Below are 255,030 nucleotides of genomic sequence, written 5' to 3' on the forward strand. Positions count from 1 at the left end.
AGATTTACCCCAAGAGATAAGATTTACGAAACACCCCATCATAGGCGTGCTCCCACTTCTCTGTGTGGATTGGACTGGCTGCAGCCAATCTGGAGTGGACCTCCCATCTTCTCCCACATCAGCCCACTGAAGCCCAAATCCTATACTTGGTTCTCTCTAACACTGAGAGGCCCATGGTTCTCTGCGGTGTGTGTCCTCCGTCCCTGCCACGAGGCACAGACTCGCCTTGTGGGACTCCAGGTGTGTGCCTGGTAGTCTTCAGCTGACAAGCACTGACACAGACCAACTTCTCCTTGGTCAGGCTTGTTTCTCTCCTCTTCTCCTTCCCCATGGGGACCCATCCTAAGAGCATTTCCTCCTGGACAAATCTTCATCTCAGAGCCCACATCCCGGGGAACCTAGGCTGTGACGAGAAGTAATCCCCAACTCTTGAGCGTAAGTGCCAGGGCCAAGGGAACCCATAGAAGAACCCACTCTCCGGGCTCTGCAAGTGGGCACAAACTTCTAGCTGTCCAGGTCAGTGAAAGCTAAAGATGGAGAAGTGAATGCCTGCTCTGATGGGGCAGTGAGAGCAGGAAAGACTGTTCCAGTTCTATATCCTAGGTTTGAAATGATCAGGAGGCAGCAAGAAGCCTGGGGGAAGGTTCTGGCTGGAGCACCCAATGATGGGAGGCGAGGGTAGAGACATAAAGGTGGGGACCAGGTCAGGAGGGACCTCACAAGCCCTAGTACAGAGTTGGATCTGATTAACCTAATTTTGATCACCGAGAGGATTTAAGCAGGGGAGTAACATAATTAGACATGTATTTTGGGTTCAGAATCAAATTTGGTATTGAACCACTTCAAATCAAGCATCAAATACAGTAAGACCATGGACTCTTTACATTAATGACTATGGTATGGTAACATAGCACAAAATGACAGGTATTTTAGTAGAAGTCTTATAAATACATTTGGCTTTTTCTCTACGCAAGTGCAAGTGTACTACTTTGTGAATGACTGAAACCTACCAATAGAACTGCGAGTGGGTCAGAATCAGTGACCATGTTAACATACGCAGACATCTTATTAGCATCACACGTTGGTACCAACCTGGAGCCCAGCACTCTGCCAAGCTCTGTGAGGTGACATGGTTAGAAAACCTTCCCAACTTCAAGGGCTCTATAATCCAACTGGGGGTACACAACGTGTACAGGGATAGAGGAAGAAAAGCAAAGAACATGAGAGTGTTGACATGACTACAGGGCATGGACTAAGACAAAGGCCTTCCCGAGGAAGTTAGATTTAAGACGATAATTGAAAATGAGGGGGGGGGGCGGATCCACCTGCAGGCGCAGGCGTCCAGCACTAGCGTGTGACAAACTTCCGGCGTGGCATCTTCCCATGGTCACCTTTAATGTTCTGTAGCAAGATGGTGTTAGGAAATCTCTACGTAATGTTAACTCTCCTCTCTCCCACCCCATATACACTCGCAACATTTATGATGACAAACATGAAGTCTAAAGATACTGTCTTGCAAAGGTATCTTTGCCGCTCCTGCTTTTAAGTCTTTGTTATCCAGGCCTGGAATACTCTTCAGACCCCTCTGTTCTTGCCTCCTTTAAAGGTCCAGCTTAAATCCCTGTAAGAATACCTCTGCCACAACAGTACACTGTCTCCCCCAAAACCCGCCCAGTACTGGTTTTTTGGTATCTTACCCAATGTGTTCTCATGGGTCTCATGAAGTCCTCAAAGATGTCACTGTGAGCCGGGGAAGGCAGAGTCCCTCCCCGTTTTTGTAACAGACCGTAACACGGAGCCTTAGCGGGCAGATGCGTGAGGCTGCCTGCAGAGCCCCACAGTTGGTGAGCAGTTGGGATGTTTCTGGAAGCTGGAGCTGCTCCAGGCAGGTGTGCTTTCCCTGCTACCACTTGCATTTTGCACCTTGGTTGCATTGCTGCTTTTCCAGGTGAGGGGCTGACCTCTCCTCTGAATCCCCTAGAAGACAATAACCAAGTCTTTTTACTTTGTGTCCCTAGAACCTAGCAGTCAGAAGGAAAGCACTGAACGTTTGCTACTTAAAATAGCCATTGAATCAAAATGAATATTCAAATGATATTATAATACATGCATATATACTTGTGTAAATCTTTCTTTTGACTTAGGTTCCTTCTGCAAACAGTGTATTATTAACTTCTGAACTTAGACAAGCAGTACACAGGGTATGATCAAATTTAAACCTCAATGGATGAAGGCAGTTTGTCCCTGTCAAAAGGTACCATTTCTGAACCCTAGTGCCACAGAGAATAACACGGCTTCAGCATGCCTGCCGAATATGCCAATCCCCAACACCGCAGCTGAACTAGATAGAGCTTGAGGGGAATTTGGTATAAAGTCAACCCAGAGCAAGGCTTAAAATTTTTTCTTAGCTGATTTTTAGTATTTGGGAGTAATAGGCAAGGATTTTGTTAGAACTCCCTGGTTAGGCTTCTAAAATAGTCACCGCTACAAAATGAGTTAGTCACATCTGGGGACACTCTTGTAGGCAGAGACGACAAAGATCATCAAGAAATCAAAATCAAGGACTTGTTTTAAAAGTGTGTGATGGGGTGGAGGGGAGAGAAATGAGCATATTAAAAGGTACAAACTGCCAGTTATAAGACGAATAAGTACTAGGGATGTCATGTACAGCATGATAAATAGAATTAACACTGCTGTCAGCTGTATATGAAAGTTGCAAAGAGAGCAAATCCTGAGTTCTCAACACAAGGAAAACAATTTTTTTCTATTTCTTTAATCTTATATCTATATGAGATAATGGATGGTCACTAATCTTTTTGTGGGAATTACTACATGATGTATGTAAGTCAAATCCTTATTATTTAAGTACACCTTAAACTTACATAGTGCTGTATGTCAACTGTATCTCAATAAAACTGAAAGAAAACAATTTAAACCTCATATATTTATCTAGCTTTGCAAAACCTAGTCTACAACTATAGGGCCCTAAATTTTAAAAATGCATCTGCTTTCATGGACTACCTTTTTGGGGTGATATTTTTTAAAGTCTATAGTTGAGATATATTTATTACAAATAATGATAAGAATTGATTAAGTGCAACATGAATTGACAAGCACTAGATTTCCAGGTACAGTAGGAAGTATCTGAAGATTCTCACTTAGATTCTGAGGGCAAATGAGTTAGTTGTGACAGATCATTTGGGAAGAATATTCAATTACGAAAGTAATGACTAAGGAAAAAGAATCAAGCACCAGCTTATACTGGGTCCACATGATTCATTTGTCTTCCCTACATGATGGCTCTTACTCCGCCCTTAAAAGAAGAAACAGTCCTTACCTTTAATCCTGGATTTTCCCCCTCTTAATCCTACCTCCTCTGAAGAAATTCTGGATTGCATTTTATTGGGACCAGGAGATTGTTTTTGCTCTGGAAAGCAGGAAGCACATAGATCTGCAACTTGAAATATTAAGAAGTCTTTTTATACTCAAGAGAAATCTGCAAGCTTCAGAGTTTAGCCCCATCAGAGGTGAAATGTCCAGAAAGTGCTCTGGGGAAAGGAAAGACTTAGTTGCCCAGGGAGGATTCAAACACAGGACGCACCTCACTCACAATTTATGACGTTTCTTTGGTTAACTGTATTCTTAAACATTTTATGTTTTCATAAACGGTATTCTGACTTTAAAGTAACATACACTTACTGTAGAAAAATTGGAATATACGGAAAACTAAAATTAAGAGGTGGATTTCACAGAGGCAAGACTTTTAAGAAGAGTGGAATTAGAAGACTCTATTCAAGTTACCTGCAAAATCTCCCCGAGGGAACTAGACTGTGTCATCATTGAAGTCACCTTGACCCACAACCATACCCCAGGGCAGGACCCACATCCCCATTTCTGAATCCTGGTGCCACAGAGAATAACACGCTCCAGCACACCTGCCGAATATGCCAATCCCCAGCACCACGGCTGAACTAGAGCTTGAGGGGAATTTGGTATAAAGTCAACCCAGAGCAAGGCTTAAAATTTTTTCTTAGCTAATGTGAGTATTTGGGAGTAATAGCAAGGGCTTTGTTAGAACTCCCTGGTTAGGCTTTTAAAATAGTCACCACTACAAAATGAGTTAGTCACATCTGGGGACACTCTTGTAGGCAGATATGACAAAAATCATCAAGAAATGAAAATCAAGGACTTGTTTTAAAAGTATGTGATGGGGTGGAGGGGAGAGAAATGAGCATATTAAAATGAAAAATTAGCTGTAGTCAAGATCTCACAGATGCAAAAAGAGAAGGAGCAGGGGGTTCGGGGAAGAAATGACAAGAAACAGAAAGAAAAACATGTGGCTAAGATAGGAGAGAAAACCCCTGAAATCGAGAACGCAAATTTTCTGTTATACTTCTGTGGATTGTTTGCATAAACAATAGTCAGTTGTCTTTAGATCTGAGATACGGTTAAAAGGAAACATACTGTGTCCGTGGCCACAAACAACCCCACCACTTTGGGGAAGACCCACCCCTCACCAGCAGCCTCTTATTCCCCCCAAAAGGACTCCCCACATTCCACTGAGTGAGCTTTGCCCCTTTCACATGCCAGTGGTTCATTCAATGGCTCCCGAGTCACAGCCCAAGAGCAACGGATGGGGATGCCCTTGGAAGAAGGGACTAAAGCTTCCCGTTAGCTTTAAATCTTTGAACAACTTTCTGACACTTCAAAAGCCATGCCCTCGTTACTGGTGTTCTTTTGTGAAAGGGAAGACGCACCGAGGCAAAGCAGCAGCGACAACTAGTAAGCCCATCTCCGGAAGGCAACTTAGGTCAGAAGCAGACACGAGCAAAGCCCCCAAGGTTGTTGAAATCCTGCTTGAATCCATCTCACCAAGCCCATTTCTTGCACAGCCCAGCCAGCGAAGATTTCCAAGCTCATAAGGGCCACCAAGAAACAATCACAGAAGAAGGTCCTCCCCCAACCCCAGGAAATCCAATAAGTAGTATGAGAGTGCCATAAATCGTTTAGTTGAGGTCATGGTTTTGGGCGGGAGTCCGAAGCTTTGACTTGAAGACAAAAATTGGGAACACAGGGTTGGAAATGATAAATTTACTGCAAGAGTGGGAAAGAGGCCATACTCTTGTCAGGACATGGAAGTGGGAAGGGATGTTCAGAGAGGCCTTGTGATAGAGAAGGCATTTGATCTGGACCTTGAAATATGGTTACAATTCAGATATGCGAGACTGGAAGTAGGGAGAAGAAAGTAGTGTCTTATCAACAAGCATATGGATATTGCTATTAAGTCAACATACCACTTTCTTTCCAAGTACTGACAGTGTGACATAAGGAAAGAGGCATATTAAATAATATTAATCATGACCCTTTCCCCTCTCACCCTTAAAATTCTTTAGCGCAATCCCATTAGGACCTACTAAGCCCATTAATAAGTTTATGATCTTCACAGTACTGTCATATTAAGTAAGGATAAGTTGAGGAAACTTTCCATTTTTTCCACTTTCATGTTTATCCATATTTATCTAATCAGTTTTATAAAATGCAACGGATGAACTATTATACACATACACTGCAACTGAACAATTAAGAGAACGGATGGCGATGGTGGGAGCCAGGATTCTCACTGCTGGAGTGGAGGTTATAGATTAGCGGGGTCGGGGGAGGCAGAACGGTCTATGCAGTAATGGATTCGAGCTGGATACAACAGTATGAACTCACATTCAGCTTACTAGAGATACAGATGTTCCATCTGGAAATATTTATAGACAGGTACATGTACACAGGTTAGTATGCACGCAGGTGTCTCCTTGTTCTATCAGTTGAGAGGGCTTAGAAATTATGGCTCTCCGGTACTGGTGGGCACACCGACCACCTAGATCTTGGTTTCTAATATCATCTTTCAATAAAAGAAACTAGGGTTCCTTGGAGAAGTGACTGATTCTGAGACTGGAGTGGGATATACAAAATGAGCCTAGAGCATCTTATAGTGCCAGGAAGTTAGGACATGCTCAACAAACGAACAGACAACCACAATGATGGGGGTATGCCAAAGGGATACAGAAGCCCACCAAAGGAGCAAACAATAGCAAAAGCTGGAAAAATTGAGGCATAACATAAATAAAGTAGTAATGGGCTATAATTCAAAACACAAAATAAGTATCTGTGAGCGTACAGTGATGTGAATAAATTATTGTATAAATAAATGGGGAAGAGACAAATCTCCTGCACAGAATTTCACATAATCTATTTAGATACTTGCCCTTCAAGAGATGGAGCTCCTTAAGTGTGAGCTGTGCTTAGTGACTTTCTTCTAGAGAGGCCAGTATGAAAACGAAGAAAAAGAGTAACTGCAGTGAAGAGACCTCACATTACCTGAAGCCAGGTGATCAACATTCACATCCACAGTGCTGAGTCATATTGATAATATGCATTCTTGATATATGATGACAACGACACTTTACCTCTGTGAGCCCCCTCCCCATAACATATAACCCCAGCCTAATCTTAAGAAAAGACGTACCCAAATTGAGAGCCATTGTACAAAATTCCTGACCAGTACTCCTCAAAACCGTCAAGGTCACCAAAAACAAAGTCTAAGAAACTCCCTCAGACCACAGGAGACTAAGGCAACATAATGACCGAATATAATGTGGTGTCCTAGACAGCCTCCTGGAACAGAAAAATGACAGTAGGGACAAACTGAGGAAATCTGAATAAAGTATTGCTTTACCTAATAATGTATCAGTATTGGTTCATTAATTATGACCATTGTACCATCCTGAAGCAAGATATTAATAATAGGGGGAACTGGTAATGGCGTATATAGGAATTCTCTGTACTGTGGTCACAATAATTCTGTAATTCTAAAACTGTAATACAATGTTTGTTTAAAAATGCAATGGAGGGACCTCCCCAGTGGTCCAGTGGTTAAGACTCTGTGCTTCCACTGCAGGGGGCACGGGTTCAATCCCTGGTCAGGTGACTAAGATCCTGCATGCTCCACGGTGGGCCAAAAATAATAATAAATAAGTAAAGAATGTTTTTTTAAAAAATATTTATTTATTTATTTATTTATTTATGGCTGTGTTGGGTCTTGGTTTCTGTGTGACGGCTTTCTCCAGTTGCGGCAAGCGGGGGCCATTCTTCATCGCAGTGCGCGGGCCTCTCACTATCGCGGCCTCTCTTGTTGCGGAGCACAGGCTCCAGACGCGCAGACTCAGTAATTGTGGCTCACGGGCCCAGTCGCTCCGCGGCATGTGGGATCTTCCCAGACCAGGGCTCGAACCCGTGTCCCCTGCATTGGCAGGCAGATTCTCAACCACTGCGCCACCAGGGAAGCCCTAAAGAATGTTTTTAAATATTAAAAAAATGCAGTGGAAGTGCTTTGCTCTCAATAAGCTATCTACAAAATATTCTGACTGCTGAAGTCTTTAGGGAATTCTCTCGAAGTATTGGTAGTTCCATCAATTGGCTAGAGCAAAAGTCAATTGTAAAAGATAAGCTCTATTGTGCCCGTTTGGCTGACTTCTTATGCGGCCAGATGGAGCCCCACCCCCCCAAATCCATCTAATTAGATCCCTTTTAAAGACAGGAGACACGGAAGGGAAACAACTGGAAATGGCATCTTCTGTTTCCAAGGTCATCTCTCTATCCCTGAGAATCTTGAAACCTTCCCAGTCTGAATATCGATCCTTTGACATTCAACACAGATGTCCCATGAACTGCCATCAAAAACATAAGAAGGGACGAAAGAGAAAAAAACCCTTGTCTTTTCCAGTCCATTTAAGATTTGTTAATCTGTCACACGTCTTGTCAACAATGACAAGCAATATGAAGCTGGACTGTGTAGGTCACACCAATTGCTACCTTTGCAATCTGATGGGAGAGCAAAAGGGGAAATGTCGTGATTGTGGAAGATATTCAAGAATGACATTCTAATGCTAGAACCACTGAGCTGTTATTGATGTTAAAGGAGGCGCCTTTCAGAGGGAATTTCCCCCGCAATATAAGATACAGTAAAGAATGGCAGATGCTGGCTTGAAGCACAGATACAAGAGGGTTCAAAAATAATTTCCCGGGCTTCCCTGGTGGCGCAGTGGTTGAGAATCTGCCTGCCAATGCAGGGGACACGGGTTCGAGCCCTGGTCTGGGAAGATCCCACATGCCGCGGAGCGACTGGGCCCGTGAGCCACAATTACTGAGCCTGCGCGTCTGGAGCCTGTGCTCCGCAACGAGAGGCCGCGATAGTGAGAGGCCCGCGCACCGCGATGAAGAGTGGCCCCCGCTTGCCGCAACTGGAGAAAGCCCTCGCACAGAAACGAAGACCCAACACAGCCAAAAATAAATATAAATAAAAATAATTTCCCAAGGTAACAAGTTCTCTATACATCATTAAAACGGAGTCACACTCTATCTTTATGCATGACATCTCCTTTTGTTTTGTTGCCATTTACAGACTATAAAAAATACAGAGATCTTTGGACTAATGCAATATCTATGTATGTATCTATTTAATCATCTATCTATCATCTATCTATTCATCCATTCATCTGCCTAATCGTCTATCTACCCATCCATCTAATCGTCTATCTACTGATCATCTATCTATCCATCCATCCATCCAATCATCTATCATCTATCTATAGCATCTATCTATCTATCATCTATCTATTTATATCTCTGAAAGTTTCTGGTGATTTCTCATGCCTTTGATGAATCAGCTGGTAGTAGATTTATATCTAAGTGCTGGAGAACAAAAGACTCTTGGTGCAAAGGTGAGTGGAAATGAGTTTGAGGAAAGACAGTAGCCTTTGGATACAAGGAGTGTAAGGCACTATAAATGTGAAATTTAAAGTGCTAGTAATCAATTGTAGTTATATACAAAATTACTATGTATATAACTTTTACATTATTATATCTAATATAATATATACAATTTATATACAATTGTGTGCAAGATATACAATATTATATTAATTATATTAACATATATGTCATATTAACATAAGATAATAGTTATTAATATAATTAGTATTATAGTCTATATATTCTATATTATTATGTACTACATTATTATATAAAAAATTGAGATCAGGAATGAGTTCAAACATTAATAGACAAGAAAGCATAACAACAAACACAAATTCTTAGTTTTATATAGAGAAAAGAGTAATAAAGTGAAATAAACCCAAGGTAATAGAAAAGAAAAATGATGTCCGGAACTTTGTAACAAGGAAGGAAGAGAAACAAGGGGGACGTGAGGTGGCCTGGGAGGCACGTGTTTGAGGACTTTGGGGGCTGCCTAAGTAACCCACGTACACGGTCACCTAGACAAGCCCAGGCTGGCACGTCCACTCCAGTTGAGCCACAGACACTAGTCCTAGATCTGACTGAGGATGAGAGAATCTGCTCTTCACTGAACATCAGTAGTTCAGTTTTGCCCTTTGAATTTCCAAACTAACATCTCTGGCCTTACTTCTCTTATCTAACACATTGCACCTCCCTCCCCCTCTTACCATCATACTTCTAATGCAACACTTCTAAGAAGATCCACCCCAAACCCTACCCAGCCTATCTTGCGTGCAGGTGCCTTGAATTTTTCTTGAAATTCCTGCGCGGCATGTTAGGTAGGCTCTGTGAACATTAATCACACACACTTATTCCATGTGTTAGATGACCAGCTATTTGCTTTACAGGAAAAATCTGGAGCCATGGAACCCAAAGAGGGGGAATATCACTAAATCCAAGTATTCCAGTAGTAGGGATAAGATTTCACAGTTAAATAAATTATTAAAGTCAGGTGAATAACTTTATTATTCAGTGGCTCTCGATTTCACAGCTGTAACAACAGAGATGGCAAATACCGAGGACTCTGCTTGGATTTTCTTTACAGAGGAAAAAAACCCCAACCACTCCAAACACTTAAAAATAAGTTAAAACCATACCATTTCCTTTGGAAAGAAAAGATTTTTATGAACTGTGACCATTCTTGCAAAGGAGTCAGAATCCTGCCTTCCAGCTTCTTAGTGAGTCACTACATTTCCTTCATGTGTGCAGCTCACTGGAAGGTTCTCAAAGGAACAGACAATTACCTTTCCTCCAGCACAGAGGCTTTTGGTCCTAGCATAAAACTCACAATGTACTTCCAGTATTCTTGTTTTTCCTAGCTCCATGCTTGAAAAAAATGAAGTGTCTGTATTGAGACAGTTTAAAATACATACAAACTTAACATAACTAAAATAAGGCTTGTCCTTCAAAGTAGTCACCTTGGGTTTTCCACACTTACCCAAATGACACTGTCATGACACTTCAAAACATTTTGGGAAGCCTGCTTTGGGTATTGCCTTTACAAGATAATTAGGCTCAACTTTACAGCTCCATACTGTTTTTGACTAATAATGTTGTTTCCTAGCTTAATCATTTGCTTGACAGCAGATTACTTTTGGTTTGAAAAAATCAGGTCCATTCCCCCAGGACAGTGGTGACTCTCGCCACCACTGGGGACAGTCAAAGCAGTGCAGAATAGACTCTGAGCACAATTTAACGTGGAAGCACTCCAAACTTGTGCAAGGGCCTCACTGGAAGATGTGAATAGCCTCTGAGTATGTTCTGGAGAGGGGATCACATTTATTTGGGGGTAGAAGTTGTGATATGAGTGATAACAAAACAAAACAAAAAAACCAACCACATTATAATTTCACTTAGAAAACTATATGCATCCATAAGCCTCACTCAGTCTCAAATTTGAATAGCTAGCTAAAAATGGGATTTTTCAACATTCCTCGAAAAATTTTGATCAGAAATTTCCATTTTCAGTTGTTTTAATTCAAAAGCTCTAATAACCAAGATTGTGCAATAAAAATTTGTTATGACATCATATTAATTGAGGAGAGAAATAAAGTGGTCTCATGTAAGGTATTTTCTCTCAAGTACTAAAAAAAAAAAATCCACTTAGACATATAACCAAATGTTATTTAATATCTTAAAAAGTAACACAATCCAAAATGGATATTTCACACAACACTACATAAACATGAACACAATATTACCATATGGAGGGACTTTCAAATATAGACTTACAAAAATCCCTGTGCTTTTTTTTCTTTTAAGTTATTATACTAAGCATGACAAGTAATCATCATTTACAATATGGTACACTGACACGATAAAAACCATGTTACAAATGTGCTGTTATAAATCAGTAACATTAGGGAAGACATTTCATGAACTGTAATTATTTCATATGAAATACTATACAATATAAACAGAACATCCATCTTGGATGACCTTTACAGCAACCAGAGACCAAGTAATTTAAAAATTTTTTTTTCAGTGCAAACACATTTTATTCAAGGCAGTCTTGGCTGCAAAACTCCTTTCTAACATACAGTAAATCCCACTTGCACTTCTTAATTCATTTACCCTAATGCAATAGTCACATTCAGTCACTCAGAGAAAGATACCTGCAGAATTATGATCCCTTTAATCTTAACGTTGAAATTTAATTCTCTTCTAGAAAGTCGTATCTATGTCAACTACGCTAAGGACCTTAATTTGTAGCTGTCAATACTTACATGAAGGTGACCCTAGGGCAGCTTTAGTCCTAACCCATCCTTGTGTGCACAATACCACACACTGCTTTGCCCTTCCAATGTGGAAACAATGGCGGTGTATCGGTATGTAAGTGGGGGGATGGGAAGGAGGCAGGGAGGGTGGACCTCGGAAGCAAGGAGCTGTGAGTGTGTACATCAAGATGAATTTCCTGTAACTGCAGAGGATTCGTGTTGGAGGAGACCTCAGATCTCAGATTTGGTAGCTCTTTTTGGTGGGCGCAAGGGAATAGGCATGCCAAAACCAGCCTCTGGACAGGGAGGGAGGCAGCCGGACGTGGACCAACCAAGCTCTTAGCCTTACACTGGCTTCCAGAGTCATTGCTGCCTCACCTGGGAAACCCCCTTTCCCTGGCTGGCAGGGCGTGTGTGTGTGTGTGTGTGTGTGTGCGTGTGTGTGTGTGTGTGTGTGTTCACATTTGAAGCCAGCAACGAGCAGACAAGGCCCTGTAACTGATCATAAATATACAATCATCAGAAGAAGGTTTAGTTCCCCTTGTGCCTCGTAGAATTCTGAACCTGGCAAATCAGCAACTGTAAGTCCTAGAGCAAGTGTAAGAACACAGGATTCTGTGTGAGAGGAGCATTGGCTGGGGAATCCCTCCCTGGGGTGCTGCTGTAAAAGACGCAGAGATTAACTCCATCAGGGAGACGCCAATGTCTATTTCCAACACACCAGGCAATTTAATAACGAACTTTCTCATAGATGTAACTTATGAAATGTCTCCCAAATAAAAATCTATGGCAAAATATTGGATGTCCTTAATACTGTAAAACCTTCCGAGAGTTGACAGAGCGATGGCTGATTCTTTTATCTTATTTGGCAAAGATCAGACTGATAGTAATCTCTTTCCTGCCCATATTTTACTAACCCAGAGCAAAGCAATGTCTTCCGTGGCTTTTGCATTCATTTTTCCTGTGTTCTAGCTTCCTCAAACCCTTGACGTGTGCAGAAATTTGCTCAACAGAAGAGTATGTGTGGGAGGGGCCTGGGGAGGAGGGAGAAGGAAGGGATCACTTCTGCGGGGGTCCACTGTCACCTGACAGCGCGCTGATAGATGGTTCTGTGACTGGCCTGTGATAAACGGAGAAGGTCCCCGACCAGGATCTTTTATCTCATAATTTGAGAAAAAACGCTTAGAACTAGATCAGCTGCCCTGGGAGATCCAGATTCTTCAAAGTAGGGCTCAATATAGTGTAGTGAATTTTAGTTGTGCTAAGAAGCACTGTGGAGAGTGCTTGATAACGTTTTTAATGAAAATTTCTGTTTCAGCACCTTCCACTGCCAGGAGCAGTCGTGTTCCTGAAAGACAGTATTTTAGCACAGGATTTAGAGAAGCCCAATATGAAACTGTAAACAAGGGTGTATGTCCAGATCTACCTTGGACCACAATAGCATTTGGGTGGATCTCTGTAAAATTCCCAACACCCTGAACTTTTTAAATGAAAATGGACAAAAGTATCAAGTTGTATTCGTTTTCTTTGACTTTATTAGCACACATCAGAAAAATAGCATTGTATTTCGTGATTTCTCATGATGGTCTATCAAACAGATAGAAAATAGATCACTGATAGCTGCCACTGTGTTTCTGGGTAATCTTATGTCACTCCTTCTGTTTATTCATTTCAAGTATGGGTATGACAAATATGGCCTGCTTTGTTAATTGTGAATCCGAATGCTTTGGAAGCACTTTGAGATCCCAGATTGAGTTTGTGAAGTCCTCATAGGTTGTTGTTGGTTTTTAATCAAGCTCCAAATACTGCCCATGTTATAAATTGTAAGACTTTTCAAAGCAAGATCACTATTGTACTGTGAGCAATATGCCTTTCATTTAAGTTGAAAACTTTATTTTCAAGTACACTTTGTGGTGATAAGTGGTTTATCCTGGGTAGAATTTTACAAAGCTGTGCCAACCTAAAAAACAAACAATGCTTTCGTTACCGCTGAACAGGTTTTTTTTTTTTTCTCCCCGTGGTGACTGCAATATAATTTAAATTTATATTTTAGAAATGCTGGTTGGGTTATGAAAAAGGGAGACTGGGGAACAGCTGGTGTTCAGATTGTTGTGACTCCAGATTAACTTTCAATGGATGCTTCCTGAACTTGAACTTCACAACATTGGAGAAGCAGTCATTTGTTACTTTTATCCAGCTAGCCCTCTTTCTGCTCTTCTTATTTGTTTCCTTTTTTGGATGGACCCCTCCCCCTTTTCATATGCTTACGAAGGTCCCCTGAGATGTGCAAAATATATAAAATGAAATACGAATTATGGAACAGAAGTTGTGGATACAAAGCACAGCTCTTTTAATTCAAATGAAGTCTGAGCTCGATATGGTAGCATGCAAGTAGTGAAGGCAGAGAGGCCCAAAGTGCTTCAAAGTTGGCAGTCCAAATTTCTGGTGTGTCTTGTGACTGAAAACCTAGAATTCAAATCAGATTTTATAGGAGTAAATAGCTTGCTAAATTATGTTTATCAATTGGCTCTTCGCCGGAGAGAACTCGTAGCAGGAATGAGGTCCGGGGCTGGGGGCAGGAGCCGGGGCAGAGGAGACAAGAAATTTAAACTTCCTTTTCATTCATAACAAATTCAAGTGTGCTTTTGTGGGGAAGAAGAGAGACAGGTTTACAGCTGAGAGTGAAATAATGCCGTCAGAGAAAAACCATGGCAATGAAACAGTCACAAGTCCACATAGGCAATCACTGACACACACACAGAACGCCATGGCCTAATGGTTAAGAAAGTTTTCAACTTTGCTTTTCCGAACAATACACTTGAACGCACTGCTGCCGCTTCATCAAATTTATGGAGGTAGTTATATGTAAAAATAAAAATTACCATAAAGTAATATGCTGTATCATAATAATACATACGTGTGCAAAATGCCGACAGATGGGTTGACCCTTTAAAGTTGAACACTACACAGAGATTCAACCAGATTCAGTTTTGTAAACCTTTCAGTTGATAAACTCTAAGTGAAGTCTAGATAAGCAGCCATGGGCCACAAAGCTATCGTTTCCTGGAGGAAAAGGATGCTGGCAAAGCTTGGAGTGGGTCACTGAGATCATCACTGCAGACCATCTAGGGTCATATTTGTAATGTGCTTCCCGCCACCACTTCTCCCCCGTTCGAGAATCCCCATTCGATTCAGACGGGCATATTTCTACATGGAACGTCTGCTCACATCATATCCTCTTTGAAATCCATCATTTCTATGCTAATGGCTGCTGGTCTAAGGGATTTTTTTTTTTTTAATCATGTACTTCATAGCATCAGGCAAAGAGTGGTACACATTTTATTCCAATGTCTTCTGTAAACCTATTTCTTGTGAAATATTGATAAATTCATATTTTAAAGCTTCTCTTAAAGGTAATGCTTTCCTTTCCTGTTCACACAGTATTTGATTATTATAATGGCTACTTTAGGAGGATCAGCTAGAGGCTGATGTATTGTTTCAATGGTTCTATTATTTATGAACTGATAATATGACAGACGCTGGAGGGCAGGGTTTTGCGGAAAAAAAAGAATTTAGACGAATTTGGTAATTGTGTGGCATACAACTCCCCAAGGAAACAGACTCTGTATATAGTCTATTTGATAAGTTATCATTCCTCACAGACAAATTTAAGCAGTGAGAGAAGAGTGCATTTCTGAGCAATCAAGGCATGCCTTGGAGGAAATAAGGCATGAGACTGAAAGCCAATTGACTTAAGCATCTTAAAGGTGTGGGAGTTTGCCAAGAAACGTGCTCACGTTTCACTATAAGCACAAAAAAAGGGATCTATACTAAACTTGATGAGTCCAGTTTGACCCAATGCAACTTCCAGATATCTGAAAAAGCATGAGGAAGGATCCAAATGTTTCAAGAAACAGTTCAACTGTGTATATGACTCCACTCTTCAAACAGATGGCTAGTGATTCAACCTAATACCGAAGCAGAAGTGTTTCACAGATTCTATGCCAATTCTTGAAATCTGAGGTGAAAATATTTGGATATATATTTTACGGTATATGGCTCCAAACATCACATGCCACTTAACTAAATAAAACTTTTTGTCAGACCATTTACTTGTGTCACATGTAACCCTTTTGTGAATAATTTTCCATTATCTATAGATTTATTCCATGGTTCTCATAAAATAAGACATGGGAACTTTGAGGTGCCTCTTTCCTAGAAGGCTGAATCTTGATTATTTGTAATCCCTTTGCTGCTGAGAACCTTCTTTGTATTCAACATGACATATTGTAAACCAAAGCAAAATATTAACAAGCCATTCTGAAATAAGTTGGGCTAAAAACTATACATCTACCTAAAAATGCCTCCTGAAATTGGTTACGAAGTATCTGTAAACATTACTCTGGCATAGTTCATGTATGCATAATTGTTATTCTAATAAATTTTAGGGGCATACAAGTTAGGATTACACCACACTTGCAGAATGATCACATTCTGTTGTTAATTACATGGGCACATGTATATTTCTAATCAAAAAGTATTTTAAAGTTTTCTCTATAGATATCTTCCCAGGAATAAAAGGCCTGAAGTTCAACTCCCCCTAAATTTGCTCTCTCCTATAACCACTAAAAATTATCTCCCACAGCCTAATTTAGGCATTCTATTTAAAACTACATAAAATAGATTTATGTCCTTCCATTAGAAAGAATAACGTCCCCAGGCCGTAGTCTTCATTTGTATCACAAAGAACATTTTGATTTTAAACAAATTATCATATCTATTATAGTAAGATAGCATCACCGTTAAGTATCACAAGGAGGAAATGATCTTCCTTCAGTATCTGATGAACACCTTTACAAGTCCCCATTACCTCTCCCATCACTTAGTGTTGTGCCCCAGCCAGGCTGGGAGACCCTTCCTTTGTCCATTTCAGATTCAAAGGCCTATATTCCTGTTTGTGATTATGGAAGGTTAAAAAAAATCAGACAAGCATCCGTGACACTTAAAAACAAAATCCTGAAAACAAATACTCCCAGTATTTAGATCACGACCCCTTCTGACACACTTCCATGGGCTCCTGCAAAATCTTGTCACGAAAACTCACAGTGCAAAATGACTGGGGCCTAAATGATTCACACACAAAGGGCTGGGGTCCCTTTTAGTCAGTTTGGCATTGATTTCCCTCAAGGTAGACCCTTGCATTTGACATTTTGTGGAGGCTTAGTTTTTTTTGTTTTGTTTTTTGTTTTTGGAAGTGTCAAGGATCAGTTCTGTGGCACTATTTGGTCACAGACTGGGAGCAACACGCATCTGTGGCATTTTAGAATGGACTTGGCAACTGCATGACATCGAAAATGCATATTACACTGACAGTGTCTAGACTTTCCTATGTGTGCTCAGTTACAATTAGTGAAGCAAAAGTATACATATCACCCCTACTGCTATTCTTGTTGCTACAGAGCCATACATGTGAAAAGCAATACTCTGAAATAAAGATTTTGTTGTTGTTGTTTTTTGCCCTAGCCTACTTAGCAGCACAGTTTAAGTCAACACAAAAACTGCCGTTGAGATGCTTGTCTTTCCAAAGATGTAAACATCAGTCCCAGTGTCGTAAACTTGGCTGTATCGAATGAGACAGGAGATCTGAGGCAGAATGACTATCACACACTAGTAACAGAAGCTTGCAAGCAGCTGGAAGGTTTCTGTAATTTCTCAGCTTCATTTGTGGGGCTGTCCGTACTTGCTCGGAAATTGAAGGCCGGGCCAGCTCCACCATGGGCCGGGCTCCAGGTAGGGTTCTGACGACGGTTACTTTCAACAATGCTTGATGTGTTGGAAGCCAGGCTCTCCCGAGTGCTAAAAGAGTAAAAAGGTTTTGTTTGGTTTTGTTTGGTTTGGTTTGGAACATAAATAATTATATATTGAGCCCTAGAGGAAGAACAAATGATGCAGTTAATGGATTTCCTCTGACGGTTCATCGTGTCATGTATATACCATCTCATACTGATTATTCACATATGCTCCTCCAACTTGGACTTCGGCAGCTTTCACAAGACAGGTTATAATCAGCAGCATACTGACTAAAGGGTTTTTATACAGCTAAATAAATGTCTTCCCTTGTCTTTCACACTCAAGGAAACACCTTCAAGATTTGATGTGATAGATGGCTATTGCGTTCATTTTTAAAAAAGAATAGTCTTCATAAATATACATAGGTAATGATCTCATTTCAGGCTTGAAACTCATTGATAGAACTGCTCCTGAATAAACTCCATAATTTTACCCTAATGATTTTGTTTTCATTCTTGATTAGCAGATTTTTGACTTTGGCGGTGAACTTCAAGCAGGCCACTAGCCAGTATGCCACACTGATGGGAAGAAAATTCTTTTTAAACACTTCATACCTCTGTTTCAAACATATAACATTATAGTAAAAAAATACATTCTATTTTCAGATAAGGAATCTTAGATTTTCCCTGTTTACATTGATTTGGTAGAAATATTTTATTTTTTAAAGGATTCTTATAGAACAGAGGTGATTTAAAGGCTTTAGTATTTTGATTTCACTTTTAGTTTTTCTAATTTAGAAATACTTGAAGCTATTTTATTGTTCCAAGAGGTTTATAACATTTAACATGTCAAATGTGTAGTGCAATAGCAGAAATAAGATTACTTGGCCTGATTGATCAGAACTGAATGGGTTTCATGTTCAAGGTCCTCAAAATGGTCAAAAGAAACATCAGCTTACAAAGAGGTGGAAGAAACCATAATTATGCTCAAAACATCCACTCTACTGGATAGATTCAAGATGTACAAAATATTCTACATGTTGGTCCCCATCACTGATTTAAGGTCAAACTACACATAGTGGACGTCCTCACCAGCTCACTTTCATTCCCATCCTAAACTGATAGCAATTTTGTCTGAACATTATACCTTGGCAGCCATTTCGGACAGGTTATTTCATCCTACCCCCCTTCTGGCCTTAAGTTTGCTTCTCATCAAAAAGCCAAGAGTTAATTGTTTAAAAGGAATTTTGTTCACTGACTACCAAAAAAGACAACTGGACCCTTCCTGACTGCAGAGGGCACCTCTGGAAGGTTAATACATTCATAGAAGTTAAGTTCTCTCATGAGGCTTATCGTAAATTTGGGCACGCCTAAAGAATACTCCAAAACATGATCACTAAAGCAATGGAAAGTGCTAGACTTACCTACTTACCTGCTTTACACCTCCTCTAAGAAAATTCATCAGAGGTTATCCAGGATTACAACTGAGGGTCAGGTGGAGGAAGGAAGAAGGGCAATAAACATGTAGAACCTCAAAGAGGTCATGGCACGTTCCTTCAGTTTCATTCTTAATCACAATAATAACTTTTTACGGCATTTGACTTCCTCATCTTTAAAATAGGGCGAGTTATGTGTCATACCTACTCACTGAGTGACTCAGAAGAAGAAATAAGCAATAATGAAGAATCTGTACACCAAAAAGCCAGACAAACATAAGCTATTTCTGTGGTATATCTGGCATCTGATGAATTAAGCAGCCACTGTGGGTAGGCTTGGGAATCTATACACGACTAATGCCGTTTTTTTTCTATGGGAAAATGCATTTTGAGGTCTCAGGGATCCACTTTTAAACCAGCTCTTCAGGCGGGAGTTTAATTTATCAAGACCCTACTGTATGCCAGGCACCATCAACACACGTCATCGCAACAGATGGTCTAAGGTAGGAGCTACCTGTACTCGGACCACCCTTGACCACGGCCAACATATTAAGTGATAAATACATACAGCATTCCAGTGCCTCCAAAGGATATATCTCATTATTGCTGTGACACTGAGTACAATGTGTGACAGTCATATGGAAGGCTGTGGATATGATGGTGAAACAGTTAATGGAGATGGAAGGTTAGCAGTAATGACAGACCTCAAATTTAAAATTTCTTACTTTTTTAAAGAGAACTAATGGCGTACAACATTAAAAATAAAATCTCAGGAATTTATAGGCCGAAAAACTGAACCAAGAGGCCCTGCTGCTCCTCTTCCTGCACACGTTGCCCTTGGACCCACACTTGGACAGCACAGTACACTGTGCAGACACATCCCTGGCCGCCTGAATCCCTCTGGTTTTCATATTGTGTTTATCAACCGGTTTTTGGCCTCAGATTTGGAATAGCAGGCTTTGCATGTTAGGATTTTTCACTTGCAATATTAGACCTCACAGCATAGTTTAAGTTTTTGCCTTGTTTCCTTCTCTCAGTGCCCTTTGGTTCCCAACAAGAGGGACTAAAGAATTTTGGAAACGCGGCTGAACATGACCTCTGAGCCAACACTGAAGACTGAGAGTATGAATATCATCTGTTTTGATTTTGATTTTTCTTTTATTTTTTGGCGGTGGGGAGGAGGTTAGATCTTAGTTGCTTTGTCAATTATTTACTGAAAAATCTGAATAAACGGCCCACTTAAGATTCCTGTATCTTGCCGTGGTGGAGAGGTGTCAGCGTGATAATTCTATATGGCTAAAATACTCCTCACGCTGGAGAATTAAACTCCCTGTAACTCAAATATTCTCCTTCGCAGACCATCCTCATACATCAGAAAGGTAAATTAGTGAATTTATTGAAGTATAGGGAAATACTTCAAATAAGATAAAATAAAATTTTAAAGTAGTTTAAAAATAGATATAGAAAATAAGTTTGTCACCCAGCTTCTAACCAAAGGATATTAATTATGAAAGGGGTAAAATTAGGAATTGTTCTGTAGATTCTCTAACTGCATGAAATTTATGGGTGATCTACCTATTTCTGTAGAGAAAATTCCACCTAATAACAGTGGGCAGGTACATAGCTCCTGGGTGAAGACTGTCTCCTTAGGAAGACCTTTTTCTTCTACCAGGGCAACACATTTGACCTTGAGTACATTATTAAAGCAATGCAAATAAGCTTAGTTCAAGAAATAATCCCATTCATAAATTCCATATTCTGTACTCCAAATTTAGAGATAATAAAATATATTCTGTGGAGAGATTGGTTCAATGATTACATGAACAACATTTCTTTTTACTTGTTCCCAAACAAAAAACTTTCAATATTATGCAGTGGTAAGGTTTTGAGTTAGAACCCACTAAACTACTCTCAAGGTCTCCTTAGCAGCTATCTCTGGAGTATTGCGGTTTCCCCTCTGTGGAGGTCCAGAGGCCAAGAGGGCCAAATGAATTGCTGGAAACTGGTGCGGAGAAGCATCAGGCAGGGAGAGGCTATATAATAAGAAACAGTAGAGCATAACGTCCAGGCAAATGACCCACACCTTCCATAAGCGATGGTACTGAACTTCTACCATCAATGGCAGACTTTCAGTTATTCTTATCTGGTATCCCTACTAGGAAATCAAGAGGAAAAACAAGAGTAGAAGAGGGAAGTAGAGAGAAAAGAATATATAAAATAATTGGTTTAGATTCGATTTGGGATTAAAAAATATTTAGCAAAAATTACGTCTTAGAAAAGTCACTTATAGGCCAGTAGTTTTCAGACTGAGTGCCATGGCCCCCTGAAGTCTCTTAGGGTCCTTGAGGGATGGGCAGAGGAGCTCTGGGGCTCCTGGTCTCCACTTTAACCAGAGTGCCATCTCTGTGGTTTGTTTAGACATTAGACTTCCACACATGTGTTAACTTGGAAAAGAAGGTTACACAACAATAAAAAAAAAAAAATTAGTAATAATAATAAAAAGAACTAGCCCTTTAAGAAACAACAAAGGCCTAATAAGGGACAAACAGAATAACGATTCCCAATTCTGATTTTGGGATGCTCTGTCCCCATATTATCCATAGATAGAGTGAAATGATTACAACATAACTAATTTTGATTCTTAATAATTAAAATAAATATATGAACTACATAATCATATCTCGGACTTGTTAAAATAATAAATATCGTAAAAAGTTGGGAATCACAACTAATGGGAGATGTCAATCTCTCAATGTTATTTCTGCATCTCAGAGTCACCAATCTGGAGTAGAATTTAGAAGCAGAATCAGGTCCCAAGTTGCTCTTGGAAGAGAAGGAAGAATTAAGGAGAAAAAAGGAAAGTTGCATAGACTCCCTTTTGTTTTCTAAACCCCTGAACCACTTCACTGCATTGGACGTGGCCATCGGGCACTGTACACTCTTAGCTGTCAACCTCTGCTGAATTACCAGCACCTACTAAAAAGAAGGCACCACGATCAGCATGCCTAAATGGGGTTAGTTCTGCAGGAGAAAGAAAAGTGCTGGCACATGCTTTGAACTAATGGAGCACAGGCCCCTAATCTTTATGTAACAGCAACAGGTTCCATGTGTCTGCAGACTTTTGAGTGGTGAGACAAAGGTGTATGAGAGCAAGGGGTGAGGGCGGCATAAAAAGTCTGGATTAAAATAGTAACAAGCTTCTAGATCCACTGGAAAGGTTTTGAAATTGGCTATTATATTCTCATTAGAAGGACTCCCCATCCTTGAGTCAATCAAGTTATTCCCAACCCCTACCTCCCACCTCCACACTGACTACTCATTCTACTCAAAAAGTTACTATGTTTGAAGGACCTTTAAAAAACCCTTCCTTTATCAGCATGGTGGCGATATAAACATCGAAGGAAAAATACTGGGAAATGTTGGTCTTAGATTGGATGGGAAGGAGCCAACCCACCAGTCCAGATTGGTGATCTCTACAGCTGCAGAAACATTTGTTTCAATTCCTGAAAAAGAAGTCAGAAACAGGCTGTTAACAACACAACTCACACAACTCTTAACCCTCATTCACAGAACTGAGACTGTGAAATCAGAAACCTTCCGAGTTATCTATATAAAGCCCCAGGCCCCAGTAGGTGTATGTGTGTGCAGAGAGATGCCTCTTCCTACCGTGGGGAGTTGAATCCACTGTCCACCGTGATACTGCTGCTGTCCATGCTGTCCAGACGCGCTGAATGGGTGGCCCTCTGGTTGCTGCTGCTGTCGGTTTCCTTTGGGGCAAGGAGGGTGAGGTTCTTCTCAAATTTCCTCTGCAAGTCTCTTTCCTTCTCCCTTTCCAGGAGCCACTGCATGGTGCCCACGTCGTCTCTGTTTTTCTCCTCCTCTGTGTTCTTGTTTGCCCCTTCCTCAGACTCATCGTCATCAGAGACGTTGTAATAGTCAAAAGAGGCCTCCTGGTTCCCCACTGACTCCTGCTGACGCTGGGAAGCTGGCATGGCTTGTGCAGCCGAGGTCCCTAGGGACGGCTCCAGTTTCTCACATCGGCCTGGCAGTGTGTCCGCGGGTGTCTTCGGGTGAGATTTGAGGACGGACAGGCTTGATTTGTGATAGCTGTTTACAGACAAGGTGCTGTGAAGAGGTTTGAACAGTGTGTCTTTGCTGAATATCTCTTTCCTCTTGTCCAGGCTGCTGGGCTCGGCACTGTGATGCTGGGTGAGGCGTCCATTGGCAATCCCTTCGGCCACAGCGCCCGAAGCCGCTGGGACCCCGCCCGGCCCCTTTGGCGACTCCTCCTTGTGTCCTACAGGCTCCCTGGAGGGATGTGGGGCCTGCCTGTCCGACAGAGGCAGCTTTTTCACCCCTTCCGCCAGGGTCAGAGTGTCATGGTCCTCTTTGTTCTTTCCCAGAGGTGACGGCGCCGTGAGCACCGTCTCGCTGGAGGTGTTACACTGGAAATAGTCATCTGCAGTTGTTTTTGTTGGACAAGAGCTGAGTTCACCAAAGGATGGCAAACCCTCGGGCGGTTTGCCTGGCTCCAAGAGGCTGCAAGCACTGGGAGGTTCCTTGCTGCCACTGACTATTTCTGGAATACACACCTCTTTGTAGCTTGTGGATGAAATGTGAGCCCTTTGATGACTGACAGTCTGTACAGGCCTTAAAGTACTGTCGTCAATGTAGGATTGGCTGGGGGTCTGGTCATCTTGGCTACAGCCTTCAGCCAGGTCTTCAGGCATCCCCAGAGAAGAAGCACCCAGAGGACCTTTGGAGTTATCCATGGATCTGGACCTCTCCTTGGCCTTGTTGGATCTCTCATTCCTGGACCTTCGGTCCTGGGTATGGCTGTGGCTTCGGTGCACTTTTGAGTGGGAGCTTCCCCTGGAAGGCTCAGGAAAAGGCATCTCAGTTCTCCTTTTGGCCAATTCCCCAGACACGTCCCATTCTGGAGTCATGGGGAAATGAGACTCAATCACGTTCGCATTGCTATGCATGATGAAGTTATCACCTTTGTGTTCGATGATGAAGCAGCCTTCCCGGGGAGCCCTGGTAAGAGGATCGCAAAAGTCATACTCTCTTTCAGCCGGGACGTCCAGATGGGAACCATCTGATGGGTCTCCTTTGGACACTCGTGTCTTGCTGTGCGACCGAGACTTTCCGTGGGACTTGCGATGAGTCCGACTCTTTTTACTTCTTCCGCTGTGATGGGCGGAGGACCCGGCTTTACTCCTATGCGCTTTCTCTTCTTCAAGTTTCTTCATTAGTGCAGTGTGCCTCATGACATTTTCCACGGTCAAGTCCGGGTTAATACGTCTAATGATCTCCATCTCCACCTCCCGAGGGATAGTAGTCGGCGTGTCCTCATCTCGCAGGGGCCACTCTTCGGGAGGAAACTGGGCGGAAAAATTGGCTAGCTGTTTGGTCTTGTCTTTTTTAAAACTGAGCCGGAATAACTTGAGCCCGAATTTTTTGGACTGCTTTTCACCGTCTTTAGGTTTGGAGAGAGTTTCCGTCTTATACGAAAAGTTGACAGTACTTTTGCTCTTTTCAGTGGGTGGCACCTGGCAGAGGGAAGGAGGGCAGTATGGGTCTTTGCAGTCCTTGGCGGGCTTCCTCTGCAGGGTGGCCGCGTGCACGCCGTGCACATCTTCCCTGCAGCAGTGGCAAGAGTCGCAGTGGTTCCTGGGCAACGTTCTTTCCCTGACGCAGCCTGAGGCAGAGGGCGTGATGGTCCCGGGCTGGGGAGAGGTACACTGAGACCTGTCAGGTATCCTCTCATCCAAATGGTACCATTTACTGTTAGTTCTTATGAGGGAAGGAGTTATGAAATAAGTCTGTGGGGTTACGATGAAGTAGCCATCTGGAGTCGGGTAGATCTTCCGCTCCCGGACCAGCGTGTTCAGCGTGTGCCGGAGAATTTCTTGGCTTGGGGTGGGAACACCTGAAACCCAAAGGACACACTCGTGAGAATGAAGAGGGGACGTGTTGTTGATTCCGGAGTTTTCCAAGTATGCTCTGGACTGAATGGTCCCCCCGCCGACCCGATCCCCACGTTCAAGCCCCGAACCCCAGTGTGACAGTAATAGGATGTGGGGTGTTTGGGAGGAGATGAGGTTTGGATGAGGTCATGAGCGTGCAGCCTCTGTGACGTGGCGTTATGAGAAGAGGAAGAGACTAAGCCCCCCCCCCCCCTCTCTCTCTCTCTGTGACTTCAGGGTATGGCTGTCTGTGAAACAGGAAGGGGGCTCTCACCGGACACCAAGTCTGCAGGTGCCTTGATCTTGGACTTCCCCGCCCCCAGAATTGTGAGAAATAAACGTCTGTTGTTTCAGACACCCAGTCCCTGGTATTTTGTTACAGCAGCCCGAACGGACTAAAACAGAATCTTACTAATTTTGCAAGCCTCTAAGTAGTATCATACAGAAACTAAGCAGGATTCACAGGTGTTCATTGAGTTTAGTGTGAATCCTAGTTTTCTCTGATAACTCTTATGGAATATTGGTACCAACAGAACAGGAAAATATAAAGGCTGGGAAGAGAGACATGGATGATAGACGGGGTTAGGTGGCTACTGTTGTTAAAAACCTTTACTGAAATGAATCGTTGAAGACAGAATTTTTTTTTTGGCCTCCCGGCATGTGGGATCTTAGTTCCCCAACCAGAGATCGAACCCGTGCTCCCTGCAGTGGAAGCACTGAGTCCTAACCACTGGACTGCCAGGGAATTTCCAAAGAGAATATTTTTAAATGAAGAAAAAACGTTTTCAGTATGATATAAATTTACAAAATGACTTTTTCAATAAAAGCAACTAGGGAAACAGGGTTGAAATAGCCATCTTGGTATTGAAAAACAAATCTAAAATACATAGAGGCTACCACGTACACTTGGAGTTACTCCTTACACTCATTTTAAGATTAAGTTTACTTAATAAACTTAATTTTATAAATTATATCAAAGGGCAACTAGACTTGACCATTGTTTAGGATGTACTCTCCAATTTTGAAATCATCACCTTCAAATTTGAAAGTGATTGGTGAAATTCAGGGGAGAACTTCCTCCTTGTTGGCATAAGCCAGCAGGATGAAGGTGGGTTCTCAAATTCATAACCAGAGAGCTCTAATAAATACACCAGTGAAAGCTTAGAGGCTCTACATCTATCTGGTCACTGAGTCCCAAACTGCTGTCTTTGCTAGAATAGAAATTCCAGAAAAAAATCACAGATATTCCTTTGTACAGGGACTGATATTTTTTTCAAAAGGTTTTGTGTGCACGTTTAAGCATTGCCTACTTTGAGATAATTAAGAACATACATTCTTAAGAGACTATAAATTCTCTAGGCTGTAGCTCATTTACTTTATTTCTTTAGTATTCTCTCTTCCTCAGTGCCAGGCAAATCAAGGGTGGTAATATTTCTAAGACTGACCTGAATGATGTCATTTGGAAATAGGTCAGGTTGAATCATCCTGGCAATATTCAACCGTGTCTGACCCACAAAAATGGCAATTTCAGTGGAGACTGAAAGCGCGCCCTGCCCCATTCATATGTTTAAGTCCTAAACCCCAGTACCCCAGAATGTGACCTTATTTAGACATGTGGTCTTTATAGAGATAATCAAGTTAAAATGAGGTCATTAGAGTGAGCCCTAAGCCACTATGACAAGGGGAAATTTGGACATAGAGACATCACAGAGAAAAGACAATGTGAAGAGACCCTGGTAGAAGACAGCTAACTACTAGCCAAGGGGAGAGTCTGGGACAGATTCTCCCCTCACAGCCCTCAGAAGAAACCAACCAACTCTGCTGATACTTTGATTTGGGACTTGTAGCATCCAGAACTGTAAGACAAGCCACCTGTAGTTTGTTATGACTGTTTTAGAGAACTATTACAGCTGGTATCACCTTAGGCAACTTGCTTAACCTCTCTGAGCCTCTACTGACTGTCATCAAAATGTGGACAATAATAGTACCTACCTTCAGAGGGTTGTTGTGAGTTTAAATGAGTTTAGTGTATGAAGAACAGTGCCTGACACAGTGAGCACTCATAAATGTTAGGTATCAGTAGTCTCAACTTTGGGTCAGGATCCATGGAAACCCCCATTACCTTCAAAGAACATTGTGTAACAGCCTAGAACAGCTGGGTAAGCTGAGAAGTTTAGGCTCCCCCAATCCTTCCAAAACTATGAAAGTGAAATACAAAAACACTAGAAATGGCCTGCAGTTCTCAAGGGGAGAGAGTCCATGTATGAGTAAGTTACATACCCATTTTTGTTACCCTCTTCAGAGGGCACCCATTGTGATCAAGGCAGAAAAGATAACACTGCTTCTGAATGATGTATTGTTTAATATAATTATTTAATTTTTGAGCTGCATGGTTTCCTTTTTGTCTAAGGTTCTACTCTTGAGCAATGTATGCAAATGTATGTTGGTTTTTAAGGCTGGTAAAATAACAAATTTTTTAAAAAAATTTAAGGTTGTTTCTGTACAAAACAAAAATGAGTTCCAATTGAATTAGTGATACAACCCAAGCTATATATCTGCAATTCGTGAGAGCCAACATAATAAAGAAAATGCTTGCACATAAGAGGAGCAACTTAAAAGAAGCTTCTACGCCCCTGCTAGTAACCCTACTAACTGTTCTGCTTCTGCTGAACAACCTCAGGGGGCACTAGTCACACAGAAAGTTTTCAAAAAATGGTAAGGCTCATTTAGAAGAATTCATGATTGACTGGTTTACTACGCTGCTATAAAAAAGGAAAGCTGAAGAGTTATTCATAAAAATAGCTATTAGGATAAAACAAAAATTTCACTGTTTTATAGAATTTGCTGATTGGAGGCCAACCAAGTGCTCATCTTAGAAAACTCACAAAACTATATGGAATCATGACTACAATGCAATCATGTTTACTTACCAGTAAGAATAAGCTCTCTGAGTGTTCCCAAATGAAGGAATAAGAAAGAGTTTCCAGAGAGAATTTACATTTAAAGTTTTGATGTCTTGGATTTTCAAGTGTACCAATCAAATAATGTTTAACTTGAAAAAACAAACTAGAAACATTCCCTGTCCAATCCATTTTCCATACCCCTACCTGTGAGTTTTCAAAGCTTTACCTGAAAGTCACTGATATTTATGATTATTATTTTATTATTAAGCCCCAGTATAATGACTGGTATCTTCAATTGTCTATGAAACCCAGGATTCCACTAGAAATCTGTAGGGCTCACCTGAAAAAGGGATGGCTGTGATAGAGATTGTCAAGGTTTGCATATTCCATCACTTCCAGATTCTAGTCCCAAAGTTCATCATGAGTTTGGATTTCGATAGCGTAAAGAGCAAATGTAAGCTTTACACTCAAATAGGGCTGGAATCTGACCTCTCTCCTTTCCTACACCTTTACATCTCTCAAAGCAAAAATAGATATTTCAATATACTGCATGCCAATGGGAGGTTATTTAGACTTATATACCACTTTAATCTTGCAAATCTGACAATCGTTGGAACAGAGCACATATGTACATGTTCTGTACGGTAACCATTTTAGACTGAAAACTTAATGGGTTTCTTCGGATGATTTCTTCGTGTTTGTGAAGGACATTGGCTGAGAGGAATTCAGTAGGAAGCGATGTAAAGGGATGAACTGGAGACAGAACACAGTATAGATAATGTTAGTCTCCAGCGAACTCGAAAGTCAACTTCAAGCCCATAAGCAGACTTATAGGTCTAATTCTATTCCCCTGAGGGTCAGCTTTCCTCCCGGGAAGATCCAGGTGTAATAACTTAACAAGTAGTAGTCCAATTTAAATGATCACTCTGGATGGATGAGGACCTATTTATTTATTTATTTATTTATTTATTTATTTATTTTTAATGAGGATCTTGAATCAGATGCGTATGTTTTGATTGATTGATTGATTGATTGATTTTGGCTGTGTTGGGTCTTCGTTTCTGTGCGAGGGCTTTCTCCAGTTGTGGCAAGCGGGGGCCACTCTTCATCGCGATGCGCGGGCCTCTCACCGTCGCGGCCTCTCTCGTTGCGGAGCACAGGCTCCAGACGCGCAGGCTCAGCAGTTGTGGCTCACGGGCCTAGTCGCTCTGCGGCATGTGGGATCTTCCCAGGCCAGGGCTCGAACCCGTGTCCCCTGCATTAGCAGGCAGATTCTCAACCACTGCGCCACCAGGGAAGCCCCTATTTATTTATTTTTAAAATTTATTTATTTTTAATTGAAGTATAGTTGATTTACAATGCTGTGCTGATTTCTGCTGTACAGTAAAGTGATTCAGTTATACATATATACATTCTTTTTTATATTCTTTTCCATTATGGTTTATCACAGGATACTGAGTACAGTTCCTTGTGCTATATAGTAGAACCCTGTTGTTTATCCATTCCATACATAATAGTATGAGGACCTATTTAGAAAGGTGAGAAGCAGTAATTATTCTTTTCAAACCTTTTAAAAATATTCTTATTTCTATAATGTGAACTGGTATATAAAAGTTGTTTTCAAAAATTTAACCAATATAGAAAGATGATAAAAAAGTTTAAGTATCAGCATATCAGACATTTTTACCAGAAGACTTTTTAATAAAAACTTTCTTTAGAATATGGATGTCCAAAACAGGAAGAGGCCAAAATCTAGACTATTCTTTCTATTTATAACATGTGCATTAAAAATAAGAGTTTGAATGTTTTAATAATATTCAGTTAGACTTCAAAACTTTATTTTTAAGTAGTAAAATAATAAAAAGTAAATAGTGTTACCTTTAAAAAACAAAAAAAAATGATATTTGAATCCCTCCAAAGTTTTAGAATTGCACTGAAATACATTTTTCAAACAGAATTTGAACAGTATTAAGTTTTCTGAATTGTTCTGTTCTGAAGTAACTTAAATGATAGCAAAAGAAAAGCAGAAAATCAAAGGAAAAAAAGAAAAAAGGAGGAAGAGAGATAAGAAAAGAAGAAAAGAAGGAAGGCAGGCAAGAAACAAAACTTCATTTCAGGAAAGAGTAGTTTAAAATATAGAGCTACTGCTGAACAAAGTTTTAAATAATTACCACCTTGCCCTAAACCGGTGGTTGGCAAAGTTTTCCTGTAAAGAGCCAGATAGTAATAACTATTTCAGGCTTGATGAGCCATATGATCTCCCAGTTGCCACTATTCAACTCTGTAACTGTAGCCTAAGGAGCCAAAAACTATATATAAACAAACAGGTGTGGCTGTGTTCCAATAAAACTTTATTTACAAAAACAAGTGGAGGGCCACACACAGCCTGCAGGCCATAGTCTGCCAAGCCCTGCCCTAGACTCAGGTTTGTATGGTGTCCTTGCAAACTTCTAGGGTTGACCAATAAATCATCATATGAAAAAGGTTAAGTTAGCTCCTCTTGGTCCATCTGAATGCAAGGCCTTGGGATTTAGGGTCACTTACCATAAAAACTAGCAAAGAGTTGTTCTATGGATTTCTCTACAAAATATTCCAACTTAGTGATACTGTTAGCAGCTGTCTGGCAGTGACCCACAATTACCTATTACATACTCACTCTGTGTTCTTTCTGTTCTCTATTTTTTTAAAATTAATTTATTTTATTTTATTTATTTTTGGCTGCGTTGGGTCTTCGTTGCTGTGCGCAGGCTTTCTCTAGTTGCAGCGAGCAGGGGCTGCTTTTCGTTGCGGTGCATGGGCCTCTCATTGTGGTGGCTTCTCTTGTTGTGGAGCACAGACTCCAGGCGCGCGGGCTTCAGTAGTTGTGGCTTGCAGGCTTCAGTAGTTGTGGCTCATGGGCTCTAGAGCGCAGGCTCAGTAGTCATGGGGCATGGGCTTAGTTGCTCCATGGCATGTGGTATCTTCCCAGACCAGGGCTCGAACCCATGTCCCCTGCATTGGCAGGCGGATTCTTAACCACTGCACCACCAGGGAAACCCTCTGTTCTCTATTTTATGGCCCCGTAATGGGAGATATGTAACCAAGTTTGGAAAAGCTATGGGATCTCTCATGAACCTACATAAAAACAGAGGGAGTTTAAGAGCAGCTGGGATGTTTGATGTCAGAAGAGGCTACCCAGGTAAAAGGCCAAAAAGAACAGCCTTCCTTCACAAGAGCATTAGTTCATGAACACATTTGTCCCCTTAAGTAATCTCACCTGGGATTCTCTTATCTTACTATTGAACGGAAAAGGAGTTGCCTGGAAGTTAACAGAGAAAGACAGACAGTGAAGAATATTCAGAGATAATAAAATGTTAGAAAATTTAAGATAATCAGTAGGTTGAAGGGGTGGACTCATGTCAGAGCTTTTAAAGAGTACATGTAATTTCAAAACATATTACAGTTGACACTTGAACAATGCAGGGGTTAGGGGCACCGACCCCCCCTCGTGGTCAAAAATCCGGGTACTGCTATCTCTGCCTCAAAAACAGAGGAATTGATAAATGACTCACCCAAGGGCAGGAAGCTGAGATAGTCTGGTTTTGATTCCACATATTGTGATCTCTAATTGAACACAAACATTTCCTTACCCTTAGTTAATTTAAAGACCTATGAAAGGAAAATACAGATACTAGATTTACTGAAAAAAATTCATGGATAAATGGACTTGCACAGTTCTAACCCGTGTTGTTCAAAAGTCATAATTAGAAAACCCCAAAAGGAGGAAAAAAATCACTGGGAGAGAAATATAAAGTTCCTTTGGGGCAAGAGGAAAAGTGGGGAGACTCAACACGGTGGTTGACTATTTAAAAGTAGTCCCTCTGCCACCTCCCCATGGGTGGGCTGCATTTCCCTACACCTTGACTTTGAGTTTGGCCAGGTTTGCTTTGGTCAATGAAATGTTAGTGGGCGTGGCATGACCAGAGGTCTGAAGAGCCCCAGAGCCCCTGGACTTGCTCTCTTGGGCCTCTGCCACCCCAACGAGCAGAATAGGTCCCCTTCTCCAAAGAGGATGGAGTACAGGTGGAACAGTCACCTGGCAAGGTCCAGCCTGGACCAGCTGACTCGTGCAGAACCCACAGACCCACGAGCTAAATAAATGTTCATTGTCATATGTCACTGATGTTCTGTAACTGTTACCCAGCATTTGTGTAGCAAAAGCTAACAAATACAGCCAACAGCTCATTTTACTGAGGTTTAAGGTCTCTTCTAGGTCGAATGAAAAATATGTCAAGTGTTTGTCGCTCATTTTTAACGTAAGCTCTGTTTCAAGCTAGGTATGGGTTGAGATCAGGCCAAGTTGGCAAACTGATGGCCCAATAATGTGTTTTATTCGACTTGTATGTCGTCAGCATACACATGTTAAAATACACACATACATGCAAATTGCCATTATTTAAGGAAATTTATAGATTTCACATAAAACTGTATTTCCAGATTGTCTTAAAAAATTAGAAGATTTGGCAACTCTGGCAGGGTTCTACATTTTTTGGGGGGGCGGATACAATGCACTGGAGCTGAGTAGTGGGCTGCTTCTCTTGAGACAGGACATGAGAATTCCTCGGCTTATCGCCACTCCTAACATTTTCTAGCACTGGACGCATCAGACACTATTCATACAGAGGCTGGGCTATTATCTTCTTTTTATAATACTTAAGAGAAAAAGACGATCCTGCAATCCCACTCCGGGCATACATCTGGAGAAAATTCTAACTTGAAAAGATACATGCACCCCAATGGCCACAGCAGCACTATTTACAATAGCCAAGATGTGAAAACAACCTAAGTGTCCATCAACAGATGAATGGATAAATAAGATGTGAGGTAGGTGTGTGTATGTGTGTGTGTGTGTGTGTGTGTGTGTGTGTGTGTATTTTCTCCCAATAGAATATTACTCAGCTGTTAAAAAGAATGAAATAATGCCATTTGCAGCAACATGGATGGACATAGAGATTATCATACTAACTGAAATAAGTCAGACAGAGAAAGACAGATACACGTATATCAATATTACTTATATGTGGAATCGAAAAAAAGGATACAAATGAACTTATTTACAAAACAGAAACAGACTCAAAGACATAGAAAACAAACTTATGGTTACTAAAGGGGATAGCAGCGGTGGGGGGGTGGTGGTGGCAGAGATAAATTATGAGTTTGGGATTAACATGTACACACTACAATATACAAAATAGGTAAACAACAGTGACCTGCTGTATAGCACAGGGAACTACACTCAATATAGGATAATAATCTATAATGGAAAATAATCTGAAAAAGAATATATATATATATATATATATATATATATATATATATAGAATCACTTTGCTGTACACTTGAAACTAACACAACATTGTAAATTAACTATACTCCAATAAAAAAATTTAAAAATTAAAAAAATTTTAAAAGGAAAAAGAACCATTTTATTTAATTTTTTTCTTTTAAAATAAGGTCAGTTTAATTTATCAAATAGCATACTCTTAAAACTCATCAGGCCGTGACGTGAGCATGCAAGATAATGTTTATTTTTGACATTACTCTCTTTGTAGCTGAATCCCTTAGGACTCAAATTTTCAGTTGTTTCTGACCCAGTCCCATGAATGAAGATGTTCACGGACTTTAAGAAGGTTGTGTTGTAAAGGTTAAATGGAATTGTGGTAGTTTTTCACAGAATTCTTCAAGGATTCTGATTTAATTTCTTTCCCTCAGTGCCAATTAAAAACTATTACAGCTGAAGAAGGCAAATTATTTTTGAAGTGACACTAGTGCCTTGGTTTTTAATTATAGAACTAAGAAAAGTTACTGGTCAGTTTTGTCAAAGATTTTTCTTTTCCTATTGAACTTAAACATGGGATGAACTGTCCATAGGAAGTCCCAGGGCAGCTAGAGCACACATCCATTTGGGAAGTGCCTCATTCTTTTCTTGTTACCTGGGAAACAGGTGGTCAGGTGCTCCATCAGTGCTTCTTGGGTGACAGGTTTTCTTGCCGAGTTCATTGCGGAGATGGCCAAGCAAAGGATTTCCCCGAGTGGGATAAACTGAGATTGACTGATGGGAGACATACTGATTGGTGACACATCACCTGTAGAAAGACAATTTTCAAGTAAGTGGTTCATTAAGACCCAGCCACTTGTCACACACACACCTCCACACACACGCGCCCCTCCCGTGACTCTCACCTGTTGCTTGTGCAATGAATACAATCAACCCTCAACACTGAGGTGCGTTACAGCCACGTCCACTCAGGTGGAAAGACGTGCACAGAACGGCGGAAGCTTCAATTGCTTCCACAAAGAAGACTTGCGTTTAAAACCTGAGATCTCATTTAAATAGACTTGCTACTGAAAGGCTTGCAAGAACGGAGCCTCTTCAAATGATCTCTGCTTTTATTAACTCGGAGCTGATTTGTTTAATAACTGTCATTCACATCTCGACAAATGCACTTGTGGGAACTTGAGGATTCATTCATTCAAACGCTGGGTGCCCTTTGTCCCAGGCATCTGCTGGGGGCTTGGGAGTCACTTGGCAAAGTGAATAAGTCCCCTCCCACCAACATCTCTGCCCTCAAGGAGTTTCCATTTAAGCGGAAGAGACAGACCAACGTTCACCATGCACCAGAGAAGGCTGAAAAATAAACTCTGGGGCAGAGCGGGTAGAGTGATGTACACCACCTGGAGGTGAGGATGGAGCTTAGAACCAGGAAGTGAGAGGAGGTTTTACCAGGGTCGTGCAGCCTGAATCCGGTGCGGAAGTGGGAGTGTGCCGGGTGGCTGTGGGGCACAGGGGTATTTTCTGGGGAGCAGCAGAGAAGGGGGGCAGGTATATAGCGACTATTATCAGCAAAGAGCTGAGCGCCCAAGGCCTTCATTCTATGAAGGATGGTGAGCCAGAGAAGGAATTTAAGGAATGACAAGGTCAGATATGAATTTCAAGAAGAGGACTCCGGTGGCCACGTGGAGGACGATCTTACCACCTACGAGGGGCTCTGGCATCCTGCACACGTTTGCATCTGAAAGAGCCAATGCAGGTGGGGGGAGGCTGCAGACCCAGAAGCCAGGGGCAGACGTGGCTCTTGGGGAGACGGACGGCAACATTCAATGCACATAACTGCCTTCCTTTCTGCGATCTTGGCGTCACGGTGTGGTGATTTTCAAGTCATGTTCCAAGGAAGGATCCCTAGCATTCCCCAGAGAGGCTTCTGGGGGCAGGGAGGGGTGCCCCCAGCAGAGAGAGGGGTGGGAGGGCAGGGAAATCTGCTCCTGACATCTGGGTGCTACCTGTTTCCTCCTTGGGGTTCTGTAAGGTTTCACTTGAGAAAGGCCATTCAGGAAGGGGGTGAAACCATCAGCAGAGTAGAAAATCTGTGAGCTTCTAAGCTTCTTTCCCACATGGATTTACATAATCTCTCCTCTTGTTTCCAAGTGTGATTTCACTCTTGTTATAAATCACCGTGACTAACCAGAACCGGACTTGGGCCGACCTGTGGCATTAAGCAACACCCTCCAGGCAGGTGTCTGGGTGGCCTGGGGCGGACCAGCCTGCTGCCTCCAGCCACAACTCCTAGTCTGATGGGGGAATCCTGAGGCCCTTTGGGAAAGAACGTGAACCCTGCTTTGATGGAATGGATGGGAAATGGCTTGATGGATAAAACCAGGCAACAGCACCTGGGAATGAGAGCCGACAGGTGAGGGGGGAAGTCTAACAGGTGCACCAGATGGGGCCGCAGGACCCCAGGGTCAAAGGTTGAAGCCTGACCCCCCCTCAGCCCCAAGCCCAGCTCAGTCCAACGCTCCCCTCTTTCCTGCATCCCTCGGGGCTCCAATCAGCTCTGCCGGGGCTCCCTTCTCCGTACGACGGGTACGACAAGAGGGAGACACGTGCTCAACAGCCAGAGAGAGGGGGGAATACACAAATCCAGAACAGCAGAAACCAGGAACTGACCTAACGTAGAACCCACGGACTGCCGGGGCCTGTGGGATGTAAGTCGCATAAAGAGATAGACCTCTGAGAGATGCTTGCAAATATTTGTTGGGGTAGCAGAGGGCAGAAGCTGGAACACGGAATTTTGGGCTGCTGCTGAGGATGTGAGTTTCACTCACTGGCTGGTGAAGCTCAGTTCATGTTGGTGACTCAAAACTGACAGAATTATGTGGATTGTGACCATCTCAGTAGGCAAGCTTGCTACTGCCTAGAAGAGTGTATTTAAATCTTTGAAAAACTGTTGTACCCTTCATTCAAACACAACCGTATTCTAAAGGCTTCTGTGTAAAGGATGAACTAACGGTGGTGGTGAGATGCAGTAGAGGGGTGTGTTTGGAGCTACTCATGTTCAAATCTCCCCTCCCCATGGTGGCCGCGTGGCTCAGCCATAGCCGCTCTAAAGATCTCTCCTGTGGATCCTTCTCTGTCCCTCCACCTTCTACAGGAGAGGATGAGCCGCAGTGAGGCAGGTTTCTTAAGAATTGCTAGGTTGGTTACATGGACTTCAAAGTCACCCAGAATTTTTTGGCCATGCCACGCGGCATGTGGGATCTTAGTTCCCCGACCAGGGATGGAACCCATGCCCCCTGCAGTGGAAGCACGGCATTTTTTTTTTTTTAAACTTCTTTATTGGAGTATAATTGCTTTACAATGGTGTGTTAGTTTCTGCTGTATAACAAAGTGAATCAGCTATACATATACATATATCCCTGTATCTCCTCCCTCTTGCGTCTCCCTCCCACCCTCCTTATCCCACCCCTCTAGGTGGTCACAAAGCAATGAGCTGATCTCCCTGTGCTATGTGGCTGGGAAGCACAGCATCTTAACCACTGGACCTCCAGAGAAGTCCCTGGAATAATTTTATAAGTCAGATGAAAAAGACAATGGGGTCAGCTAACAAGGGCAGGGGGCGGGGGGGGGGGGGAGACCAAAGCACATTCTAGTACCTTTGGACCTGTGCATCATTTGGGAGGGTAACATCTTCTAGAATTTGCCTATCATACTTATGGACCTCTCAGAAGACTAAAGATACAAAAATACTAAATAGGATTTTTTAAAAATAATGCAGGTCTATTTTCTAATTTTGTATAGGTTATAGGGAACTTGAGCTTTCTGAAAAAAGGAAAGACTATTAGCAAAATTAACGAGTTGAGGGCATGCTTGTCCTTTTGCTTTTAGCTGAAATTCTTTGTTTAGTTTAACTAACAAATATCAAACGTTTAGTGATCTAAGTTAATTTGTTTTCAGTCATTGCAGCCAACTGTAAGAGGCAAGTAAGCTTTAAGTGTCTCTGAAACACATTAGTATTGAAAAAGCTCAGTTTCACTATAATACTGAATATGTGGAATAACATTTAACTCAGGAGAGAGAACCAAACGGAATTCGGATGCTCTAAGTGACCATCTCCACGTCCTCTCGTTTTTATACTGCACTAAGATAAATCACTTCTCGCTCCCGTTCCACCCCACCGGCCATCCTGTCTCCTCTACACCCTCATGCTTCCTGGGTCTCTTGCCTCCACTCCATCTGCCACGCGACCCCTACCCCAGGCCACTGGCCCCCTTCACCTGGCCCATGACAATGGCTTGATGCCTCCCAGCCCTCTCTCCTACCCAACACTCCCTTCTCCACAGAGCAGTCTTCTTAGAAAAGCGTAAAACACGCCGCTTCCCTGCATGAAATCCTACAGTGACTGCCGACTGCGCCTGGGAGATCGGAACTCCCTGCCAGGTCTGCGCTGGCCTGAGCCTGTCCGCCCACGTCCGGGACCATCCCCCGACCCCTCGCCGGCTCCTCCCTACAGCATGCTCACAATCTCCTCTGTTCTTTGCACTCACCAAGCTTTTTCCCCACTCAGAGCCTTTGCCTGTGTTGAGCCCCTGCCTGGGATGTTCCTCACGCAGGTCTCTGCAGGACGGGCTTCTCCTCCTCCTCTGGACCTCCATTTAAACAGGGCCTCGTCGGGAAGCCCTGCCCAGGCACCCAATCTAGTGCTGTCCTAAAACCACAGCGCACTCTCTCTCATGTTACTGGATACCATGGTTTATAATAAGAAATACATGTTTGGTCTTCATCCCCATGTCTGGCACAGAGCTCCTAAAACCCTTGGAATTTCCTAAGTGGTGAGAGAGATCAAGGTATCTTTGTTACATCAGTGAGGTGACTTTTGGACCCGCACCTAAGGATGGGGACTCATAGCCAGGAGAACCAACCACGTGGTTACAGGGTTGGAACTTTCAGCCCTGCCCCCTGACCTCCGCCGGGGAGAGGAGAGTGGCTGGAGGTTGAATCAATCTTCAATGGCCCATGATTTAACCAAGCATGCTTAGGTAATGAAGCCTCCATAAAAAGCCAAAGGATGGGGTTCAGAGAGCTTCCAAGGTTGCTGAATACGTGGAGATTGGGAAGGGCGGTGCACCTTGGGAGGGCATGGAAGCTCCGTGCCCTCTCCCTATTCCTTGCCCTATGCATCTCTTCCTGACATATTCTTTTATAATACACTGGCACACTAGTAAGTAAAAGTGTTTCTCCCCGTAAGCCACTCTAGAAAAGTAACTGAACCCAAGGAGGGGGTGGTGGGAGCCTCCAATCTATCACCAGTCTTTCAGAACACAGGTGACAATCTGGGCTTGCGAGTGGCATCTGTGGTCAGGGGCGGGGTGGGGTGAGGGCACTCCTGTGGACTGAGCCCTTAACCCATGGGATCTGATGCTTTCCAGGTAGATGGTGTTGGAATTGGGATGAATTGTAGGACACTCAGCTGGCGTCAGAGAATTGCTGGTGGAGTGGGGAGCCCCCCCGACTGGAATTGGTACCAGGGTCCTTCCAAGTCACTGTCTTCACTCTCTGAATGTGTGTACGTGTGTACTGGTACACCGTCTGTCTCACCCACTAGAATAGAAGCTCCATGACAGAAGGAAACATGAACCCCACATTCCTACATTCTCAGTGCCTGGAATAATGCAGAGCTCACACCAGACACCCAGTACTTGTTTGCTGAATGAATGAATATCCATTTACAACATCAGAATCCAAAGAATTGCTCAGGGTATTCAAAGAGTTGTGATTTTATTCATATATGTTGCTAAATAATTGCAAAACAAACACAGAATTTAATGAGACCAAATATACTTAACCATGCAATTTCTAAGACTTTCCCTATTAATTCTGCCCAAAACATAGCAGTTACCACAGAAAAATAATTATACATTGTGAGGGTTAAGACATGCATTTAAGATCTATATAAAAGGAATTATAGGTATCGATCAACACAACACAACATCTTATTCAAGTTTACAATGATTTTCTTTAAAAACCAGGTGACCTACTTAAGGAACCAACAAGTCATTCTTAAAATATGCTACTAGAAAATTCTTCCAACAACTGGACCACATTTATGGTCAAAGAAGAAAACAAGGGAATGTAAATACTGCTAAAATATTATTGGTCATCATAATCTATAGAAACGACCACATTTTGCATAAACTATGAATTGCTACTTGTCTATAATTTATAGGATGGATTTTTCGATTGCCAGAATTAGTTCTGAACATATTCATAAAGACAACTCCTGTAAAAGCTCATGGCTACTTTGTGGGCTAGCCAATTCTTTCTAAACTGCTATAATTCTGTCCTATTGTTCTAGAAAGTAAGGGTAAATAGGTTTTATTTCAGCTTTATTTTCTTACAAACATCCATTTAAGTCCAGTCCTCAGGGAACATTTGTCAAATCCAGGATCATTCAGATCAAGCCAAGCACAGTGCCTTGGACAGAGCAGGCATTCAATAAATCTCTGTTAAATGAATTTAAAATGTAAGAAGGCATGACAATATTACAATTCTAAGTAAACTTCGTTGATTTTAAGAGCATTTCACATTAGATTTCAAATACCTCAGTGAATATTTGGACACTTCTTTCATTTAAGGTACTACAGTCAGTTAAGAAGTATGAGGACAAAGATAAATGTGTCCGGTGGTGATGAGAGTGAAGGATGCAGCCGCTGTACCAGAGGCGGGAGTGAGCGTGTGCAGGGCACAGCACAGCATGCTGAGCTGGGGATGCTGAGGGCCTACTCTGGCACAGCTGGAGCAGGCTGGGGGTGAGATGGAGAGAAATGTAGTCTCCTGGTAGACCAGAAGGCTGAGCTCTTACGCTTTATGCTGATGGGAACCCTGTGTATGTTTATACAGGGGAATTACATGACACGTTTGTGTTAGAAAATCACTCTTGTGCAACTGTGGGGAACAAACTGGTGACGATTACCACCGCCAGGCAACTGAGAAGGAGGGTCTGGGACAAGAAGCAGATATCATGCATGTGCTGACTTCCTCTGTCTTTTATCTTCTACAGATGGTGACTTCCATCTCAGAAATATCTTTATCGTGCCCATGCATTTTTACTATTTAACCCTCTCTATCTACTCTCCCTTCCAACTTCTGGCCAGTTACTTTAGTTGAAATTCTTTCAAAAAATTCTCTCTCACATAATTCATCCTTTCAAGAAATTTATTTGAGTGCCTCTTAGATACCCCAAACCTCTGGGCACTCGAGTTCCAAAATTGTTCCTATCTTGGTTCTTTTTGTAGGAAAAAAAAAAAAGTAAGAACTATAATAAAGCTCAGTTCTCTATGAATGCCATTTTCCCCAGTCACTAATTTAGGTTCTCTGTGCTCCCCAACCTTTGCATATGCATGCAGGGCAGGGCGGAGGAGGGACACAACTAAGAAGATGTGACTTCCATGACAACCTACATTCACCCCTTCCCAGATGATACCCATAGCTTTCCAAAAGATACCTACCAGAAAGACAAACATAAATCTATTTCCTTTCATCTTAAAGTACCCATCTTCATACCCATCAAATACGAAAAGGAAAGCTGTAATTTTTCCAGGTGGATCACATCACGATAAACTATAATACAACCTTGAAAGTTCCCCAAAGTTCATCTTCTATCTTAGCCTTCTTTAAATAATCTTTTTTTCCCAAGTACCAGCATTCCGTTTGAATTATCCTGTTTTGCTCTTTATTTTTACATACTGTTTTCCATCGTAAATGTCAATTCACTCTGTATTCTGGATTGAAGAGTTACCTTTGATGCTAACAAAGTTCATGAACCAAAGCAACCTACTTACAAATGTAGTTCTGAAACTGTACTAATTTATCATTGGGAAACTGCCAATATAAAAAGGCATTCAGGAGATAGTTTGATAAGTGCCCAGTCTCTTATAACAAAATATAATTACCACTCTGTGTCTGTAGATGAGGGTTTGGATGACATAATTTCAAAGATTGCTTCAGACTCTCAAATTCTTTGATTCTATATCAATGCAGCGGAATTCTGGCATAAAAGCATAATATGGTACTGCTGTCTACCTCTATTTCTGTCTTGCTGGAGAAAACTAGTTTAATGCTCATCCAACCGGAAAAAGTAGGCTGTAATTTAAAAAAGGATAGCAAAATAGATTGGCTATTAGTTTTTTCCCTTGTAATAAAGGCTTCATAATTTACTCTTTTCTAACTCAAAGTAACTCAGGACCAAAGTGTGCTTCTTTTTGTTCTCTGGACTGCCAAAATTAACACTAAAGTTAAAATTATAGATGCCAATAAAACTACCACATGCAGTATATACCGCGACTCATAAAAATGGTCAAACATGCCTGTAAAATGTACAGTGGGCACAGTGATAATACAGGTCTATTCCTTTCAACAAAGTATTCATAGAACGACGAATGTGCCAAGTTTTATCTTCAATGCCCTTGGGCCTGGGGAAATCATAAGCTCTCTGAGGTTAAGTGAACAGTTTCTCGGAGGCAGAACATCAGACAATTCTTGTGTTTTACAATTTAGTTCAATTTATTAACCCCGATTTTATGTATAGGTGTTGTTTTTGGTTCTTTTAACAGACGGTTCTTTTTTAAAAAGCTGTTCTAAAAAAACACACATCCCCTTCCTATACACCCTCTTGCAGACCGAAATACCCTTACAGGAGGGCAGAACACACGACCCCCATCAACTCACACGCTGCTTCATTTTAAGCAGCTTTCCCTTGAAACCAAATTATTATACTTGACTTTCAAATGTTTGTGTCTGATATTTAAAAGGCACCCGGCATTGAAAAAGGCATTTTTACCAGTTTACTGTATGTCTGGCTTAAATGCCACTGATCTCAGAAATTTAAGGCTGAGTCTTCATTGCAATCGTCGATGGCAGTAAAGTTGACAATACAAAAATTTTTTGGAAAATTTAGAAACTCTCTAACAGCTTTTCTAAAGCTCCCTGGTGCTTTATTTCAACACTTGATGGAGTTCTCTTAAAGAAGGTCTAAGTCCTAAGCTTATTATTTAGATAAATTGTTTTAATTCAAAAGAAAATGTAAATAAGAGGCTCTCATTCACACACACACACACACACACACACACACACACACACACACACACACACACGGGTTAACGTCCACCGTATCACGTGAATCTGCTTAGCAGCCTGTCTAATGCAGAGATGCACTAGGTGTAATGACAAATCAACTAGTTCATTGGTTTACAGAAGAAACCCATTATCTTCCCCAGGCTACAAGCTTTCATTAGTCATATTAGCTACTACTCTTGCTACTGAGATTTGACTACTGATGAAAAACTGTCATAGGATAAGCAGAGATGGACAAGCCACAAAGGGTGGAGAATCAGATAGAGAAGGCAGTCAATGGACAGGGAGAAGTGAGAACTCCGTAGTTGGGGAGCTGTCTTCACCATCACCAAGGATGATAACAGACATCTCTCTAATCATAGACATCGAACACTTCTGGACTGTTCCGCTACTGCAATAGATTTGTAGCTGAAAAGTCACAATGAAAATACGAGACATCAGGCCAATTATCCGTTTCCATAATTCAAACCTTTGCTAAGAAGTCTCCACATTATAACCCGAGTGGGGTGTATGTTAGGCACTATGGAATAAAACATTCACACATCAGGCACTCAAATGTTGTTGAGTAAATAGGTACTACACATATAGACGAGGCAAGGTAAGACCCTGCTAACCACCGAGATGTTTCCCATCAACAGCAGCCTCCTTGCTCCCTAGTCCCTCATCCAGGGCTAAGTGAAGGCCATTTACCACCAGCGATAAAATCATGATGAAATACCAGTCCTAGATGACAACAGGTAATAAGAGCTCTCAGATGTCATGCAATTCTGTAAGGCACCTGGCTAACAAGAGTCCTGTGCAATAGAGCGTCTTCTTTTTCTTCATTATAAGCGCATCATGTAGGACAGAATCTAGAGCCCTATTTTAAGCTATCACATACTTCTCTTCCTTCTCCATTCTGTATCAGAACCTAGCCTAACACCAGAGACATATCAGATGCTCCAAATTCTTTTGATGATATTTCTCAACTATAGTTCCATAAATCAGTGTAAAATATCCAGGGTCACTCTCTTCCACTCTTAAGTTAGACTCACCACAGCTGATTCTTAACCTTTGTTTTCTTTGCTTCATCTGTTTAGGTCCCAACTACACTGTAACCAATTTCTGTAAAATACAGTTGTAATAGAACCAGAAGGCCTAATTAAATACAGTTCAAATATATACGTTGATAGTTCCCAAATTACAACCAAATCGTACAGAATGACTGCCACCAACTCCCCAATGAAGGAACACCTACCACCTGTTCAAGCTGTCATTGACAGAACTATAGACAAGTACACAGGGATGAAAGAGTACAAAAGAACCAAATTACAACCAAATCGTACAGAATGACTGCCACCAACTCCCCAATGAAGGAACACCTACCACCTGTTCAAGCTGTCATTGACAGAACTATAGACAAGTACACAGGGATGAAAGAGTACAAAAGACCAGACAGACACACACACAGAAAAAACTCCCAACTCACTGTACCGGAAGTAACTTTTCTCTCCAATGTCTGGCATTACAAGACAGTGGTAGAGGCCATGGACTTTGTAAGCCAAAACTTTAAGTTCAGAGCCCAGTTCTGCTCTGCATTAGCTGTGTGATTTGGAGCAAATTAATTCATTTTTTGAGTCTCACTGTCTTCTTTTGTAAGATGTACACAGTGATGTTCACCTTGCAGAGTTATTGAGGGGATTAAGTGCTGACATGGTCCCTGACACCTAATAGATATTTAATAAGTAGTTAGTATTAAAATTATTGTCCCCAAGCCTATCTAAATTTATTCAACTTACTCTTTTACGGTGTTTGAATTTCTACTAATAGGAAAATCATTTGATCTTTAAAAAAAAGCCTTTAAAAAATCATCTAAGGCATGGAAAGGCTAGGAGGGTAGTGGTCTATCTCACACTAGTATGAATTAGTTTAATCAGATTGCTCACCTCTTGATTCTTATCTGTGAGCATGGGCACTGAGTGAATGGAATATTTTGCCTGGGAGGCAGAAAAGTTAAGATATATTTATAAACATACAGCATTTGGGATGTATTATTGGGTTGGAAGGGAATGGGAAACATGCATTACGTAGGGACTTTGGAGAGAGAAGAACAACAGAAGGTGGGAAATTGTTTGGATAGAGAGTCGCAAGTATATAAAGTTGGCCTATTTTAAGATTTTGTCTGGGCCAATCCTTTACCTGGGAAAGGGAAAGGAAACTCAGCACCTAAGTATAATGCTCTTAGTGCTAAAGATCAGTGATGCTAGGAGCTAAATAATTTCTGATGGAACCTGGGAGGCAAAAAGTCATTATGGTTATCTCTTCTAAGGAAAACGTCCTGTAGGATTCAAAAGAGTGACTTCCACACAAAACTTTAGAGTTTAGCATACTCTTTACTTAAGGATGGCTTGTCCAATAATATTATTCTTCCTATTCAAATAAACCATAATCAGTGTCCATATTTAAGGGACTCACCTTCACATCTGTTCTTAACAACAACAATCCTTTACAAGCAGTGTAAGGCACTATCTGTAATCATATCTCAAGGTAAGAACAATCATCATTTCTAGAGTTACATACTTAACTCTTGAGGTCTACCCCAACATTAGTCTACCCGGGGAAGACTATTTAAATGAACAAATAGATCATTCGCACCCTCTGTGACAAATTAATGCTTTTTGCACTGCCTTTCTTCCTAATCAACTATTTGTTGAGTGCTTTCCATGTGTAGAGAACTGCTAGGAGATGGGAATTGTAGAGAAAGGCACAAATCTTGATCCTTGCCTTCAGTGAGCTTATAATTTAGGTGGGGAAACATGACATAAATGTGTAGAAATATAAGCAATTATAATATGTTCAAATTACTGTTTAAAATGTCCTTAGAAGAGATGTAAGAAGAAAATACATGAATGGCTAGCAAATTAACTCCTATAATTCCTATAATAGGAATTTGGTCTAATTATATCTATCTGTCTGTCTATCTAGAGGAGTTAATTCTATAACAGGACTAAGAAATGACCTCCTGCTGGAGTATCAGAGAAAGCCCTTCTGTGGGAGGGAGATTTTGAATAAGGTATTTAAGGATGAGTAGAACTGATGGGTGTGGGGACATTATATTCTCAACATGGTATGATGTGATCAAACATCCTTTGAAACCGACTCAACATCCTCAACTTTGCTTTGAAAATGTCAAGTACTAGGCAAAAAGAAAGGAAACAAGCATTCTTTCCTTCGGTGAAAGGGTGAGCTATGGGGGTGGATATGAGAGCAAAGAGAAAAGAGATGTTTGAGGGGCCTGTCCAACGTACGGTTTGCATTATTCTAAAATGTTCTAATTATTATTACAAATGCATTTAACATTCTCAGAAATATTTTTTTAATGGAAAGCGCTAAAACCATAAATTTGATGAAGTCGTAAAACCATGCTTTCAGATTTGCCAAGTTTCACTTTGGAAACGTAGCATGTAATGTACATTTGAGAACCAAATTTTACCACCTCACTATTTAAAAAGAAAAAAAAAGCTTTTGTGTGAAAAGCCCATGGATGTTGTAAGAAAACAGCTCTGTAATCATCTGGATCCTACAACGGACTATGATGAAATATGATTACTTCCTCAGCAGTTAATAGAAACCTCTGTCCGACGTCGGAAGCAGTCCCTGAGCATATAAAGCAGGCTTTCTTGGATTTCAGTGCATTGCATGTAGGTTAACAGGCCAAATAACACACAAATTTAGGGACTATATTGAGAAGAAAAAATTTCAAATAATATTTACTGAATGCCTCCATCAGAGGAGTGAAAGAGATATTACAGCTGATGGAAATCTGGAGCAGTTTAATTATTTCCTATTTGCACCTCCTACAGCTGACTCTAGTTTCTGATGTGAGGCTGTGACATGAATCATGCTGGCGAGGTTGCATCTGGTGGGCACCTCCATGAAGCACTTCTACTGCCTAAGATTGCGGAGGGATTATCACAGCAAGACCATGTTTCAGAGGACAGGGCACCCTTATTGAGGGGGGTTGATTACCATACATTTGTATCCATATCCATACAAAATATGGATACATTTTACCATATTTCTTTGCACACAACAACTCTTGAAAGAAAAGCAGGGGAGACCTACCTGACCCTTTCTGGACTGGCTCCACCCCCCAGGTAGCTTTGGCGCTAAAGCTTGGTGCATGCTAGGGGGTAGTATTCGGGCACAAGAAAGAGCCAGTAACAGAAACAGATGTCCTAGAATCTGGAATAAGAAAAAGAGTAAACTTTCAAGTCATAATATACTAAATGAGCATTTCAGATTGGCTACTGAGGGCATGTCGCACCCAACAGGAATCTGGTACTTTACCTTGGTATGTCTACTTGGAAAAAAAAAATGAGTCCCAGAACTCTCAGCTCTTCTGACAATTCAGGGCTGGAGATACTGATACAAGTTCAGCTCAAAAGCTGGCAAAAAGCACCTTTAAAAAGCTTTCTGAATGGACTTTGCTGGTAATGACTTTAGAGGGAAAAAATCCTCTTTCCCATTCTTTCCTCCTATTTGCCTGGAACAGCTGGCATCCCGTCCCATGCCTAGTCCCATCTATCATGGCCACTGGTCCTGAGCCAATATCCCACTGCAGTGCCTTGGGAATCTGCAGTGTCACTCCTCTTCTGCCTTGTTCTCTGCAAAGTGAAGTCATAGGGACGGATCAGCCAACCTGACTTCTCATTACCCTGCCCAGAATCCTTTGTGAGCTGAAATGAGTCACCACTCCAAGAAAAGCTACAGCCTCTGGTTGTCGGTACGGGCTCCTTTGTCTGTGCAATGCGGAGACTCTGGGCTGGGAATGCACCCCAGGCCCCGGGCTACCAGGGGCATATCCTCCTCTCCAAGGAGCCCAGGCCCCCTCCCATGCATTGAGCACCAACTCAGATCTTTTCATCATGAAAACAAGGAAAAGGGCAAATACCTCCAGATGCTTGGAGAAAACACACACACACATTAACAATGATCCGGCATCATATACTCACCAGTTCATAATTATAAACCTGACACATGTGCTCTTTTGTTTTTTCTTTCTTTTTTTTTTAAGGCTGGCTTTTCATTGCAGAGAAGGACGTGTCTCCCTCCTGTGTGTAAAAGGCGGTTCGACTGTACCCTGGATCAAAGTTTAGCTGCAGCGAGCTATTTGTCATAAATTCCAGTTGCCGGGCAAGTCCTGGCAAGCCTGGGTCGCATCATTCCCAATGCAGTGCCGGCCGCCTTGCAGCAGAGACAGCCGGGAGCCAGCACAGCTTCTGCCAGGAGAAGGGCGGCATGGGGAATGAGGTCACTATGTCAAGAGCTCGTTCTCCCCGTGAGGTACCCCTGAGCTCCCAACACCACGGAAAGCACGGTGGGGAGGGGGGTGGGATGATGCATAGGGTTTCTTTTACATTGCTGCTTCCTCTGCTTTTTCTCTTTTCTTTTTTAGAATTTCTGTGCCTCAGATCGGTAAGGCACAAAAAAGCCATTCCAGATCTATGCAAAAGCATCCTTTTCACTGCACTGTTTGTACTGCACCACACGCTTGATGAGCCCCACGCTGAATCACTCATGCATAGGCACGTGTACACATTGTATTTCCACACCCACGGACACACGGACACACAGAGGAACTTATTTCGACAGAACCGTAGAGAAAATGATTCATCTCTGTTTACAGTACAAGAAACGACACAGAAATGGCTTGAGACGGAAAAGGGGTGGGAGTTGGGAGAGAGGAGAGGAGAAGAGGAATATCAACCATCCCGTTAAGACCACAAAAAAATGGAGTCTGAGAGGAAAAGAATAATTAAGAAGGACATGAATGCTGTTGTGTTGGTAATAATTCTGCCCAAACTCCCCCAAACAAAATAATACCCAAGCAGGCACCTCTCACTAGCTCCACTCAGGAACCAAAGAGATACCGATAAATTATCCCCTACTCCGAAATGAAGTAGATTTGGGTAGCTGAGGATGTCTGCAGAGCAAATTCTCCCACATCCTCGTGAGTACAGTAGCTAACCAACAATAAAGATGAAGTCTAGGATGAGACTGCAGCTGGGAAGTACAGAAATGTAATGCATCGCTCAGCAAGACTATCCCGAATCTCTGAGTTAGAAGGGTTGCCAGGCTAAAGCTCCACCAGAATCACAGGGTGGCTTCGCACCTGTGATTTAGCCCGTCTTCAAGGAGCTCTTCCCACAGAGCTCGGGCCTCGTCCAAGCCAGGCACATCCTCCGGTGAAGGCCTCCCCCGCGAGCTGAGTCCTGGAACCCCACACGGCGGTTCCCATTCTGCCCTCGGAAAGCTGAACAACGTAGAGCCTTCTTCTGCCTGATAACTCATCTCATGGCTACAAATAATAATCCCGTGCCTACATTCTAAGCCGTCTCTTCTCTAGCTGCCCACCGTCTGGGACACCGTGGGTAAGTCTATGTGCATTTATGGATCCGCTGGTACGTTCCATCTCAACATGATTAAATAAAGCTTCTTCAGCTCCTTCTACCACCTGACACTTTTCAAATCCTCTGCCCTCCTGGTTCCTCGCCTTTGCTCCCGCTCGGGCATATCAAACTCCCTCTAAAAATGTCATATGAAGAACGAGATAGACTCTAACTGTGTCTCCCCGCGGCACCACCGCCTCCCCCGCTCTGGACTCTATATTCACCTGGTCTAAGACAGTGGTAGGCTTTTGGCTGTTGTCACACTTTCAACCCCTAGAGAACTTTTTCACATTATCTGCGATTAAATCAGGTCTCATTTATGCAATTAAAAAAAAAAGAAAGAAAACGTCATCAATTATGCCATATTCGTCTTGTCAGAAACGTCTGGTTGTGATGTTGCCTTCCAATGCATTAATTCCTCTCCTTGGATACGCCACCTGAGCTCCCCGCCGTGACAATGACTCAGTCTGCGGCCCAGCGCCAGGGCCTCCTCCCCAGACAGCTCACATTTACTCAACACTCTCTGAGCTTGTTTATGTTGGTAGTCATTATAAATCCACCAAAATCCACCTAACTCAGCCCATTCCTCTTAGGCATAGTCTGATCGCTCTAAGGTCCGAAGGCATGCCCAATAAATAAACCCTGCACCTTAAGAAGGAAATGATGTGCTATATAAAAGTTAAGATCTAAATCGAGGTATCTTGACCTCTGGCAATCTAAGAGCATCTAGGGAAGCAGCTCTAGGTCACTGGACCACCTCTCGACAGCTAAAAACTCAAGTTTCCTCTATGACATAGAAAAGGTTAAGTAAGTGGATAAATATTTTCTAATATCCAAGCGTGTATGTTTCCATCTCTATGTGGGCCTACTATGCCCGCCTATAAAAACTCATCCAAGCTTTACAAGGACCCACTAAGGTAAGTACTGTTATTAGCACCATCTTAAAAAGAAATTAATTGCCCTCCTCAAGCCTCCACAACTGGTTAAGTGGCAGAGGCAAGATTTGAACCTGGGGCAGGAGACCTCAGAGGTCTACCTGTCGACTATAGCCACTGGAAACAAAATTAAAAAAAAACCGGAACTCCATCCCTCAACTTTTACCTTTAAATGGAAGCCAATTCCCTCTGTCAGCACATGAGGCCAGTAAGGTGAGGCTCCCAGGCTGGAAGCAGGTGCCTTTGCTCAGTTCTCTAGCCCCTAACGGAGCGTGTTCCAGCCTCAGCCACGGACTGTCATCGAATGGCCATGCAAAGGGGTGCAACTGACCCGCCAAAGCCATAACCTCCTTCTGCAGTCCTACTAATAAGGAGATGAGTTTTATGACGGACACTCATTAGCCTCAACTCAGAAATAAAGGCAAGAAATCAAGGCACTCTGATGTCTCAGATGCCAGTCTCTGATGGAGAGATGAACACAAGAATCAACTACAGACATAATTAGCAGTCCTCCTCCTCCGTATGGTACCTTTTGCTCCTCTGAATAATAGCGTCAGTGGTACAGTCAAGACTTATGAACCTCACGTAGAACATCACAGAGGTGATCTCCTCGGCTGGTGAGGTGTAGGCAGAGGCTGTGCTTGGCATGGGACTGGTTCCTTGGCAGAGGATTAAGTGGCAGCACCAGTAGTGACACAGTCACACAGGATCTTTAAAAAACGCTTTGATGACTAATGGTACAGCACAGTCTTAGGGCGACTGTACTTGATAAAACAGTGAGCCACGAAATGCCCTCAAATCAATTAAAGATATCTATTAGGGGTCTAACTGCAAATACTTAAGATAGTGTACATAAGGCAGGGTATATACATGGGTACACAAACTTTTTCATGAACAAATGACATGGTCTCCACTCTCAAGAAGCTTCTAATGAACTCGAGGAGATAAGATATTCGCACATAAAAAGCACCAAGAATACAAGACAATGTCTGTCAAAATGGAGGAAGAGGTAACAGGTGCCTCTAAAAATGCAGAAGACAGAACCTGGGCTGAAGCAGTCAGGAATGGCTTCCAGGCAGGACAAGCTCGTCCTAGCATCTGGACAACAGGAAAAGGGCGTTCCATCAGTTAGAGCGTGAGCTCCATGAAGAGAAGGATTTTTTGCACGCTCTATTGTTTACAGATGCATTCTCTTTTTAAATTGAAGTAGAGTTGATTTACAATGTTGTACCAATCTCTGCTGTGCAGCAAAGTGACTCAGTTATACACATATATACATTCTTTTTTATATTCTTTTCCATCCTGGTTTATCACAGGATACTGAATATAGTTCCCTGTGCTATATAGTAGGACTTTGTTGTTCATCCATCCTATACATAATAGTGTACATCTGCTAATCCTAAACTCCCCATCCATCCCTCCCTCAGCCCCACTCCCCCTTGGCAAGCACAAGTCTGTTCATACAGATACACTCTGGAAGGGTGCTTAGCCACCGGCAGGCAATAAATAAATTTGTGCTGAATGAATGAATGACCTGGGGAGAGGAAGTATGAACCAAGGTATGGAAGTACGGATGGGAGAAGCATGAGGCAGGAGAAGAGGGTTCATAGCGGGGAGTAGAGGAGAGGAGGCAAGAAGAGGTGTCCTAAGATCCGATTAAGAACGAATCTGTCTTTGAACGAATAAGAAAATGACCCACCTGATATTTGCAATAAATTTCACTTATTTGTTATAGCCTTAATCAATCTCCCCCCTAAGAAGCATTACCCCTATGTGAACCCCACAATCTCTAAAAACAAGTATTTATAAGCTGACGGCAGCTCATTAGAGGGAAGCTATGTTGACGGCATGGTCAGACGTTGCTCCCCCCCGGGGTCTTCTCCACCTCCCATCACCACAGAGAAAGAAGTCTGTGATGCCAGGACTCTCTTCCCTTTGCAAAACTGTACCAATAGGGAAGAAAAAAAAATCCTAGTCTGTAGCAATATTATATTAAACCTACCCTAATTCAATGTAGTTCAACTCGACCAACGTTTATTAAATACAACGTGGAAGACTCTCTGCTTGTCGCTGAGGTCAGTACGAGGATGAAGAAGTTACAGCTCCTGTCCTCACAGTTCTGCATCAACATCTGAGTCATTCAAGGCAAAGAGGGACAGAGTGCCAGGAGAACAGCGAAAGATGGTTATTTCTCATACAAGAGAAAGATGGCAAGGAAGCATGGCGAGAACTGGGCAGTGTTTCAGGAACAAGGCAGCAGTTAAGGGACCCCAAAGATGGGTAAGGAAAGGGGGAGGAAGAGAAAAGTTGGAGACGTCTTTCCAGGCAGTGGAGCAGTGCTGATGTGGAGTAGAGAGTCCAGGAGGTTTCGGAGCATGGCTGAGGGTCTATCTGGCGTGGCTAGTGTGGAGTCACGAAGGAGATGGGTAGAGATGAAGCCAAAGAGTAAGTCAGGCGAGATAAGATTTTGAAGAACATGAAATTCTAGGAGAAAGGCATTAAAAGCTTTTACAGGGGAGTGGTGCTACTGACGCTGAAAGTTTAGGTTACTCTGGCAATGGGGTATGGGATGCATCCAAAGAGAGAAGATAATTAATTACTGAGACAAGGGAAGAGCCAATTATTGTGAGAGACCAAATGAGATGCAAAGAGGGCTTAAACAAGGAACAGAGAGAGGCCCAGAGATATGAGGTACTTTCCTGTTTCACAAAGGGACTGTCCAAAGTTTCCAGCATGAAAATTACAATACTATCAGAAATGCATTTCTAGAAGTACCATGTACACCTAACACAACTTGCCCAGAATCTATCCAACTGTCTGTGCTAGGGTGATAGCCTGACATTTGGAGAAGTGCCCAGGGTAGAACATTAGTTCAAATTGACAAATAAAGGGAAGAGACGAAACCCTCTAAACAAAAATCCTTGGGCACCCATAACAGATCAGACTTTCCTGGTTGCACAAAAGCTGGGGAAAAAGCACAAATTAAAACTTCAGTGAAAGTGGTTTCAAAAACAGAAAGCTCCAAAGATTTCAAGGCCTTTATAGCCCAGGGTTTACTGAGTTATGTGCATTTTTATTACGGTGGAAGAAACAATTTCAATTAAGTTGGATCTGATGCAGCACGGTATAGGCAAGGAAACTAAATATTTAAAGAACAAATACACTTGGTATCCCAAGTGTTACAGAGCATCAGTGTGAACACAAACTGAAGAGCATGGCTATTCTATGTAACTTAATAAAATTTTCAAACGTCTTTGGATCGGTCAATTCTCATAGGATTAGGAACACAGAATAGCATTTTCGAGCTGGAGGAGACAGAAAGTCATCTAGTATATTATCATGTGACTGAAGATAATCCTAGGGGCCAAGTGGGGAAGATGACTTGCCCAAGGTTACACAGAGTTAGTAGCAAAGCTAGAATTAGCATCCAGACCTCCTGATTCTTAGTGCAGACATCTCCCCACTACTCCACAACACCCTGTACAATTGATCCAAAGAAAATTAAACTCTAAGGCTTCTCCGATGCACTTTGGATACAATACAATAAATTAAGGAGGCAGATGTGCAATTCTCCATATTACACTGTGGGATAGATTATTTCTCTGCCCTCAGTTCTTCTAATCAAATGTCCAAAGAAGGCAAGGAAGGAAAAAGATGAAAGTGAGAAAAACAGAGAGACTGTGAGTTTTCAGTTTAAAAGACAGAGTTTAAATTGTCATGTTTTGATATTAAGCGGTAAGAAAACTATGGAAAAGTGTGGGGAAATGAGAGGTTACCCTTCTCAATTATGATTTTATTACAATAGCATTTGGATTTGTGGACTATTCATTTCCAACACACCTGAATGTATCTCAGACATTTCTACTCAGTATTTTCCATTGCACAGGATAGTGAAGGGATGCCCAGAGAAGTTTGCAATACACGGAAAAAAAGATTCTGTTTGGAAGTCTCCCTGATATTCATACAAGCTCTATATTATACTCTCTAACATATCGCTTTTGTCTTAATAATGAAATTTTAAAAAACTGTGTCCATTAAACAACATTCAACATTACTTTCCAAAATTTACAAGTGAACTGACCCTCTGGAAAGACCTTCACGTTGATCTTGAGGCTGTATAAACCTGCAGTATAGGGCCCCGGTCCCTGGAGGCAAATATGCTCTCAATTTGAGAAGCAACAACTACATCTGAAAATACACCTGAAAGAGGTATTTCCCAATTAGCTTTCAAAGTTATCATCAGTATTTCAGTTGCTTTAAAGATACACCATTATTGGGTCCTAGAGCTCTTTTAGCTGGAATTATTTAGAAGGTCAAAGAGCTGAGAAACTGAATTACTTTATCACTGGCTTATTTAATTATGACCAAGTTATCCTCTCTGTGGGTTGCATTCCTCCTCTGTAAGATGGAATTGGGGAAAAAAATATGGAAGTTGCAAAGGCTGCCATATTTTTTCAAAGGAGACATATCTCCAGAGCTAACCTCTGACCTCAAGGTGCTTCCAATTAACTAAGGAATGAAAAGTAAACACACATGAAAAGAAGGTATCACAATACTTTCCCAAGAAAACTATGAATAAGAGGGGAAAAATGACTGAAACTAAGTCCAGATGGAGTGGAAAGTAAAGAAATACCGGCCAAATCTTTCCATCATGAAGCTGAACTCGGCGTACTGGGTTATATTCATATTTCCTACAGGCTCCCATAGAATCTGTCAAAAGGGGTGAGCCACTAAACCAACACACGCTTCAGAGAAATTGAGTCTTTCCATGGACTGCTTTCCTGACATTTCAATACACCCTGGTCTGACTGCAACTAATGGCTACTCTATCCCTATTCCCAGAATGAGAACAGGGTTCACTGTATCTTCAGTACCCGAAAGAGTGGTTTCAGCTCCTAAAATGATCAAATATTTGTTGACTGAAAACAAAACATTATTTGGATTCATTATCACACACTTCTCCGTATCCACTAACTTCTTTTGCTGACGTAAATCCTCAGGGTTACCTCCACAAATCGTCTTATAGAATTTAGATCATACACCTTTATTAATAAAGTGTTTATAAAGCTAGGGAAAAAAATCATAAAATCCTGATGTCAAAAACTACGAGCCAGTCATATTTCGCTTTTATCTCTCTATGATGAATAGATGAAAATAAGAGAATTTCTTTGTTGCCTAGGATCACAGTGATTATACAATATATTTGCTCAGTGTAATACAGTAGCTACTGGCCACATGTGGTTACTTAATTTAAACGAAATTAAAAGTTTAGTTCCTCTATTTCAAGTGTTCAGTAGCTACATGGCGCTAGTAGTCACCATATTGGACACAGCACGTAGAGAACATTTCCATCATTTCAGAAAATTCTACTGATCAGTACGATCTGGTTCACTGAGAAGCAATCACAAGACTATCAGGTATCATTCACTTTGACCATGAAAACCTATAATTTTTAAAGCATAATTTTAAAAATTAACATATGCAACACTCTTTGTAGTTTTGATTTGCATTTCTCTAATAATTAGTGATGTTGAGCAGCTTTTCATGTGCTTCTTGGCCATCTGTATGTCTTCTTTGGAGAAATGTCCATTTAGGTCTTCTGCCCATTTTTTGATTGGGTTGTTTGCTTTTTTAATATTGAGTTGCATGAGCTGTTTATATATTTTGGAGATTGATCCTTTGTCCGTTGATTCGTTTGCAAATATTTTCTACCATTCTGAGGGTTGTCTTTTCGTCTTGTTTATGTTTTCCTTTGCTGTGCAAAAGCTTTTAAGTTTCATTAGGTCCGATTTGTTTATTTTTGTTTTTATTTCCATTACTCTAGGAGTTGGATCAAAAAAGATCTTGCTGTGATTTATGTCAAAGAGTGTTCTTCCTATGTTTTCCTCTAAGAGTTTTATAGTGTCCAGTCTTACATTTAGGTCTCTAATCAATTTTGAGTTTATTTTTGTGTATGGTGTTAGGGAGTGTTCTAATTTCATTCTTTTACATGTAGCTGTCCAGTTTTCCTAGCACCACTTATTGAAGAGACTGTCTTTTCTCCATTGTATATTCTTGCCTCCTTTGTCATAGATTAGTTGACCATAGGTGTGTGGGTTTACCTCTGGGCTTTCTATCCTGTTCCATTGATCTATATTTCTGTTTTTGTGCTAGTACCACATTGTCTTCATGACTGTAGCTTTGTAGTATAGTTTGAAGTCAGGGAGTCTGATTCCTCCGGCTCTGTTTTTTTCCCTCAAGACTGCTTTGGCTATTCGGGGTCTTTTATGTCTCCATACAAATTTTAAGAGGATTTGTTCTAGTTCCGTAAAAAATGCCATTGGTAATTTGATAGGGATTGCATTAAGTCTGTAGATTGCTTTGGGTAGTATAGTCATTTTCACAATATTGAAATTGTGATATTCTTCCAATCCAAGAACATGGTATATCTCTTTGTATCATCTTTAATTTCTTTCATCACTGTCTTATAGTTTTCTGCATACAGGTCTTTTGTCTCCCTAGGTAGGTTTATTCCTAGGTATTTTATTCTTTTTGTTGCAATGGTGAATGGGATTGTTTCCTTAATTTCTCTTTCTGATCTTTCCTTGTTAGTGTATAGGAATGCAAGAGATTTCCGTGCATTAATTTTGCATCCTGCAACTTTACCAAATTCATTGATTAGCTCTAGTAGTTTTCTGGTGGCATCTTTAGGATTCTCTATGTATAGTATCATGTCATCTGCAAACAGTGACAGTTTTACTTCTTCTTTTCCAATTTGTATTCCTTTTATTTCTTTTTCTTCTCTGATTGCCATGGCTAGGACTTCCAAAACTATGTTGAATAATAGTGGTGAGAGTGGACATCCTTGTCTTGTTCCTGATCTTAGAGGAAATGCTTTCAGTTTTTCACCATTGAGAATGATGTTTGCTGTGGGTTTGTCATATATGGCCTTTATTATGTTGAGATAGGTTCCCTCTATGCCCACTTTCTGGAGAGTTTTTATCATAAATGGGTGTTGAATTTTGTCAAAAACTTTTTCTGTATCTATTGAGATGATCATATCGTTTTTATTATTCAGTTTGTTAATATGGTGTATCACATTGATTGATTTGTGTATATTGAAGAATCCTTGCATCCCTGGGATAAATCCCACTTGATCATGATGTATGATCCTTTTAATGTGTTGTTGGATTCTGTTTGCTAGTATTTTGTTGAGGATTTTTGCATCTATATTCATGAGTGATACTGGTCTGTAATTTTCTTTTTTTGTAGTATCTTCGTCTGGTTTTGGTATCAGGGTGATGGTGGCCTCATAGAATGAGTTTGGGAGTGTTCCTTCCTCTGCAATTTTTTGGAGGAGTTTGAGAAGGATGGGTGTTAGCTCTTCTCTAAATGTTTGATAGAATTCAGCCGTGAAGCCATCTGGTCCTGGACTTTTGTTTGTTGGAAGATTTTTAATCACAGTTTCAATTTCATTACTTGTGATTGGTCTGTTCATATTTTCTATTTCTTCCTGGTTCAGTCTTGGAAGGTTATACCTTTCTAAGAATTTGTCCATTTCTTCCAGGCTGTCCATTTTATTGGCATAGAGTTGCTTGTAGTAGTGTCTTAGGATGCTTTGTATTTCTGCGGTGTCCGTTGTAACTTCTCCTTTTTCATTTCTAATTTTACTGATTTGAGTCCTCTCCCTCTTTTTTTTGATGAGGCTGGTTAATGGTTTATCAATTTTGTTTATCTTCTCAAAGAACCAGGTTTTAGTTTTATTGATCTTTGCTATTGTTTTCTTTGTTTCTATTTCATTTATTTCTGCTCTGATCTTTATGATTTCTTTCCTTCTACTAACTCTGGGTTTTGTTTGTTCTTCTTTCTCTAGTTCCTTTAGGTGTAAGGTTAGATTGTTTATTTGAGATTTTTCTTGTTTCTTGAGGTAGGCTTGTATTGCTATAAACTTCCCTCTTAGAACTCCTTTTGCTGCATCCCATAGGTTTTGGATCGTCATGTTTTCATTGTAATTTGTCTCTAGGTATTTTTTGATTTCCTCTTTGATCTTCAGTGATCTCTTTGTTATTTAGTAACGTATTGTTTAGCCTCCATGTGTTTGTGTTTTTTATGTTTTTTTTCCCAGTAATTGATTTCTAATCTCATAGCGTTGTGGTCAGAAAAGATATTTGATACGATTTCAATTTTCTTAAATTTACTGAGGCTTTATTTGTGACCCAAGATGTGATCTATCCTGGAGAATGTTCCGTGTGCACTTGAGAAGAAAGTGTAATCTGCTGTTTTTGGATGGAATGCTCTATAAATATGAATTAAATCTATCTGGTCTATTGTGTCATTTAAAGCTGTGTTTCCTTATTAATTTTCTGCTTGGATGATCTGTCCATTGGTGTAAGTGAGGTGTTAAAACCCCCCACTATTATTGTGTTGCTGTCGATTTCCTCTTTTATAGCTGTTAGCAGTTGCCTTATGTATTGAGTGTTCCTATGTTGGGTGCATATAAATTTATAACTGTTATATCTTCTTCTTGGATTGATCCCTTGATCATTATGTAGTGTCCTTCCTTGTCTCTTGTAACATCCTTTATTTTAAAGTCTATTTTATCTGATATGAGTATTGCTACTCCAGCTTTCTTTTGATTTCCATTTGCATGGAATATCTTTTTCCATCCCCTCACTTTCAGTCTGTATGTGTCCCTAGGTCTGAAGTGGGTCTCTTGAAGACAGCATATATATGGGTCTTGTTTTTGTATCCATTCAGCGAGGCTGTTTCTTTTGGTTGGAGCATTTAATCCATTCATATTTAAGGCAATTATTGATATGTACATTCCTATGACCATTTTCTTAATTGTTATGTGTTTGTTTTTGTAGGTCCTTTTCCTCTCTTGTGTTTCCCACTTAGAGAAGTTCCTTTAGCATTTGCTGTAGAGCTGGTTTGGTGGTGCTGAATTCTCTTAGCTTTTGCTTGTCTGTAAAGCTTTTGATTTCTCCATCGAATCTGAATGAGATCCTTGCCGGGTAGAGTAATCTTGGTTGTAGGTTCTTCCCTTTCATCACTTTAAATATATCATGCAATTCCCTTCTGGCTTGTAGAGTTTCTGCTGAGAAATCAGCTGTTAACCTTATGGGAGTTCCCTTGTATGTTATTTGCCGTTTTTCCCTTGTTGCTTTCAATAATTTTTGTTTGTCTTTAATTTCTGTCAATTTGATTACTATGTGTCTTGGCATGTTTCTCCTTGGGTTTATCCTGCCTGGGACTCTCTGCGCTTCCCAGACTTGGGTGGCTATTTCCTTTCCCATGTTAGAGACGTTTTCGACTATAATCTCTTCAAATATTTTCTCGGGTTCTTTCTCTCTCTCTTCCCCTTCTGGGACCCCTATAATGCGAATGTTGCTGTGTTTAATGTTGTCCCAGAGGTCTCTTAGGCTGTCTTCATTTCTTTTCATTCTTTTTTCTTTATTCTGTTCTGCAGCAGTGAATTCCCCCATTCTGTCTTCCAGGTCACTTATCCGTTCTTCTGCCTCAGTTATTCTGCTATTGATTCCTTCTAGTGTAGTTTTCATTTCAGTTATTGTATTGTTCATCTCTGTTTGTTTGTTCTTTAATTCTTCTAGGTGTTTGTTCTTTAATTCTTCTAGGTCTTTGTTAAACATTTCTTGCATCTTCTCGATCTTTGCCTCCATTCTTTTTCCGAGGTCCTGTATCATCTTCACTATCATCATTCTGAATTCTTTTTCTGGAAGGTTTCCTATCTCCACTTCATTTAGTTGTTTTTCTAGGGTTTTATCTTGTTCCTTCATCTGGTACATAGCCCTGTGCCTTTTCATCTTGTCTATCTTTCTGTGAATGTGGTTTTTGTTCCACAGGCTGCAGGACTGTAGTTCTTCTTGCTTCTGCTGTCTGCCCTCTGGTGGGTGAGGCTATCTAAGAGGCTTGTGCAAGTTCCTGATGGGAGGGACTGGAGGTGGGTAGAGCTGGGTGCTGCTCTGGTGGGCAGAGCTCAGTAAAACTTTAATCCACTTGACTGTTGATGGGTGGAGCTGGGTTCCCTCCCTGTTGGTTGTTTGGCCTGAGGCGACCCAGCCCTGGAGCCTACGGGCTCTTTGGTGGGGCTAATGGTGGACTCTGGGAGGGCTCACGCCAAGGAGTACTTCCCAGTACTTCTGCTGCCAGTGTCCTTGTCCTCACGGTGAGCCACAGCCACCCCCCGCCTCTGCAGGAGACTCTCCAACACTAGCAGGTAGGTCTGGTTCAGTCTCCTATGGGGTCACTGCTCCTTCCCCTCAGTCCCGATGTGCATACTACTTTGTGTGTGCCCTCCAAGAGTGGAGTCTCTGTTTTCCTGTCAAAGTCCTGCAATCAAATCCCACTAGCCTTCAAAGTCTGATTCTCTAGGAATTCCTCCTCCTGTTGCTGGACCCCCAAGATGGCAAGCCTGACGTGGGGCTCAGAACCTTCACTCCAGTGGCCATATCACTTCTGTGGTATAAGTGTTCTCCAGTTTGTGAGTCACCCACCCAGCAGTTATGGGATTTGATTTTTATTGTGATTGCGCCCCTCCTACCATCTCATTGTGGCTTCTCCTTTGTCTTTGGATGTGGGGTATCTTTTTTGGTGAGTTCCAGTGTCTTCCTATTGATGACTGTTCAGCAGTTAGTTGTGATTCCGGTGCTCTCGCAAGAGGGAGTGAGCTCATGTCCTTCTACTCTGCCATCTTGAACCAATCGCCTCAAGGACTTTTTTTTTTTTTTAAATTATTTGCTTTATTTTATTTATTTATTTATTTATTTATTTATTTATTTATGGCTGTGTTGGGTCTTCATTTCTGTGCGAGGGCTTTCTCTAGTTGCGGCAAGTGGGGGCCACTCTTCATCGCGGTGTGTGGGTCTCTCACTATCGCAGCCTCTCTTGTTGCGGAGCACAGGCTCCAGACGTGCAGGCTCAGCAATTGTGGCTCACGGGCCTAGTCGCTCCGCGGCATGTGGGATCTTCCTGGACCAGGGCTTGAACCCATGTCCCCTGCATTGGCAGGCAGATTCTCAACCACTGCGCCACCAGGGAAGCCCTTTTTGTTTTCTTTTATCTGAAAATGTCATTACTTCACCTTCTTATCTGAAGGATATATTCACTGGATATTTTAAAAATACTTCATTCTGGGCTTTGTGGTTTCTAATGACAGATCTGCAGTCTTTTCCACTTGTACTATTTATACGTTGTTTTTCTCTAAATGCTTTTAAGATTTTTCTCTTTTTAGTTTTCAGCAGTTTACAATGTATCTGAGCATAGATTTCTTTCCGTTTATCTTGATTAGGATTTGCTGGGCTTCTTGAATCTGAAAGTTTATGTCTTTTACCAAATTTAGGAACTTTCTGGTCATTATTTCTTTAAACATTTTTTCAAATCACACTAGAACTTTAATGACACAAATGTTAGACATCTTTGGTATTGACCCACACACCGTGAGGCTCTGGGTTTTTGTTTTTGTTTTTTTTTCAATCTTTTATTCTCTGTTGTTGAGATTGGATAATTTCTATTGATCTATCTCCAAGTCCACTGACTTTTCTATTATCTCCATTCAGCTATTGAGCCCATCTGTAAATGTTTAATTTGGGTTATTACATATTTCAGTTCAAAAACCCTACCTTGGTTCTACATTATACCCTCTATTCCTTTCCACTCTACCTTCCCATTCTTTTCAAGAGTGTTTATCCACAGTTCTTGGACCATAATTATAATCGTTGATTTAAAGCCTGTCTAATAAATCCAGCATGTGACACCTCAGCATCGGCAACTGTTGACTATCTGTCCCCATACAAATTGAGGTTATCCTCCTCCTTCATACGTTGAGGAATTTTGAATAATATTAATTATTGTGTTATGAAACTGAGTCTTTAAATCCTAAGGAAGATGCTGATTTTTTTTTTCCTTTTAAGAAGGTGATCCACTTGGTTAAGTTCCAACTGCCATTTCCAAATCGCCTTCTGTCAGGTGTGATGTGAATGTCAGTGCGCTCAAAGCTTGTGCAATGTTATTTGGATCTGTCCCATGTGCCATCCAGTGGTCAATCTGAGACCCCTGTGGTGGTCTAGTTCACATTTCAGCTCTCAAAGCGTTTGGAATGCTACTTAGGGTCAGATCCACACACGCACAGATCCGAAGCGAGCCGGAGTTCATACCTTATTTTACGTGATAGCTCTCCCGAGCTCCCTCCTCTGTGATCGTCCCAACACTTTCCAGTTGCCTGGGGCCCCCTTTCATGGCCCTTCTGCCAGAGCCTGGGGCTGTAGTTTCCTTGCTCAGCTGCGTACTTTCAGCAACTGTGTCTCAGTCTGGTGCCAAGTGGTGGGAGGACAGAGAGAGGAAGAAAGCAATGGGAATTCACCTCACACTCCTGGGACTACAGTTCCTCTCAACAGAGAGAGGGATTCCCCTACCTGCACAGTCTTAGATGACTGCCCAGCACCTCCTGCTGCTGCCTCTGCAGGACTGACTGCAGGTTGGACAGGAGAGAACGAAAAAAGAGGAAAAATTCACTCTGAACATAGGAGTTCCTTCTCCTGGTCCTCAGGCCAGAAAGTGAGGACTTTGATCCTGAAGATCTTTTGTCCATATCAGTGTGTCCTACTGGGCTCTGGGCTACCTCTATGCCACGTGATACTAGAGAGGGGGACACAGGAAACTCACAACCAGTTTGGTGGTACTTCCAATTCTCATCTCCTTCCCCAAGCGGCCTGCTACCATGTACTTTTCAGAGTCCTCAGGGCTGCTCCACGTCTTCTGTCCAGGGCTCCTGCTACAGTCAGTGGGAAAGCCAGGGTGGAGGGTACTTATCCCATCCTGCTCAGAATTGGACTCTTCTTTGTGCTGTAATTACTTTTCATTGTTTAAATAACCGTAATAATAAATAAATGATAAATACGCGCAGTTAATAATAGAAGCAAATACGTTAACGTTGGTCTTTGTTTTCCTTTTATAGAGACTTACTTTTATTTTAGGATGTATTTAATTGAGTTCTTTTTAAAACGTTCAGCCTCGAAAAGGTATCATTTCAGTTCGTCTATTTGCCAACATACCAAACAACTCCCCCTGCCCACCTCTGTGAAAATAGTAGACAGACATGTTAACTAGAATGTACCTCCTTTTTTTGGTCCTGGCCTCTCTGGCATAACATTTGCTTTAGACTCACTAATGAGAAGCTAAAGTGACTGACGTGGTGCTGTTCTCTCGTTCGCCAAGTCCATGCTCTGGCACGAGGACTAATGAGCTTTGTTATCAGTGTCAGAGGGACCAGGAGAAATGAGGCATGCACACAACCCACAAACCAGATCATTAGCAACAGATGTAATTACTGCCTGCCCTGCTTGCCTCTCTGACCCTCCCTCTTTCATCTACGCCTCACAGAGAGAAGCAATGGGTGCTTCAAAGACTCCCCCCGCAGCCTTGGCTGAGGCCATTACAACCGAGACACACTGAGATTTTTACTCAAGTGTGTCCAGTCCTCCTACTTTTACTTCACACTGTTGGCACTTGTGGTCCCCAGAGGCGTGTCCCTCAAATTGGTTCATATCTGAGCCTGAGTAGCTTCTGTCCTCTATCCACTCACAAAACTGCACCAAAAGCAAAACTCTCCAACGTTACCTCCCAACAATTATACCCCCAGCCATAAATAAGTTGACCCCTAAAGTCTAATGGCCTCCTCACCGGGGGATGCCACCCGATGGTTCCATTAAAAAGAGCTCTATGAAGGCAGTGTTCCCATCACATGTCAGACTGTGCCTATCACACAGTATGACGCAGCTACAGCAGTTTCGTCATAACGGGGCCGCCAAAGGCACCATTGAACAGGAACTGTTAGTGGATCGCATGATGAGCGGGCAAGGTATATATACAATCTACTCTGTTCCTGAGTGGAAGCTCAAAGTCCCATCTGCAGCATGAGTACATTTGTTGGACGAGGTTTATGTAGAGTGGATAGACCTTCCTGCTCAGCCCAATGAGGATTTTAATTCTGGCTACTGGCAGCAGTGCTCGGGTGGGGAAAATGCGGAAGGGATGAAGGCCACTCAGCTCAAACGGCTTCACGTGGAGGCCCCCGCGTTGCAAGTGGGGGTCACCACGACATCTTCCTTAAGCGAATGTGGTGACTGCCTTTCCTTCTGCGTGATCGCCCCATGACCCTTGAAGGGCAGACTCAGGTGAGGTGGGGGACATGATGTGACCTGGGGTGGGGAATGGGGCCCCGAGCAGTGGGGCGCCCAGAGGAGCTCCCCCAGCCACCTGAGAAAGCACAGCTCCCACTGCCCGCCCCGGGCCTGGGGAATCGTCGAAACTGAGTTATCGGTGGGGACACCTCTGAGAGGTATTCAGAGCACGAAGGCCACTGGCAACGTCTGAAATGCGACATTCAACACCATCGTTTACTGAAACAATGAGAAATTATAAAGTGAGTAGAATCTGATTTCTAAGTCAAACTCAGGATAGAAAATTCAGCTGAAACTACACACACACACACACACACACAGAGTTATAGAGAGAGAACGAGAGAGCTGGGAAGGATGTATAAAGTATTTTCTCATATCTGGGCAAAGAGCAGCGTGCACAGTCTATATAGAGACGGGAATGGGTGACTGATGAGCTCTTTCATAAGGTTTATTTAAATCTGTAGCCCTAGATCAATAGTTTCCATAACACCAGGAATGTACATTTACCATCTAAAAACTGCAAAGCCTGCACATTATAACACCAGAGTCAATACACCAGGAGTAAGTACAAATCAAACTCCTTTTTAAAAGTTAAGTGTTTCTGAACTGTTGATATAACATAATTCTAAATTTATAAAATTTATCAGCAAAAGTTATCTGTATGCTCCTTTACAAAGAAGAATCACGGTACATTTTTTTCTTCCACATTTTAACTTCTGTTCTTTTCCTTGCTGATACAATCACTGCCATATCAAGTTTTCAAATTTTTATCGTCCTTTTGTTTTTCTGCTAATGTCTTTTTCAAGTACCACAAACACTGATGAAAGAGACTGTTCTCTTAATAATCTGTTCAGATTAGTAAATGTTTCTTAATTTTTAAAAATCAGCATGTCTACCACATTCATATTTTGAAATAAGGGAGTCAATTCTCATAGGAATAGGAAAACTGTCCTCTACTTAAAGTTCCACACCCCAGAAAATGCTTGTTTTAAGACCAAACAACTGATGAAGACACCATTCCCATTGTGATACTATATACTATTACTTTATGTTAGAATCTAACATATTCTTGCTGCTATAGCGTAAAGATGTATGTACTTTTGCAAGTATTTAAAATTTCACCTTCTTGTATTATACTATTTACCTTTTATCCTTTCTACTCCCTTCCTCCCCCCACCAACCCAACCTAGTCTCAAGAAAGAAAGAAAGAAAAATTCCCTGGCAACAAAGCTCCTTTTGATAAATCAGCTTTGGGGCACAAAGTGGTCCGGAAAAACTGTTAGTCTTTTCAGCACTGGGCTTGCAGCAGTGGAAGTGGCAGGATTTCTGTCTCCCGAGCTGTCCTGGGCTGGTCACCTGGGAGGTGGGTGGTCCAGACGGCTGGACCAGTACTTTCCAAATTCTGGCCCTACTTCTGTGCTTGACTGGACGATGATGTCACCAGTTCACAATAAAAAGAAGGAAAAATTAGGACGCCATGGAAAATTGTTCATACAGATAACTTTACTTGATTGAAAGCTGCCTTTTACCATGCTGTTCTTTCCTCTTGTTTGCGTGTGTGTGTTCGTGTGTATATGTACGTGTGAGATGTCCTCGCTTTTCATGTTAAATGTCCTCTCTTTTATGATGATAATAGACGGTATTTTTTTTAAAAAGTAGTTTCTTGCCAGAACTAAAAGTCGGTGATCTCAAGTTGGTCTACGCAAATCTTACTGAAATGCTTTTGGTCTCTGTGAGAACCATCAGATTAGATTTCAGATTGACGGGAGGAAGGATATAGGTGTTGACAATCCTAAATTGACAGTCCTAACACACAGCCTGCAGCCATCCCACACCCCATTTGTGAGGCCCGGCATTTTGAAAGCAAAGTGTTACTGACGCTGATATCTTCTTGATTCATAAAAGGCATGATTTTCAGCTACTTAATCAGCATGTACTAATCACTTTTTTCTTACTAGATTGCCTCATTGTTTTCCCTTAAGCTTTGACTTCTTCATGTTAGTCTTTCTCTGCTTTTAAAAAACTGGACTTTCATCTTTCAGTTTCCAAGATTAACATTTCTAAGTCACCGGTGTGTAAGTTTTAATGTTCTCTACTTTTTTAGCACTCTGTATTTCATAATCCAGAGCTGATGATCTTTTGAATCCAATACAGGATTCTCACTACTTTTCGTCTTAGTATCACCATTTTCACTACATCCTAGAAGCCAACTACGTCTGACTTCAGAAAACTAAAACAAAACCAGCAAGACAATTGGAGCACAGGGCAATCAACAAGTTATCTAAGTGAGGTACACCTAGGGACCCAAATATCCAACTGTCAAGCTATGGTCAACCCCCTGGGTGGCCAGTGTATGTTCCAGTGTCTTTCCCACCGTCCTTCATTCATCCTTAAGGACAACCAAATACTATCAGTTCCCCTTTCCTCCTCTTGCACCGTTTACACTTTTCTGATAATGGTACCCACTATAAGCTTTTTCACTTGTGTGCATACACCCCAATCATCTTTAACCACTTTCCTCTCACTTCTAATGCCCACCCACTACTTCAGAATTTTTCTCCCTTCCCTCCTCCTATTAATAACAGTATCTACACTTTATTGAGTGCCTGTATGTACCAAGCATTATCAAGGGGGCTGTAATATGCCATTTCATTTATTTGTCACAAGAACCTTATGAAATAAATACTATTATCTCCATGTTATACATGAAATCCAGGAGAGTTAGGTAACTCCTAGGGTCCCAGTCAATAAACAGGTTTAATAACAGATGATCATAATGACTATGATATTGATAGAGTTATATCAAGGGAAAGGGAAAAGGTTTTAAGTAAAATTTGACAAAGGAACAGTATGCTTCTTTTAATAGCTCTCAAAATACTTAGATTAAGCTGCAATTTCCACACGTGTCCTAGATCAGTCCCTCGAATTATAAACTTATTTATGCATTCACTTTGAAGATGCCTAACAACTATTTTTAATTCTATGTTTCTGTTTTAGTGTTTAGTGTCTTCTATTCTCCACAGCCATCTGTAGTCCTTTTATTTCATGAACTGAATTGTGTGGTTTGGCCCGAGTACATAACCACCGCTGAGCACAGCTTCTGGAGAAAGTGAGTTCCTGGAAGGGTGCAGCGTGATGAAATGGCAGGGTCTCCGATGGACTCGGGAGACCTATCAGTCTGTCAGTCAAATGCAGAAGAGCTGACTTAGATGACTGTGGTTCGTTCCAGCTTTGGCTTTTCAGTTCCAAACAGCTGACTTATCAATTTCTTTGGGGAAACCAGTCATGTGTAAATCATTAAAAGGAAATCTGGATTCTAAATTCACATCTTGGGTCTGAGTTTCCTTTGGCTCCTTCTAGAAAGGAGTTCTTGCCAGGGCTCCAACCTTCACCCTCCTCTCTGCCCTGCTAAATCCCCATCAGAGGCGCTCCCATCCACCATCCCGGTTGTAACTCTCAGCTCTATAGACGTGATGGGGGCCAACTCTCCCTCTCTGGTCCTGAAACTCTCCCTGACCTCCCGACTCATCTCTCTCTCCTCTGTCCTTAACAGACAACTCCATCTGCATGTCCCCAGTGCCTCAAACTCAACATGTCCAAAACAGAATTTGTGATCTTTCCCATAAATCCTGCTACCTCTGGTATCTCCTAGGCTGGATTATAGCACTATCATCGAGGTAGACACACCGTGAATGGAAGATTCCTGTTTTCTCTTCATTGACCGTCTGCCCTACTCCATCGTATAAAGAGTCAATAAAGCCAGTCTACTCACCATCTGGATGTCTCTAAATCTGTTCCTTCTCTTCTGCTTTGCTGTTAGCCAGATTTCTGCCTTGTTGGACCACCAGAAAACCCTCCTGCTGGTTTCTTCCACCCACTCTAAGCATGACTACCAGAATACTCTTCTTGTCTGATACTCCTGTATTTATCTAATATGCCTGCTTTCATCCACTTGAACATAGGCAGGTAATCAATATCAAATACTCTAAATACGTTGATATCAATGACATCCCTAATTTCAAGTAGATGAAACCAAAGATGTTACATAAACACAACAGATTAAAATTTTCTTATCGTATCAGATAGATATCCCTCTAGAATAACATATCAGAGTTGAAAAACAAATCGTTTTTCTCCTATCCCAGCAGGAAAAATATCTCAGGAAGGCTAGAAGAATTTGGTCACGGGAGCAATTAAATGCCAACAGGAGATAAAGAGCACTGGCGTTTATTGAGCAGCTACTATATGGCAGGTACTATATATCAGGTGCTTTATGCAGGTAACCGTAATCAATACAACCCTGTGATGTAGGGATAATCCTCATTTAAAGAGCTAAGACTAAGTAATCTGTTCTATGTCTCCTAGTAAGTAAGTGGTACATCCAGGATTCAAATGGGGTTCTGATCAGTATTCCAAACCTCTACACTCGTCACCACCCCACATCCCCTCTTACCAAGAAAGTGCTGAAGCTTACAAGAGCAATGAATGGCTAAAAGATTCACACACACGGTATAATTGTTTACATTTAATTCAACCACAATACTTCCTTTCTTGCTGAAATTTCAAGTTTCAAGAACATAAGATTTGTATGTTGACTGAAGGAGGAACTAGGTAGAGATGAGAAACTATTTGATGATAAGGAAATTCAACTGGCAGTATAGGTAAGATTTCAGAGATCCCTTCCGTTTCCTGTGTCTGAGGTCAAGAGTCACTTTTCCACATAAAAACCCACCATTTTTTTTTTAGCAGCCTGATAAGATATATGTATCAGCACCTATTTTATACTTAGCACTAGGTGAGGTACCATGAGGAACAAAAGGAAAATAAAGACATGGTACTGTCCACCTCCAAGTAAATGATCAACTCAGGGATGCCAAGATAAACATGTAGTAATTGATAAAGTCAGCAACTGCTATTCCAGTACATGACATTATATATTACATACAACTTTACCATGTAGTCAATCTAAACAATAATAGTTCCAAATATAAAAGGATTTGACATATTAAAACCACACAAATGGGTAAATTACACCATAATAAAGAAGATTCTCCATCATAAAGACCTGAAAAGTAGTCCTTTCTAAGCATGACATTTGAATATTAATAATCCATCTGAAGAACTGATGTGACTTGAAAAGTTTATTTCCTAAAGCAGATACTCTCCCTTGTGTAATTTCCAGTGCTGTTAACTCAACTAGAAAACCCTCTCTTCTTGAATGGAGGAGAAGTACATTTCATACTAGTCGCTGTTTCAATTATTAACATGCTGAATTAGCATGCTGTGAATTGCTAAGGTTTTATTTTTATCATATTAGAAAGAATACAACATTTCTAAAGGAAATCAACATGTAACACTAAGTTCCCTATTACAAGAAGTTGTGCCACTTATAACAATTACTTTAATAGCACTTGATTAATGAAGTTAAGGGTTATACAAATGAAACTTTTTGATGTCATAATAAAGTCCATGAGAACAGAGACAACATTTTTTTTCAGTTGGGGATAAGAGTTATTACCCTCCTCATGTTTCCATCTGAAAGAACTTCCTTTAGAATAAAGATCTGGGAGTGTAATGGGTCCCCCTCACTCCCACCCCTGGGAGGCAGTGACTTTTGTGACTGGGGGTCAAGGGAGAAGGATCAACTTAGAAAGGATAAGTGACCAAAAGTCACACTAAAGGAATGCAGAACAATTAGGATTTTGTCTAATTCCAAAGCCTTAAGACTTCTGATAGTCTACCTTCCAGAGCCCCTAATTTCATTCTCCATCTTTTAAAGTTTTGCTTTTCCTGCAAAAACTTTTGTTTCCACTGCTCAATAAACCCCATTTTCTAAATACGGTGGGCTTGTGATAAAGGGTGAATTTTTAAAGAAAAGTATTTTTTAATCTCTTAAATCCCTCAAATTATCTAAAAGCATATTTTCCCCTCTAGATTTGCCCAAAGGGTCATATTTTTGAAAACTTTACAAACCATCAGTAGTATCAATCACACGTCACTTTTGAGCAAAGCCCTTTGCTAAGCAACTAGCTTCATTTGGTAATATTAGTGATGCAAGGGAGGCCCTGCAATACTGTATCTGCCATTAATCTCTAAGCATCAGGCTTCGCATCCATCAGAAGTCATTTACTGTGGAGCCTGTCACAGGATATAATGACTCACGCTAGTTGGAACTTGCCATTCCTCCTCTTCAAGAGGGCTTCCAAACTCGTAAAAAGCGTGTGAAACAGTAAATTAAACGGCAACTTTCTTGACTTTTCATTTCATCTTTAAGATGTTAATTTTGCATGTAAAATGCTCTAAAGTGATTTAATAATGAAGATTTTGCAATATCATAATCTGACCCACAGAGAAACACTAAATCCCCGAAATAAAAGAGATTCGAATTTTACTACTTGGTGAAGGGAAACAAGTTAGCATGGAATCACACAAAAGAAAGATGCCTTCTCATAAGGATGAATAAATATGATTTCCAAGTTTTAAATTAAGACTCTCTTACAGCCTGCAAGACAGCAAAGGTAACAAATCTTGCCAGTAACAACTGGACTGTATTACAGGGTATCCAATTCTATGAAAACTCTGACTCATTAATGAATCTGAAAACTGTTTCAATTAGCAAGGCATGCCTGAGATTTGAAGCTACATTAGTAACTTATCACCAAAGAAATGAAGGTAACAGAACATCAACTTTCTCTTAGAGAAAAAGTGCCTGTCTTATCAACAGGTGGATTTTTCTCGCATGCTTCACAGGATCACTGCATCCTGCTTTGTTTTAGACAAAGGACTCTGGCCTCCTTCCAAGGCCTCCCTATTTATGGAGTAAATGCAGGCTGTTTGGCTCGGGCATTTGAGCCACTAGACAGTATCAACATGTTGGTGAAAAGTCACAACCCAAGATCCTATTGGTGCCACAAGTATTTTGAACCCAATTATTTAAAACCTAGATATATCATCACATTTATTTATCCTTGGCTCTGTTTATAAGTCTTTGTTTACTTTACTTATAAACAGAAAACATCCAGAGGAGTAAAGTGAAAGCAGGCTTTAAATTCTTTCAAAGAATAAAGAAAGCGTGGTTTGCAACGAGACCAGATTCTGACTCCTGCTGCCTGGCCTCGGATTCCGTGAATTGTGATGGTGTGCTGGTGACTCATCCGGTTTCAACCACATGCCCGTGGCCTGACCTCAAATAAAGCAAGGTAGCTGGCAGAGTTCACTGCATTATGCAGGAGCAGCAGAAACCATTTGTTACCGTTAAGGTTTTTACTCTTTTTAAAAATCCATTTAAAGGCTTATAAATTTTTATGAACTCTTTGTGCGGTAAATACAACAGGGTCGCAATACGCACAGCTCAATGAGCTCTGTCCAGAAACCAGTTCCCCTCCTTTGCATCTGTGACAAGACGGACCGGGTCATCCACTCAGCTTCCCCCTGATTATACCTACAGCATTTGGAGATGCTGCCCTAACCTTTCCAGGGCACTAGGTTACTGTTTACGAATGTGATAAAACAGTCTCTAGCCACCTGAAAAAAACCCTGGAGAGAATCCAAGTCACGGTATTATTGAGGACCAGAGTTAGGGCTTAGAATTTTAGCTCATGTGTCTCTGTCACATCAGCACCTTAATGTATTTGCTTCACAAGCCAGCCATAAACACTTCGAGATCTCTGCATCTGTAAATACAGTTCCCCTTTAGAGCCTTAAGTTTCAACTGTCAAACCATTATTCAGCATGTAACTGTGGAACAGTCAGATACTATGTTTAATTAGTAAAAAAAACCAAAAACCAAAAAACTATATAAGATCAATATTAGGATATAAATCGGCCAATTTCAAGGAATCTAAAATGAACTACACCTCCTGACCAAGCAAAACCAACACTCTTTACAACCCCCTTTATATCTATTAAAAGACTTATAAATAAAAGACTTCCGAAAGTAATCAACGCCAAAATATTCTGTAGAAATGAACAAGTTTGCTTACCCAACATAAATGCACTTTAATACATCATTTATCCATCAATAGATACTGCCACTGATGCCAGCAATCAAAAGAAATGTTGACTCTAAGAATGACTAATATGGAGGGTGATCTCTTTTTTTAGAATACGCTTGAGATTCTATATGCAACATACACACGTGTTATCTATAATACACACATGCACATATAAAAGAATGAATAAAAGCAGCCGTAAAACTTCTTAACATGTTATAGTCAGTAATTAATGCAAATAGGAATGAAAACACTCGAGACTGCAGTCTTTTGGAGGCAGGAGCTCATAATCCCCAAAGATTCAGAAGCATTACCTCATTGCAGCCTTGAGACAAGCTGAGCATTCACTGTAGGTCTTACCCAGCATCCCCTGGTTCACACAAAGACAACAGAGGCGTGACCAATCACATTGTGGCTAGCAGGCACTGTTTCAAAGCCCTCTCCCAATATTACCCATTGACATGCTCGCTGGCAGCCTGCTGAACTTGTCGTCATGGCAACACATCCCAGCTGCTCACCGAGGCTTGTTATATTACTTTCCCTTTTCACCACTCACTTAGCTAATTAAAAATTTAGGACTATGTTTTTGCATGTTGGACGCAAACTGAAACAATGCAGGGTCCTTTTTTCTTTTCTCTCTCTCTTTTTTTTCTCTGCCCCCAACGGAGCTTTTAAAAATGCTGGGAAAAGCGATTTGAAGGACACTCCCCTGAAGTCCCAATATAACCAATCAATAGACAGACTGCATGTAGCTTCAGCCAGATGGAATTTGTCGCTAAACCTAGTCTGCAGCAAAGCAAAACCACACCGTGAACGTTGAGAAGGATGGTCTTCCTGTTTTGAAATAGACAAGCCAATTCGGCAAAGATGATTTATGTTGAAATGTTCGCTATGTCCTTGGTCAAAAATGTTCTTTAAATATTTTTTTAAAATTTTGATTCTGATTTAAAGCAGCCTTTTACCCATAATTCCACAATGCAAGCAGAGTAAATAAATAAATAAAGCACAGAGGAAAAGATCCTGTAAAAACTGCCAATATGGCAAGTGCCAGAAGAGGTTCTCAGCATAAAGCATGCCTATGAACCTGCCATATGTTTTATATTTGACCACCAAACTGTACCACTGCTGGAGCAGGATAAAAACAGCAGCTCTGCAGTTGAAAACCCATGGAAAGAAAAATGCCAGCTTTTGTTTACCACAGCTCAGAGAAATAATTTAAGCCTTCCAAACTCTTTCAGAGATGATGGCTGCCTCACTGAGATGGCCTTTTAAAAACTCCCCTTCTATTTCTAGTTACACCTCATGACTGGAGTTGATACCAAAGGCATTCTTAGAATTCTAAGGTCAAAATTTCTCTTGCTATTTCAGTGCTCCACTTAACATAGTAGAAAGAACATTAAAATGTGAACCTGCGTTCACTGTCAAGAAGCAGAGATAACGAACATGAAAGTGGTTTTGAAAACCCCAGTGTTATAGTTTATAGGAAAAGTCGGCCCTCATTTCAATTCAATGGGAAAATCAAGATATCAAAATCAGGCCTGGGTAGGCAGCTTGGTTTTTTGCTTCCTGTCAGGTAGGTCTACTCATTTCTCTGTCTGAAGTCATCCAGGGCTGCCCGACTGGTAACATTCAGCCCACAAGCACAATGAAAATACAGAATCAGACAGGCAGGGCATCTCCTCTCCAGTATTACCCACATCTCTGAATTTTCAGGTCTACCAGCAATTACCACGGAAAAGAAGTCCCACCCACTGAGATGGTTAGAAATGGAAACATCAAGGAAGCCACAGAGAATTCTAATTTGTCTGGGAGGGCTATGGGAAGAATACCAGCTGTGAAATTGAAGGAGAGGTGATTGGCATGGCCATTTCGGGTATCAAAGGTAAATATTGTTTCCTTTCTCTCTGTCTTCTGACTCCATGTAACCAACAGATGGAAATACCTATGATGAGGCTCTGGGTTAGACATGGTAGACTGCCAACAGTAGCTCCCAATTCCCTCTGAAATGACAGTAAGAGGAATATAAAAGAAGAGAATGAGAGAGAAGATGAAAGCAGATGAAACCCTCAAATAATTCTGGAAGCTGGACAAGCAGATGGATGAGAGGTAGCTGAGTTCAGAGAGTGAAGAAAGTTTCAATATAATATAAGAGGAAAAGCGAACCACGGATGGTGGTGTGGGTGTCGTGATTCTGAAACAACTTTGTGTGTACGGTGAGACTGAGAAAATTTGTAAATATACTGCGGGAGAAGGAGTACACAAATATACACTGGGGAAAGGAGAGAAAGAGCTCTGTGATGTATGCATGTGTGTAATATGTATGTGTGTAGCTTTCCCCCTAGCTCTGTCCACTGAAAATCCCTAGAAGCAATGTTACCCAAGTAGCAATGAGCACATTTAGTCTTCATGATCTTGGGTTCTAAATACTGTTCCCCACTAAAAGAAAAAAGGTTTCCTTCGAGAAACGACTGACTCTGGGCCTGAGGCAGGAAATGCTTAAGTGCACCAGGAACATCTTTTTGTGCCAGAAAGCAACAAAAAGGCCCCAAAACTGATGGAGACACCTCAGGTGACTCAGTGACGAGACTGAAAGGGTTTCCACAGCTAAATCGGGAACAAGTTAAGCATCAAATAGCATGTATGCAAAAGACTACAACACATTGAATAAAAAAAAAAAAAATCCATGAGTTCATTGTGATAAAAAACAAGCAAAAAATTACAGGGTGTGCAGAAAAGGAGAGTGCTTTTTTTGAAACAAGTGAATGCCAATTCATAGCTTTAGAAGAAATTATAGAACCAGAATTCGCATCTGTCACCACCATTGTAATAAAAGTAATACAAGGAAGAATTATCGATGCATGGCAAAACCATAGGGTAAAACATTGTTGGAGATTCACATAGTCTCAGAATATCAACAAATAAATTATTTTTTTGACATCTTTATTGGAGTATAATTGCTTTACAACGGTGTGTTCGTTTCTGCTTTATAACAAAGTGAATCAGTTATATATAAACATATGTCCCCATATCTCTTCCCTCTTGTGTCTCCCTCCCTCCCACCCTCCCTATCCCACCCCTCTTGGTGGTCACAAAGCCCCGAGCTGATCTCCCTGTGCTATGTGGCTGCTTCCCACTAGCTATCTGTTTTACGTTTGGTAGTGTATATATGTCCATGCTACTCTCTCACTTTCTCCCAGCTTACCCTTCTCCCTCCCTGTATCCTCAAGTCCATTCTCTAGTAGGTCTGTGTCTTTATTCCCATCTTGCCCCTAGGTTCTTCAAGACCATTTTTTTTTTTTTTAGATTCCATATATATGTGTTAGCATACGGTATTTGTTTTTCTCTTTCCGACTTACTTCACTCTGTAGGACAGACTCTAGGTCCATCCACCTCACTACAAATAACTCAGTTTCGTTTCTTTTTATGGCTGAGTAATATTCCATTGTATATATGTGCCACGTCTTCTTTATCCATTCATCTGTCAATGGACACTTTGGTTGCTTCCATGTCCTGGCTATTGTAAACAGAGCTGCAATGAACATTTTGGTACATGACTCTTTTTGAATTATGGTTTTCTCAGGGTATATGCCCAGTAGTGGGATTGCTGGGTCGTATGGTAGTTCTATCTTTAGTTTTTTAAGGAACCTCCATACTGTTCTCCATAGTGGCTGTATCAATTTACATTCCCACCAACAGTGTAGGAGGGTTCCCTTTTCTCCACACCCTCTCCAGCATTTATTGTTTGTAGATTTTTTGATGATGGCCATTCTGACCGGTGTGAGATGATATCTCATTGTAGTTTTGATTTGCATTTCTCTAATGATTAATGACGTTGAGCATTCTTTCATGTGTTTGTTGACAATCTGTATATCTTCTTTGGAGAAATGTCTATTTAGGTCTTCTGCCCATTTTTGGATTGGGTTGTTTGTTTTTTTGATATTGAGCTGCATGAGCGGCTTGTAAATTTTGGAGATTAATCCTTTGTCAGTTGCTTCATTTGCAAATATTTTCTCCCATTCTGAGGGAATAAATTACTTTTTAATTACAAAGGGAAAAAAACAATGGGGAGGCCACGCTTTCCCCAACAATGGGGAAACCACTGCAACCAAATGATCAAATTTGGCATCACCAATGACACAAAGAGCCACCATGCCTCCTAATGCCACACACTGAAAAACACAGCACAACCTATGAAGTATTCTTGCCCCCAAAAGGTGTTTAAATCTAATCATAAAGAAATAATCAGACAAACTTCAAATTGAGGAATACTCAGGAACACCATCAGCCTGTAACGTTCAAAAAGGTTAATGTCATAAAAGCCAAGAGGAAACTAGAAAGCTCATCTAGATTAAAAGACTGGAGACATACAACTAAATATCACATGCGATGATTGATTAGAGCTTGGAATTTAAAAATAAGATAAGAAACAGCTATAGAGAACATTATTGGGATAATAGGAAACATTTAAATATGAACTGTACACTAGATAATAGTATTATAGCAATGATCCACTTTCTGAATTTGGTAATTCTAGTTTCGTTATGAAAAAGAACATCTTGGTTCTTGGGAAATGAAAGCATTTATGGATAAGTGTCATAACTACTCTCTAATGGTATATAAGGTAGCTACATAATAGCTGGATGGATGGATAGATAGAACAAATGTGGCAAAATGTTAACAATTGGTAAATCTAGGTGAAGAGTATACTGGTCTTCACGTCACTTATTTGTAACTTTCATGTTGCAAAAAAATAAATTAAAAGCTGGAGAGGGGAAAGAAACTTGGAAAGTCTCTGGAACACAGGTATTGTTAAAGGTGAGGTATGAAACAGAAAAAAAGGTCCATGTGGGTTCTGCAGCAGTTTTCCTGTTTTGAAATATGCATGACTTGGATTATTTTACATTCACTCCCTCTCTTGTCTTTTCAGAAAACTCATAAATACATTCTCAGTGCTGCAAGTTTTCAGAGAAAGAGGCTGGAAATCCAGCGTTGTTCATCTCACAGAAAACAAAACTGCTTTCACGTATAAGAACTAAAAAGGGTTAGAGGAAAAGCACTGGACAGTGAAAATGGTCCATCACCTACTTTTTAAAAAATTGGATGACAGACTGTCCTCCTGTAAGTCACTGATGGGAATCTCAGCGAAGAGGCAGTGATGGGATTTTGCCTTCTGGGTCTCGCCCCTCTTCCCTGGCCTGTCGCCCCAGACCCTTTCTCCACACCGGACTTTCTAACGTGTCTCAGTGTGGTCACGTCACTCCCCTGACATGCCTTTCAACTGCTCCCCTTCGCTCTTCCTACTAAAACTCAAAACTCCTTCAACGCGGGGTGTCGGGTGCTTCGTGCCAGGATGCCAGCCAGCCTCTCGTGGCGGCCACGCCCTCCTCCGAGCCTGTGCTCCTGCAGAGCTCCGAGCTCCTGAAACCAGTCCCTTCTAGGCTCTCCACGGCTGTCCCGTTACTTATCTGGAGTCCCCGGCTCTCTGTAAGCTCCCTGGGGGTCTTGTATACCGGGTCGCACTCCCAACCATCTAGCTGGCTGCCCTCCCATCGCCTCAGAGCAGCGGGATCGTCTACCAAGTCGGCCTCACGAGGCCACTGGCCCGATGAGGGCGGCCAGCGATGTCCCGTCGCCCTCAGAGTCTTCTCCCCACCCAGCCACCAAGCATCCCGTCAGGAGCTCCAGCGACACTGGCCTCCCCACCGACACTCTCCATCCCAGCACCCTGCCTGGCTCAGCGTTCCTGCTTCTCCATCTCCTTTCAGCCTGCTCAGTGTCCTTCATGCTCCATTCTGTCTGTCTGTCCTGCTAAACTGTAGGTCCACGAGGCCTCTGCTCACCTCAGATAAATGCCCAGCATCTAGACCTCTGCCAGGCCCACAATAAATGTGTGCTGAGTATAGGAATGAATTAATTTTTAAGTGTTTTAGTCTACCTGGAGAAATCAAAACTAAAAGAATTTCAGCTTCGGCTACCCTTTCTAGGAAGTAACGACATAATTTAATACGTGTCGTGCAGTTAGCACGTTGATCAAATAGAATAAAAATCCTGGACAATGGTGAGAAGAGCAGGCCTGCAATGAAAATTTTATGATTTTTAAGTTATTAACTATCTCTGGGAGACCTTAAACCCCCTGGAGGTAGGTACACAACGGGAGAGAAGTGGGGAAAGGTGACATGGTCAGAGGTAGAGCGTAAATGCTGAATAAAATGAAGCACATGTGAAAGCACAAAACATAGAGTATAATCTGGATACATTTCTAGATTTATAAGACCCTCCCAGCCTGAAACAACAACAAGAACTCAATAAAGAAATATGATTTAAAGTTATAAAAATATTTGGTGAAAATCTGAAATGAACTGATATTAAAACAAAGAAAGTAGAGCAAGTCTCAAATCTGAAATGTTAGGACTGTAATGGCAGCTTCTTGAAATTAAAGACACGGGAGGGGGCTTCCCTGGTGGCGCAGTGGTTGAGAATCTGCCTGCCAATGCAGGGGACACGGGTTCGAGCCCTGGTCTGGGAAGATCCCACATGCCGCGGAGCAACTAGGCCCGTGAGCCACAACTACTGAGCCTGCGCGTCTGGAGCCTATGCTCCGCGACAAGAGGGGCCGCGACAGTGAGAGGCCCGCGTACCGCGATGAAGAGTGGCCCCCACTTGCCGCAACTGGAGAGAGCCCTCGCACAGAAACGAAGACCAAAACGCAGCCAAAAATAAATAAAAAAAGAAAGAAAGAAAAAAAAAGACACGGGAGAACAGAAGGCAAGTGATAACTCTCAATTCCCACGCTTAGAGAATTAATACTGTAATCCTTTTAAGACTTGCTTATTTGAGTATTTGTTTAGTCATTTGGCTCCTGAGTTTTTATGACTTGGGGTCATTTCTGAGCTCCCCTTCTCTGCCTGTATGTTACGTCTCTCCTTTTTCCTTTGGTGCCTGACCTTCACGTCTGGTGGGGACTGAGGACACGACACTGGCTTCCCAGCTCCGACACCAGTAACTTCAATTTCCCCGTTAGGACACTCAAAATATTACCAAAACAAGAACACTACTATTGCGCGGAACCTGAGGTAGCAGATATCACTTATATTATTTTTCTCCTCATCTTTAGGGATGAGTATCTTATTGCAGCAGTGGATAAACTGGGAGCAAGGAGAAGAAAGGATCTAAGATGTACTGAGTACCGCCTAAGACCCAGGAGCAGGATTGTACATCAGCTCTCATTTAATCCTAACAGCAACCCAGTAAGTTAGGTCTCATTATCTCGATTTTAAAAATAAAGCTTTAATAAGTTAATAGCTTATCCAAAGGCTACACGGTCCCTAGAGCAACAGCCCTGGGAACCAACCCCTGAGTCCCTGCCTAGTGATTATTCCCCAAATTATGTGTTAAGCTAACAGTGATGTGAATCTAAATTGGAAAACACTCCACCTGCCCATTTTGAAATGCTACACATCAGTTTAAGGACAAATAATAAATGCACAACGTAAAAGTCGTCTATCTACTAGCTTTTACTTTTGAAAGAAAATAATGCTCCTTATACTTGACAAGCATCGCCATCTATTTTACTCTTAAATAGAAGCTCGTTACAACAGAGTCTTTTTTAACAACTTAGGAGAGCACAGAATCAAGTAAAAAGCCAACTGATTATAATTCGATGCACCAAGTGCTATAATATTCGTATGTACAAAATGGTGTTGAGACACACAAGAGGGAACATTAAGCTCCGCTTGGGAGAACCCTAAAACATGCAACAGAGACGGTGACCACCAAGGAAGCTTCAGGAAGGACTAAGGGGAAAAGGCATTTCAAGGAAAGAAAAGAGTATAACGCCAAAAACAGCAAACGTATTGAGTGCTAAACAGTAAGGCAACTATTACTTTATTTCATCCTCATGACAACCCAGTCAGGTGGTCCCATTATTGTCACTTTTTACAGATAGGGAAACGGAAGCACAAAGAGAGTAAATAACGTATACAGCTGGTGGAAGAGTGGAATTCTGTGTACCATAACCAAAGGGCTGAAACAATACAGCACATCTGGGGATGTGCATCATATGAGAAGCAAAAGAGAGACCCGCCCCACAAACTACACAATTAACACACCAGGAAATGCTGAGACCAACAGTTAAGTATGATTCACTATTACGTTCTTGCTCTGTGCTTGGCACTTTTCATATACATAATCCCACTTAAGCCTCACCACAATAATCTCTGAAGTAGTTATTCTTACGACAGCCATTTTACAAATGAGCAAATTCAGGGCAAGGAAGGGTAATTTGCCTGACGTCACACAGCAAATAAATGCTGGACTCAGAACTTGAAATCAAGTCAGCCTGACACCAAGCCTATGACTTCAACCTCTAGGCTATCCTGCTCTTTTATTAAACACTGAGAGGTCATTTGAAACAATTAAAAAGCATTTGTGACCTCGAATTCAGCAAATACCTCGCATTTGTTTTAGAACCAGACCAGTTATACCTAGAAAATATGACTGTATTCTTACCAAAATCACTTTCACCCTGAGTGCCCATTTGCATAGAAAATATTTTAAATTGTTCCATTTAAAAAAAAGGAGTCCTAAGGGAGCTATGTAGCTACATTCAAAATGTATTATTCAGATTTAGAACATTACGCATTTCATGAGTGAAGCCTTTTAAAGAGCATAAAGAAATACATTCTAAAAGAAGGATAAGAGGACTACGGTTCTTAGCAAGGAGAGAGATGATGCGTCCTAGCAAAACAAACCAAAGATGAAAGAATGTACTGAACAAGGACAAGGGATCATTTCCAAAAGTCTTAGACCCTAAACTACAGAGCCCCGGATTCGCCACTAAAACGGCGTGCTCTGGCTTCAGGGAAGTAAAACAACTTCACTGTACATGGTTTCCCTCAACCCTCTGCATCATTTATAATCTTCCAAGAAAATCAAACCTTTTTGTCTTCACAAAACTTTTTCTCCCGAGAAATGCCAGGGGTCCCATTTCTAGGTGCACTTCTACAGGCACTCAAGAGCACCTTGCCCCCATCAGAACCAAGGTGAGCGCTACTAACTTTTGTTCAAAATACACATGCAACCTGGAAATGACCTCTAAAATCTAAAGGACAAAATTACTTTTTGGTCGAAAGAAAGAAAGAAATCATGCTACAATCAATAAATAATAAGTCACCTTGCTTTCTCACCAACGAATGGCTGTCCTATCACAGCTCTGTCCTCTGCTAAAAGGAGCTCTGTCTCTCCCATCTCCATCCCCCAAATTCTGCAACTGGCATTCTCCTGTGTTTTCCCTTGTTGGAGAAATTTTTAAAATACAAAGACATTTTTAAAGTAATAAACACCTGCAGAGCCACGACCTCAAATTGGCAATTGTTGAAATTTTGTCATTTTTTCCCATATTTGTCAATTTTTTCTATAGAAGAAATGAAATCTTTCAGGTAATGATGATGCATTCATTGTCTCCATACCCAGAGGCAAGCACTCTCATGAACTTGATGTCAATCCTCCCAGTACATTTAAAACACTTTTCCATAGGTAAGTGTATGCAAAACGATATCCGGTACTTTTGGGAGCATAATAAGAGGCTAGTTAAATGGTATCATATTGTATGTTGTCCTGTAACTGTGTCTATCTTCTTTGTTGATGTGTCCAGTATCTAGTACAAGGTCCGGACAAGGTAGATATTAGATAAGTATCTGCTGACTGAATGAAAGATAGGTTTATAATAGAGCAGTTCCATAATTTGTGAATAAATAAGTTCTTCTAAACAATTCTTTACTAGTAGACATCCTGGTGCTCAAATGCCAATAGAGAATTTATACTTAAATGACTTTTTCACTCATATTTTAAATGCATGAGATGCTCAACCTCACTCATCATGAGGGAGATGCAAATGAAAACCACAGGGAGATATCACTTCACACCTGTCAGAATGGCCAGCATCAAAAAGACAAGAAACAAGAAGTGTTGGTGAGGGTGTGGAGAAAAGGGGACCCTGATGCACAGTTGGTGGGAATGTAAATTGGTGCAGCCGCTATGGAAAATCGTACAGAGGTTCCTCAAAAAATTAAAAATTGAACTACCATAGGATCCAGCAATTCCACTCCTGGGAATTTATCCAAAGAATATAAAAACATTAATTCAAAAAGATATATGCACCCCTATGTTCATTGCAGCATTATTTACAATAGCCAAGATATAGAAACAACCTAAGTGCCTAATGACAGACAAATGGATAAAGAAGTTGTGGTATATGTACACAATAGAATATTGCTCAGCTATAAAAAAGAATGAAATCTTGCCATTTGTGACAACATGGATGGATCTTGAGGTCACTAAGATGCTGAGTGAAGTAAGTCAAATAGAGAGAGACAAACACCATATAATCTCACTTATATACGGAATCTAAAAAAAACCCCAAAAACCCCAACCTCATAGATGCAGAGAACAGACTGGTGGTTGCCAAAGCCTGGGGGGGGGGGGGGTGCAAAATGGCTGAAAGGGGTCAAAAGGTACAAGAGCTAGAGCTATACAATAAATAAGTCATGGGATATAATGTACAGCATGGTGACTAGAGTTAATAATATTGCATATTTGAAAGTTGCTAAGAGAGTAGATCTTAAAAGTCCTCATCACAAGAAAAAAAATGTGTAACTGTGTGGTGACCAATGTTAACTAGGCTTCTGGTGATCATTTCCCAATATATACAAATATCAAATTATTATGTTGTGCACCTGAAACTAATATAATGTTTTATGACAATTACACCTCAATAATAAATAAATTTTTAAATAATAAATGCATGCTGTATAATGAGCATGCATGAGATCACCTTAACACAGTATTTGAGTCTTCGCTAGAGATTGGAAGACTCACGTATCAGTACCACATGAACTATTCCAGTTCAGCACTGATGCTCATATTTTCCAGGATAAGGAGAGGTAGGGGAGCTCCCATCTGCATTATGCACAATCTGGCCAAGACGCTCACATTGCAATAGGAATGAACTCATAAATAACTACTATTTTTTTCTGGCTTATTATTGTCACCTATTTGGTGATGTATGTCCCAGCTTCCCAGGAAGGGTTAGTTCTCTCCTCTTTGTATATATGTACTCTGTTAGAGCATTTATGACACTGTAATGTACTGATAATTTGTGGGGGTTTACATGTCTGTCTTCTGTACACCAAACCATGGGTTCTCAAGAGGGGCACCGATTTGTAGACATCTTTGAATCCAGAGCACTTAGGTCAATGCTCAGTAGTAGCTGCAGTACAGCGGATCTACTGGGTAGATTTTTAAACTATCATAAAACTCAAGAATGATTTCTGCATTTCCATTTCTCCTCATATGTTTTAAATTCTTGATCACTTTATTTCTTTATATTTTTATTCTAAAAACATTTTCAACACAGAAAATTCCAAACACTCAAAAGTTGACAGATGATTATGCTGAACACTCTATCACCCAGTTTCGCTAATTAACTCATTTTCATCCTTCCTTACAGAAACCCAAACTGGAAATCATAGATAGTGTATTATGGGGATGATTTATTCAAGAAAAACTGTGCAAACTTATATGAAAAGGAGAGTCCTTGGCCCTACATCAAAAAAGGTATTTTCAGTTAAAATAAAATATTTCTGATTTTTAAAAAATGACTCCCTGCTTTAGCTAAGTTTATCAACTGAATAACTTAGTTACTGGTCCAGCTCTTCAAGACAGTGTTCCTGGCTTGTCAACTTTGCAAACACAAGGTCATTGCCCCATAACATCCTATACCAACAATTAATGTAGTTAAATGATTAAATGTGTTTAGTAATGAAGGATCAGTGTTCTCTTCCAGCCTAGACTTCCATCTGGAATAGTGAACCTTATTAAATTCAGAATCTCTCGGTTTCTTTTGTATGCCACTCTGAAAGCTGACTGCATCCCAGACTCACATGTTTTTCTAGAAAAGTTTTAACTCACTACTGCCAGAATTGGAATTCAAAGCCCCAGCAATTAGATGAACTGACCTGTAATACTAAACAGCAATACAAAGACAGAGGCCTATTTCTTGATGACTAGGATAGTGTTAATAACTAACTTCAGGTCAATAAGAAATGCTTTCAAAATTAAATTCTTAAAAAAAAAAAGATGTTTTTTAAAACCCACATGATAGAGAAAATCGTTATAACTGTCACCTATCTCTCCATTTGAACCTGTACTAGCCTTGCAGTTCTACAAAGGTTTTGACTGTCATCTGTTTTCTCAAGTTGAAACAGTAGTTGGCCCATGTTTTACAAACAAAGAACTTTATTTCTTCTCTTTTCAGAGTTCCTGAAAAGTCATCTTACCAATATATATTATGCAATATGGAATTACTTTTTTAAGAAAAGGAAGAGGGGCTTCGCTGGTGGCGCAGTGGTTAAGAATCCGCCTGCCAATGCAAGGGACACAGGTTCGAGTCCTGGTCCGGGAAGATCCCACACGCCATGGAGCAACTAAGCCCGTGCGCCACAACTACTGAGCCTGCACTCTAGAGCCTGCGAGCCACAACTACTGAAGCCCGTGCACCTAGAGCCCGTGCTCCACAATAAGAGAAGCCACTGCAATGAGAAGCCTGTGCACCACAACGAAGAGTAGCCCCCGCTCGCCCCAACTAGAGAAAGCCCGCGCGCAGCAACAAAGACCCAATGCAGCCTGGGTCTTTATTTATTTTATAAAATAAAATAAATAAATTTATTTTTTAAAAAAGGAAAAATATAATTGAAGGGGAGCTGGAGAACTAGAGGTTTTTGTATATAGGTTATAAAAATGAAAGAAGGAAGTGTAAGTATCACATAGGTATGAGCTCAGAAGAATCAGAAGCCTCTTAGTGATCCTTCAGTGAACGCTTGAGACCAGATCTAAGACTTGAAGTCTGGTGCAATGGGGTGAGTCATGAGTGCTCTATAATTATCTAAGGATTTTTGTTTATGTTTTGTTTTTTTAAGCAAGAAGATTTGCATATATGTGTATCATAAATGCATGAGAAAAGTGCTTTACAAATGTCTAAACTAAAAGGAAATTAGCTGGTTGATCGACCAACAATAAATTGGGCTGTGCTTGTCTACCCTCAATGTCAAAGTTTATTTAACTGTTGGCTGCTGATCTGTTAACATCAAAATTACATTGATTGAGCCAAAATCAAAGATTCCTCTGCTGTTTACACATTAGGGATGAAGGCTAATTACTTACTAATCCTTGAGGGTTTTAAACACTTTTGATGTACTAAATACCCCTGAGGACCATACATATTTTTTAATGGGTTGAGGACAGATCCTTCAACACATGTGCAATCTAGTAACTGACGAGCAACAGTCAGTTGCCAGGCATGATGATGTGACAAATGTCAACAGGGGGACCATCACGGCTCTTCTCACAGAGTAGTCTCCCACTCTCTCTGCAGCCACAGTTTACAATAAAAAATTCACAATCTATTGATTTGTATGTCATCCCTGTGTTCCCTCTGGTAGAGCTTTTTAATGCATAAGACATAAACTTAATAGTATTAATATGAATTCCATCTACCATTTGCTGGTGACTTCCTATGTGCCAGGCACTGTGCTAAGTACTTTAAGTGTATCGCGTGATATCCATCTTGCTTATCACCACATGCTCAGTAGGCTTATTCGGTACAGATCCCCCGTACACAAATACTGGGGTGCTCAAGAAATATTTTTTGAATGAATGAAAGAATTGAGGAGTAGGAGGAGAACCAGAAGAATGGGTGAGAATGAGTATTATGAACAAATGCATATTACTCCAAGACTCCATCTGTACACTGAACCCAGAGTTCAGGACGGTCATCTCCTAGAGTAACGGGTTTGGTTCATGAAAAGATAAACTAAAGATGACCAATGCTTTTTTACTAACTCACCATCCTTATCTCTGGGCTAAGTAAAAGAAGCTAGATCAGAGTTTGCTTCCTAAAAAATGGCTGGCTGGTTAGCCATAGTAGATCAAAAATAAAACAAACCAAAATACCAAGCTCTGTGTCTCCTGAATGTTTCATCTTGGTGTTAGCCTGAATGAAAACTCGTTTCTTTGACATGGTATTTATCAACACGCATTTACTGAACAATTATTTTATGCAGGAAATAGAAAACAAAATTTTGAAGCATTAAAATAAATGGGGTTGGACATTTAGAAAAGGCAATTTACGTTTAGAATAAAATATAGTATGTCAATTACTTAGGATAATGACGACTAGGACATTCTTAAAGTCAGGCTTTTACATCGCTGATTAGGGAGGAAATTTAGTATCACCAAATTAGAAAACGTGACTTGACCTCTGTCGGACATCATGCCAACAACCAGCTGGGGTTATCTTAGAGTTTCAGATTAGGTTGTGCTACAGTCCCGCTGAAGGCAACATCTCCAAGGAGCTGGCTTTTGGGTGGTGGCTCTGATAAAAGGCAGTACAGTATTGTGCACAAATCGGTACGAGTATGAATAAGGGTGACAGTGACCAATCTCATTCCCAGCTTTGAGAAGTCGTGCAGTGCCCGGCGTGTGCGCACGTCTCCTTAGGAAGTTACTGGAGTTGTTGTTAGGACATCGTTTAAACACTTCTTTAGTCGTTTGGACCTAACTAATTAGTAAACACAACAACGAGGTATTTCTTTGGCCACAGGAGTGCCATAAAAACATTACTGAGGCACGAAAGGCACCATGAATCCACAAAGTCAGGGAACCGGTGGTTGATTTCAAGGGGCACCTTGATTTTGAAATGATAAAAATGTGCATCTTCGAATAAGGGAACACTGTTCATTATGATCACCCCTGACACATCTATCACACTGTTCAGAATCTTCAGGAATATCGCGTCTCCTCACCATGTCATTTTGCAGATGAGGAAGGTGAGGTGCAAAGAAACTAAGAAACATGTCCTCAGGTCACAGAGCTAGAACACTAGAACCCGAACCCCAATCCAGGGCTGTCTACCCCAAAATCGGCCCCCTTCATTCTACCACAGCTCACATCCCTCTAGCAAATACCATGGCACATTAGATATGACACTCAAGAGATGCTCAGTAACTATTAGAAAAGCTGTTATCATCTGTAGTGGATTGAGTGGTGGCCCCCAAAAGGATATATCTCAATCTCAACCCCCAGAATAAGTGACTGTGTCCTTATTTAGAAAAAGGTCTTTGTAGATATGATTAAGGATCTTGAGCAGATCATCCTGGATTAGCTGGGTGGGCCCTAAATCCAATGACAAGTGTCCTTACAAGAGACAGAAGAGAAGATACAGAGAAGAGGAAAGGCTGTGTGAAGACAGAGGCAGAGATTGGAGTCACAAGACAAGGACAGCCTGAAGCCACCAGAAGCTGGAAGAGGCAAAGAAAGATTCACCCCTTAGAGTCTTAGGAAGGAGTGAGGCCCTGACAACACCTTGGTTTCAGACTTCTGGCCTCCAGAACTGTGAGAGAATACATTTCTGTGGTCATGAGCCACCCAGTTTATGGTACGTTGCTATAGCAACCCTAGGAAACCAATACACCATCCTTAGGCCCAAGGTACCAAATGATTAAGTTTGGTACCTTGGGCCTAAAATCCAAAAGCAGTCTTCTACCCTGTATGTATCAAGGAGCTGACTCTGACCAATTTTATCACATGGCTCTCCTTTGAAAAATTTATGAGTAGCCTATTAAAAGAGCATTTTAAATCAGAGCTAATATAATGTAACAACTGGTGTTACTGTTCAAGGCTAGAAAAAAATCTAAAATACATTTCAAAACAATCATCCTAAAATTAGGCAGAGTGTGGTCTCCAAGGTCATAATGAGTTTTAGAGACCAAAGTTATCACACAGAAGCGACAGCAGTTGAAAGAGCAAACTTTGGTAATAAAACAAATTCTACTGTAAACAAAGTGATGGGAAATTAAATGGAAAGAAAACACTCTTTCCTTTAAAAGAATAGAAAAAATGATGAGGACCCTGCATGTCACAGGAAAATCACAATGTACAAGCATTCACCAGAAGCGCCTAGATAAAGGGGTGTTTCTAAGATTGGCAGATAAAGGAGTGTTTCTAAGATGAGCTTACAAACCAAACGTCTGCTTGTTTCTTCAACTTCAGATGGATTCATTATACCAGCACTTCTCAAACGATCTGTGGCAAAGGATATTTTTGCAAAATATAATAAAAATGAATTTCTGGGGAAAAATATAATGAAAGACAAAAAAAGCAATCCCAAATTTGTATCATTATACGCAGACATAAAATTACATTTCAATAAGTATAGTCAGAACAAATAAATCACAGGAAAAAAAGACAAATATTGCACATTGCTGAAAGTGTGTTCATAGACAATTAATTTAGAGAAATGCTACTATACTTGTAATTCTCTGTCTTTCTGTAATTGTGATGAAACAAAATTTATGGAAGAAATAGTATTCCCCATATTGAATGTCTACACACACCCCCTGAACAAAGTAAGTGTATCTATAAAGTTTTTAATGTGACAAATGAGCTTGCTGCTTGCTTGTTAATTTTCTAATCTAAACTGGATGGATGGCAGTGTTACTTGCGGGAGATAATGCGTCTCTAAGACGCTTCTCTAAAATGTTATTAAAACTTTTTGTTTTAATAACAGTCATAGTAGAGAAACCAGTCTCACAAAAGGTACGTTAGTGGGAATGGAAATTTTAAAACAATTCAGCAAGTTTGGGATTTTTTTTTTTAAACTTTTACTCAAAGCCAGAGATGCTGTATTTTCAAAACTCATCTTTAATCCTCCATCAGCAGTCGATGCCAACAATTTATCCAGTAAAGTTAGAGCTAGGTTTAAATCATCTACCAATGAAATAAATGGTTTCCAGATTTTATAGCCTTTTGGGTTAGAGAAGCTAATCTTAAAATGAGGTGTCCCAGTGAGGACACACCATCTGCAATTCACACCATGCCTGACTCATGAGACAGGCTGCTAATAACGTGCTTGGATGTTGCCGAAACATCAAACTGCTATCAGATTTTAGATGCTGCTCTCGATTTTTGAAAATATATTTTAAACCACTTTACTGAGGTATGATTGACATACAAAAGGCTGTACATGTTTAATGTACACAACTTGATAACTTTGGAGATAAGTGTACACCCGTGGAACAGAATAATACCCGTAGTATTAACTACACTGTACTGCATACTTAAAATTTGCCAACAGGGTAGATCCTATGTTGTGTTCTTATCACACACACACACACAATGACAGTAAATAAAAAGGTCAGGAGGAAACTTTTGGAGGTAATGGATATTTTTATATTTTTATCACAGAGTCTTCCAGGGGTGTATCTCACAAACTAAGGTATAAAAACTTACGTATATGGCAAAAGGCAAGATTATGTTTCAGATTACCTCGATTAACAAAATTTCTAGCTCTGCCTTCAAAAGAAGAGCATTTCTTTTTAAAATAAAAAAATTTAGCTTTATTGAGGTATAACTGACATGCTTACTCTCAGTTTGTGAATGTAAGTCCTCCTGGACCTATCTGCCAACCCCACTCTGAGTAGCTCTCAAACCAATGCTGACATCCCCAAGCAAATAAAGGAAGGGGCTTATGGCTTCCCCGTGCACTGAAGTAAGGCAAGAAGACACAGTATTCTCTCCACTGTAAATTCTCTCCTTCAAGTCAGATGAAGAATTTATTACAGCCTTTCAAGAAAGCTATGTCTAAATGCGGAACTGAAATTAACTAGGAGAATTCTGGGTTAATAATTTTATTTTAAGTGACAGGTTTTTATCTCAACTGAACCATCATGCACATTAACCAGTTTCAATGTGCTTGGGATTTTCTTTGTATGTTACTAAGATTTCTCTTAGGCAGGGCATGACCCAGGGAAAGAAGAGCCCAGTGAATGTCCGTTAAATGGGATGGAAATCACCACAGTCCCCATCAAGGGATGCTTTAACTGTGCATCAGACACCCATGCACTACTTGGAGTCCATAAAAATATATGCACGTGTAAATTCAAGATAATGTCACGATTATTTCCCTCCTTACTTATGATGCCTATTTCAGAGTTGGTTAAAATTAATAAGATGATGCCTTTGTAAAGACAACTCATCATACCTAAAAGCATCAATCCTCCGGTCACAAAATTACATTTAAGGATTGTTCATTCTTATAAAACTCTTTTCAATCATTAGTTATAATGGAAATAAGGTGACACAGCATTTACAGGACACATATAAGTGTTTACAACAGGTAATACTGCATGAAGTTTGAAATAAGACCGAAGGTCATGTAGCACCACCAATCGTTTATATGGTATGTCTAGGAATACAAGCAGGCTGGAAATTCTAGATATCAAAGAGCTCCATGCACCTGGCATTTCTCCTTTAAATAAACTTATTTATGATTAAATGTACTCAAAAAAAGTTCTTGGTTTCTCACAATCTAGCTTTTTCACTTATGGTCTTCTGACACAGTTCTGCCTACAGAATATTCCTGAATAATCACAATTTCAACGCTTTGGTCTGTATTTTCCATTTTTGAACAACTTTCTTATGCAAAAACACCACCACCACCATAAGGGCTTACAATAAAGTGAAATAACTTAGTACACTAGAATAAAACCGTTCACTCAATAAACTCATGATCCACTGTGAAAGAAAAAAAGTATGCAAAACCCTTACAGGAGAAATACAAAGAGAAATACATCCATTACAGCCCTATAGACACAGAAGAGCTGGGCTGAAGTGATCAGAGTGACATTTTATACCAGCATGGCTTCAACAGGACAGGTAAGAAAGTTTCACAAACACGGCACAGAAAGACTCCAGAAGGAAGAGCAGGCTTTGCCAAAACCAGGAGGAATACTGAAGGAGTAACTTAAGTTTAAATTCTATTATAGTAGTTGGCCGCCTTTAGGAAGTCTCATTGGGGTGATGAGGATTTCAGGTTTCAGTTTATTTACAAGGGTAATGTTTGAAGTTCCTACAGCAAAGTATTTCTTTTGTGATTTAAAAATAACCTTTTTCTTCTCCAAGATATGTTTTGAAGTGTAAAATCCACATCTAAAATGCAGAGGGTCCGTTTCAACCAAAATTCAGGATGCTTCAGGGTATATCATGTACCATCTATCAGGTTTTCTACCTTAAAAATTAAGAACTTAAAAATTAAGCACCTAGAAAAAATTGCAACGAAAGATTACTCATACATCCCTCCTGCCCCCCCGCCATCCGGAAAGGCAAACAGCATTATTATAAATCTCCGGAGGAGAAGGGAGCAGAGGAAGCCAGCAGATCTTAAGGACAAGCTGGGTCCCAGGCACAATGTCAATTACTGTAATATATTATCATCCCATTAATTCCCATATCAACCCTATAAATGAGGCATAAGTGCTTGTGCAGGTGAAGAAAGAGGCTAAGAGAGTTTGAAAGGATTTTTCCAGATCGCGCAGCTACGAAGTGCTGGGGATTCGGTTTGGTTTGACTTCCCTGACCTACCAAACTGTTCTGCCCTTCCTATGCCCTGCCTCTGACTGCTCACCCCACCTTTTGTGCCTCTCACCTCAATATCCCTTCTATTTTTTCTGGAACAGGTAGACAGATGTATTCACTCCTACAGTTCTCTAGGGAGTTGATCCCCAAATGCTACATTCCAGGCCTAAGGGAAAGACAGCCCTAAACACGAACTTGTAATTGCCTTTCTTCATCTTCCTCTGCTTCTCCTTCAGCAGGGTGAGACCCATGAGAGAAGTCTGGGACATTTGCAAGGGCATTTTGTTCACTACCAGGCTTGAGAGAGTGTCACTGTGTTTCGGTGTTTGAGCTTCCCGGGATGCTGGATGTTCGGCCGTGCACGGGGCAGACCCTCAGAACACATGTTCCTGCGTGTACCTCCCAGTGTCCTGCAGGACATCCACTGTGTGAAATATTTATTTGTAATTACTTGCACTTAGAACTCCAGTCTATGCGTTAACACAAAACTGTTTCACGCAGTTTTAATAAACGCTGAATTTTCTAGGATTATAAGTGGACGTGGAACAAACCCTGCTTTGTTGGAAATGTCGCCTTGAGTTAGTCCTCATTTCAGAACACTGTGTCCACAACGGCCATGGCGATTATGGTTTCAGCCACGTGTGCAGCACAGCTGGATCAGCTGCCTTTGCACTTGTGGTGACTCCCCGGACAGAGCCAGGCATCTGATGACTTCATCAGAGTTTCCAGTGTGGCCCTCTCAAAGCATTTACATATTAAAAAAAATTGTTTGTTTTTTGTAATTAACAAAACATTATTTTATTATAAATTACCTTCTTCTCATCCCCACTTATTTTACAATTAGGTAACAAATCTATTCCTTTGAAGTTATGTATGTAGGTAAGATGATATTTCTGGGTAGGGAAAGAAGCATCACCAAAGTATTTATTGTACAAAAAAAAGGAGGTCTGTGGAGGCTAAGAGAGTTGAAAACTACTGCTCTAAATTAAGGAACTGTTGAATAAAAGAATCTGGATAGTTGTTTTAATTAATTCTGTCACTAACTGCTGTATAACTAGATAAGTCAGGAAAGGAGACAGAAATAAAAGATAGACTATAGGAAAATAAAAGATGATTATACACTTAGATCAAAATGCCGAATAAGTCTGATCCTGATTTAAGAGAATGGGGATGGGGCAGGACATTCAGGAGGGAGGGGCAGTGATTGTTCAGTTAAATATCATATTTATTATTATTATTTTTTAAATCTTTATTGGAGTATAATTGCTTTACAATGGTGTGTGTGTTAGTTTCTGCTGTATAACAAAGTGAATCAGCTGTACATATACATATATTCCCATCTCTCCTCCCTCTTGCGTCTCCCTCCCACCCTCTCTATCCCACCGCTCTAGGTGGACACAAAGCACCGAGCTGATCTCCCTGTGCCTTGTGGCTACTTCCCCCTAGCTATCTGTTTTACATTTGGTATTTATATTTAATCTTTAAATAGGATGGAATCAGGTTTGACTTTCTTGTCACTTTCAGCAACTATATCCTCTTTTTGTGAATTAAGACACCCTACCTTCAGTTTACTTTTCTACTTTTATTCTTTCTCCCTTTGTCAATTTTTCCATTGATTAAATTTTAAAAATCATATTACATTAAATATCTCCCTAAGACATTTCAAATCCTTTTGGGGGAGGGAGAATGAGTTGGGGTGTAAATAAATAATAAATGCTTTTCCAAAGAGGAGATACTACATTTTTAATCACCATGTTCAAAACTGAAATCATTAGGAATACCCAAGTTGGGTACAATGACATAAGACTCCCCCTTTTTTAAAATAGATTTTTATGTAATCACTTTAATTTCAGTAAGATTAAACATGCTTAAGAAACCATCCCCAATTATGTGTTTTGCTAAATGTACATTATCAAATTTAAAATTAATCACTATCATTTAAAATACATTGGGGAGGGCTTCCCTGGTGGCGCAGTGGTTAAGAATCCGCCTGCCAATGCAAGGGACACGGGTTTGAGCCCTGGTCCGGGAAGATCCCACATGCCGCGAAGCAACTAAGCCCGTGCGCCACAACTAGTGAGCCTGCGTTCTAGAGCCCACGAGCCACAACCACTGAAGCCTGCATGCCTAGAGCCCGTGCTCCACAACAAGAGAAGCCACCGCAATGAGAAGCCCGTGCACCACAACGAAGAGTAGCCCCCGCTCGCCACAACTAGAGAAAGCCCGAGTGCAGCAACAAAGACCCAACGCAGCCAAAAATAAATAAAAGTAAAAAATAAATAAAAAATAAATAAAATAAAATACATTGGGGAAAGGTATGATAGTTCTGTCCACAAATTCAAATACATGTTGCATGCACAACAGATATTCTGCTTCTGAAATCTTCCACGAGCTTAAGGAGGAACCTTTATATTGACGCCCATTAAAAATGTACATATTAGGATAATATAAACATTAACCAAGAAAACATTCAGAAAGCATTGTCATGTTTATATTTTTCATTGCCACTTAGTGTATATCTGCCTCTTGCCAAACTCACGTGTATGTTCTAAGGATATATGGAAAAATATAGGCAAGCTGTTTAGAATGAGTGCTTTGTAAATACTAGGTATTTTTGAAGTAGTATTCTGCAAAAGGCTATAAACATTGTTCAAATGAGGAGCTCTCATGTGGGACGTTTCTTTAAGTCTAAAGCTGCAGAAACACCCACATCTTCCACAGTTCTGACAGGCAATTGAGAAACACCGCTGCTGTAGGAAGCTCTTTTCATAGTCAACTTTAAGTTGCTTCCACAGGACCAGCCATACTAGCCATCCTACTTCTCCCAAGCCTCAAAATGGGAAATAGATTATTGCAGATTGACATGATTCCTTGAGTAAAACAAGGCAAATCTATGGGCTCAAGGTCTTGATGGGGAATCAAAACCATACGTAACAATATTAGTATGTTAGGCGGGCTGATTTTCAGGTTAATGTATAAGAGAAAAAAATGTCTATCAAACATCTCTACTTGCCCATCTGCATAAGTGCCTCAAACACAACACATCCAAAATGGAACTCACCAACGCCCCTACCCCAACCCTGCTCCTCACCACTGCCATCTCAGCAAATGACGTCACTCTCTTCCCCAGAAACCTGGGGGCCACCCTCGACTCCCCCCTTCCTGCTCAGCTGCCGCATCCGATCCATCACCAAGATCTGTCGGTTGGGTCTCCAAAGTCCATCTGAGGTCTGGCCACCACTCTGCCTCTCTGCTGTCACCATAAGCTCCCAGTGGCCACCTTCTCAGGCCGGGGTACCCGGAACAGCCCTTACTTGGTCTCCACGCCTCCCCTTTGGCCTTCCACAAATCAAAGTTTTACTACATCACTTTCTAGATTCAAAGCCTTCCGTGGCTCTTTGTTGCTGCCTCTTGAATAACATGCAAATTCCTTAACTCTATAAGTAGGGTAACCATGTGTCTCATGGGAGAGTTGCAGCTTCTGCCTGCTATTCTGGTGTATTTATTAATAGTGCCCCTTTCCCTGGCCCAAGCATTCCAGTTTGGATGATAAATTGTATCGTACAATGCCCTTCTGATTTGTCTGACTGTTCAGACTCAGTACCTGCTTCTCCTTACCTTGGACACTACCTTCCAAGGAATAGTGAATTTCTTTCAGTTCCTTTCTTTCCCAATAGTCTGCGGACTCTATGAGAACAGGAGCCTGTGTCTTTTACCATCCTTAGACTCCTGGCACCTAAAATATTGCTTGTATATAGACACTAGATCATTGAATAAATCAAGAGAAGAGTACCAGGAATAAGGTAGCTTCCTAAGGAATATATTGTAGTAGATGATAAATGAAGATCTTTTAGGAAATTAAAAGAAAAAGTTACTCAACAAGCTAGGGTTTGGTTTTAATACAGTCACTTCAACAACAAACTCTAGTTTCTAGATTGAATATTTTAAAGGCTATTTTGATCCTAATAAAGACACTTTCATTATCCCCCAATAGAAAATTCTATTGTGGCTTTAGCTCAGGCTCTCTGATTTGAAGACATCCATAGAAGCCACAAATGTTTCTTGGATTATCATGCAAGAAAGAAAGAAAACATTGTAGATCTGGGTCAATATTTGAACCAGGTTTTCAGAAATACTGATGGATGGCATAAAAACATATAGCTTCTTCCTCCAAAAAAAGAAAAAGGAAAGAAATATAGCTTCTATTATTCTATTAAGCTTTAAAAATGAATACTGAAAACCAATTTCCTTCTTAAAAACAAAAGTTATGTAGCTAGGATAATTAGTTGTAATAGATGTACAAAAATAATCAGTGGCCATAATGCAAACAAGACAGGTGTTGTTATCTCAGAAATGCATTTCTCTACAAGCTCATCAATGCCTCAGCCCTCCACCATCCAGAGCTGCTAAATGGCCTTTTCTGGAGTACATGAGGGGGGTGAAGTGAGAGTTATGAATCTTTAGAAAGAGTCTCTTTGTTCATTTGGTTTTAATGCTTCCAAAAGACTCAGAAGAACCAGGTGTGACTATGACCAGAGATTCTATCACTTTCTCAGTCTCACTTAGTATACTTGAAATATACGCAACAATTGGTTATCGATAGAAATTCCACCTCAAAGTTACTCTCAGATAGGTAATGACCCAACATATTTGCACTTAGTGTTGTATAAGGAGAGAATACGTACTTCTTCTAAACCCACCAGACCAAGGGCCATTCTTTTCCTTGAATTCCTAAAACATTTGTATCTAAATATGTACTGGGTTTTTCGAGGGAAGGCAAATGTCACCACAGAATCAAAAAATAGCACGAAGTATTGAATTTAATTATAGCTAGTTACTTGATATACAGGGTACAGTTCTATAGTCTTTTGGTCTCACCCTATATGCCGTACAAAAGAAATTAATCGTTAGTAATGAATAGGTCCGAAGACTTCGGCAAATCTCTACATTTTTGAATATGACTATACTCCATGTAATTTTTCAAGTAACTAAAAACGTTAAGTTACATCTTTATGTCTTCAAAGATTGTGTGTATGAAACTGAAGACAGCAATTAAAATATATTCAACTGAGTACACTCTCAAGATGGTTATAGGAGTTATTTCTTCTGGCCTGAAGTTACATCACAGATCCAAACCATCACCAAATTTTGTATTTTACACTTTATCCAAAGCTTGTTTTTCTCTGGATAAGAACTATGGCTTTCTCAGACATCTTCATTTCCTCCTAATTCCTATCACCAAAAGTAGTGGCTGGGGTTCTTTTCAGTACCATTTCCAAAAGGAAGCCAAGTTTTTAATTCCCTCTTGTCTCAGAAACTTTGAGAATAGAACCAAAGAGCCCCAGGGGGCTGGATGCTGGTGACAGGCTTAGTGGTAATCATGGTGTTAGTGGCCCACATCCACATTGACAGGACACATGAGTAAAGTTTGTGCTGAGCAAAATTACAAGTTTAATCTAGACCTCCTTCCCGATCACCCATTAATAACTGAAATCTCTAATAAGTCTCTGAACACAAGGCTTTCCTCCCCATAGTATTCTCCACCTGAAATACAAATTTCTCAAGGATCTTAAGAGGGCAAAATACAAACTCCTTTAGGCACTGAAGTAACCTTATGTGAATGTGTTTTATTACTGTTGTTTTTCACCCCAAGAAGCTTCTCTTCTGCAAATAAAAGCAGCAACTGGGGCTATGAGCATTTAGTGGCCGCCTCTGGGAAGACGCAGCATGAACAGGAGGCAACACCAGACACAAAAGTGTCCCATGGTCAGAGCTGCTCCCCTTCCTAACCGAGGTAAAAGAAACAAATGCACTTAAGACAGATGTCCTGAACTGAAAACGAATCTGGGAGAAAGAAGCTGCCACAGAGCCGGTCAGCAAACAATGCAGAACAGAAGCACTGAAATAATGCACCGCGGCTCTTTAGGGCCTCTAGCCAACTGGGAGCACACCTGCCACTGCGTCTTCTCTGTGGAGGACCATGACCGCCACGCCGGCCCCATCGCAGCCTCTGCGAGACCGTCGTCAACAGCAGGGAGGGGCACAGAGGCCAGTGAGATTCTAAGCGACGTGGAGGGAAGCCCGTGGCCTGCTGGGGGGGTCTGCTCACTCACCTGCAGAGAGGAGGGAGGGTCTCTCCAAAGGGAGCAGAGAGAACAGACTGATGGCAGCTCCTCACCGTCTTGGGTAAGTCCCAGAGAGGGCAAAACAAGGCAATGAATTAGGATGTGGTACCAGTGCACATGCGCCCTCCTGCCTCTTGTCAAAGATGTCAGCTGGCAACCTCATGACTAGTAAGTCCCAGTTGCTGCTTCCAGATCAGTAACACATGTACTGGAAAAAGCACCACATCTATCCTGCAAAGCCAATCTATTCTAGACCCACTATGTTACACTGCTCCCCATGGGTCAGCGGGATTCTAGTAACTGGCAGTGAAGCCTTTCCTACCTCTAAGAAAAAGGGTATAGTCCTAAGAAATAGATGACCCCTTTTTAGAGACCCAAAGCTCCTTATTGCTATACGCAGACCATATATTTATTATTAATAAAAATAACTATTAACTATGACTGAGCACAAATTACATGCCAGGCGCTACTCTCAAGGTTTTACATGTATTAAGGCATTTAACCCTCAGAACAATTCAATGAGTAGGTGCTATTACGAGCCCATGTTACACATGGGGCACCGAGAGGCCAGGCTGCACAGCTGGCTATGTGCAGAGCCTGTATCCAAAGCCGGGCAGCCTTCCCCCAAACCTGGGCCCGGAGTCAGTACCTGATGTCGACTCTACATTCAGAAAAACTGAAAAGTCCAGTGTGCAAAGAATCCATAACTGGCCAGAAAAAAAAAAAAGATCAAGGTCAAATGAATAATACTCCTCATGATGTACTGTTCTGGTCCTCATGCCACGCTGCCACTTTTGCACTAACACCACTTTTCCCCTTTCGGTTCATAGTACGCTGACATTTTACTCACTGCCCAGTTTCCGTCTCCTAATTCTCTTACAGATCTGGTTAAAAACATCATTTGCTTTATTCTAACTGTAAGGTGGAGGATAACATAGGAAAGGTTTTTACTAAGAAAACTTAGATCTGGATTTGAAACTTAGCTTGGACGCTTATCAGCTGTGAAATGTTCAACCCCAGATTCCTCATCAGTAAATTGACATAATAATAGTACCAACCTCATAGGATGGGTCGTCGTATTAAATGAAAGAATATAATTGGCATCTAAGAGGCCCTCAATAAATGAAGGACATTATCTTCACGAATTCTAAAGTATTCTTTAGGGAAAACAATATGTTTATTATTTATTTCTTCTGGGATATTTATTTACTTATCATTTTGAATGTTTTACTTACTTTTAACTTTTATTGTTTATTTTTATTTGGATATCATTTTTTTCATTTTATTTTTTAAAATTTATCTTGAATAATTAATCTTGAACATCTATTTATGTCATATGTATGTATTATGTATTTTGATGTATAATTTATGAATTTTTAGAACTTCTGTGAGGGAGACATAAAAGCGAGGAGATATGGGGATATATGTTTATGTATAGCTGATTCACTTTGTTATACAGCAGAAACTAACACACCATTGTAAAGCAATTATACTCTAATAAAGATGTTAAAAAAAAAAAAAGAAATATTTCTTTTTAAAAAGAAAGCAAAAGACCAAAGATGTCTTTAAGGATGCAGAATTATCTCATCCTCCCATAAGACAAAATTCCATTTTAATTTGAAATCTACAAATTTGGAATTTGGGGATTATGGAATAGAGTTAGGCTGAAGGTCATCTTTAGTTTGTACAAATAAGTGGCATAAATAAGGTTTCAAGGGACCATATAATTTCTGAAGAAGGGAAAAATAACCTGCTTTCAAATACTAAAGGAGCAATCTCTTATATGGCAACAATTGATATGCTAATTATAAATAATTTATCCATTCGTTAGATAGCCTAAGGACATGAAAGTAATGACTCCATTTCATTAAACATTCTATAAAATTTAAGTCTTTCACTTATTTAGACAAGTTTTCCTCCTAATTATCCCAAATTAGTGCAATTCTAGTCCTAGTTATATTTATTACATTGTCTAGTGTGGAACATTATATACATGGCAAGTTCCATCTGACAAAGACCTAATTAGATGATCAATTTTTCTTGACTAAAGCTAGAAAAGAACACCAATGGTTCTTAAGAAAAAATTCCTAGTGATACCATACTCAGATTTCAGTTATTCTTGAAACAACTTTAAAAGTGAGTTTTGGACAACTTAGCTTGAGAACAAGATTCAAATTTTTGCCTATCGTATTTCTGCCTAATTTGAGTTCACCTTTTGAGTATTTAGAATACCATCACCAGACAACTATCCAGAAGATAAAGCAGAATCCACGGATCACCTTCCTGAACACCATCAAGACCACACCTCCAAATGACACGTTGGCTCCAGCTTCACTCAAAGGGAGAAAAGGATCAACTCCCTTATCACTCTTGATCCTTCTGCTTGGCAAAGTGCCAAGCCTAGAAAAATCCGAACATCTGGTTTTTCCACTTCTGCACTCAGATTAAAGAACACTAGTCATGAAAATACACTCAATCAAATTAAATTAACTTTAAAACTAAATGCCATCACAAATTCATGGTCTTCGGCCTCAGCTGGCCTCTTCAAGCTGCTCATCAGTCCACCCAACACAATCCTCTTCCAGTACCAACACAGCTATTATAACTCTTCACCATCTTGCCCATCACTTCCTCCACCTCTCCTAGCCAATGGCCGACTTCCCGCTTCCAGAAGGAGACAGACGCCATCAGCCTGAGGTTCCTCAGTATTCTAACCCTGTTACCCTTATGAGCATACCTGTATCCACTCTCCTCCGAGCAACTTCTTTCTCTAGGTCCCTCAGTCCATCCTCCCCCCTGAGCCGGGATGATCTCTCTCTGATGCAAATCCCAGCATCCCCCAAATAATTCTGTGACTCATTATCTTCAGAATGAAACTACAGCTCCTCAGTTTGAAATTTAAGATCCTTCTAGATCGTAGCCTCTACTCCCTTTTGCCGTCACCTCCCACCACCCCCAACTAGCCTCCGAAGGGAGAGGTTTGCCTGTGTGAAGCCTCCTCTCTTCAGCCTCTCTCCTCCCAGCTGCACTCCCCGAGTGGCTGACTCCCACCAAAGCTTTAAGGGGACTCAGGGCTGAGTGCAGCTCTCCTGAAGTCCTTTCCTGGGTCCTAGGTTTCCATTAGGCGCTCCCGCTTTGCGGGGCCCCAGCACCCCTGACTCAGCTCCACCACCTTGTGTTACAGCATCCTGCCACTGCTTCCCATGTGTCTCCAGGGAACTGTGGGCTTCGCGAAGGCAAGAACTGATGGTCATTCTCTAAAGCCAAGTCCACGTGTTCAGGCCCTCACACAACCACTGGGTAGTGTTTGTTATACGTGAGAGGAAGTGCGTGCATAAGTCAATGAATGAGCAGAAAGGCCCACTGTCCTGGGCGAGGAATGCAACGTCAGTGGCTACGACACCTAACTGTCCATCAGAACTGCCTAGGGAGGTTTTTAAAAACACAGAACTCTGGGGCTTCCCTGGTGGCGCAGTGGTTGAGAATCTGCCTGCCAATGCAGGGGACACGGGTTCGAGCCCTGGTCTGGGAAGATCCCACATGCCACGGAGCAACTGGGCCCGTGAGCCACAATTGCTGAGCCTGTGCGTCTGGAACCTGTGCTCCGCAACGAGAGGCCGCGATAGTGAGGGACCCGCACACGGCGATGAAGAGTGGTCCCCGCTTGCCACAACTAGAGAAAGCCCTCGCACAGAAATGAAGACCCAACACAGCCATAAATAAATAAAATAAAATAAATAATAATAATAATAAAAAATTAAAAAAAAAAACAAAAACACAGAACTCTGGACCTCATCTCACACCTACAAATCTGAATACTGGAGGAATGAGGCCAAGACGTGTATCCGCTTAACAAGCTCCCTGGATGATTCTGCAGAAGGAACCAGCTCAACGCTGGTCCACAGGTGGTGTCTGGGAGCCTCAGTCTACACAGACTGTTCCTGCCGTGGCTGCATCAGGTGAGGATATCTAGAAGGCAAGGACAGTAGCAACTCAGGGCCGATACTGCCAAATGCACCACAACTTCATGCTGCCCCCTCATTAGCTCCTGGTGGGAACTTGTGACTTTTCGCAAGTCCCACATTTGCTTTCTGCAGCTTCCCACCAAGGAGATGCCAGGCTCTCAACTAGGTTTTAAGCAACCGAAGGGGAAGGGCTCACATCTTTACATCTCACAGCAGGGTCTCCTGTCACAGGCTACAAACAGGAATAGCATTTGAATTAGTGGTTAACTTCACCCATACTGAAGTCTGTCTCTCATTTGGGGGAAAAAATAAGAACACTATTCAAACAAAAAACATAAAAAACAGGAACCCTTTTGTTGTATTAGCTCACCCTTTACCTTCCACTGTGCTTATTAACCAGGGGATTGCGACCTTCCTATAAAGAAAGCCTCCAACACTCATCCTGCTTCTCTGTGTGAGAGACAACTACACAGAGATCACTCCAATTTCCTTTCACTTTCCCAGAAAGAAAGATTGTCTGGAGCCCAGTGAAGCTATGAATATCTACACCTCCTAAACTCCATGACTAAGACTATCTCACATCCATTAGGTTGGCTGGAAGGAAGGAAGAAAGGAAGGGAGGGAGGGAAAAGAAGAGAAGAGAAAAGAAAAAACAGAGAAGAACAAGTGTTGGCAAGGATGTGGAGAAATCAGAACTCTTATGCACTGTTGGTGAGAATGTAAAATGATGCAACTGCTGTGGAAAACAGCGTGATGAGTCCTCAAAAAATTAAACATAAAATTATCACGTTATCCAGCGATTCCACTTCTGGGTATACATCCAAAGGAACTGAAAGCAGGAACTGAACAGATATTTGTATACACCAACATCCATAGCAGCATTATTCACAATTCACAAACTCAAGTGTCCATGAACTGATGGATAAACAAAATGTAGTCCACCAGTGCAATGAAATATTAGTCAGCTTTTAAAAGGAAGGAAATTCTGACACATGCTACAACGTGGATGAATCTTGAGGACATGATGCTAAGTGAAATAATACAGTCACGAAAGGACAAATACAGTATGATTCTGCTTATGTGAGGTACCTAGTGTAGTCAAATTCACAGAGACCAAAAATAGAATGGTGGTCGCTGGGGGCTGGGGGAGGAGGGAACGGGGAGTTATTGTTCGATGGGCGCAGAGTTTCACTTCTGCAAGATGAAAAGAGCTCTGGAGATGCATGGCGGTGATGCTGGTTGCACAACAACATGAATGTAGTTAATGCCACTGAACTACACACTGAAAAATGATTAAGATGGTGAATTTTGTGTTATGTGCATCTTACCACAGTGAAAAAACAAGATTAAAAAAATACATGACTAAGAATGAGCCTATAGAGTTAAATATTCTTATACCTGAGGGGTCATCTCCCCCCAGCAGCAGAGCACAGTGAATTTGTGGAAGTTCTAGCTCAGATGAATGTAATTTCCATACATTTAATTTACTGCATAGTGTTAAAACCCTTTTCTTTAAGGAAGCGGTTTACTAATCAAATCTCTCCCAGATTGCCTTCTTGGCAACAAGAAGTTAAAACAATAGTTACGTAAATATTAAGAAATTCTAATCCTAGGAAACTGAATACAAGTAAATTTGACCTTTTTCATTCTGTGAGTTTATTTTGGTGCCTTGATTCTAAAGTTAAAAATACAGAGAAACCATAAATTACATTTTTAAATTTAAGAGCTGACAACTTTGTGTTATATTTGTTTGGTATTTTAAAGTCTAGTATATAGAGAATTTTAAGCGTTCACTAGTTAACTAGCTATAAAATGGGGGGTGGGTTAAGAAGAGATATAATTTTTAACTATTACGTAGTGTCTAAAAGCAATTTTTGTTTTTTTGAAAATACACAGTATATCATAAAGCTTTGGGACTGTTCTTAAATATTCTAAAGAATGGGAGTTTGCTCCTGTATTTGTATTACTTTAAATATTACATACTCCAAGGATTACGCAGGTGCTAAATTCTGCAAGTCCTCCTACTAGCAGAAATACTAAATGGAGATTATGCATTCATATTATTCACATTCATTCCGTTGCCATGGGTTACTGAACTCACCCTCCTTGACCACTGAAAAACTAGGAGAAACTGTAAAGGACTTTCTCAGTGACCCTCCTATGGGGAAATCACAAGGACAGTTTTTTTCGTTTCCCCCAAATCGAAGATTTTATAAAACACATCTGATGTGTTCTAAACCAGTTAACTGACTCTTATCAAAGATATAGTTCATTTACTCAATTTTAACCATCGATACTTTTTTTAAGTCATATCCACCAAAATTCCTAGTTTATTATTGTCTTGACTACCTTGGACTTAATCCTATCTTATACCATTCAGACCCATATAACTCCTCCTTTTTTGACCCCTGATAGCATTATTTTAAATTACTGTGCTGGGTACTGTCAAATTATTCCATTATTTGGACCCTGGCCCATTGGGATGCTCAGAATGACTGCTCAGTGTAAACTCTTACAACAGATGGCAAAAGTTAGACGGCACGAAATCGCATGTTTCTTCAGTTTTTCCTAACAGAAAAAGTACAGAAGAGAATGAGTCAGCAGAAGAAAATGGTTTACAAATGAATGAAATTATGTTTACGTGGGGGGACTTGTTTCCATTTGAAGTTTCAAATGTTCTTGTCCGGTGCCTTTTGTGCCTAGGAATTGTGCAATCCCAACGATTTCATCTCCTCCAAGAATCAGGGGTGTTCACTGCAGGACGGACAGTTCCCGATAACACCGGGCCAATTAAGACAGCGAGGAACTCACAGCGGACGGATGAGACACCCCCTCCAGCGTGACAAGAAGAGGAAAGGTAAGAAACAGCAGCACAGAACTACTCCAGCAATAGCCCCCCGCGCCCCCCAACGCCCTGTCAGGTTTTAGGAGCCTCTACTGTTCTTTGGGCAAAGCAAAGTAACTCTCAGAACATCAGCTGGCAGAGTAGAGATTCTTTTCCGATAACATACGCAAATATTTGAGGTGAGACTCGTTAGAATAGGCAGGGAACTCTGAAATCTTTCCTCTCAGTACAAGCCAGGCCTCTCAAGTGAGCTCCTTAGGGCAAGTGCAAGATGAACCACTGGGTTAGTGAAAGAAAATACTTAATGTTTACATAAAAATAAGTTAATTTCACTAACAGGTGGCATATAGACTAAGAGCCGAGTACATACAAGATTTAAAGCGTATGTGTGTGTGAGTGTGCATGCACGTATAAAATCTCAGTGCTGTCGTCTGTGATGCTTCAGATATTCATTAGTGGCTGCCTCCACTAATGGTTGTTCTGAGACTACATGAGGTCATTCTCACGCGCTGGCTGGTACCAAGTATATGCTCAGCAGACACTGGTTCCTTTCCTTGTGGGGGAAGTGAACTGGGGGTAAAAAGCCTCCCTCTTCATGTCTACATTTCAGGAGCACACGGGAACTCTGTTATCTTGATAGGAAGCATGTCCTCAGACCAACAGAGGAAGGCTGTGCTCATGGCCCAGGACGTTTGACCTCCGGCTTCCCACCACCAGGCTCAACAGAAACCTTCCAGGGCCTGTCTACACAACACTGTGTAAGGATTAACCACACCTCTCCTAGGCCCTCAGCACAGCCCCAGCCCAGTGACACTCTGCCCAGCTTCACTGGAGAGAACGTGCTTTCCCACCTCTGGCGGCACTTGACAGTGCAAACCTCCATTTCTGGCCCTTTAGCTCAGGACGGTACACCATCACGTACTCTGCCTTCGGCATCCTGAACAAATGTCCTTTGAAATTCTCCACATGTTGAAACCACCCACGCCAAGCAGGGTACAACATACGGGAAAACAAGATCTGCAATCTCCCAAAACCATGCTTTTACCAGCAAAAGCCAAGGCTTTTGTCATACCGTGGCTCTACAGTTAGGGGAGGCTTTTGAAGTTCAATTAGTCGGCCGCAACCATATAAGGCAAGCTACTTAATATATCAATACTTGAGGTTCTTCTTGAGCTATTTTCCCCGGACTTGCAGGCAGGGAGAACTGGGGAGGGGCAACGTGTTGAAGATGGGAAGCTTTGGATTCCCAAATCCCGGCCGGCCAGGGTCGGCGCATCTGTCTCTACAGTGAGGTGAAGCGGAGGTGGTGGCAGCTTTGAAAGCTTCGGAGGAGGGAAAACCCTCTCTCCTCCCCCAGCTCAGGCTGTCATCCCAGAGCCCCGAGCCCTGCTGCCAAACCATCTGCTAGAAGGAAAGCTGCTGAAACCTTAACACGTGAAAAGCGGATCCCGAAGTGCGGCTCTCCCTTTCCGCAACCCAGGGGGACGTGCTGACCTGAGATTCCGGGGGACCGTCACTACTACCTAAAACTCACCAAGGGAGGAACATGCACTTGATTTGGAAGAGAGAAGGCACTGGGCTGCCCTTGAAAGATGTACCTTAGCCTCCCAGCTTTCCTTCCTCACGTTGCGTTTCTGCGATACTCCTTTTATTGCAAACGCAAACGCATACACACCGCTCAACCATCACCTTGGAAGAGGCTTTTTCTCTTTACCTTATTTGGAAAAGTCCAAATCAATATCTCTGATTAGACGGGGCACCATTTCCCTGATTTTAGGTGAAGCCAAGTTCTCTTAGATTTCTAACTCACAGGAATACTGAATATACAATGATTCTCCACCACGCTTCCTAAGATGGAAACTCCAGGACAAGTGAGCCCACTTAGGTAAATGAATAATTCTGTGGATTTCTTAGAAGATCACATACCCAAGTCAATAGGTAATGGAATATTTGATTTGTGATTAAATGAGGACCAAAGTATAAGAATCAGATTGAACTCTGATTTTTTTAACTCTACCCGACCCTGGACAAGTCGCCTGTCATCTCCCTTCTTCTACAGCCTCAGGTGTAAAATATTTAGGAGCGGGTCACTCTCGTAGAGTTATGTCCCCAAAGAAATAATAATACAGTAGCAAAAATGTACTAAGTTCTTACTACGCGTCAGGCACTCTGCTAATTATTTTACATGCATTTGCTCATTTAATCCACATAGCAACTATAAATTAGATACTACTGTATCCTCATTTTATAAATGAGAAACAGAGGATACATTGCCAAGATTACACAGGCAGCAGGTGGGTGCCAGGACACTGATGTCCTGTCTGACTTCAAAGCCCTAAATCAAAAAGCTCTGCCACTACATAAAGGCACTTTATGAACCTAAGAAGCCACTATTACAAATGTGGAAAAATCCACCTGACACTACAACCATCTTCATTGTTCTGCTCTTCCGGGCATGTTCAAGTCCTCGGCTAAGCGGACTTTCCAAAACTTTTTATTTTTTTTAAGATGATCAACAGCTGTCCATTGCCTTCATTATAAATAACCACTTAGCAAGTGTGGGGGGGAAAGATGGCCCAAATACTCCTTTCAATTATTTTAAAACCAATCAAAATGAAAATTCAAATGAGTTCATTAGGTTCACAGGAAGCCCCACTATAATTACAAGCTCCAGCATCTAATCTATAGCGATGTTTTTTATCTTAGAAGTTTGGTGGATTCCAAAAAGCTATATTGTTTTAAAATTTCATGGAAGATCCATGCTGGAATTTTTAGAATCCCAAGATAGAAGCTTGTATATGTACAACCCAGTGGATATGTAAAACGCCCCAGCGTTTACTCCTTTGGCCCAGTGTGAATGGATCAGGATTCCTGATAGGGCACAAGGAGCCTGGAGGCCTCTTGTCATCAATCCCCAGGGGACTAACTACGAATGGTCAAAGAAAGAAGCGAAATAAAGAGGTCAGAGATTTCACTGAAACTATCAGAAATGTTAGCAAGACAACGGGTCCCCATAGCTGTACATTTAAATTCCTACTGTATGCCTACTACATTCCTAGCACTTGCTGGAACAAAACCAAGTGAGACTAGAGCCAAGTTCACAAAAAGCTTACAGTCTAGAGGGAAGATCCGACAAGAAGATGAGGACAGGTATGTAAATGATGTCAGAGGCGGACAAGGGTGCTACAGGAGCACCACTGACAAGGAGCAGCTCAATCAACAGTCCACCAGGCCAAAGAGGCTTCCTCGAGAGCTAAGACTGGAGCTGAGTTTTATTTTATTATTTTATTTTATTTTATTTTTGGCCACGCTGCACAGCTTGCAGGATCTTAGTTCCCCGACCAGGGATCGAACCCCGGCCCTCGGCAGTGAAAGCGCCGAGTCCTAACCACTGGACCACCAGGGAATTCCCTGGAACTGAGTTTGAAACACTAAGTAGCTAGATGCAAGGAAGAGGGAAACTGGATGTTATTGGAGAGATGGAAACAAGGACCCCGGAAGCTTTTACAAAATGAAGCCAACGTGGTTACAAAGTAAAACTCAACTATACTTCTTTGTGTAGCTTATATGCAATTTATTCTTTTTTTTTATTATTTTTATTTTTTTTATTTATTATGTTTATTTTTTTTTTGGCTGTGTTGGGTCTTCGTTTTTTTGTGTGAGGGCTTTCTCCAGTTGCGGCGAGTGGGGGCCACTCTTCATCGCGGTGCGCGGGCCTGTCACTATTGCGGCCTCTCTTGTTGCGGAGCAGAGGCTCCAGACGCTCAGGCTCAGTAGTTGTGGCTCACGGGCCCAGTTGCTCCGCGGCATGTGGGATCTTCCCAGACCAGGGCTCGAACCCGTGTCCCCTGCATTGGCAGGCAGATTCTCAACCACTGCGCCACCAGGGAAGCCCTATGCAATTTATTCTTGACAGCATACTTTGAAGTGACAACTTTGAGATCCTGTTGAGAGTCTATTTGCTTCCTTTGGGGTTCTTCCATTCTTATGCACGGAAACCAATGCAGTGCTTAACGTATATTAATTCACATAATTCACCCCAAACCTCATAGATACATACAATTATTATTCCCATTTTGCAGGTAAGGAAACTGAGGCCCTGAATAAATAGGTAATTTATCCAAATTTACCCGCTCAGTACTGGAAAGGCTGGATTATGAAGCCATCTGGACTACATGTCTGCTCTAAATCACTCTGCTACACGGCCTCTCCAAAAAGGAATTTACAGAAAAGTACTGAGTAACTCAGGATTGCGGGGAGGCCTGGAGATCCAGGCTTGGAACTCAGCGGCCACGCCAAGCACAAACCCTGCAGCTGGCACCCACCTACACTGCCACACATGAGACGCTGCCTGCAGAACGCCATCTTGCTGCCACACCACTGCCAGCCAAGGAACGTGCCCCAGAGCCCCCCTACCCTGCCCCACAAGCACCAGATGCAGAGTCTGGAAAGCAGTGTGTAACTGGTGAAACCATGACCGTGAGGCAGGCGGGCCAGGACAGCAATTCCATGGCCAAGTTTGGCATCCACATAGAGAAATGAGGTTCTGCCTCCCCGCAAGGTCCATAAGGTGAGTGTATTGGTTTCCTAAGACGCTGAAACAAAGTACCACACACTGGGTGGCTTAAAACAAGAGAAATTTATTCTCTCACAGCTCTGGAGGCCAAGAGTCGGAAGCAGGATTGTTTCCATCTGGAGGTTCTGGGGGAGAATCCCTTCCATGCCTTTCCACTGGCTTCTGGCAGTTGTCAACAATCCCTGTACTGCCTTGGCTTGTAGACCTCTCACTCAAATCTCTACCCCCATCCTCACATGGACGTCTCCCCTGTGTCTGTGTCTCTTTTCTTCTTCTTATAAGGGCATCAGTCACATTGCATTCAGGACCCACCCGACTCTAGTACGACCACGTATTAATTCCATCTACAAAGTCCCTATTTCCAAATAAGGTCACATTCAGGGTTACCAGGGGTTTTCGGGGGGACACGTTCAACCCACAACAGTGGGGAAATACACAGACAGGGGAAGGGGGTTCAGATGCTGGACAGCCAAAAAAAATGACAAATATCCACGGAACCTCAATTGCTGCGGGGGCCTTCATTTCATCTAATAACGAAATAAATGACTTCAAAGCAAAAGTTGGATGTGCCGAAAGCAATAAATTGGTCTATGAGCTCTCTTAGGGGAATCAACTAGACAGGAACTTGCAGTAGGGGTGAGGTGAGGGTGTTAATTACAAAGCTAGAAGGTTCCTCCCTCTGAAACTGTGGCCATCAGAAGGAGACGGCCAGGCTTAAGCCCTGCTACCTCTAATGCCCACAGGCACCTGCCAGATATTTCTCTTTTATCTTCAAAAAGAGAAAACTTGGCCTGGAGGGGCCATCATGGATTTAAGCAGGAAGATAAATGGAGATTTTAACTGTGTATATGAGTTACCTAAGCCATAAATTTTCAACTAGATCGGTATATGACAGATGTTTGAAATATACATTATTTACATAGCTGGTCTAGTCTTCTGTGCTGCTGCTTGCATAGCTCTGAACTCTTTTCAAACCAGAGCTAGAGATACCAAAAGCACATCCCTTTTATCAACACTACAATAGCTTCTGAATAAATGCAAACACTAATCAAAAACATCCAAGCATTAAAAAGCTCTTTACTTTTAGGAAAAGAGAGCAGATGATCTCCAAGCAATCCTAACCTTGAGTCTCCAGGTTTTCAGAAACCTAAGTAGGACTCAATGTTAATGGAATCCAACTGACCCTCCATCTGCTGGAAATAAAAATAAGCAAGTCACCTGTTCCCCTCTAAGAAGCGGAACATAAAGTACAAAAGCTAAACTATTCCCGTGTTCTCACTAACACTGCTAAGTGGTTGACCCCCAAACTATACCTGGAGCCTCTACTGGTCACGTGAGTGCCTACCTCTCTGCTTGGACAACCAACCCATTACGTCCAACACGGAACTCATCATCTGCTCCATTTCCCCCAGCCTCCTGGTCACTTACTGCATTCTTCCAACAAAAATCTCTGATTCACCTTTGATTTTCTCTCCCCTCTTCAACCCTGTCACTTAGAGGGACAGCCAGGCCCTTGGTCCTCATAGATGCTCCCTTTGCCCTTCATGCCCATCCCTCCTTCCTTAGATACAGGTTTTCACTATGAGGCATGAGTACCACTCAGGTATGTGAGGGCATTTCAGGTGGCACCTGGTTGAATCATTTTTTACTGAAATAGTAATATATGAACTGTAATGGGGGTTAGAAAAATAATTGTCAAATGAAACCCATAATTTCATATAAAATTAAACATTTTTCTCTTTCATCCATTTAAATATGGAAGTGGGTAGAGTTAAAGAAAAATATTAAGTAAATAATAGCACAGATAGTATATGGACATGGTTTACAAATTCTTAAGGGTGGTGCGCTAATGCCTAGCAGTGTTGTGAAACACTGCTCTGGGGTGGTCCCTCATCACCTTACTGCTTGATCACCTCTGTTCCCTCAACCACCTCCCAGCTGGTCTCCTAGCCTCCCAACTCCCATCTCTTCCATCTATCCTGTAAGCCACGGCCAGACACCTCTTCCTAAGATGCTCCTTTCATTATTTCTCTCCCAAACTCACAAATCTGATTCCTACCCCCATAAACTCCACCTACATTTCAAGAGCCCACCCACTCTAGCTACACGTTATTTCTAGTTACATCCCAAAGTTACAGTATGGCAAATTTCACATTGATGCTTTCCTTGCCAGCTGAATGCCTTGGTTCATACTGCTTCTACAACCTTCCCCCAGTCCTCCTTCTCTGCTCTTCAAATCCTACCCAGTCCTTCGAGAAGCAAGTAAGTCCTCCCTCCAGGCAGCCTTTTTTATTGACATCTCTCCTCTGAACTCCTATTCCACGTACACCAACCCTATCAACCAGCCCCACTTAACTCTTGATTATATTCCAGTATTCCTGCTTTCTAATGGTCGACTCATTGAGAGCTGGTCCTACCAACCACAATAGGAAGTCCTTGAAGAGTAGAATCTTCTGTTACAAAAGGATGACTCACATTAGGAGTTCAAGACATTTCTTCAACCAAGTTTTTTAAGAGAAGCCATGTTTTATTCATTTATCCAATAAACATTTCCTGAGTCCCTCATAGGTGTCAAGCTCTGTGGTTGCTGGCAAAATAGAGATGTGAATAAAACACATACTGTAAGTGAGGAACTCACTGGCTAGTAAACCCGAGGTACAACACAATGTCACCATGTTGCTGTAACACAAGTACAAAACAACTGTCATACGAGTGATTCGCTCTAGAAAGAGAAGGGGTGTATGAGCTTGTTCTGGAAGGCTAAACAGGATGAGCCTTATATATTAGCTAAATATCAGACCTTTAAAGATGGGGAGCACACTCTCAGAGGTGTCACATAAATCACAAAAGGCACACAATGGCAACAAGATATTGCAGAAGGTAAAGAGTTTCCAGAGCCTGGAGTGTGGGGTGGTGGGGGAGGAATGGAAGGAGGGTGGGAAAAGCAGGGGAGGTCACGCCATGAAGAGCCTTGGTCTCAGACTTCATCCATAGGCATGAGAAACATTGAAAAGAGTTGGAAAGTAACATGACCAGTTTTGTTTTAGGAGGCATTAAAAAAATAAAAAACAAAACCCCTCTGGGGACACGTAGAGCAAGAATTGGACATGGTCAGTTTGGAAGACACTGTAATAGAACAGAAGGATTTCAACAACAGAGATGAAAAGGGAGGGGTAGATTTTAGAAATATTTAGGTGGTAGAAATCAATGGGATTTTCTGGCCAACTGGTTGTGCATTCCGATGTCAAATAAAAATAGTCTGGGGATTAACTACTTAAGGAGAAGTTTACTATCTACTTAAAAAAAAATTACCCATGTCATTTCTCTCCCATGTTACTGTGGTGAAGGTTAAGTTAGCACTGACTATAGTCTATAGTCTTACGAACGACAAGAACCTCTACTCTAAACCTGACAGACCAGGCATCACGCAGTTTCTATGACTGATCTACAAAGCCTGTCCTAGTTGCAAAAGTCGGCATCTGATCCCACCGGCAAGGATCCAACCATACTCTGCTCCTTGGTTATATCTGCACTCAGCATAAGCAATCTTGTACCAGAGAACATACAATTGTCTGAATTGCCCTAACTCTCTGGGGCTATAGAGAATTTAAGCCACAATTGTTCTGGAGGTGTAAAAATGCTAAGGTTTTTATACAATATACTCATATTCCTTTTTTCAAATAAAAACGTTCACAAGAGTGTAAAAGATGTTGAAATACCAAGAGAGGTGACCTTTTGTAAGCACATTCACGTTCTCCTGGGAAATAAAGAATAAAGTCATTCACCACCAAGTGTAATATTCCTCACTTCCACAGGCCTGATGAAAGGAGTCAACACAGGTAGTTTCAAATTAAAGCACAGTTGGAGCAGTGAGGCTGGAAATGTATCTCTGCAAGGAGGTATAAGGAGGCAACAGGATGCTGTTTATGAAAACTTGCATGTGATCAGAACCTGCCAGGGCTTCATCCCTGCCCCCCCCACCCCCAATAGTTTGGTCACCGGGACAAGCCCTAATGCAGCCACTTAATGTAACATCTGGGGATGACAGGAAATAAGACTCCATTGCAAAATGAGCGCTATTCCCACACACCCCACATACGGAAGCACATGACTCCAATAAGCAGAAAGGGCAAAGGTTATTTCTAACGATTTCTGTGTAAGTGCTGAGAAATCCTGGGCTTTCCCATTACAGAGGCACTGCGGAGCCCAATTCTGTAATGGAAATGCGGGCCAGGAGGGCCCGTTCCAGACGGGGAGAGGTCATGTTACCCGCCAGGGACACAGCTGGTTTGGGGCAGGCCCAGATTAGAACCTCAGGTGCCCATCCACCGCTCCCAGAAAACTCTCAAAATAACAGAACGTAAGGAACTGGGACACACCATCCACTGTGCCCCAGAATTAGTTTCTATAAAATGAAAACTAATAACTCATCAAGGTGGCGTCCTGGCCATTCCTCCCCGCTGATTTATATTAGTTAGATCGGCAGACAAAAGTGGTTTATATTTTCTTAAGATGTCAGTTTGCGGCTTGTGTTTTCTTTCTTTTCAAATCCTTTAAAACTGTCTGCCTTATTGTTCCTTAAAATGACAAACATCCATCTAAAAGTACCATGACTTTGGGGGTGTCTCGTTCACAGGGGACACCTTTTATGCACATGCTCCGTAGGACCTTTATAGTGGAAAAAAAATCACTTTCCAATCTTGATCAATGAAATGTCCCCAAACTTGGTGGCATGCCATGTGAAATATAAAGAAGTGGCCATCCCCAGGGCTTGGAGAAAGGAAAGTGAAGTAGCATCATTTGTATAAAGAGGTCACAGTTCACAAGGTCCTGACAGAGAAGGTTCTAACACCTTCATTAACAAAGGTTTGGTGCCTTGAAAATCATTTCATGAAGGTAGGTGAGCATATTTTCATATATAAAGCCCTAAGGATTATACAGCTATTTCCCTCTTTGTGGGGAGTTTTCTTTTCTCTCTAGTTAATTAATATCATAATTTCTAGTTTTAGAAACTGTGGAAGAATAATCCCACGTGCATTTGGCCTAACCCCTTTTCTTATTCAGCTCATGGATGCACATTTTATTATTCATCTTGATTTGAACAAAAGGCAAGATCTTCCCCCCTTCTGCTCAGAAATTACCTTTGGGAAATTAATATTCAAGATGAACAATGAACTCATCTCATGGCCTGTGAACTTGCTGGTTGCCAGGAGGCCTGTGAATTCTTAGGATTATTTTCGATTTGGTAGCATGAATCAGGGGCTTAAATAGTCATATAAGGCATGGTCTTCAAAATTTAAAGTTTCAGAATTCTCTATCTAACTGTCCGTTTGTAGGATCTCTTTAAGTTTGATATGTGTCTATTCTAACCTCTTGAGCTTAAGTGTAGTTTATCCCAAAGGTACGTGAAAAAGCCAAGGCTAAATGTCAAGCCTGTTGCTATAAATCACATTTCAAACTGGTAGTTACTTATTAGTGAAAAAAGACTGTTTGAAAAGGTTCTGTCTCATTAGAAAGCGATTATGGAATGCCTATAATTTTGGCTTAAATAAACAGAGTTAAACTTGAAATACCTACTGTGCGATAGTAGGCCAGATCAAAAGGACAGCTATTCAAATTTCCAAGGACCTCTCCTTTCCTAAAGTTTAAAAAAAAAGTGATTTTCACCATATTTTTAAGGAATATTTGTTGGAGGGGATTTCTCTTTCACCATATTTTTAAGGAATATATGTTGGAGGGGATTTCTAAAAACAGTCTCAACTGAAGTTATTTTAAGTCATTTAGTATTTCTCTGAAGAAGCTTATCTTGTCCTTTGAACCCAACAAAAAAAACCTCTTTTTACTGAGAATAAGTATGATAAATACTAGTAGCTATTATGGCAAAACGACTGGACAAACAGAAAGAAGAAGTATGAAAAGCTTCATGTGTTTCTAAGCTGCTTAATTTTCTATTTCATTTTATGTGACAAAGGCTCTGTTTGTATCCAGAGTCACTCACTTGATATAAGTGGGCTTTCTTACATTTGTTAAGGGCAAGACAACTTCTCCCAAATGATCTCAAAGTGCCTCAATATACCATCTATTACTATCAACACTGGTATTTGGAAAGGAACCATATTTGAAAAGGAAATTGACAAGCTACTCTCAATCTCCCCCAAAAAGATGTGTATGAGAAAGATTCCACCTACTCTCCCAGTGTTCATTGCAGGTGTTTGTCTTAATATTTATTTTATCCTTCCATGAGCCCCAACCCTTTTTATTATACATATTGGCTAATAATTAAAATAAAGAATAAATAACAGCTTCCATCCTTGGACAAAACCATATTATATCCAACCCTGCAGCCCCGTGAGAATCTCGCAAGGCACTTTGCTTGAGGTGGGGGGAGACTCCATAAAATGCTGAATGAATAACACAGCTCTTCTTCCCCCACCTTCTGGTTTTCTTTTCTCAGTAGTAACCTAACATGAAATCTGCACAGACAACCACCAACCTGAAAGAGCTGATCCTTCACTATCCCCATAGGACCAGCTTACTATTTACAAGTCAAGAAATAAGAGAATCAAAGAAAATGAAAAGCTACTACCTCAAGCCCTCAAAAATGCCTTGAAAAACTGGCAATAGCAGAGAAGTTCTTTAGCAACGAATAAAAATGTGATCATAATGATGCTATGACAAGATAGGTGAAAACAGGCTCCATGGGAACGTGCCTGAAATCATTAGAGTCTTGCAGGTCTTTTGAAGACATTATGGCCACCTGCCCTCCTACAGCTCACTCTTGGTATCAGTACTGATTCCTGAAGAGGGGCAAAACAGAGGCAAAACTATTCAGTGTGGAATGAAGACATTCAAACCCCAAGGATATGAAACCTGAGATTATCTGAACACTCAGTGTAGACATGGGTTTATGGACATATGTGTTTTGAGGTTACACTTGGATTTAGGTGTATTTCAAAATTTACTGCCACCAGCCTGAAGAATAAAGCGACCACAGCAGTGACTGACTTCAATTACTGAAGTATAAACTGTAGTTGTCACTTCCTTTACAAATCTGGCTTTTCATGACAGGGAAAAAATCAAGGGAGGCTTATTGCCAAAACAGTACATCCTTATGTCACCAGATTTCGCAGTAAAAAAGACGGTTATTTTATTTAGGTTTTATACTCATGGAAATGCGCTCACAAGACATTTTTAAAGCATGAGATACCGGTCCCAGTTTTTTTTTTTTTTTTTAAAACCTTGATGTTTTAGGAGAAAGATAGTAGAGCTAGACTTTGAGTACCAACTGCAAGCTTAAAGCAATCTTCCCAGGATTTAGAGTGATTTGGTATAGGATGTGTTTTCAAATATCATCTCGGTTTTCCCATGACATTTTGTTTAGAAGAAAATGAATTCATTCAGAATGAAAAACAAACAAACCAAAACTGGTGTCTTACACATCATTACATACAAGTGGTCAACAGTAAGTAAGGAGAAAACAACGAGAAGAGTTTCAGGATTTTCCTCCTTCAGCGTTTCAAGTATTTTATCCCTGGGTTTCCAAGTCACACAGCAAAGCCATCCGCTGTATTTCCAAAGGGAACTAACTGGCGCCTTCAGAAATTCTTCTATGCCTTTTAAGATGAAATCCTTCATTCCCGTTTACCGTTTTGTTTGTCCTTCCTGTCTGACATGCAAATACATGACACAGCCTCCATTCTTTCCATACAACCTGATTCAAAGCAACATATGTTAAATCCACACAAAATCATGTGAGCCTTCAATCCGCATACACACCATTACCCCACCGAATGCATTCAATGAGCTGCAACACAGTTCCCTGCGTGCAAGCAGGCCAGCCTGAGACCTCTTCCCTGACTCAAACCATCCAGAACTGTGCACGGAACCTGTTCCCTTTTAAGAAAGAAAGGCTGTTTAAATACCCACTAGGATAATAACTGGCCACAATGCGGGAGCGAGCAAGCCCGATACTGCGGGCAACGGCGGACGCAGGCTCTTCCACAAGCTCAGGGAGGCTGGGCGCCCGAGCTGGCGGTCATTTATCTGTGCAGCCAAAACGCGCGGCACGTCCCCCTCCCAGATTTCACCTAACTAATAGCTCTCCAACCCCATATTGAGAGGGCCTGCTGTGGATCTTGCGGAGGTACAAAATGGTGGATGTGAGCTAATTTTTTTCCTGCTTTCCCCATAACTTATCGCATCCATCACCGCCCGTCCTCCCGGGGAAGCACCCCGGCCGCGGCGCCCGCAGCACGCCCCGCGGCCCCGGCTTGGGGGCAGGAACGCGGTTACCAACCTGATGTCATGTAGCCCCGCGAAGCCTGGGGCGCGAAGGCCGCGGGGAAGCGCTTGTGCAGGCGGTAGTCCTTCTCGCTGCGGGACCTCATGCGGTCCGAGGCCCGGTCCGAGAAATCCGAGCTAGGCCAGGCTCGCCGCAAGGTTGTGCTCCGGGTCTTCTTCATGGTGGGGAGGGCGACCCGCTGCCCCGATCCTCGGGGCCTCAGCGCCGGGGCGCAGCGCGCGGCTTCATCCGTCTACGGCGGGCACGACCCGGGCGGACTCTGCGCGCATTTTCCCAGCCCCTCCTCGTCGGCGTCTACACCGCCAGCGGCGGGTCCGGCCCTCCCCACGCCCCCACACCCCCCCACGGCGAAGGCTCCGATTTTACACACGTCCCACAATGCATTACACTTCATTTGCAATCCGGCCGGCTTATAGCTTCCAGATTCCTGGGGGGAAAGGCACGTTAGGAGGCTCCCCGGCCAGGAGGAGGCGGGCAGGGGGCGGGCGGGGTGAGGGCGCCGAGACTTGCAGCGTGAAAGCAATGGGAGCGCAGACAATGGCCCGATTCAGCGCAGGAGTGCTTAGCCAACTGTGAGCCACGGCACAAAAGACCCAAACAAATGAGGAAGCCCAGGCCTCCGGGGGTGACCCGGGATCGGGCGCCCGGGAAGCCGGAGGGGCGGCGGCAGACCCTCTCCGCACCGGGCGGCTCAGAGCGAGGCGTGGGGATGACAGCGTCCAAGTCGTGTCCCCCTGGGCCTTTCAGCCGCGCGGCCCGCAGTCCCGGGCGCGGGCGGGCTCTGCCTCCCCTGCAGTCCTCGGGAGGCAGTCTTCATTACAGAGGCTCGGATGGGGGGCGCGTGTGCACAGGATCCGAGCAGGCTCTGCAGTCAGCAGCTGCGGCGGCGGGCTCCTGCCGAATCCAGGAAGAGTCCTCGCGACTGCAGCGCCTCGTCGATCTTCCTCCTTCCAAGGCTCAGGGTGGTGTGCGTGCGTGTGTGCGTGTGCGCGCGCGCGCCGACACGCATGTGCCCCCCTACACGGGCATGCTCCTACTTACTGGCCGCGGCGGCGACGGGAGCCATGGCTGCCAAGGATGCGGAGCCCGCCGATTGTCCCCCGCACGGCGGCACCGCTGCTCAGTCGCGAGCGCGCAGAATGGCTATTGAAGGACAGGAAGCCGGGAAGCCGCTCAGCCTCATGCTAATCACCGAGCTGCCTTAAGTTAGAGCACGGATCCTGTCAGGCTTCTCATTTTCATGTAAAACACCCTGCGGCGGCTCTGGGACTTGGCGGGTGCCCCAGCCAGGAGTCAGCGCTCGGATATTTACATATTTTTAGGATGGCGCCTCCCGCTTGCAGAAAGGGAGAGAAACCGCTCGGTGGGAACAGGGCAGTCTGCGGTGCCCTGCCTTGCCCGCCTGCGCCAATCCCGGAGGCAGCTAGATCCGGGGGAGGGGGCGCCACCCGCAGCTCCGCCGACAGCCGCAAACGCCCGGGCACCTGGTCCACGCCGCCTGGAGAACGCAGCGAGGGCGGCTCCGGCTCTTCCTCGCTGTCCCCCGAGCCCCCGGTGTCAGTCACTACCAGCCCGCTAACCTGCATTCAGGTCCACAGCCCCACTACCCGGCTCGGCTCTGCACAGCTGTTTCTGGTCCAACAACCAATCGCTAAAGGACAACAATGCGCGCGGCGCGGGAGGGGAGGAGGGGGCGATGCGCCGCCCCGGCCGAGGCGCCGGGCCGGGGATGCCGGGCCGGGACGCGGAGGTCACCGCGAGTTAAAGGCGCGCGGCCACACTGCGGAGAACCCCGACCGCGCTGCGCTGCGGCCGTTTTTTCAGCTTGGCTTCTCGTTTGGGTTTCCAATAACGCTTAGGTGTTGTAAACAACAAAAATAAACCCGATTCTTCTTACGTCTTTGCGCTTTTTTCCATTTGTGACGATGCAACGTTCAAAATCATGTTTTATGCTGTTCTACATATTCGCAAGTGCCAAGGTACTGAGACAGGGATATGAAATCTTTATGAAGCTATGATCTTTTCAGGCTGATACTGCAAAAAACAACACCCCCCCCCCAAAAAACCCACACTGGGTTCTAAATGGTTAGGATTCAGGAGTTTTAGCAAAATTTGGTGCTTTTCCAAGGCTTTGATTCTTTGCGGGGAGGGTGAGCAAGGTTCTCGAAGAACGACACAGAAGGGGGCGAGGTTTCAGCAACAAACATTATAGAATCTAGAACTTCCATTCAATATCTCAGGGCTGCCCTCTGTAACCTGGGGCCAGTGTAACTGATCTATCTCCCGGGAAACCGGGGGGTAAACAAACAAAAATCACTAAGCAACTTGTATTTACACTAATCAAAATTTATTACTAACCGTAAACCAGTTAGCTAATATTCAGTGACATTTTTTAAAAGTTAGAAAAGGACAGTCTCCCAAAAGGCACATTTTGCTAAAATGTCTTCTTACTGTAAGAGGACTGCTAAGAACAGAAAGCCTCCAGCTTTAGAAACTAAAGAAGACTAAATGTGTAAAGAACCATAAAGGTAATAAAAAATAATTGTATTAATGAATGCATGAGATAGTGACATTTACATATCTCAATCCAATTCAACAATTACCCTACCTCCCATGAGCCAAAAGTGGTTATATGAATGATTATAATGGTTACGACTGAAGGCTAATGGTGATTGCTGTGACAACTGTGATACTTATTCACTTAGCAAATGATTTTTGACGGTCTAGTATATGCTGTGATGGGTGCTGGGCAAACAGAACAACACACATGGCCCCACGTAACTTATGGTCTAGGTAGTAAGCAAATAAATGCACGGATTGTGTTAAGGTCTACAAAGAAGAATCACCTCTATGAAAAAACGACAGTTAATCTGAGACCTACAGAATGTGGAGTCATCCAAGCAAAGAGTGGGGAGAGTGATGTTTCAGAAAGTGGGAACAGTGCATGCAAAGGCCCTGAGGTGGGAAAGAATCTTGGCTTCTGTTGGAAGAAGTGAAAGGCGGCCAGTGTGGCTGGAATTGGAGCATAAGAGGAAGGCGTGTGATGAGATCACGGATGAAGCCAAGAGCCGGATCACGCAAGGACTTGCAGGCCATGTTAAGGGTTTTGTATTCTATTGTATTATGTGAGCCACTGAAGGGTTTTAAGCAAAGAAGCAATGATAGTTTTAGAATTTCTATATAAAAGGGGCTTAGAAGAGGGATTCTGTTTAGGGGAGGGGTCATCCAGGACTTTTCCAGACTGTAAATTTGAATCGCACTTGACTTAAAACTGAGAAAATATTCATTGTGCATCTGAAGGAATGGGGGTGGGTTGATGGATATTTTGGGAGGAGAGCTACAGCTCCACTCAGCTGCCTCTGAATGCTGGCCTTTGCAGAGCAGCGATATCACCCGGTGTCTATACGCAACAGAATGCTCTTGGAGCCAAAGCCAAATAGCCAGACACAGAAGAATCAGGCGGTAAACAGGCTGGGTTAGCTGAATCGAATCAGATAGTAAAGTAGGAGAGGTAGAGACAGTTAAGTAATTTATCCATCCAAATTAAGTGGCAACATCAAAAGAAGTTATGAAGGTAAGACTTGAATCTAGCAAACAACATACTGTGAAACCAACCCTATGTAAAGAAAGTGGAATCCCGTTATTACAGCCACTGTTAAAATCAGACTCAGTGTGTCCATCTGTCCTATGGAAAGATTCACTCTGGTCATACTCAACCCCTAGGTCCCTAGTCCTAGTTTCAAATCTCTCAATCTACTTGAGACAATCAAGTATCTGGGTCTTGAACTGTCCATCAAGCAAGCTCAGTTGTGTAATCCCAGTTTTTCCTAGTAGGAAAGTTTAGAATTAAATAGCAAAATGATACAGCAAATCACTTTCACAGTACTTGTTATTTTTTAATCAGGCTTAAGAATAATTTGTACATTTGGTATTTACACATCAGATAGAGATACTAATTAGACACACATTTGCTTTGTGATTCTAATTCAAATGTATACAGTTGGCCCTTGAACAACCAGGTTAATTCAAGTATAATTTATAGCAGCCATCCCATCCACGGTTCCTCTGATTCAATCAACCACGGATGGACCATGTGGTATTTACTATTGAAAAATACCCACGTATAAGTGGAAATGGGTAGTTCAAACCTGTGTCGTTCAAGGGTCAACTGTAACTGATTTTAGACTTGTAATTTTAAGTTGAAAGGTAGAATAATTTTGACTTTGACGTGCTCCTCATTTAAAACTTTGGTTTATCAGATTTACAAGAGTTGAATGAATTTAATAGTTACCAGTATGTAAACTCCATGAAGGCAAGGGATGTTTTCTGTTTTATTCATTGCAGTTCATTGTTCTGCTTTGTTCATAGCTGTGTCCAGTGGCTCACAGTAACTGGCCCAGATGTGATGACTAATGAAGCCTGATTAAGTACTCTGAAGAATCTGGTTTGAAATTTTCCATAACTGTGTTTCTAAATGGGGCTAATTATTGAGTAAAAGGACTTTAGTCTTCAATCTGAGTTGATAAAATGTTTTTCAAAGGCCCCCTGAGAGTTACAGTTTTAATTTTATTATTTTTAAAATACCAAATTTACAAACTGAATGCACTGAATCTAAAAACTGAAGGAAATTTGATTTTCCCATTTGTATCTCTAATCAAGGAAAATTTGATATTTTGAATTTGTATCTCTGGTACACTGAACATTCATTAAAGGCCTAAATATAAGTGATCTTTGCTGTGCACAGAAAGCCCCACTTTGGTATGGTAAGAGAGCTAAGTCCACAGAAAGGAAATAGGTGTTTATGTATTTACGTACGTCTGTGATATATGCATCGAAGTTTGTGATTAAAATATTTGTTAAATAAAAATCAAAATTCTGAGTCTGATAGTCATTTATCTTGCTGCTGCGTCCTGAAACATAATTTGAAAAAGATATTAACAGTTTCATTTGACAAATGTGCTTTTAGTCAAAAAAAATACATATATACACCTTAAAATTGGGCGGTTGTGTGGCCCAGGTTAAGAAGCTAAATGGAATCTGGAAATGAATGTGTCCCAAAAGGACGAGGGCTTTTTCAGAGGCTTTCGAGCTGGAAGATTGGGAGTATTTCTTATGTGACGCATATATACACTCATATATTTGCATGTATGTACGTATGCACATTCATATGACCTGGGCCTCCAAAAGCAGATAATAAGGTAGCTGACCATGTACTTGGTAGATACATCTTTGTCCTCCTTTGCCCAGGCTCCAAACTGCTAGTTATAATTTTATCAGAAAGCTTGAGCATTTACTGTCTTTCTTAGAAGATGCTCTCTTCTTATGTGGACCACCAGTGTGGTTGCCAGGGCGGTGGTCACGCTGCTGGCATGCAGGTCTGCAGCTCCCAATAAACAATGTGCTCTGGGGAACCCTTGTCCTGAGATACATTAACAAATGTGACTTGGAAAGAGGGTTCCATTATAAATTCAGAAGATGTGTTAACGTTACAACAGGCCTGCTGGACTTCTCAGAGCCTTTCATGTGCAAACGCACCTTGTAAGTCTACCAAAACAAAAAACCAAAAAACAAAAAACAACTGCTCATCAAGCTCTAATCATAGGACCACCTGTTGCTGGAGCACATTTTGGCAAACAGATCTAGACAGGTGGTGAGAGGTGATAAATCCATGGCGTAAAACATGTTTTGGAGAAGTCCTAAGAATGATGAGACTGAGTATATATTGGTCTTTGCACCCGTATCAAAATCTAAGCTGAATTTCCCTTAGTCTCTCCACTCAGGTACATCGTCACCTATAACCCACTGCCGACAGGGCTATAATGAATAATGGTGGTCAATGAATTCTACTCCCAAAGAAAGCAATTATTTGGGGATGGAGGAACTCACCGAGGAGAAGTAACTCAAGGGGGGCCTGAGGGTTTGGGAGGATGGAGAGGCTGGAGTAGGCTGGCAGGGAGATGGCATCCGTCTCCAGGCCAGACTAAGCAAAGTCAGAGTAATAGAGGGCGGTGCGGCGCGGTGATGCCAAGGCGAGCAGGCATTCACGGCTTTGCTGGGGGCCTGGGAAAAGTTCATCTTTGAGTTCCATTGTTTCAATTGTCACGGTGATAAGCTCTCAAAGTGAAGATCTGAGGTAAATATATAAATGTTCCATTTCACTGCCGGCAAGCGGAAGGCATCAAGAAAAAAATAGCCAATTTTATTATTATGCTTGATCACTAACGGGGGGTGGGGGCACTTAAAAAACCTGAACCCTGTCTAGATCCTTTTGTTCACCTATGCATCCTGCTTTGCATCAAATAACAAAACAAGCTGAATTCCAGTGGGGGCCAGCAAGGAACACTGATACCATACCGTGGGTGCTACTGAGTTAAACAGCTGAGATACAGAGCATCCACAAACTGGGTTTAGGAAAAAAGAAAGAAGACAACACCCAGGCACAGCTAGCGTGTATTCAAGAGCTGCAGCATTCAGTGGTGCCCAGCACACCCTGCTCAAACTGGAGCAGTTACCCAGGGTCACGAACGGAGTCCAGAGAAGGTAGAAACAACCTGTGTCCGTCAACAAACGGGAAGAGCAGATGTGAGGAAATTCTGACACAGGCTAACAACATGGATGAATCTTGAAGGTCTTATGCTAAATCGGCTAGACACAAAAGAACAAATACTGCATGATGCCTCTTAGATGAGGTCCTTAGAGCAGTCAAATTCAGAGACAGTACAATCACCGTTGTCAGGGCCTGGGGGAAGGGGAGGGGGAGTTAGGGTTTAATGGGTATCACGTTTCAGTTTGGGACGGTGATAAAGTTCTGGAGATGGATGGTGGTGATAGTTGCACAACAACGTGAATGTACTTAAGGCCACTGAACTGTACAGAAAGAATTAAAGGAGTAAATGTAACGTATATTTTATGCAATTTAAAAGATAAAAAAGAATAGAGTCCGAGAAGCAAAGGCACAGTCAGGAAGTGGCTTTGTGTGGACGGGCTGGAAAACAGGCTGCTGTGAGCTGGTCCTTTCACCCGCACACACGGGGGGCACACAGCCTCGCCTTTTTTAATGTTTGAAAACAAAAGCTGATATCAGGTAGACTGAGACAGACACTGCTCTGTCTTAACCCCTCGAAGTGATTGATTTCCAAAAACTCTCCATCAGACCTCTCTCCTGATCTCCAAATCCTTATTTCCTACTGCCAAGTGAGTATCTTGCCCGGATACTCCGTGGACAATCAAACTGAAGCTGCTCATTACACACAATTAACCATCTTCATCCACGTTCTCCCAACCTCTGGCTTCTTGGAATACATTTCTGGACATGGTGAACGGCACTCCCAGCCATTCAATCTCCCAAAGCGAGAACCTGGGATGCATCAACTGCTTCCTGTCTCTCACTGCTCTCCTCCCATCCATCCCATGCCCGTCACTACACTCAATCCGTCACCAAATTCTTGTGTTTCCACTGCCTCCCTATATCCTGAAGGCCCGAGTCAAGGCACTGGGGAAGGAGAGGGAGGCCAGACACAGAAAGCCAGTGTCATGTGCCTGAGATACAGAAAGGGTACCCTAAAAAATTCGGTGGAGTAAGACTGTTATAAAATTTGAATATTAAAAATTAAAATTAAATATATGTAATCAAATATCTAATTTATTTGTTTAAATACATACTTAAAAATAAGTTTATCCATTCAAAACTGAAACTTGATAATAAGCAATTTGTAATCAGTAGTCAATATTAAATAGTTAAAGGCAAAAATCAGACTGCACAATAATAAGACATTTATGTGCTTCAGTCTTACGTTAACTTGCACGGAGAAGCCTCGGTTCACATGTGAATGCAGCTGGAAATCATAAAAATATTTAACCATCTTCTCTGATACAAGATTTTGACACTGATGGTGAAGCACCTGACTCCTGTTCAACAAACTTTGTTACCTGAGGTAAACCTCGGGATCTGTTTCTTTCTGCACATGCCACGTATATAGTAATATCCACTGCCCTCTTCTTTGAGAAAATACCCATGAGGCTCTTTTGTCAGGGTTTCGCATCTCTCTTCAGAATGGTTAAAATATTCTCAGTAAAAGGATAAGAGTTTTAAACAAGTTGCTCAGTCAACTAAAGGAGCCCATTTCACCACGTTCTCCCTGTGCAGCCTCTACAACCAGTGGCCTCTTTCAATCTACCTCATACTAGAAACCTGTCTTGGCAAATTAGCACGTGTTGCAGCTATATTTGTTCATTTGAAGGACCTGCAGTTATACTCATAAGCTTCAGGGAATTAAAGGGAGCACCGAAATGCCAGCATTTACAAAGCCAGGAGCCACTAGGCACACTCTCACACAGGGCAAGCTTCCTCTAGAAAGACCTAATATTTTTCTCAAACCCTAAGAGATGAATAGTGGACCTTCTCACTGAAAGCCAACACACTTCAGAATGAAACAATGGTCCATTGGAGTCACCACACCTCTTCACAAGTTGAGGGGAAAAAAGGAGAAATTTAGTTGCCTGACTGACATGATTGACAGTTGTGACAATTCATTAAGTAAATCTTTCCATTTTCCGAATGCATCTCAGACTTGCCCTGCGTAGACAACAGTGAGCGACTTTGCTTCTACTGCCAACCTTCAGAGGCAACACAGGTCCTCCTGGACCACCCGAGACTTCAGCACAACTGAACGTGGTGTCTCTGTGAACTTTGTTCAGCTCATAATTGACTAACCACAAAAGACCAGCGAAAATCAGAGCATCAGTGGGTTCCTCTGATTGTAGTGACTGGTCTCAGTTTCGGTGTGGTCAGAAAAGGTCAGCAAGATTGTAACTCTCATCATTTTATGAAGAAAAATACCTTATCTTCCCATTGAACAATTCCTTGAAGTATTTTGCCATGAGAGAACCAGTAGACTTTTGTGAGGTAGAAGATATTTCATGATTCCTCCTCATCTCATGACAAAATCATGAAGATCATGTGATCTGTAAATCCACTCACTGAGCACAGACAAACAGTTATCAGGAGTATCATCCTAAAAGTAAAACACAGCACACACAGGGCCACACAGAAATGGCCCTCACCTCGTGGACCCTCACACGTCCCCGAGTGACACGTGGCATCAATCTGTAAGCCTTTGTTTCTTTTGTACTTTTTCCTTAAAAGATCGATATAAATACGAGTTCTCACTGTTCCTCAGCAATGTCAATTTCCGTCTCCAGACCATCTCGGAGGCTGCCCTGTTTGCCTAAGATGACTATCACCTCCTTGCCCTCCTGGAAAACTCTCATTCATCCTTCAAGATTCAAATTGCAGTCAGTGCTCTGACAAACTTTCCACCTTCTCCCTCTCTTTGCCTCCCACCCCGTCTCCTGCAGAGTTGGAAGCCCTGGTCCCATCTATACAGCAATCTCTGGGCTTCCACGATGGTGCTTACGATGCTGTAATAGAATGCGGTACCGTACAGAGATATCCCCTGCCTCCCTGGCTTTCCGGTTCCTTGAGACCAATGACTGTTTTGTTCATTGAACAAACGTTCATTGAGCACTTGCTATGTGCTCAAGACGGCTACAAATTCTGGGATTCAAAGTTTAAAAACAAAATAGCAGCAATAAGAGCAAAACTGTCATTAAGGAGTCTCCATGCTCATGGGGGGAGATAACGGTAAACAAGTGAGTAAATTATACAGAATACGAAATAGCAATGAGTGGAGCGGAGGAAAATAACGCCGGGGAGGAAGGCTAAGATGAAGGTTTTCGACTTAAGATGGAGAGGCCAGGAAAGACTTCACTTCGTTCATCTTTTGAAACCTCGTGCCTTTTAGAAGTGGGTCCTCTATAAGCAGGTGCCAGGATATGTTGATTTTTGGCCCTCTGCAGTGTTGTGTTCCTCGCAGAAGCCCAACAAATGCCCATGGATTTATAAAGTGGTTTCAGGGTCGTAAAGGAATATTATACCTACTTTGTTTTCCCTTGGATCCACTAGTAGCTAAGGAATAATAAATAATGCCTTATGTTTGTATAGGACCTTACAGTTTATTGAGTCTCGTAAGGTCTGAGGTCAGCAAGGTAACATTTGTTATCATAATTAAAGATGAAAAAACGAAGGCTCAAAGGCAGTAAGTGACTTGCCCCAAGTCATACAGAGGTTGAAACACCAGAATTCCTCTCTTGAGATTCCCAGTCTAGGATTTTTCCTGCCCTACCCTGCTGCCCCCGTAATGACGGATGGGGGTTAGTTACTAGATTTAGGGTTATATGTTAACTGCTTTTGGGTAGTCTGAATGAAGTTCACAGAAATCTTTATATTGCTAGAATAGTCCCCCAATTTCTAAGTTATTATAAGTTTTTATGACTGTATGTGTGTGTGAAAGAGAAGACAAATTTCTCTGGATGACTCAAATGACTCCCTCGGTTGGTTTATACAGATGGTGCATGAGATTTAGACTTAAATCCACACACCTCCTTCGGACTAATCAATCTTGAAAGTTTTCTTTTCTCAATTCTGTTTGCAGGTCACCACAGAGCTGCTTCCCAAGCCAGTGAAAAACCACACGACAACACAGATGGATTTTAAAGGAGGAATCTTTTTTTCAACACGTCACTTCCTGTGATTCAAAGAAATGTTATACGTGAACAATTAAAATCATATATGAAAAAATAAGCAAAGCTCCAATAGTTTCCTGTTCTATCAAATTACAATAATTTTTTAAAAGATATTTAAATTCCTGACTCTATTTAAGACTAACTACTTTAACTCCCAGCAAATTATAGGACTTTTATGTGATATCACTTAATAATTACTAATAACATTTTAACTTTAATATAGAATAACAAATACATAGATGAGATTAATAATTTCTACTAAGTCCATTGGAGAGATTTTTTCCAACTTTCCTTCAATATTTCAAAATTTAAGTAGTTAGCCGTCTGGGTAATAATCTTTAGTCTTCCTATTATTATTCATTTGATACTTTAAAGGTGCTATGAGACTTCTATTTCAAACAGAGAGGGTTAACTATAACCTAATAATCATTTGCAGTAGCTTTCATTAGTTACCATGTTATTTATTATTCAACTAGGACATTTTTTTCAAGTAAAAAGGATGCTATTAATTACACTAGGACAAAACGCTTGACCAGAACCCTCCTGGTCCAACAGGGACATATGGTCACTCTACTTTTAGTGAAAGAAGGCTGGTCAAAAAGTATAATTTTGGCTTTATAAGAGGAACAAATAAAGGTAAGTGGGGAGACAAGAAAAACTGCCAGTATGATCAGATATTTTAAAATGTAAAATAGTAGCATTTGGGGGTGTCACCATACACTCTTCTTTGTCCCCTGACTAATGGGGGTGGAGGCTCAAAGACCTGCGGCCAAAGTTTAATTTTTGGCAAGACATATATTGCATTGGTTCTGCTATGATCCCATTTACCCAAACCAAAAATTGGCTGAGGTAATTCCATCTGATGGCAAACGCTTCTTGTAAGGAGAATACACAATACAGCATAACCTGCATTCCCCAGCCTTTCCCCCACCTTGTTTTCCCAGTTCCCACAAAGAACGAGGGACTACCTTCTTAAGAGACCAGCGGGGCCTCCCTCCAGGCCACCAAGCTGAGTGCTGGCAGCAGGGGGAAGGGACAAGTGCCAAGTCCTAACATTTTGCACGTGGGCTGCGCTTTGTAACACAGACTAGACTAGAGGTGAGCGCCCGCCCTCGTTTCAGCCTACAGGTGGGTTTCGTGTGGACACACCTTTGTGCCAGTCAGGAAACTGCTACCTCTCTGTCTTCGTGGCTTCTCAGAAGAAAGGAGTAAAATATCCTAGAAATGGGAAAAGGCCAAACCCAAATAAGAAGCTACGAGAAAGAGACAGAAGGCAATAAAGGAAAGAGAAAGTTGAATCCAGAGATAGGATGGAGACACTGTTTTGCGACACAGTTTTCTTCCAAAATCTTAGAGGGAAGCTGATTTCCAGAGAATATCTGATCTGGCTTCCTGGCTCCAGACACTGCGTGTTTAAACATCTCCAAGTTCTTGGAGGTGAGCCTCCTACAGAGTTTTCCAGAGCCAGGACACATTTTTAGACCTAAATTATTTCAGTTTCAGACCTAAAGAAATCCATCCATGTTTGGTGTTGACAGATAAATGTATTCATAGAGCCAGCACCTATATGCTACTGAATGGGTGGCATGGCAAATGGGATATTTGAAATTTAGATCCTGTAACAATTGAAATATAACTTGCTTAGATGAGAGGCTAAATACGTCTTAAGTACGCATCAATTATGAGAACATCCAATTTGCTTTCACGTGTCATGACAGACCATTATAATCAACACCATAACCTCAGCAACTAAAACAGAAAAGCTTAAAAGGAAGTGATTTTATGCACTTGTCAGAGTTCACAAATGACCAAGTTCAAGAGCTGCAGCACTGCACTGTACCCATGAAATCAAGGCAAAAGGTTCCTCCAGCCGTGTGCACCTGCAGGTTTCCGGGAGGTGGCTCACAGGCCGTAGAACAGGAGAACAGAGGGGAGAGGCCTTGAGCCATCTTGGAGGGGCACAGTTCTCTCCATCCCCCGCCCAGAATCTTGCTCAGGCAAGGATTTCCCTGCAAGGATTTTGCTAAGGCGGAAGAGTTTAGGAGTTAAAAGTGATTACTCTGGAGCACATCTCTCGGTGCCTGAATCCCAGCATCTCTACTTCCCAGCCGGGCAACCTCAGACATGTCCTATAAACAGCTCTATCCCTCAGTTCTTCCTCTGTAACATGGGGAAGACAAAAGTGCCAATTTAATGGGGTTGTTCTGAGGATTAAATGAAATATGTGCCTGGCAATCACTTAGTGCTCAGTAAATATTAATTTAATTCATTTTAGTTGACACCCTCAACCGGGTCCAGCGCTGAACACACCCTGGCTGCCAAGTCAGGTGGTGCGCCCCCTGGGAAGCTCAGAAAGTTCTTTATTGTGCCACGCTAAATCATTTAAGTAGTCTCTTTCTCTCTTAATGTCTTCTCTTCTTCTATTCTTTCAGTGATTACCCCAATATTTCAACAGGCATTCTTGAACTTGAAAAAAATCTAAAATAAATCACCATCTCCATATTCTCCCAAACAATACAAATACCTGACAATGATTCAACTCTGTACAAACATATATTGGCTCCCAGGTTATTGTTTCATTTCCTTCCTTCCTTCTTCCTTTCTTTCTTCCTCCATCTCCTGCTTCCTTTCCCTCCCTCTCCTCCCTCCCTCCCCCCTCTCCTCCCTCCCTCCCTCCCCCCTCCTCCCTTCCTGCCCCCCCTCTCCTTTCTCTGTCCCCCCCCCCCTTTCTTTTACTGTTTTAAATAGTCAAACCTTGTTGCAGTTTACCCTGTTTACCAGTTTCTTTGCTCAGCATGAACAGGTCAGTTCCCTTGGGGCTGAGTTGCTAGCTTAATGGTACAGAAATGTGGATGGAGCTAGATTTGCGTTTTACGAGATTGAAGAGCCAAGAAATGCTATGAAATATTTCACCTGGAAATTTATAGTGGTTTTTTTTTAATCCGGGGGCTTTTGAGGATATACGGTCTGCTATATTGCTGGAAATGGAATCAAGCAGCTCACTTTTTCTTTTGTCTCTGACAGGAAGAATTTCTTAATAATTATAAAATCTGAGTTTTTCACCAAAAAAAAAGAAAAATAGAGAACATTAAAAGAAACACACATACACTCATGAAACAAAAGTTCCCAGACATCCTTTACCATTTTCACAATCAGTCATGTATGATATGGTGATGGTCCTCTCTCTCTCTTTCTCTCCCCCTCCCTCCCTCCTCTCCCTCCCTTCCTCCCTCATCAGTGGGCTTAAGGCAACGTGGCCATGTGGCCATTCAGAGACCTGCTGAGAGGGCAACCCCTAAGAGGCAGCACAGCACAGCAAAGCTCAGGGAGACGGGGTGGGGGTGATGGAAAGCACACCAGGCTGGTCCCAGGGTTCTTAAGCTCATGTCTTCCTTCCACTACAAACTTCCTCTGGCATCTTGAGCAAGTGTCACATAACTTCTCTGCTCCTGTGTTGTTTTACCCACCAACCTCAACGAGGTACTGGAGAAGATAAGAGCTCTGTGAAGAACACTTAAGTAAGGAGGAAGAACACCAGCACGGAAGTTCTATGCCAGCCTTTAATAATTCCCAGTAGTCAACTCACCAAACCTCTATGACTCTCAACATCTTCATTTAGAAAAGGTGGGAACTGCACTCAACAGCTGCCGTGTCCCTTTCCTGGTTCAAACACCATGACGTGCTGTTATAAAGCGATGAGAAATATGCAGATATTCTGAAGGCTATGCAAAGCACTACATCTCACTTCTATTGACACTTAGAAGAGTTGATGAGGGCCAGAGTAACAATAAATACATGGTAAGTCACTGTTCTATCTCTTTGTGACTTTGAGATGATAATAAAGCAAGTCATGGTAAAATTTTACTTTGGAACAACAGGAAGAGTAAAAAGAAATTCTTAGGAACTCAGAATTTGACACTATTGGTTATGTCAGTTCAATGCTAAACACAGAATTTGAAGTCAGACCCCAGTTTAAGTCCTGGCTCAGCTTCTTACCTCCTCTGTGTCCCTGAACAAATTATTTAACCTCTATAAGCCTGCGTCTTCTCATCTTTAAAATAAGAACGGCAAAAATACATAGTGGTCAATTTAAATAAGATAATATATGTAGAGCTCTTGGCTCAGTCTTGTATCCAGGAAGTCCCTGCCATCAAAGATGAGCAAGTGGGCTAAAACTTAGTAAAGTCAAGGATTTTCACTAAGTATTTACCTAATTAAGACTTAAAGTCTTATTTGGGGGGAAAAGCTTGTTTTGTTTCCCAAAGACTAAAGAAAAACAGAAGTAGCAACGCAGCTCTACTTGGTGTTTGCTGGGCAAAAAACAAAGAATTGCGGTCTGGGTAGAAAACACCCACCAAATGAGATGCCCAGGTACTCCCTCATCTTCCTCACTGATCCGGCCCCTCCACCCATGTACAGACCACCAGCAGCCGTGTCTGTTCAACAACACTGCCTAAGCCAGCACCTCGGACCCTCCAGGGGGCCGGCCCGCCATGCAGGGCGCCTCTCCCATCCCCTTTGGCACAGCTCGTGGCCATCCTCCAACACAGAGCAGATTTGGAAACCATTAAAGTTCCAAAGAGAAGATGAGTAAAATTTTAGTAAAAATTGGTACCGTCGATGAAGCATTATATTGTAGAAAGCACAACACTCAAAGCCCTCCATAGACTGGGGCCTTAAATCCCAGGGATTTTAACCTCAGATGACACAATGGCATGGTCCCACGGTCTCTGCACCTCCTAAGAGGTAAAACCTCCACCCTTTCTGATCCTACTCAGTCCCCCAATGGCATGCACGCACACATCGGGCGCTGCCAGAGACCGTACACACTGCCCTGAGTTCACCCTGGCTCCCGGGCCCATGTGATCAGTCTGCCTGGTTTTCTATCTCCTCGCCAATCTCTGATTCTTGGCCAGATCTCCCCATTTTGAAGTCTTCTAATGTGTTGACCTGTGTTTCTAACCGTGGTCTATCTCCCCTTCACAGTGTGGGCATGCCACCCAGCCTCTCCGCCCACCAAATGAAGGTACCACCTTGAACTTCAGCCTACCTGTCGCTGGCTTCCCCACCCACGCTGGTCCTACCTCAGCTCCGACCTGACCTAATGGATGGCGGAAGTGGGGCAGACACAAGCCAGGGAGGCATATAATATGGCATCCAAATATACAGGCAAAGGGTAAGGGCACCGGAGGGGTGGAGGATACGTATGAATCGAAAATTAGGGGGGTCTTTCTTCTGCAAGAGGACATTGGGGATTTCACTTCCGGATCGAGAGAGCTGAAAGGAAGCAGTTGGCATATCTTTATCAAACTAGGAAGACTTAAAGGAAGAGGTAGGAAGGTAGGAAGGGAGAGAGAAATTAACATGCTGAGAGGAGACCAGCCTGGGACATGCAGCTTGTGCAGGGGACCGGAAGTCAAGAATGAACGGAGAGGAAGTGTCGGTGGAGAGAAGCAGAAGTGAGCCAGTGACCCTGGACTCAGGCTGCGCCCGGCAGGTGCCCCTGCAGACCTCGTGCCCGTCCCCAGCCAGGGCCCTCCAGTGCCAAGGTCCTCTGATTCTAAGTTGCTGCAATGCTGGAAAAAAGAAAGTTCACCTTGCTCAAAGGCTCAGGCCCATCAAACTTTACTAACTTAATGTTTTCATTTTTATTGTTTGTTTAAGGTGAGAATTCGTGTGCATTCGTTTGCTAGGGCTGCCAGAACAAAATACCACAAACTGGGCAGCTTCAACAACAGAAACCGTCCCACAGTTCTGAAGAAATCCAAGATCAAGGTGTGCGCAGGGTGGGTTCCTTCTGAGAGCTGGGAGGTAGGATCTGCTCCAGGCCTCACTCCTAGCTTCTGGTGCTTCAGTGGCCATCTTGGCATTGCTTGGCTTCTGCTGCATCACCCCTGTCTTCACACGGCATTTCACCATGTGCGTATCTGTGTCCAAATTTCACTGTTTTATAAGGACACCAGTCACATTGGATTAGGGGCCACGCTACTCGAGTATGACCTCATCTTAACTAACTGCATCAGTAACAACCCTATTTCCAAATAAGGTCAGATTCTGAGGTCCCGGGGGTTAGGACTTCAACATAGGAATCTGGGGGCCACACAATTCAACCTGTAACAGTGTCGTTGATGACAATCCTTGGACTCCTTCAAACTCCTAAACCAAAGCTGGATTCATTCAGAAAAATAAATAAGTAAACCAAGCGAGATGGCCCAATAATGCTTCAAGAACTTTTTCGGCAGCTTATAAAAGCAAAACTTCCCTTTTGAGAAAACCTGTGCATATCACTTACACAGGAAAGAAGCCAACTGGTTTTCTGTGCTTGAGAGAAAGGGAGCATTTGCCCCTTTCCCTCGTCCAAAGCCAAATTAGCCCAAGAAATAAGGGGTAAATCAGCTCTGCCCTACAGCCACCTGCATAATTGCGGGGTTTGAACACTTTCCAAAAGAATGAAGTGGGAGAAAGAGGTGAGGGAAAAGCAACACTTGAGATGTTTAACTCTCATTAACAGGAGCAAGAATCTGTCTCATTCCTGTGCAGACTGTGTGAACCTCTAGCTTCTTCCTTGCCAAGCCCCAGGACCCATAAATAAGCAAGTCAGAATAAGAAGTAACCACGGGATTGGCAAAGAGCAGGCAGGAGCACACATCCAGATCCCAGCTAGGCACTGCTGTCTCTGCCAGACCTCACAGAGGCTTCCTCCTCCGCGCTCCTTCAAGGCCAGGAGGAAACAAGCAGGACGGGGCCTTGATATACCTGGGATCTGGAGGGCACAACAGAGAGGCGGGGTGTACAGGGTCTAGAGGCCACCTGCCCAGGTAAATGCACTGGGCCACTGACCATCCCCGTATGATCACCCCGAGTCTCAATTTCCTCAACTGGAAAATGGAGACAATAATAGAACTCAGGGCTGCTGTAAGATTCAAATCAATTAATCCACATGAACTGCTTAGACAATGCCTGGTACAGAGAAGGCACTGCAAATGTTAGCCACTATTAGTACTGCTTGGGGGGCATAGGCTTGGGGGGGATGGTTCTTGCTTGGAGCCTTGAATCCCCATCCTTTGAAAAATGAACTTGTCTCATAAATAAAAAGAAAATGGAGATCTCCAGCACCCTATTTTTCTCCCACGGTGAAAGAGGTTACAGATGCGTCTAAGATACTTGCCTCCATCCTCAGGTATTAAAAAGATCCTGGATCTAACACTTATCAGATGCATAACCTTGAGCAAAGTCCAAAAATCTCTGCTAGGCCATCGTTTCCTCCAAGGTAAAATGGGAAAAGTGGCTTTCTCTTAATGTGTGTGAAGAATAAATATGAAAATGTATGTAGTGCGCTCAGCAGAGTAACTGCTAACGACTGGTGAAGGGTTTGGTCGTGAGCGGCAACACGTCTGATCATAAACGGGGAAAGGAAGGTCGATTCTGGGCCTCTAGAAGCCTTTACACTGCCTTAGTGACAACTGTGGTGGTAGGGGGGGAGTTTCCTTTCTAAGGACATATTACTTTATCTCTCTCACTGTATAAACCCCTGATGTGGGGCTTCCCTGGTGGCGCAGTGGTTGAGAATCCGCCTGCCAATGCAGGGGACACGGGTTCGAGCCCTGGTCTGGGAGGATCCCACATGCCGCGGAGCGACTGGGCCCGTGAGCCACAACTACTGGGCTTGCGCGTCTGGAGCCTGTGCTCCGCAACAAGAGAGGCCGCGATAGTGAGAGGCCCGCGCACCGCGATGAAGAGTGGCCCCCGCTTGCTGCAACTGGAGAAATCCCTCGCACAGAAACAAAGACCCAACACAGCCAAAAATAAATAAATAAATTTTAAAAAAACACAAAAAACCCTGATGTGAATGATGTTCTCCAGCTAAGACATCCTCGTGCAGGGCAGGGCTGCACAGCCCTGCATCAGGACCATCGCATAATGGTCCTGAGCTGATGTACCATAGAAAAGGCTCACAACATGGAGAGGAACGTGTTGTTCAAGGACCTCGCATGATTCTTCACGCGTAGAAGGCTTTTAACGAGTATTTGTAGGAGGGAGGGAGGCGGAGAAGAAAGGAAGTGATGATGGGAGTTGTCATCAAGGATTGTTTGTTCTATGTTCAAGCAGAGGGATGTCAGTGTTTGGGGCAGTGCTTTTCAGAGGGTAAACGGGTAGTTGAGAGAAAGATGGTTAGAGGAAAAAGACTTAGTTGTTGCCCCTCCTTTGCTATGTATCTTGCCCTACTAATACCTGCCTAATTCCAGCCTGGTTCTCTCTTCATTCACACCTGGGAAGCCCTGTGACAGCGTGCCCAGAGCTGCAGACACAGAGCAGCTGCCCAAGCGCCAGCTCTTTCCCCACTTCTTTTGTGTCCCCAAGTATCCCCAATGGGCTCACAGACACGCAGGCAGGATTTATTCTCAACGTGTGTGTTGTTGAAACATCCAGGGAGTCCCACAGTTAGAAACATCCCATTTACAAAGCATCTCTTGGGTACAAGACCCATCTCCAAGGACGCCTTCCCAATGCCCATCCTTTCTGCTTTGCAAGAACCAACCTGAATGACCCTTATCTTGCATCTGTCTACACCTTCTGGCAACCATCTGAAACCCTGCCACGGCCTCTGGCTTTCATACCCTGGAGGGCCCCCTCCTTCTGCCCCCTGCTCTTTATTCCCTTCCACAATCCTCTGTGCCCACCCTGTCACTTGGGCCCTAATCTCTGGGGCCAGAGAAGTTCACTCCCTCTGGCCAGCAGCCTCAGAGGACACTGGACTCAAAGTCCTTTTCCATGCAAACACTGGCATAGAGGGGGCTACAGTGTCCCTGTGTAGGGGACTTTCTATTGGCTGGGGCCTTGAGCTATTGGCCAAATGTAATAAATGAACTTTAAAGACATATGCATTTTTTAAAAATTAATTAATTAATTAATTTATTTATTTTTGGCTGTGTTGGGTCTGTGTTTCTGTGAGAGGGCTCTCTCTAGTTGTGGCGAGCGGGGGCCACTCTTCACTGCGGTGCGCGGGCCTCTCACTGTCACGGCCTCTCTTGTTGCGGAGCACAGGCTCCAGATGCACAGGCTCAGTAGTTGTGGCTCACGGGCTTAGTTGCTCCGCGGCATGTGGGATCTTCCCAGACCAGGGCTCGAACCCGTGTCCCCTGTATTGGCAGGCAGATTCTCCACTGCGCCACCAGGGAAGCCCAAGACATTTGCATTTTTAAAGGAGGGTTTCCTACAAATCCCACCGTCAGAGAGTTACACAGCAAAAGGACGAAAGAGGAGGACCTCGGGAAGATGGTCTATCAGTGAGGGACACTCAGAGATGCTATTCAGCCACCGGGCTGGACGTCCACGTCTCTAGCTTCCAGAAGCTGGGCATCTCCTCTTCCCTCCTGGGCACCACTAACACAGCAAAGAAGAGTCAGCCAGCCCCGGCGCAGTCCCACAGCTGCAGGAGAATCACCGTAGCTCAAGCCCGGCGAGGAGGCCGCACACAGGAGGGGAGGATGGCACAAGGCAGGCCTTCGGAGACCCCGGTGGTCACAAAACAGCTGCTCCAACTACAGGATTTATCAGTGATGTAATCCCTCTCTCTCTTTTTTTTCTGAAACACTTGTCCTTCTTAGACCAGCCAAAACCAATGGCAGAGAGAAGAGGTAAAACAAACATACAACAACAACAAACACTGCAAAAGATGAGGAGGGAGGACTTTGTTCAGATTTGGAAAGGTGGTGCGGGGCCAACTGATGACTGTGATGGGAGTGGGAGGAAAAACTTTCAGCAAATCTCCAGGCTGGCTGTGGCCCCAGTAACACGTGACACAGGTGTATTACGTCCCGGAAGTGACTCTGACCTAGATAGAGCGAGTCTCCGGCGCGTTTCAGATCACACTTCTCTCCACTGTTAAGTTTCGGGTGTGTGATGACAGGAACATAGCACCAAGCACGCAGCTGTACTTCCACGGCTAAGTTTTTTCTTTTCTACCAGCTGGTTTATACACTGGGGTGTTCACTTTCATGACTGCTGCCTGCAGGAAAATCTTGCTTCCTGCTTCTCATCCCCAGGATCCAACTTTTCCTAATTTTTCCTCTAAGGAAGAAAAAGCCTCCTGTAAACATTTCTGGCGTTAGCCAGCTTGCCAAAATTCCTAACTTTCTCATTACTGCAGACAAGCATTGAGGAGATTTTTTGTTTTGGACTTTGTATCCTGCAACTCAAATTCCACGCCCATCTGAATGTGTTAATGAGATGGGGTCGTCATTCAAAACTGGCTCTTGGCTTCCATCACTGAAGACATTTAACAGAAGGAGTTGAAGTAATAAGAAATGCACTATCAACCGTGTCTCCCAAAAGAATCAACATGTCTCCCCTAACTTGTAGTGAAGAGAATGTGTCCCCAACCATAAAATATTTTATATCCCATGCTAGGAAACTAGAGCTCTAGGAGCTGAAGGTATTCACATATGCTGACACAAAGGAAAAATCTGTCACGAACCTGCCACCAAAAATAGCCACGACTTTCTCCTTTTCCGTGGTAACAAGTTTCTTTCATACACTGATACTTGACTTGAAGGGATACAAAGACAACAGCTGCAATGTCTTTGGAAAACATCACATTAAAATTTACTAGTTTAGGTAGAAAGGAGAATTAAAACACTGCAAAATCAAGTGAATATCTAGTAAATTCCTTGGTGATTGTAAACTCGTGGCATGTTTTTATCAGTGATTTTGACAGTCCTTTATAGCCCCTCTCTCTTTTCATTGACCTAAAATGCCCACCATTCTTAACTGCATGTGTTTCGCCTTTGAAAGGAAAAATATATTTGAAATAAAATGGTCATACAATATTTATAACAGATTTTTTAAAATAAACTATAGGATATTTGATAACATTATGGAATTACTGCTAATTTATTTCAGTTAATAATAGTATCGTGGTTATGCTTTTTAATTGCTGATCTTTTGTAGGTGCATACTGATATATTTATGGGTGACATAATACGATGTCTGGATTGCTTCAAAATAATCTGGGGTGGGAGAGCAGGTAGGGATATAGATGAAACAAGATGAATCATGAATTGAACATTGTCGAAGCTGGCTATTGGGCTTGTGTTTCTACTCTCTCTACTTTTCTGCACATTACAAACTGTGCAAAATAAAAGGGAAAAAAGTAACAGCTATATAAAGTGGTCTAAGTTTTTAAAATCTCCAACAATAACATACATTCCTTGGAAAATTTTCCTCCTGAGTCTGAAGAGAGGTGAAAAATATCACTACATCCTATTCTGAAATCAGTGACCAAGACACTGGAACAGGAGTTAGGCAACTGGGGTTCTAGCCTGGGTTTTGCCACTTTCTGGCTTTGTGACCTTAAAACAAGTCCTTTGACTTCTGTGGGCTTCGTTGCTTCATTTCTAAAGCAAATGGGTCAGATCAGAAGTTTCCCAAGGTCTCTTCCAGCTATAAGATACTATGAAATATGAAGCCCACTTAAAAATAAGCAGCAAAATATCCAGACAAGCAGTTTAAAGGGCAACTCAGGCATAGTAAATCCTAACAGCTGCTAAAACTCTACAACACATTTGTCCAACTACAAGAACTAAGCATTCAACCTAAATGTTGGGAGAAAGATATTTTTCTGACATTGGCCAAAGTCTTGGCTTTGTTTCCTCTTTATGCAGCCAGAGGTAAACTCCAGAACTGGGATGGAATGAAGTGATAGAATTTAACTGAATTAAGTTTCACTGAACTCTTGCAATGGCCCAGGATTAACTGACCTACTGGGAAATGGGAAAGAGTTTTATATCTGGGAAATGCCCTGTTTTCACTTTTGTAATTGCTAAAAAAAAAAGTGGGAACCCAGAACTCAAGAACCCATAAAGATCGATATAAATGGAGAGTAAAGGGTCAAAGAACAGAAAACTCCATATACAGAAAAACAAAGCCAGGTCTGACGTGGATCAAGGGAATGGCATTTCATCTCAGGGATTCAGTTTCCCAAATTCCATTTGGAAGTCCTCATAAAGAGAGAATAGACTGGAATCTGTTTTAGAACAAACAATTCCACTGTAATTTTTCAGAACAGTGAGTTGGGTATTTATGTACATTAGATCTGAAGCCCTAATATCTGTCACTTACCCATACTTCTCATAAAGCATATTGCAGAATGGTACTTTAGCTGGGGCCCTCATTACATGTAATTAATTCAGTTCTAGGTCAGTTCAAGCTCAAACCAGTCGAAATGAGTTATTTTAAAGTTGTTGGTTCAAATTAGTTTCCACCTCCCAAACGGAGATGCCTAAAGATATACCTATCTATAATAATTTTGGTCATTATCTGCCGGTATTATGAAGCTACATGGGTGATGGCTCACATGCCAGAGAGAGAATAAAATCAGATGGAAAATTTAAATTGTGGTATGAAATAGGCTTGAGTGAGAATGAGAATCACACAATTAAACATAGAAAAATTACTCTGTGCATTTCTGACTAAACAGCATCCTACATAGAGATTGCAATATTTTTATTAGGTTTTTCTATACACCTGGGTAGTAACCCATGTTGAATTCTGGTTTTCAAAAAACAACACTTTGATTTAGTGATTTAGCCTAAAATGTGCCACAGTGATGTCCTTTCAATTCACTGAACAAGCCTTTTCTTGTTCTCCATGATTTGGCTTAAGATTTCCTCTCCCTCCTGGTGCCTGAGGTTCTACTTCTTGCCTGGACAGTCTCTGAGCTTATAGGTAACTTCAGCAGCCCTTGGAGCTCAGATAAGATAATTTTACTTCAACCTCGTTGAAAAGGATCTTTAAGACGTTGGCACCACCGTACGGTACTGCTTGTCATATTTAAAGAAATTTTCACCCTCATTCTTTCACTTGGTACCTGAAACAAGAAAACCCAACCAATGAGACAAAACTAACTGCTATCTATACAGTGATCTAAATTTTAAACATCCAACAGTAATATGTATTCCTTGGAAAAATTTCCTCCTGAGAGTGTACACAGATGGGAAAAAAATCCCTAAATCCTATTCAGAAATAAATTACCAAACAGTCAAATCTACTACCCTACAATGTTCTTTATGTGTCAGAGGTAAGATGCTAAAATTTCACACTTTGGTTGTTCAAATTTTAAACTGAGAGGAAAATAATAAAATAATGTCTAATCTTTCTGCTGTCTCTTTCACTACCTTTTCTGGGTCTATCTCTCTCCATCTCTCATCTTTACGGGCACAAATCCCACGTTGATCCCAACCTAAACATTTCAGTCTTATCTTTTCCATCTTCTTGGCATCCAAACACACTTTTTCTGGTATAGTTCGTGTAGATGACAAAAATTACCTGTGTCTCTGATCTGGCCATGACATTGTCTTTTTAAAATTCTAACAGTATCTTTCAATTCCTCTGCAAAATTAGCACAATGCTTTGTCCTCCCCATCATGTCTTTTGGCTTGTTTGGTTGGTTGGCTGGTTGACTGGTTTATGCCTGGATGTGTTAGATTGGAATCAAATGGTCTGACAGCTGGCAAAGAAGACTTTTAAGGCCATCTGCTCCTACACCTGCATTGTATGGTCAAGAAAATGAGGCACGGAGTGAGTTTACCAAGGCCATGCAGCAAGCTGGCAGCCCAAAGTGGAGGAAGCCCCAGGTCTCTGACTCTGATTCAGTACTCTTTGTACCATAACACGCTCTCACCTTTTCATATTCCTCATTTCCATTCTTCCCAAGTATAACTGATCCCTCTTCTATTTATCATCTATTTGTTATCTCACTCCCTAAGCCTCCTATGAAGCCAGCCACACACCTAAAACAGTTCCCGCTCACCTCTCCCTCGACTCAGCAGCAGCAAACCAACTATGCCACTTGCAACTCCTAAAACTGTGCTCCATTAGGAGTTTGGGATTAACAGATAACACTACTATATATAAAAGAGATAAACAACAAGGACCTACTGTATAGCACAGGGAACTGTATTCAGTATCTTGTAATAACCTATAATAGAAAAAATATATATATATGTGTAACTGAATCACTTTGCTGTACATCTGAAACTAACACAACATTGTAAATCATCTATACTTCAATAAAATAAAATAAAAGAATAAAACCTGCTCCAGATTTCTCCAAGTAGCTAATATACACAGCTGTCCATTGCAAAATGGGGAAATGTGCAACACAAATGCTAGGGATCCAACATTGCTAATGATAAATGACGTCGTTGAGATGTACCTTACTTTAACTTACAGCTACACAAGCCTTACTGACAGAGCCGCCATCAGAAGAGAAAATTACTAACCGTATCCCACTGGCCTGTCGCATTCTCAACCCATGTAAGATGTTCAGTTGCTGGTGAAACCACCCACTGAGGGAGTTCTGTGGCTGCCTCCATAGTACGCTTCTGAAAATTTTTATTCTCTGGGAACACTGTACATATACCTGCATTTGATGTATTGGCTAAGAGTAGGAAGGTGTGTGAATGGTGCATGCAGGGTCCAGGGAGGTGGGGAAGGACGGGACGAGGAGAGGGAGTGGGGACAGCAGCTATAATAGGCGGGCAGGGTCCCATGGGCAATGGGTCAGTGGAGGCTGGGATGAGGCTGTCTGAGGTCACTGCAGCTAATTTATACCAACTTCCCCACACACACATATACCCTTCAAACACGAAACTAATGACACATACAAGTTAATTTGAGAGAGATTTGTGGCTCTTTATCTTTTGTGGAAACAGGCTGTGAGCACTTGAAGTTGACTGTTGCTAAGTGCCAAGTCCTTTCATTACTCCAGCTATTTTTTACATGACAGATACCATTGTGCAGATTTCATCACAGCTTACAACTTCAAAAAAAAACTATCAATGAGTAAAGAACAATTCCAGAGAGTGGGGCTCTCATTGTAATTCTTTGGGTAAAAGAAAAACAAAGCAAAACTCCCCCCCAAAAAATTAGGTTTACCCCTTACAGGCTATGCTTTGTGTTCTTAATCTCAATACAAAGGTTAGGATTAAAAGCAGTGGCATTAAAATCGCCTGCAGTCCCCGCTTTGAAGTCTAATGATGACAATAGCTGAAATCTTTGGCAACTTTTGAGAAGGCAGAGTCCTTCAAAATCCTTTGAAATGTTAAATACTAAATTGAAGAAGTCGTTATAGAGGAAGATTTTTCATAAAAGGTGCACAGTGAACATCCTTTTTAAATTCACACTCATTCACTTTTCTTTCAACACCAAAACTGCATGCATGTTCCCGATTTGCTATTGTCTGCAATTGGAATTCAAAATCAAAATCAGGAACCAACTTCCAGGATTAAGAGCAGGAAACAATTGTTAAAACAGAATAGTTGGTCCTTACGGAGTGACAAATATTTCTTACTTTGGAACTGTTCTCACTTTTTATGGGGCAAACCCTCCATTGAAGACCTAAGAGAAAATCTTTCCCAAAAGCAATCAAAAATTGTTTAATATCTCCAGCAAGGCCCGGTCTTGGCAAAGTTATAGAAAAGGAGCTTGAGCTGGACAGCTCTCTGCGTGGGGATCCAGCTCTCCTGGGTGCAAATCACAGCTCTTTCTGCGGCTAGCAGGTGGCCTTGGATGACTTCCTAAGCTGCCTGGAGCTCAGTTTCCTAGTCTAAAATATTCCAGTGATCATTCTTAATGCAAAATACTGTTGTCAGGATTTAATGGGATAAATTATGTGAAAGAGTTAAGCACAGTGTGGCATCAGGTAGGTGTTTAGAATTCTTAACAGAGTTTAAAAAACAAAACAAAACAAAAAAAACCTTTATCCTCAACCAGAAGCTCAAAGCTTCCATGAATCCCACCCCGGTGCCCATAGGATGCAAAACAATATTCCAACCAAAGTTACAGGTCTGTTTCCTTCTTTCATCCACACTAATCTTCATATATTTGGACCCATTCATTCTTTCCATCAGTGAATTAATCTAAAGGCTGGATTCGTTCTCACATACTGTTCATGTTTTCCCCCCACTCCAAAATAATTTAGCAGAACTTTTCCTGAAATGATATTCTAGTCCAGTGCTTCTCAAACTGTAATCTTTGGGATTGTATTAAAATGCAGATCCCGTAGGTCTGGGATGGGGTCTGAGATTCTCCATTTCTCTCGAGCTCCCAGGAGAGGCTGATGTGTTGGACCACAGACCACACTTGGAACAGCAGGGTCCTTGTTCAGGGAGAACAGGAAGCCAAGACCCATAAAATTCTGAGCTAAAAGAGAACTTAGGGATTGGTTTTTATCCCAAAGATGGAAAATTGGTCAAATTCAACTCACACATTTATTTTTTTCATTTTTAATCCATATAGTGTTTTTAGAAATTGGGGGAGGGACTTCCCTGGCGGCGCAATGGTTAAGAATCCGCCTGCAGACGCAGGGGACACGGGTTGGAGCCCTGGTCCAGGAAGATCCCACATGCTGTGGAGCAACTAAGTCCGTGAGCCATAACTACTGAGCCTGCGCTCTAGAGCCCGTGCTCCGCAACAAGAGAAGCCGACGCAACAAGAAGCCCACTCACCGCAACGAAGAGTAGCCCCCGCTCGCCCCAACTAGAGAAAGCCGATGAGCAGAAACAAAGACCCAACGCAACCAAAAATAAATAAATCTAAAAAAAAAAAAAAAAAACCAAAACAAATTGGGGGAATTTTCACATATTTACAGCATCCAAAAAAAATCTGAAGATACTGTAAAAAATTAATAAACAGAAACCTCAATTAAATAGAGTTGGGAGACCAGAAGGGGGAGCTCTCACACCCTGTGATGAGCCCAACAGGAAGCAGGAAGACTCCCCTTCTTTCCTGGCCAGGACTCAGCCAATGGAAAGCCAGGGACTCTTTGTTTCCCATGGCCCTTCAAACTTCCTTTTCCCCTCTATAAAAGTTTTCTCCTCCCCTTGCTGTGTGGGGATTTGCCCGTGGCTCCCCGTGGCTGCAGACCCTGAATTGCAATTCTCTGCTGATCCCAAAAAAACCCACCTTTGCTGGAGAAACATCTGGCCATCTGTTTGTTTCAGGCTGACACTGGCATAGCCCAGGGCCTTTACTCCTGAATGGAGCTGAGTCGTGACCCTATGTACAGACCACACACCCTCCAGGACTCCACCGCTCCAGGGTCCTTCCCCCACACGAAGGGCAAAAATATCAGTGGCTGTGTATCACGGTGCATGCACTGTTGGAAACTTTTCTCACACCGAGATCTAATTCTCAATTCCCAAGTCACAGTGGTACTCAGAGGGCCACGTGTGTCAAGCCACAATGGACGAGAATGTGCCCTCGGCCCGCTTCACTCGTTTACATCACCTACCTGACAACCCCTGATCGGCCCTGCTCACTCTGCAGACAGGAGAGGGAGGACCCAGCAGCTAAGCAACATGGCTCAGGCCGTAGCCAGGCATAGGAGAGAAGGGCAGGGCCCAGGTCCTCCCCTGGGCAGGCGGCCCGAGGGGTGGCTTCTGCACAGCTGGGGCCCTTTAGCACCTCTCGTATCATTTCAGGTGGCAGCCTCTCCTCCTGGCCCCGCTTAACCTGACTGGCTACTCTCATTTGTAAAAAACTCCTCTCTGGTGGAGCTCCCTTTCTGGTTATAAACAAGGAACACCAAGAAGCCTGTTGGTCATGCCCTCACTGATCAGAGCCAAACAGGTAAGTAGCTGAGCCAGGGCTGGCACTGCCCCCAGAGGAAACAAAGCCCAGGCTCCTGGACCCGCCGCCCACGCCCTGGAAGGCCGGCCCGTTTGGGAGGCTGCCAAGAGCCTGGAGCCTGGCCAAGTCGGGGGTAACGGCTTAGACTGCTTGGAGTCTCCCCCTCAAGTTCAGATGATAGACATGGTCGCTGTCAAAAAAGCCTGTGTGTCAGGGACAGGGTCCAGGTGTCCCCAAGAAACAGAACTTGGGTCAGCAGGAGATGTGGTCCTTTGGAGGAGCACATGGGGGTTCAAGCATCAGCAAAATGGTCCTGTAAACATGCTAGCTAACTGGGGGGTCTATGGGGCAAGAGCATCCAAGGTACTGATGCAAGATTAAAATAAGCACGTCGACATCCCTCTCAAGAGTCAGGTTTTAAAGTTGACCCTCCTCTTCATCCCTCTTTTGACAAGACACATACTGTCAATCAAGTTTCTCAGAGGGCTTTGCAAAGAGGCACAAACTACCGCTGCGTGAAAGGCAAGGGACGAGCCAACGGATGCGGAGGCTGGAAGCCAGGCTCCCAGGGCATGTGAGGGAGGACACCCCGGGTCACACAGCCCCGTGGTACCCGGTCCCCGGCTCTGCTCCTCAAAAGAAGACCTGGTCTGGGGCACACACCCAGACTCCCTAGAAAAGCAATTCGGCCTCGGGAAGTGCTATCAACAAGGAGGAGAAAACAGAACCCAATGCCTCTTCCTTCTGCCCCATCTTCTAAGGCCCTGACCGTGGCATCCACCATCACCTGTCTAAGATCAAAGCCTGTAGGAAGAGGAGGAGAGAAAGAGAAAGAAGGGAAGAACCTCCGTTTTAAAGAGAGTAATAACGAAAAGAATTGGAGTTTAGTTTCTCCACAATCCCCATCGCCTCAGGCCCCTAATGACAGGCTTTGCTGAAGACCACTTGGGGAAGAATGTTGACCAGTGAACGAGGCAGCAGAGAACCACTTGGCGCCCGAGGAATGGGAGCTTTTGACACGTATGTGGCTCTATTCCTAAGTGTGCACAGAAACCAAAAGTTTCCCACAACATGCAAATTTAATTCTAGTGGAAATCTATACGATATTTGTAGAGTCTCTGTGTGTATTTGTGCACAGTTCTATAAATCGAGAGAAAATACTGGTAAAAAGAGTTCTGTACAATTACTTAAAATGATAAGTTAAAACACTCAAAAAAGTGATACAAGCTTATTAATAATCTCAGTCCTCCTGAGACTCTGAGCTTTCCAGGAGTCAATCTGAGACTACCGCTGCTTCAGGAGAATTCTGTAAATCCAAGCTCTGGCCACATGGTTCTCATACAAAAGACTTTCTTCTTCAGTTCTGACTGCAGGGAGGGCTGAGGTTGCAGAGAAAAGCAGGCACCCCTAAAGAAAAATGACTTCCAAAAGGCTCACTTTTCCCAGGGGATGAAGACTTTCCCACAATGTCATCGATAAGACAATATCCCAACTGAAGTTGCAGCTCCAAGCGTGGGTGGCATGCACCCAGGCCATTATTTTTTTTTTCTCCAAGTCTCTGCAATCTGTTTCTTGCCATCTGCTAGGATGCTGGTAGAACCGCATCTGAGTCACAGCACCCCTTCTCGAAGGAAGATGGAATGATGGTCCACTCACCACGTACTTACACAAGCCACAAGCCATTCCAAGGAGGGCAGCCTTGGAAGCTTCGAGCTGATACAACCACAACACCGCATTGCCATGGAGCTTCCCTGCGCAATTTTTAGAAGCACAATAATAATGGGATGAATCTAATTATACGCCTGATTGAAATAGCTCTCTTCCAAAGAGCTCAAAGCCTGTGCGCATACATTGCCCCACTTAAGCCTTTCAACGTACCTGCGAGACGGTAAAGGGTGGTATTATTATACCCACAGTATCTATGAAAACAATCCCAAATCACTGTGTTTCAGAAGCAAGGTTACATGTCTTGTGCTGCTAGCACAGCCCTTTCATAGTTGACAAGGCAGTCTTCAACACCCTCCTAAAATCAAGAACACTCCAAGAAACAAACCAGACCCCCCCATTTTTATATGGGCGCAATACAAAAACACTTACGGACAGATCTAAATGCGCCAACAGGATGTGACATGTAGGGAGAAGACTTAAGACTCCCTTCATATTCAAAATAAAGAGACAGCGTCTGAAAAATAAGTAACACTTTAAAAATCTGAGCAGTAACATTCACAGCTTACGCACAAGTCTCGGAACGAGCTGTTCTGAAATTTTTAGGTCTTAGGGTTGATTCCAGGATTTTCAGCGTTCTTCAAACTTTCACTGAAAAAGCCAACAGCAGAACCACAAAGATGACTGACTAATCTCATGACAGCAGATCTGAATTCCAAAGTGTCAGATACATAGATATTGGAGGGGGAGAAAACACAGAATTAGAAAAAAATAAGCAGATGATCATTGAGTTGTCAGGACCAGAGCCATCAATTTACGTGGGTTTATCTTGTTTGTTTACTCAGCTTTTGGCAAAAGCAGTCCCCGTACCCTAGCAACAGCTACATCATATGCTTCTTAGGTTACAGCATACCCAGCTTCTAATTTTAAAAACCACCACTTCAGAATCTGCAAGAGGCCCCTTTTGTTATTAATGTTAAATATGCCTTTCAGGTCTCTGATGCATAGCTTTTGTATTTCTTCCTTATATTTAAATTTTTTAAATGCACTTGTGTTTTTTTTTTTAAGTACATATAATGTTTATACATATTCTGGAATCTGACGATTACTCTGCCTTTAGGGTGTATGCTTCAGTATGAGCTTAAACTGAAGATATTTCTAGTAAATAAGTGATCTTGAGCAAGATCCAAACGGCTCCCCTTGATGCCTTGCTGTCTTGGTATAAGTTCTAGTTTATCCATATGATAGGGTTTTTTAAGCTGCAACCCTTTGTATTACATTATTGCATTCAGATACGAGGCACAAATTTTCATCCTCACAAAAGTAACTAACTTGGGTACATAAGATCCACTATCTTTCTATTATAAACCCCTATTCCTGTAGTGAATTACAGCTGCACTTTTTTTCTTTTTTCTTTTTTTGTATCGAATGTTTCATAAGAAGAGCTCACGGTCTGTCAGAGAAATTTTCCAAATGATAACTTATTACATAAGGAATTCATTTTTTTTTCCCCTAAAAAGAACTGGGCCTGAGGTGGTAGTTACAAGGCAGAATAATCACAAGCAGATGTAAAAATACTTGCACAAAGTAAAAAAATAATAATAATAAAATAAACTTCATATGTTTCACTCCTTTAAAAAAATGTCAGCTACGGCAGCCAGTATGTTGGCCCCTGATTGTCATTAATTGCCACCATTATGTGCTGCTGCTGGCTCCTAATGGCACTGTTTTTCCGAGCAAGGGTTTTTGATTATTTTTCTGGCACAAAAAACCTGTTCACACATACCACAATGTTCTCACACCAAAACTGAAGTGACTAGGAGATTAAAAGCAATTAGCGTAATTTAACTCCCTGGCATGGGTCCTGAAAGTAGATCAGGATACACAGTTTTCAAGGTTCAAAAACTTTTTCCAGTTTAGCAATTTGAAAAAAAGAGCAGGAAACGCCTATCAGAAGTACTGAAAAAAAGACATGCCCTCTGAAGGGCAGCCAAGAAGAGGGCAAACAATTCTTATGCCCTGAAGGGATTTCACAGTCCTTAAAGGGAAAAAGAGAGTTGAAAAAGAAAATAAAAACAAAACCCAACACACCGTGGGCACACTTGGAGCACCAGATCTGACCCCGAGGACTAGAGACCATGGTTCCTGTGTAAGGGTGGCACCTGCTCCTAAACCCGGGCAGGAATGGTGCTCACTCACCAGAATGAGAATCACTGCGGCCTCACATTAGATAAAACACATAAGGAATCAAATACAAAGCTCATAAATAACCTTAGGCAAGCATTAAACACGCCAGGTAAAACCAGTATCTGCCTTGTTTCTAGGTCTGAAGTTTAACTTTCAGGATAGAATCATGTAAGCTTTCAAGCAAGAACATTTTTACATTCAACAAACTCCATGAATGTGGGCTTGCCAGGGGAAGACTAGCTGGAATTAATAAAAACTGTGAAATAAAGGATACTCTTATATAAGACTGTAAATCAACTACACCTCAGTTGAAAAAAAAGAAGAGAAACAAGTATGGTGCTATTAAAATTTTTTTAAAAAGAAACCTCTTAGAAAGTACACTTTTAGATTTTTAAGAGTAAAGTTCTATCAACAAACAAGGTCCTATTAATCAGCAATTCCACTCTTCATGTGGTAATAACTGAAACCCTCCCTGCTCAGTGAAACAACTGAAATTCATAATTATTATGTTGAAAGTCTTAGCACGATGGAAATGCCATGGGGATCATAATCGTGGGATACACGACTATTCAAAGAAAGAGTCTTCAATCTCTAAAGATTCTTATTATTAAACAGTTTACTCTCATTCTTATAAATCAAATATGCACACAGGTGTTCTTTGACTTCAAATTTATAAACCACAATCTGCTGTAGAATGCACTGTCCCAAGAAACAAGGTTGTAAACGGTGATGCACGTCAAGTCGAGAGTACAAAAAGCCAACGTTACCCCTCATATAGGTGAAGAAATTACTAATATGATGAGAGTATTAATGTACTACTTTGGTGAGCCAGCCCACCACAGGCATTTTAATCATACTATGGCTCTAGCACTCGAGTTCTAGTAAGTTATATAATACCATTATGGTTTGAAGATACTAGTACTATAATATCACAGCTGCTTGAAGAATGAAATAGATGTGGGTAGTTTCATCTAAAAATGTATTCACTATTTTAAATGATTTTTTCCTTTGGAAATATGAGTTCTGAGCTGCCCCAGATCAACTCATAAACAAATGTTGGTAAAGATTCCCGTGTCACATTCTGGATTGTCTGTTTAAAGTTGTCCTCTGTTAATTAGAAACCCATTCCTTGGTCCTGACATAATAACGCCTGGAATTAATACATCACAAATAAAAGAAGCAAGGAAAAGCAAACCGTCTCCAGGATTCCTTTAGACGGAGAGGAATGATTTTTAAATGGCTTATCAATGTTTTTCAAGTGCAGGAAACCTTCCAAAGAATGGTCTCTTAAGTAGCTTTAAATAGTCACTGATTGTTTCTATTTATACAATTATATAATCTAATAAGCCTGTTCACAAATCCGAAAAAATAACCCTAGTCCAACTTTTATCCAACTAATCACAAAATTTAAAATTAGTAAAGCCAAAATTAATAAAGATTGATTCTGAGTTAGCAGATTAACAGCATGATAAATTACTGTTCTAAGTATTCAGACTTATTCATGCCGAATTTCACCTCTACTGATTTAATCTAAGGAATGAAAACATTTCCTATTTTCAAACTGTAGAATCAGGTGGTATATAGATACAGTAATACAAATTACCTCCAGCGATGAAAATATAACTTAGCAAGTTGAAAAGGCGATACATTATAGTTTTTAACCTTTCATGGGATTCCTATGGCTACAGTAAAAAAGAGCTTAGAAATACCTACCTTAGGAACATCTGTTTCTACCCATCAATCTATATGCGCCACGGATAACAGACATGGATTAGGAATAGCTTTCAATAATAGTCAGTTTCTAGCCACTTTTAATAACTTTGACAGTATTTTTAAGTAGTGGATTCTGTCTTCTTTATTGTTTATTTACTTTCTTTTTGGTGGCAAAACTGTTGAAAGACAGCAGAAGAGCTTGCTTTCTTGTATTTGTCATCGATATTAAAAACAGCCTGCATCACACTGTACTGGTAAACTTTAATTTCACTAACCAGAACCTTCACATAGCAAATAAATACATAATCAGTGTTTATTTAGTTGTTTAAAGTTATAGAAAATCATCTGAATTTCATCTGCTACCATGAGGAATAATACCAAAGTCAAATGAACCTGGGGAAATCCCTCAAACCCCAAATAAACCCCAGAAGATTCAAGGGTATTCACTGTATTGTATTAAAGACATTTTCATGGCCAAGAGCAGAGAAGGGGGGAAAATGGCTTACTTTTAATAAATGGGTTTACTTTAACAAAAGGGTTTACTCTTAATAAACCAGAAAATTCAGTTAAGCCAGGCACCTTATTTCTGCTCTTTTGAGGTTTTGCTACATTCCATAAGGTCTTGAATTGGAGGAAAGGACTAGCATTGCTGCATCCAGGAGAGAAACTGAGCATCTGAGTGCTTCTCAGCCATCAGGACCACAGCACGGCTGTGACACGCCTCCCTCTAGTTTAATTATCAGTTCCTTATTTCCCTAAGCTTTTCATGTGCACCTGGGCCCCCTTCACCTCAGGGAGGACATTCGTCTTTGGAGAAGGTTCTGCCACCTCACCAGCACACCCGGACGCCCTAGTAAGATTCAGATCTGTCTTTTGTTAACCAACCCATATGTATAGGAAGGACTTAAAGAAGTGATCGTCCATGGCTATCTGGGATTCTAGCGTCTTCCCTAAAAATGTCACTACACTTGACTAGCAAAATAGTCTCTGTGATTTATTGGCCTGATGTCCAAATGTTTTCTTAACATTTCACCCCAGATGCCACTGAGAGGCTGCAGTCACGGAGATAATGCTAAAGAGACGCATTTAGGGTAAATACAGACTTGCCGAGCAAGTACCCACATCCCAGACATCGGATATACTCCAGTGTTTGAGAGGCATATTAATTTCATTCCCTACAAATTTCAAACGACACGAATGAAAAGCTGAAGGAGCTCTGACTTCTCCTTCTGCATCCCTACCTCTCCGTGGGCGCTCTAGTGACACGTGGCACTTTGTGATAAATTGCTTATTTACCCCACAGAGGGTAATAGATAAATCCCTATCTATTACCCTCTGTGGGGCTGTGAGATATCCAGAGGAGAAGCTATTTCCCTCTGTATCTCCTGAGCTCAGCACAGAACCTGGACCAGCAAAGGGGCTCAGTGAACATCAATGGACCAAAAGTAATGGCACAAGCCAAGCATTAACTATATGGGACAAGAGCCTGGATGGGAAACATACCCCAAGTTCCTAAAGGGAAATCTGTTCTTGGGATGACAAAGGACAGGTAATGGCCAGTCCCACTGTAATGCAGGATCATGGCTGGATGGGCCACTGTTCTGAGAGACTATGACCTTTTTCTATGCTTTTAATGGTGATCTGATCAAGAAGGAATTAGACTTATTCTCTGAAAGCTCACTTGGCACCACTGCCCTCAGTCCCCCAGCCCAGGAAGAGGCATGTCCACCCTTCACCATGCTGCCCTTGGGCTCTTGGGCTTAATAAGTTCTATTCTTTCACCCTCTCTTCCTATGTCATATTTTTGAAATCACTCTTTAAACCCTCGGTAAACAGTCTCGGTAAGTTTTAAAGGCAATCTGGGAGTTTCCAAATCAATCAGAGTTTTGGTGGAATTTCCTAAAAAAGTGCTATCTGGAAATTAAAACGGGAGGTTTAGAGAAAAACTGTTATCTAAACACTTGAGGGACCCACCTTTGGAATATGTATGGAGTGAACACATTCCTACCTTGATTTACTCTAAGATTGATAAAGTTGTTTACAGGCAGCTGTAGAACTGAAACACAGTGACAGAAAGTTTAGCCACTGATTCCTTGACACATAAAATAGCCCCCGCTCATGGAAAAAAAGAGCTAGAAGCAAAAGATAGCTTTTCGTTCTCTCCTCTAGTTTGTACCACAGATAGCAAACGTGAGGACGAGTTGCTTCAACTCTAGACATCATGATTTACAAAATAAAATACACTGGTCATTTCATATACTTTACGTAGACTTATATTACCTGCCCCTAACTATCCATGAGCTAATATTTTATACCCTTTAAAGTGAGTGCAGAGTCTCAGTCGATCAAGACTGCAATAAAGTCTAATTTACAACCAAATCAGCAGTCCAAATATACGAGTTATAAGAAAACAAACTTCAAAGATTTCTACTACTGACAACCAGAAGGCCCAGGTGATTAAATGTTTACATGTGCCTAAATTTTGCTCTACTCCTAGATTTCTTAAGTACAATAATATTAAAGAAAAGTTAAATGTAAAACTTAGAAAGAGCAATAAGAAGGGGATCCCAAAGGTGCAAAATGCCATAGAATGAAATAATGTCTTTCTTGGTGCAAATAATCTGTTAGATTCTCAACCTCCTTTTGAACAGGAAAATGTTTCATTCAACAATACAAAAAGAGAAAAACAAATACCGTATGCTAACACATATATATGGAATCAAAAAAAAAAAAAAAGGTACTGATTAACCTAGTGGCAGGGCAGGAATAAAGACGTAGACATAGAGAATGGACTTGAGGACATGGGGTGGGAGGGGGAAGCTGGGGCGAAGTGAGAGTAGCATCGACATATATACACTACCGAATGTAAAATAGTTAGCTAGTGGGAAGCAGCCGCATAGCACAGGGAGATCAGCTTGGTGCTTTGCGATGACCTAGAGGGGTGGGATAGGGAGGGTGGGAGGGAGACGCAAGAGGGAGGGGATATGGGTATATATGTATGCATATGGCTGATTCACTTTGTTGTACAACAGAGACTAACAGAGTATTGTGAAGCAATTATACTCCAATAAAGATCTATTAAAAAAAACACTATGAGAAACCAAAGAGAAATCTTACAAATCAGATATTAAATTCAGAATGAGAATAACAATCTGATTCAAAACTCGCAGTTGCTCTAACGTTATCACCATTGAGCACAAAGGCCACTAGTCACACCTGAAGTGTTGTCAAGATGTTGGGCTCAGGTTAAATCTGATTCATAGACAAAACTAACAACAGGGGGAAGAAATGTAAGCTCCTTTACCCTTTGTTCCTCTGTTAGCGATGCATATGCTTGTGCTAACAGGAAACAGTGACAAAGTTCCAAACGGTAGTAGCTTATAATCTGGAAAAAACCCATCATTCTATGAAAATGACAAATAGCACACCAGAAAAAATACAAAGGTGAATCTAATCTAAAGGTAACATTTCTTTGGGAGATCGTCCTGTCCCTGCTCTTCGTGACTCCACAACTTCCAGCAAAGTTCTGTGAGGTCGGGTCATTCTGAGAGGAACCAGCCCTGGTCCTGCATCTCTCTCAAGGGTTTGATCCTGCAGCCAAAACGCTTTCTCTTACTGTCCTGTGTGATGGCTTCCTGCAAATTTAAAGCTGAAATCCTTGTACTCGTAAGAAACAGGGTCAAAAAAGTCCAGTAACATGTACAAGGTCCCAGAGCTCATCTGAGTCGATGCCAAAACTGAAACTCACTTCCCCCAGTTTCCAAGTCACTCCACTTCCTGTACCACATCCTACAAACAAGTCCACCTGGCAACCTTTGATGTCATTTGTATTTTCCACAAGGATTTTTGGGAAGGAAAGAGATAAACTTAGTGGGAAATGCATCATTCCTATCTGGAATATTAGTTAAAATACATATATATCTTTCTTTTAGAAAAAGATGGCACTAGCAGCATCTTTCTACACTGTAGTAATGTGAAAATTATCTGAGGAAAGGTAATATGATGGAGTGTCTACATGCACAGACTGCAGATCTTGGGTGCCTGGGTTCAAATCTCAGCTGTACCATTCCTATCACCGTGACCTCTCTCTCTTTCAGTTCCCTCATCTACGCTCTGGGGATAAGAACACCAGGGTCTACTTCAGGGCTTTACTAGGAGAATTAGATGAGTTTGTATTGATATATGTCTGGCATATAGAGCATTAGTAAGTGTTATGAAACTGTTAACTATTTTTATCTTGAAGGGAGGTGGTATAGGCATAAAATAAATACTGTAAGGACGACCCAGTAGTTTTTATGTAAAAAAAGCAAAAGCCTGAGAGTTCCCAGAATACAAATTGTTGCTGTTTTAGAAACACTAGCAAGGTGCTTTGAAACTTTAAGCGAAAGAGCAGTTAAACGAAAAGCAACAATGGTGGTCCAGTGGGTAAGACTCTGCGCTCCCAATGCAGGGGGCCTGGGTTCGATCCCCGGTCGGGGAACTAGATCCCACATGCATGCCGCAACTAAGACCCGGTGCAGCCAAAATAAATAAACAAACAAATAAATAAATAAATATTTTTTAAAAAATACAAACACATCATTGCCTGGGCCCCTGCACTTAGACAATAACTCGGGTCTAATTAGGAGGGTATCATATATACCAGCCCCCTCCCCCGACATCATCTTTCTCTCCATAAATCATACAACATGCCTGATTAAAACAGATGGCTCTTAAACCATGCCTGGAAGCTCTGAAGTCTGAACCATCCCACTCAGAACACCAGGGGGAACAGGATCTTAAGAGTGTCAGAGCAGGTTCACCGTGGAGAACATTCTTTCCTCACTCGGTGTAATATGATATCTTGGAGGCTGCCAGTTAGAGACACTGGAGAGAGAGAGACCGCGAGGGGAATCGGCAATCAGGTGTTCAAGTTCAGGGCCAGCTCATCTTCTTGAAGGGGCTGAGCTCTTGTTATCAAAGAGCGAGCTGAGGTGTGGCCCCTGGAAGGTGGGTGGGGAGCTGAAGGCACCTGCACCACCCACGAGGAGCTGAAATGGTCCCCTGCACGCACATCTTTCTCTCCCCACAACTAGGCTGCAAGTTTTCTCGACTCCTGATACAGCACCCAGGTCTGCTGGGAATAATAAAGAAAGCTGGACCCGTGGTAATCTCATTTTTCTCATCTGCAGTCAGCTTCGACCTCCATTTTTCCCAAAGTGATCGCATCGCTCCCCAGTTTAAACTTTGTTCCAATGGCCGTTCCGTGCCCATGTGGTTCAAAGCCTTCACAACAGGACTCCCCCAAACCCCACCTTGGTCTCCACAATGTCTCCCCATGCAGCCTACACACCAAGGTTTCTTGTTTCTAGGCGTCAGTTACAGGATTTTTTCCCTCTGCTTGGAATTTCCTTTCTCTCCTCTCTGCCTTCCGAATTCGTAATTCGCCTTTCTTCTTAGCCTAAATCACTATTTCTTCTTTGGTGACTCTTGTTCTTCGCATCCCTTACGTGCCTTGTATCTGCCTTCCTATAGCCCCCCATGCCACCCTACATTAACCATCCTCAATTCTATATTCCTATCATGATTTTGGGTACAACTAGCATGGTCTTTTTATTAAATTGTGTATATCTCCCCAGCAGACTGCAAGCTCATTTAGGGAAAATAACAGTGCTTTGTATTCACCCTTCTATGTGCTTAATATGTTTGCTTGTTGTGATTTCTACAGCAGTTGTTCGTTCCTTTTCTAAAGCCTCTGCCCATCTCATTGACCAAGAGGTAGGTAACCCAACAATCCTGCCCCATCCTACTCCTAGTATCCAGGAAGAGAGGTGAATAACCAGCCTTCTAAACAAAATACAAACTATCCTTTTGGATATGGAGTTTCCACTGTGTGCAAAGCTCAGCGAGAGATTTTACACACACACACACACACACACACACACACACACACACACACAGGTTTTAGCCCCAAGGAGCAGAGAGAGCATATATGTGATAAACCACAAGTCAGTAAACATTCATAATACAGGCAGGCCTCGTTTTCTTGCCCTTCACAGATACTGCGTGTTTTACAAATTGAAGGTTTGCGGCAACCCTGTGTCGAGCAAGTCTATCAGTGCCATTTTTCCAACAGTATTTGCTCACCTCGTCTCTGTGTCACATTTTGGTAATTCTCACAATATTTCCAACTCTTTCATTATTAATATTTGTGATGGTGATCTTTGATGCTACTATTGCAAAATGATTATTACTCGCTGAAGGCTCAGATGATGGTCAGCATTTTTTAACAATAAGGTATTTTTCAACGAAGGTATGGACATTGTTTTTTAGACACAATGCTATTGCACACTTAATAGACTACAGTATAGTGTAAACATTACTTTCACATGCACTGGGAAACCAAAAAATTCCTGTGACTCGCCTTATTGCAATATTTGGAACCGAACTTGCAATATCTCCAAGGAAAGCCTGTACTGGCTAAAGGTGCGGTACAGATCATAAGAGCTCCAAGAGAGATTCTTAGTGGATTGTTTGGTCAGTAAAGTCTTCCCAGAGGAGCTGGGATTTGAAGAACTCTGATCTTTGATATAGGTGCAGAAGAAAGAAAATAAAGCATTCCAGATTTGCTAGGAAAGATCATTGGATCCACGGGGAAGACAGACAGAATATCATGAGAAGAGATTAAACCCAGGGAAATGCAACGTTTTTCAAGAGGATTATAAAACAATTGGTTTACTGGGACAGATAATCAAAGGGGTAATGGGACATAATGCTGGAGAAATGGTTAAGGAAAATATAGGTCGAGAGGTTTGGATTTGATGCAAAGAGGGATTTGCAGAATAACATTCTTACAAGATGCTATTAAAGGGGTTGAGGTAGAGGTTCAGTAGTTAAATAAGTTAGTTAAATACTGTTCTATCTCCCTTCTGGAGATTAACAATGTGTATTAGAATATTAAAGGCACTGAGAAGTCCTGCAGTAAACAGCCCCATTTACCTCTGTGTTTCTTCATATTTCAAAATTTTTTGTTTTGAGAACCTAATTTAAGAAGTGCTGAACTCCAGGCAGAGTATTAAAATAAAGTAACATTTTTAAAAAGTGTGGACCACAGAGTTAAGAAAATGAAGAAGACAACACAGATGGAGCTTGAGCTAGGAAATGGGGAGAAACACAAGTGTTAGCAGACATGGAAATCTGTGAGGAATTATAAAGTTGAATCTAGAGGTGAATCAGGCACTTTCCCACAAACTCTGCCAGAATTCAGGAAGGTTTCTGTGAACATCTATCAAAAACATCTCCTGCAACTTCAGATATAGTTGTGTAAATCCCTAGGTAAGAGCAAGAAAAAAATTAAAAGAAGAGGAATCTGTATGGCAACAGGTAGAGAAGATTGCAAGGGATCTATAAATGGACTCTTTTCTATGTACGTATACATCCTCGTAGATAATAATCCAAAATCAAAGCCATGTGTGGTTCAGAACATTTATCTCTTAAACCAGATAAGACTGGTTCCGGCTTTGACATCCTAGTATCCAGAAGTACAAGCCCATCACAGCACCATAGTAATGGAAATGCTGTGCGTTCAGAGGACAAAGTAATTAACAGGAGTGTTCAAAACAGGAGTGGATTTATGGTTTTCAACACTTCGGATCTCCGTTTGTCCAGGTTCTTCGTGCTAAGCATATGGAAGTGCTTTACGAATGTGGTTTCTAATCCTTTCACATAGAGAGGAGTTTTAGGCTCACGAAATAATTGAACTCTTTCAAGAGACCATTTAGTAAACACTAAATAGCAACTCTTCGGGCTGGTATTTTCCAAAAGGCATTCGGAGAACTGACCCAGATGTCAACGGATGCTGCGTATAAAAAGCGGTTCTGTGGCCTGGGGTGGGAAATGGCTGGGTTAAAGTATTTCATTACTGCAGAACTTCTCAGAGCCTTTACAACATTTTACATTAGGACTCTCCGGGGGAGGGGGCACTGTGCCCCATGTCCACATTTACTCGACAGGGACCCCTTCTTTCATGAGCACTGTCTGTGATTGATGTTCCACAGATAACCTTTTGGGAGACACGAGAGCACCTGGCCCCTGCAGGAGTTAATTGGATTCTTAGGCAGGAAGATTCTGAGCCATTACGACATTACCAATGCAAATAGGAAGATGGCTGTGCTCCTTGTGCGGTAAGGAGTTCTGCAACAAGGCTTAAGACCTCACAGTTTCGATCACAGGACATGATCAGACCTTTTGGTGGACCTTACACGGTGGTCATGAGGCTCAAAGGAGACCCTACATGTGAACGTGCTTTACAAAGGTAGAACGCGTTACCCAGCGTTCAGCAAGATGGTGTTGGGGGGACAGCGTGGAAGCAATCCACGCTTCATTTCACGGCACTGACGACAGTGGACCCTAAGACCCATTTCAGTTAGAACAAAACCCAATTCCCTCCCGTAGTCTATCAGGCCCTCATGACGTGGACTCTGCCTCCTCAAGGACCGCTTTCTCATTCCACGCTGGCCTTCTTCCTGCTCTTCAGACATCCTCCAGACCCCAGGCTTCTCCCTCCGTGGGGGCTACTCCTCCCCAGGTCTTCCCAAACGTCAGGAAGGGCCTTCCCTGACCCCCCCCCCTTTCAGAAGGATCCTCTGGTGGCCGTTCTCCAGCCCCTTAACCTGTCTTCTTTTCTTCACAACACTTTGCAGTATCAGAAAACATCACATTAATTTATTCGTGTATCTTTTTGCTGTCTGGCTCCTGTCTCTAGAGTGTAAGCTCCCTGAGGACAAGAACCCTGTCTACCTTGTCCACCGTGGCTTAGTGCCCAGAATCCAGGAGACTCTCCCTGAATATCTGTTGAGTGTTAGAAGCTTAGGGAAGCGGCCACTGGGCCAGAAGGGAAGGGGGAGTCAGGCAGATGGGGAGGGAGGAGGAGGCCTCTGGGACACTGCTGACATTCTCGCTTTCACCTGGTTGGTCGTTCCCTGAGTATGTCTCCACTTTGTGATAATTCCTCGAGCTGCCAGTTTATATTCTGGCTCTCTTTGGGGTCTTGATTTAAACTGTTTTTTGACGTATTGGTGTTTATATCATCATGAATACAGGAATACTGATAATTGTCCCTATTTTTGAGGGCCCACAAGGAGCCCTACAATCTGCTAGGCACTTCATCTATGTCATCGCATCAAAGCCTCAGAAAAAAAAAAACCCTCAAGTAATCACCACGACTCACTTTACAGATGAAGAAACTGAGGTGCAGAGAGAGAATGAGTAACTTGTTCATGGTCACACAGGCAGCGAGCAAAACTGGGATCCCAAACCAGTTTGTTCGAATTGTAAAATTCACATGTGTTCTACTAAACCCTGCTTGGAAGACACTTCTAAAATCAGGACTGGTATCTTGAGGTGTCCTTATCTTTCCCCGGGACCTTTTCTACCTAGAGGCTGTCACAGGCCAAGAGTAGCTGAGTACTCTCCTTCCCCCTCACCTTCTCGGGTACCTATGAACTTCACAGCCAGGCCAACTTCACCTTTGCATCAAACACACCAGAAATGGTCTAGTCGGGTGCACCGGCAGACAGTGGGCAGGAGGGGCACTGTTTGCCCCAGAGCAGCAGGGTGAGGCCCTGCCAAGGTGACAGGATGACCCACTTCCATGGGGGGGGGGTTCTCTGGACTCCCCAGGAGTGGGGGGCAGCTTCTTCTCTCATCCGGGAGCTCAGGTCTACTCCTGAACTTGAAATCTGACCAAGTTCTGGTGTTTCTCCTCATGGCACTTAGAACTTCTTTGGAAGAAACGGTGCTTCTAGTTAGGAGAGATCTGGGGAAATTGGCGGCCTGGGGAGAAAATACGCTTTGGTCGTTTTTTCCCCCAAACAACGACTCGCATCATTGGATTCGTGTTCCGTAACAACGGAGAAGGATCTGTTTCTCCAACTAGTGGGTCACCTTGGAGTGATTAGCGTGGCTGCCAAAATATAATCCCTCGGCAAATGACTAATGGTAGCACAGACAAGTCTCTACAGGAAGAAGCCTGGCAGGTGAGCCCTGCGGGAAAGGCCCTCACTTACATCTGAGGAAACTCAGATGGAAATGAAATTGTTTACTTTTCCTTCCATGTGTCTGACAGATCCCCCAGTTTCTATGGGGCTTATTATAAAGGTGTCAGACCCTATCAGAAATTTGATGGCAGCCACACATTATCAAATAAGTAAAAAGAACACTCTTTTGTCCTACCTTTGAAGTTTTCTTAAGTTACTCTGAAAAGCATCCCCCTCTGCCAAGTTTCCTGTTTCCTGCATAATGAGATACGTTCTAATTAGCATATCACAAATATTCCTGATCTTCTTTACAAGTCCGGATACATTTTTAAATGTTTCTTTTAAAGTACATCAGGATTTTTCACACTCTGTAAAGAGGCAGGAGAATTAAAGCAATGTGTCAGCTCAATTCTCCATTTCTTTTTTTTTTTTCCTTTCCTTTTTTTTTTTTAAGTAAGATGGAGGCATTGGGCAAAGGAAAGGTCATAGGACTTGGAAGCCAGAAATCCTGGATTCTGATTTTGGCTGAGCTGCTGATTAGCTGCATCATATTGGGCAAATTGCTTCACCTACGACGGCCTCAATTTCCTTTTCTGTAAAATGAAGAGGTTGGACCAAATGGAAAATCCCTCACAATTTAAAACACTGTGATTCTATTTGTGAAGCTTGAATAATTCCTTGTCTCCTTATTCAAAAGCTGGAGTGAGTTATTTTCTTTGAGTTAAAAATTCACAGTGAACTAAATACAAAATGGGTACAGACATCAGCAAAAAGGGATGTGATTTTAAAAACACAGGTATCTAATTGTAGAATTATGTGTTACCTTTGAACAGCAAAAAGGGTTTTCGCTTCTTCCCCAAAGAGGTATAGTTATAGTTTTGCCTAGCTTTAATGTGTTGACAAATGTGTAAACACACACACACACACTCTAAACTGCCTTTATATGAGTGAATAAAACTGACATGAACTAATCCTAATAAAAGAAATATTGAGGCGAAGAAAAGGAAGTCTTAGACATCATAAAGGCTTTCTAGTCTCTTGCTAGCCTAGAAAAAAACAAATCCAGTCAGTTCAATAAAATAAGCTGGATTGCCCAGTAACATCTGGGTTTCCAGATTTGACTTATAATATCAAAATCATAAAAACACAGAACTTGATCTTGGTTTCTATCATGACTTCCTGGGGAGCAAGGGCCAGGCTGCTTCTCTGTGCTTCACCATTTAATTGGCCTGATGAAGACTGTCTGGGTGGATTGAGAGCTCCCTGCAGAGGCCCTTCCCCGCCTGGACCTGCCACCTCTTTTTCACCACGGCCATACCCACACCCGTACTCCGGCTCCCCACCTTCCTTCCAAGGGCTGCCCATGGCGCCCCATTTTGCAGACTTCTCTCCCCCATCCTCTTTGATCACCAGCTTAACTTGGTAAGTTCCTGGCGCACTTCAAGACTAGCTCTGGGGCTTCCCTGGTGGTGCAGTGGTTGAGAGTCCGCCTGCCAATGCAGGGGACACGGGTTCGAGCTCTGGTCTGGGAGGATCCCACATGCCGCGGAGCAACTGGGCCCGTGAGCCACAATTACTGAGCCTGCGCGTCTGGAGCCTGTGCTCCACAACAAGAGAGGCCGCGATAGTGAGAGGCCCGCGCACCGCGATGAAGAGCGGCCCCCGCTCGCCGCAACTGGAGAAAGCCCTCGCACAGAAACGAAGACCCAACACAGCCAAAAAATAAATAAATAAATAAATAAAATTAAAAAAAAAAGACTAGCTCTGAAGTCACCCCATCAGAGCCCTTTGCCGCCGTGGTACCATGGTCCTGCCCTATTGCATCCGTGTGTTGACACAGCTGTCTCCCACTCTCACTGCACAGGAGCTGGGGCCCGGAGGGGCCTTGGTCACATCGGTAGCCCCAGGACACTGGACAGCAGTGAAGGAAAAGAGAGAATGGACGGGGGGAGAAGCAAGGTGCTGAGCGAGTGCTGGGGACATGCCAATGACCGTCCCTCCATCATTCTGGAGGTCCCTCCGTCCTGCAAGATGTACCATATAAGGGGTTCTTGTATGATAACCACCAAAATGTGGTTTAATCTTATTCCTGATGAGGGAAGGAATACTGAAGACGAAGAAAGTCAGAAAAACCGCCCTATATAAAGAGGAAGGTGTGTGTGTGTGTGTGTTTGTGTATGTGTGTGCAGGCAATAGGAAGCCACTGATGGTTTTCTGCACGGAAGAATAGCAAGACTGAAAAATGTTTTAAGAAGATGACCTAGCAGTGGTGTACCAGTGATTGAAATGGTGTACAGATTAAAGTACAAATTATTTCAGCCATGAAAAATTATTACAAATAATTATATTTACAGACGTCGGAGAACGAACATATATAAATACCAAAAAAAAGTAGGCTCCAAAACAAAACAGAGAATAGAATCACAGTTTGTAAGATATTTTTCACAGTTTTACATACGAGAATATTTTGATATGTGGATACCGTGGAGAAAAGTTTAGGAGGTTAAATATCAGAGCTTTAATAGGAATGTTATCTGAGTGGTGAAACGTGACTTTTCCTTCTTTCTTTCCTTCGTTCTCTTTGTTTTTCTGTATTTTCTAAAATGTTTCCACCATGAACATGAACTACTTGGGTAATTTTGGTAAACCTCCTCTGAATCAGTAAATGGCCCATTTATAAATATGAAAGAGGGCAGAAAGGCAGTGGTGAGGATTTGGCCGCTGGCAGCGGCAGTGGGAATAGAAAGTAGGGAGCAGAATTGAGAGCGATTACGGAGGAGTTGCTGACAGAAGCGGGTGAGAGACTGGGTGAGGAACTGAAGGGCAATCAGAAATCTGTGTGATGCCCAGGTTTCCAGCCTAAGTAGGTGGGGGACGAGCTGGTCCCCTTGCCAGAAACAGAACAGTATGGGGGGCACATAACTTGGAGGAAAAGATCCTTTCCTCTTAGACACGGTGTGTTTGAGGTGGCGACAGGTCACCCAGGAGAGCCTGCAGTTCAAGAGAGAGGTTAGGGCTCCGGGTCAGGTCAGGTGCCCCCAGGGGTTCTCGTAGGACCAGTATGCCTCCCCACGGGCTGGCTTCCCGACTGTACTGACGTGAGCTAGGTACCTGTCTCTCCTCCTCCCTGGACCACAGGCTCCAGGAGGCGGGCACCCACCTGTCGTGTCACCGTGCCGCCCTCAATGCCTAGACGCACGCCTGGTGCCGAGGCACTTAATACATGTTGGAGAAGTGGATGAGCGAGTCCTCTACAGTGACAGCTCAAGGAGGTGAGTGGACAAATCCGACGGCGAAAACAGGGAGACAGGCGGGCCTGAAACTTGGGAAATTCTCACCTAAGTGTGGGCGGGAGCAGTTCTGCCAGTCAAACGGATGCAGAATGGATGCCAAACAGAAACAAAGCGGCTTTCCAGAGAGCAAGATGAGCAAAAGAGAAAAGGAGACCAACAACAACCGCCGTGTCTGAGAGCCAGAGAAGCAGGGCTGGAAAAAAGTTCATCCATCCCAAGGTTACTGGTGATTCGGGGGAGGATAATTTCACAAAGACAAAAGAACAAACGAAAGCACCACAGTCTTTTAGGTAGTGTGGTGCAGAGGTAAAAGAACAGAGCTCAAGGAGCAGCTGAGTCAGGGCAGGACTTCAGACTCACAGAGGCGGGATCCTGACATGTTAGTACTCGGGAAGCAAAGGGTCCAGGCTGCAGCGGGAGCTGGCTGGGCTGGGACGACCTCGCAGGAGGCAGGAGGATGACCGCTGAGACGGACGAGGAAGGCTGGCTGCGGCTCTGTCCTCTGAACCCCTGCAGCACTCGGGCCAGCACCACACAGCTTGGCTCTGATTATACACTCATATTATTCACTGCTGTTCGTGTGCCTTCTCTCCCCATTTAGATGGCACGGACCAAACCTTCAGGACTTTCCATAGCAAATTCTCCATGAGAGTTGGTAGTCGACGGCTTAAATCCCGTAGGATAAGTGCCAAAGAGAATAGAGCTACCGACATGACATGAATACATATGCGGTAACTTTTCAACAGACACCACTGCAAAAAAAACTATTTTTAAAGTAGCAACGTGACACCTTCCTCCCCTTTTTCCCTAAGAGCAAAACACCCCCATTATCTTAGGCAAGGGCGTTACCATGCCCCAGGGTCCTTGCCAGCTACTTGCAAGATGACATTTTTATGATTCTGGACCACCCTGCCATTCGCTGCGAGTCAGCCGGGGACAAGTGGCTGAGAGTCACGGCGGCTTCCAGGGAGGCAGATCCCTGGGTGGCCCCTTGGTTTGGTTGGAGACGGATCTCCTAGGGCTGGCCTGCTTGGGTCCCAGGGTGCACACCTAGCACGTTTCCGTGAGAGGTACAACCCTGCAGCAAGACTCCACGCAAACCAATCAGGGAGCCCCCAGCCAGGCCAGGAATGAAACTCTAGACGGGAAGCTGACTCAGAACAGACCTGCCAAGGCAGCTGCCAGCTTCGGCGAGGCTTGCCCTGCTCCTGACCCACATTGGAGCAGCTGGGACCCGAGCGGTCCCAGAATTTGCGTGATGAACTCAAGATTCCTATCGAGCTGGCATCACTAAGCAGCTAAAATGCCAACTGTCACTTCAAAAAGAAGGCAGGACGGGGACTTCCCTGGTGGTCCAGTGGTTAAGAATACACCTTCCAATGCAAGGAACGCAGGTTCGATGCCTGGTCGGGGAACTAAGATCCCACATGCCACCGGGCAACTAAGCCCACACGCCACATGGAAGAGCCCGCATGCCGCAACTAATTCCTGACGCAGCCAAATAAATAAATAAATAAATATTAAAAAAAAAAAAGAAGAAGCCAGGATGGACGAGAAGGGCTCGCACACACTCGCGCACCTCCAGACAAATCATTAACATTCCTCAACCCGTCATTCCAACTATATCTTCTGCTGAATATGACCTTGCTGCTCACAAGTATTTTGCAAGAGGGGAAATCAACTATGCCAATTTAGCACTTCTTCTCTTAAGCTTTAAGATGCTTACACAGACATTTAAAAACATGTTAGAAACATATTCATAAACTTCACTGAAGATTTTCGCACACTGAGATATTTTAAAAAGTTTGCTAAACATGCCTATTAGTTTTTCTTCAAGAATAAGCTTGGATTTCTAAGCTACTCTTGCTGTAAGTTACACCTTCCAGCAAGAAAAAATGAACATGTGGAAATTATATGACTGTTTTTAGAACACTGGGGTCCATTTAGTATATTGAAGCAATAATCTATCAAATAGGACCCAAGAGTCCAGAAAGCTTCATGAGCCCTTTCACATATGTTAAATTACTCCCCTGAGACTGGTCTATGAACTAAGAATCTGCATCATTAATTAAAGAAATGGATTGGGCTGTCCTAACACGAAAGCACACCCTGCAGTAAGAGAGACTCATATACACACCTTAATTACAAAATGAACATTGGGAAGAGTAGTTTTCAGAATTAAGCACAATGTGTGTGATTCAACGTACTTGCTAACCTAGGGTTCAACAGGTGTGGGACCCTTCCCTCATTTTAATTTGGCCAAACACTTCATATTAAATTATGCTGAGAATTTAAGTTGACTGAAGAAAAACATTGCAGAGAAGAATGTCTTGCTAAACATTAAGATTTACAGGCTTGCAAGGAAAGAACAAATCTATCCATGGAACATTTCATATCCAGAAGACTAGTCTAAGAGCTAAGATTTTAATGCTGCCAAACTAGCCAAGAGCTGCCAAGTATTATACGAAATTCGTATGCACATTAAAAAAAATATTCCCTGTTTATAAACAATCTTTCATATGTGTTGGATAGAAAAGCACTAAGTGACAATTAATTGGCTGACTTCTGCAATCTGTCATTAATTGCTATTTCCAAGTTAAAACCATCCCATTAAATTTTATTCTCAGAGCTTTATATCAAACCCATTTATAAGAAAGTTTCTATTTCTCAATGAGATGTCAAATAGTTTACCTAATGGTCCCATTGCCATAGGATTTAACTCTTTTATGTAAACATTTTAGATACGCTGGCCTCTCTTATTCACTACTTGTTATTTTAAAATATACATTCTCTTTTTATAGAAAAAGAATAAGCTCATCTCCCCTCTTCCCACTCCCATCCCCAGCCCCCCTCAGTGAATCTAGCTTTTCAAGGGCTAGCGTTTACAAGTTGAGGTCTAAGATCTCTGAACAAACATCAGCCCTGATTAAAGCACACACAGTCTAAAAGTTTTGTGTTTTATGCTTAGTCTCTATACAAGTCTCAACTGTAGGGAAGGTAGCTGTTGGCTCAAATTATAATGTCAGTCAACATGAGGCAGAAAATTAATCTAAAGATGTTTAATGCAGGCTCATCTGAAAGTACCTTCTTTTGGATAAAAAACAGAAAAATACTAGCTAAGTGATATGTGACAGTGATGAACCAATCATTTATCCAAACACTGAAATGTGTCCCATGATGATCTTTCCACAAGTTTCTGGAAAGAACACGAAAACACACTGTATAAGAACAATCTGAAATTGGAGAGCAATTTACAAATAACGCTACATTTACAGAGAAACCATGAAAGTACGAAGGCCTGGTATAATAAAGGTTTATAACAATGGTAGCTCCCACAAGAAACACACAAATAACTCCTCCTGATGTTCCAGATTTTCCACAAATGAATTATTAGGACACGGTCACCAGACAAAAAAAAAATTGTCAGATTTTATGAAGCATTGTACTTAAAATTCAGACCAATTTCTGAGTTCCTTCCCTGTAACAACATACCCCAGAGTTCAATATACTTACTCTCCGGTCTGGGTCCTGGCTTTCTGGTTTTGCACGGGGTCTGGAAAATGTACAGATGGTAATAATCTGTGGCTTTACTTCAAATCCTGACGACTGCTTTTATTCTCCTGATTTCCTTTGGTGCCAAAGATGTCGTTCTGGTCCAGAGTTCCCGCATGTTAAGTGAAACTGCTGTCAACATTTTATTACATTCAGCACTTCAGGTTTCCTGAGAGCTAGCTCCAGCAGTAAAGATTGCCATGCTCTGTATATTTTTCAATCCTCTTTTTCTTTTTTTACCTCCATGGAAGGGTGCTGGTCTCTCCTTAAACAGCACAGAGACTTCAAGCTGTACGTTTCCAGATTGCATTAAAATAAATACTAATGCAATTCATTACTAGCTTCAGACATTTCTTTCCTTCCCCGGTCTCTCTGGCAGTGTTAATTTTCCCACACTCTCCTAGAATGGGGAAGGCTTGTCTGGGCAAGTAAGATAACACTTGGGCAGATTAAAAGCCCACACTGAAGTCATTAAGTACCTACAGGGCTGGGCCCTGAATCCACTCAGCATGGTCTCCAAACACCATCACCTTGACTTGAAAGGCAACAGGAAAAGCCTAACGACTATGACAATCTCATTTTGGCATTTCCAGGCCCTTGAACCACCTGTATTTTACATAACGAAACAGCACTTCAACTTAGAGGCCAGAACAGGAGGAAATGCCTGACTTTCATTTCATTGCACCTTAAATTATGTGACCTGTGAACAAACTATTGAGGTCTAGAACTCAGGTGACCATAAGTCCTATTTTTTGTGCCGAACAGTTCCGGTGTGTAATTATTCCCAACACTGACTTTTGCTCTCAAAAGTGTCCTGATCTCATCAACACTTGGTTACCTTACCCATAGCTTTGACTTCAGTTCTGGAAAGTTCTTTACATTTGCCGTGTGTGTTTGAAAAACTAGTGGACACCTCTGCCCCCAAAATCACAGGTTCAAATAAAGATTTAGCCATTCTGACTGTTGAGACCATACACCTTTCTCCTATGTATTGCTTGTACTTAGGCACTCTTACACCAACTTATGAAACCATCTATTTTATGATATTGATTTTAATTATTTTTCTTTTTCCTTATTAATATAAATCTTGAAAATCCCACCTCTAACTTAGTACAGAAAAAAGAATCCTTCATGGCTTAAAGGAACACTCCTTCCAAGCTACAGGGTGTGGTCAGAAGGTTGAAGCTATAGAAGTATTTTGATATGGGTGTGATAAGAGTGCATCTCCCTTCCTCCCATTTGCTGCATGATTACAGAATGAAGGAGAAAGCAGCAACACATTCTTCTTTGGCCATTTTTTAAAGAACTATCATTAAAGAATCTTGGGAGTTATCCATAAATAACAATTACTATTAAGGGAAATCATAAAGAATAAACACAAATCCTTGTCTGAGGGATGGGAAAGTTGGTATCCTCTGATTTTTTTTTTAATCCTTGAAGAATTTAAATAAGCCTTTTAGGCATAAGAAAATGTAGATATCTGGGAAAATTGGGTATAACTGAAAAAATTAAGAAAGAAGAATCAACCGGAAATATGAGAGATCTGGAAAAAGAATTCATGGGGAAATCAAATAAATAGGAAACAAAGACAACCATTTGAGGAAATGATTTCTCCTCATGTCATAGAAGCTGAACTCCTTCTCCATGCCCTCTCCTATCCTGTCTCAATTCCATCACTACCTTGATGTGGATGACTCCAGCCTTTATTTCAGATGTACTCTCTCTCCCAAGCCCAGTCTCACATAATCAATTTCTAATGTCCCTACCTCAAGGGGTTTTAGCATCAAAAATGATTGCTGCTTTGACATTCCATATTTTTGATAAAGCCAGCCACCAAGGCTCAAACGCCAACGTGTCTTCCTCTTGCCAAGTCCCATAAGTGCTATCTCCAAAATACTTCTTGTATCTATCCTCTATGAAGCTACATCTTTTCTTCTCCCTCCCCAAGTGGGACCACTTGATCCCTGTCTGCAGTAGCCTCAGCCAAATCTTCAATTCCCACCCCAATCGCACCCTGAGATGTGAGACCTTGCATTTAACCCGAGCCAGCTCCACCCTGGGGTCTTACATCAGGTAGCGCTGGTTGCCAGTCCCTCTCTAAAGTCCCAGCTTTAATCAAAGGGCTCCTAGTTCCCTAACCCCAGCCTGCCTCCACTCCCTCAAATAACAGGGCTTCACCCCTAAGCTTTGCTCCCAAGCTCTCGTCCTGGTAAGTGCCCAGTAAGTCTGGCTCCTCCTGAGTTTGGGACTCTTGCCAGTTTCCCAAGTTGGCCCCGAAAAACCCTTCCCCAATCTCCAGTTCAATGCTGGAATCTGCTAGCCCCGGCACACTGTGTTTATACCCAGAGTTGACTGGTTGTCTAAGGGCCCGGAGATTGCCACACCTGCCAGAAACTGCTTGCCAGCTCTAAATGTAACGTAAACTCCCACCAGGCGAAAACCAGAGCCAGAAACAAGGCACTCAACAGAATTCTATTTGCTCCATCTGGGCCCTGACGCGGGCTCCGGGCCCCTGTTCCAGCTTTGGAAATGCCACGGGCTTCGGCTTTCTTCGGCTGAGTCGACCCTTCTGGTTTCACCCCCATTAAATAACTATTTGGACATTTTGTTTTCCTGATCTTCATTTCTAGCCCCCTTGCTCCCCCAGTAAAGATGACAGCTTGCTCCAGTATGGACCTTCCAAGCAGCCACCTCCCACCATTATCTGCCACCCCTCCTAGTTTCTGCCCATGGCCACCACTGTCCATTGCCTACCTGACAGCTACCCTCCCTCTTTCTTCCTGGCTTACAGAACCCTGATCCTTTGAGCTCTTGAAGCACAGGCCCTTCCTCAGCCCTAAGGAAAGAATCATACCTTGTCATGGCAATTTGGCCAGTGACTGAAAGGAATATGCATGTGACCTATTCATGGCTAATTAAACATAAGACATCTTCTGAGGACAGCTTTCTGTCCCAACTTAAAACCAACCAACCAAACAAACAAACAAAAACACCAGGAAAAGGGCTCGTGCCAATTCTCTGCCTTGAATGCACAGGAGATATCTGGAGCTGCAGTAGCCATCTTGAGATCAAAAGGCAACAACAGAGGATGTGCAAGCCAATATTCTAATGACAGTGAAGAGAAAGACCAAGAGGGCCTGTGTTCTTGACAGCATCATTGGGTTACTTCCCTAGCCCTTGCCTATCCATCCCAGGTTTCTCGTTATGTGATTCAAATAAATTCCTATCTGTTTGACCCAGTATTAGCCAAGTTTCTATTACAGGCAACCAAACTCTGTTCCTCTAATAGAACAGACACATGGACTGCATAACTTTCTAGGAAGACTGTGCTGTGTTTGGTGCCTGAGGTTGGGTTGGTCAATATCCCCCCAGTTTCCTTTTCCCTTCTCCTCATTCAATCTTTCTCCTCTCCAATTTGCTCTATACCAAAGGTATTGGCACTTAGCTCACACACATGTTTTGTTTTATATATATAATATTTTTAAAGTACATGAGTGACAACAGTGAAAACAGTGGAGGAGGGAATTCCATGGGCCAGTTCCTCCACAAAACAGCTAATAAAAACTGTCAGAATCAACTTTATCTGCTCTAAAGCTTTACAGCAACCAGGGGAACACATAATCAAGAAAAAAGTGGCTAAATATCAGTAAGAGGGATTTGTGGCATTTTAACTTCCCTAGCCCCATGCCCCCTTACCCAGCTCAATGGTGGTTTTGAAGACACAACCCACTTCCCTGGTGTGGGTTACTGGTGCTGGAAGGATCAGAGCAGACGTTGTTTTCAAATAATTATGGTTATGTTTGACCTGCCTGGTGACTCCCTGAAGGACAGATGCAAAGGTCTTACGTTGATTTCATCTAATTCAGAACTCCCCCTGAGTGAAGAGGTGAGTACCCAAGAGGCATTTGTCAAAAATGTTTAAAGGCAAATGAATTATCTGCTGTCACTTGGGGCAAAGGATACTGTTTGGGACAAACAACAGACGTACCAAAAAGCCTGGTAAGAGTGAGATACTTTGGGAAATAAAAATTTTGAAAGCTCCTACATGTTCCTGGAAATCTAAAAGTTCATATGCATGGTATATCCGCAGAAAAGATCAGAGAAGGTCCTAATGTTGCATTTCAAACTGACTTTCAGGCTCTGTGCAAGCAGGAAGTGAAGACTAGGGCAGAGTTGTAAACGGCATGGCTGAGTATTGAAGGCATGCTCCAAACACACACAGCCTACTAGCTATTAGCTATTTAATTTTTTCTTTTTTCTCTCTCTCCCCTCTTCTTCCTCCTCCTCCTCCCCCTCCCCCTCCTTTTTTCTTTTCTTTTCTTTTCCTTTCTTTCTTTCTTTTTTTTTTTTTTTTTGGTTTGAGAAGTTTAAGGAAATCTCTGTCAAAATTGCTAACTGAACACTCCACTAACCAAAGACATCAATGGCTTTATATGACAAAGAATATAGGCTTCACAAAATTGTTTCAGAAAAATCACTAAACAAAGATCAGCAACTACAAAAATCAAGAGTAACAAGGCCTGAGAAGGAGGGGGAATCTGATTTCCAGTGTAGCCACAATACAGTATTCAAAACATCCAGTCTTCAACCAAAGCAAGATTACAAGGCGTGTGAAGACACAAGAAAGTACGGCCACATATGGGGGAAAAAAGAAAATAATAGAAATGGTTTCTGAAGAAGCCCAAACATTAAACTTAATATTAAGCCCAATATTAAACTAGACAGACTTTAAATCTATCATTTTAAATATGCTCAAAAAGCTAAAGGAAACCGTATGCACAGAACCAAAGGAAACCATAAAAATCATGTCTCACCAAACAGAGAATATCAATAAACAGATATTTTGTAAAATGAAACCGAATAGAAATTCTGGAGTTGAGAAGTACAATAATTGAACTGAAGAGTTCAACATCAGATTTGAGCAGAGAGAAGAATCAGGGAACTTGAAGATACATTAATTGAGATTACCCAGTCTTAGCAGACTAAAAATAAGAATACAAAAAAAAAAAATGAACATAACCTAAGAGATCCATGGGATATCATCAAGAATACCAACATACACATAACGGGAGTCCCCAAAAGAGAGGAGAGGAAAAAGGCAGAAAGAACACATGAAGAAATAATGACCAAAACATTTAATCTGTATATCCAAGAACCTCAACAAACTCCAAGTACGATAAATTCAAAGAGATCCATGTTGAGACACATTGTAATCAAAGTACTGAAAAATGAAGAGAGAATCCCCAAAATAGCAAGAAATAAGAGACTTGTCACATACATGGGAGTCACCATAAGCTTAACAGTTGATTTCTTGTCAGGAATCATGGAGGGCAGGCAATGTGATGACATTCTAAATGCTTAAAAAAAAACTATCAACTAAGAATTCTATATTCAGCAAAACTATCCTTCAAAAATGAAAGAGAAATTAAGACACTCCCCTATTTAAAAAACTGGGAGAGTCTGTCCCTAGTAGGGCAGGGACTGCCCTGCAAGAAATGCTACAAGGAGCTCTTCATGTGGAAATGAAAGGACACCAGCAATAGCTTGATACACAAGAAGAAATTAAAACACTAGCAAAGGTAACTACATAGGTAAATATAAAAGACAATATTCATGTATATTTACTTATTTCCTTTTTTATGTGATTTAAAAGGCAACTATATAAAACAATAATTACCAATCTATGTCAATGGTATCAAAATGTAATTTGGGACAACAAAGCATATATGCACAAGAGAACAGTAAACAGTGAGAGGCTGCACTCCTAAAGCACTGAACAGCCACAACCCCCTAGAAAAGACAGCCTCCCTGCCACATCCTCTCCACTTTGCTAGTTACCTGCTTGGTCTTTACAGGCATTTGACTTTGCAACTCCTCTGTTTAAAAGTGCTTCCCGATTAATCATGCTTCTGCTTAGAAACCCCAAACGGTTGTTGATTTCCTAGCAAATAAAATTCAATCCACTTGGTCTGGCATCAAAGACCTGGAATGTGTCTCTTTTCCATCTTTTTGGCCTCATTTCTAAGAATTCTGTGTGGCACATTCAACAATCCAGAAAAATTGAACTGTTGACTCTTCCTATTTCCAATCTCCCTAAACCCATTCCCTACCCGGTTTAAGCTTTACTGAAGCTTTTCCAGGACTGGATGGAATGACCTTCCCCAGCTTTGTAGGTGTAAAGTCCATCCAGCCAAATTCCAGTAATATTCCTTTGTCCATTCTCCCTCCCGGAAGACATCTCTCCCTCTTCTGGACTCCTGTATCACTTTTGCTGTACTTCTCTGTAAGTATTATTTTCTATTCTGTATTTAGCTGTGGTGGACATTTCTTATTGTCCCTTTTAGATTGTCAGAGAGTCATCCCTGTTTCTTATATACTGTAAGAACAGTATCCAGTTTCTTTGCACCATTATTCACTAAATTGTCTTTAAATTTTAAATTTAAGAAATGTGAAAATAACTGACAAATCATGTTCTGTATTTTTGAATTTGGAACAGAAAAATTCCTCAGCACCAAGTTTGGAAACAAGCAAGAATTCGTGGGTTTGAAAGTGAAACTCCAAACAAAATGCTGGGTAATTAATCTTTTCTCTTTTTTTAATATTGGTGCTTTTCTATTTAAGGAAAATATTATAATTTTAAAAAAACCCTCTCTAAGCAGCATTTACTTCTTAAAAATAAGAGAGGAGCATGTGTGCTGATTATTTTTAACACGTTTGCTTTGTTTGATTTTCAGGTAGGCAATCCTCACAAAACACTCCCTAATCTCTTCCTTCTCATTTGCGTCTCGGCTTCCGCTCCCTTACAATCCACAAGAAATCAGAAAAAGTAAGAATATTTTAGCCACTGGACCACAGCATTATTACCCTGCAATATTTCTTTGTGTCACTTAATGTTCAGTGGTTTCAGATACCTCTTTACTCTAATAGCTAAACATAAAAGAAATGGCTAAAGTGTTTACAGATACATTTTTTTTTTTAATCTGAAAGCTACCCAAGACCTTCTTAGTCTATGGATTACACACTTTTACATCATTGATATTTATACACTTTGTCCATTTAACTTGACTTTGGCTATTGGCTGTCAAATTCTATTTAGTCTCCATATGAAATGAGATATTTAAAACTATCTGTTAATAATTCTGAAAGAATTCTCCTGAAATATTAAGGCAGAGAAAAAGTTCTATAATGCTATTAAATAGTGGACATGTGTATGAATATGATGAGCTAGAATTCACTTTTATATACACTTCTTTCTTAAAATCTTTACCTTCCCCCAATTTTATGTACTTGAAAATCCACTGATACTTCAGCCAAATGAATTGCTTACACTTTTTTAGTAGTTATTTCATCCTGTCAGTGAGAATGTGGAAGCAGTTTGGAATTACTACATGAGAATATAAGCTCCATGAGGGCAAGAACTTCCACAATTCTGTTCACTGACTGTTTCTCTTCATCACCATATAGTACCTGGTACACAGCTGGCTCTCAATAAATGTTTGTCCCACATTTGTTGAATTTGTAGAACTAAATCACAAAAAGATTGAATTCAGTAGTCAAAGAATTGCAAATATTCTTTGCAATTAACAATTTTGCTGTCAAAAACAACAAAGTTATTTTTCATGATTACTTTCTAAAGTTCAGTCTCTTGAACTCTGAGGTTCTATTATAGAACCAGATAGAGCATCATTTAATCAGTGTGGGACAGCTCACCTTGCTGACACACAGGGTTGTTGCAAAGCAGACCTGCTTTAGGTAGTAGGATCCATTTAGTAAGCTGTCATTTAACTACACTTAACGACAACCTATTCACCTGTGGGAGCAGCTGCCTCTCCGTGAGGTGAACAAATAGCTCTCTTTGCCTTGGAAGAAATAGACTCAGTACATTTGAGCCTTTTAACAGCCTCCCTATTTATAATTAGGAGTACTCTCAGTACTCACGCCGTCACTTGTGTCATTAGATTCTATAAATATAAATGCATCTCTAGTGCTTCTTTCTTTTTGGTCTCTGCACTCTTCCTTTGCAACTTCCATATCGAACAGTCCTAAGACGTCTGTTCAGAGTCCTATGTCTTCAAATGGCTCACAGAAATGGTATCACCTGGCATTGTAGATTCTCCACCCATGACCCCAGTGGTCCACAAATATAACTCCCCTTCCTTAGGTATTTTCTAGGGGTGATCTGGCTATCTAAAGGGAAATAGATGATGTCTCTTTGTTTGGAGTAAAATTTAAACAAAAGGCATGAGGAAATCTAATGTAATGTTGGGAGAGGAAGAACTCTCTTCCTGGAGACCCTCTACCCGTTCGCACTGGCTGTTCCAGGCGTGTCCCCCTTGGTCCTCACTAACCCCCTGCCCGTGCACGTGCTCCCATGACCATTCAGACCGCAGGCTCGTTTTCCTCAAGCATCTCTCCCAGGCTGGAAGGCCCTCTAACTACCCTCACCTTCCCACCCTGGGGTATATACACCATTCACATCCAATCTCAGGTCTAGGCTTGACCCTAGCTGCTCCAGACACCCTAATCTTTTCCCTCTCTGAGCTCCCTTAACAGTGGCAGCAAAATGCCCCTGGGTGGGAGTGGTGAGTGCTTATTTCAGCGTCAACCAAAACATTCCCTTGCTTGTTTGTTTTACATATAAGGCTCCAGGTAAGTGTTAGCTGAAGAAAGAATTCTGACACTAAGAAAATAAAATAAAAATAAAATCCAGAAACCATTGGTTTGCAGTGCTAATTTTGTAAACAATTGGTTACTGGATTATTTAAGGTTTAGTCCTATCTTGCAAACCAAATCAAGAGGCTTTTGAAGGGCACAATGTATCTTATTTTTTGTAGGTATCACCCTTGGTATGTAGTATAATGCTATGTAACATGGTAAGTGTTCTAGAAAATATAGCTGAGTAAATGAATTTTAATGTTAAAATTAGAATATATCATAGAGACACCCCTCCTCTAGAGATGAACTTTATGGGGTACCAGGAATCTCTATATCTCAGTGTGGTTGGTTGTTATAGGGGTATGTATCTATGTGTATATATAAATATATATATATTTTATATATACAATATCATTGAACTGTACACTTAAAGTTAGTGCACTTTTTATGTGCTTTACTGTATTAGGTTAGCCCTCAATTTTTACATAAATACACACAATTAAAAAGTAAGAAAAAATGCATTTGCTCAACAAGCATGAATTGAGTCCCTATTATATTCCTGGCTCTGGGCAAGGTACTGCGTTCCACATTCATTCACCAGTGACTGTACACTATGAGATAACATGGTCTTTACCCTCACAGAGTTTAAAGTCATGTGAGGAGGATAAACAATTAAGTAAGCAATTGTAGTCAAGAAGGATAAACATGCACTAAACCTGTACAGTCATGCCAGCATCTAATTTTATGATGTGTAGACATTTAAATGCAAGTTTTCACAATGTAAACGGAGAAGCCCAGATTCAGGTACAGACAGTCACTCAGTTCCCTGCCCACCTGGTGACTCCATCTGGATCCAGCACAAAAGCAGCATCCCTTCAGAAGCACAAGGATGGACTCAGCTGCCCAGGGTCCCTTGGTCCCTCACTCCTGGCTCACCAGCCAGTTCTGGGGCCTTTGGGCCTCCTTTGTCCTTAAGGGCCCCTTTCTCCTGGTGCCCCCTGAAACAGGAGGATGCGAAGGAGGGGGAAAGCGAATTACCTTTCACTGAACACCAACTCTGTGCCAGTTACCGCACTAAACAACGTGTCAATTCTTCCCACAAACCCTCAGACTTTTGTCCGACTCTGTCACCCTCATTTCATGTATAAGGAAAGTGAAGGTGACAGACGATAAATAGCCGTGAGTGACAAGGCTGAGACTGAAATCCAGGTCTGGGGACCAGGACTGGGGCTGCCCCAAGAGTTTCTCCTTCCAGATGTTCAAGCAACTCTCAACTCTCTGTCAACCCTTTTTACGGACCCAGAACATCTAGGAGAATGGAAGGCTGCACACAGCCCTGCTGCGCAGCTCATGAAAATCAGGGAGACCAGCATGTCCCTCTGTCTTTCCCCACAACGACGCGAGCTTCAGGAACCAGCTGGCCATCCCAAGGTTCAGGCACCTCCATTCCAAGCCTTGATGAGATAAACACACTCAACCCGAAGGAAGCAGTTCTACAGATGCAATTCCCAAACTCCAAACACTGTAAGAAGTCCTAGCCTAGTAAAATCATTCTTCTATTTCCTAAATGGGAAGATATCCTTGAGATACGAGTCCTGAGAGAACTGGATACTTATCCTGAATATTTGCTATCATTAGAAAATGACTTCTTCATGTCTTGCTTTTTTAAAAATTGTGTTTCTATCAGCCATGTTGTGTTTTGTTTTGTTTTTTTTTCTCTTGAACATAAGTTTCTGCTTCAAACAGCATTTCAAAAAAGCAAAATTTAAATTTTAAAATGCTTTATTTTAGACAAATCTGGCCAGTGCAATAAAGAATCAGTTTTAATTTCCTAACCAATTTGTGCTTATCTGTAATGTCCTAGGGGACTGAGCCTTAAATGACTGCAACAGAATGGTGACTTTATCCTAGTAGGAAAAAGGCTTTACCACCCCCTTAATTTCTCCAACACTTAATTTGAGACACAAAATAGCAAGACAATCAAAGATGACAGAGCTGGCAGGACACCTGAAGCTGAAACAGGAAACCCTGTATCCAGCCTCAAAGATAAGGTTTAGACAAGCATTTTTCAACCACCAGGAGGCTGTAGGAAGTAGCATGATGTGACAATTACACAGGACATGAGTTTCAGGCCTAGTTTCAATCTCAGCTCTGTCACTAACTTGTGATGTGCTCTTGGGCAAGTCTGTCCAACTCCCCACACTTCTGGTCTTGATCTCTACAGCCAGCGGGGTCACACCATAACAACACTGGCCAATTGACTTGACAGGGTTGTTATGAATAGCAAATAACATAGCAATTATAACACACACACACACACACACACACACACACACACACATTACACAACTGCATCATTATGGGAATCTAGCACGGTGGCCGGGTAGGAGGAATATATGACAAGTCATAAGATGCAAAATTCCGCATGGGTATTTACTGGAAGAAGTACATTTCAGCCTGCATGTCAATCAACTGAGCTTTTCTCCTGGTTTCTGTGTCTTCTTCTTTTCAACCCCTACTCCCTTCCAGTCTTTAAAACCTGCTGCTCAGCTCAGTCACAAATTGGGATGTGACTTTTTGGTGCCGAGGATGTGCGGTCTTGGCAATAGCAAATACAGGAACTCACTAGCCCTCTGAGAGCATTCATTTCCATTTTGCTCTTCTGATGAAAAGGGAAATAAGGAAACTGGAGAGTGTGATGGACTGAACGTTTGTGTCCCTCCCGCCACCCTCAAAGTGCACAAGTTGGTGCCCTGACCCCCGGTGTGAAGGTATTTCACTGCATCTGAGCACAGAGTATTCGAGAGAACCTTTGCATCAGGAAATAGCAGCCTGCGCGGCACAAAACAGGCATATATGGTGGTAGCCTCAGAAAGAGAAAAGAGATTGTCAGAGAAGCTGAACTAAACTACAGATGCCTCAACGTGAACTTCAGCTAAACACACACAATCTCTTTTAAGTAATCCCCATAGAATAACTAAAGCAGGAATCAGCGAACTAGGACCCACACACCAAATCCAGCTTGCAGTTCTATGGCCCGTGAGCTAAGAACTGTTTGTCCATTTTTAAATGGTTGAAAAAAAGACAGTACTTCATCACATGTGAAAATTACAGGAAATTCAAATTTGAGTGTCCGTAAATAGAGTTTTATTGGGACCCAGCCATGCTCATCCATTTACATATGTCTAGGCTGCTTTTGTGTGACAAAGGCAGAGCTGGCTAGTTATGACAGAGACCATATGGCCCATAAAGCTGAAGATATTTACTACCTTGCCCTTTAAAGAAGTCTGCCAATCCTTGATCTAAAGTTCAGTTCCCGTGAAGGTAGACAAAAGCTTCTGTACACAGACATGGCCGAGCAAGTATAAAAAGTAAGTGGAAAACATAGGGTACAAAAGCAATTTCATCTTCTACGTCACTGAGTTCTGAGGAGTTCTAGAAGCCAGGGCGAGGTCCCCCTGGGAGAAATCTGGGCAAGGTTCTGAGCAGTGCATCCCTCCTCCCCAAAGGAGTCCTCCTGCTTTCATCCTTATATATTGGGATGCCATGTGTAATTTTATTTGAAAAAAGGGTTTTCTTTCCAAAACAAATAAAGAAGTTTGAAACTCGCTGTGACTTATTTTATCTAGGAGAGATGATTACAAACTCAAGCACGCTTCAAAGGCAGTGAATGAAAAGGGACCATTATGCATGGAAAACCACACAAACCAGGACTAAAACGCAACCGGCTCAATTTGCTAAGAACAGAACGCAGGCAGCCAACATGGTAGGTTCTAAGAAGACATGATCTTTGTCATAAGGCACTTCCTTCCACCTCGGCTTAACCCATTCCACACGCAGCCCTGGAGCACCCTTCATTAAGTATATAAAATCACAAAGCAATTTGATTCACAAGCCCGTATGAGGGTCACACGCCCATTTTCCTCGTGGCAGCCCAATCAAAAACCCTAAAGAAACTACAAAGTGTTGCAGAGCACCTATAACTTATTTTTATAAGTAATGAGTCATTAACAGGTACTTCGGGAGGTAATTAAAGGAAAACTAATAGCAGCAGACTGTAAGGCTTGGCGTTTTCCTGTTTGCTTTGTTAGTAAAGCCATAGTCTTCTTTATGCCATTTAAAGTCTCTGAAAAATTAGTTTAGCCGTGTAGTATGGAACTAGTAAACTGATACACGTTAGGCTCCATCTGAAAAAGCAGCTGTACCGTGTCACTAGATGTGCAAGCAGGAGCTGAATGATCTGTTGGGGAGATTGCAAGAGGCTTCCTGCCTTGAGGGTGGGATAGGATGTTCCCAGGAGACTTTCAGGCCTGAGGAGCTTATGATTTGATAGTGTTTCTGGCTGAAGGGAGTATTCCAGATCTCCCGAACTCAAACCTAGCAAGGTTTCCAGTGTGAATGTTGGCGTGGATTCTCCTTCCTAACCTTGGCGAGAGGGTGGTTTTGGGCCTAGGAGATCCAACATGGTAAGTCAGCCGCAGGCCCCAGCACATGAGTGCTGCTGAGGGTGGCACTGTATTTATTGGCTGGATCTGTCCAGGTGCCTGGGTGAATGAGGGAGAGGTAACTGACTTCGTAACTTGATATGCTTATGGGACTGTATGTGATCGTGTGTGTGACTGTTTGAACTTGAATGTGTGGGTCTGCAATGACCACAGCTTGGTGTAAATATGTAACTGGCCACGTGTATGTGACTGTGGTTGTGTATGATAATATGGGAACACTTGTGTCCTAATAGTCTCACACTCGAAATACAGCAGACACTGCACCACAAAAATAAACAAATTAATTAATTTTTAAAAATAAATTTAAAAAATAAAAATAAAAAAGCAGCTCTGGTACATATTAATTTATTTGTTTATTTTTTAAAAAATATTTATTTATTTGGCTGTGCCGAGTCTTAGTGGCAGCACGCAGGATCTTCTTTGCGGCATGCATGCGGGATTTAGTTCCCCAACCAGGGATCAAACCCGGGCCCCCTGCTTTGGAAGTGTGGAGTCTTAACCACTGGACCAGCAGGGAAATCCCTGGTACATATATATTAAGACTGAGTCTTGCAGAATGCCTGGGGCAGTCAATACTTCTTAAATACTCAAATCAAGAAAGGCAGTAAGAACTACTAGGGAAATGAGGAATCATCTGTGTGTTATATTTTAATAAATATGTGTTGTAATGAGCATAAAAAGATCAAGTGCCTTCATTATCCACCAAATTTTTTTTACAGGGATTAAATGAGGAAATTAATTACATAAGCCACTCACCGGCAAGAACAGAGCACTTGCTGAAAGCCAGGCCAGGACTCATCATTCCAAAGTCAAATCTTTTTCCATACAAATGACTCTCCAAAATCGTACGCATCCATTGGAAAATCAAACTCCCAACATAAATATTTCTCTTACCCGCTATTTTTCAATATCTTGATTCAGGCAAGGTCAATTCTGTATTTGTTTTCATTGTTCATCCAATAGCAAATCCTTAATGAGTTGCTTATTTTTCCTGCCTCTGTTTTCTGAACTTCTTACCTATTCTAAAAAGTTGTCCTATATTTTGCACTACATGGGTATCCAGTCATCATGCCACATACCTCAAACTTGTACAGTGCTGTATGTCAATTACATCTCAATAAAACTGAAAAAATATATACTTTAAGTTGTTCTAAATATTCTAAAATAGCAAGTGAGACAACTTCCAAATGAACTTCACTTTAAAATAAGAAGCAGTCTGGGCAGTAAGAGGCAGGGATGGGACCTACCCGCGTGCTAAGGAGGGTTCTGATTCTTTAATAACAGTACGTTGAAAATGCTCTCCCTCAGACCTACAGCCTGCAGTGTCTCTAAGAACATATTGTAACCACATTCCTGAGCACTTCTGTAGCCAAACAAATAGACTAAGACCAAATCTCAGGCATGGAAGAGGGGATCTGGCAAGTCTGAAATATGCATGTGGGACAAGCCCCAAAGTATTAGAACTCCCAGTGAAGCTGTTACTTGTGCTACAATCATTTAGAAAGGATTTCTAAGAGGCAAAGTTGAATTGTGGCAATTCTATACAGTCAAATATAGCAAATACACACACACAAATGCCCCCCACACACATAAAATCCCTCTTTGCTATATATATATATATGCTATAAGAAAGCATCACTGCAGTGGATTTGCAGCGACAAAGTCAATGTCAGACTGATTTTGCTTTTCTTCGCTTGCCCCCTGGTGGGGAGATAACTGTAATCCACTCGAATGAAAAGGAGACAAAAAGAGCCAAAAGAATTCATCCTTCAGATAACCAGAGTTCGGCTGTAAAAGTACAAGGACAAAGAAAAGACACTTGAAACAAACACAGAATTTTCCAAATAAGCTAGGAATCATTATTTTCTGTCACCCATCCATCCTCCAAAAACTCAGTCAGTCTTTCATGCCCACTGCCTACTGCTAACAATAAGGTATTCAAACATTCCAATCTAGGTCCAAAAAACTTGGTTCCAAAAAGTAAAGTCATGACTTGCATCCCCTCTCCCCTAATCACTCCACCCCCAACACACACACACACACACACACACACACACACACACACACACACTCAGGAAAAAGAAAGGAAGCTTTGCAGGCTGAGTCTTCATGGGCCACAAGCCTCCTCTGTGTCCTTCAAAGGGAGTATTTTATAAAAAGAAAAACAAAAAAAACCCTTAGAATGTTCACCAAAACTAGCTATGGACCCAGTATCAACTAATCTGGGTATTTTGAAAGTTAATAACTTCATAATTCATACTTACAAGTTATATGGATTCTTAGTTCAGCAATACACAAAATATATGTGTGTCATTTCATCACCACAGGTAACTTACAAGAACCAAAATAACTCATATTCAACTTACTTCCCTTAAATTATTAATGATCATTACCTATTAATTTATATTAATTATCAGACAATTAATATAAATTACTAGAATGCCCTAAAATGGAAAAAATATGAAATGTAAAGTCAAAAAGCCACAGTTCTAACTCTAGCCTCTATCGTTAATTTACTCTGTCATCTTACAGTGTAAACTTCCGGGCAGTGAAAGTAAGTTTCTCAACTGTAAAATTAGGGCCTTGAGTGGAGAAGTCCCCTAGGGTCTCTGCAGTGTTGACGTTGGTTGTTCTAGAAGGAAACAGCAGATGAGCCACATCTTCCATTTCCCTTGATCAGAGTGCCCTCTAGTGGCTATCAGGAAAAATTACATAATTTTAAAACTATTTCTGCATATGTATAGGAGAGTGCTAAATCCCGTGGTACACCAACTTTTTTGGATAGGTGTGACGGTTAATTTTATATGTCAGCTTGGCTAGGCCATGGTACCCAGATATGTGGTCAAACGCCAGTCTAAATGTTGTGATGGCACTTTTTAGATGTGATTAACATTTTGTCCATAGATTTTAAGAATATGTCCCTCCATAATGTGGGTGGGCCTCATCCAATCACTAGACGCCTCAAGAGAAAACGATTGAGGCCGCCCAAGGAAGAAGGAACTTCCAGACTGCCTTTGGACTCAAGACTGCAACATCCACTCTTCTCTGGGTCTCCAGGCTGCCAGCCCACCCTGCAAAATTCCAACTCGCCAGCCCCTCACGGTGCGAGCCAATTTCTAAAATTAAATCTCAATCAACCACTCGCCATATATTTATAAACACGTATATACACAGAGACATACCCACACACCCTATTGGTTGATTCTCTGGAGAACCCTGACTGATACAATCAGTGATCCTTAGGCACTTCCCAGAAAATGCGCATGTACTTCTGTCTACAAGCAAACAGGTCCCATCATCCATCACTGTGAACAATGAACTGCCCCAAGTGAGGGCAGCACAGAAGGAGACTAAACTCTCTGAAAACCGTAGCACAATTTTAAGTAAGAGTATCCCTGTGCTGGCCTTGAAGAGACAGGGTCTCTTCACACACTGCTGTCGCCATGGAAAACTTCAGACAAAGCAATCTGGCCATTTATGAGAAGCTCCTTGAAGTCTTGGTATCTTTGATGCAGTCATTTCATGTCTCAGTAAATAACAAGAGTTAGTCAAGATTTGTACAGATATGTTCATCTCAATGTAAGTCACATTAAATCTCAAAATGATCTGTAAGAAAAATGAACTATGACACACCCACAAAATTATCTTTTAGTCATTAGAAATATTTTATATAATTCTAATGATCACAAAATTGTGTTCAGAGAAAAAAAGCAGGGTATGAAATTTAATAATTAGTTTTTTAATGTAAAAAATATCACTAAATGTAAAAAATGTCACTAAATATATTTGAGTAGTGGCATTATATGTGATTTTAATTTCCTGTATTTTCTAAATGATCCACAGTGAATGTGTTATCTAATAATTTAAAATAAAATGTTTTTATACAGTGAATGGTACTTGAACAGATATTTGTACACCCATGCTCATAGCAGCATTATTCACAGTAGCCAAAGGGTGGAAGCAACACAGGTGTTCATCAACAGATGAATGGATAAACAAACCGTGGTATATATTCATATAATGGAACACTATTCAGCCTCATAAAGGAATGAAATTCTAATACTTGCTACAACATGGATGAACCTTGACAACAGTATGCTTAGTGAAATCAGACAGACACAGAAGGATAAAGACCTATGATTCCACGTATGTGAGGTACCAAGAAGAGGCAAATTCATAGAAAGTAGAATAAGGATTACAGGGGCTGGGCTGGGCTGGGCTGGGAAGTTAGTGTCTAACAGGTACAGTTTTTTGCGGGGAATGGTAACAAGTTTTAGGTACACATTGTGGTGACGGTTACACGACATTGTGAATGTATTAAACGATGAATATTATATTAGGTATATTTTATCACAATAAACAAGAAGGGAATGCCCTGGGATGCTTTTTCCTGCTCCCTGAGGCAACTCCAGGGATTCCTTCTTCTCTGCTCTCAGAGTCCTTTCCTCCTGCTACTGAAGTACATATACCTTCACCCAATGGCGTAATTACTTGTCTATATAGTTGTCTCCACTTTTTCACTATGAGTCCTAATAGACAGGGATGGACTCCAGTTAATCCCTGTACCTCCTGCACACAGCAGGGTAACTGGCACGTAGTAGGTGCACGAAGAAACATTTGCCAGAAATGATTATATGAAAGACAGAAAAGACAGCCCATTCAACGATTTACTGAACCTCCTTACCCGTTAATCAAATTAGAAGCACACATTCCAGATCAACTGTAATGTCCCCAAGTAAAGCTTCACACTTTCATGGGGCCAACTAGAATAGCTTCAGAAAGCTTTAGAATATAAAATCATTCCCCCTTTTCCAATTTCATGAGGCTGTCACAAGAGGTCACGGACTCCTGCATAGAAGGAGTTGGTGACTGGGATAGACATTACTGGTGCTCAGTGATGTCAGGTCTCCCCTCCCCAGGACATGAGGACCACGCCTCCGAGGGCCCTCTCCACGGGATGGAGCCGTGTGGGGAGGTCTCGCCAAGGGCTTGTGAACAGAACAGATGTAGATCACTTCCGGGATGAGGGAATGAACAGTCCCCGATCAACTTTCTGGTTGTTCCCAGAGTTGCACCATAAGATTGAAGCAGCCTGGGTCACAGACTTTGTATGAGGATGAAATAATGCTAAAGGTGTTCAGCCACTGAGATGTTGGGATTGCTTGTCACTTCAGCATAAAATAGCCTATTGACCGGCACAGAGACTCTGATTTCTGGTGGTCCTCGGGTATTGCTGCTCCTGGGAGCCCCCGTTCAGCTACCAGATCCAACCAACCTGCAGAGCAGGATCTGCTGTGCCTCTTCAGAGGATACAAGCCAATCCCAACAAGCGAAGAGGAGTCCAGACAACAAACATGAAAAGTCACTGACTCTCAAAATGGGCCAAGGATCTGAACAGACATTTCTCCAAGGACGACACACACATGGCCAACAGGCACATGAAAAGATGCTCAGTATCATCAGGTATCAGGGAAACGCAAATCAAAACCACAAAGAGGTAGCACTTCACACCTGCTAAGATGGCTAAAATTAAAAGGACGGACAATAATAAGTGTTGGTGAGTATGTGGAGAGATCGGAACCCTTAAATACTACTGATGAGATTGTAAAATGGGGCAACCACTCTGGAAAACAGTCTGGCAGTTCCTCAAGATGGAAACATAGTAAACCTAGTTACTATAGGACCCAGCAGTTCCACTCCTCGGGATACAGCCCAGAGACATGAAAACGTATGTCCACACAAGCTCACGTAAATGTTCATAACGGCGTTACTCATTATAGTGAAAAAGAGGAAACAAAGCAGCTCCTTTCCCTCACAGGGACCACAGAGGTCTGCAGACCAGCTCTATACCCCTCGGGTCACACAGTAGTTTGGTGGCAGAGCCAGGACTACCAAATCTACCAATGCCAGTGCTGTTTTTACTACAGTAATTTTCCTCCAGTAACGAATGACACGAAGGGCAGTAAGAGGAAAGGAGTGAGAGCAAATAGATGCTGATTAATAATTTTTAATATATTAAAACCTATTGGTTGCCAACCCTGCGTTAAGGTCTTTGGACATTATTACCTTCTTTGCCCATTTCCAGATGAAAGGCTAAGGTTCAAAACAAACTAACTTGCCTGAATGTCACACAGTTAAGAGGAGAAACTGGAATTCAAGCTCCGAGATTCTCTACTTCAAGATGCACGTTTCCCTCCACGCCACCGTGGGCACCAAACTCTAAAGGTCGCTTGCTCTGTGTGTGCTGCCTGCCCACCCCAGGCCCAGCACCGGTTCATCCCCGGGCTCTCCACCGCCCCTGGAGCCCTGGATCGTAAAGACCGCTTGTCTCTTCCACCACATACCCAAAGCTCCTTGAGGCAGGGCCCTCACCCCTAGAGCGAACTATGGTTTGTTGAATGAATGTCTCAAACTGAAATTCAAAGCAAGCAGGGACTTCCCTGGTGGTCCAGTGGATAAGACTCCACGCTCCCAATGCAGGGGGCCGGAGTTCCATCCTTGGTCGGGGAACTAGATCCCTCATGCCGCAACTAAAGATCCCACGTACCTCAACTAAGACCCATGCAGCCAAAAATTAAAATAATAATAATAATAAAAATAAAGAGAAATTCAAAGCGAGCAGCTAAGGCTCAAGGAGAGACTTTGTTATCTCCTTGCCTTATGCGAATATCATCGGAAGATGAAAAGAACGTGGGATACAGGCAGGATCTTCACTATGATTTGAGAGACGATGGGGAATGTAAGGAATTCTACAGCCGCCGGCTTCGTTCACTTGTGTGAGCGCACAGGACCTGGACGCCCCATGCAGGTAACTCACACAGGCCGAGACAGCAGCCCCGCCATGCTCCTGGCTCCACCCTGCAGACTGTAGGAAGCCAACCTCTCACCCCAGAGATCACCAGTACACCCAGCCTGCTCCCAGCTCAGAGGGAATAAACCACAGACAAGGTAGTCACAAGCTGATCAGCCACCCAACAGCTTTCCCTGTATTAAACTTCAGAGCTCAAAACGGTTCACGGGAAACATGCAAAGTATTCAGAAACCCATTGGTTCAATACCCATTGAGGACGACAATATTTTGGTATCATACTAGGCTGTGACAGGGAAATAAAACACAGGTTAGTGAATGCTTTACTGCTTACGAAATGCTACTCTCCTATGAAACAAATAACGTTATTGAAGCCATTCTACAGATGGGAACACTGAGACCTGAAGCCATCACATGGCTTGCCCCAGGAGGCTCAGCTGGTTATAAGCAGAGGAGGTACATTCATGCCTGGACCTTGTGACAACAACACACTCTCACGTTCTTTCTATCTGCTTTGGCCAAACTGCTGTCAGCCTGGAATGAAAAAAATACTGTAGAAATTCCAAGGTTCTCCCTGCTGTATAGCACAGGGAGCTCTACTTCACTTTGCTGTACAGTAGAAACTAACACAACATTGTAAAACAACCATACCCCAATTAAAAAAGAAAGAAAGAAAGAAAGAAAGACATTCCAAGGTTCTCTTCTGCCTACAATATTTTCATTGGTTCTTTGTCCACCGGCTACTTCTCTGTTGTAGCAACCTGTAACAATTTTTTCTCATGTACCATGGTCTCTATTTGGATTTCTTCAGGATATTCCCTACGTAACCTGAAGGTCTTGCAGGGTGGATTACAGAGCTAAAGGAACATCTGACGAATAATCTTATTCTGTGGAAGAAATACCCATGCTGTGAACTTAGCTGCGGAAACAACTGTTTAAGGAGCATCTCAACTAACCCCAGCAGCTTCATCACCAAAACTGAGTTTGACAATTTTTGATGATTCCAGTCCTGAGTCCTCTGACGAGGAACCACGAAGAGAGTTCTGATACGTCACATTATAAACACGGATCCGTTGCAAAACACCAAAAGCTCCCATAAAATCAGAAGGAGATTTTGGTCCTTTAGTCTGGACTTGACTTTTTGCAGGCAGTTATTAGATGCACCAAAAATAAGTTAAATTAGAAATATTATTAAGAATTAAACTCATCCATGTTAAAACTTACTGAACCATATCTATCTCAGGGAAGGAAGTTTAGGTACACCATCACCCTGGATCATCTAAATCTGGTAACAAAGCAGCAAAATATTCTTAATAATGGACTAGTCTTCCAAAGTCATGTAAGATTGGAAGAAGGCAGCATGGCGTAGCAGAAAGTTTTAAAGTAACTGAAACTGCAGTGTTTGGTCTGCAGAGGTGAAGTTAAAAAGACACTCAGTATTACCCCTTAAATATATATAAGGGTACTATGTCTGAAGTTTACCTCCTCTTCATTTTAATCAAGGAAAGATTCAGACAAAAAGTATAATGACGGTAAGGTAAGAAACTAGTAATAGGCTCTAGAATTGCTAGAGCTGATCTCAGGGAGGTAATGAGAAGGTGGTTAAACTTGCGGAATTGGGAGAATTGGGGGAGAGTAGTGAAAAAAAATCAGGCAAAGACTCAGAAGTGGGAACAGTGTGCTTGGGGCCACAGAGAGAGAAAGCGACAAAAACTGGATTAACAAAATTGATTAAAAGTTTTGGTTTTTTACAGCACAGTAGAGTTTTTATGTGACGGTCAATCAACGCTTCACCACAAAATTCCAACATCTAACAAAATATTTCTAGACCATCCTTTCCCCCATAATTGAAGTCTGATATTCACCAAACATTTACACATTTCTCAGTTTTCCATCAGGGTCGTCCAAAACTAATTTTCACTATGACATAATTATTCGCGCTTTCAGGAACGCTCTAACCCTGTTTCCTGACAGGAGCTGCAGTGCGGCAGCACCAGTAAAAATAGTCCAAGTTCAAGGCAGAGCCGGGGGCAGAACTGAGGACAGGCCAAAGAGCCGAGCTTCCTTCCCGCCCAGCTTTTCCCTACATGTGTCCAGTTTTCTGTGCGTGTGTTTTCACGGGCAACCTTCTTACTGTGTGTACCCTGCCTCTTGTAGCTCCTCCTCTCCTGTAGGCCTCTAGCAACTTCCACTGAAATCTGCCACCCCTCTGCTGCCCAACCCCACCAGGAGAAAGAACCCCATGCCCTCCAGCAACCTCAGGCTACTCAGGCCTGAAGATCAGCCTAGTTTCGGGGGCCTCTCCACTGAGAGGGACTGACCCAGAATCCCATACCTCCTAAGGCCCGTCCAGGAATGATCTAAACTTGAGAGGGTACGTTTGAACTGAGAACAACTTTACTTCATTAATGATTTAATTACAGGCAGCTAACAAAAAAATATTTATTTTCTAAAAATGCAGACCTGCCTGTTACAAGGACCTTTTAAACATTGCACATAGCACTCTCATTCAACAGTCCTCTATTACTGTGACTTTCCCAAATGTGTTGGTGGCGGAAGGTGACACTGAAGCCATAACGAATTTCCTATTCTTGGAAGAGGATCCTTAACTATTGCCCTTCAGTTGTGAGTGAAGCACATGACTCATTTCTTGTCAATGAGCCACTGGCCTATGATGAAAAGATATGTTTTCCCACCCTGGCTAATTTCAACCAACAGATATGCCCCCTATCACCCTCAAATACTTCATCTAACCTCCACATGAGCCACGACAAGCAGCCAGGCCAGAGCAGCCCGGCGCACACTGAGACAGCAGGGTCAAAGGTGAAGCCAGTTCCCAGGTCAGGGTACAAAGACGGTCACAACCAACTCTCCCGACCCAGCACTTAGGACTTCATTTGACATCTTCTTTTCTCCCAGAGGAAGATGTATTCAACCACAGCTTCATTTCATTGCTCTGTGGAATTTAGAAAACAATATCATGACCCATAACGTCATCTCTCAGTGCATCTGGAACGTCCTCCAGCCAGTTGAGAATTTAATAAACCACTTCTGCTTGCATTTGGCCACTGGGAGGGAAATCTTTTAATTATAGTCAGAACATTAAGTTACACGTGGCCCAATTTTCTACCACGTGCAAAGACAACAAGTTGGCATAAAGCAAATGAGAAGGCACCGGGTGATCTGAAACGGCTTTATTAGGGGCAGAAGTGAGATCAGTTCTTGTCAAACAGACACTGGAAACAGCACCGCCCCCTGAGGCACTGTGCCCAGAGCCGGGTAAAAACCCAGGGACAGCCTGGAAACAGGCCAATCAGCCTAACTCCAGCAGCCGCGGAGAAGTGGTCCACAGGGCTCACCAATAGCACCCACATGCCTCATCACTGCATGAACAGCTACAGAGGCACAATAATGCCCATCTTCAGGACGAACTTAGAAAATATCTGTGAAGACACCTCACATTTGGGCCTGACACATAGCAGGTGTTCAATAATTGTTCCCTTTTCTTCATGTCTCTTTGGGAGCATAAATTCATTGACCCAGAGAAGAGAATTACTCGGTTTCACTTCCAACAGGAAACAGATCTGTTTATAAAGTGCATGAAATTAGGGTTAGTTAGGTGCTTTGGGCTGTAAGTAACAGAAACCCCAAGTCAAGCTGGCTAAAAATTGCAGAGGATATATATTGGCTCACATGACTGCAAACTCCAGAGAAAGGGCTGGAATCAGGAAGGGCATGGCCCAGGGGCTCAGACAAGGACCAGAGACCGATTTCCATACGCAATTTAGAAGGTGCTGTGTTACTACTTATCCTAGTGACTTGCAGTTTTTAAAAAAACACAAGAAAATAAGGAACAATAAATAGTCTTCCTGCTTACAGAAATTTTCTAATTATGTATAATTTTCTAGTTGTATAAGTACTGGTGGGTTCTTGAGGTTGGAAAGAGCTACAACAAAGAGAAATATAGGCAACAAAATGACAACAGACTAAGAGTTTTAATAGAAAGGGTACAGAAACAGGCTTTTTCCATGTTTTCTCTTTTTCCTCTCTGATACTTCTATAACTCAATCCCACAGCAGTCTTAGAGAATACTGAATATAGAGATTAATATTTTTAATATTTCAAAAATAAGAACTTGTGGACCTGAAGTTAAGTTCAACTCACAGCAGATTAGGAGAGGGTGTGGAGAAAGGGAACCCTCCTACACTATTGGTGGGAATGTAAATTGGCGCAGTCACTATGGAAAACAGTGTGAAGGGTCCTTAAAAGACTAAAAACAGAACTACCATATAATCCAACAATTCCATTCCTGGGCATATATCCAGAAAAGACCAAAATTCTAACTTAAAAAGATGCACGCACCCCAATGTTCACAGCAGCACTATTTACAATAGCCAAGACATGGAAACAACCCAAGTGTCCATCAACAGGCGATTGGTTTAAGAAGACGTGGTGTGGGAATGTGGAATATTGCTCAGCCATAAAAAAGAATGAAATATTACCATTTGCTGCAACATGGATGGACCTAGAGAATATCATACTAGGTAAGTCAGGCAAAGAAAGACAAATATTATATGATACCTCTTACGTGTGGAATCTAAAAAATAATACAAATGAATCTATGTACAAAACAGAAACAGACTCACAGACATAGAAAACAAACTTATGGTTACCAAAGGAGAAGCAGGGGGGGCATAAATTGGGAGTATCAGATACAAACTACCATACATAAAATCGATAATCAATAACGACTTACTGTATAACACAGGGGACTATATTCAATATCTTGTAACAACCTATAACGGAAAATAATCTGAAATATATATATATAAACATATATGTAACTGAATCATTTTGCTGTACACCTGAAACTAATGCAAACTGCAAATCAACTATACTTAAATTCAAAAAAAACCACGGCAGATTAAATGTCTCACCAAAAATCCAGTAGTTTCATGATTCAGTTTTAAGAATAACTTTTAATGAGTATGAAAAATGATTGGGACATAAAACAAATACAATTTCTCTAACCAAAGAAAAAAATGATAGATTCTTAAAAACACTGAAAACCACCTCTTCGGATAGGAAAAGAGTAAAAGTTTATTCCTAAAATCTCTTGTTTCTTAATGCTAGTTGGCAAAATATCTGTGGAGGAAATTAGTCAACTTTATAAATGCTACTGAATAAAACAGCTGAAACAAGCAAATTGCTGTTCTAATCTCCCGGTTGGCACCCAAACCAAATTGTTTTCTTTCTTATGCCTGTTCCAACTTAAACCTACTTGATGAAACTCATATGTCTGCAGCAGCAAGTTTCAGCAGTAGATTTTATAGCATACACATGATTCTCAGTCTAGTTTTAAAGTCCAATTCCATCAAACCCAAGGTAAATCACAATACTTTACTTTGAAGTTAGGAAGGCCCTCAAAACAAAGGGATGAGTAATTTCAAAGCAAACAGAAATATTTCACAGAATTTCATTTTTCCCATTCTCTGAATGCTTTCTCGTTAGATGAAGACGTTTTCCGGTCCATTAGAGCCAGACTGAACAATAAAAGCATATACCTAAAAACTTAAATCTGTCACCACTGGGATTATGCCATGGATTTACCCTCCTCCCCCCAAACACATTTATTTCCTTTACTCAAAGACAGGATCGTCATTAAGCTTACCCCAAAATTTCTATCAAGATTTTTTCAAGGAAAAAAAAGCCAACATCACGACTTCCCACTGAAAGAAGAATCAAGATAGAAGAATCAAGTGGAAAGGCAGAGATGTTGCCACTGAAAGAAGAATCCAGTGGAAAGGCAGAGATGAAGAATGGAATGCAGAAAATATACATGTAGGACAGAATATGATTCCAGATTCTAAACACAAACCACAAGCCATACCCATCACATTTTCCGGGGGCTGTTTCTTCCTTCCACCGTCCCTTTCTCCATCAAGTCCTCTACTCCTGCATCATTCACCCCAAGCTTGTAACCTTGGAGGCAAAACAAGCCAGTGCCCTCTGCCATTTTCTGAATCCAGTCAGCCACCACAGCCAGTTGACAGCTCCTGGGACATACCTTTCATCATCCTCACACTGTGCCTTGCAAAATGCAGACACGTGATAAGTATTTGCTGAATTAAGTTCAATAAGTAGATATTTTCAGGTATTCTGCTTTAAAAACCATTATGAAAAATAGGCTATCTTTTTTTTGGGTCCTGATTTGAACCAATGAACTGTAAAAAAAAAAGTTAATGCAACCATCAAAGAAATTTAAAGACAAACTGGATAGTTGAGATCAGGAACAACCAGTAACATTTTTAAGTGTGATAATGGCATTGTGATTATACTGAAAATCCATCATTTAGAGATATATACATAAGTATTTACATGGAGGTTATATGTCTGGGATTTTCTTCAAAATAATCCAAAGTGGAGATGGAGGAGGAGGTTTGGATACAGATGAGACAAGAAGTGTATTGATAATCATTGAAGATGCCTAAATAGGAATTCATTATATGGTTCCCTCTATTTCTGCATATGATCAACATTTTTCACATTAATAAAATGGGCTTTTTTCTTATTCAAGTGCTATAAGAGTACAGAGGTTGTAGCCAGACTTTCCGAGTTCAAATTCTGGGTCTGCTACATAGCATCTGGGTGACCTTGGGCAAGTCACTTAATCACTCTGTGCTTCAGTTTCCTCATCTTGTGTCAACAACAGCACCTACCTCAAAGCTTTGTTGAGAAGATGAAATGAGTAATGCTATATGTAATGTCTGGCATATTACAAATACTTTATATATTTGCTATTACTGTTACCATCACTATCACTACTACTATGACGACTTTTTGTATTATTGTTACCTATTGAGCCAACTAAGCTCGATGCTGAGAATAGAGGGGAACGTAAAGCACATTCTTTATCTCTTGAGGGTTTTTTGGTCCAGCTGGGGATTCGTGACTCATAAGGAAAAGAAGGAGAGAGAACTTTGGAATAAACACGTTCTATGTACTAAGCACTAAACTAAGTCCCTTCCTGTGAATTATCTCACCAAACCCTGCAGGACCCGTTCCATCTCCTCCATGAAAAATTAGCTCAAGATCTTCAAAGCATCAGCAGGTGGCAAAGAGTGTCTCAGCTACATCAGACAGATATCCACCACTGACCTCCCGACACAGGGGAGTGAGCCTGGACTCTCGGTTCTAAGTTGGCCCCTTTTTAGCAAGTGTCTTAGATGGGCAGCCTCCTTGGTCTCTAAGAGCCAAGGATTATCCACCATGTTTCTCCGCCATCCCCAAGCTCAAGGCCATGCAGGAGGGAGGGGAGATGGAGGGCACTCCGCTCGCGCAGGCCAGGAAGAAAGCCAACTGGGGGCTCCACACTTGGTCCAGGGTAGGAACACAGACCGGCTGCACGGACCTATCCCTGTTGAGGAACCCAGGGAGCTTGCATAAGCTTTAACCCTTCACCACCCGGCAGTCTACTCTTCCACATGTTCCCAGTGAAGCCAGAAACCGCAGGGGAGCTGGGGTCAAACGCATGATGTCTTTGTTTCTCCTACGGTGCCTGGTATCCATGCATCACATAATAAGCACGAAATGCTCCGTCAGTTAACATACTGTTATTTTCATGAAATGTACATTTTTCTCTTTGCTTCCCTCTGGAGTTTATCCCACAAGTCAAATAAATAGAGCTTTTGTCAACCAGTTTGTCAAGAAGTAAGTTTTTTTTTGTTTTTTGGGTTGTCTTTTTTTTTTTTAAACGATCACACAATAATATTTTTGTGGTTGTTTATTTGAGAGCTGTGCAAGTTTACTGAGATGGCTGGCTGCTCTGTTTAACTCTCTCTAGTACGCTTTTTCATATCAGAGGTAATGACATTTATCTAAGGAAATTACCCAAGGCCCGTGGCCTAGGAAAATAAAATTGGCTTAAAGGAAAGTAGAATGTAGGTGAGAAATAATTTATATTAAAACGTGGGGAACATCGGGAGGTGGTGAGAATATTTTATTAGCTTTATGACCCAGAAAAAAAAGTAAAGCTTAATAGGGGGGTATCCCTGCTTAAATTCTCCCATTCTGGCCAGTCTGAATTTATTATAGGATTATTTTAACCCCAAATAATTTTCAAGTAGGTGACAGTTTATGGGATGAAGCTCAATGAAACTGTAACTTAAAACCGTCAAATTACTTGAACGCTTTATGTCTCCTCACAGCTAAAACCCACTTCTCCTGGAAAGCGTGGCAGCTGGGTTTACAAAGTACAGGGCTATACACGTCTGCAGATCTGGGGAAAAGATGGAGGCCCGAGGCTGCATGTGAAGGACAAAGTTGTATTGTTGTTATACCTTTTTTAATGTACGGTGTACACCACCCTTTACAATATTTCAAATGTGCCAAAGAACAAAACCGTCTCCTGGGGGTCATTTACAGTCTAGGGGCACAGATGGAAAGAGCCCAGTAAAACTGTAGGAAAGCCCTAGTAATCACAGGCATTGAAGTCCTGCTCATCAGGCAAGTTTTCAGACCTGCTGAAACCATCCACCAGACGGACTCGGGAGCATAAGATACCTGTGGGCATTGGGTTGAGAACTATGACCATATGCTTTGCTGTAACCTCTTGTGGGCCAAACATCTGACAACATGATTGGGCAGGAAAGAGGAATAGCAGAGGCTGGTGGGAAGGAAAGCCTTTCATTGCACAGTCTGCCTTTGACAGTCTCCTTCTGGACAGCCGTGGCTTCCTGACGATCATTTTAACAAGAAAGGGGACCCCTATTAGATTATCGTAATTAAATTTCCAGGGGAACCACGAGGGCTGGGCAGAGGCAGGGGAGTGTGTGGGAAGCAGGGTGCCCCGGGGAGGCCCTGTGGAGGCTGGCACGTCTGGGCAGAAGCCTCAGCACTGCCCCCTCTACCTATCTGACATCAGGTGAGACATGTACCCTCTCTGAACTTCAGCCTCTTGTAAAGTGGAGATAAGAGGAAGAAACTCACTGAGTTTCTGTGAAGATTAAATGTGTTAATGGATACACATGGGCCACCTCAGAATCTACCATATAGCTAGGGCCCAGTAAATAATAGCTTTTTTCAAGGTCACGCTTCAACAGCAAAGGGGCCTGCCATCTCTGGAAGGGCACAGGAGTCCCGCCCAGGCTCACAGTGATGGGTTGGCCCTGCCGGGCCATTTCACTACCAGCACGCAGGTGTGTGGGGTGCAGGTGACAGACACTCCAGGCCAGAGCCTGAAAGGCTGACGGACCCGGAAGGCAGGGGGTGTGAGGAGAGCAAAGCAGAAGCCGGGGTGGCCCTGGGCACTGGCCTTGGTTCTGGGACGCCCTGGTTGTGAGACTTGACACAAATCCCATCACCTCTCCCCGCTTCAGTTCCCGCTGAGTGAAGGGCCACCGCGGGACACACACGGAGTCCTAGGGTCCAATTTCCTAACCTCCAATTCTGAGATCCAGGCCCCCCGCTACTCACTAACAGACCCCTGAGGCTAGAGTTGGGGTCCAGCTTGACAGGGACAGGACAGAGGTGCTGGGGGCAGGCTGCCTGAGAGAGCTGGGCCCTCCCTTCCCGCCAGGCAGGGCCTGAGAGGAGCCCAGGGCCTGGCAGCTCCGACGGGGCGGCACTGCCAGCCTCACCCTGGTGACCCGCCTGCCTACCAGCCTCCCCGAGAGGCCCCTGGCCGACACCTGTGACGTCAAAGCAGAGAACACAGAAACGCGTGAAGCTGCGACCCCTGACCTTTAAAGCCAGGGTCTGGATCACCCTCAATTCTCTTCAGAGTCACAGCTGAAAACACCCAGAAAGTAGTGGGGAGAGAATTACAATCTTCCAAACAGATGAACAGTCCTCGATGCTCGGGCATGAGTAACACCGGTGTCATGCTTTCACTTGTGCTTTATATAAATGCTCTCCTACCTGCTCGCACAGGTTCCCACCTATTCAGAGAGGAAAATGAGGCCATTATCTGCATTCCGTGAAGCACCATATGGTTACACGACGGCACCCGGCCGAGGCAGGGCTCTATCCATGACTCTGTGTACAGTTCAAAAGCAAAATAATGTCGTTACGCTATATTGGATTAGCGTATTGGATTAGCATCAGGGAAGGAGGGCCGGGGCAACAGAGCTGTGAGCAGAAAAAACTCTTCAGCTTGTTTTCACATCTAGTTTCAAGGTTACTCTGAACATCTCAAAAACCACAACTGGAATCAGCCAAATTTCACTCGCCCAACAGCTTGGTATTCAATCAGCCTACTTGGAGACCAAGTATGAAAAATTCAGTCCTTTGCAAGATACAAGATACAATATAAACTAATAATATATTGTTATGTATAAATAAGCAGACAGACCAAAAAAAAAAAATACATAAAACAGGCTAAGTGGCTATATTTGTATTTTTTTTTTACTTCATGTATTTTTTTGGTCCAATAGAACAGGGACTGGTCTGAGTCCCACAGCTGTTAAATTCAGAGCAGAAATGAGAACGTTAATCCATCCAGAGCTCCTGACACCACAACCCGGCTAATCGTCTGACAAAGGCTTATGTCCACCAGCCCAGCGAGCTACCGCTCAGGTATCCCGAAGCCTTCCACAGAGGGCAGAAAGGGTGCTAAGTAATGGACCTCCTTATGGGTAAGACCCTCATGATGAGGACAAACAGTGAAAAAAAAAAAAACAGAGAAACAGAAAGTGAGAGGCATAAACACAAGCAGGTTATCATGGACACAGAACATTTTATTATGGAAATGAAAATAATCTGGAGCTTTCAGATTTTCTTCACTGTGCAACTAGAACACACCTCCAGAACAGAATAATGAGGGAACTATGCAAAATCATTTTATAACCACTAATATCGATTAGGGTTTTACTTTAATTCTGATACTGATCATGCCGTAAGTCGTATTCCCTAAGCCCTCCCAAACTCAACTGTGTTATAGAAGTATTTTCTAGAACATTCGTTCATCCTTTTTAAGAGCATCACCCTGGCTTCTCTTCCAGGAGCCGTTCGCAGGGGAAAATCTGCAGCCCTAAAGCTAGCAAGTCAAATGGAGGAAGAAATGTATCTTCCCACTCGTGATTTACTCTGGCAGTATTTTTCAGGCTTCCTCAACCATGCCTCGTTTTGGTAAACATAAAAATTATTTGCTTTCCTTTAGTTTTACTTTAAGTTTCAAAATTAAATATATCAATGAAATATATCCATGAAAAATATCAGGGGGATAATATTTTCAAAGAAAAATATTTACAGTAACCTTGAAATATAAATCTTTTTCCTTCATCACATACTATTTTTAAAGAATACTGAGGATGTGTGCTCACCAAAAGGATGAGTCATTTCTTCATCAAGTGTACTGCTGCTTCTTTTCATTGTCAGAAGCAAAGGAAAAAAAACAGGCTAGCTGATGCATGTGAATGAAAGAAATAAGGTAATACCAGGAAAAGCATGTTTGCTTGTTTTTAAAATGCAAATAAGAAGATCACCACAGTCATCTGAAAAGTATGTCTGACTCCTGAATCAAATCCCTTCTCCAAATCTCCTCTTGGAGTTCTCTTTTCAGGAACATCAGGGAGAAAAAATCTCTCCCCAATAAGCTCACAAATGCAACTTTCCACCAGTGTCAAGAGTAGATTGCCTGAATGTTGGAGAGGGGATGGAGAAAAGAGAACCCTCCTACACTGTTGGTGGGAATGTAAATTGATACAGCCACTATGGAGAACAGTTTGGAGGTTCCTTAAAAAACTAAAAATAGAGCTACCATATGATCCAGCAATCTCACTCCTGGGCATATATCTGGAAAAGACAAAAACTTTAATTCAAAAAGATACATGTACCCCAATGTTCATAGTAGCACTGTTTACAATAGCCAAGACATGAAACAACCCAAGTGTCCATCAGTGGACAATTGGTTTAAGAAGATGTGGTATATATATATATATATATATATATATATATATATATATATATATATAATGGAATATTACTCAGCCATAAAAAAAGAATGAAATATTGCCATTTGCAGCAACATGGATGGACCTAGAGAATATCATACTAAGTGAAGTAAGCCAGACAGAGAAAGACAAATTATTATATGATATCACTTCTATGTGGAATCTAAAAAATAATACAAATGAATTCATCTACAAAACAGAAACAGACTCACAGACAGAAAGCAAACATATGGTTACCAAAGGGGAAAGGGGGCAGGAGAGATAAATTAGCAGTATGGGATTAACATATACATACTACTATATATAAAATAGATAAGCAACAATGATTTACTGTATAGCACAGGGAACTATATGCAATATCTTATAATAATTTATAATGGAAAATAATCTGAAAAAATACATATGTGTGTGTGTATGTGTATAAGATGTAACTTCCTAAAAATTACTTACAGGAAGCCTTCAGAGTGTTACCAAATTTAAAAAATAAAGAGGTGGTTTTAATTTTTCAAATTAGCTATAAATCTGTGAAATATAATGTTTGTCTTTACCCCTTGAAGCATCAGTTTCTGTGTGTTCAGAGTTTCAATTTTTTTCTACAAAATACACAATGCTCCAGATGAAAACTGTTCATATGCGCAAAGAAGTTGGTCTTTTCCCTGGAGTTCCCAAAATAGAGGTATTATGTCTTTTTACTCACAAACCTGGCAAGTATATTTCCCTGTGATAACCCATCAAAGGATGAACCTTGTAATCAGCATTCAAAAGTTTACCAAGCAAGGTACATCACTGGTGTTTAGCACACTCTTCTGGACACGATTAACGACCAAGTTAGTAAGGACTGAGGTCTTCTCTTAGATTACTGAGCAGTTTTGGAAGCCAGTGTTTTCTAAGTCAGACCCAAAATAGCCAGAGGGTTTTCTTTGTTTTGACTCAGCTCACAGGCTTCCAAGGATGTTGACACCATTTCAAAGCTGTAGTGGTCGGTGGTCTCCTCCCTTAAGAAGATAGCAGTCCTTTTTTTCTTCTGTCATGACTTCAGGTATATATGGCTCCCAGACCAGGAACCCAATTTCAATGATCACAGCAGACAGCAAAAGTGATCTAGGGCTACACTGGAAATTCAGTAGCTTCAACTGCAATTCAGACTTGTCTTAGAGTTGCACAAAGACACCATCTGGAATTCTTCTCCACTTCCTCTCCAAAGAAGTCTTGACGGCTGTAAAAACCCAGTTTTCAAGAGAATATCTTTCATGAAAACTTCTTTCTTTTCAACTAAGAGATTACCTAATTTAAACCTTTCACAGCTTTATTGGATTCCTGATAACATGTTCCAGTTTCATCCGCCTCGTGTGTTGGAGAAAAGTGAATTTTCTCGAGGGAAAAAAACTCCACCATTTTCTAAATAAGGTTTTCATGACTAAGGCTAAATGACATCATTACTCAGCTTTTAAAAGCTATACAATATGTGTTCTATTCTTTAAAACATACACTCGTGAATCCATACTTGACTAACGCCTCATGAAATTATTATCTTCCGAATTCACCCAGGAATTCTGAAGATTGTTCGGTCAGGCCTGCAAAGTGAAAAAGATGTTGAAGTTGAACACTGGAGGCTAAGGCTGCCCAGGCATCCAATCATGGAAGCAAACTTTTTGATAGTTTCGTGCAGCCTATTATGTACAAAAATATAAATACAACTTTTTCAACATTTTAATGCACATACAACTGGTTTAAATTCGACAATTTCCTCCGTCCTCCTAAAAAACAGGAACTTAGCAACACTTTTTTTAACATCTTTATTGGAGTATAATTGCTTTACAATGGTGTGTTAGTTTCTGCTGTATAACAAGGTGAATCAGCTATACGTATACTTATATCCCCATATCCCCTCCTTCTTGCATCTCCCTCCCACCCTCCCTATCCCACCTCTCTAGGTGGTCACAAAGCACCGAGCTGATCTCCCTGTGCTATGCGGCTGCTTCCCACTAGCCATCTATTTTACATTTGGTAGTGTATATATGTCCATGCCACTCTCTCACTTCGTCCCAGCTTACCCTTCCCCCTCCCTGTGTCCTCAAGTCCATTCCCTACATCTGCATCTTTATTCCTGTCCTGCCCCTAGGTTCTTCAGAACCATTTTTGTTTTTAGATTCCATATATATGTGTTAGCATATGGTATTTGTTTTTCTCTTTCCGACTTACTTCACTCTGTATTACAGTCTCTAGGCCCATCCACCTCACTGCAAATAACTCAATTTTGTTTCTTTTTATGGCTGAGTAATATTCCATTGTATATATGTGCCACATCTTCTTTATCCATTCATCTGTCGATGGACATTTAGGTTGCTTCCATGTCCTGGCTATTGTAAATAGTGCTGCAATGGACATTGTGGTACATGACTCTTTTTGAATTATGGTTTTCTCAGGGTATATGCCCAGTAGTGGAGTTGCTGGGTCATATGGTAGTTCTATTTTTAGTTTTTTAAGGAACCTCCGTACTGTTCTCCATAGTGGCTGTATCAATTTACATTCCCACCAACAGTGCAAGAGGGTTCCCGTTTCTCCACACCCTCTCCAGCATTTATTGTTTGTAGATTTTTTGGATGATGGTCATTCTGACTGGTGTGAGGTGATACCTCATTGTAGTTTTGATTTGCATTTCTCTAATGATTAGTGATGTTGAGCATCCTTTCATGTGTTTGTTGGCAATCTGTATATCTTCTTTGGAGAAATGTCTATTTAGGTCTTCTGTCCATTTTTGGATTGGGTTGTTTGTTTTTTTGATATTGAGCTGCTTGTATATTTTGGAGATTAATCCTTTTTCAGTTGCTTCGTTTGCAAATATTTTCTCCCATTCTGAGGGCTGTCTTTTCGTCTTGTTTATGGTTTCCTTTGCTGTGCAAAAGCTTTTAATTTATTTCAGGTTCTGAACTGTTGCTCCTGCTGGGTGACCCAACATGGTAACTTGCAGTGACCTGATTTGAAAGTTCCTGTGTTTACCTCCCCACACGGGGGTCACATGGCTGCACATTAACAATAAAGTCCATTATTTCCAATTATGATCTCATTTCACACCCTTTCCTCTCAAACTATGAGAAAAAGAACTCTTTTCCCCTTCCTTGAAAACAAAAATATTCGGTGATTGTGGTTTCCCCTCTTGCTTTTCAAAGAGCTGAAGAGACCAGTTTCTCTGTGGTTTTTCTCAATTATCCAATTTATTTATTTTCTTTTTAACTGAAATATAATTAACATGCCATCTAACCTATTTTGTAAAATCTATACCCCAAGTCTTATTTTCTAAAGCAGTGTTGTAACTCAAACAAATTTAATATAGGCTGTTAACTGTAATCACCATTAGACTGACATATTTTGTGAATTTTGCTAAAATTATGCCTCTTTTGGATATAATTACATCTCTCCCAATTATGCCCTTCAGAATGGACTTTTTAAAAGAAGTAGCACATAATAACTCCCCCCCCCAAAAGGGAGACTCTTTAAATAGAATATTTTATTCAACTTTTCTCTTCATTAAATTTTTACACTCAAAGTAACATCACTTCTCACTGAAGAAAATCTGAAAAATTTTTGGAAGGAAAAAAATAAAATCACCCATAATCTTATTACCCAAATACAACCACTATTAATGTTCACAATATTAATATTTAGTGGTTTTTTAATACAACAAATGGAATTTGCAGAGGGTCCTAAATGCTAGTCATAGACTCACCACAGAACCTGCCTTATGTGTTAAAAATCCAGGCTCCTGACTGTCTCCCAGATTTACCACAACACCACCAGCACTGAGTAGTTTTCCTGCCCCCATGTTAAAATGTGTAAAATGGTAAACTGTGGCACGTTAATTGTTTATTTGAGCAAACAACGATTCCAACCAGGCACTGTCAAAACCAAAAGGTGTTTAGGAGGCTCCCTGGTGGGGGGCTAGGGCAGAGGTGTTTAAGGAGAAGAGAGGGAAGCAAAGCAATTATTTATTTGGCTATAGCGATTCTGACTCAGGAGATCTGGGGTAAGCCATATAGTATTTATTCACTTATTAATTAATTAATTTATTGAAAGTTCCATAGGTTATTCTGATGCACAGTCAACTTTGTGAATCATCAGTTTTAAGCACAGATTTTGAATCCCACAGACCTGGGTCCAGACCTGGTCCTATCACTTAATATGGTTGAACAAGGTTATCCAACCTCTATGAGCTCAATTTCTTCATCCACAAAATGGGCACACCAAGAGCCATTTATAAAAATTAAGCGAGAGGGCCTTCCCTGGTGGTCCAGTGGGATGCGGGTTCGATCCGTGGTCAGGGAGCTAAGAGCCCACATGCCTCATGGCCAAAAAGCCAAAATGTAAAACAGAAGCAATACTGTAACAAATTCAACAAAGACTTTAAAAATGGTAAAAAAAAAAAAAAAAAAAAAAAATTAAGTGAAAAAATGTACTTGGCACAGTGCCCAAAATATAGTAATTATTCAGTACATTGTAATTATTTTACATAAAATTATTTTACGTAAAATAATTACCATGTACCAAGAATAATGATAAGTTATTCTTTCCCATTTTTCTCTATGCACCTGGTGTGAGATTTTCTTCTGATTTGGATTGCTATGAAATACTACATATGCTTTCAATTAACATTATATATCATAAGCATTTTCCATGTTGCTTCCTACCCTTTATAGACATTTTAATGGCTGTATAGCATTCCATCTAGTATATAAAACCATATTTACCTAATTATTTTCTACTCATGCTTTTTAGGTTACTTGCAGTCTTTCTTAACAACTGTGTAATGAGTAGCTTCCTATATATAGTGCTCTGTAATTGTGGATTACTATCCTAGCTATAGTCTTAAAGCTAGAATTACTACATGAAACTACGTGAGTATTTAGATGGCTTTTTGATAAATATTGCCAAGATGCTTTCCAAAAAAATTTTTTTTCAATTTACAATACCACTGGCAATGTATTAAGATATCAGATTTGAGACTTCCCTGGTGGTGCAGTGGTTAAGACTCCACGCTCCCAATGCAGGGGGCCAGGGTTCGATCCCTGGTCAGGGAACTAGATCGCACATGCATGCCACAACTAAGAGTTCGCATGCCACAACTAAAGAGCTGGCAAGCCGCAGCGAAGGAGCACGCCTGCTGCAACTAAGACTCAGCCCAACCAAATAAATAAGTAAATCACCAGATTTACCACAACACCACCAGCACTGAGTAGTTTTCCTGCCCCCATGTTAAAATGTGTAAAATGGTAAACTGTGGCACGCTAATTGTTTATTTGAGCAAACAACGATTCCAACCAGGCACTGCCAAAACCAAAAGGTGTTTAGGAGGCTCCCTGGTGGGGGGCTAGGGCAGAGGTGTTTAAGGAGAAGAGAGGGAAGCAAAGCAATTATTTATTTGGCTATAACCTAAATGTTTGCCTTATGTGAGAAACTTTGGTCATTCAGCTGTTATGAGTAGTTGTTCTTGAGTTTCATTTTCTCAGCTTCAAGAAAATCTAGACAACTATAATATTTATGAATAGCTGTGCTTCAGTTTCATATTCTCAGATTCGAGAAAAATCTAGTTGACTCTGGATTCAATTTGCTTACATAAGCTACCAAAGAAGCTAGGGCTACCCTAGTCTAATGGCCTCCTTGTCTAACTACTTTAACAAAAGGTAGTTTAGAAATTACCACCAGCAGCCAGTTAGCATTAACTATACTTGCAAGTATACTTATGCTATACTTATAAATCCACACCACATAGAGAATTGGACTAGGACATATAAACTGGAGTTTACAGTCTCCATCCTCAAAAAACTTACAGTCTAATGGGAAAGACACATTCAATGTGAACTGCTAATATAAGCAAGTAGAATATAAATGCCAGTTATTTTAAAATAGGTGAGCATATAACTGGTAATCGTTTTCAACTTCTGTGACTTGAGAAGGCAATAGCTTAACTGAAATGCCTGGATAATCGCTTTGGCATGAGGACAAAGTCGACACAATGACCTACCTACTTGGAAAATTAAACATGTTGGCAATATTACAAAGGACTACATTCACTCATTCAAGTCCACATGCTTAAGTCCTCGGAAGTTCTGAGTACACAGGGTCAGGGCTCAGAGAAAATTACCCACATTCCCTCTCTTTGCACAGTTGTGCATACTCGAAATCCCTCTCCTTGAAAGTAAAAGCATTTGTTGAATAGATTACACTCTTGACCCTCAGATTGGCCAGTCCAGATTTACATTCTTACAGCCGATCTTACAAACGGTCACTGAAATGATGTGAACTCACCAATTCACATGCCCTTCAGAAATAACTTACATTCTGTTAGGATTTAACCGATCCTTCCCTCTCCTACTAATAAAGTTCCAGAATTTTTAATAGGAGAGGAGGAGAGAAAAAAAAAATTTTTTTAAGTAATACTTATTTCAGCACAGCTCTTTATTTTTTTTTTAAACAAATCTAAGGTCACTTAAATAGTTTAGGCACATTAAAAGGTATTATGCAAAAAAAAAAAAAAAGGTATTATGCACAATAAGACTTTACCAACTAATCAACAGTTTGAGTACATATAAATTCAAAATCCCATTTAGTTACATGTAAATTACATGTAAAATTTGCTGACTAAATTTGCTTTTACATTTTCACTACAAATATACCTACATACTGCTGGATTTTATGGAATCCAGGCTTCTTACTTTTGGTCATGTTATAAGGAGTAGTCACATACTTGAGAACAAAAGAAACTGATACTATTTTAAGAAAACACACTACATTGTAAATCAGCTATACTTCAACTAAAAACAATGAAAAGAAAAGAAAACAAAGAAACTTCGGAGTTTTCTGAGCCTTGTTTCTTCCATAGTGCCAAAGAGACATATAAAGTGTTTTTTTGTTGCTGTTTTTTATTTGTTCATTTTTTGGTCTTTTTTTTTTTTTTTTTGGCTGCACCACATGGCTTGCAGGATCCTAGTTCTCCGACCAGGGATTGAACCCGGGCCCTGGCAGTGAAAGTGCCAAGTCCTAACCACTGGACTGCCAGGGAATTCCCATAAAGTGTTCATTTTTAAAACAAGAAAGAGGAGGAAAAAAATTCATCAAATTAAACCTTTTTCCTACAGTAATTAGTCACATGTTGCTGAGTTATTGCCATCAGCAATTTCCATCTGATTCCGTCTTCACGGACTTCCTCAAACTGAAGATGTGCCTCTGTTACAAGAAGCTTCTATTCTCTTTCTTGTCTTTATTTATTCCTTGATTTGGTATAAGCAGTTTCCAACATAAATGAATCTCCTCCACATGGAAGAGATGGAAGATTTAACACAAGGGGAGAGTGACAATTTCCAAAACTGTCACCCAAAGGGACAGTCTGGTGCTTGTACTATCTGAAAACTTCTTTCTAGAACTGCCTGAGAACGCTGCTTGCTTTGTGAGCCAGTTTAACTCAGCAGCAATGCCAACATCCCTCACCTTTCTGCTTTTGATCCTGGATCTAAGACTCTTGCACAGTATACACTGACAGGCAAAAATAAAACAAAACAAAAAACCCAGTTTCCAAATGACATTGATGTAGCCTCCTTAGAATAAATCCAGTTTCCAAATGACACTGATGTAGCCTCCACCCTTGCAGGACATTTGGTCCTGTCCAAAACTTTCATGAGCATATTTGGTCCGTGACAAATGGTTTTGGACAGGACCAAATATCAAGGACCTTTGGGCGTGGACCAAATGTCTTATGGACGTTTTGGACAGGACCAAGTGCTAGCTGAGTGCCATGCCCATGCCCTCCCTGCCCTTGGCGGCCTGGTCAAGCAGAAGCACCCTCCAAGCCTCTAGCCCAACACTGTCCAAAGGGGGTTTCTAGGCCAGGAAGTGGATGTTTTACTAACTTAGGTCTACGCTGGCTCCTTCCTGGAACTGCAAGTTAGCAGCTGTGGTTGTCTCTCTCTCTGCTTCACTTCCTTAGGATCGGTGGTAGACAATTTGGGGTTCACTTATCTATAGAATAACCAGGTTGCAAACTATTGCTCTAGTTACAAGGTCAAAAGCAAAGCACCAAAGAAGGTGCTTAACTCCTTTGTAAAAATGGTACACTACTTCGGTTCAACGTAAATTATTTGTAAAAAGCTGATATTGTAGGGCCTTCCATGTGAAATATAAAAGTTTCAAACAAGAGCAAACATATCAGTTATTATAATACACTTAGTGGTTCAATAGTCCTCAAAAGACAAATACTCTTCATATTGGGTTAAAATGCAAACTCTATATCCTGCTTATAAAACACATACTGAAACAAAAAGATACAAAAGATTAAAAAGAAAAAGGTGGCAGTGATATACCAAGCAAAAAGCAGAGATGGCAATATTAATTTTGGAAAAAGATTTCAAGGTAAAAGGGATGAGAGAGGATTGTGTTTAGTGTGTACTAATATGTTATATAAATGTACATACATTTATATGAATATGTATAATTTACACAGATATACAACTATGTATATTTATATGTATATAAAAGACAAAAATCAATAGTAAAGATAAGTGTTGGATATCAAAATATCAAAATACATAAAGTTAAAGCTATTGTAATACAGTGAAAGAAATCACATAATTTTGGAAAGATGACATTAGCACACTTATCACAGTCTTTGACAAATAAAGCATACCAAAAAATGAGAACATAGAAGAGTTAAAAAATATAATATAAATTTAATAACAGAAGTTATTTTTTAAAATTCCTTGTTTCAAATTTCTATGAAAAATAGATCTTGTTCTATATTAGGTAAAAAAATATCAGTAAATTTGAAAAAAATACGTATTACAGAGTTGACACTCTGACAGCTGCAAAATAGCGTAAGAAATCAATGACAACTTTTTTTAAAAATTCACAATTTCTATGGGGAAAAGGAGAGAAAGAAACTTCTCCAAAATAGTTACTAGGCCAAAGAGAAATCAAAATACTAATTATAGACTGCTGAAATGATCACAGCAATGAGAATATTATATATTAAACTTATGGGATATAGCCAAAGCTGTATTCAAAAGCAATTTTATAGCCTTCATGACTTTATATTTTAACAATCACACGTGGACTCTGTAAATCATATTACCCAATACTTCATCCCCCAAATCTACATCTTTGTTAATTTTTTTAAAAAAGAAAAACTTCTTCTAGCATCATAACCAAAAGTAATTGAAATACACTTAATCACACCAAATTAATTTTTTTAAAGTGAGGACAATTCAAGAGTTACATTAACACTCTTAATGTAACTTTTAATGCAGAAAATAAAAATACCTGGCTAGGAAAATAGGAACACCTTACTAAGAGCAGCAAAGAGTTTAAATTAGATTCAGTAAAATAGAGCTGATCATTTGCTTACTCATAGAATGTAAAAACATAAATGACATTTAATCCTGAAACCTCAAAAAAGAAGAACAATTAAACAGTGAAGAACAATGTGATGAATTTGCCTTATAGCACCATATCCCATTTTCTCATTAAAACAATTTTCTCAGTATACTTTACATTGCCCCTTTATTTATATAAAAAGGAATACTTCAGTTGGTAGCAAAAATTGTATCATTAATTACTTTCTAAGGCTCCTGTTTGGCAACATTTGAATAAACATCCGGCACAGCCACTATCCTGCAACCACCTGCTGATTCTGCATTTTAAATATCAAGACCACAGTACTGTCTTTAAAACTCTCCTTCATTTATTTGGTGACATAAAGCTCTGTGTTTTAAGCAAGCTTCATAAATCATAATATAAATCAGTCTACTGTGTTTAACATTCAGAAGAAATTACAGTACAAGAAGAAAAAATTATCAGTGATCGTGATCAAAGCCAAAATCTTCGTCCAGCGGAAATGACAAGCAGTTTTAAAAGGGCTAACAGCTCCGACTCTGGAGTCAGATTGCTGGACTGAAATATGAGATCTCTTGCTCAAGTAAGGTTACTCTCTGAACCTCAGTTTCCTCTTCTATAGAATGTTAGCATGACCTCTGTAAGGATTAACTGAGACAATATATTAAAGTGCTTAGAACAATTCCTGACCCACAGTGAACATTAATAAAAGTTCATTCTTCTTTTTCCTCCTCTCCCTACCCCACTCACCCCTTCCCCCAACTCTGAAATAGAGTCAGTAAACATTTAATAAAATGAAGGAGCAAATGGCATAAAGATTGCCCTCTAGAATGTTCCTTCTTTAGTATAAGAGGAAATGTTAAAAATACAGGGAAGAGTAGAAGCAAGATGCTAGAGTAACCACCATCATCTGGCGCATTCAGAGATGTGGGTTCTAAAGTACTGCTTTCATTTTTCTACATTAGGGCATCAGTCTACTGACTTAAAGCCTTTTTTTTTTTTTTTTTTTTTTTTACAAATTAATAACCAGACTCTGATGAAAGGAAAGTGATCAACCCAGACAAATTATGCTGGTTAGAAAGTCCCCCATAACAACAACAACAAAAAGAAGCATTCATGTCTCCTGCGATTCTGTATTAACTGCAAAGTCAGCAGGCTTTCCAAGTCTTCCCAAGCTGATATTATCAAGACCCAAACAGAATGAACCAAGGAGGGAAGGACTAGCCATAAGAACCTAGAGGGCAAGAGGTGGTCTTGGAAGAAGACGGTTTGAGGATCTGGGTAAACGGTGACAACAGAATGAGATTATGGCATAAACATGACTATAATCAATGAGAAAAAGAGTTGGAATTTCTTTCCAGAAGGATGGCAGTGTTCACTGAACTGTGTCATCCTTTCCTCTCCTCTGGAGGAGTCCAGAAGTGTCTGGTTTTTGGCCAGAAGCAGAGATAAAGAAGCTAACGTGAACTGTCCAGACTGGACAGATCTTTGCACACGGCAGGGAGAAACCCCTCTCCTGCAGGACCACAGATCAGATCCTGTAACGCTCCTCCTAGCCTTGGCAGGATGGGCAGAAATAAAGCAGAGCTCAGCCCCGACCCCCAGCCCTGTCTGACAGGTACATCAAACAGCCGAGAAGAGGACCTGATTCCTGGCAAGACTCTTTCCAACTTGAAATCGTCCTGCACCTCACATAAAGCAGGCGGTTTCCATGTGATCCCTGCACCCTTTATTTCTCTTCTCCTGTATCCAGTTGCCATTTTTCATGTGCAGTCATGGACTTGTATCCTGCCCACCCTCCTGTCGTTTCCCCTTCTGTTTCCCACAGGGTCCATCCCAACTCGCCCAGGCATAGCCTCCCGGCTCAACCCACCCACAGGGGCCCCGGCCAGACAAGCAGAAGTATTAAGAAATTGAGCTGGAGGGTTGGTGGGTCTGTGACCGTGTGTATAAAGCACAACTGCCACCTTGAGAAGGTGTCACTCTAAGTCATTTTAAGAATTCAAAGAGGGAATTGAAAGAGACCACTTCCCTGGTGGTCCAGTAGGTAACACTCTGCACACACAATGCAGGGGGCCCAGTTTTGATCCGTGGTCAGGGAACTAGATCCTATATGCATGCCACAACTAAGAGTCCACATGCCACAATTAAGAAGCCCGCATGTCGCAAGTAAGACCTGGCGCAGCCTAAAAATATAAATAAATAAATAAAAATAAATACTACTACTACTACTAATAATAATAAAGATATGGGCACTTGCCCAGCTATTCTATTAAAATAAAGAGAGAAAGAGAGAATTCAAAGAGGGGAGGAAATGGGACTCATGCAGGAGTGGCTGCAAACACTTCCAGCCTCAGGCCAGGCTGCGGGCAGCCTCGGCTGACAGGTGGCTGGGAGCTGCAGGACCTTCCCAAGAGCAGAAAGCAGCCTAAAGGGGCAAGAGCCACAGGTTTGGGAATATCTGTAAATAAATAAAATTTTGTTTTGAAAATCAATCCCCTCTAAGGCATTAAACATGGTAGAAGGTTCTCCCCTCTTTTTCAGAATGAAAGTGTCATTGGACACTATCTTGGACTCATGAAGGTCACTTCCAAAGGTGTGTGTAGCCTGGAATCTCCAAAGATAATGTTCCTTAGAAGAGCAGGTGCTGAGCTCCAGTGTCCTGGAATTGGACACATAAGGAGAACTTCAGTTTCTAACAAATTCAGGGCGGGGAAGACTTTACTTAGAAGCAGAAGGGCAGAGATGAAATCGTCATCTTTTGTTGCAAGATTTAAGAGGAAAAATTGCCCAAACCCGAGAGGGAAAGTAGACGACATGGGGAGGAGGGTGTCTGACACAGCACTGGGGGAAGGGTGGCAGCGATGGAAGGAAATGCTAAGAGAGGATGCAGCCATGGCCATCTTCCAGCTGCATGCTCTGAGCGCCGGCGGGCTCATCTTAAAGACAGAGTCCGCAGCGATCTCGAGTGGTAATAAGGTGCAACCCCGCCAGACTGAGCCCACCGCTTAGAGACGCTGGGATGCCTTTGCGGACTGCCGGGGACCCACAGATTCATAAGAAGGTTATTTTGGATGTACTATTAATCAGCCAGCATCCGTGCACACCGGGGGGCTTTAGAGGCTCTCCACGTGTTTGGTATTGGGAAGGAGGAGGTGACATCCCGGTTTCAGAGACACGTCATTTTACATCGACAGATGGGCTCTCGTTATAGAAAATTCTATTATAGGGTCTTCACAAGAAATTGAGAAAATGGAGGAATTTTACTGTGTGTGTTTGAGCCTCAAGAGTAGAATCGCCAGCACGGAGGTATGCTTTCATGGCGTGAACAGCACAAGAACATCTCAAGCCCTGGGGGCCGTTCCACGTGGTGTCCACCACCATCTTGTGGACTTTCACATTACTTGGGTCTGCCCCCCTAGGAGACCTTTCACCCCCGAAGACTCTGATGAATCCTCTTTACCTCTTTATCCAAGTCATTTGTCAAATTCTTTAAAGAGATACCTGACCCTTGACAGTGTCCAAGTTTACTTTTCTCTATCAAGAGAGACTGATTTCAAAATATCAAGAGCTGCATCCTCCAATGCCAGTGTGACTTAAGTTTAATACAAAGCCCTTGGCATTGGACCTTCTCAAGGATAAATGTGTATGCATATATAACATATACTAATAGACTATATTCTTGTATTGATAGCTTGTACTTTATCAATACATCTATTTAACCTCCTCATTGAGATAAACTATACATCAGATAATTAGTTCCCTCCAATTAAGGAATGCCTGTGACTATATTAAGTCTACAGCTGTAATACAGAATGGAGGAGTTCAAAACATGTTTTTACCCATGTATAATGAGTAGAATAATGATACAAGTACAATCCAAGTGACTATGTTAAAACCCACTTGAAAATACTTGAAAATTCTTGAAATACTTGAAAATTCTATTTTTAAGGTGAGCACACATCTTTGTGTGGGATATTTTAAGCAGAATGAAACGTTTGAAATTATTTGTAGCAAGTACTTTGGATACAACAAACCTCTCTGGGTTTTTTACCCCCAAATCTGTGGTGACCTCAGGAACGGAAAGCACCCGAGTGCCTTCACTCCAGCCCAAGAAACACAGGTGTGCCTTTCAGTTTTATGCCCCTTTGGAAAGAACTTGGGATAACCTGTAAATTCACCTCTTAACGCAAGAGGGAAATATATATGCTCAAGACCAGCATTCAGCAGTAAGAGGTGAAATGGATAAATTTTTGAAAAGCCTCTCAGTTATCACAACAAGGCCTTGAGTCTCAGAAGTTCATTCTAAACGGTTTATTACGATGAAACCGACACACCTTTACTGAAAATTTCTTTGAGCCAGAGTGAGGTAATTCATAAAAATATCTTTATGGGGCTTCCCTGGTGGTGCAGTGGTTGAGAATCTGCCTGCCAATGCAGGGGACACAGGTTCGAGCCCTGGTCTGGGAAGATCCCACATGCCGTGGAGCGACTAGGCCCGTGAGCCACAACTACTGAGCCTGCGCATCTGGAGCCTGTGCTCCGCAACAAGACAGGCCACGATAGTGAGAGGCCCGCGCACCGCAATGAAGAGTGGCCCCTGCTTGCCGTAACTGGAGAAAGCCCTCGCACAGAAACGAAGACCCAACACAGCCATAAATTAATTAATTAATTAATTAATTTAAAATTGTATATATTAAAGATGTACATGTGATGGTTTGATATATGCATACATTGTGAAAAGATTACCACAATAAAGCTAATTAACACATCTATCACCTAACAGTTGTTTAAACAAAAAAAAATCTTTGACTAGCTAGAAATTAATAAAACTTGAAATGCATCGCTGTTCACTGTTTAAACTTAACCCTGAGATTTTAATATGAGAGGTAAGCTTCTCTAAGAGGGAGGCCCACGTCTGACACTTTTCTGGATATTCTACAGACCCCAACCCAATGCTCTATGTTTATTGGATGCTTGATGCCTTGTCAGCACAGAATAAAACTCCAGGAGGCTCCACATGGCCCGGAGTTGGCCAGCCCCTCTGACCTCACCTCCTGCCACACCTTCCATTCTCTGGCAGGCTTAACAAGCCCCAGCCTCATGGGCTTTCCTTTCTGTTCCTCCAGCGTTCAAGCTGATTTCCATCTGCTCCTCCACTGCTGGCCGACAGCTCACCATCAGTCAGGTGCTACGTGAAACAAGGGGCATTATAGAGCTGTCACTCAAAGCACTGGCAGGGAATGTGGCTTTGGGGCAGAAAATGAAGAACCCGCCCTCCTGTGCGTAAGCCCTGCAGAAAGATTATTAAGCCACACAAAGCGATGGACCGACCTGTTTGGCCTAAAGGAAGCTCAAGCACGATGGTCTCAGGCGTGCTGATCCTGGACTCAGCACTGGTTTCCCTTTTCCCTTGTGTTATCTAATGGAAAAGAAGAACCTAGCCGCCTCCAAGCAAACCGGCTGCCATTGGGCTACCTGGCACACTAAACTGTTGGGAGGTTGTATGTACTGGGGGCTGGGAAGGAAATTTTGGCCAGGACAACCTGAACTTGAATCCTATCTGTATGACAAAAAAGAAACAAGCAAACAAAAATAACGCTGCCTGGGTCCAGACCCCCTCTCTCTTGCTTACTAACTAGATACCTTTGGAGAAGTACTTGTCACTCTGTTCCTCAATGTCTTCATTTGCAAAATGGGTAAAATAATGATACCTAGATAGTTGTAACGGTTGGTTAACAAAAAGATAGCACTTAGGAAATAGTAAACGATCAATAAGTGTTAGCTATCATCTCATGTCTTCTCGTCACTCTCTATCACCTGCTCAATTTTTACAGCACTTAAAACTCTCTGAAATTCTAATTTCTTTGTTTAATTTCTGAGATGTCTGTTGCACCCCCTAGAACGGAATCTGCAAAAGTACAAGGGCTGTGTCTCACTTGTTCTCCACTTCAGTTCCCAGAACAAATCCTAGAAGACAGAAGGTTCTCCAATTGTTGAATGACACAGTATCTCCAATTCCAAAATCTTTACAACACTCATTAAGCAATCCTAGCCATGAGCTTAGGACACTTATTCAATTTTAAGTTGACTTAAATAAGTCAACTTTTGGTTGGGATATATACAAATTCTTTTGGAGTATACATTTTTAAAACAATTGTCTTAAAAATTTACTACTTGGAGAAACCACTTTAAGAGAGCAACTTTTTGAGAAAACCAATAAAGATGTTGGAATAGAATAAAGGCTTGATGCCCATATGTTCTAAACAATTTTCTTTTTATTGACATATAGCTGACATATAATATTATGTGAGTTTCAGGGATACTCCAGCTAAAAATTTTTATAATTTAAAATATAAGTCCTGATTTAAAGCCTAAAAAGCATGTTTGGTCCTATGTTAATATCTAAGGATAAATGGGGAAAGTATAAAGAGTCACTGGAGAAGACAGAGACACTGAGCCATGCTCCCTGAGATCTGAAATTAGGAGAATCTATGGAGATTGACGGATCCGAATAAGGCTGGCGGGTGGGGAAACCCCAGAAGGCCCAGGAGGGAGGAGCATCTAGGCTCTGCTCAAGGGCCTCTGGGTCTGGGGCTGGGACTTGAAGGCCCTCTAGACTCAAGCAGGCTAACGCAATACCTTCCGTAGCACGTAGAGCCTTGACCATGGGAAGGTACCATAAGAGAACAAATGCACTCACACAGCACCCACCGTCTCTCCCCACAACGCTTTCAATAGACCTTTAGCTGGTGCACCTGTGTCCAATCCCCTCCCGGTCCCATCCAATGCCCTCACCGGCCCCAGAATTCTCATTCTACCTAAGATCAAACCGTGTCACCCCTCTCCCTGCTCAAAAGCTACCAGGGGCTTCCCAGTCATCACCTGTGGCCCAAGCTTCCCTTCCCACTGTCTTATCACACCACTGCCCTCCCCCAGCCCCAGCCAGCCAGTTCCCAAACGTGTCAGGACCTCCCCAACGCCGTGAATGCTCGTGCTCCTGCCCAGGTGGGAAAGCACTCCTGTTCTGGAGGAAGCCCTGGCGGCCGGCATCTGCACAAGGCTTAGCGCAATCCTCTCTGCTGGGAACCCCTCTCCCAGCCCACCAGGCAGAAGTAACTGCTCCTTACTGCCTGTCCTCAGAGCCCTCCCCACACTCTCAGCTCTTGCGTCAGCACCTCCGAAAAGACTGCGTGCCTCATCAATCTTTATAATCTCGGGAGGGGCACAGAGCCTGGCACTAGCGGGCACACAATGAACACATATGGGATTTAATTTAGTGTTTAATCAGAATACGCAGCATAATTTTAAAACATTCCTAGTTTCCTGCACACACACATCCCTTTTGAAGGTCCTGGAAAGAAAATGCCTGAACTTTTTTTTCTACATGCCCAGAGTAGGTTATTTCTAAGTAGTGGATTTAAATATGCTAGCAGGTCATTTCTAAGCAGTGGATTTGAATATCCCAAGTCAAAACCATTTTTCCTTTGAGTTGCTTAATTCCCTGCTTCTTGTTGGATCCACAGTCATCTCCTCCTTGTCCAATCCCCACCTGAAATGTGTGTGGTTAGAACCACATACTTTTGGAATTACGGGCAAAAGTAATCCGGATTGCTGGCAACTTCAAGACGCATGTTTCAAGTTACAAAGCAAAACACTAACTTGTTTTCAATCGTGCTGTGAAAGTGTAGACTTGCCTCAACTGCGCTGGGGCACAGCCAGAAAAGGGGGTCTGGGCAAACCTCTTGTCCATCCCTCTCTCTCCACTCCGGGGTGGGTTAGTACACACACACACACGCACACGCACACGCACACGCACACGCACACACAGGAGAATGCGAACTCAAGATGGAGCAAAGCCATTCCTCCCTTTTCCTCACTGGGAGGATCTAACAGAACAATTTTATTACCACGCTCTAAGATGGGCTCTCAGAGACCACCTGGAAAACAAGCAAATTTCATGAATAATTATTTACCATAAATATAATAAATGTAAACTAGCATTTGCCTACCAGTTATTAAAGAGGACTACTTGTGATTGATGAATTTAATTCAGGTTCAACAAGAGGAAACATAATGCCTTCTGTAATGCTCATCTATGTGTCTGGTTTTGTGGCTGTTTTACACCCATGAAATAATTAGGGAAAATCACAAAACCACATGAAAGTAACTGATAATATAGGTACCACAGTCTGAGGGATCAGTTGAAAGTCATCCTGCAAGAAATGCATTACTAATGATAAAGTCCCACAGATAGTGACCAGCTCCTGCTTTTGCGTATAAATTAGATGCAGTCAAGGGATTCCTATGATAATGGCACTCAGTCTTTACAGATTTACAGCTAGGCTCCCTCTGAGTACACCTTCGTGGTTTGGATTTTGTTTCTTGTATTTTTGAGCGCACAAACTTGTCCACACATATATTGTGACTTGGAATAAAAGGTTGTGAGCCAGTCGTCAGGGGCTCCCAGACTTCGGAGTTTCAAGGCTCCATAAAAGATCTTGCAACAAAAAATTAGGAAGCTTTGCAGCAGACACTGAGGTTCCCTAAGAGAATTTTTATAGGAGATAAACTGTCGCACACAATTCAGCATTTTACCATCATTACTGAAGCAAAACCGGAATTCTGAGGAATTCTGAACCCCCAAGACAGTTCAGAAAAGTTAACCACTTGGATCCCAGAAGGCATCACCCATGCCCCTTTATCTGATGCTGGTTTCGGGAGGTAGCCCCCTTGCTTGTCATCACGGTACTGAGTTAAGGGCTGAGCCAGTGCAGCTGCTAAACCCACCAGCTGCCAGTCAGCTTGAGACAGTTCAAGCTGCCAAGGGAACAGGCAATAGTCAATCAACTACAGCAATCTCGAACCTTTAAAATTGCCAAACAGTTCTCTTTGCTTAATATGACAGATCACCAATTCCTATAAGTTCACACATTCCGCTAAAATGAAAAAAATATATGAACAACTGAAATATTTACAAATCAAATGCTGTTGATACAATGTCTGGGATTTCAAATGGTGGGGGAGATTTATAGATGGAATAAGACTGTCCATGTGCTGATAAATTTTGAAGTTAGATGATGGATTCATGGGGATTCAATATAGTATTTTGGATTATACAGGACACCCCCCTTATCTGTGGTTTTGCTTCCGCAGTTGCAGTTTCAGTTACCCGCAGTCCACTGAGGTCCCAAAATATTACATGGAAAATTCCAGAAATAAACAATTCATACATTTTAAATTGGGTGCCATTCTGAGTAGCTTCATGAACTCTCTCCCCATCCTCTCTACCCCGTCCTGGGGTGTGAATCGTCCCTTTGTCGAGCGAATCCATGCCGTGTAGGTTACCTGCCTGCCCATTGGTCACTTTGCAGCCACCGGGCCAGCATCACTTCAACAGGGGTGGTATCGCAGTGTTTGTGTTCGAGTAACCATTACTTTACTTAACAATGGCTCCAAAGCGCAAGAGAAATGATGCTAGCAATTCAGATATTCTCTTACTGTGCCTAATTTTAACATTCAATTTCATCATAAGTGTGGAGGAATAGGAAAAAAACATAGTATAGACAAGGGTTCATCCGGGGTTTCAGGCATCCACTCCGGGTCTTGGAATCCTAACCTCTTAACCTCACAAACAAGGGTGGGGAGGGGAACCCCCGTACGAGTTTTGCAAATTGCTTGAAATTTTCCAAAATAAAAAGTAAAAAATAAGCATGAAGTCAAGTTTAAAACTATTAAAATGCAATCTCTACAGTGCATACAAGTGATGACATATATTCTTACTTCCTAGTGTGTTGCAGTTCTACAGTAGGAGAGCAGATTTTCGCCCTTTACTAAGGCAGCTTAATTACAGAGACTCCACTGAGGGTTTTGCTAACGTCAAAAGAGAAAGTTAAGACACCTTCTCAGCTTCAGCACAGGTTATAAAACATACAAGATGCAAGCTTTACTAGTTTTTTATCTACTCGATTTAAAGGAAGCTTTATAAGGATTTCTGCTATGTGAAAATAGACAAAACACCACAAAACAAAAAAGATGCTATAAATTTGCCATGTGCATAGAGGAGGGCACTTTAGCAGGTAAAAGCTATTCCTTCGGCGGCGGAAGGTAGAGTAGCAACCCTGGCGAACGAAAAAGGCGGCTCTACAGTCTTTTAGCGTTTGAACTTTTGACCTCTTCCCAAAATGTCACGAAAGAATTTCTAAACCGTGGGACTAGAAAGAACGCTTTCTTTCCTCGAATCGTTTCACAAAACATTACTATTTACTATATACGCCTTGAGCCCACCGGGCCCAAAGTACAAAACTAAAAAGTAAAGTCTAAAAGAGATGCAAACTGGATTAAGAAAAATACATATGAAGTAATGCAATTAAAAACGACAACAACAACAACAGGTCGAGACAGCACTGAAGTGCGGCAGCGAATATCACCTTTCGGGCTCTCTTCCGCGGACACGGTTTTCTCTTTTGTTGAGGATCAGGCTTTCCTCTGTCCTCCTCGTGTCCCTTCCTTCCTTCAAACTCACAAAATGACTTGAAGAAACATGTACCGGAGGCAACGACACCAACAGCTCAGTCTTGCAAGGACACACCGGCGCTTAAAAGTCAACCCACACGGAGGGGGCGGAGGGACGCGTCGCCCGAGGCAAACGCGGCCGGGCCGGGTCGCCGTCCCCGGAAAGGACGCGCCGGGGGCGCCCGCGCACCTGGCCCGCTCGCCGCCGCCCCCCGCGGCCGAGCCCGCCGCCACCCGAAGCTACCTGAGCGCTGTCTCTCCACTTCTCCCGCGTCTTCACACGCGCCCCCGGCCCCAGCCGAGCGCAGAAGGTGAGACCCGCAGACCGGAGCGGCCGCGGCCCCGCCGAGCCTCCCGCGCCGCCGCCCACCCGGCAGGCCCCAGGCACCGCCCCGCCGGGGCCGCCAGGGAGGCTCCCGCCGGCTGGCCGGGGGCGGCGTGCTCGCCAAGGTGCGGATCCGCGGTTTAGGTGCCAGGAAGCTCCCCAGTCCCGCACTCGCCCAGGCTGCCGGCCCCTCCCCCGGCGCGGCGCGGGGGTGGAGAGAGGCGCGGGCGCCCGGGGGGAGCGGGGCCGGCGCGCCGGCTCGGGCGGGGCAGCGGGGGGTGGGGGTGGGGGTGGGGGGGTTCCCGCGGCGCGACAAGACGGGACACGGCGGGGGGCGGCCGGACTCACCCAGGCAGCGGATGTGGAAGCCCGAGGGCGGCCGCAGCGCCCGGCGCGACCAGCCCTCGCGCAGCGCCTCCAGATGCTCCTCCTTGCCCTGGATCAGCAGAACCTGCTCGTCGATCCAGCCCAGGAAGAACGTCTCGGCCACCGCGGCCGTGACCTTCTTGTTCCAGAAGTGCTGCATGTTCTCGGCTTTGAAGTCGGCGAAGATCTCGTAGCCGATGTGGTGCCGGGCGAGCTGCCGGGGCTGGGCCGGGGACGCGGGTCGGGCGGCCTCGGACCTCTCACCCGCCGGCCCCTCGGCGGGGCCCAGGACGATGGCCAGAGAGTGAGGCGCGATCTGCAGAAACTTCTCCATCTTCGGAGGCATCCGGCGTCCGCGCGCGACCCCGCTCACCGCAGCCGCCGCCTCCCGCCGCTCCCGGGAACAGCAGCGCGAAGGGCGCTGCGCGACAAACGAAGAGCGTTAGTGCCCCCCGCCACCCGGGCCGGCCGCTTCCCCCGACATCCCGCGCCCCGACGCCGGGGACGCCCCGCGCAGGCCCTGCGCGCAGCCCGCCGGCGGGCGCAGCGGGTCGCCACGTGGGGAACGGGAGGGGGTGCGGAGCCCGCTCGGGCCGAGGGCTGGCGCGCGTTACCTGCAGCTCCGGGCCACCCTCCCTGCACCGCTCATTTTCCAGCCGCTGCACCCTCGCCTCCCTCGGCGCCCGGCGGCCCCGGCGGGGGGCGGAGACGCCGGAGGGGGCGGGCAGTTCGCGCCGAGTCCGGGGAACCCTCCTGGCTGGACTCGGCCGGAGGAATCCCCGAGAGTCCGCCGCGGGAGGTGGTCGACGGGGTGCGGATGGCCGGGGGATGGGGGGTGCGTTTAGGTGGCGGGGCCAGGGACGCACGGCGACACATGGAAGGCACCGAGTCCGCAGCGGTGAGTGTCGCTCCTCCCCACGCTCCACTCCGCCCTCGCCTCCCACCTCCTGCTGGAACAAGTGGCTTCGCTGACTGGTTGATGTGCCCTTGGAAGTGGCTTTTTAAAAAACTTAGTCAACCACGAAAACCTGTCGTCCGTCCCTCCTCCCACGCTCTCGTGGAACTCTCCTCCCGTATCTCCATCACGTACTGTGGGCCTGAGACAGAAGAAACCTAGTCATTCCCAGCGTTACCTACCCAACCCTCCGTTTAGGAAGAGGATACGGAAATTTACCTGGAAAGGTAATGATTATGCTTTTTAAAAAAAGAAAACAAGAAACCAACCAACCAAAAAAACCCATTTCGTTAAGCTTCTTTCTGTACAAACTCTGTTTGGCTTATTTTTCATTGAGAAAGGTTAGTTGTATATTTAGAGCCCTAATTAATTAACGCCAAGGCTTCATGCTACATTTCCCTAGAGGAGCGTTTCTCAGACTTCGGTGTTTCAGAGAGTCACCTGCAGCTTTTGTCAAAACACAGGTATCTGGATGCGGGTCTCTGATTCCGTAGGCCTGCTGTGGAACCTAATATTTTTTTCTTTCGAACAAACTGTCTGCTGCAGCTGCTGCTGGTGCTGGACCATACTTTGAAAACCCTTGAACAAAAAAAAAATGTTACGTGGGGGGAGGGATCGCTGAAGTGTTTGCTGCTGGCATCCTGGGATTCTATTACCATGAAAAAGTTACTAAACCCAAGTCCGAAGACCTGGGTTTTAATCTTACTGAAGGTGACCTTGGACAAGTCACTGAACCCCAGTTCCTCGCATTTGCAAAATGGGAGTTGATAAAGCCCCACTCAGCCCACGTCTCTGGACCGGAGAGAGCATCAAGGAAGGAAATGTTTGAGAAGTCGCCTCAGATGATAAAATTTGCAGTCAGCATGAGAATGTGTGTTGCCACTAGTCACAGAAGCCAGGGGCTCCTCAGGCCTTAGACAGCCAAGGACTGGGTTTGACATGAGGGAGGCAGCCGTGGTCATATGAATGCATCCTGCCCTTGGAATTTCCCAGGCACCCACGGAGTGGTGAGACCTGATCATTTCTTGCTGGGCTTTTAGTGCTTTGGCACTAAGCCTCAATTTGGCACCCGTGATGCAACATTCTTCGCCCTCCCTTCTCAGTGCCTGGGCCTCAGGAAGAGAGGAAGTGGTAGTGGCTGGAAAAATGGAAGAAGGAAAGATATTATACTTGTGACATTTTTTTTTTTTTACTTTGCAATTTAAAAAATTTTTGTATTATGACATAATTTCAGACTTTGTGAAGAGTTGCAAGAATAGTGCAAAGAATACCCATGTATTGAATATCTTCACCCAGATTCCCCAAGTGTTAGCATTTTACTACACTTGGTTTGTTCCTTTATCTCTTTCTACATACCCCCCCATAAAGTGTATATAGAAGTATACATGATATTTACACATTTCTAAACTATTTAACTCTCTCCACTATAAAGTTACTACTTTATCCTTTGTAATTAATAAATATGTTTTTGAGAGATACTCTGAGACTATGAAAGTATCCTGTTATCACAGGTATGAGGATCAGGAAGTAGGGATCTTTAGGGGTCATCTTACAGGCTACCTACTACAGTTTTTATAATGAACCATGAAAAGGTCCCATTTTTAGATGTTTGCAATAAAGCGACAAATTAAAAGAGCAACTTCTAATATAAGAGCTCTCTCTCACATAGAGATAGCAAGCTCTTCACAGACACACACACACACACACAAGATGTCAGAAAAACTATTTGATCCTCTGAACCGGAAGGGCCATTTAGAGTATATACCATCAGAACTCAGTGGAATGAAGATGAGGAGCTACTTTATCGATTCTTACCACTGTCATCACCTGTCTTATCAACCTCACTATCATCATTGCCCCTTAATGATTGCTTGTGAAATGCCAGGCAGTGTGTTAAGAACTTTTCACATATGGTGAAATCATTATGATTTTTTTCACAAGATAGATATGATGGCAATAATATTTTTGAGATACATAACCCAACATATTTTCATTTTCAATAACCCTCAGTTCCCAGTTGGCCCACAGTACCCTCCATGCATGGACTCAGGGTCATGCACGTTTCTACTCCATGTCAGTTTCACCAAAATTTGCCTGTAAATATAGCTTTCTTTTCTTCCTCAATCTTTCCCTCTCTTTGCTTCCCCACCCATCCACAGTCTCTCTTCTTGCAGCCCCCAGTCTCCAGCGGCTACAGCAGCAGGAAGCTAGGACAGGGATGCATTGGGCATTCCTTCAAATGCTAAATAATAAAAACCAGTCAAGGAAAAATAAAAAGATACAGCGGGAGCAATAACCAAGGAAACAACCATAAGTATAATTATAGCATGAGATGCATGCCTTGAAAGTGTCAAACAGATAAGTGCCAGAAAGAAACAGGAGGACCTACATTAGATAGGATACTGAGGTCTCTAGGAGGAGATGGGCATTTACTCCTGCCCAAAGGATGAGAAGTAGCCTAACTTGCCAAGGCTGCATAGGCCACACTGCTGATGTCACTGGAAAAGTTGTACCCTGTCTTTTATCCCCTTCAGAGAGGCACTTGCGTGTATCATCACGAAAGAAGGTGCAAATGTTTCTTGGCAAGGAACTACTTCCTTCCCTACGTTCAGTAACCAAGACCTTTATATTGACCCAAGTAGTGGTAAGATTTCCTGGTTATTTTCCAAGGAAAAGTATTTAACATTTATCAAATGCCTTATTTTTGCAAAACTCAATGTGGAGGAACAATTATTATTCTAATTTTTCCAATGAGAAAACAAAGTTCACAGATGTTAAGGAATTTGGCCAAGGTCACACAACTACTAGTTGATAAACCGAAAATTTGAACCAGACTTATGACTCCAGAACCCAAGTTTCCTCAGCCTATACTGCAGCCTGCAAAGGAACTAAGAACCTGCAAAATAAACTAGTATTACTTCATTCAGAAGGAATTATTGCACCAATTTACTTGAAAATGTTCAGGAAGAACTGCTTGGGTAGCTCATCAAATAAGAAACCCTCAAACCCCCTGGGGAGAACGCTTGCCTCAGTTTTCTCCATAGTGAAGTTCAAGATCAAGTGGGATGTTGTGCAGAATGAAAGAGCACTGTGAATGAAATGCTTTATCAGCCCTTCTCCCCACTGCCTGCCGTCAGCTGCCTGCCATCCCTGCAGGGAAAGAGGGCTTTGCTAAACCTACTCTGGTCCAAGCTTATCAGTTACTGGTTGTCCACCAGGATATAACAGACTCTCAGACAGTCATCACTCAGGGAGGCGCATTCCAGCCTAAGGGCCGTCAATTTGGAATTTCTGTTTGCGGCAGATTGTGTTTTTGAAAGATGGCTGCCACAACACTTCCCACGTTTGTGCAATTCCGTAATGTGGCCCATTTCGGTAGTGTGACTCCCCTATCAGGAGGTAGCGTCTCTGTCTCCACCCCCTTGACTCTGGTCACGCCCCGTGGTTGCTTTGACCAATAGAGTAGAGCTGAACTGATGCTGTGCCAATTCTGGGAATAGACTGATTAGCTTCTTCGTTCTCACTTCTGCTTCTTGGAAGCAGCCACTATGTAACAAGTACAGCTACGCTGAGATCGTCATGTTGCGAGGAAGCCCAAGCTAGCCACAAGGAGAGGGTGTGGAGAGAGAGCAGTGCTGGCCAACTCCCAGCCGTTCTCACCAGCCCAGCTCAGGCACCGACACGTGAGTGAAGGAGACACTCTAGCCCCAGCAGACACCAAGTGTGGAAGACCCGAGACCCCGTACTAGTAACCCCCAATCGAGCTGTCCCAGGCACCTCCGGGCATTCAAGTCAACCCAACTAAAGCCTCCAACTTTGTATAACCGAGGTGAGCCATCCCCACTGTGTCTCGTCTCAATTCTTGACCCACACAACTATGAGCGTAATAAAGTGGCAGCCGTTTTTCATCACCGAGTTTTGAGGTGCTTGGTTACAAAACAATAGATAATTGGACCGCTGTTGCTCTCGTATTGTTTGCATGCATCTTGGGGAAGTCTAATGGGTAAGAATCCTGGCAGGAAACGAGATTTCAGTGATGTCCTGATTGTGGCATCTCTGGAAAGTCAACTTTTCTAAAGCAAAAAGGAAGTCCTCCTATGTTATTTTTATCTCACAAGTGTGATAGGTAAGTCCATAATTCAAGGCACCAATTGATTAATGTGTCAGAAAGAATGACATCTGCACAAACCACTCAATAAAGCCTCACTGCAGTAGAAGTCCAGAGTTTTCACAGAGCTCCTATAACCATGGGGTTACCGCTTGTTCTAATTAAAAGCCCCCTAAAGGATTCCTTCAAGGGTAATCCACCAACATCCTTAATTGTAGCACACAATTTACGCAGTATTATTGATTTTGTTTGAGCTTATGACTACGTGCTCACCTACTAGCTGGAAAGATGCTCTCAATTAAATGTCTATTACTGTTTATACCAGGTTAATAATAAAAATAGCTAATATTTATATGGTGCTTCCTACGTGTCATGTACCATGGTAAGCACTTGATGTATACTCATTCATTTAATCCATGCGGAAACCCTATGGGGTAGTTACTATTGTCATCCTAACTTTATAGATGAGAAACTGATCCACAGAGACCTTAAGCCACACGCTCAGGGTCTTGGTGACTTGGTATAAAGTCCTCAAGCCAGGATTCAAATCCAGGCAGTCTGGTTCCAACCACACTGAAGGCCCCCTCCACTCTTCTTCAAAGAGTTTGTGATGGTCTTGTTAACACAGCCACACATGTATGAATCACTTACTTGGGGATATTGGCTCGATGCAGTGGTTGAGAATGAATTTGATACTGAAAAGACTGCAAAAGTACATCACATGCCTCACTTCTCCCCACAACATACCAAAGACACTTACCTTAGTCAAGACCTATATCGATCTTCCTTACAGGGAAGACTTTTTGATGGCCTGAGACACTTTCTCAAAATAGCTCAAAGTGCTCCTAAATGCTACCCTGATTCCTCACTCTTTTTCCCCCCAAAGAATGAATCTCTTCTAAGACAAAATTTAATATTGCCACCATAATTGAGAGCTTCATGTAGCCTAAAAATGAACTCTGGCTGGTTCTCGGATGCTTCTGCATAATGCTTCTGTTGACAATAACACAGCCAGGACCCTTCTGAACGCTGGCCTTCATATAGCACCAGCCCTGGCATCTCATTACAAAGGCAGGAGCCTATCCCAGTGTGCAAAATATATTTTTCTTTGTCTTCTGTTTCTATTCATGGTTTGTTCTTGTTGGATTCCTATAGCTGTGCATGGGAGCAGTTAAGGGGAGAAACCAGTCTACTTTTCCCTATGAAAATAGTTTACAATTTTCCTGCCTGTAATGGTAAACCCAACTCCACATACCCCAAATTTTATGCCAAAATTCCATTTTATTTGAACAAAAATTTCATTGGCCACATCAAGTTATCGTGCATTTTTTAATGAAATGTTTTAAATATTGGATGTCCATGTCCTTAGAATGCATGCCTCAGGCTTTAACTCTGAATGACTGGAAGTTACTAAATCTTGCTGCCGTTCATTAAGAATCATATATCAAACAACTGTTGTATTCTAGGCAGTGTTCTGAGTATGACACATAGAGAAATAAATAAGACATAATCCTTATTTGGGGGGGGGGCTTACAGTTTGCAAGAGGAGACAGACAAATAATCCCCCCAAAATGGAATTAGGCCTTCTTAAGGCAGTAGTAGAAGCATGTACATACTATATGGGAGTACAAAAGGGGGAGGGAGATAAAAGGAAGGAGAGGTTCCTTAAATAGGTGACATTGAGAATGAGATAAGACTTCATACGCTGGGTAATATTGAACTAAGACTTGAAAGATAAGTACTTATTATACGAGGTTGACGTGTTACATGCAGATCTTTCCAACCTAAGGGACGTGATCCACTGGCGAGTCTCTGTCACTGGGCAGTGTGTCCAAGAAAACGGTTATTAGCAATAGAGTACCCGTTTGGGATTGATTCCTTTTGATTTATTTTTAAATTAAGGTAGATTCAAATTTCCTCTAGTAGTAAGTTTACTCAATCCTTTGCATACTGCTGAGCTTTCTTAGATACGAAAGAAAAGGGCTGGAGTTACAACTACCCTGCCTAGGTTTGTGCATTTCACTAGTGTTCCCATGAGGTTGGGTCCCTCATGTAAATGGCATCTTCCATGTAGGCTGTGGTGGGGAAAAAAGACATGGCAAACTGCTGCCGTAATGCATACTGTACTGTCATTAATTTCCTAAGTATGTGGATGAGCATATATAACACCTTGTTACTATTTCATGTGAAATAACAATCGCCGATATTAATAACAAAGCAACATGATACACACAATTTTTATATATTTTCTCCTACTAACTGGAATAGAATCAGTTCATTATCTGTTGATTATTTTTAAAAAATCTAATTGCCAAGTTCTACCCCTGATTTTGTCTCCTCCAAATAAGGAAGTGAATGCTCAGAGTCTGAGATCTCTAACAGTGGAAATTATAACCTGCCAGGACCCTGCCATCTTGCCCAAAGTACGCATTCTCCAGTAAACAGACCCTCCCTTCTCTGAGATCACTGCAGATGGCAGATCTCCAAAGGCAAGAGAAGGGCCAACTAAAAATAGACAGTTTTAGGAAAATGCTCTGGTTAATCAGATAACTGCTATCTGAAACAAGCAGATACCAAAGCATTTTAGAAGACAGAAACACAGTCATTCACAAGAGAAAGTTTAATGATCTTATTCATGTTGTATTTGTTAAAGTGGAACTTCAAAATCATCTGTATTGGGCATTCAGTTATAAATGGAATTCGATTCCTATGGTGTTTTCCACTTAGTTACTTTAGCAATATGACTCACCAGAGTTTAGAAAACATATTATACATAGTTAGTCATTCTTGGTGATTCAAGATAAAGTCATTACCTTCTAAGGATTTATCCCATTTATTCTAGATGAATAAATGTACTCTGTTTCCAAAAAAAAAGTTGAAGTAGTTTTATTTGTAATTTGTTCATATTTCCTTTATACTATTAATGGGGATTGTCCTGATAATTTAGAAATGCAAAATAAGTGGCAAATCAACAAGACTTGTCTACCATCTGTGACAGTTATTGTGAATCTTAGTATCTTTTCAGCACACCACTTTTACTTTGTTCTTTTTATCCTACTTAAATATTTTAAAGGGTGTAAATGTAAATTGAACAAGTAATTAGATAAGCACTCCATGTCTAAAAATTATATTTCGTATTAGAATTAAATATATACATACAGTAAAGACAACATATTTTATTAGAAAACATATTATCAAGAAAAAAGTACATTTAGGTCTTCCATTTCTGGCAATAGAGCCCACTAGATAGCCTAAAAATTTCTCAGTACAAGCCCTTAAAAATGATACATATATATAATACCACCTCTTGCACTCACCTTATGCTTTCAGTTAGGATGGAGTCGCTTATGTCAGACCAGTGATTCTGCCGGGAACAGCTAGAAAAGCTGGATAACATATAAACATTGTCCGCTTAAAGGTATCACATGGTTGCTGAAGCAGCAAGGAAAAAAACAGTAATAAAATTTCTGAAGGGGCTTCCCTGGTGGCGCAGTGATTGAGAATCTGCCTGCCAATGCAGGGGACACGGGTTCGAGCCCTGGTCTGGGAAGATCCCACATGCCGCGGAGCAACTAGGCCCGTGAGCCACAACTACTGAGCCTGCGTGTCTGGAGCCCGTGCTCCGCAACAAGAGAGGCTGCGATAGTGAGAGGCCCGCGCACCGCGATGAAGAGTGGCCCCCGCTTGCCACAACTAGAGAAAGCCCTCGCACAGAAACGAAGACCCAACACAGCCATAAATAAATAAATAAATAAATAAATAAACCCAAAAGTTAAAAAAAAAAAAAAATTTCTGAGGGAGGCCCGTGAAGCGGTGATCTGACCTTCTGCAGACAATTTTCCCTAAGGAAATGGGTTAATCCAATTCCTGGCTATGAACAAGAGGCCAGAAATCCAGTCTTTTATTTATTTATTTTAGTCCCCCTACCAGGAATCGAACCCGTGCCTGCTGCAGTGGAAGCGCAGAGCCTTAACCACTGGACCAGCAGGGAAGTCCCCCCAATCCCCTCTTTCCCTGAGTAGACTTCTGAGTAGTAGAGAGCTGCTTCCTATAGACAGAGAAACCAGTAGACTTTCTGGCAGTTTTATGCAGTTGGAGTGATATAATTGCAAGGCCTCAAACATGGCAGTTTTCTGTTCAAAATAGCTGCAGAGGACGGGAGGATAAAAAGCCGAGCTGAAACCCTCAGAAAACTAGAACAAAGCTTTTGTCGGCTTCAGTAATGATGAGACAAGGATTGGAGCTCACGATATGCCGGGTGGAGTTCCAGGATGTACATCAGGCTCTCAGTTGAAAGCATCAGCATGAAGATGGATGAGACAAAGGTACACTGCAATCCAAAATAGAGTCTGCTCAATCCCTTATTGAACGAAAATGATCAGCTCCCACTCTATCTGCTTAACAAGGAAAAGAGTGAACTTTCTCTGGAGGAAGATAGTATTACCTGGAGCCTCTACAATATTTTATATACAATGTCCAGCATTCAGTTAAAAAATTCCAAGGCATGCCAAGGAAAAGGACTATTTTGAGTCTGTTGAGTCCTGGAGGAAAAAAATATACTATAAACAAACCCATAGCAGACAAGAATTTCAACATAATTATAATATGTTAAAGAAAATAGAGGAAAAGATGCAGAAAAACAATAGAGAATTTTAGCAGAGAACGGAAATATTTTTTAAAAACGGAAAGTAAAATCTTTAAAATTAGAACTCAGTACATGAGCCTATGCCCAGACAATATACCATTTTTTACCTACTAGCGTGGTTATAATAAAAAAGATAACAAGGGTTGTTGAGGATGGAAAAACTGGAGCCCTCATACAGTACTGGTGGGACTCTCAAATGGCGTGGCCACTTTGGAACACAGTTTAGCAGTTCTCAGAAAACGAAACAGACCCACATAAAACCCAGCAATTCCACTTCTAGTAATCTACCAGATAGAAATGAAATGAAAATGTATATCCCCACAAAGACTTGCCCACAATGGTCATAGCAGCATTATTCACAATAGCCAAAAAGCGGAAACAACTAAAATGTCCATGAACTGATGAGTGGAACACAAAATGTTGAACATCCATGCCATGGAATGAAGTCAACCCTCAATACCCATGGGGAATGGGTTCCAGATTCTATAGTATAGTGGATCCTCCGTATTTGCTGATTCCACATTTGTGGATTCAACCAACCACAGATCAAAAATGTTTTTGATTATATGAAATGTCCAGAAAAGGCAAATTTATAGAGACAAAAAGGAGGATTAGTGGTTGCCGAGGGCTGGGGTGGAAATGGGGGTGATTGCTAACGGAGAAGAGGTTTCTTTTCGGAATGATGGAAATGTTCTAAAATTAGATTGTGGTTATGATTGCACAACTCTGTAGACACACTAAAATTCTGTTGCACAACTCTGTAGACACACTAAAATTCTTTGAATTGTATACTTAACAGAGGTGAATGTTATGCTGTATAAATTATATCTCAATAATGCAGTTAAAAATAAAGATAAAACCAAATAAAAATGATCAAATAATCCAGTAAAGTATGTTCTCAGAGTATATTTTAATAGTTTGTTCGCTTGATTTACAACTGTGGAATATGTAAACATGTGGTACGTGGATCTCCATTTGTATTAGGGACAGCGTGTCTGTCATTGTCGCTGGTGGGACCACACACAGATTACTAGGTTCACATTAGGAACCAAGCACCAAGAAGTGGGTGATTGGCTTGAGAACCGTGACAAGGAAAGAGAGGAAAATGCACAGGGTTTGGAAAGTTCTAATCATACTGATGGAAGCCGTGTTACACCTACTACCACGAAGGGCTTAGGGTTGCCTTTTCCTTAGGAGTTCTGCACAGCTGAGTGTATAGACTCCAAGCTCAGAACATATTACAATTAATCTACTTCCACATTTCCTCCAGAATATTCCCATCACTATCCCTAATCCTCTCATACCCCAGGCTTTGACTTATTTTTTCAGTGAAGATCACAGACAAGTGTTACTCCAGCCATAGCTAGAATTAATGCTTTCTACGAAAATCTGATTTCTCTGTTGGTGCTGTTTTCCTCCTAACTCGGAGAACTCAACAACAGAGATTTGTCGTCCATTTTCTAAATCACTAACCCCTTTAAGTCTGTCCTAATCAATTCCATGGGTAAAATTAAAGAACAATATATTGAAAATAAAAATAAACTTACTTGGTCATGATTTTGGTATAATTCAGCATCTTTACAAACCACCTAATACCTACACTAATATTACTACATGGTTCGAGTTGGGGAAAGTATTGCAGCTAAACAAAACAATGCCGTGGTTCTGAGTATGGTCAGACCAGTCCAAACATTGTAGTCCCAGAAAGGGAAAATGCTTCTATGCTTTATCATGCATTAATTAAAAGCTAAGTGCTCTTTCAAAGTTTTGCTTGGTGGCCCAGGGATCCAAGTGATTACCACCTGGATTTGATGAGTCAGACTCTAAATATTAAAAATGTCCCCGCAGGCAACATCTGTTTCTCAGATCTGCCCTTCTGTGGCTAGAGAGTTGAACCATTTGGGAGACTCAGATCCCCAGGCTCCTATCCACCCTGTCAGCCCTCCTCTTTAAGGGATTATCCTTCACAGAGGTTGCCTCTGCCCTAAAAGGACACGCAGGGAAACCTGCAAATGCACAGGCCATGGAGAGATTCTCAGAGACTGGGGGTCACTGAGGCTGTGGGTAGGCGACCTGATGGATTGTCTCCATTTCTCCCCCAAATTCCTTCTCCATCCTCCTCTATCCTGCTCTCCACCCAGGAGCCTAACTGCCATGGGCTGCACCAACAGCTGACTTGCCCTCTTACTTCCAGTTAGATCTGGCCCAGAAATTGGCAAGACAGGGGAGGCCAGGAGGAGAGAGAGAGTGGGGTATTTATTCCCCCAACAATTCCCAGTCAGGCTTCGGGGTGGGCAGTAGTGTGTTCCTCTCCCCAAGGCCACGGCCCCTCTCCAGGGCCCTTTTCTACAATGGCAGTTCTTGCTGGGTTGGTGACCACTCCCTTCCCTTGCTCCTTGATGCTTCAGAGGGTAGTACAGGACTCTCTGCAGCTGCTACCCCCCAGGGTGCTTCACTACCCCTTGTTAGATTCTCTTAACGCTGCCCCCTCCTTTGCAAATACTCCTGCATAAAACTTTCTTCACTTAGCCCTTTTGAGAATGCCATCCATTTCTTTCCAAGATCCAAGGAGTTAATAGGAGTTACCATTGGTGAGTGGAACTGGGAAGAAGTGATAAAGGGTTTAACATTTTATTTTATCCTGCTCTGTATTTGTTTTTTGTATTTAAAAATGAGGGGACTGATGGGAAAGGGGTGCAAAAAAATGAGTAGGTGTTACTTTGATAATTAAACACACACTCTCAAAAAAAAAGGGAAAACTAAGCTAAAATTAAATAAATAATATTATTCATAACAGAAAACACATAGGATTTGTACCTATTTCTTGTCACTATGGGAAGAAGTTCAAAGATATATACAGTAGGTTTGTTCTAAATGATGTCAAGATTTGCCTATACGTGTGTGTCGTTGTGTTATATCGATAAAAATCTGTTTTTTTAAGTCTCTAAAAAATGGAATTCATCACCAAGTATGGACTCATGAGCAAAAGGAAAACTTTAAAATAACTGTTGAGGAACTAAGAATCACAACATTGCATTTAAATGATGTAATATCATACTATTTACTCTTAAAAAATTTCCCTTGAAAAATTGAAAAAAATCCAGAAAGATGCATTTGCTAGGGTATTAGTGAAGCATTGATATTCAGGTGCAGCTAAATGAGATATTCTCCCCAAAACAATTTCTTTTTTTTTAAAACATCTTTATTGGAGTATAATTGCTTTACAATGGTGTATTAGTTTCTGCTTTTTAACAAAGTGAATCAGCTGTACATACACATATATCCCCATATCTCCTTCCTCTTGCGTGTCCCTCCCACCCTCCCTATCCCACCCCTCTAGATGGTCACAAAGCACTGAGCTGAACTCCCTGTGCTATAAAATATGTCTATATTTTGAAAGTGATATAGCAACACTTTCCCAAGTTAATGTTCTTTCCCACTCATAATAAATAGAAAACTAGATCTATGTGTATCATAGTGAACGCATCTCAAAACACATGTTGAATGAAAAAAGCAAATTCCATAATGGCTTATTGTGCCATTTCTGAAAAACAAAATCCACAAACAACACTGTGTACTTTGTTTTGTTTTTCAGAAAACACCTATTTATTATTTATTATGAGCCAGGCACTATGTTAAGCACTTGACAAATATTTACTCATTTATTTTTCAGAGCAGCCCTACCAGGGAGGCTCTAATATTACAGATTTCCTACAAATGAGGAAATTGAGGCCCAGAGAGGTTGAGTTACTTGCACAAGGTCACAAAGCTTGTAGAAGACACTGGGATCCAAATCAAGGTGGTTAGACACCATAGTCTCTGCTCCTAACGTCACAGCCTCCTGTGACTCTGAAGAAGCCAGATGTTGACCCCAGGATTAGGAAATGCTGAAACAGATGCTGCCCTGCTTAGCTCACAGCTCTGTCTCTATCTCTAGACAAGCCATTGGTTACTCTCCTCCTTTGTCCAGTCACAGATCTTCTAGGATAGATACTTGAATGTCTCCATCCCTTTGAGAAGAATACTGGACAGTTGGCAAACTCCTACCCTCCGGAAAAAATAATGTCATCCTTTCTGGATTCCCATTTATGTCCTCAGTAACTACCACTGGCTGTGGGCAACTGGATTTCTGTTCTCTTACCAAAGGGCTCTGCTGTGTTGGAAAGAACACTGAACTTGGAGTCAGAATATCTAAGGTTGGGTCCTGGCTCCACCACTTAAGAGCTGGTGATGTTGGAAAGGTACCTGGACTTAGGGACAAAGATAGATAGCTGACTGAACACATCTTCCCCAAATCCCACTAAACTTCAGTAAAGAAGAAGAATCAATACTCTTTTTACACAGGGGAGAAAGCATTGTTCTTGTTTGTTTATTTGTTCATTTTAGGGAAGAGTCTTTCATTATCACTCACCAAACAAATGTTTAATGAGGTTGCAGCACTGTTGGAAAAAGAGCTTTACACTATATTGGAGATAGAAGACCAATATATCTGAAAAAAGCAAACATTAAAGATGATGATATTACCTTGCCTAATTGTATGGAAGAGAGTATGGTTGCTTTGAAATTTCAGAACAAGAGATCAGTGAGGACTGAAAGGGTCAGAGAAAGTTTTGTGACGAAAAGGAATGTTTGCTAGGTCCTAAGGAACATGGCTAGCCTTGCGTGGACAGGGCAAGATATTTCTGGTGAAAGAAACGTGATAAGAACACAGCTTGCAGCTGGATCGGTGAGGAGGTGAGCCCAGTTGATCTTGGAGAGTAGTGCATCTTCTCTGCATCTCTACGACCTATATATCCACCCACCATCCACCAGCACCTGGCAGTTAACAGGTCTTGGCTAATGTTTTCCAAAATGTAACTCAAGACCGGGAATTGCATTGGGTGCTATACTACAGACCTTCTTGAAAACCAGGTAGTGGAATTTGGACCTGATTCTAAAGGAAATGACTAAATAAATGTCTTAACTGGGGACGGATGGTGTTCTGTAACTACAAAATGCTCTTTGGGGAAAGTCAGTCCATAACACACAACCACAAGACAGACAAGGGACCAGGAGAGTCTCAAGTACGTGTCATTACAAAAGAAACTGGTTCTGGAAAGACCTTCCTTGCATCATATAAAGGAAGGAGCAAGAAGTCCAGTCTAGACAGTGGCCAGAAGAGCCAAAACAAAAATTGTCACACACTTGCACGTTAGTGTTGTAAAATCCTCAAATCAATATTCTCCTACTGGACTGAGCAGAAATGAGTTGTTGCCTATGTTCAGAGTTACCAAAACATTCACCTAATATGAATCTTCTTTTGGAGAAAAGAAGTGATTATTTTGACTTAAAAAAAATCCTTATTTATTACAAACATACCTACATTTTTCTAATCATTTTGGTGCTGACCTTGTTGACCACAATATAGTTATACATCAGTTCCTTTAATGTGACCATTATAATACTGCTAACCTAATATAGAACTTATTCACAGAGACAGAAAACAGAATGGTGGTGATTGTTCAATGGGTACAGAGTTTGGGAAGATGAAAAAGTTCTGAAGACGGATGGCAATGGTGGTTGCACAACAATGTGAATGTACAAAAGCCACTAAGCTATATACTTTTAAATTGCTTAAAATGGTGAATTTTATGTTATGTACATTTTTAATTAAAATATACATTTAAAAAAAATTTTGGAAACTTAAGTCTCTTCCTTTGGAAACTGGAAAGGTCCTGATCAGGCTATCCATAGAGTTTTAGCTTATTTTGAACGAATCCCATTTGCCCTTTGTTAAAACCCAGCAAGGCAGTGGCTCCCCGGGAAGTGCTATGGCCACGCCCAGATTCTCCTCTTGCCCCTGGTGCTTTCCTCCACCTACTCTCTTATACCCTCCACCCAAGCTGACTATAGCACAGAGCTCAAGAAGCTCTTTGTTTGAAAACCTCCATATTTTCTGCCTCCAAGACTGGGTCATTAGCTCTGCAAGTATTCTCTTGCACCTACCGTCCAACCTGCTTAAACCTCTGTCTTAATTGCATTGAAGTCTGTTTCCTCCCTTCCTCAGACACTTGGCAAATCCCTCACTTGCCTCTCGCCCTTGAAAACAAACCACAAAATAAAATAAAAACAAACCCTGCTACACTTTATTCCACTTGCGTTGAAACCTTACTACACCAAGTTAAAGTTCAAATCTTTGTGAGTTCATGGTTTCATTCAACAAATCTTACTGCATGTCTGCTAGTGGCAGGGATTGAGTTTAGCACTGAGACTGTAAAAGCAATTAAGACACGATTTCAGTCCTTGTGAAGTCTGTGGTCCAGCGGAGGAAACAAATAAATGAACAGGAAATTACAACCAGAGTAAAAATGCAACCAGAGGGGTAAGCACTGGGTGGGGTGAGGGGCACACAACCCAGCTGAAAAGATGGGAAGAAAGGTATTTTGGAAAGAGGGAACAGCACGTGAGTAGCCTAGAGCAGCAGGAGGCGGCTAAAACAGGGGGTGTCAGCAGGTAAGTATTCCTCAAGATTCTAGCGTCGGTGTGCAGAATAGGAAATGCAGGTTCTGGATAGAACTGCCTCTTTGGCTTCCCTATGAAGTGGTATGGCCCTTCCTTAGGAGATGACAGCCCCAAATTAATTTTTCCAGCTTTTCCTGTTCAAAATTTCAAAAGAACCTTAAATATCAGCATGAGAAAGACCACACCTCATCTTTTGAGCTTAACTCCTGGAAGATACTCTGCTTTCAGGACACTGATACCGGATGTCTTCTCCCTTTCCCTGTGATTTTCTTCTTTCCTTCACACTGGGTAGAAGGACACTGAAAATAATATGCATTATGTGAAAGCAACTTGAACACTCAGAGGTATGATCAAAGGGTGAAGGATGAATAGTCACAATTAATAATAGGCTACGTTGCCCGGTGGAAGGAGCAGAGTCTGAAATCTTGGGTGTAGCCCCTCTTCTCTGACTTCTGCGACCTGAAGTAAATTCGACAACCTCTCTGCAGTGCACCCTGTCATTTTTCCCTGTCTCGCACTCTGTATTCTTACGGAAACGTTCATCCCTGACTACACACACACACACACACACAGATATATATACAGATAGTCGATGCAAATGTGGAGGTATGTTAAAAAACTTTTAAAATATAAATGGTCATTGTCTAGGTAATCAGTATACTATCCTTTTAATTTTCCTGAATGTTTGCAAACTTTGATAATGCAAAATTTGAAAACATTTAATCTAGCCAGCCTTTAATCTGTGATCTGTGGCCTTCCCTTTGTTCAAGCCTCCCTTTTGGGTCCTGTGTATTTTCACACCACCTCTTCCTCCCATGTGACCATCTGCCCATTTCCATGTTGCCTTCACTGTTGACATGTTTATGCTACCTTCTTACCTTTTCAAAGAGCATTCACGTTTTATCTCCCACTGTGACGGAAAGGTTTTGTGACTTCCTTCATGGATTTCAGGATGAGCACGTGAGAGAGGAAGGGGGGTGTCTTCCCGGAGCCCGGAAAGCATATCACAGAGGCCAGGTCCGCCTGTCTACACCCAGGTTGACACAGCAGCGTCCCTGCTTCAGCCACGTGTCTCAAAGTGGGTTCTGCTTTAGATTGGCTGCTGCTCTGAGCCCCGTCACCTCCCCGCACCACCCACCGCTCCTTTGGGAAGTAAGGCCATTGCACCAGCTACGGACGGGGCTGACCCTCCGGGGCTGCATATTCAGCATGTGGATTCCTGCGCCCCACGCCCTGGTGCACATGGTCTGCGAGGTCAGAAACACCGGACTGGGTGACCTCCAGCACTCCCTCGACCCGTGATACACCGTAAGTTCATGACAAAGCAGAGTGGGTTGTGTCCTCGTAGGAGCATCTTTCCCAGGCCTGCTCCCCCTTCTCCCCCCACCCCACTCCCTCATCCCCAGTTCATTATTCACAGTGTGGACGCAATCCTGATCCTATCATCCCAAAGGGATGGCTCTCCTGGACCCCGCTGATGTGTGAGCCTAAAGCAAGGAAGTTCAGAAGAAAAGTGGAATCAAGGCAGAGAGTCTAAAGTCCAGGAGCATTTTTTTTTTTGGTCATCCTTGAAAATAAAACAACATTGCTCATCTCTCTCTCTCATGACATTAAAATATACTTTATAAGCCAAACTGCCTTAACTGTGGTTTAAGAGGTATTTTCCTTTGTTCAGAACTCTCTTTTTTATGTATTTTTTGAGAAAAGCTTTGTCAAAGCACATTTCAGTCTAAAAATATAAATACTTTCCTTTAGGAAGTCACCGCTCCCTTCCCCTCACATATTTGAGGAAATACTGCAGATCTAGTCATGATGTTTTGTTTTGTTTTGTTTTTTAAAAAAGGAAACCCAACCACAAAACAAATCCCTTTCCAGCATTTTCATGTGAGCCTATAACAGTTAAAGCCAAAATGATGGGAGATGGGTGGCGGCCTCTTTCCCCTCCAGGTCAAACCCCCTCCTTCGGTTTTCTTTGGGCTGAATGTTAAATAAATCTAAATGAGAAACAACAAAGGTCCTTTTCATTCTGGGGACAAAGGAAAACGCAGGATTTAGACCTGGAGTTTTTGTCTCTTCCATCGGCTGAATGAACTACAGGAATCCGTGTAATAATCCTTTGCAATGATCCTTCTTCAGAGCAGATGTAAACGCCGGGCACCATCCGACCGGCTCCAGCTCTGACCCCTCTTTCTTCCCTGACTGTTCCCCTGCCCTGACTTGTCTGGATTATGTGATTATCATGAGACCAGCCCCCCGGGGAATCTTTGAAGGCACCCTGACTGCTTTCTCTTTGCTTCAGCACATTTCCAAGAAAGGACACAAGCAATTTAGAAAAGCTTTCTTTCCGACTGAGTGCTGCTTGGGCCCCGGGTCCACACACCTTGCTCTGACAGAGGCGTTAAGTCAGTACAACGAGAGGTTCCAAGGGGCCAGCTGAGTGGGCACTATTAACAGTGGAGGCAAGCCTGCCAAAAGAAAATGCGTATCAGCTATCAGAGTTTTATATTCAACTGGAGGAGATAATTATCAATAAGAATGACACAGTTAAAAGAGTGTGAATGCCATGAACTGCTAAAATCTGTGATATCACCCAAAAGGGGCGTTCGGTTTGAGGTGAGTGTTTGGGGAAGGCTTTATGCAAAATAAACAAAGCAGAGGAGCAGTTAATGCTGTGGGCTTCTCAGGAGCTTGGGTTTGGTACTTACTAGCTGTGGGAACCAGGGGAAAAGACTTCACCTCTTTCTACCTTAGTTTCTTCATCTGTAAAATGGAGATAATAAAGTACTTTTCTCAGAAGGTTGTAATAAATAATGCACACACGTATTTATACTATCTATGTATATATATATATATATTTTTTAATTTTATTTATTTATTTATTTATGGCTGTGTTGGGTCTTCATTTCTGTGCGAGGGCTTTCTCTAGTTGTGGCAAGCAGGGGCCACTCTTCATCGCGGTGCGCGGGCCTCTCACTATCGCGGCCTCTCTTGTTGCAGAGCACAGGCTCCAGATGCGCAGGCTCAGTAGTTGTGGCCCACGGGCCCAGTTGCTCCGCGGCATGTGGGATCCTCCCAGACCAGGGCTCGAACCCGTGTTCCCTGCACTAGCAGGCAGACTCTCAACCACTGCGCCACCAGGGAAGCCCCAAGAAGTTCTTGATCTTAGTTAATTGCTAAACATTTTGATGCCCAAAGTATGTAGGGGCCCCCTTAAATCTCATTTAAATGACATCTCATGAACTATTTCTTCTTACTTTTGCTGTGGATTAGTGGTTTCTGAGACATTGAATTAAAATGTAAGTAGGGTTGCCAAATAAAATACAAGACATACAGTTAAATTTTAAACAGTGAAAATATTTTTATTATACTTCCCAAATATTGTGTAGGATATACTAAATTTTTTCACGGTTTATCGGAAATTCAAATTTAACTTGGCATCCTATATTTTTTCAAACAGCTTTATTAAGATATTCATGTATCATAAAATTCCACTACTTTGTGTACAATTCAATGGTTTTTAGTTTTTCACAGAGTTGTACAACCACAATCATAATCTACTTTTAAAACATTTTATCACCTAAAAAGAAACGCTGTAGCCATTTTCAGTCACTCCCCTTCCTACCCCCTTACTCCACAGCCCTAGGCAATCACTGATTTACTTTCTGTCTTTATAGATTTGCCCATTTTGGACATTTCACATGTAAGGATTCATATAATATGTGGTCTTTTGTGACTGGTTTCTTTCACTTAGCATGGTTTCAAGGTTTATCCATGTTGTGTGTATCAGTGAATGTGTTTTTGTTTGCTAAATCAGGCAACCCTAATCATACGGCAACATAAAATAAAACCACTTTGCCTGGTGTAAGGCCAACAACTGTCCTTTACTACCAGACTCAGATCTGAACTGATCCCTGGAGATATTCTTTCAAATTCCTTTGTATGTACTCTCAGAATTTGTCCTTCTGCATTTGGAGACCTGGGATCAGAACTACCCTCAAGGCAACAGGATTGGGGCAGTTAGTGGAGAAGTTGCCCGGAGTCAGAGGTAAAGGATGGAGAAAGAGCTGCTGCCCCAGTTGGTAGTAAAAAGGACCTGAAATAACCTGAAATACGCAAAACACACAAATACAAGGCGGGGGTGGTCAGAGCTGGATGTCTGCATTCCACACCCCCCGGGGCTTTTCTCTTTCCCTTGAGATCTCCTTTTGATGACGTTGGTTGTCACCAGATTTTCCCTCTATGAAATGTTAGAAATCACACAGTGGGGTTCACCCATGACCTAAAGTTTGGGCTAGCCTTGTCTGTGACAGTGGTCCTCAGGTAGAGGATGTGATTTAAAGAAACAAAAACAATTTTGCTGTACCAGTCAGAAGATCTTGATGTCACATCCGATTTCTCGGTTCTAGAGAAACTCTTACAAAAAGTCAGCTTTAAGGCAATGCATATCAGCTCCATTTCAAGGAATCTAGGGCTTGGCTAACTTGTTCCCAAACTTTAGTTCATTTTTTAAGTTTTTTTTAAAAAAATTTCCCAATCCACTTCAAATTCCAAATATTTATGGTTCCCTGAGAGTGGGCCACTGTACTTTGCAGCACTGCAAACCTGAGGCAGCATTTTTCCCTGCCAGGATTCTAGCGGGAGACAAAAGAATGATATAGAATTCACTGTGGGTGAGTTTGGTCTAAAGAAGTGCCGTTCCTTCCGTGCTGTGGGATCGGTATCTGGGAGCCACGGGGCATCCAGGACCAGAGACGCCTCAGAACCTCAGGAAAGTGCAGCCGCCCAGCCCTCAGGTCCGCCCAGCCCTCAGCTCCACGCAGCCCCTGCGCCCCTCTGCTCACCCCTCACTCCTGACCAGGTCAGTGAGGAAAGTGCTAGCATTTCCCAAATCAATTTCCTCATGTTCACTAATTAACAACAGCAAGACATAATGCGACCAAGTGCATATTGTATGTGTAAAAACTAAATAAGAATACCCTAAAAATGAGAAATGCATAAGAAACAAACACTCACAAAGCCACTGAATAACCCAGGAAATTGACATCCTATCCCTGGGCCTAGTAATTTTCAAACCTACTTCCCTCAAGAGACCATTTGTAAGGCACGAATGATAGTTATTTTATCAATCTATCCATCAAGTATTATACATTGAACATACCCCACAGTGTGTAAGGCACTATGAAATGATTACCTGAATTTAAAGTACTAAATGCATTTCTTTCAAATGCATGGGATTATCTCATTATTTCAGAATAAAAATTCTAATTACAAAAAAATTCTGAATTCCAAGATTTTATAGAAACTGTGGTCTTGTAAACAATGAGTGAACCCTCACAGCAAAAATTCCTTAGGAAGATAATGGTTCACTAATCCCTCCTGGCTGGCATAATATCTTGGGTTTGGCCCATTGAACCAAAGAGATAATTTCAGCTGTGCATCATTTACTGGACAGGTCTTTTGAGGGAGTAAACCTTTGATAAGGAGTAATTGGGAGGACTCGTCCCATAGCACCCCTGTACTACTTTATACCTATATTGTATCTGTGTGTGTGTGTGAGTGTGTGTGTGTATTATATACACACACACAGGCATACTTCAGAGATATTGTGGGTTCGATTGCAGACCACTGCAGTAAAGTGAATATTGCAATAAAGCAAGTCACACAAATTCTTTTGGTTTCCAAGTACATATAAAAGTTATGTTTACACTACGTTCCAGTCTATTCATTGTGCAATAGCATTATGTCTAAAAAAAACAATGCACTCCCTTAACTAAAGAATACTGTATAGCTAAAAAGTGCTAACCATCATCTGAGCCTTTAGCAAGGCATAATCTTTTTGCAGTAGCAACATCAAAGATCACTGATCACAGATTACAATAACAAATATTAATAATGAAACATTTGAAATATTTCGAGAATTACCAAAACGTGGCACAGGGACATGACGTGAGCAAATGCTGCTGGGAAAATGGTGCTGATAGACTTGCTTAGTGAGGGGTTGCCACAAACCTTCAATTGTAAAAAAAGGAAAAAAACCAATATCTGCAAAGCACAACAAAGTGAAGCACAATAAAATGAGATACACTTGTCTATCCCCTATCCTACGCTTAACTAAAATTAATCCATCTAATTTATCTCTAGAGTTCTTTCAGCTTGAAGTTTCCTGGATTCTGTGTTGTGTCAGCGTCTAGCTCAGACCTGAGGGAACAGAACCCAGGCCAGCCCTATGCTTTGAGAGATGGGGGGATATGGAGCAGGAAGTGCTGGCTAAGGGAGCGAGAGCCAGTGGGGGTCCCAGGGCAGAGAAGAGACCGTCAAATAGGTGGAGGAGTCAGATGCGAGCTGCGCTGGCAGCAAAGTAAAACTTGGCCATGATCATAGTTTTACCCAGAGCTAGACCTACACCTGCAAAACTGGATTTACTGGCAAAGTGCCTAAAAATACGCTCAATGAAAACAGTCTACTGACCGTCTTCTCAGAAGAAATGACTGCAGGACACAATGGGGTCAGTCAGCATCTGAGCCTTTGTTTGTTTTGGTTTTTTTTAACATCTTTATTGGAGTATGATTGCTTTACAATGGTGTGTTTGTTTCTGCTTTACAACAAAGTGAATCAGCTATACATAAACATATATCTCCATATCTCCTTCCTCTTGCCTCTCCCTCCTACCCTCCCTATCCCACCCCTCTAGGTGGTCACAAAGCACCGAGCTGATCTCCCTGTGCTATGCGGCTGCTTCCTACTAGCTATCTATTTTACATTTGGTAGTGTATATATGTCCATGCCACTCTCTCACTTCGTCCCAGCTTACCCTTCCGCACCCCCGTGTCCTCAAGTCCATTCTCTACATCTGTATCTTTATTCCTGTCCTGCCCCTAGGTTTTTCAGAACCTTTTTCTTTTTTTTTTTTAGATTCCATACATATGTGTTAGTATATGGTATTTGTTTTTCTCTTTCTGACTTACTTCACTCTGTTTGACAGACTTTAATTCTATCCACCTCACTACAAATACCTCAATTTTGTTTCTGTTTATGGCTGAGTAATATTCCATTGTATATATGTGCCACATCTTCTTTATCCATTCATCTGTTGATGGACACTTAGGTTGCTTCCATGTCCTGGCTATTGTAAATAGAGATGCAATGAACATTGTGGTACTTGAGAATTGAGAATCCAAGGCTCAGTAATATAAGAACTGTACATTCCATTGTCACTTAAGCTCCTACACATTATCAGACTAAATAAAAGCAGCAAAACCTCACTCATCTACCATCCAACTATATGGCAAATGCATAAGTGGGAATCGGGAAAGCAGAAGAGGGGCCTCGTGATGGGATGGAGATTTCAGGCATTGGAAAGACAGTGCTTGGGTTAAAGGGAGAAGGACAGAGAGAAAGACGGACAGACAGAGCATTGTGTAGCCATTCCTGTTAACCTGCAAAGCAGGCAGCCCACATTTTGTAGAGTATATTGGAGGCAAGCAAAGTCCTCTAAAGAAATCAATTAATAAAACTTGTATGCTTCAAGGCCTTGATTTGAACAAGTACACAGAGCTGTGATTAGTGATACGAGCCTTAAAGAAAAAGGAAGAATTTGCTGCAGAAAAGAAGAGCCAGCAGCACACTGACAGCGCAAAAATGTCAGGCGCTCTGGATGGCTGGGACATGGACCATGCCCCGAGCTAGGGCTGAATTGCTATTAGCTGATCCCTAATTACAAGGAATAGGAAATCAATATCAATACCCAGAATTGTTTATATCCCTATCCAAATAAGCTATGATGTTGTCTCGTTATGTTCAAGCTTTCTCAACAAGTTCAAAGTCAGTAAACTTTTAGAATATTGGCTTACTTCTGTGTGCCCTGTATGCAACATAATTTCTAGAGAAGCCCCTTGGTCTGTTCTTAAGACTGTAGGCTAAATTTTACACTTATAGCAAACTTGGAGTTCGGGCTTTCCAAGTCACAGAAATAGAAGTGAAAGAGGGTTTACACAAACATAAACGCTAACATCAGCGAGAAGTGACAGGTAATAACAATAAAGAGAAAGAAAACAGATAAACTCTAAACTGCCAACCCAAGTATCAGAGAGTGCAGCAACACTTCAAACCCCGTCACACATCTTTGTGACAGACGGTTAACGGCCTAAGTCTACCAAAACAGTACAATTGGAATTAGTATATTTGATTTTTAAATGTCGAAAAGTAAGCAAGGAAGTTTGGAAATATTTTGTCCAAAGGGGTTATAGAAAAACAGAAACTTGGCTACCTAGAACAAGTTGTCAAGAGATGTGGACAAGTTGAGATCTACACTGGGTTAAATAATGTCTCCCTGAAATGTGTATCACCCAGAATCTGTAAACGTGACCTTATTTTGAAATAGGGTATTCACAGATGTACCCAGGTTAAGATGAGATCCTGCTGGATTAGGGTGGCTCAATGACTGCCATCCTTATAAGAAGGGGGGCATTTGGAAACAAAGGCGTGGAGGAGAGAAGACCACATGAAGACAAAGGCTGAGATTGGAGTTATGCTATCACAAGCCAAGGAGCCCCAAGAATTGCCAGCAACCAGCGGAAGCTCGGACGGCAAGGCAGGATTCTCCCTTAGAGCCTTCAGAGAGGGCGTGACCCTGCCAACAACTTGATCACACAGCTGTAGCTTCCAGAGCCGTGGGAGAATAAATTTCTGTTGTTTAAAGCCACCCAGTTTGTGGCACTTAGTTTTGGCAGCCCCAGGAAACTAAAACAGGATCCTATTCTCCCTGGTTCATTCCATTAATTGAGACAGTTGCTTTTGAAATACATAAATGTCATTTTTTTGAGTGATTACCATTTTCCAGACACCATTCTAAGCATCTTGCACTTGATCTTCACAATAAACCTCTAAAGTGGATACTGTTATTATAAGATAAGAAAATTATGTGTATTTTGAAGCTCTGTTGTTACAGATGAGAAAATGAGGTAGAAGAAACATCAGAGGACTTGCTCAAGTCCACTCAGCTAGTGAATGTTGAAATAAGAAATTGCACTCAGGCAGACTGGTTCCAAAATCATGCTCTACCGCCCATATGACACACTTTGGATGCTAAACCATCCAAATCAATTGTTTTCATAGAGTAAATGATCCAGATAATTCACTTAGCTTCACTGTGGTCAATTCAGGTCAAAAGTTGGCAAAATAAAATACAGTGAATTTTCTGGCTCACTGGTGATCTCTGCCACCCATCTTCTACTCTATCAATATGGTGCTTGTCATTTATTCACTGACCATGCCATGCTATGCACTGGTGCCTTTGCAATAGTTAGTCCTATTTCCTGGAATGTTCTTCCTGGCTTTGGCATATTTTATTTATTTATTTATTTTAAAATGAAGAGTATTTTTTTTAATTTAATTTAATTTATTTATTTATGGCTGTGTTGGGTCTTCGTTTCTGTGCGAGGGCTTCCTCTAGTTGTGGCAAGCGGGGGCCACTCTTCATCGCGGTGTGCGGGCCTCTCACTATCGCGGGCTCTCTTGCTGCGGAGCACGGGCTCCAGACACGCAGGCTCAGTAATTGTGACTCACGGGCCTAGTTGCTCCGCGGCATGTGGGATCTTCCCAGACCAGGGCTCGATCCTGTGTCCCCTGCATTGCCAGGCAGATTCTCAACCACCGCGCCACCAGGGAAGCCCTGGCATATTTTAAATCGCATCTTATATTTCAAGTCATAGCTCACACACAACAATAAATGAACATGCATCTAACAACAGAGCTTCAAAATACACAAAGCAGGGCTTCCCTGGTGGCGCAGTGGTTGTGAATCTGCCTGCCAATGCAGGGGACACAGGTTCGAGCCCTGGTCTGGGAAGATCCCACATGCCGCGGAGCAACAAGGCCCGTGAGCCACAACTACTGAGCCTGCGCGTCTGGAGCCTGTGCTCCGCAACAAGAGAAGCCGCGACAGTGAGAGGCCCGCGCACCGCGATGAAGAGTGGCCCCTGCTCGTCGCAACTAGAGAAAGCCCTTGCACAGAAATGAAGACCCAACACAGTCAAAAATAAATATAAATAAATAAATAAATTTATTAAAAAAAATACACAAAGCAAAAACTGATAGAACTTAAAGGCTACTTGAACAGATGCGTAATTTTCATTGGAGACTTTAACACTCGTTAAAAGGGGAAGTGGGACAAAAGAGGTGTTCCCTCCACGCGTAATTGAGGAATGCCAGACCATTGTATTCTCTTTTCCTCATGCCCTCCATACAAATTACTCCTGGTTCACTGGTGCCTGAAATTCCATAACTTATTGCTTTGGCTTAAAGCCAGGAGAAGGGAAGGGGCATAAATGTCTTCTTTTCTAGAGCTGACTACGTGCCAGGTACATTCTTACTTATTCTCCACGTCAATCTTACGCATTGCACTCTTTTATAAAAGAAGGAACTGAGGCTCAGAGAAGTTAAGTAATTTTTTCAGGGTCACAAAGCAAGTAAATAGAAGAGATTATAACTGAGCCTGAGGTGGGTTAACTCTAAAATCTACTACTCTAGGCTAATATTTATGTTGGCCTAGCACTGTATTGTCTCTGTCTTATTTAATATTTACTCTCAGAGTAAATAAGCTTATCAGGGCAAGACCATTATAAATATTTTCAAATCCCCATCGCAATAGGAGAGCAACATTTAAACAACCCTCCAACAATATTTTCAATAAAATTAGGTGACACGGTTTACTCTGCTCTGGTGGTTTGGGTAGGACCAAACCACCACTATCCACGAAACCTACTCACAATCTTTATAGGTTAGGAAATGTGTGAGGATCTAAGGGAAGAGGAGAGGGAGTTCTGGTGGTATAGGAGCCGGTGATGTGCTCGTAAGTTAGCTCTCAAAAACATTTAAAAACCACCAAAACAAATAAACAAACAAAACTCAGAAACCAACTTGACCTGTAGTGTTTGCTGATCTTCAGGGTATAAATACTCCACCATAGTTAATGTCACTGGCTGCAGATCTGGGAATAGCTGACGCAGTCAAGTCTTGCAAGAATCTCAGCTTTAGAATGACCCTTAGAGCCTCTGTTGAGAGCCTTAGAACACAGACCTTGCAACAAAAGCTCACCCTCCCGAGAGAGGACCCTTCAAGGACCCCAGAAATACTCCATAAAAACTCTCTCCTAGGGACTTCCCTGGTGGCGCAGTGGTTAAGATTCTGCCTGCCAATGCAGGGGACACGGGTTTGAGCCCTGGTCTGGGAGGATCCCACATGCCGCGGAGCAACTAAGCCCATGCACCACAACTACTGAGCCCACGTGCCACAACTACTGGAGCCTGAGTGCCTAGAGCCCATGCTCCAAAACAGGAGAAGCCACCGCAATGAGAAGCCCGTGCACCACAACGACGAGTAGCCGCCACTCGCCACAACTAGAGAAAGCCTGCGTACAACAACAAAGACCCAATGCAGCCAAATATAAATAAATAAATTTAAAAAAACCCAAAAAACAAAAAAACCCAAAAACTCTATCCTAGGAGGAAAAACTCTCTCCTACCCTGAGTAAAAATCTTCTAGTAGTAGAATAAATTGATCAGGTCAGAGCACTGGATATAAAGAAGGTACAAAGGAATAAGATCTTAAAACTGTGGAGGTGAACCCATGGAATGAAATACTTTGAAGTGACAATGGGGAGCCTTCACGACAGAAAGCACCTTGGTCTAGCCCCTACTCCCTGCATGGCAATATTGCTTTTAAATTATAGGAAAACCCACCTTATATAAGTATAAACATTAGAAAAGAAATGTAAATCAAATATGAAGATATTTTAAGGAAAATGAGAAAAATGAACTAAATACTGCACTGGCAGATAAAGAGGCATACCAGAAAAACATGGCCACAAAGCAGATTGAGAAATGTTTCCTAATAGAAAATGAACTAACAATAATTTTTAAAACTGTAATAAGTTACAGAAACATGACATAAATATGACATATGAAAGTTCAAAAATAAGACAGTTCCACAAGAGGGATGTGTCAAATAAGAGTGGAGCGAGCTCAGGAAAAAATTAAAAAATAATATTTTATGAACTAAGCCTAAGCTAGAAGTTACACAAGAAAAATTAGACGTCACAGAAAGCATAACAAGGGAGATTGAGGTTATAAAGGAGGAAATTAAACAGAAATAAAGAAAAAGATTGTTTATAAAGGTAGATGTAGAAAATAGGCAAAGAAAAATCCAACAGTGTACAACTGGCATTCCTGAAGAAGGAAACCAAATCAATAGATCAGAGCAAATACTAACTTAAGAAATCTGTGATGAGATAAAAAGACACTTGAGTCTATATATTGAATGGGGTCAGTATGTACCTGGGAAACTCAACCAGAATCATCAACAGTGAGACACATTCTAATTAAACTACTGGAATTGAAAGATAAATTCATTTCGGTCTCCAGACACAACCCACCACCACCAAATATCAATTTTTTGATGGAAAAAAGGACAAATTTGAAATGAAACTCTGTTCATACAAAAAACTGCACAACAATGTTCATAAAGACTTCATTCGCAGTAGTCAAAACTGGAAACAACTAAATGCCCTTCAACAGTGAGTGGTTAAACAACCTGGTACATCTGTACCATGGAAATCTACTCAAGGATAAAAAGATATGAACTAGTGATACAGGCAATAGCTTGGATGAGTTTCCAGAGAATTTCCGGGGAATTATTGTGAGTGAGAAATGCCAGTCCCCAATGGTTACAAATTCTATGGCTTCATTTATATAACATTCTTGAAATGATGAAATTATAGAAATGGAGAACAGATTAGTTGTTGCCAGAGTTTAGGAACCACGTGGTGGGTAGGAGGTAGACAAGGTTATAAAAAGTCAACATGAGGAATCCTTGTGGAGATGTGTCTTGAGTGTGGCGGTGAAGATATGAGAAAATTGGGTAGAACTGAATACACACACACATATATATACAAAACACAGTTAAAACTGGGGAAATCTGAATGAGATCGGTAGATTGAACCAATGTCAAAATCCTGGTGTGACATTGTACTCTAGCTTTATAAGATGTTACCTTTGGGGACACTGGTAAAGGGTACACAAGATCTTTCTGTATTATTTCTTACAAATGCATGTGAATCTATAATGATCTCAAAATAAAAAGTTTAATTTAAAAAGTGCACTGCTCTGAGCTAACCAATGTTTCAAAATCAGTCAACATAGAGGAAATTTCGATGACGAGGATGATGGTAGTCATGGTGATAGTGGTGATTATGATACTAATTACCATTTACTGAGCTGTCACTGCAGGTTCCAAGAGAACTGAGGCTTCCTCTTAGTCACCACTGCACCCCAAAGACTAGCACAGTATTGAATAAATATTTGTTGAATAGCTGGTATTGAGCAAATACTGGTTGAATAAATGAACAATTCTGCAAGATACCTATTATTATTCTCATGCTTCAGATAAGAAAGCTGGGACTTAAAAAGGTTAAGTAATACCCAGACGTCACACAACTTATAAAGAGAAAAGTTAGGATCGGCTGATCACAAAGTCCGCTATTAATAACGACGTCAGTCTCGCAAAACGCTAGGGTAACTTCCAATAAACCACCATGAATGCTCTTCATTTTGGTGTCACCACTTTAACTGCCTGGCATCTCTCTGCTGAATCTCATGACTATTCTTATTTACAGTGATGCATCCTCAGCCCTCCCCCCTGTCTCCTTGTTCTCTGCGCATCCTTGTGAGACATTATTATTAGTGCCACTGCGTGTGAAGGGAAAAGGAGACTAGTTTACGCGTGTTCAGAAAATCTACCAATGACTAGAGCATTTTTTTTTAAATTTTTATTTATTTATTTATTTATTTATGGCTGTGTTGGGTCTTCGGTTCTGTGCGAGGGCTTTATTTTTTTATTTTTTTATTTTTTTAAATAAAAGCCCTTTTTTTTTTTTTTTTTTAAAGGATTTTCTTATTTATTTATTTATTTATTTATTTATTTTTGGCTGTGTTGGGTCTTCGGTTCGTGCGAGGGCTTTCTCCAGTTGCGGCAAGCGGGGGCCACTCTTCATCGCGGTGCGGGGACCGCTCTTCATCGCGGTGCGCGGGCCTTTCTCTATCGCGGCCCCTCCCGTCGCGGGGCACAGGCTCCAGACGCGCAGGCTCAGCAATTGTGGCTCACGGGCCCAGCTGCTCCGTGGCATGTGGGATCTTCCCAGACCAGGGCTCGAACCCGTGTCCCCTGCATTAGCAGGCAGATTCTCAACCACTGCGCCACCAGGGAAGCCCGAGGGCTTTCTTTAGTTGCGGCGAGCGGGGGCCACTCTTCATCGCGGTGCGCGGGCCTCTCACTATCGCGGCCTCTCTTGTTGCGGAGCACAGGCTCCAGACGCGCAGGGTCAGTAGTTGTGGCTCACGGGCCTAGTTGCTCCGCAGCATGTGGGATCCCCCCACACCAGGGCTCGAACCCGTGTCCCCTGCATTGGCAGGCAGACTCTCAACCACTGCGCCACCAGGGAAGCCCCTAGAGCATTTTTTAAAAGCATGTTAGATACTTCAGTAATTTCCACTAATTTCTGAGAATACACTTAGGAATCACCTTCTGAATTTATCTTATTCCAATTTAAGCTGCCCACATAAAAATCTGTGAATGGATCCGCTGTCAGGCATGAGAAATAGTTTGAAAATAATAGGTCTGGCTGCTTCGGGGAAAGACTATTTAGGAAACAAACTCCCCTGATGTAAAGAATAAACACTGGAAGTAAATTCTCCAAGATGTGCAAAGTCTTTATCATTAGGTAATGAGATTATGAGTTTTTTTTTGTTTTTCTGCATTTTTCAAGTTTTCTGCTCTGCATGTATATTACTCTTAAAAATAATGTAGTAAAAATAAGAAAATGAGTAGTCTAGGTAAAAATTTTACAAACTTTTTAATTAAAAAAAAATGATATTCTGGTATAAACCTATCTTAGCCCAGGTTGTCTAGAAATCAGAATGAAGGACAATGCATTTGTGCTAACACTGCATCGGGGAGAGCGATCCCGGGAAGGAGAGAGAACAAATATTATAAGAACAGTACTGAGCTGTTCAGAAGCACAGCTGATTCTCCATCTTACGGGGGGTCTTCAGAGGGGCTCAATAAACTAACAGATGTCTTGAAACAGTCCATGGGGGGAGGAAGAGAGAAGAATGTATTCATCAACTGCCATCTCTCACCTGCCAAAGTGTACCCTGCAGGATGTTAACTCCTCATCTCCTGGGGGAGCGGGGGGCGGTATCTCCAAGCAGCCAGTGGGAAAGCAGACCCCAAGACAGCGGTGGCGGACTCTTCCCACCACGCCCCTCCCCCGCCATCTGCAGCCATCAGCCTCAGGGGCCTGTTCAGGGGGACAGTGAGTGTGGGCTCCGTGAGGTTCCCAGGGGTCCCCTGCCTCTGAGGCAGGAGGTGAGGGGCAGGCAGCAGGAGGCCGGGGAGCAACAGGACCCCCCAGAGCACCACCATGGCGCCTGGCCCAGTGAGCAGGTAGACGCCCACTTGCCATTGCTGTCAGCACGTGATGGTGGCAGAGCTAGACAAGCTGCCTCCAGAAAAGATGGAGCTTCCTGTCTGGGAAGGCAGGCCGGTTAGGGGTCAGAGAACACAGGCCAGTGCCTCACGCAGGGCACCCAGAACAGGCTGTCAATGTGGGCTGTCCACAACGGTGCCTCTTTGGGCCTTCAAGGGGGAAACATCAGAGAGGGAAAAGTTCTAGGTTCTATGTATCCGTGACTCACATCCTGATGCCTTGATTTTGATGACAAAAAATTTTAAATCACCCTCTTTTTTACTGCAGAGAAAATAAGATAGCAAAACCTTGCAGGGAACTTTCACTGAGATACGGAAATGACACTGCCCAGCTGGATGTCTCAGGATAATGCTCAGATTCACTGGTCCCAGCATCTCTCCTTCTAGGGCATTCGCAGCACACGGCTCTAGGGACCACCAGTCCCAAAATTCAATGTGGATGGAGCTGGGCAACATGGCAGTCCGACCACGCCTCTTCCCCTTCCTTACATCCATAGGGAGGCGACCGGGACTCCAAATTCAGGAAATACAATTTTCTTACAGATTGGGGTCCCGAAGACACAAGAAAAAGAAAAACAGGAAGCGGGAGGGAGAGTGACGTCTGCAAGGGCTTCTGTCCAGTTCCTCCTAGGACTGTCCTGCTTTACTGAGGCCTTGGGCTGGTGACTCCGTTCTTAATTTTGTGATGATGAAAATGCCATACAGAGTTTTGGAAGAAACATCCAAAAAACAAAATATCATTACAACCTGCATCATATCTTACCTTTCTAGAAGAGTCCCCCCTTCCCCCAAAATAGCATTTTCTACTGTCTAGAGCTTTCACTGGGGCACAGGACACAGAAACAGAGCTTGCGGAAAGACAAGAGGATTTTGCAAAGGGAAACAGAGGCCAGTGCCTCTGGTGTCTGAATTACACAAATTACGTTGGTCCCTTGGCCTGCAGTGTCTGATAAATCTTCTCTTCCTCACTTTTTGACAAGGATCGTTGGCATCCTTAGTGTAGGTTACCGATGTTTCAGTCACTCTCACATTTACAGGGAGCCGGAAATGAGAATAATGGGCACAGTTGGATTCATCTGGGTTTTGGTTTCGGCTCTTCCATGCCTCAAGACTTTGTTGGGATGGGACTTGGAAGCTTCTAGGGATCACGCATGGCTGTGGCCTGTGGGTTTCATTGTCATTCAGATGGGCCCATTTTTTTAGTGAATGACTGGATCCATAGTGAGCAAATGACAAATGGGCATGGGGTGGGTGAGGAAGGCATTCTCCTGTTTAGATGTAAAAGTGAGAAAAAAAAAAACAAAAAAGAAGAAGAAGAAGAGGGAGAGAGGGCAAGAAGTAAGAAAGAACAGGAAAGAGAAATCTCAAAAACTGGGAGATTTCCAAAGCGTTAAGTCTGTAGTTTATCAATATATGCCATAAATATTTACCAGTCCCTTCTAATGTGTCAGGAATGGTTCTAGGAGCTAGAGACAGATCAGCGAAGAAAACATGTCTTTGGAGCACTTATAATCTCGTGGTTCCGCTGGAAGGCCCATTTAGGATTCTGTGGCAAGAAGGAAGCCATTAGGTCTTGTTTAGTTAAGACTTTGAAGCTCTTCGGGTCCCTTTGACATCATCCCCTAGTCAGAGATCTAAATCGAGATCTGCTTCCAACAATCCAAAAGCTGAGACACAACAGAGAATTCCCCCAGCCCCAGAGGACTGGCAGTTGGAAGAGAACCAGCTCAATGAACATGTCGTCAAGCAACAGATCAGAGTCACCAACATCCTGAGGAACCTTCTGGGTAAGAGAAAAGCATCCTGGCTATAACTACAGTGGTGGCTCATCTGCTTCTTCCTTGAGTGGCCGCAAAACAGGAGCACATCTTTATCTTCAGAATCTCTCCAGGAATCCACACGGGTGCTTCCGGTGGGTATATTGGTATCGTATCACCAGGTGTGCCCATCCATGGACTCTCTTCCCACTGGTGCTGTAATACTGTGTTTTCTTTTTTTTTTTAATAACATTTTTTTTGTCATTTTTTTCTTGTTAGAAAAAAACCCATTTACTGTCGAAAACACTTTAGAACAGTTAAGTAAAATGAAGAAAATTAAAATCATCTATAATCCAATAATCCAAAAATAGAATTTGGTGCATATACTTCTGGTCTTTTTTCTTTGAGTATGTATTTGTGTTTTTGTAGTGTTTGTTTTGTTTTGTCTTACAAAGCAAGATTGTATCACACACACTGTTTTGTAACTTGCTTTTTTCTGCAACAGTATAGAGCGACCATTTTAAAAGGTGATTTCACCAGGGAGGAGGGCCCTTCTTACAAAGAAAGATTTGTCTGTTGGGGTTCGGGCCTCACTTGAGAGCTCTGAGTTCTGCCAAACCAAACAGAAAAGAAAGAATGAAGGAGGGACCTGGGTCTGGCAGCGCCGGCATCTGCAGTGCGGGCCACTCTCCCTTCCGGGCGAGGACATTCCAGAGGCACCTGACTCCAATGCTCTCATCCCCTGGCCTCCCCTTCAGATACCAGCCACCTTCTTCTGGACACAGAGCTTCTCCACTCTTCTCTTCGGCATCCGAGGCGGGTGGGGGTGAGGGGGGCTTGCGGATGCCAGGGTGTTAGGACCCCGGGTGGAACGGTCCCCGCAGACCCCAGACACCTGCAAGTGGCCTGGAGGTTCTGAGCTAGACACATCCTCTGTCTTTCTGGACTATCATTCCTCCTGCAAACAAAAGGTAAAACTGATACCGCTTCACCTCCTAGGTGGGCTTTGCAAAATCCTTAGAAGGCGTTTTGCATTAGCTTTAAAAACTCGCTGTGCAGGCCTCTCTGAGCGTGGCATCCTGCCCGCTTTCTGGAAGTGGCTGCACGTTTAAGCCAGGGGTGATCGCAGCGGGGTGAACGTCCATCTCAGAGGCGCCGGGGGCCTGTGAACTCCTTCAGGTTCAGCCCGCTGCCGCTCCAGCCGGGAACCGGGTCCCCGCATGAATGCAGCGTGAGCCTGGGGGGGATGCGGGGATGCGGGGATGCGGGCACGCGGGGACGCGGGGACGCCGGGACGCCGGGACGCCGGGACGCCGGGATGCCGGGATGCGGGGATGCGGGGATGCGGGGATGCCGGGACGCCGGGACGCCGGGACGCGGGGACGCGGGGACGCGGGGACGCGGGGATGCGGGGCAGGGAGCGTGCGTGCAGAGCCCGTGCTCACCCGCCCAGCCAGGGTTT

General features: G+C 42.1%; 1 protein-coding gene across 8 annotated transcripts; it reads right to left on the reverse strand.

The window, feature by feature from the left end:
• Positions 1-10,954: 10,954 nt before the first annotated feature.
• STOX2 (storkhead box 2) lies at positions 10,955-220,800 on the reverse strand. Of its 8 annotated transcripts, XM_057537193.1 has the most exons (6): positions 220,677-220,800; positions 220,045-220,483; positions 33,631-33,783; positions 22,453-24,718; positions 22,241-22,289; positions 17,279-17,417 (listed from the first exon to the last, which is right to left on the reverse strand). In XM_057537193.1, the coding sequence occupies exons 2-5, from the start codon at positions 220,406-220,408 to the stop codon at positions 22,283-22,285; spliced, it is 2,790 nt and encodes a 929-aa protein (XP_057393176.1). In that variant the 5' UTR covers positions 220,409-220,483; positions 220,677-220,800; the 3' UTR covers positions 17,279-17,417; positions 22,241-22,282. The 8 variants fall into 8 exon arrangements, with proteins under 8 accessions (XP_057393175.1, XP_057393181.1, XP_057393179.1 ...); XM_057537192.1 differs by lacking the exon at positions 22,241-22,289 and having other exon boundaries at positions 10,955-17,417; XM_057537198.1 differs by lacking the exons at positions 22,241-22,289; positions 220,677-220,800 and adding an exon at positions 160,911-160,969 and having other exon boundaries at positions 10,955-17,417; positions 220,045-220,133.
• Positions 220,801-255,030: the final 34,230 nt, after the last annotated feature.

Source organism: Balaenoptera acutorostrata, chromosome 21, assembly GCF_949987535.1.
Source record: "Balaenoptera acutorostrata chromosome 21, mBalAcu1.1, whole genome shotgun sequence".
NCBI lineage: Eukaryota > Metazoa > Chordata > Mammalia > Artiodactyla > Balaenopteridae > Balaenoptera > Balaenoptera acutorostrata.

Coding starts and splice junctions, on each gene's coding strand:
- STOX2 (XM_057537192.1), bottom strand. CDS start 220,408: ATGCCTCCGAAGATGGAGAAGTTTCTGCAGATCGCGCCTCACTCTCTG. Junction 24,719..33,630: donor CCTGACCACCTGTTTCCCAG/GTAACAAGAAAA, acceptor TTTGGGTTTCAG/GTGTTCCCACCCCAAGCCAA. Junction 17,418..22,452: donor AGTGGATTCAACTCCCCACG/GTAGGAAGAGGC, acceptor TTACTCTTTTAG/CACTCGGGAGAGCCTGGCTT.